This window comes from Cheilinus undulatus, linkage group 3 (assembly GCF_018320785.1).
Source record: "Cheilinus undulatus linkage group 3, ASM1832078v1, whole genome shotgun sequence".
NCBI lineage: Eukaryota > Metazoa > Chordata > Actinopteri > Labriformes > Labridae > Cheilinus > Cheilinus undulatus.
The window spans coordinates 11,376,082-11,626,721 of NC_054867.1; the positions used below are offsets into that span (position 1 = coordinate 11,376,082).

General features: G+C 39.0%; 4 protein-coding genes and 1 long non-coding RNA gene across 6 annotated transcripts; 2 read left to right on the plus strand and 3 right to left on the minus strand.

The window, feature by feature from the left end:
- Positions 1-25,376: 25,376 nt before the first annotated feature.
- Positions 25,377-51,617, minus strand: LOC121529100 (V-set domain-containing T-cell activation inhibitor 1-like). 2 transcript variants are annotated; one of them, XM_041816804.1, is made up of 6 exons: positions 51,483-51,617; positions 40,697-41,038; positions 33,446-33,715; positions 33,189-33,311; positions 28,372-28,455; positions 25,377-27,581 (listed from the first exon to the last, which is right to left on the minus strand). In XM_041816804.1, the coding sequence occupies exons 2-6, from the start codon at positions 41,034-41,036 to the stop codon at positions 27,556-27,558; spliced, it is 843 nt and encodes a 280-aa protein (XP_041672738.1). In that variant the 5' UTR covers positions 41,037-41,038; positions 51,483-51,617; the 3' UTR covers positions 25,377-27,555. The 2 variants fall into 2 exon arrangements, with proteins under 2 accessions (XP_041672738.1, XP_041672731.1); XM_041816797.1 differs by lacking the exon at positions 51,483-51,617 and adding an exon at positions 42,919-43,220.
- A 1,330-nt stretch (positions 51,618-52,947) lies between these two features.
- On the minus strand, positions 52,948-58,550 carry LOC121507506. Its single transcript, XR_005991720.1, has 4 exons — positions 58,459-58,550; positions 58,213-58,335; positions 57,815-57,899; positions 52,948-53,183 (listed from the first exon to the last, which is right to left on the minus strand). It is a non-coding gene; the product is annotated as an uncharacterized LOC121507506 (long non-coding RNA).
- A 13,061-nt stretch (positions 58,551-71,611) lies between these two features.
- Positions 71,612-87,756, plus strand: gxylt2 (glucoside xylosyltransferase 2). The gene is made up of 7 exons (XM_041816714.1): positions 71,612-72,100; positions 77,110-77,308; positions 78,934-79,065; positions 80,895-81,146; positions 81,308-81,431; positions 82,959-83,131; positions 85,093-87,756. Exons 1-7 carry the CDS (start codon positions 71,778-71,780, stop codon positions 85,267-85,269), a joined length of 1,380 nt encoding a protein of 459 aa, XP_041672648.1. The 5' UTR covers positions 71,612-71,777; the 3' UTR covers positions 85,270-87,756.
- A 1,350-nt stretch (positions 87,757-89,106) lies between these two features.
- Positions 89,107-98,184, plus strand: ppp4r2b (protein phosphatase 4, regulatory subunit 2b). The gene is made up of 9 exons (XM_041783942.1): positions 89,107-89,218; positions 89,840-89,921; positions 93,513-93,683; positions 94,617-94,710; positions 94,793-94,830; positions 94,942-95,013; positions 95,126-95,266; positions 95,363-95,655; positions 96,867-98,184. The coding sequence occupies exons 1-9, from the start codon at positions 89,185-89,187 to the stop codon at positions 97,211-97,213; spliced, it is 1,272 nt and encodes a 423-aa protein (XP_041639876.1). The 5' UTR covers positions 89,107-89,184; the 3' UTR covers positions 97,214-98,184.
- A 1,980-nt stretch (positions 98,185-100,164) lies between these two features.
- Positions 100,165-179,735, minus strand: pdzrn3b (PDZ domain containing RING finger 3b). Its single transcript, XM_041783512.1, has 9 exons — positions 178,907-179,735; positions 164,896-165,003; positions 107,947-108,197; positions 106,716-106,803; positions 105,194-105,292; positions 105,043-105,105; positions 104,738-104,839; positions 104,401-104,517; positions 100,165-102,404 (listed from the first exon to the last, which is right to left on the minus strand). Exons 1-9 carry the CDS (start codon positions 179,618-179,620, stop codon positions 100,914-100,916), a joined length of 3,033 nt encoding a protein of 1,010 aa, XP_041639446.1. The 5' UTR covers positions 179,621-179,735; the 3' UTR covers positions 100,165-100,913.
- Between the last annotated feature and the right edge of the window lie 70,905 nt (positions 179,736-250,640).

The following is a 250,640-nucleotide window of genomic DNA, read 5'->3' on the forward strand; positions in this document are numbered from 1 at the left end:
TTTAACAGACAGGAATTTAGGCTAAACAGCGTAACAGATGGGTACAGTTTCACTCCAGAATTTAACGAGTTTCTGGTAAAAATGGACCACAAAACAATGTTGCACTTAAATGTATGCACTATCAAAACGTGTGCCCAGAAAGCCTCTGTATTTTTGTCACTATTTTGCAGTGCAAGAGCACGCATCCAGTCGCCGAAGCCTGCTGGAAAACCCTCCAATGTGGCTGGATTAAGACAATTCTGCAAAAAAAGAGTGGGCCAAAATTCCTTCACATTGACGCAAAAGATTTATAGCCAGTTATCACAAATCAATGTTAATTTTGTCAACTAAAACTATGACTAAAAATGTTTGTTGACAGCCTTTTTTTCCATGACAAAACTAGACTAAGACTAACAAAAATAGAGCTGTGATGACTAAAATGGATAAAAACTAAGTTTAATTTTCATCAAGATGACTCAAACTAGACTAAAATGTAATGTAGTTTTTGTTGGACATTCAAAATCCGTGATCTTTCTCCACTGTGGGTAAATCTGTCAAAAACCAATGCATCTGTATCTCTTCTGCCTCTCAGCTGTAGAAAGCAGGGACCCCAGGTTTGGTAGAGTGCAGAGAACACACTACCATGATTTGGCCAGATTTAAGAAAATAAGTGCTTGGACTAAAAGTAAAGACTAAAATGGGAGGACTTTTTATGGACTAAAACTAGACTAAAATGTTTTGAGTTTTCATCGACTAAAACATTTAAAGACTAAAAATAAGACTTAAATTAAAAATAGCTGCCAAAATTAACACTGTCACAAATGCTTGCTTGCAGTTGTTGCCAACAAGGGTGGAACAACCAGTTATTAATTTTAGACGGCAATGATGTTTTCCCATAGGGCCAGGTCAGTTCTAATGTTCAGAAAAAATTCCTTGTGACAAATAATAAATAAATAAATTAAGAAGGGGGCAAATACTTTTTCACTTGTTCTTTTTCTCTCATTTGCTCAATTTTGGCAGAAGCAGAACACCACAATCCTTCTGTGAGTCATGCCTTTTGATTCCTTCTCAAATCTAACAGCATTTATTTATGGACTACAAAAACTTGCAAGGCCCCTACATAGTCAAGAGCTGAATTCTTATTGATATTCTAACACCTGGTGAAAATTCAAAAGAGAAAAATGTACGCTTGGAGTAGAAACACATGCACCTGTTTGCCTCAGCTGCTTCTATGCAGTGGTTGTATCAGTATTTAACTCTGAATGATGTTAAGTGTAAACTTGCTCTAGTTCAGGAGTTCATTTGGTGACGAAGTTTTTACTTGAGTTTCTTCACATTCTTAAAACATACTGATTTAGGCCAGCTTGGACCGATCATCCTCACACTAAATATTTCATTCAAGCCTGCTTCAAATCAAGTCAAACTCAACAGTTTATTCCATCTTTGCAAAATTTTTCCTCATTGAAAGCTTACAAAACCATTTGGTGAAAGCAAATGTGAGATTAAGTCAAAATATTCTAAGGAGTCTGCAAGTACACCACAACTAAATAATGCACTTTCAACAGAAGGTATGATCTGAGCAGACAGACACATTTGAGTTACTCATATTTCAAAAAAATCTGTCTAAATCATGAGGCAGAGACAAAACAATCTGCTCTAAAATGTATCTAACAGACTCTGTAAGCTTTAAAATTGTTACGGGGGAGAAAGAGAGAAGGCCTGTCAGCTCTCTGTCACCAGGGGATTTAAGAATTACTGCATAATGCAACATACAAACCTCTAAAAAAAGGACTAAATTAGCAAACAGAATATCTGCGCTGTGTGCTTGTTAACTTGTTGCCTTGAGATGTGATTAAAAAGGCCAAGCTAACACCCTGAGGAGGGAAGATGGAGAGGAGGAGTGATGGGCTGGGAGCAGAAGCAATCAACTAGATCCGCTGCCAGTTTTCATCGACGTTGTTGATATTTTAGTGAGCGGGACTTGAGAGTTTCTTTCCTCTTAATCGTTTGCCAGCGGGAGAGTCAAGGGAGAAAGACATGGAGTATAATTCTTCAGAGATGTTATTTCTATGTAAAGCTTAAGGCTGGACAATCAGCAGACGAAGGGATAAACATTAGAGAAAGTCTTCTACGAGGCTAAGTAGAAACAAAAGCATATCTTTTTCAAGCATTAATATCTGCTTTCTAGGATCTGGAAAACAAGTTTGACACAGTCCAAGAGTTACACAACAACTTTGGGAGAAATTAAATACGCCATTTTAAAATGTTAATGGAAGAAACCCACTAATTACAGTTCAAGGAGAACATTAAAGGTGCTTTAATGGAAATGATGGCTTGATTTTTTTGATGCAGCAGGTTTCTGCATTTTGCAATTGAGTTTTCAAATATGTACTTTCTTAAAAAAAGCAGATTTTTCAATGTGCAAAAGATGTAATGCTGTGAAAATGTATTTGCCGCCTTCCTGCACCTTTGTTACACTTGAATCTTCAGATCATCAAACAAATGCTAATCTTAGACAAAGATAACCATGTTGATTTCTTCCGCCATAGTTGCACCAGCCTCTTGTTGCTGCTTGCTTACATCACGACTCCGCCGCGCCCAAAAGTACTGCCCCTCGTCACTGGTTGGTCCTGTCACTTTCTACCCGGGCCCAGCTGGTTCAGATGGGAGCTTTGCAAGATGGATTCACCAGTGAGAAACAAGAAAATAGGCGAATCCTTCTGCTTAGCAAGGTTACCATAGTCCAGGTCCTGAAGCAGCAAAGCAGCCCCAGACCATCACATTACCACTACCATGTTTGATGGTATGATGTTTTTTTGATGAAATCCTTTGTTAGTCTTAGTTCAAACATAACAGGGTGCACACTCTCCAGAAAGTTCATTTTTGTCATGTCAGTCTACTGAATATTTTCCCAGAAGTCTTGGGGATCATCAGGATGATTTTAGTCAAATGTGAGATGAGCCATTGTGGTTTTTTGCTCAGCAGTGGTTTTGGCCTTGGAACTCTCTCATGGATGCCATTTTTGCCCAGTGTCTTTCTTATGGTTGAATCATGAACACTGACCTTAACTGGGCCAAGTGAGGCCTGCAGATGTTGTTCTGGGTTCTGGATAAGTCGTTGATCAGTCTTGTAGTCATTTGGTAGGCTGGCCACTCCTGGGAAGGTTCACCACTGTTTCAGTTTCCTCCATTTGTGGATAATGGCCTTCGAAATGACTTGGTAACCCTTTCCAGTCTGATAGATGTCACTGACTGTTTCTCATCTGTTCTTGAAGTTCTTTAGATGGTGCCATGATGTGTTGCTTTTAGAGCTCTTTTAGCCTACTTCACTTTGTCAGACAGGTTCTATTTAAGGGATTTTGGGATTCAACAGGTCTGGCAGGAATCAGACCTGGGTTTGGATAGTGAAACTGAACTCAGCTTTCCAAAAAAAGTGGTTAATCACATTTAATTCATGATTTAAACGGGGGATAATTACTTTTTCACACAGGGCCAGGTAGGTTTGGAATGCTTTTTCCCTTTATAAATGAAATTTTAAAATGGCATTTTGTATGTATTTAGGTAATCTTTGTCTTATATCAAAATTGGTTTGGTTTGGATGATCCAAAGCGTTTAAGCGTGACAGATATGCACAAAATAATAAATCAGGAAGGGGAAAATACTTTTTCACAGTACTGTTCTAACCTCCTGCTGACTGGAAAGGTTTCCTTAGATCTTTAAAAATAAGATGCAGCACGTACTTTAGCACATTCTTGAATATGGCAGGAAAAATGTTTTTCTTGTGATTAAGTTCTGTAAAAATTAACACAGTAACGGTGCCGTCAAATGGGGTGTTGTTTACTGTGTTTATAAGAAGAGACCACGCGAATAACCCCAAGATGATATTGACAACATTCGGAGTGAGAAAGCTTCCTATTCATGACATCATATGTTTGCAATCCATCTGAGACATGACAGAGACAGAAGCACATAAAAGTGAGAAGTATAATGTTACACAAGAAAGGTCATTAAATCATGTTTGCAGATGTCTGGGAGTTTGTCCCATCATCCCAAAAGGGCACCGATCAGAAGGAAATCACAGCTTTTCTGTTGGATCTCTCCAGATGCAGGGACACAACAGTGACAGATGAGCTCAAGCGCCTACAGCTAAATCTAACAGCCACTTCAGGATAAATAGGTCAGAAAGAAAAAGCAAAACATAGAAGGAATACTGTGACAACAGCAGACAGAATAACAAAAGGTGCAGTGTTTGAAAGGATATTCTGTACACATCTGTCACTTTGACTGTGACCTACATTTATTCATAGAACGATGCAATGAGAAATGTGCTGAGGCCACTTACAAGACACAAATCACTGCTACCATTCTGTCAAGTGATCCAGAAACCTGGCCATCATTTGAGCAAGATTCATCTCTGTGTAAATGCATACCATGTTTGTGCTTAATGTAAAAAAAAAAAAAAAAGGACAAGTAATGTTAACCCTCTGAGCCCTAAACTTTTTTAACCAATGTGTCTCACCTGGACTTTTTGTCTTAAAAAGCTGTGGTTTATAGTTAAGGTCCAAACATCCTTTTTCTGAATATCCTGGGCTGTAAGAATGTGGGTGCTGCAGCAATATCACTTAAATTTTTAGAAAGTTATGGGACAATGAAGATGAACTAATTGTAAATAACTCAAAGATTTTTATGTTTGACACACAGTTAATATTGACTGAGGGTTTTGTGCACAAGCTTGTTCTCCCATGTCTTTGGGGCCAATGTTAAAAATATAATAATTGTGTGTTGAAAAGTCTTCAGATTATTCACATTTTTACAAAGAAAATGCCTTGTGCTTTTGGGAGTTCAGTCATATTTGAAGCAGTTCCTGTCTGCAGTGACAAAGAGGGCCACGTCACAGCCTCTTTGTGTCTTTTTCTCTCTATTCTGAGTCATTCAGGCTCTCTTCTATAGTTTCAATGTCTATGCACATGCGCTGTTTGACAAAGCATAACATGACGACAGAACAGCCTGCCATTGGTTGTCACAACCCAGTCACAATGCATTCTGGGATACATACAGACAATATGGCAGCAGGCTAACCCACTAGAGTGGGTTAGAGTTACTGATAAGGATGTAATTTTCAAAGACCCCAGAAAGTTCCAGGCTTGCTAGGAAACGTTTTGTAAGAACTTCGTATATGTGGATAGCATCATTAGAGCGGCACAACAGAGGGCTTTCAGGGGAAAGAACAAGCAAGGGCCTACAACAACACCATCCTCAGAGTGTTAATGTAAACACAAAAACTATGAGGTGGGAGCTTCATGAATGGGTTTCCATGGCCGAGCAGTTACATGCAAGGCTCACATCACCAAGTCCAATGTCAAGTGTCGGATGGAGTGGTGCAAAACACACTGAAACTGGACTGTGGAGCAGAGGAAATGTGTTCTACTGAGTGACCCATAATGCTCCCTGTTTGGCAGTCAGATAGGCAAGTCTAGGTTTGGCGGATGCCTGGAGAACGTTACCTACCTGACTGCATTGTGCCAAGTGTGAAGTTTGGTGGAGGAGAGACAATAGTACGGGCCTGGCCTTCAGGGTTTGGGCTCGGCCCTTTATCTCCAGTGAAGGCCGATTTTAAAGGGGACATATTACGCAAAAATCCCTTTTTTGGGATTTTCTAACAAAAATATGTGCCCCTTGCCTGTCCACAATCCCCCAAAGTACCAGAAAAATCAATTTCCTCCCCCCTCTCTTTCTCTACTTTTCAAAAAATGTGTGCTGAAACAAGCCATTCGCAGACTTTCCCCTCATGATGTCAAGTGGGGAGTTAGCACCGCCCCAGGTTTGGTTGGCCCTCCCTGCTTGAAAGAAAGTCCCACCCTCCTCTCCTGATCCACCTAACAAACTTCACACAGGCATGTTTTGGGGACCTCTGAGACCAATATAAATGTGTCTTAAAGGGGTAAAATATGTGACCTTTAATGCTTCTGCATACCAAGACATTTTGGACAATGCCATGGTTCCAACTTTGTGGCAAAAGTTTGGGGAACGCCCTTTTCTATTTCAACATGGCTGAAGACATGGTTTGATGAGTTTGGTGTGGAAGAACTTGACTGGTCCGTAAAGAACCCTGACCTTAACCCTCTCCAGCAGCTTTGGGATAAACTGGAATGGAGATTGTGAACCAGGCTGCCTGGTCTGATAACAGTTCTGACCTCATAAATACCCTGTAGAATGAATAATAAATTCCCAGAGAAACACTCCAGAATTTTGTGGAAAGCCTTCCGAGAAGAGTGGAGGCTGCTATAGCTGCAAAAGAGGGGCAACTCCATATTAAAGTGTTTGAATACAGTGTCATTACAGCCCCTGTTGGTGTAATAGTAAGGTTTTGTCTATACAGTGTAAGTAACTTGGATGAATTTTACACTTCACACACCGACAGCTTCAACAGATACTTGCAGCTTCTGCAAAGCCGATGAGTGTTGGTTATACAATAAGGTAACCAAAGCTGTTAACTTAGTTAGCTGCATTAACGTACAAGGGACACCTCATCAAGTTAATGGATGGTAAAGGGATAAGCTTCACAACAGCTTTGATACCACACCGTGCACTTCTCCAGGCTTAAAACTTTCTCAGGTTTCTCACCAGCAACTCAGTTCCAACTGCCACCAAGCAATGGCAAAACTGAACAGATCGGTACTGGCAGATCCCTAAACCCCAGGAATCTGATCAGTATTTGAGCTGTTATATTGGTACATCACTACCCACAGCATTATATATTTAATTGTGAAGCTTCTGAGAGTTACTGTCTGAGACAAGTTTGGAGTAAGAACAGGCTGGCTAGATAAAAAAAGAATGAGTGTGTCTGGTAAAACTTCCGCCCCATAGCAGGTGCATTATACATGAATGTGTCCAGGATGCTTGTTTATTTGTCCATCTGTCTGTCTCTGAGCCTGTCTGTCTGTCTCTGTATGTGCGTCTCTGTGTTATCTGTGAGTGTGAGAACTGAGTGCTGTGCTGTGCAGCCCTGGGGGAGGTGAAGCTGCATTCAAGAACCTCTATGGGTGCCACAAAGCTGCATTCATCCAACTGAATAGCTGTTTTCTACAACCAGGCACTAGTCATCCAAACTCCATTGGAACGCCTCTATGAGTTACCCTTCTCCCTGCCTTGGTATGCAAAGCCTCATCCAGCAAAAACACAAACGCTTGGATTAACAAAAGACACAGAACACAGTTACATGAAACACACTGAGGGGATACATGACTGCCATGTCTCCAACGGCAGGCTTCTTCTGGATTTCTGGACCTTCTATTTTTATGTCTTTATTTAACAGGAGATTATGGATTCTTTCATCCTTTGTGTGCACAGCTTTTACTCAATATCCATAAGCCCAAGATGATTTATCGCCATGAAAACAAACTACAGACAGCTGCAATTTGTATACGACATGCGGAAAGATGGATGGGAAAGTATGACATGATAAATGGCTGGTTAGGAAACTATTTTCTGAGTGTGTTTTAGTTAACCACTCCTCCTTTAGACTACTCAGCTACGATGTTAGTATGTCTTTTGGAAAAGGAGTTTTGCATTTAAAAATATCTTTACACTGTTTGAATTTCAAGGCATATTATAAAGCGGTTCGGTCCCTGTATTATAACAGGTTTCCACCATGTTCAAACACTGATAAATTCCTGACAAACAAGGTAAAGGTGCATTTTTTTGTGTGTGTGTTTTCCAACAAGTTCAAATTGACCTTTGCAATAATGTGACTGGACCATTATGAAAGGCCAAGAGAGGTATTGCATGACGTTGTAAACAAGTATTCACCTCCTTCCTAATTTATTTATTTATTTATTATTTATCAGACTGAAATTTTTCTGAACATTAGAACAGACCTGGCCCTATGGGAAAACATCATTCCCCCCCTAAAATTAATAACTGGTTGTTCCACTCTTGGTGGCAACAACTGCAAGCAAGCATTTGTAATAACTGGCAATAAATCTTTAGCATCACCGTGGAGGAATTTTTTGCTGAGCTGTCTTAATCCAGCCAAATTGGATGGTTTTTCCAGCAGGCTTTGTGCTCTTGCACTGCAAAATAGTGACAAAAATACAGAGGCTTTCTGGGCACACTTTTTTGATTGTGCATACATTTGAGGCAACATTGTTTTGTTGTCCATTTTTACCAAAAACTTGCAAAATACCGGAGAGAAAGTATACCCATCTGTTACGCTGTACAGTTGCAAGAAAAAGTATGTGAACCCTTTGGGATTTCTGGGATTTCTGCATAAATGGGTCATAAAATGTGTTCTGATCTTCATCTAAGTCCCAACAATAGACAAACACACTCTGCTTAAACTAATACTGCACAAAAAATTATATCTTTTCATGTTTTTATTGAACAAACCATGTAAACATTCACAGTGCAGGGTGGAAAAAGTATGTGAACCCCTAGGCTAATGACTTCTCCAAGAGCTGCTTGGAGCCAGGAGTCAGCCAACCTGGAGTCCAATCAATGTGATGAGATTGGATGTGTTGGTTAAAGCTGCCCTGCCCTCTAAAAAACAAACACCAGTTTTGAATTTGCTGTTCTCAAGACGCATTGCCTAATGTGAGTCATGCCTGGCACAAAAGACCTACGAAAGGGTTCATGTACTTTTTCTTGCAACTGTACAACCTAACTTCCTGGCTGGTCAAACCAGTTAGTCCTGCTTAAAGGAGAAATGCTCAGAACTAGTATAAAGAAAGAAGCCACTGAGGTTTAGGAAATATCTGAGATAATGTAAGACCTCAGTTTAAAAAATTATATAATATAGGAATGGTCACTTTTTAAATTGATATAGGCATTTAGGGGAAAAGAACTGGATCTTTAAAGGGACACCAAAATGACTTTGGTGGCCCTGATCTGGCCCTGGGGCCTCCAACTGAATAGCCTGGCTTTATACACTTTATAAGCTTTCCTTGTACAAAAAGTTCACTACACCGCTATTTAAACTTTGCTGGCTGCCAACTCTCCTCTTATATATGGCTGCACTTCTGTCCTCTTCCCAGATTTTTTGGCAAGCAACAGAACACAACATGAGCCTTATCTCCTATCACAGCCCACTGCACAACTGGAGTTAACCTTGGTGTAAAATGTAGATAATAAATTACCACAGGGAAGCTGACAAAGAGATTTATTTCCATTCTAGCATCCAGTAAGCAATATGTTATTGTTGTTGTAACTACCCAGAGAAGCCGAATTTTAATTTGTCAGTTCAGGGAGGAAAGTAAACTGTGTGGTAATTTGTTCGTTTTGTATTATTTGTGAGGATCATGCATTTATTAGCCATTTATATTCACTGGGCGTTTTTTTGTCCGAGTCGTACCTTCAGGATATCCCAGAAATGTTCTCTGATAACACCTGGATTGACGTGAACCACTGACTGTTTTCCAGGAAATTTCTAATTACTTAATGATCAATACGATCACAGATTGATCATGCATATGCTGAATGCAGCTGTTGGTTTAAACAGTATCAGAACGTTTTATAGTGAAGTGATTTTTTTTCTTTACAGTAATTCATATTCCCATCCTGCTGTGAAATACATCACAACTCATATGAACTGTTCAAAGTGCTACAGTGCACAAAGGGCAATAAAAATAGCTTCCTTCCCACACTGTTGCACTGTCAGATATGTTGTCCTTGTAATATGGCTCCCAGCATGCTCTGTGAAACCTTGAAATCTGTAATGCAATTCTGATTTTTAATGTTAAACGGCTTCTCACAGAGCAAATCAGGCAGCCTCAGCATGCAGCCGCTGTGTGAGTCTAATGAAGGTATCAAGCAGCAGAGGGAAAAAACTTGAAGCCTAATTCAAATTCAGGTAATGTCTCGTTCCAATTAACAGAGTGCCGGAGTCATGATTCCCCACATTGACTTCCTGTCAGCAGAGACCCTGCTCTCCCCTCACTGCAGACACCGCTGTGTAGTCCCGCCTGTCCGGTCCGGTTGTAAAGACCCGGGCAGCTGTCAATCGATCACAAAGACTATCGGGGGCGAGGTTTGGCACCTCATTTAAAATTTTACGCCAATTTTGTTGAACTGTGCAAGTTATGATTGCTATTCGCACCATGCCTCCACTGCATGGGCGGTCTCTGAGGCCCATTCATCAAAAAGTGTCAGTTCATGAGAAAGTTTACATTAGAAACTACAAATCTCACTACAGTGTTTTAGCTGGACACAGTTGTTTAAGATCTGATTTAACATCAGACACTGCAGGATGAGTGGTTAACGGTGAATGATGGAAAAAACGATCCGTTGTTACAGATGAATAATGATGTCAGAATGTATGCAGTCACTCTACTTTGTGCATCACACCCTAAAACCAATCTAAAATTTAGACTCAGTCCGGTACAACAGCTCCATTCCTTCAGAGACTTGAACCAACAGTGTCTTGTTTTGACTCACTGGATTGCATTGCATTTTGCATGTGTAACCAATAATGTGATTGGACATGCAAACTTATGACCAAGGGAGCAATAATTGGGTACTACTGAATTAAATAACTGCTGCTTTGATTTTAAAAAAGAGCAATACAACCTCCTCCTCCATACACTGAATTCTTGTGTCCACCAAATCATCCACTAGTTGCACTTCCGCAACCACAATTTGCTTGCACCGATCTGAATCTTGAAGCAATTTATTGCATTGCTGCATAATTACCTCAAGTTTGGTCTGTGTTTCCAAGGAGACATTTATAAACATGTGACATACAATGAAAATGCTCTCTGTCAGCGTTTATTGAGACAAAATTGCTGAAAGTACACAAACGCTTGATCACTCTTGCCTGGCTGTGGCTGCTCCAAAGACACTTTCCAATTTCAAATCTGACAAGCACACAGCTTAGCGATGCATGACAGCCACCATTCAGCACCCGCCACCCGGCAAATGCAGGTGTTTTTTCAGCCATGTCAGGCGAAACTTCCTGACTTACCACCTAGTGGTGGGCTTTAAACCAGTATCAGCACCATCACCGGTAAAATTTCTGCCACAGAATGGATTTCTGCAACATCATCTTTACAGATTTATATTGGTGCATTCAGATTTAGTGCCCACACGATATAAACAGCTCAGTCTGAGTCCAGTCAGCAATAAGATTTGCTCTAGCATTACAAGCAGCTGGGTAACTAACTGAACGTCACTCACTTGTGCCACTGTATCTACTTTGCAGCAGTTTACTTTTTGAGCAAATACCTGTAAAAATCGATACCATGTCAACAATACTGTGCATCCCTGACACATATTGATGTTATCTCTGCCCAGTGTCAACTAAAACTATGACTAAAAATGTTCGTTGACAGCCATTTTTTCCATGACAAAAACTAGACTAAGGCTAACGAAAATAGATCTATGTTGACTAAAACTGACAAAAACTAAGTTTAGTTTTCGTCAGGATGACTAAAACTAGACCAAAATGCAATGTAGTTTTTGTTGGACATTCAAAATCCATTACATTTCTACCCTTGCCAAGAAAATGGATATTTCTGTTTCCTTGTTTCTCACTGGCAAATCCATCTTTCAAAGCTCCCATCTGAACCATTTCGCTCGGGTAGAAAGTGACAGGACCAATCAGCGACGAGGGGCAGCACTTTCAGGCGCAGTGGAGTTGTGATGTAAGCAAGCAGGCTTAAGAGGCCGGTGCAATAATGGCGGAAGAGCCTAGCGTGGATGCTGCTAAAGTGCCAGTTTTATCAGAACTTGACGACATTTCTTCATTAAAAGAAGAACAAAGAACAGCAGTGAGTTGTTTTCTTTTCAAAAACGACAAAAGTCGGGTACTTACATGTCAACAGTTGGCATGGTTCATGTTATGCAGTTCTCTATGGAGTTTACTTCTCGGTTTGGGGCTATGTCACTTATGTCTATAGTCACCATACTCTTTGGTAGCTGCGCACACCCACCTTAGTCACGGCTACGTCATGTGTTTTGTTGCTCTGATTGGCCTGTAAAGATGTGACAGATAGAACGTTTATCCAATCACACTCTGAGTTTTTTTCAAAACCTCTGCCTTTTCCCAAATGCTTAGTATTGAAGGTTTTCCAGACGGATGTGTGAAACACATCCGTCTGACGTGCCAGGTTATGACATTTCTCCACTGTGAGTAAATCTGTCAAAAAACAATGCAGCTGTAGCTATTCTGCCTCTCAGCTGTAAAAAGCAGGGACCCCGGGTATAGCAGAGGGCACAGAACACACCATTGTTTGATACCAGATTTAGGCAAGAAAATAAATGCTTGGACTAAAAGTAAAGACTAAAATGTGAGGACTTTTTATGACTAAAACTAGACTAAAATGTTTTTGAGTTTTCGTCAACTAAAACTAGACTAACACTAAAATGGGTAGAAATGACTAAAATGTGACTAAAACTAAAAGACATTTCATCTAAAGACCAAGACTGAGACTAAAATTAAAAACTGCTGCCAAAATTAACACTCATGCATTCATGAGTACATTCATCATCACCATTAAAACCTGTCTGGACATGTTTTGAAAATGAGGCACAATGGCAGCTCTCAAACTTTATGTTGATACACAAGTGCTTCAAAAGAGTTCAAGAGAAGTTGCATGCTAATTTTACTGTCCCATGAATTGTTTCTGCCTCTGCTCCTTATCACATGTTCAAGGAGGACACATGGTGGTACTTTGTTAAAGATATTGGCTTATGAACTGTACCCTGCTGTTTTAATCTTATGCTTTCTGCAGTTGGGTTGGATCAAGGTTGGTTCATGTTCTTACTACAAATGAACCCCACCAGAGTCAGAAGAAGAGGACTGAGACCCTCCATTTCACATGGTCATGGTACAGTTGTAGGCCAACATGACAGTGGGATTGACAACTTTCACACCAGCACAAACAAACCACACAACCTCAAGTTCATTCTCTCTGAACCAAGCAGGTGTTAAAAGACACAGCAGTCCCTCCAGCCAACAAGCTCCACAATGAACTGTCCACAGAGGTGAACTATGGGAAAAGGAGAATACTGACTGAACCACTCAGAATCAGAAAACACTGACTGACACCATGAAAGTTTGTTGTTTTGAGGATTTTGCTCTGCAGAGCTTCTTGAAGAAGATCACAACACATAATAATCATGCAAATCAAGAGGGGAATCCTTCAACAAACTGACATTTCAGAAAAACAAGCATGTGTCTGAAAACAGCAAGAAACAATCAAAGAAGACAAGCACATGTGGAATGATAGAGACTCCAGCACTGGCACTGAACAGGGCTGCAAACGTGTGGAAATGATGGTGCAGCAACAAATACAAGAGGGGCGGGGAGAGAAAGAGGGAGAGGGAGAGAGATATGAAACAGATCACTGGCTAATGGCCCCTAAACACCAACTCCCATCTGCAAACATTACTCCCATTACACTGTTATGTAATATTGATCGATCATCACTGCTGTGGAATCACTTCCACTGTCAACCAACATCGAACAGAAACACACAGGCAGCACTAAGTGATGCTGCTCTTTCACATGGTTGAATCCCCATTACTCTACACACTGCCTTAAACCCCTGTTTACTGAATATTCACAGAGGCTGCTGCTGCACTGCTGCCTTCTTCACACAGGGCTATTAAACAGCCTTCTCACCTTGAAGTGCAACTCCCATTCCTTTATGACAGCCTAATGCACAGTGGTTAACACTGAGAGAGACAAACTCTCACTTAAAGTGCCAAAAATCAATATTAAAAACCTAAATGGAGTGATATTAAAGCTAATGTATATCAGTGCACAGCATAAAGAACCATAATGTCACTGCTGAATGTGTAAAGCAACATAAAAGCAGAATTAAAGAGAGTATGGTGTACAGCACAAAAACATCATGGGTTGTAATCCTGGCAGAGATCCTCAAACTCCCAAGAGTCCCTTTAGAGCAGGGATGGGCAACTTTACAGGGCCACATTAGTTTATTTTCACTACCAGAGGGCCAGATTGTTACAAACTGTAGAATAGCAACTAGCAAATGATGATGACTTGTAATTTAATAAAGGGAAAACAAGCTCTATCAGAATTTATGGTAGTAACACTTATGAAGACTAGTGTTAATTCATGCAGGAAACAGTAGTCATATGCCCAGTCATAATCAGCTGATGGCCAGCCAATCCCAAATATCGCCTCCCAGCTCCCAGAGTCAATCACAGCTCTTTCTCTCATCACAGCTGTGTATTTAAATATGACACACTTCTCACTAATCCCTTCCTGCATTAATGCTGATGCACCACGCTGCTGCTGTTGGCAAAGCTTCACCTCCTCCACCCCAGCATCCTCCATTATAGCATAAAGCTTGTTGCACCCTCATATTCAGATTCATGATTAACTGCTTTTGGACTAATTTCACTGCATTCAGTTCATATTGTCATTGGGAGTTTCCAGCCTTGTGCTCCTGGCATGTTTCTTGATTGACTCTGGGAGCATCTTTCAAGCAGAGCCTTCTGCTGTAGATCCATTTTACAATGAAATGGGTAAATGCATTCCTGACTGAAATACTTTTACAAATGGACCTCTTTTATTTAATGAGCTAATCACAGAATCAAGGTCATTTAAGGCATTTTTTAAATGCATTGTTATTTTTGGGGGGTTTTATGTCACCTAATTTCATGCAAGGATCATACTATATCCAGTCATTCAAGATTATTGTAGAGGACATATATTCTTTGTGCAATAATGTATTTGGCGGGGTTTCAATCCACAAATTTTTGTGTTCATTTTCAGCCTGTGCATTTTTGTGTAGAAGTGGTGCAACCTATGAGAAAAATTAAATATCGCAGAAAAATATTTTTGCTTGGAGATGCTGGGAAAGTTGGTGAATGTAATGAAAACACAACTCTAGACAGCTAGAAAACATTTAGAGAATAGACGACATATCTGGAAAAATACACTTAAAGCTTGAGTATGTTAGATTCAATGAGAACCATGTAAAATCATAACCTGACAAGCCAGATGGATTTGTTTCACACATCGTGCCGCTACTGAGGAATAACACGAAACATGGCGACTAAAGACACGTAAGTACTCGACTTTTGTCGTTTTTGAAAAGAAAACAACTCATTGCTGTTCTTTGTTCTTCTTTTAACAAAAAAATGTCGTCAAGTTCTGATAAAACTGGCACTTTAGCAGCATCCACGCTAAGCTCTTTCGCCATTATTGCACCTGCCTCTTGCTGCTGTTGCTGCTTGTTTACGTCACGACTCTGCTGCGCCTGAAAGTACTGCCCCTCGTCTCTGATTGGTCCTGTCACTTTCTAACCGGGCCCAAACGGTTCAGATGGGAGCTTTGCAAGATGGATTCGCCAGTGAAAAACAAGGAAACGGGCGTGTCCGTCTGCTTTGCAAGGTTAGTAAAATCAACTCTACCCAACCCCCCATTCTTTGTCGTGTCTGGGCTCCGTAGCTCCGCCCCTCTTCTCACATACTTCCTCACGATTGCATGTCCACTGAATCGAATACTGAGATTCGTGGAGTGATTTTGCTACGCATTTTCCACTGAAATCAATGGCCGGATTACAGGTTAGAAAACACTTCATCTCAGCATGAACAAATTCTACATAGGCGCAAGCACACCTACTACAGCGGCCAATAGGAACACTCCCTCCATCCTGAGCCATGATTGGCTGCGAGTACTAGCCTCCTCATTGGCTGGAGCATCATCCCTTGCTGGTTTTTTCTCAAGTGAGAGTGCAGTGCGAGGAGGCGTTGCAGAAGCGTGTTATTCTTTTAGATGGCTTCAATAACAAGACTCTGACGGGGTTGTGTTGTTTTTGTGGGCATACAACACTTAAAATAAATCGCTTACTACAGCTTTAAGTAAGCACCAGGGACTATCCTAAAACTTTGAAGATCACATGGGTTTAGAAAAAGTTGGTCAAAACTTTCCATTTCCACTTATAAAATCCTCATTTCATTTAACTCTCCAGGTCAGCTATGGGAGCATATGCTGATTCAGCACTTTATCACATCAACTATGGCCCTGTACTACTCTGACCTCCTGATAGCTATCAGCTAGACCTGCACCAGGCCCATGCCCCATCTCTCCAGGTATCTCCCCTGCTGACCCCTCCACGACACACGACATCCTTGACTGTCCCCGGTGTCACCACAACATGAAACCATGCAAAATGCATATTTTTGTGCATGACGTTGTTTTCCAGGTAATTTAAGGCAAATGTAGCATGTCATCTTCATGTCATATTTGAAATTGAGTGGCAGGCCACTCAGAGAGTTGAGGGGGCCAAATGTTGCCCCTGGGCCACCAGTTGCCCACCCCTGCTTTAGAAGAATGACAGACACTGACTGAAATCCCACAGGGTGCTTTTTAGTGTAGCAGCAGTTAAAACCCAGACCCAGATCTGGTCTAAACTGCAGCCTCACAAACTCACAGTCACACCTCGTCTGGTCCCGAGCGCAGGACACACAGCAGCATCAGAACAAACATCATAGATGTACTCACCAACTCCTATTTTCTCATCCTCTGTCGGCGTCCACATGTTGTCCCAGTGAGCAAAAATCCCACAGAGAAATATAATCACTGGACGCCTTGCTTCATGGGAATCCTACTGAGGTCTCACCAGAGAGGAGGAGAGACAGGAGGAGGAGCAGGGAGGGAAAGTTAACTTGGACTGTTCAGGATGAAGGATCAGAGGGAGTAATCTCTCCTCGGGTGTCAGTGCTGAGAGTGAAAGTGGTTTAAATGATGAGCAGATGATGTTGTGGTTTATATCCCGTCAGGTTTGGAGTGACGCATGGCGCATCACTGTCAGAGCTGCTGCTGCACGAGAAATCCTCATGAAGAAAAGCAGTAAAAAAGACGCACAAAGAGGCTGAAAATGAAGCAAACAGGCAGGGTGGGTTTGTTTCTTCTATAAGGGATGATTGTTAAAATTAGTCAGGGGGTACAAGGCTACGACTGTACCACTGTAGCAGAAACGCTGCAAATTATTTAGAATATTTTCAAAGCACTATCAACCACAGATTCCGCGCCAACTCATGCTAATAAAGAAACTATACAACTACAGGGATGTTTTCCAGTAAAGGGCGCACAGCCGCAGTCCATAAGTCCATGTTGGAGAATCCTGATCGTCAAGTTTCGTCCTGCCTCGAAGAAATCCCCTCCTCAATCAGTGCAGCATCCCTCAGCCCCTCCAGCTCCCGTTATTCTGACGTTTTTTGTTTATCTGTACGCACGCATTCCCCCCTGCTCCGTCAGCGTCGCTGTCCCCCGTTGGAGCTGTCAAACTTGTCCAGTCCTGCCCGGTCTGTGCCCCGATGTCGGTCTGAGTCGAAAGGAGGGGGGAGTCATGCGCAGGCGGCAGCAGCAGGGAAGTCTGACATCAGTTTAAGAGGATCAGACGAGTGGAGAGTCCATGAATAGAGAGTGGGTTACACGGCCAGGAGAGGGAGATGATGTGTGAGTGTTGCTCTGCTTCGCCACACGATCCTCAAAGGTCTTGGTCACGTGACACGTGGACTTGGCACGTAAAAGAGTTAATTTGGTCCTCCAGGTCGCTACCGGGACAAACCCGAGCACATATTTACGCACTGAGGATTACGCACAAGTTATTAAATCAACAACACAGATAACTCCAACTGGACTGCCTCTGCTGGCGCAAAATAAACACCAACATTGTGCCACATGACCGAGCTCTCTGCTCTCATTTAACCATAATATTTAACAGACACTCGACCTGACACGACCCCCATCTACACCCCAAAACATGACGTCACGGTAACATCATGTCAGTCACGTTGAGAGTAATTTACAGTAGCCTACAGGAGGATGCGCTTGCACATACTTTCTGGGAGAGGAGGCAGAAATATGTGTGTGTCTTGCGCCACCAAGTGGTTAATCCTGGAAAACACAACTACTTATGATTACCATGGACAGACACAACTACTGTGCTCTCATAGAAACTTCACGAAGTTTGATCGTCATCAAATGTAAAATACTTTCAAGTAAAAGAGCTGTTATTTCATTTTCTGCTGTTTGCTAAGAAGAGAAGAACGATATCAAAATCAAGTAGGGTTAAAGAAACAGAAAACTGAAGGTATCAGGAAATAAAGACTTCTCTCAAAGTAGAAAAAGTGGGCGGAAGTGGAGTTAACCTTGACTTATTTACATTATTAACAGGTCAGCAGTTTGTTTTCTTTACTGTCGTTTCAATAAATAATGAAGAAAGTGAGGACTAGGCTTAGAACCAGTGCTGTAGTAGATGTACTCCTACTATGAATACTCTGTAGAAGTGGGTTTACTCTTCATTTTGATGTGGGCATATTATTGATCTGACTAAGCCAGTCTCCTCACCACCAACTTACAAACTATCAGTTTCCTCTGTCTGTAATACTGACAGGGACAATAGCTGATAGTCTTACCAAAGAGATGAAGAGTTGGTCCAGTACCTCCTACAAGGGTACAAACTGGGAATCTAAGAAGTACTTTAAATGAAAAACAAAAAAAGATAAAATGAAAAAAAAACCTGATTTCAGCAGGTCAGGCCAGGAAATATTGGAGCAGCTTCTGGTGTGCAGACTTATTTTTCTGTCTTACCTGTTATACTTTTTGGTTCAGCACCCAGTACTCAACCCTATGGGGTGTGTGTGCCTTTGAACTCTCAGGAAAAAATCAATCAATCAATCCACACGTCTCTGTAATGTGCTGTTTCATGTGTACAGGGGAAAGTGCTTTATTAAGAGTAGAGCATATAATGATCAGGTTAGTGAAGGAATTACCTCATACCTCCCATCTCAATATCTGGCTTATAACACATAGTTTTCTAACAACAAAATTGTGGCTAGTACAAACACTGTGACTAGTAACTTTAATAAAAACACTAGGTACAGTGGCTGGTGGCTGCTAGATAAACAAATATTATACCACAACTACACTGCGTTCAAAATTATTATGCAAATCCAATTTTAGTGTCATAAACATTCAATTTTCTGTTTTCTAATTAAAATCATGGATGGTGTTGTGTCTCAGGGCTCTTTGGATCATTGAAATCAATCTCAGACACCTGTGATCATTATGTTGCCAAGTGAGCCCAATTAAAGGAAAACTACTTAAGAAGGATATTCCACATTATTAAGCAGGCCACAGGTTTCAGCATTATGGGAAAGAAAAAGGATCTCTCTGCTGCTGAAAAGCCTCAGTGTAATGCCTTGGACCAGTTATGAAAACATGAGATATTTCATGAAAACTTCAGCGTGATCATCGTACTGTGAAGATATCTGTGGCTGTTTCAGAGCACAGACAGGTTTGTGCAGATAAAGGCATAATGAGGAAGGTTTCTGACAGACAAATTCATTGGATTAAGAGAGCAGCTGCTAAAATACCATTATAAAGCAGCAAACAGGTATTTGAAGCTGCTGGTGCCTCTGGAGTCCCACAAACCTCAAGGTGTAGGATCCTCCAGAGGCTTGCAGTCGTGTATAAACCTACTATTCAGCTGTCCCTAACCAATGCTCACAAGCAGAAACGGTTGCAGTGGGCCCAGAAATACATGAAGACTTAACTTTAAACAGTCTTGTTTACTGATGAGTGCTGTGCAACCCTGGATGGTCCAGATGGAGGAGTAGTGGATGGTTGGTGGATGGCCACCATGTCCCAACAAGGCTGCGATGTCAGCAAGGAGGGGGTGGAGTCATGTTTTGGGCTACAGTCATGGGGAGAGAGCTGGTAGGACCCGTTAGGGTCCCTGAAGGTGTGAAAATGACCTCAGCAAAGTATATAGAGTTTCTGACTGACCACTTTCTTCCATGGTACAAAAAGAAGAACCATGCCTTCCATAGGAAAATAATCTTCATGCATGAAAATGCACCATGTGTGTAAATGACATCAGATGTATGATGTTGTATATGCTTTGTATGTATCTCTAAATCAATGACACAGACTGTTTTGTTGTATTTTTGAAAGAAGTAATTAATATATGAAATGCTATGTATGTATGTGATATCAGATGTATGATGTCATATATATATGCTTTGTATGTATTTCTTAATGAAGGACACAGACTGTTGTTTGTTGTATTGTATCTGAAAGAGGGCATTAAGATAAGAAAAACTATATGTATATGATATCAGATGTATGATGTTGAATATGTATGTTATGTATCTTCAAAGTAATGACACAGACTGTTGTAGGCGACATTTAAATTAGCAATCAGACATGAAATGTTTATGTATATGATGTCAGATGTATGATCAAGGTAACAGGTGAGTTGTTGTTTGTTTTATTTTTTAATTGCCTTATAATATTTTGTCTTTATTCTTGTTTTTTTTTATTTGCTTTATAATTTTCTTAGTATGGTTTTTGTATGTATAATTTCTGTTGGACCCCAGGAAGAATAGCTGCAGCTAATGGGGATCTTAATAAACTAAACTAAACTAAATTAAACTCATGCTGCAATGAATACCTCTGTGTCATTGGCTGCTATGGGCATAAAAGGAGAGAAACTCATGGTGTGGCCCCCATCCTCCCCTGACCTCGACCCTGTTGAGAACCTTTGGAGCATCTTCAAGCTAAAGATTTATGAGGGTGGGAGGCAGTTGATGTGAACTGCCTCCCACCATATGTTCACATGTAACTTGGCCTGTTAAGATATTTTTGATTGAAATTGCTTTTGACTTCAGTAAATATGACCTCCTAATGCTGCAAATTCAACAAATGACCATTTTCAGTTCTTTACAGCCTAAAAAATGTTTTAAAACTGTTGTGCTTAATAATGTTGAACAGTACATTTTAAGTTTTTTCAACTATTGAAAAAAATAGTTATGATTGGGAGGTTTGTTCAGTATAATCTGAATTATTCTCTAACAGTTGATGACTTGAAAATTATACTGTCATTTGCATCGACTATTTAGGAAAATCAGAGATAAACCTCATTTGCATAATAATTTGGAACAGGGTGCATTGAAAGCGGTGGAGCATTCTTCATAAATCATAAATATACTACACTGCTCTAAAATGCAAGTATTTCAATTGCATATCACATTGTATTCCTTCTATAATTTCTTAAATCATGAGATATTAGGCTGTTTACTGTTTTGTTTTTCATTTTGTGTTTTTTTTCTCCTCTTTTTCTGTCTTGTGTCTGATATATCAGGCTTTACCAATTATCACTGACAGTTCTTAATAGCACTATACAGGAGAAAGTATTGATCAATTGATTGATTGATTGATTCAAATGCATATTTCAAACATATCTCTAAAAAAGTGGCCATTTTTATTTGATAATATATATGAAAAAATGATGATAACAAAAACAGTTACATCAAATTACTTGGTTTGGTGTTTTCTAAAAAAAAAAAAAGTCATCAAGAGATATCATACTTCACACAAATGTTTCAGTTTATTTATATTTTACTGCAGCTGATTTTGATGCCTTTTAAGGTTGTCAGACTGAGTGAAGCATTCATGCAGCTCTGCTTCTGTTGCAGGTACAGTGCAGACAGACACATCTGTCTGTGGAGTTGTTTTGGTGGCAGTGGTTTCATTTTTACCTCTCAGACAATGCTGTCACCTCAATCCAAGAAGAAGAGAGATAGAGAGAGGTGCTCCGACACCGCTTGCTTCTGGCCAAAAGAGTTCCAAGAAAACGCAGAGTAAACCTGCAAATAGGCAGTAAATGCCCCTGGTTGCTTTACTGACACAATACTAAGAGGAAAAAGACAAATGATTTATATAGGTGCATTTTTTTTGCCACAAGATGCCACATCAAGATGCCACATCGGAGATAAACAGCGTTTCTATGGTGTTTTTACTGCTAAACTTTTCAGTTAGCATGCTTTTGGACTAAATGAGATCAAGAGTTGCTATTTTTGTTAGTTGGATTCTTACCTTCATCCTGATCCAGGACTACCAGGATTCGTTCTTACTTTCAGACCACTATTTGACTAAGAAAGCAGGCAGAACACAGCCTGATTTTTTGGCTGACTACTGAGGTCAAGCCTTACAGATACCTGTCTGTGTCTGAGTAAGCAACTAAGTAAGGAAGTGACTGAGTGATGCTACTTTGAGAGCCATAGCTTACAGAGTTGGGTTTGCTTGTACTGAATGCTGGCAGTAATGGCTGCCTCCACTGCTGTAAATACTCATAGATAGCTTTAGCATGGCCTCTGTTTAACTAGAACTTGGCCACATTTCTGTATGACAAAGAATAAAAACAACCTTATAAGCTTTTCATGTTGGGAAGGATGTTTTCATTCTTCTGCTGACCTGCTTCGGCATGACTATGTGATAGTTGAGGGGGACTGGGTAACTAATTGTGTGAATGCTTATATACAATGGCTGCTAGTGGAGTGATTAGCTCTGAATTTGTCACAACAGCACTTTGTCAAAACTGGACATTTCTTTATTAAAACAAGCAAAGACGGCAACACTAAAAGCTTTCTGTAACAGAAAGGGTGTTTTTACTCTGCTGCCAAACACTTGAGCGTGTCATAATTAAAGGGAAAAAGGGTTACTTGTTGTACTTGCATACAATAGCTGCTAGCGGAGCAGTTATCTTGGCCTTGGCTAGACCAGCGCTTTAAAAGGTTTTTACCTAGTCTTGTATTTGAATCCTGAGATTCTCCTCTTTCTAACAGTCTATAAAATGACAGTTTACTCAATATTTCATGCCTTTAAAATGTGTGTTAATAGCTTAAATTCCAAATGGCCAGAATATAGGTGGTGCAGGAGGTTAAGTTAAATATGTTTTCACAGGTCCCCTAGTAATCCAGTGCCCGGGGAATTGCCTACCTTGCCGAATGGTAGTCTGCCTCTGTTTGAGAGCGAAGGCCGTCTCCTCTTTGGCATTGTTGCAGTTAGTGTATATGTTATACAGGGGAAGTGACATATTGGGGGATGGTGAGGGGGCAAACTGAGGCGAAGGTTGTAACACATTTGGATTTTATTGAAAATGTGTACATATCAATGATTTTTTATGGCACCACTTTTGAACCAGCACACCCTGGAAGTCTTCTGAGAGGTATCAAGGACAATTGTGTGTGGCATGTGTGTGGCACACAAATCAAGACAGACAAGACATGCCAGCAATTATAGTAGTAAGACACTGTGATGTGATTGAGAGCCGGGACTGACTGACTGTCTGGGCTGACTGAAGGCATCTCTGACTACATGAATTCAGCCAGATTTTGGCCTGACCGCAATATTGCACCTCATCTTCAAACCTTGGACCCTGATTTTGCATCATCTTGTTGTGTGCCATAATTAATGACGCAACCAAGACCACAACTGCAATTCAACAAGTCTAGCATGTCAGAATTTTTCATGGTTTGTAGTTTGACACTCTCAGCTGACGTCAACAACAGGAATCCCAACGCCCAACAATAAGAGAGAATTTGCTCCTTTTCTTTGAATCATCCTCAGAGTCCCTACTTTTTCTCCCTCTAGGAAACTAATGTGTTCATTTTATTCTATTTACGTTATCACATGCTCAAGCTAAGGAATTATTGCCCTTCTCTTGATGCAGCCATAATTGTTATCCAAAATCTACTCCATTATTGTTTCTTGTTTATTTTCTTCTTTTACAAGGAAAAAACGCTTCTGTTGTGACTGACACTCTTTGACCCCCACCTTTAACGACTTTTGAACTCACACACAACAGCGGAGACAGTGTGATGTCAGCATATGATGAGCAGTCTCGATCACTCCTGTAGTGGCCTGTTGTTGTTTTTGAAAAGAAAACGACTCACTGCTGTTCTTTGTTCTTCTTTTAACAAAGAAATGTTGTCAAGTTCTGATTAAACTGGCGCTTTAGCAGCATCCACGCTAAGCTCTTCCGCCATTATTGCACCTGCCTCTTGCCGCTGCTGCTTGTTAATGTCACGACTCTGCTGTACCTGAAAGTACTGCCCCTCGTCGCTGATTGGTCCTGTCATTTTCTAACCGGGCCCAAACAGTTCAGATGGGAGCTTTGCAAGATGGATTTGCCAGTGAGAAACAAGGAAACGGGCGTATCCATCTGCTTTGCATGGTTAGTAGATCAGCTGATGTCACATAAGTCAGCATTAAAGCTTGAGTATGCAACATCTGACACCTGTGTAGAATCAACTCTACCCCCCCCCCCGTTCTTCTCTGTGTTTGAGCTCCGTAGGTCCGGCCCTCTTCTCACATACCTCCCCGCGGATGAGCATGTCAGTCGAATCGAATACTGACGGTGGCAAAGCTCTCATGAAGTGATTTTGCTCCACTTTCAGCAGAAATCAGTGGCTGGATTACAGGCAAAAAAACACTTAATCTCAGCATGAACAAATTCAACATAGGACCAAACACTGCTGGTAATGCTGCCATTGTATCAACTTCTCACTGAGCTGAGGCGGAAGCGCCTACTACAGTGTCCAATTGGAACGCGCCCTCTGACCTGAGCCGTGATTGGCTGGAGCATTGTCCCTTGCTGGTTTTTCCTCAAGTGAGTGTAGCATGAGGAGGCGTTGCAAAAGTGTGTTATTCTGTTAGATGGCTTTAATAACAAGACCCTGACGGGTTGTGTTATTATTGTGGGCATACGATACTAAAAATGAATCGCTTACTGCAGCTTTAACCATTTATACTGTAACTATTTTCGACTTTTTTTATAGACTTAATGTCGGCATCAGCACAAACTACTTTCCAGTCTTCATCAGAGATCTCAAATTGCAAATCCTCTCTCCAGTTTATCAGTTTTAGTCTGAATACTCAACTGATTTAGATGTCAGTAAGTTGTAAAATTCAGATATGATGCCTTTCTTTAGAGTAATTTGTTTTTTACTCTACTGTGAAGTTAACTGTATTGATTTGTCATCCAGTTAATATATTGCAGCCAATAAACTGTATTAATATCAACAGATATTTACAGTTCAGGCTTCATACAAAGACCTAGGAGAAAGGATTTAAAGAAAGGTTCTGTCATTATTTGTGAATTTTATCTATTTAATGTGGTTTCCAACATTTCTAAAGAATCGTCAACATAAAAGAGTTTTTGGCTGCAGTGATTAAAGAGGATGTAACCCATGGAGGTGAATCGTGATGCTGAATCATGAGCTCAGTGAAGATGAACTCTAACAGTCATATCAGATACATCTCATTGTAGATGATGGTTGCCCCTCAATTATTTATCAAGTTTAAAAAGTTGTTAATAGGTATACATTTTATTCCTTTAAATTACTAATTTTTCATTCACATGAGGTTATTTAATTATAAAATTCAAATCTTAAATCAAGTTCTGTGCAATTTAAGATTTTCTAAAGCAGATGCTGCATAAAAAATTAAAGTATTTCATCATTTAAGTACTTTTGTCAACACTTATTCTGTTTATTAAAAAAACACACTGTTAACACAAAATAATATTTTATTTACAAAATAATGCTAAAATGTTTATAAAAAGTTGAGTACAAAGGCATTCAAAACTGTACATTGGCTGCATCTGTGTCTTTGGTTTGTAATAACAGGACATGATTGAATAATGGCAAGTTCAATGGATTATGATGTTCCTAATAAAACAAAATAGTTTCTCTCTAAGAAAACTATATATAAAAATACATAGATATTTAAAATTGACACCTTTCGTGTGTACCACCAAAAATATTTACATTTGAACCACAAGTATGGAACCTCTAAAGGGACACAAATAAAAAGAAAGTATTTTGTGCCAAAAGGAAGCCAACCTAAGAGTTTTCATTAAGATTTTGTTTTTTGAATTCTTTCGGTTCATTTCCTTTTAGAGGCTCCAGGCTAAAGACATGAGTTGATAATAAATATATACACAAACTGGAACTCACTTTATCACACAGATATATTTACAATTCAGGGTAGGGATGCATGGTATTGGATTTTTGCCCATATAGAATATGGGGATATTAACAAATTAATTTTAGCAAACAACATTCATATTTAAATGTAGTTAAGACCTAAATCCTCTGTCCTTTTAACACACCATCAAAAGTTTGAGGATGGATGAACAATTAAATTTCAGTCCATATAACTGTTTTAAAGTGTAAGAAATGTTGTTGATGTTGGTCCAAACTAAAACTTCATTGACTTATTTGTTTGAGCTGATACAGGCTGATTTTTAGTCACAAAATATCAGCTTTAAATATTAACCAAAATGTTCATATCTGCTGATACTGATGTCATGCTCATAATATCGTGCATGCCAAAAAAAAAAAGTTTTTACAACGTTAATTTCAAACTCACAGACATGAAGTTCAGAAAGCTCTATGAAGAAAAAAGTGGTGAAGGCACTATTTAAAGTACATCATCTAAGTTAAATCGTTGTCCTTCCTTATCAGTTAATAACTTTTATATTCTCAAGCCTGAGAAATTCACAGGTTTGTCTTATAATAGCTTTTATAACATTCCCATGATTCATAGAAGCATATTACAGCACCTTACAACAACACGTCTCTAATGCGTATATTTACACACATACATATAATTCAAGCTTATCACGATACTCATGATATCAACAGACACTTCAGTAAAAAAGTCAGAACTCCCCTTTTTCATCCTATTCAAACATTGCTTACGTTTAAAGGCACAAGGGGGTTTAAGTGCATAAATCCATCCATTTTCTATACCGCTTATCCCGTACAGCGGGGTACAGCCTGGATTGGTCGCCCGTCAATCGCAGGGCTGATGCTCACATTCACACCTACAGCCAATTTAGAGTCACCAATTAACCTAATGAGTATGTTTTTGGTGGTGGGAGGAAGCCAAGTACCCAGAGAGAACCCACGCATGCACAGGGAGAACATACAGACTCCGCACAGAAAGGCCCTGACCGGGAAACGAACCAACAACCTTCTTGCTGTGAGGCAACAGCGATAACCCCTGCGCCACCATGCCGCTAAAGTGCATAAATACTTATACAAATATAAACTTAGGGTAAACTTTTGGGTATTCTTCTAATTCTATTCACAGATGGGAACAGAGGATTCACTCCTTGTGAAGACAGCCAGCGTCTTTAGCAATGAACTTTTGTGTCTTACCCTCCTTGTGGAGGGTGTCAATGATCGTCTTCTGGACATCTGTGAAGTCTGCAGTCTTCCCCATGACTGTATAGCCTACTGACCCACACTAAGAGACCATTTCAAGGCCCAGGAAACCTTTGCAGGCGTTTTGAGTTGAATAGCTGATTACAGTGTGACACCATGAGTCTCCAATATTGAACTTTTACACAATATTCTAATTTTCTGAGACACTGAATTTTGAGTTGATAAAGGATTTTTTCTAATCTAGCACTAGTAACCAAGAAGGGTGGGGCCTGAAAAAGAGCCAGTTAGAAGCAGTGATAGACATTCAGAGCTGCCATATGAAAATATGATTTTGAGCTGATTGTTTTGTCTGCCATGAAAGTTAATATAAAAACTGTTATAAAGAGGCAGAAGACTTTCTAAAAAGTTAAAAGTGGACTTCCACACTCAAAATTAAAAACAAAACCCACATGATATGGGTCGTTGTACTAAGATTCAAGTTTCCAAAACGTTGTCCTTGAAAGAGTTGTGTTCACTTTCCAGCGTCGAATTACGGAGAGATGTCAGAGTCGTGAAGTAATTTGCATTTCTCAGGGTCCACAACTCAACAGAAATCCGGCTCAGGAGAACCTGCAGAACAGAGGAGAAAATATCACAGTGTCAGCTTTATATGAAACAGAAAAACATTTGCTGAGAATAAAACTCCTCTCTCATTGAGGTTGACATGAATAAACAACACGAAATTTCTAATGAGTCAAGAGGCAAAGTTGGCTTTGCTGTTTGTGTTACAGACTACCAGTACTCAGAGGAGGAATTCCAGTGAGCTGACTGATCTCTTGTACCATCAGCAACAACAAGTGTTTTGGTCACGTGTGCTTGTCTGAGTGAAACTTTAGAAAAACTGAACATGTTTAAAAAAGAGAAAAAAAAAAACATCAGCCTCAATTTTGCACAGTGAAATAACACTGCTGGTGTGAATGCTTACATTGACTCACAACATACTTGAAACAATAATTCAGAACTATTGAGACCAAAAAGAAGCATCTGTTGTGCAAGGACATCAAGAAGTGTGGATATATCTCACCCAGAAAAAGACAAAGATGGAGATTTGATGGTTCGTGTTTTTTAATTGTCAGAGTTTAAACAATTCTTCAAATATTGGCAAAACATTAAAATAAGTTAGGCATGCTAGTTAGGCTTCATAAGGAAATAGGTTCCTTTTTCTATACCTGTGAGATAAACTCCTGAATAAAACAGAAGGTGGAGGGACCAGATAACAGTTTGTCTTAACTCTATGGTTTATGAAATAAACCAGTGACAGATCCAGTGTAGTTTTTATTGATATTCAACAGACACTGATAAAATTCTGAAGACTTCTTCTTGTTGTTCTAATAAATTTCATGAGAGACAGTTTACTTACGGTGAGCCATCATGCTGTTGTTTAAATCACCATTTTCCTGTGCTCTTTTGTCTTTTGGCTGCAGCTTCAACAGAAAGCTGATGACTGTCAAACCAGAGAAAGACAGAAGAGGAGAATTAATGTCATGAAACAAACAGAAGTACAAACTCAGATCCACGGTGCATCCATGATGGTAAATGATAAAAGCCTTCATCTGCACATTCACAAAGTTGGTAGTTTTGCTGTTTATTGCAGTATTTGCTTTGTGTAATTTTAGTGTGGGCAGGTGCCAAGTCCTGTTGAAAAAATGAAAGTAGAATCTCCATAAAGCTTGTTAGAAGATGGAAGCATGAAGTGCTAGATACTAGATTTGGGGTTTTCTTTCGCTTAAAAGAAAAAAGCACTTGGCGCGCCGGTAGTCGAGTGGTTAAGGCGCATGCCATATACGCAGGCGACCCAGGTTCGAATCCGGCCCGTGGCACTATTTCCTGCATGTCTCTCCCCGCTCTCTCCCCTGTTTCCAACTCTATCCACTGTCCTATCAAATAAAAGCACTTGAAATATATCATCCGCTGGGTGACACTGTGCTATGGATGATGGCTGTAGACACCAGAGGTCTCCAGGACATTCAGAGTTGCCTTTTCCGTTGCAAGGGGCGACTCGGTTCTATTTGGTTTGAGTCGCCACATCAGCCCAGTGCTGGAGAGGATTTGCTTTTCCACCACACCTGAGCTACCTATTTGAGGGCAGTGGTTTGAGCCCTCCTCAATCTCATCCACAGTCTGATCTCTACACTGTCTGCTCTGATTGACTTTACATCGTTTCAAAGCAAAAATCAAGCTGAACACTGACAGTGCTGACACTGCTCGTTACCCATTCTCTCTCTTTCTGCGATCAACAAACGAACAATAATTCCCGCCTATCATCAAAAGGAGAGAATTTTCCTGTATAGAAGTAAAAAAAAAATCTTCTGAAGACTGATTTATGGGTCTCTAGATAGCAGAAAATAAACAATCTTATTTTTGGGTGGGCAAGAATAATGGCATGCTTTATTAGCACCAGGTAATAAATTTAAGACTGTCTCCATCATGGGCTAAATGTTTCAAACATCTCCAGTATTTTATTTTCTAAATAGCCCAGAATTTGTCTGTAAGAAGGAAAAAAGAGTCAAACTTTTATTAGTAGGTGCAGAAAAAGTTGTAATCCTGAATCTGTGCTTGGTCCTTCCTGATTTCACTCTTCAGTGTGAGAACTCCAGCCGCGCACTACTATCCGGCTGTAGTATGAGCATATAAATCTCAAGTTTTGGTCTTGTGTCATAAATGTTTAAGTTGTACAGTGAATGCTGACCTTAGACCACTGCTCTAACAGAGTTATAGACAGCTGGAGCAGAGGCAGGGATAAAACATATCTCCCAGTCTCCCCATGGGCTAACAAGATTTATCATGGAAGCAGTCTTGTAGTCGAGTCAACAAATCTCAAGTCTGAGTTGAGTCGCTAGTGTTCAAGTCCGAGTCGAGTCCCCTTTACCTGAGTACGAGTCAAAGTCGAGTCCCCTTTACCTGAGTACGAGTCAAAGTCGAGTCCCCTTTATCCGTGTTCGAGTCCAAGACGAGTCCCCAGTACCTAAAACCTCGAGCCAAATTAAATCAAATTATTAATAATTTTCAAGCCATTCCAGCTTTCCAGGTGGGTTACGCTGATGTGTTTCATTAATGTATGAATTTCTTTAACTTTTTATTAAAGGACCAGAGGAGCTGTTTACAGCAGCTGTGCAACAAACAAAACCAAATATCCACGACCCAGTGATTGAGTCAACTTAGAGACAGTGTTAATTTTGGCAGCCATTTTTATTTTTAGTCTTTAGACAAAATTACATTAGTTTTTGTAACATTTTTGTGCTGATCATCCTTCATAGTTTTAGTCTAGTTTTAGACAATGAAAACTGAAAAACTTCCCAGTCCAGGATGATGTTCATTAATTTTTATTGATAGTGATACTCTTATTAATACTCCTGAATGATCATACTCTGCATCAATAATATTAGTTATATTAACAGGATTATTTGTGTATTTAGGTGGCAAAAACGAGACATGTCTTTGACTGAACTTGTACTTTACATTGATCTTATACTAAATATTCCTCCTTTGAAATGACTGGATATACTCTGATTTCACACTAAAAACTAAAATTCCAATTTTCTCTGTGTGCCATTTGAACACATCATAAAAATGTCTTAACTTTGTCCCCCCTTTATTAATGCTCTAAAGTACGACCTGTCTTAAACACGTCATAATTTTACTGTATGCCACCTTGTTTAGCTCACTAATTAGCGTTATCTCGCCGATGTTAGCGTAGATTTCAACGTTGGATTGATATTTTTAACTGATGGGATTCACTACAAGGTTTAAGAGTTTTTATCACGCTGTCCAAGACTGAGGAGGATTACTGTACAGCAGCAACAGCAGCTAATATGATGAGTCTGAACAGCTGATGGAGATTTTCAGTGATTCAAAGGTAGGCTGGCTGCGTTTTACTTTAATTTCTTGTAGATCACTGTGGGAATACAGAGAAGAGCCACAGGTTTAAGCTACCTATCAACCTCTCAGCTGCTCTCTCGGTCACCCAGGCTCCCACGCCCCTCCCTTTGTTTTAACAGCAGGTTAGACACATGTGAAAGCACATGATAGGCACTGCGTGAACACTGATCAGTTATGTGGGGTTTTCTTACACACAAACAACAAATACTACAGAATAAAATTATCTGAAGAAAACAAGGTTCAAGTCCTCCTCTTCATCCTCGAGTCCTGACGCTGTTAAAGCTCTAGTCTGAGTCAAAGTCTGAGTCATCAGTGCTCGAGTCCAAGTTGTATCACGAGTCTTCCAAATCAAGACACAAGTCGCATTTGAGTACTACAAGACTGCATGGAAGGGGGGTTATCAGTGGCAGAAGGGGTAAATCCCTTGGCAAATCACATCCTATGATTGCTTTGATGTCAGCGTGACGCACCTGGAGGTGGGGCAGGCTTGCTTTGGCCCTGCTCTAGAGAAGAAAATGTTGGCACCCCTGGAATTTTTTCCAGAAAATACATCATTTCTCCCAGAAATTCTTGCAATCAACAAATGTTTTGGTATACATGTGTTTGTTGCCTTTATGTGCATTGGAACAACACAAAAAATCTGAAGGAAAAAGACAACATTGACATAATTTTACACAAAACTCAAAAAATGGGCTGGACAAAATTGTTGGCACCCTCAACTTAATATTTGGTTTCACACCCTTGGGAAATAATACTGAATAATAACTGAAACCAATCACTTCCTATAACCATCAGCAAGCTTCTTACACCTCTTAACTGGAATTTTGGACCACTCTTCATTTGCAAACTGCTCCAGGTCTCTCAGATTTGAAGGGTTCCTTCTTCAACAGCAGTTCTGAGATCGCTCCATGGGTGTTCAATGGGATTTAGATCCAGACTCATTGCTGGCCACTTCAGAACTCTCCAGCACTTTGTCTCCAACTATTTCTTAGTGCTTTTTGAGGTATGTTTGGGGTCATTGTCCTGCTGGAACGCCCATGACCTCCGACGCAGACCCAGCTCTCTGACACTAGGCCCTACATTGCGGCCCAAAATTTTTTGATAGTCTCCAGATTTCATGATTCCTTGCACACAGTCAAGGCACCCAGTGCCAGAGGCAGCAAAATAACCCCAAAACATCCTTGAACCTCCACCATGTTTGACTGTAGGTACTGTGTTCTTTCCTTTGTAGGCCTCATTCTGTTTTCTGTAAACAGTAGAATGACGTGCTTCTCCAAAAAGCTCTACCTTAGTCTCATCTGTCCCCAAAATGTTCTCCCAGAAGGATTGAGGCTTACTCAGGTACATTTTTGCAAACTCCAGTCTGGCTTTTTTATGTCTCTTTGTCAGCAGTGGGGTTCTCCTCGGTCTCCTGCTATAGCGCTTCATCTCATTCAGATTACGACGTACGGTTCGACCTGACACTTTTGTACCCTGAGTCTGCAGGACAGCCTAAATTTGTGTGGAAGTTGACTGAGGATGTTTATCCACCATTCCAACTATCCTGCGTTGCATTCTTTTGTCAGTTTTTCTCTTTCGTCCACGTCCAGGAAGATTAGTCACAGTGCCATGGGTTATAAACTTCTTGGTTATATTACGTACAGTGGACAAAGGAATTTCTAGATCTCTGGAGATGGTCTTATAACCTTGAGATTGTTCATATTTTTCCACAATTTTGCTTCTGAAGTCCTCAGACAGTTCTTGGCTCCTCTTTCTCTTCTCCATGCTTGGTGTGACACACACAGGCACACAACACAAAGGTGGAGTCAACTTTTATACATTCTAACTGGCTTCAGGTGTGATTTCTAGATTGCCAGTACCTGTTACTTGGCACAGGTGAGCTTAAATGAGCATCACATGCTGGAAATAAAAGGATTTACCCACAGTTTTAAAAGGGTGCCAACAATTTTGTCCGGCCCATTTTTTGAGTTTTGTGTAAAATTATGTCAATTTTGGCTTTTTTCTTCAAATTCTTTCTATTGCTCTAATGCACATAAAGGCAATAAACATGGTATGCCAAAAACATTTGTAACTGCAACAATTTCTGGGAGAAATGGTGTATTTTCTGGAAAAATTCCAGGGGTGCCAATATTTTCGTCCATGACTGTATAAGAGGAACTAAATCAATTTGGGTGCTTTCACATTGGGGATCCAGGCATATTTTCACCAGCTTTCACAGCAGCTGTTAGTAATTCCAATTATGTCATAGTTCATATTGTTAGAAAGCCTTCTCATAGAAACTTCATATTCCAAACATACCTCTGTTACGGAGACGGGGGGAGAACCGTAGAGCCAAAAGTAGAGACACAATAACAGTTCCAGCTCCCAGAAACCATCCACCAAAAACCCCTCCAATGATAGCTTCAGTGCGTGAAACCTTCTCTGTAACAGAAAAGCAGCTTTATGAAACACTGTAATAACTCTACATGCAGGTCAGAGAACACAAAACACACAAAAACTAAGACCACATGAAAAATTAAACAGTTGAAAACATGAGAAAAAAAGAGAAAACTTACTGGGCATAAACACAAAGGCGTCATCAGAGATCTCATGATATAGTTCCTCCTGTCTGAGTACACAGCGGTAGAGGTCGGTCTTGTTCACAGTGGCTTGAACAGTTATGTCGTGTGTTTCTCCTGTGCTGATCTCATGAGCATGAAGGATGTTTCCAAAACTGTCCTGCAACTCCAGGAAAGGTTTTGGAGAGGCACGTTTAATTTCACACTGCAGCAATGCCCAGTCCTCAGTCTGATTGACAACCTTGATTCTCGGTTTTGGTGATGCCCCTGTAATGATAGGACAGACAGAAGAAAAGACCATTTTCACTATAAATTTATATTTGTTTGCTTATTTCTTTCCTTAACTTGGATATGGCAATATCTGTTTAACAAAACATTTTCACTGTAAACCAAAAGACTCTCTGATAGGACCTGATATTTCAAGTTTGATAGATTTAGTAAACAATGATCACAAACATCTGTATATATGAGACTAACAAAGTGGCCCTCTCCATTTATCTTTGTGAACTGTTTTAAAGCTTGACTTTCACACAACTTGAACTTAAATGTATATTTTTTAATGCATGCCATAATTCACATTTCTCTAAGGCAGAGCTGAACCAGTAAGATTAATAATGTGTTAATGATTTTAATCCAAACAACAAATTTAGGACAAATGTTTCTTTTTTATTTCTAGCAGAAATGAAAAAAATCTTCTTGTTCTGGCCTGAAAATGATGAGAATTTTCTGTTATGTATCATGGAAAATTAAGTATCTTTGAGTTTAAAATTAGGGCTGCCAAAATTAACACATTAATGTGATTAATCAGATTAAAAATTTTAACGCAATTAACCCATCTACAGCACAGATTGACGCAAAATCCCTGAAACGTCTCGTGCAACACATTTTGGGCAGTTTGTCCAAGTAGGGTTACTGTAGAGCATGCCACCGCGCATGCGCAAATGGGTCGTTGATCTGGTAGTGACCAACCAACTCGATATGGAAGATGCTGAACAGAACGTTGGCCCTCTCTATGGGAAATTTGAGTACAAAAAAGAAAAAAAAAAACAAGAAAAAAAAAAAAACAAGACGGAACAGTCGACCGACATAAAATAGTCTAACTAAAAAATTAAGGTCGGAAAAGAATAAAATTCATAAATAAATACAAATTGAAGGCCTAAAATAAATATCTTAAATATAAATACAATAAATGAATATTAATCAAAAGCTAAGCTAAAAAGGTGTCTTGAGCCTGTTGTAAAATATCGGAATCAAGTAGTAGTGCACAGATTACAGATGTAGAAATACCATCACTCACGTGGATCTTCTCCTGTTCTGTCTCTGAAGATGTAGTCTAGAAGACAAACAAGAGCATGATTCATGATCAATATGTAATAGTGACATAAGAAAAGAATTCCAAAAGTCAGATGCAAGCTGCACATACCACACATTACTCTGCATTATGAATAACAAGACTAGGTAAAAACCTAGTATATGGCTGACTGCATCTGTCCGGGATGCCTGTTGAAATGCCTGACTGGCAGAGTGATTTTGTCATTGTTGTTGTTGTTTTTTGTAAGCCAAATTTATTGTGGCTTCTTAAATATTTTCACTACATGCTGTCCTCTCTCTCTCTCTCTCTCTGTCTGTCCTCTTAATAAAGCTCTTCTCTGTGTACATATGAAACACTACAGAGACATGAGTCAGACTTCAATGATAGAGACAGAAAATGTCACCAGAGATTAATTTTTTTTGTCAGATATAAGTCTTTAATGGTAGTAAGTTTATACTACTTCATGAACATTTCTAATTCTACTCAGACAGGTGTGTAAGGGTCTTAATATGTACAAAATTAAGCTGAACCCCCCCCCCCACCGACATATTCACATAACATTAGTCATATAAAATTACCTTAAAATAACTAGAAAATATATTACTGCAATAATAAAAAAATAAAAAAAGGTTTTGTTGCAAAGACGCAATTCTTGGTTATAATTAAGTCTAGGCTATATCAAGGATAAAAAACCAAAAACTACCACAGACCTGTGTCTTTGAAAGAAAGTCTAAAAAAAGATTATTGCTTTAAATAATCATATTTCTTGTTTCTGTGTAACAGAGAGAGAGAGAAAGAGAGAGAGAGAGGCAGAGCGAGCGGACCCTATGCACATATAATTGATCACGAAAGGCACCGATCTCCTAAAAAGACAGCTTGACCACCAGGTACAGGTACAGAAAACTTTTTTTTTTTCTGTCACAGAAGGCTTTCAGTGTTGCTCTCTGCGCTTGTTTGGATGAGACATAATGTTTGGTTGAGACAGAAGCACCACTGCAGCTCAGTGCCAGCTAAGTTAGCTGGGACACAACAACTCGTTAGCAACGACTAATCCTTTCTCCACAACGATCACATAAACATGCTGGATGCAGAAAGCTTTCCATGTTGTAGTGTTGCTGTCTTCACTTGTTTTAATGAAGAAATTTCCAGTTTTGACTGAGTGCTGCTGTGACTTAGAGCTAATCGCTACACGAGCAGCCAATGTGTACACAAGCATCCACACAAGTTACCTTTCCCTGTCAACAATCAGTTATGCCAACGCAGGTCAGCAGAGGAGTGAAAACATCTTTCCCAACATGAAAAGCTTATATGGTTGTTTTCTTTGTCATACAGAAATGTGGAACAGTTCTGGTTAAACAGAGGCCATGCTAAAGCTATATCTAAGTATTTAGAGCAGTGGAGGCAGTCATGAACGGGCTTTTAGCATGAGTAAACCCCACACATAGCACTACTCTGTATGTATAAGTCATACATAAATGATGTTAACTACAGCCTAGTTAACACAGTGGAGGCAGCCATCACTGCCAGCATTCAGTACAAGCAAACGCAACTCTGTATTGTGTGCCTCATTCAAAAGCATCACTCACTCAGTTACCGACAGACATACTCACACCTCAGCGTTCAGCCAAAAACAGGGATGTCCTGATCCCGATCACATGTATCGGATCAGGGCCAATACTAACCATTTTTAATTGATTGGCAATTGGCAATTTGATCTGATCAGCCCAGCCGATCATTTACATCAGTTGACGTAAATGGAGCACAATTTAGGACAGGCCGTAAAGGCACCAGTAACAAGAAAGCCGCAGTAGCATATTACAATACAATACAATACAAGAACATTATTTATCCCCGAAGGCAAAATTCAATATTAGTTTATTAGCTTTATGTGTTAAAAATATCAGCGGTGTGAAAATACTTCAGACTTAAAAGCAAAAACAGTCCAACAGCCACTTGCAGCATCTGTAACACGACAGTTTCATGAGGTGGTTGTAGCAGAGCTGCATTTAACTCTACAAATTTGATCCGTCATCTCCGATCAAAACATGCAGTTGAATACGGTGACTTTACAAGAGCAACAGGCAGCTTCACTGAAGATACACACTCTGGACTTTAAGAGGAAAGACAAGTACCCTCGAGAGAGTGACAAGGCAAAAAAGATAACAGAAAAGGTGGTCAAATTCATTGTGTTTGACAACCAGCCCATCTCTCTGGTGGAGAATTTCGACCCATGCTATGCCCTGCCGTCTCCACATTAAATTACTGACACTGCTTTACCGGAGATTAGGGCTGCACGATTTTGGATAAAAACAAAATCTCGATTTTTTTTCTCTGAAATCTCGATTTTCGATTACGATTTTTGGTAAAACCATTAAGGACAACAGAATAAATTATTTCAATTTTTATTTCATCCCCCTAGGGATTAATAAAGTGACCCCGCTTTCACCAAACTTAAAACATTTACTGTAGTTCTGTGGCTTTATTAACATAAAAGAGATGCTTTCTAATTTTTTTCCACTCATTATTGATTCTTTAGTTAAAGGGGGAGGGTCCTCATTTTGGTCTTTGCCCTGGGCGTCCAAATGACTAAAACCAGCCCTGCCTCACCCTGCCTCATTTTGGATCTTTGGTTTTATATTTCTGCTCTTTTGACAATATCTATGATCATTAGTGCATTAAAGATCAAATAAAACACCCATGTTTGTACAAATTTCCCTAGATATGACGTTATCTCCATGTGTGATCCGTGTGTGTTAAAGGCTGCTTGTTGATGACGCGCATTGGCGTAATTGTCATATGATCTGGGTGTGAGAGAGCATCAGCAGGATGTGGCTGGAGAAATAGTTAAAACGAGGAAATGGGAAGCTTCAGATTAAACACGGCAGCACACTTTAATGAATGACCTCATTGAAGAGATGCAGCACCGGCGGACTTCCTCTTCTCTTACACACACTCCTCCGTTGAGCGCATCCGACGGTAATAAAATACGTTTTTAAAATAATAAACGCTTAAATTTGGAAGTTAAAGCCTGTCTTCTGAGGGTCACAGATTTATTGATGTGACTGCCATGAATCTTTACTGATGACAGTGTTTACCTTCATAAGATGTTTTAAGTTTGTGCAGCTGTCTGCACATCAGCAGACATGCTCAGTCAATGGAGGCAGCGACACACTGGATCTGGCTACTCAGGGGCTCCATAGTAACAGAAACGAGAGAGGAAATGATAAAATTAATGAACAGAAAAGCTCAGAGTCACGCTTGCCCGTAGGCTTTTTGAAGTTGCCCCAGGCATTCGGGCAACCGTTAATGTCGGACCCTCTATGTTGTAAGCGCGCAGCCCAGAGACATAAGGGAGAGCCATATCATAATTACCCTAGTTAAAGGGAAAGCCAATTTTGCGATGTTCATATTTTAAACATTGTCCAAACTAAAAAATCTGATTACGATTTAATACCGATTTATCGTGCAGCCCTACCGGAGATGCACAACAAAGTATGTGATAGCATACTACAGAAAGGCAACTTCACTGCCGTTAAATTCACTACAGACATTTAGAGCTCTGATGTTTGCCCCATGTCACTGCTGAGTCTCTGAGAAATAAAGTGAGGGGAGAAGGAGTGATGTAGCAGCTGTAGTTGAACTTTATAAATTGCACTGAAATAACAAGAGTGCCTTGTATTTGGGTTTTATTCCAGTGTTAATGTTTTGGTTTACATCTCAGATTAAACTGCTACATTTTAATAAGGATTGTTGTTTTGAATCTGTATGATTCATATGTTTTTGATCCCATTCAAGTTAAACTGTTTACACCACTTTAAAGTGGAGTTAGGATGTTTTTAATTTCTTTTATTTTAGTTCAGTTTTTGTTATGACTAGTAAAGTCAAGTTAACTTCAAAGTTGAATCATATTATTTAAAATTCATTTGTTGAATTCATATGTTATTGTGACTATTGACTCTGTTAGACCACCTCTAAGTGAATCTGAGGTTATCTGAGTTCACTTTTATGACTGCTCACGTCATTCAGCTGACCACTTTAAGTGGATTTTGATTGTCTGATTGAATACTAAACACTGCAATAAGTGAATATGTACATTTATTTTTGGACAGTAAATTGAAACAGAGCTATTACACCATTCTGAGCAGAAATGTGATTTTAAGTTTTTTACAACAATATTGGCTGTACTGAGTTAAATGGAATAAGTTTGAGATATCTAGTAGTAACAATTGAAACTGTAATCTAGATAATTATGAGTATCAAATCGGGACTCAGTATCAGCAGATATTCAATATTAAAAAACTGGATTGGGATCGGAGGCCAAAAAAGAATTGGGAAAACCCTACCCAAAAATAAGTAAGATATTTGCTATTACTGCTGATAACATATTGGTATTTATAATAATCATACATCCCTTAAAACTAAACTGAATTTTCTTTTTCAGGTTAAAATGTGATCTGTGATCTTGTCTTAATAAAGTCCATTCAAGAGGTTTTTTATATACAGGTGCATCTCAAGAAAATAGAATATCATGAAAAAGTTATTTTTTCCCTGTGATTTATTTCAAGAAGTGAAGCCTCCATATATTCTAGATTCATCTCAAAGTGAAATATTTCAAGACTCTAGTCTTGGTGATGATGTGAGATGATGTCTGTGGTTCAGGAGTGGCTTGACACCACAAACACGACATTTGCAGTCCAGAAAGCTCTAAACAGAAAGTCAAAAACGTAGAATATCTGTTTTTTTCAAAACACAACACAACGCACGAACTCCAGATCGTACACCATCACTATATCAACATTACATCACATCCTTCAGTGAGAGCAAAGGGTCACCGAGAGGTCAGTGAGTTACAGAGCTACAACAGCACCATTGATGAGGAAAGGTTCACTTTTGGGGGCATTAAGCCAAAGAATTTCACTTAAAACCACTGACCATTCAGGCAAACATTACGTTTTAACTTTCTGATGTACCCACCCTCACCTTCAGTTAGAGCAAACCCGCGGCACGTCAGTGTGCAGCACAGTCGTCGTATGTGGAAATGGCGGGTAAGTTTATCCAAGTTGCATGAGCTCCTTTTCTTAACTTTTCCAAATTGGACTTTTTTTTTTTTTTTACAATATTCTAGTATTTTGAGATAGTAGGTTTATTTTGTGAGCAGTAATCATCAAGATTAAAACAAAAAGACCATTGATATATTTCACTTTGTGTGAGAAAAATCTAGAAAAAACTTCCTGAAGTAAATCACGGGAAAAAAGTAACTTCTACCTAATATTCTATTTTTTGAGATACACTTGTACATACTCAGGGTCTGAAAGTTTTGACCAGATTAAAAAAACATTTAAATTAATTGTGATGTCTCTACGTGAAGCAAATATCAGAAGAAAATTAGTCATTTCTGTATTTGTATATAAATTCTCTTAATTCTTGTTTTCTTATCCTCTGAATCAGAAAATTTACCATACAGACCAAAAGTACATTAACCTACAATTTTTATAAAAAAAATAATGTAACAACACTGGTTACAGATGAGTAGATTCCTCCTTTTTTACCGGGGTCACCAGAACTAACATGAATTTGAATTTCTTACAGCAGCTTTATCTTTTGGTATTACTGCAGGGAAGTTCAACTAAAATCTTGAATTTGGATAAAATCCATGTAACTGATTTAACGCCCAGGTCTCTCCCTGTCCATGGTCCATACTGTTACAAAGAACAAGGATCTCAAAAGGACGTATTAATATGATTTGATATTTTTTAAAAAGCAGTATCTAAATCCTAAATTTTGTCATCTTAACAAATAAGGATCCAATAAGGTCCTTGCACTGTTTTTGGTGCTCAGATCCTAATTAGTAGTTTGGGTCAAACTAACCAATCATGACAGCAAGAGATCTTGAAAAAAAACTTTCCAGGGATTTTTTTTTAAATTACAGTACTCACTGACTACAAGCTGAATGTAGTACATTTGGCTGGGCTGAGGAAAAGGGAAAATGCAGGTGTAGTTTCCACTGTCGTCCACTTCGGTCTTTGTGATCTTGATGGAGGCGTTGCCGTTCTTCAGCTCATCTTGAAAATGTGAGACTCGATTTACAAACCGCCTGTCTTGCCCCGTGCTGCCTTTACCAGAATAAACACCATTGTCATAGAAGTACACCTCTAGGCCATTCTCATCTGGTGTCTTCCAGTGAAACACAGTTGGCTCTAAGTTCATCTTGGGGTTGGTTGAACAGAGCAAAACAGCATCATCACCTTCCTTCACCTCCACTCTTTGCACATCCATTCCTGAAAGAACAAAAAATATTTCAGTTGCTATATTTAAATGCAGAAGATTCAGGTTAGTGCAGAAACTAACAAACAACATTTAGCTATCACCTGGGTTACTTTGACAAGTCTGTTTACAAGTGAGTGGCTGGAATAGTTGTTGGATTAAAATAAGAGAAGATACTACTTTGTGTCACTTGACACAGTATCTGTAGAAACTCTCACTTTTGTTCCTGACTGTATGGACCAAGTGTAAGAAGAAGCTTTTTTTTGTTTTGTGTTTGACTTCAACAAATTCTGGTAAGTTTTGGAAATGAGAGATGTTCTGATTGCATTTTTATGAAGGTTTTCAAAACATTTTGAACATTTTTAACTGTCTTAAAACAATACAATCTTCTTTACTTTAGTACTTAATAGTGTTGGAAAAAGCTTTAAGAGAACTACAGATCTTCAGTCAAATTCAAACCAAAAACCTTTGTAAAGGGTCGACAGATACCAGCAGTGGTCTGTTCACAGTCTCAGCTCTGTTAAACTGGATTCTGAATGATAACACCGTCAACATTTTAGGACTGAACAACATCGGACAAGTTGGCATTTTGATCTCTTTTATTTCTGTGATATATTGCAATATGAAAAAATACAGGAAGTTATTCAATGTTCTAAAGGCTTAAATATAAACCATCAACATTTGAATCCAACAATCATACTTTAACTACTTTGAACTTTAACTCTATTTTTGTCCCAGACCGGCACGAGGAGGAAAATGTGATGCACAATACTAGTATTTGATCTTTTTGTTATGATATTAATCCATTTTAGCTCTGGACACTTATAAATTCTAAAAAAGAGTCTAAGTGCGTACATTAGTGATAGGTTAGTTGGTTGTTAATTTTCACTCACAATCAGAACTGAAGTGGTGAAAGTTTGACTTTAGTACCACATAAACATTTAGCAGTAATGCTCCATTTAGTGTTTCAAAGACAAAATGCTAAAGATCTTTAGTCTTGGACGTTGAATTTGTCTCTCCCATCTGTAAGCAGAAAACACTAAGCATTATGGGTAACTATAGCAGATTTAAATCACCAACAAAGTCAGGGGTTTGTAGACCTTCAGCACTAACCATGGAGTTTAAATACAGTGGCTTGCAAACGTATTCATACCCCTTGAACTTTTCTACATTTCTTCACGTTACAACCACAAACGTAAATATATTTCATTGGGATTTCCTGTGATGGATATTCTTTTCTAGCCTCGTCATACCTATGTTTCAACAAAAACAAGCAATAAATCATTTTATGTTAAGAACAACACAAATCAGATGGATAAAACTAGGACTGAATTATTCTATAAATAAAATCATGGGGATTATTTTAATTCATATTGCAAATTAAAATGTAATCATTATATGAAAGGTAATGATAATTTTAATGCCATTCTCATTTTGAGGGAGAAAAAAATGTATTAAATGTTTTTTTTGACACATTTCAGGGTTTGACAAATACTGCACCTTCTGTGATTTGAAAATTGCTGTAGGCTATATGCATTTAATCTAAAGTTCAATTAATTGCCCAGCCCTGGTCTGGACATTGACTGGGTCATTCTAACACATGGATATTCACTGAATTACCCCACACCATCCCAACTGTTATACTATTATATTAGTGATAACTCGTTGTTACTATCACTAATACTAGATAATGGATGTTCCTTGTCTCAATAATCTGGACTCTGCCTGTTATATATCTTCTATTTTATCCAGCTTGGCTTTTCGAAACTGTTTAGGTTTACAGTCGAGGAGCTGTTTCAGGTTAAGCCAGTTAGCTGTTATGCTAACTGGCTAGTCCGTCATCAATGATGGACGAGCTTCGTTAATGATAGTAAATAGGTCAGAATTAACTTACCGTCAGTGCTCACTGCCAATACACTCAGAAAAATCCATAGAGAGAGAGGATCCATGTCTGAAAGTTTTGACATTTAATCGAAAATTGCTCGCTAACTGTTCTCAGCTAAGCTAACAAGGAACAAGACCCCTGTGTGCAGCTATCTACCAGCTCTATGAGAAAATAAGGATATCACTTAAAAAACTCTTCAAAACTTCCACTGCGTGACTTAGTCTTATGCTTTCAGGTCTCAGTATTTACTGCTAAAACTTACAACTTAACACAGGCTGTTGCTACTAGCTCTAGCTTACATACACACTGGCCACTGGGTAAGTTCGTATGTTGGTTGCCAGGTCTGTGTGACAAAACCAGCCCAATGACTGATAAAACTAGGCCAAAAACAAGCCCAATGCTGAAATTCAAAATAATACAGTTAAAACCTCTGCCATACTGCATATATTGCTTGAGTGCCTGCAGACATTCTGCTTTTCTGTTGGTGGCATGTATGTCTGTGTGCCATGCTCCATGTTTTCCTGCCTCTCTGCAGGTTGTTTTAGTTGTACTTGAGTGTAAATAGAGTAGTTTCTCTGCTGCAGATACTAAATACTCACACACAAGACACAGGGGCTCAACTACCTACTTTCTGAGGGGTATGTGGATACATCACAGCCCCCCCCCCCCTTAGAGCTATGAGAAGAGAGTTGATGAATTATGGGTGTCTGGATATTTATTTTTCATATTTGGACATTTACTGTAGTTTGTTGACTCTGTTAACTTAAAGGAATGCTTTCTATTTTTTTCTCTAACTGTTGATACTTTTAGCTAAAGGGGGAGGGTCCCCATATTGGTCTTTGCCCTGGGCCTCCAAATGGATTAAACCGGCCCTGCCTCACACCTGCAGCTCCCCCTCACAATCGTTCTGCCAGTTTGTTGCTTTCATTTTTCTGTTTCTGCCCTTTTGACAGTAATTATCATTACTACATTTAAGATCAAATAAAACACCCACATTTGGACAAGTTTTACTCAATTTTACATTATTTTAAGATGTGATCCGTGTGTGTTTGGCTGGTTGATGATGATGCGCATCACAAAAGTCATCATCAAATACGAGTATGGGAGAGCATCGGCAGGAAATGACGGAAGGAATGTGTTAAAACGAGGGCATTAGAAGCTTCAACACATGACAGCACACCTTTATGAAGGTATTATGGACTTACTGAAGAGATGCGCCGTCAGCGGATGTCCTCTGCGCTCTTTTACACCCATTCCTCCGTCCTGGGCGCATCCGACCGTAATAATACACAAGTTTTCATTTGAATATGCCAGTTAAAGTCTGTCTTCTTTGTGTGGACTTAGATTTATTGATATGACTTGTTGCAGTCTTTAGGCTACTGTTGACAGTTTTCACCTTTATAGAGGATTTCGGGAGAATTTTTTTTTTGTCAAGTAAGCCTTATAAGAGCCACGATTCAAATGAAAGCACCCTCGTGCTCGAGGGGGCGCGCACTGGAGCGCCTATAGTGTGTGTGGGGGGGCGAGAGGAGGGGAGGTGAAGGAGCGGAGGGGCGCCTAATCAGAGACGTGCCTCTGTTACTGATCATATCGTTTACACATGCACAAACAGCTGTTAAATACAGAAAATGCCAACTCGAAATAATTTTACCCCCATTGCTTTGGCGCTCCTATGCGCCGCATATAGTGCATACCCACTTTTTGCGCCACTGACAAGACATAAAAAATGGGTCTGCTCAACCCGCAGACCACAAAATCTACCCGCGGCAGTACGTTAAAAGTAGCCCAATTCCGCGGTAAAACCGCGGACCTGGCAACCCTGGTTGGTCAGAAAACAGTCGGCGTCGCGTCACAGTTGCGTCATAGATAGGGGCGGGGCATTTCAAGGGGAAAACAATCCTTCCCTCTCGCCCGCAGCACCGTCAGCCCGGGATTTTAAATTCTGATATATATGCTAACCGCTAACATGTCATACATTGATTCCTTACAGCCAGTTGACAGAGACAGATACATTAAGAAATTACTCTAATAGGATCAGATTCTTGTCCGTATCTTATAAAAGAGAGGACGAATGATCCTACTCAATGGCCTGATGTTTCTTTCCCTGACATCTTCTGCCACCTGGTAGAATCACCCGGTAAGAGGCAAAATCACGTTTACTGATAAATTAAACCTGTCATAATTTCAATGTCTGACAAGGAAATAAGTACGTTTTAGTGAATTTGTGCACCACGCAATGGTTGTTATTGCACAATAGCCAGGAGCTTCATATTGGTTATTGACGACTTGGTATATCACGCAGGAATTTACACACACAACAGCCTCAAAAACTATCGGTCCCTCGAGGCACATAACTTTTTTTTACAAGTGGTTTTGTCGGAGTTGTGCTTCTTCACACACTAATTACGCTGTATACTCGTTAGCTTTTGTAATGAGGCATGGTAGCCTGTATAACATAGTAGTTAGTTAACTTCTCTTAAAACTAGTAATTGAACATTCATGTTAATTACGAAACTATCTAACACTGTTTAAATAAGGAGAACATAACGGTGTCTTCCTATAATGAAGTGCTGACTACAGATTTACACGTTTGTATCCCACAGGTGACCAAACTCATCCTCCCGCCGGATCGCTTAAAGCCACCGCATTCTTCTCCTCGGCTCTGTGCTTCGATGTGGTAAAATATAAAACTTCAGATTTTGATTTTTTTAAACTTATTTTTAGTGCAAAAGGGTATACAACAGTTGCCCGGCATTGTGGAAAGCGGTTTGTTTTCCCCCTCGGCACAAACCGGATGTGACGTTTTGTGGGCGTTCCTCTCTATGCCGACTGTTTAAGAACTTTATTTCAAAGTTGACATGCATAAACAATGCATGAATACAAATGGATACAACTTTCAAAAGTGAGTGTAGCATAGATAGTAAAGGACAAAGAGTCATGAAAATAAAACCAAACCCAGGGGGACGACATATCAACTTTTTAAAGTAAAATAAAGCAGTACAATTTATCAAAGACAAAAACTTTAAATTGGGAGCACATGTTTACAGTTCTGATAGCTTTCTTGTTTTTGGATGAAGAAATGGTTCAAATATATAACTCAGTTTCTTTCTGAAAGGCTACAAAGTGGGGTTTTGTTTTTGAATATTTACATTTGTGAATATAGAACTTGGCAAGTAATATTATGAGATTTATCACAAAATATTCATTAACATGGGACTTTTGATAGTTCAAGTGGCCATAAAGAACATTTTCCAGAAAAAGTTCCAAGTCACAGGTGATATTATCTGATATGAATCTACAAATATCTTGCCAGAGCTTATGAGTGTTTGTGCTAGTACATTTCCAAAATAAATGAGTAACAGTCTCTGCATGAGATTCACAAAATGAACAACTTATATCAAGATCTTTTCAAACTTAACAAAGAGGGATTTAGTAGGATAACAAGGATGTATGATTTTAAAGGAAACTTCTTTAACTTTGTTGACCAAAAAAAAAAAATTTCGGTGGAAGGATCCATATTTTTTTCCAGCATAAATTTTTCACATGCCTTTTCCAATATGCAGTTGCAGATCGGGCAGAAACAACACCAGAATGGAAAAGGGCTCTGATTTTACAGTTATTTCTTACATTAGGAGAAATAAAGCAGATTTTTTCCAAGCGATGAGTCGGTCACATTTACAGAAAAAGAAGCTGGCACTGTAAAGAAGCTCCTCTAAATAGCATACATACACTAGATGGGATAGCAATGAAGACAACAGCAAATTGTTTAGGGGTTAAAGGTATCTGATAATACTGGAGAAATTCTTGATATTTATAGAGAGTACCATTAGATTTAAATAACTGACTTACATAGATGATATTATTATAAAACCAATCTCTTCATTCATTCAATCATTTAAACATAGACCTGAGGCTTCAGAGAATACATGGATGATATCCAGGGCATGGATGAGAGGCGTCTTTCAGAAAAAGAGCAATGTCATCCGCTAACTGGCTAATGATAATTTCTCGATCTGGAATTGTAATTCCTTCCAAAGAGCTGGTTTTAATGTAATTATTTAAGAGCTGAGTGACAATCAGAAAAAGGTACGGTGAAATTGGGCAACGTTGTTGAACTCCTCGCTTAATATTAAAAAGAGGAGTTGTGCCGGAATTCAGCTTTATACAGCTATTGCTGTTAGTATATAGGGTGTGAATGGTTTTGTTACAGAGAGGACCAAAGCCAACATTTTTTTAAGGAGTCATAAATACACTGGTGTTCCACAGAATCAAACGCTTTGTAGAAATCTAAGAACAGAATAAATCTGTTTTCATTAATCAGCTCAGAGTAGTCCAAGATAGCCAGCACCAATCTGATATTGTTAGTAATGTGCCAGTTATTCATGAATCCAGATTGTGATTCATCTATGGTATCTAAGACAGGTTTAAGACGGTTTGCAAAGGCAATAGCTAATACTTTATAATCATTATTCAATAAACAAATGGGGCGCCAGTTGTCAATGAGTAACATATCCTTTTTAGGTTTTGGAATGAGTGTGATCAAACCCTGAGTTAAAATGGGTGGAAGGACTTCATGTGAAATACTTTCTGTAAACACCTTCTGTAAAAACGGTGCTAATTGCTCCACAAATAACCTGTAAAATTCACAAGTTAATCCATCTACTCCAGGAGCTTTTATCAGTTTAAGCCTGTTGATGGAGTCAATAATTTCTTGAAGGGTTAAAGGAGCATCACAGAATTCCCTGTCAGTGTTAGAAATGGGATTAACTTCAACTGAATCTATAAAAGAAGTTGCACTATTTTCACAGTAATGAGATGTATACAATTTGCTGTAAAATTAGAGCAATATGTAGCAATCTGACATGTATTATCACATATTTGATTATCAACTTTTAATTGTCTAATAGAATTTACTTCAGAGTGAAATTTCTCTAGCCTAAAGAAATATGCAGAGTTTTGTTCTCCTTCCTCAATCCACTTTAGACGAGACCTAATAAATGCACCTTTTGCTTTATTCCTGTAGATATTGTCTAGCCTGGTTTGATATTCTGAAACTGCTTCTTTTACGTATGATGTAAGAGATTCTGGGGGCTTCTGAGATAGAGACTTGATCATGTCTGACTCTTTGTAACTTAAACTGTTAAGAGCAGAAACCTCAGACTTCCTCTCCAGCTCCAGCTGCAGTACTGTGGGTGAATGGCACCCTCTTGTGGGGCAGCGAGGAAGTTCCTCATTTCAGCTGAGATAATTGTAATTAAGGTGGAGGTAGGAACATTTCTTTCTGTTCAACAAAAGCAAAACCTCCAATGAAGTAGGACTTTTTCCCTCCTTTCTGGCTGCCTGTACTGCTTGCCATAATTTCTTGTGATTTTCCCTGTTGATTTTGCAGAAGTCTTCAGCAAAACAAAGACCGTTGTTTCGTAGATACTTGTTCTTTTTATCCACTGCCCAGACTGCTGTCTTGAACACCGACAAGGAGAACTGGAGAATTGTACCTCGAGGTCTATTGGTAGTTTTTTTTGCCTAGAGGGTGGACTGTGTCGATGACCTCTGACAGATGCTTTTTTCTTTCTGGTAACACAGCTTGGCATATTTTGATGACCTCCATCCAGATTTTTTGGTCGTTTACGGTTTCTGGTATGCCATTCAGCTACAGGTTCCATCGGTGGGAATACCGTTCTAGCTCAGTAAGACAGGTCTCTAAGATGTATTTTATCTCTTCCTGATAAAACTGCTCAAGTTGGGTTATGCTGCCTTTCACAGAGTTAATTTCTTCGCAGACAGAGAAAACTCTCTCTTTCAAATTTGCAATTTCTGTCTTGTTGTCTTGAATCAGAGATTCTAGCTTGTCCAAGCGTTGATTGATCAGATCGGCAAGCACGGACACAAAGTCGTGCTGTCAGGTTTAACCTTCGTGCTTGGTGGTGGTTTAGAAAGGGTGCCAGTGGGAGTGGCTGGTGAGGCAGGAGACTCTTCTTCTATCACACTGAATGTCAGCTCTTCTTTTGCAGTGGCACTGTTTTCTTGTCTGTACCCGTTATTTTGCAGAGGGGATTGCAATAATTTTAAAAAAGTTAAAGTCAAAGTACTTATCTTTAAATATTTTTGTTTAACTATAATAGTTAAACCTCAAACTTTTGAAACTTACTGAATGTAATATTTTTCAAAATGCATGTACAATGTTTAATGTAGTATATAGACTCAATGATAGACTGTGTGATCTTATTCCAATTTGTGCTCCCTCTCATGCACATAATACAAGGAACAAACAACTCCTCATGGGCAAGAAGCATAAGCTAAAGAGTTAAAGTTTTAGTGTGACATGTAGAGGTCCACAAATCTGAAATAAGCTTGAAACCACTATGAAAATGTCATCATCTTTGTCTACCTTCAAAAGAGCCTGAAACAACAGCTGCTACTAAAATATGATCAAGCCTTAACCTCAAAGGGTTTCTGATCTTTTCTTAACAGCTTCCCATATGAAAATATACTCAAATTGATTGATTTATACTGCTATTTTCTAAGTGTCAGTGTCTATATGTATTGTATCAGTGTCATATTTAGAGTAAATTTTAGGGTATTTGAGAGTTTTGAGTTAATACTAGGAATGATATTTGAACTTGTAATTGTGTATAGTATGTATTTTGAATGTTATCTGTAAATTGCATAACTATGTCTGGGCCCCATTTACAAGCTCCACATAGCTTCTTGGGAGTCCCTTATCACAAATGAGTTTTTAACGAATTACCATGTTAAATTGTATTTTTAATGGTTTGTAGATAAACTGATTGATTGATACCTTGGCTGCGTCTGCATATGTTTCCCTCAGCCTTCACCTGCTGCATTTCCAGGGTTTGTTTTCTTGGTGTGAAAAAATCATAGATTTGATTTTTTAACAATATTGCCCAGCCCTATTTTACACTTAATCAGCAGGCTGCCATCCCTCAGCACTGACACCATGTCAATATCTCCAAGGGAATTCATCAAAGAGTTTGTCAGGGAAATCAGGCTCAGTGATCCCACATTCTGCCCTGCTTTAAATTCTAGGATTACTTTAAACTCCTCCAGCATGGCTTCTTTAACACTACGAACTTCGCATATCTGTTCCTCACTTTCAAGTACCTGTTTGTTCTGCATCACTTTTTTATTCCTTCCTCCACCTTTTCTGTTCCTCTTAACTTGAGTCCAAACTCTATAACATCACAGTCAAACTGTAGCACACCCTCCCCCTCTGCCCCCACCCCAACCCCCACTATTATATGCCATTCTGACTGAGCTACAGTCAGAGGTGGAAAGTTACTAATTACATTTACACAAATTACTGTCAAGCTCTAGATCTCCATCCTCCTTAATGTTTAATGAGCAGAGGTCAATCTGCCTTAGATACAGGGGCACCAAATTAGACTCTGAGATGTTACAAAATATTTCTAAAGAAACTTTTGGCTGCTGTTGACTAACTTCTGTTGTGTTGTTTTCCTGTGAATCAAGTCTTTTTTATTGTTGGATTAGTTTTTTGGTGTAAATACAGGACAGGTCAGGTCAGATCTTGTACTCAGCCATAATCTGACATACAGGTATTCATAAACCTCTTACAACTAGTTTAAATAATTTTGATTTTTTTAATATTACTGTATGTTCAGAATGATTTAATCATTCTTATATTACTTTTGGTATGTCATCCTTGAGCTCCTTTGACTTTGTGTAATATTGTGTTCATTTTCTAAAAGTTTATTTAGGTGGAGGCTCCAAATAAGCTCGTGAGTTTTCTGCCGCTTCCTGCACTGTATATCTATTTCTGTCATTTTATGTATTTTTTTCTTTGCAAATAAAATAAATAAACAACAAGGAGGTTTAAGCTTTCGTCAGTACATGCACATAGCGAGAGAATGATTCCATATTTCTTCCCAAAACAGCGGTGGCATTGTACTGTATGTTAGGTAAAACCTTATGATTAATAACCTGTATGGGGGTCCATATTATTGCACATTAAGGACATGTCTTATTTCACTGTAGAAGCCACCTTGTTATCAAAAGTCCTGCTCCACACATACAAAGCCATCCACAACCTCGCCCCTCCATACCTCTCTGACCTCATCAGCGTTTCTGTACCTACCCGTACCCTCTGATCCTCTTCCTCTGTCCATCCGCAACACTGACTCCCTACCCCTCTTTAAAACCAGACTCAAAACCCATCTGTTCCAACTCTCCTACTCCCTCTGATCTTTTGCATTGACTATTGTATTACTGTTTGTTTTTATTCCTGTTTTAATGCACTTTTTCGTACTTTTGGTAAGGTGACCTTGAGTGTCATGAAAGGCGCCCTTAAATAAAATGTAATATTATTATTATTATTAAAAGTAGCTACCCAGTACTCCGTACTTTGAGTAAATTTAAGATGACTTATAAATTACTTTTACAGGAGTAGATTTGTAGACCAGTAACTTTACTTCTACTCAAGTACATTTTAACCAGAGTGGCTGTAATTTCATTTGAGTACAGTAGTCTTTAACTTCTTCTATCTCTGGTCACAACAGTTCAGATTCTGCCCAACAGTCAATCTCTCTCGGACTCACCGACGTCTCGCGGTGCTCCCCGACGAACAGTTGTTATTCCAGCCGTAAGAAGAAGCTAAATCCGAAATTAAAGCCAACCAAACCATATTTTCGGAAGTACTAGATGTACCGATAAAAAGCACTTCAAAATTCAATTCCACCGCTCTACCGACGTCACTTCCTCTTCTTCTTCTTCGTCCTCTTCCTTTTTTTTTTTTTTTTTTTTTTTTTTTTTTTACAGTTTCCGGCAGTTTAGACGCAACTTGGCGTCATGCTGCCATCTACCGGTGGACGAAAGTATCAGTCTATATTAGACAGTTACTCATAATCTTGAGTATAACTCCTGTGGATTGAATAAACTGAAGAAGCGCTTTTACAATCAGTTGGTGGTTCTAATATGGGACAAGCAAAGCGTTTACTGATAAGAAATTCCCATGTCTGATATTTTTATTTAAATAACGTGTTTCTCTCTTTTGTGCATTTTCTACACTAAATTAAGCTGTGAGTGACTGTTTCAGAGCTGTCACAATCACACAGTCCACTGGGATGTTTCCCAATTAAATATAAATACTTATGTAATGCAGCCTCATCCTGGTTAACTTCACAATATCCTCGTGGCTTCCAGAAAAACAAAACCATTCCTAATTGAAGGTTGAATACTTAAATAATGTCTACCTATATGTTCCCTTTTCCCAAGATTTTTTCCACTCCTGCTCAAGATTTTCTTTTTTACTTCTGTATTCTGTTTTACCATACAGGGCCGTAACATGTATTTAAGTTTGCTTTAATTCTTATTTGACAATGCTATCAGCAACTTCAGTAGCCATGACCCCAATTCAGCTGTAAATACAGCTTCTTCTTCTTCTTCTTCTTGTTTAACGCGGGTGGCAACCAACGCAAGGGGTGTATTACAGCCACCCACTATGTTGGCGTGTGAACAAGAGTCGTTACCCAATACCCAAACAAGTCATTGCCCACCAGCATAGAGAAAAATAAATAAATAAATAAATAAATAATAAACCTAGATTCTTTGGTATGATGTCCACCATACCCACCTCTGACCACAAGGTATAGTCAGTAAAAACACCATTATGCCACTTACTTCTGAGCAATGTTATAGTTAGGGGAAAAACAATTTTTGTAGCTTTAAGTATTGAGAGGGACAAAGGAATGGTGTCTACTGTTAATATTGTCATATTAAGCCTGTTGTGAGGGGCCGGTTCAAGACAAAAGTAACAGGGCCAAATTTTCCTCCTATTCCAGCTCTGGTTGAATATGACATGAAGATCAAGGGCATAAGAACATGCACAACAAAAGATATCCAAATCCAGAGGAGAGCACATGAAACAAATGAAAATATAAGTAAAATACCTAATAAAACCATCCAAAAAACAAAATCATTCATAAGGCATCATGTGAAACATGTGAAGAATGTAAAGCAATGGGTTCAATAAAGTGCAAAGTTTATCTACTGTCAGAGCTTGTTGAGCAGCTGAATACTCCATGGTACAAAAGATGTGATGCCTCTTTGTTGTCATCTTGAGCACTCTGTATCTGTGTCTGAAGTTAAGAGTTCATACTCAGTCCAGAGGGGATCTTGTGGGTCTGCTGTTTATTAGTTTGCCAAGTTCAATGTTTAACGCTCTGTCAGTTTGGAGATGCTGCACATTTGCTCCCTTGTCATCTGTGTTTCCAGGTTTAACAACTTTATCCGGTTTGTTCCTGTTTTGAATCAAAACACAGAATACAGAAAGTTAAAGCACTTTTAATATAAATTCTGTAAAACAATTTCAGCATAGTGCTGTCAATATTAGAACTTCTTAGTTCTCTTAAAAATACAGGTGTTGTTGAGCCTCAGCAAATCTTGTTAGTGTTGGCTTTCCATGTTAGTTTGTCATCAACAATGGTGCCAGGATACTTATACTCCTATACTAATTGATTGATTGATTAAATTTTATTATTGTGTCATGCATAAACAATATGCCCAGCCCAAATGGGCTTACAAGACACCATTATCTTTACAGAAAGACCAGAAACCAAAAGTAGACGCTCAATAATATAGTAGACTAGTTAAACAAACCATCCTGCCGCTTCTTCCAGGCTTTTGCAACGAAAGAGGCCAACTTATAAATATTGAAAGTACACAACCATTCCATCCTGTCATCATCATTGCTCCAGAATGTTTCAGGATTTTTTAAGGACATTTCAGTCATCAAAGGTAATCTTAAATCATCATAGAAAGGACAGTACAAAAGAAAATGGGATTCATTCTCAACTTCTCCTAAATCACAGAGTTCACACAGTCTCTGCTCCTCGCTAAACTAATACAATGGCTGTCACTCATAGTAGCAGGGGTTTAAAATGTTTGCCTCCTAAAATCAACAATCATTTCTTTAGTTTTGCTTGTGTTTAAAATGAATTAAGTTTCAAGGTACCAATTTCCAAAGTGATTTATGTCAGCTCTGTAACTGTTTTCATTTCCATTACCACTTTAAAAGCCCAATCAAAGCAACGCCATCAGCAGACTTTATCAATGAACAATGATCCTGATGACTGACAGTCATTTGGATACAATCACCCCTTTTCCAGGATCTGCCATAAATTCAGAGTCAACCACTTCAAGCCAAGTAGAATGTTACTACTGCCACAACAAAGGTCACATAGTTTGTGACTGTCCAGTCTTGCAAAAGAAAAATGAGAAACCCAAAACCGTTGCCTTGCTGGGAAGACTCACAATTAGTGAACCCTTGTTTGAAAAATTTGAACCTGTCAAAAAAGATGTGCCGGATGAGTTTAAGCCCTTTACCTCGAAGGGATTCGTGTCTCTGCCTGGAGATAATGCTAAAAAGCAACCTGTGACGATACTGCGTGACACTGCAGCATCACAGTCCATTTTGTTGAGGGGACTGTTACCCTTAACTGAAGAAATGAAAAGTGGAAACAGTGCTCTACTGTGAGGGGTAGAGATGAACTGGTTTAGAGAACCATTGTTTAATGTTTGTTTAGATTCTGGTACTGTCACTGGTACTGTTGAAGTCGTGATTAGAGATGGTTTTCCTGTGGAGGGAATCTCATTTCTCCTAGGAAATGACTTGGCAGGTTACAAAGTCACAAGTCATCTACCAAACCCTATTGTGTTGGAGGTGCCTAAAATTGAGGAAAAGGAAGGGTTGGTGGAGTCACACCCTGAGGTTGTGTCTTGTGTTGACACTCGTGCTATGGCTAAGAGAGGCTGGTAGCACTCGTTCTGAAGATGTCAGAGATCTCACTTTGGTTGATTTGTCTGAGACATTTTTGTGCGATTCTGGCTCTGAGATTTCTCCTGAAAATAAATTGTCTATTCGTGAGCATGTTAATGCCGATGGGGATGTTGAGCATCACATTTCAGTCGGTCTCTCAGAGACAAAATTGTGTGATGCAAACTTTGTTGAAGCCCCTGAGTTGGCTTTACCTTTGGGCAGCTCAAAGGTGAAAGCAGATGTAGAGATGGACGATGTCTCTACATATGGCATTAAAATGTTTCGTGAGCAGCTCATTGCTGAGCAGGAGAAAGATGATTCCTTGTTACCCCTGTATGTTGACCTCTGTTTGGAAGAGGGTTGTGATGATTTTCCAGTGGGATACTTTAAGAGGAGTGGCGTTTTAATGAGGAAATGGCAGCCATGTCCTCTTGTGGAAGGTGCCAAGTCGGCTGTATCTCAAATCATGGTCCCAACACCGCTTCGTCCCGAGATACTAAGGCTGGCACATGTAGGGAGTATGTCTGGCCATTTTGGTGTCAATAAGATGTATGGCTGGATTTTACAAAATTTATTTTGGCCAGGTCTGAAAACAGACATTGAGAAATTTTGTAACACTTTAATAAACAATTAATTGGATTACACTATTGTGTTACTCCCTCATAAGAAATTGAAATGTTAGTGCATCACAGTCTGTAAAAATAACTGAAATTCCTCATTGTCACAGCAGCACAAATCCCAAACAAAAGGCAGGACCCAAATACTAGAGAAACTCACAACATAATAAATCAAAACCTGGACCATGACACTTATTTGAACAAAATAGCCATAATATGCTTACTATTTTAAGCGTACATGCTTCATCAGACTATTGGATAAGTAACATTTTTGATATAGTCCAGTAGCATTAACAGAAAAAAACTATTCAATGTGAGTGCAGCAGCTTCATTCAACAATGGAAAATAATCAATTACACTGTACTGTGTGTTAGAGGTCAGTTAACATGGTTATTTTTATTGTTGACCTGAGTTAACATAAGGGATCCCTTGGACCCCCCTTTAACTATTTTTTGGGGGAAATTCATTGAGTAATGCACTTAAATTAATTTCCAGAGGTTCTAGAATATTTTAGTTAATGTTTATACAGCTAATATTCATTTGTTTATCTTAGCTGTGATGCTATTTAAGCTGTTTACCTTGTAAAGCTTTGGGTGTAATTTACTGTTTTTGCCACAAGGCGTCATCAGTGAGCAAAAGTTCAGTGATACAGAACTGAGTAGAAGAAGACTCTGTTGTTGTTACGAACGCTAAGCAACGAGAGCACAACAATAGTGTGTATCAGCAGCCAGAGAAAGCACTGATAGAAAGTGACAGAGACTTTTTTATGTTGTTCTGTTCAAAAATAAAGAAGTAAAGACTGGAGGAACTTCTATCGGTGTCCGCCCATGTCCTTGGCTGCAACATGTGTTAGTACTGAAATGTTGGTGCACACTGTAAAAATGAATTACATTTCTGATTTGAACAAAATAAATCTTTTAAAAATGATTTTAGGTTACATGCTTCAACAATCTACAGAAAACATATTTGCTTAGAAGAACTGAACTGAAATTTAATTCAAAATTACACACAACAGCAGGTAAAATCTATCCAGTGACCTTTTTAGTAGTATCTTGCTCATAAATAACCCAGTTCATAACACACATTTTGTTATTACTGATTTTAATCTTATTGATTTGTCAACCAGTTGTTGTAAGAAGCCTAGTAAACATCAGAAACAAAACTAACACTGTGATTTTCTCTTTCTATCCAAGACAAAAAAAACCTTTAAAAATATGAACCCCTCTATGTACAACATGACAATATTAACATTTGAACCAAAAGTACGGAGCCTTTAAAGAGGTCCAGCCTTAACAAAATAAACAAAGTTCTTTGTGCCTACAAGGAACACAATAATATTCACATTTCAGGGAAACGATGCCATGAAATAAAGTCCCATTTCGTTTCATGGAAAGGAAGATTTAAAGAAAAGCCTGCTTACATTTAAGAAACAAGGGAATGCAGCATTTTGTGACCTAAACGTACATGGTGGGGGCCCTCTCAACTGGTGCAGAGGAGTCTGTGGTTGAGGGGGTGAAATTACACATGAATCAGTGTTAATTTTGTCGTCTAAAACTATGACTAAAAATGTTTGTCAACAGACTTTTTTTCCATGACAAAAACCAGACTAAGACTAACAAAAATAGATCTGTGATGACTAAAACTGACAAGTTTAGTTTTTGTCAAGATGACTAAAACTAGACTAAAATGTAATGCAGTTCAGACATTCAAAACCCATGATATTTCCCCACTGTGGGTAAATCTGTCAAAAACAATGCAGCTGTAGCTATTCTGCCTCTCAGCTGTAGGAAGCAGGGAGTCTAGGTTTGGCAGGGTGCAGAGAACACACTACAATGATTTGGTTTCAGATTTAGGCAAGAAAATAAATGCTTGAACTAAAAGTAAAGACTAAAATTTGAGGACGTTTTGTGGACCATAACTAGACTAAACTGTTTTGAGTTTTCGTCAACTAAAGCTAGACTAAAACTAAGAAGGATAGAAATGACTAAAATGTGAGTAAAACTAAAATGCATTTGATTTAAAGACTAAAACTAAAACAAAAATTAAAAATAGCTGCCAAAGTTAACACTGACATGAACTGAAGCTATTTGTTGTTTTAGCAAGTGCTTCTCTTTTTTTTTTTTATCATATTAATGAAGTCAAAGAATAGTAGATCAGGGCTGGTCTCGACTGGTTTTGATGGAAAATCTAGAGTCTGGCCAGTCCGAGACCAGTCAGACCAGAACAAGTAAAAATGCTCGAGTCGATATAAAACAAGACATTCAAAATGTGGTCTTGACACCGCTCTCATGACCAAGCATCAAAATGGTGGTTCATTTCTCACCAGGGTCCTGGGCCATGATGATTTGTTTGTCTTAGCACTTACCAATTTATTTTATTAAATGATGACATAGATCCAATGCGCTTTTTCCTGATATCCTACAACAGATACTGATAAAAACACTGAAGACGTCTTCTTAATTGTTCTTATACATTTCATGAGAGATAGTGTACTTACAGTCAATCAATCCCGCTCTCGCCTAAATCACTATTCTGTGGGATTTTATCACATCTTGGCAGCAGTGTAGACAGAACCTTAATAACTGTTAAACAGGAGAGAAAAAAAGAAAATAATTAATCTATTCTAACAAATAGGTGCAAAAACTCATATTCTTGGTGCACTTATGATGATGAATTGAAAGAGGTTAAACAAAATACAACAAAATAACTTTGGGTGCTCTCATAGGGACCTTAGCTAGGATCTAGACATGAGCACACCATTCAGTAACAGTCTTAGATGTTTGGAAATATTTAAATGGATGAATGCTATTTTTTTTTTTAGCTCCAGCTAGCTTTCACAGCAGCTGTTATAGTGATTTAATTTGTGGCACAGTCTGAAACATTTTTCAAACCTACCTCTGTGACGGAAAGGATGGATGAACCGTAGAGCCAAAAGTAGAATGACAACAACCAATCCAGCTCCACAAAGAAACCCTCCAACAAACCACCCAGCCCATGAAACCCCATGACACTCTTTCTCTGAAACAGAAAAAACAGGTTAAGGTAACACTACAGGCAGGCCAGAGTACAAAAAACACAGTGAAAGTAAGACCACATGATTCATCAAATATCAAATAACAAAACTCCAAAAAGAAGCCTTACCACAGATAAACACGAAGGTCTTCATAGAGATCTCATGTTTGAGTTCCTCCTGTCTGAGCACACAGTGGTAGTGGTCGGTCTTGTTCACAGTAGCTTCAACAGTCATGTCGTATGTTCCTCCTCTGTTGAGCTGCAGTCTCTTAACAGCATGAGAGATGTTTCCAAAGCTGTCCTGCAACTCCAGGGAAGGCTTTGGAAAAGTGCTTTGAACTTGACACAGCAGCAACGCCCAACTCTGAGTCTGATTGAGAACCTCAATGCTTGGCTTTGGTGATGCAGCTGTAATGATGGTAAAAACAAAGAAAAAGGCTGCTTTCACTGCACTGAAAAAAGTAAAACAATGTCGCTGTAGGATTGATGTAATTTTTTCGTTTTATAACAGCCTAAAATTATTAATTTGCTCATTAAATCTAAATCTTCTAAATTATCTTAATGGTTGAACTTATATCTTTTTATTTAAACTGGCAGATGGACACCAAATTAAATTGGATCAATATATTTTTATTGCATTAAGCCTGCTGTGCGCATGCGCATTCGTAACAACAACCCGTAGGTCCCGAATGGATTCAAAAAACACTTGATGCAACAGCAACATTTATCAATAAATTAATAAATAAATAAGGAATGGGTAAAAACGTGGTGGATCAGGCTCTGAGAGACAGAGGCAGTAGTCTTTGGATCAGGTCTGAATCCTGATCCTTATCTTATGAACACAGAAAGCCCAATGAATTACCTTTAAAATTAAATACTTAAAGGCAGATGAGGGTCTTTAATTCTCACTAAGGAGGAGTTTGTGGGACCTGAGGGTAAACCAGCTCAGAGCCACTGATCTAAGGTTTGCATTCACAGGACTGTGATCTTAACAATCTGTTAAAATTGTCAATAAATTTGTGATTTCCAATGTTTTAAATACCAGTTAAGTCCTGAAAAATCATCTGGTGTGTAGCCAGTCTGATGTTACGTCTAATCAAACAGTTGGACTATAACTATTGTGTAGTTAGTGACAGAAAACCAAATAAATATGATTCAGTGTGCGCAGGCTGTATTGATATGAAAGCATGTCGTTCAATAGTCTTTAGTTATCAAGCTACATGCTAGTTAGCTATGCTGCTTATTTCCCAAACCTGTCTGCCTTCATCAAGGCAGTGTGAGAATAACAACACTGGTCAACATGAAGGCACTAATTTGAATCATGTTGTAGTACACAGACACCATCACTCACATGGATTTTCTCCTGTTCTGTCTTTATAGATGGGCTCTGGAAGACAAACAAGAACATTTCATCAACAATACACGAGTGATATATGGAAATAATTACAAGTCAGATCTGTCTACCTTTACTTCTAAAGTGTTCCAGATTTACATTCACACCACCGCATTCACACATGCACCCACAGTTGCAGTTTGTAAAAACTCAACAAGAGAGCCTAGCAGGCTTTCATGTGTTTTTTGCTGAGGAGAGGCTTCTGTCTAGCCACTCTGCCATAAAGCCCAGATCAGTGGAGGCCTGCAGTAATGGCTGTCCCATCTACACACAGGACCTCTGGAGTTCAGTCAGAGTGACCATCAGGTTCTTGGTCACCTCTCTTTCTAAGACCCTTCTCCCCCGATTGCTCAGTTTGGCCGGGTGACCAGCTCTCAGAAGAGCCCTGGTTGTGCCAAACTTCTCCCATCTGAGAATTATGGAGGACACTGTGCTCTTGGGAACCTTCAGTGCAGCAGAAATATTTTTCATAGCCTTCCCCACATCTGTGCCTGTCAACAATCCTGTCTCTGAGCTCTGCAGGCAGTTCCTTTGACCTCATGGCTTGGTTTTTGCTCTGAGATGCACTGCCATCTGTGAGGCCTTCTATAGAGAGGTGTGTGCCTTCACAGAGTAATGCCCAATTAGTTTAATTTACCACAGGTGGACTCCAGTCAAGGTGTAGAAACATCTCAGCAAAGATTGAGGGCATTCAAAGGCACTTGAGCTAAATCTGAGTATTTTCCCAAAGGGTCTGAATACTAATGTCAATGTGATATGTCATTTAATCTTTAATGAATTAGCAAAAAACTTAAAATTCTGTTTTTACTTTGTTGTGATTAGGAACTGAGTATAGATTCATGAGAAAAAATGAATTTAAATGATTGTAGCATCAGACTGCAACATAAGAAAACTAAAAAAGTGAAGGGGGTCTGAACACTTTCTGAATGGCCTGTTTATTATTACATATTTGCAAGGAATCTAAATCCTACTTTCTGTTATCATGATAACTCAAAATCCAATAAGGTTCTGCACTGATTTTGGTGCTCAAGCTTTGATTGACAGTTTGGGTCAAACTAACCAAACATGACAACAAGAGATCTTGATAAAAAACTTTTTCTAAGAATAATAAAATACTCACGGACAATGAGCTGAACGGGGTACATTTGGATGGGCTGCAGATTTGGGAGGATGCAGGTGTAGTTTCCACTGTCATCCACTGTGGTCTTTGTGATTTTTATGGAGGCGTTGCCATTCTTCAGCTCATCTTCAAAATGTGAAACTAAACCTACAAACTGTCTATCTTGCCCTGTGTGGCCTTTACCTGAATAAACACCATTTTCATAGAAGTAAACCTCCTTGGCATTTTGTGTCTTCCAGTGAAACACTGTTGACTCTATGTTCTCCTTGGGGTTGGTTGAACAGGGCAAAACGGCATCACCATCTTCATTCACCTCCACTCTTGATGGAGCCAACCCTGAAAGACAAAGAATACTTCAGTTATTTAATTAATTGTCACTCACAACCAGAACTGCAGTGGTGAAAGATTGGCTTTAGTACAATGTAACATTTAGCAGTAATGCTATATTTAATGGATCAAAGACAAGGTATTCAGTCTTGGAACCCTGAAATTATTTCTCTCATCTGTGAACAGTAAAAATCAGTATTACAGGTCAATATGGCAGGTCCCTCAACCCCTCCCTTTCTGCTTCCAGTCACAGCTGTGATTCATGGCTGGAAATGAAACTGAAACTGAGGATTTAGTCCTTAAGATTTCTGTCTTAGATGAAGCTGTTTCTTGGTTTTCTAACCCATCAGTGTGAAAAAAACATTTGTTTGGACAATCTGCACAAAGTTAATGAACATTTTTTAATGAGCTCAAAAGACAGCATCCTTAACGGTCCTACGAGGTTTGAACAGGGAAGAGAGATGAAGCAAACTGCGGTCAGCAGAGAAAAGTGGCAGAGGCAGATAGCCTACTGTTGTTTTAACTATTACAGTTGACATAGTTTTCCTGAGTTATTAACAAGCTTTTCCTTCTGTCAGGTCAAGGTCAGGATAAAGAATCACAACTGAAACAGCAGCGTCTGTGAGGTCCAGACATTGATCATTATTATAAAACGTCAACAGTATAATCATTGATTTACATGCATTTCTTTAGGCCACATTCATGCTGCTCTATGATCTTTGTCTGCATCTCCTCCTCTCTTGTGAGCAGCAGGCAGGTACGAGTGTGTGACACGTGGACTACACCGCTCATTTTAAATAGATATCAAGACTGCGTTAAAATAACAAACTTTCACTACTTTACTGCATAACAATGTCTCAAAAATTGATCAAATTTTGGGTTATATTTATATATTTTTTTACTTTGATAGTATAAAAAAGGCTGAAGTAACTCTGTGACATGCAATTGCACATGAAAAGGCTGCTTGTTTAAAGCTTCAATTGTAGAAATTCTTTTTATCCACAAATTTAAAATGAAAATCAGTGTGTTAAAATGTGCCCAATAAACACAAAAGTAGAATTAAAAACACAGAGTGGTGCAGAAAATGCAGGAATTTGTTTTATAAAATAGATCAGAATGCAGTAAAATAAGTGTTTGGAACTTAAATATACTACAGGAGAAGACCTCCAGATACCTTTATGTGATGGTGCCAGCAATGACATTTTAAAATAAAATCATTTAAAATTTTTAAAAACATTTAATGCATTGGCCAACACAGTGCAGAAGAAAAAAAAACTGACTTGTTGACACAGTATTTTTGCATTTGAAAAATGATATAGATAAGAGGAGACTGGTAGTGGAACAGGTACGTAGACAGGAGGAAGTAGTAAGGTGCACTAAGGCTGTGGCTCAGGCTAAGCAGGGACAGTGGATGAACTGGGAGAGTGTAGAGAAGAGGAAGCTGAGTTGGAGAGACCTATGGAGTATGGAAGATAGGCGGATTAAATTCCTGCTAGGGTCTACCTATGACGTCCTACCATCACCCCAGAAGCTAAAGTGCTGGGTTGACGAGGACCCATCGTGTCCTTTGTGCTCCGGGACAGCAACCTTGAGGCACATTTTGACGGGATGTAAGATCAGTCTGTCCCAAGGTAGATATACATGGAGGCATGACAGGTTTTGAAAAGTCTAGCAGCAGGAATTGAAAACAGAAGGCGACAGGTGAATGCAGGATGTAATCAGGGAACGAGGACGGTTCAGTTTGTCTGAGAAGGAGAGAAGCTTAAAGGAGGTAGGTTATTAGGCAAGTACCAGTTAGGCCAGTTAAAGGATGCTAAGGACTGGGAGATGCTGGTAGATTTAGGAGGGAAACTTGTTTTGCCACAGGAGATAGTTTGCACCAATCTTAGGCCTGACATAGTGCTATGGTCTGCCAGTCAGCATGTAGTTTATTTCATAGAGCTGACAGTTAGTAGGAGGATTCCGTGGAGGAAGCCTATGAAAGGAAGAAGCTGAGATATGAAGAGTTAGGAGCAGAAGCTGAACAGCGAGGATGGAAAGTTAGGACTCATCCAGTAGAAGTGGGATGTAGAGGGTTTGTAGCAAGGTCAGCTGTTTCATTACTTAGAGAGCTGGGAGTGCAGGGACAGAATGTGCAAAAGGCAGTTAAGGAGATGTCAAATGACGCCGCTCAGGCCAGTCAGTGGATTTGGATGAGGAGGAGTAATGCCAGCTGGGGCAAAAATGAAGTTTGACAAAACCCCTTAACTTCTCTATCCATTAGTTTTGCTTAACCACTCTCTTCCTTCATGAAAATGTGTGTGTGTGTGTGTGTGTGTGTGGGGGGGGGGGGGGGGGGTGGTGGTGTACAGCACAACACCACACCAGGCCGGGGTGGCAGAGTACACACCTTAAGCTTGCTCTCTCTCTCTTTCTCACTCTCTCTGTCTCTCTAATCTGTCTCATTTCCCCCTTTTTTACTCTTAGTCATGGTTAATGTTTTTACTATAATTGTTGTACTGTAATCATGAGTGGTGTTAAGGTAGTATCGGCATTGTCACTACCTGGAGCTTGCATGTACTGAGCCTGGGTCTGTTGAAGGAGTCATGCTGTTGAGGCTTTGTGGGCCATGTGGAAAGAAAGGTAAGATGATGTTTCTGTGTTGACATGGTGGGTGGTGAGAGCCGGCATGGAGGGGTGTGGCTCTGGGACGCTGGAGATCATGTTCAGCCCTCTGGAGGTGTCATGGGACTAACTGGACAAGGGTAGTGCATTAGTAGAGAGAGATATTACAAGGGGAGAAAATGAAATAATTGACACTGCAGGTTGTCGTTGGTTAGAGGCTATAAATGTCAGTTTCGATTATATTTTGATTACTTGCCCAGCTCTGCATCAAATCCAAAATAAGCTATGTCATGAATTGGTAAAATGTCTACATTTCAATGTCAGCTGTGTTGTTAATGTTGTTTTGTGGATAAAATAAGGCTTAATGAGATTTGACAATCATTGACACATGTATTTATTCACATTTTACACAGTGCCCCAACTTTTTTGGAATTGGTACTGTATAAAATTTAAACTCTACCTTCATCTATAAAGCAAATATTCACACAGTAATAAATCACACAGTACCAAACCATACAACATTAGAACATTAATGTTTTTCTGCTGCTGTTCTCTCCTCTTTATGATGCTATGATATATGATATATATTGAGATTAAATTTCCACATGTATTTCACATCAGATTAAACTGATATTATGATGAACCTCCCCCATTCATTGAATTACTCCACACTATCCCAACTGTTTTACTAATACACTACTGATTACATATGTAGTTATTGTTATAATAAATTAATTTATATCATTTCTTACCTTCTTACTTACTAGATAATTGCTGTCCCTTCTCTCTCTAATCTAGACTCTGCCTGTTGTATATATCCTGTATTTTATCCATCCAGCTTGGCTTTTCAAAACTTTGTCTCGGTTCCTCGGGGTGCTGTTTCGTTCAGTCTGTTGTAATCTGGTTATTAGAGCTACGAAGCTCTGCTTCGGTTCACTGTTATGCTAACTGGCTAGTCCGTTACTGATGGATGGACTTCGTTTGGTAGTAAATAGGTCAGAATTTTCTTACCGTAACTGGTCACTGCGCATAAACACAGAAAAATCATGCGCTCCATGAGCAGAGATGCGGTAGCGCCAGCCAAGCCTAAAGACTGATGTCTCCTGCTGCCTACTGCAGGCACATGAGGCATCGTCAGTTTGTGATGTCAGTTCCTGCAGTCCCATTAGCTGATTATGACTGTGCAATATTGTACTGTAGCCTATTTATTTATCGAAATGTACACATTTAGGTGTTTGGTCTCAGTGTGGGATCACAAACACCTAAAAATGAAGAGAAACCTGCAGTCTATAAAAAAAGAAAAAAAAAAACATGCAGACTCTATCTACCAGCAAATTCTTTTATTATAAAATTATTCATTAGCATAATTATTCAGTGTGAAGACTAATGATCAAACCTGGCGCTCACAAATCTCTTAATCATCTAATAAACACAGAAGATAACTGACTATAAGGAAGGATTTATACCTGATTCTTTTGATTTTATGAGCTTTGATATCTTTTATGTTTGATGGTGAATCTGAAAACAAATCAAATATTAAACTCTATACTATTCACTCTTTAATATTAATTTTTCTAATTTTATCCTCAGTATTTCACTGTAAATGCTTATTTCAAACACTTTTTAAAAAAATCCCAGCCCATCAGTTATTGATTCTTTCAGAACTGCTAATGTTTATATTCTGTTTCAAGTCAGTTCAAGGCTCAAAAATATCATGAGCCTGGTGGGTAGATATAGTTGATGGCTATTGCTTGGTGTTGTTGTTTGATGGTTTTGATGTTGGATATGGAGTGGACGGAGTGGTCGCTGATGAATGGTGGGAGTCTGTGGGCCAGTTTCAGTGTTTTGGATTGTTTGCAGGTGATTGAGTTCCATGTTAACATAGGAGCCCTTCTTTGATATCACCTTCACAATTCTTGCATCCATTGAACTTGTGAGTTTTTGGAGAGTTTCTGCTTGAACTTCTTTGTTAGATGTCAGAATATCCTCCCAGAGCTGCAGTTTTGATGTGAACTGCCTCCCACCCTCATAGATCTTTAGCTTGAGGATGCTCCAAAGGTTCTCAACAGGGTTGAGGTCAGGGGAGGAATGGGGGCCATGCCATGAGTTTCTCTCCTTTCATGCCCAATGACACAGAGGTTTTCTTTGCAGCAGTGGTTCTCAAATGGTGTGCCATGGCACACTGGTGTGCCTTAAGGCAAGTCTAGGTGTGCCTTGGGAATTTGTCTAACTATACATTATTACTACAACTATGCAACAACTAAAACTACTATAACCCATGTCTATACTGCATGAGAGATTGCATTGCATCAAGCAACATTGCATGATCACTGTCTGTTTCCTGTTAAATATGCAATTCTCTGCCCTGTAAATGGACTGTTTTCCACATGTAAAAATATGATATTTCATGCTTTACCTAGAAAATGGAGAGTCTGAGATGTGGCACCTAGTAATGACTAGCCTCTAATGGTGAGCCACATAGTTTTGTCTCCATGTTAGCAAAAGTTGGATCATAAAATGGCATAAAAGGATATGGAGGATACACATGCATCACAATCTCCACTTTTTAAAACAAGATAACAAGTTTAATGAGTGAGAAAAGGGAAAGAAGAATATCCTCTGGTAGGACACTCCTGGTTCCTTGTCATCCTCTGTGCTACCTCTTCCTTTTTCAGTTGTCCATCTCAATGCGAGCAACAGAGAGGAAAATAGGAACGGGGAGACTGGGGATAAACCTCACACCATTGAGCTGTATGCAGTCCATCGCTCAGGCTGTTGGGATACTACAAAAGGACACTCTGTAACCAAACTGATTTTGTAGCTGGCACTTGCTCACGTTGCATAAAGTTGGGACATATTGCGACATATGTAAAAGAGGCTATTTTGCAAGGACATGAAAATGGTGTGCCTTGAGACTTTAGTTTGATTTTTGGTGTGACTTGGGCAAAAAAAGTTTGAGAACCACTGTTTTGCAGCATGAGATGGTGCATTGTCACGCATGAAGATAATTTTGCTATGGACAGCATGGTTCTTCTTTTTGTACCGTGGAAGAAAGTGGTCAGTTAGAAACTCCTTATACGTTGCTGAGGTCATTTTTACACCTTCAGGGACCCTTAAAGGGCCTACCAGCTCTCTCCCCATGATTCTAGCCCAAAGCATGAGTCCGCTCCCTCCTAGCTGACGTCGCAGCCTTGTTGGGACATGGTGGCCATCCACCAACCATCCACTACTCCTCCATCTGGACCATCCAGGGTTGCAAACATTTCTGCTTGTGAGCATTGGATAGGGGTGGCTGAATAGTAGGTTTATACACGACCACAAGTCTCTGGAGGATCCTACACCTTGAGATTCATGGGACTCCGGAGGCACCAGCTGCTTCAAATACCTGTTTGCTGCTTTGTAATGACATTTAGCAGAGCTCTGCTCTCTTAATCCGATGAATCCGAGAAACCTTCCTCATTATGCCTTTATCTGCACGAACCCATCTCTGCTCTGAATCAGCCACAAATTTCTTCACAGTACAATGATCAGGCTTAAGTTCCCATGAAATATCTAATGTTTTCATACCTTTTCTAAGGCATTGAACTATTTGACACTTTTCTGCAACCAAAACGTCATGGGCCAAAATTTTCCCACTTCCCTCCATAGTTGTGATCAATTGCAGACCAAGAAGCCAATCCCAATACCACAGTGGCCTGTATAAGAGCTTAAACTGTCTGTATCTTTATGGTCCATCAGCCCGGTCTAGCACCACTGACACTGAAAGACTTGTGGCTTTGAACAGCAAACAATTATCATGTCACAAAATCACATCATAAAGACAAGCAAAAATAAAACAATAATCAACTAGAAAAGCACTCGGAGAGCGCAACCTCCGCTATCAACCCTATCTCCCAATAGTAAAGAATCTGTCCGTAACTTTTTGAGTTATGTTGCTAACAAACAAACTAACAAAACTAATGAACAAACCCGTCGATCACATAACCTCCTTTACGGAGGTAACAAAAAAACCCTAATTTTCAAATAATAACTGAAAACTGAACATATATAATTCAACCTCATCTCACTTGAATACATGAGATTTATACTGCCCTGATTATATTTAAATCATGTCTAATTGGTATTAGCAGTGATTACAATAAATGTTTAAATCATTAATAATAACTTTAAATTCTGTAAAGATAAAACTTCAATTAGCTTTTAAACTACAACTTTTAGATCATTAGGATTAGAGTTACATGAAAATCAGTCTTATATTTTAAGCTAAAATATAAACAATAAATGCAATACCTGAAACTGAAACATCTTTACCCATATATGATCATAATGGTTAGTCAACAATCAGTAGCCTCATCATCATATAGATTCAGTCAAACTTTAATTCATGAAACTATTTTAAAAGAAGAACCTTCTTCAAATGCTCTAGCAGGCTAAAACATCATCCGTTTCTTGGAACATAAAATTACTCGGAACATTTAACATTGTCATCATAAAACTGTACCTTGAACCCAAACAGTTCAGAAACTCTTTCCCATGAATCATTAGTTATCCATGAATCAGTATCATCTTGCATACCTGGATTATGAAAACATACAAAACCTTTTATTAGCTTTAACACTATCTGAAATGATTGATTTACCATTGTATTTGTTGCTTTTTTCACATTTTACATAGGGTCATCACATATGTTCACAGAACCAAAACTGCAAGGAGAATAAGCAGAAGTGAAGTTAAGAATTTCACTTTAAAAAATCCTGCAAGGTCACTAAAATCAAACCCATTGGCATCATGTAGTGCTTTTATACCATGGCCGTATCATGATGGGGCATCACAAATAAAGTTTTGCAGTACTCCAGTCTTAACCTCTTAGTTTTTTTATGTTCAGCTAACATAGCTTTGCACCAGGCATTTAAGTGATTCTCAGAAACTTTAGATTGAACTATAATTTCTTGTTGAGAGACTTACACAAGTTAAGATGGACATAGGATTCTAGAAATGTTTTCAATGTCAAAGAACATTACCATAGGGAGTTGTTTTTGTTGAGGTTCTGATAGATGTCTTCTGAGTCTGATGTTGTCTGTGGTTGTTCGACCTTTCCTGAATCCAGAATGGTGAATAGCTAGTCATCCAAGTGTATGGATATGATGGGTGAGTTGGGAGGTGGGGATTCTTTTAGAGTTTTCTGATGTGGCCTGGTAGGCTGATGGCGCAGTAGCTGGAGAGGTTGTTGGGGTCAGGTAACGAGTGCAGATTTCCTAGGGTGAAGGTAAGTGACCAGATGTGATGCAGGAGGTGAAGAGCTGTCCAAGGTGCTGAAGGTAGATGACTGGAGCTTGTTTTTGTTGTCTGTGATTATTGTACCTGAAGATTTGAAATGTGGTGTGTTGTTTTCAGTGTCTCTGCTTATGCGTTTGATTTTCTGCCAGGAGGTGCGGGGGTTTGTCTTGTTTGAGTTTTTTTGTAGAAAATGTCCCAGGTTTTCTGTAGGTGTTACTTTTCTGGCTTGGGTGAGTAGTTGGCTGAGGTGTGTTGCTTGTTGGTCCAGGTTTCAGGTAGTAGAAGTGGAGGTGATGTCCTTGAGTTTTTCTTCTGTTTGATCTGTAGGTGTCCCACTTTGCTTTCCTGTAGTTGTATTTCTTTGTTGTGATTGATGGGAGGTGGAAAATGAAGGCAGTGAGGACTGACAGGTGGTCATTCGAGAGATGGTTGGTGGTGGAGAAGCTGTGGGGTCTTGTACCCAGGTCAGGGATGCATATGAAGAGGTCCAGGATGGTCAGTGGGGATATGAGGGGGGTTTGTTTGTGTTGATTACTGATAAATTGGCAGTGGAAGTTGATGTGTTTGGAGTTGGTTTCCCATGATCAGAGAGAGGCTGGGGTTGGAGGTGGCTTTGAGTAGGGGGGCTGGGGTGTGATTCCAGGGGGGACAGTAGATGCAGGTGATGGTGATGGTGCGATGGGAGTGGATTTTGATTTTTATTGTGTTATATTTGATTCCATTGAGTTCTTGTGATGAGAGACCAAAATCTGTTTGGCTGTAATAGATGTGGTTAGAGTCCGTTGTGTCTGTTTATCATCTGTTATAAGCTCAGTTTCTCCTCCATTCTTAATCTCTGCTGGTGTGGTGAAGTTTCATCGACATCCACTGTGTAGCAGTGTCTAATCAGAGAGTGATATCCAACAAGGGGTGTGTCAGCCTGTGTAGGTCTATGATTCAGCACTGATTTTGAGCCATCAGGTCACAAGACCTAGGGCCCATTGAGATAAAATACTCCTTTATAATTAGAATCTAAATTAAAATATATAGACAATATAAATCAAGTACAAAGAGGGTCACATGACCTAGGGACTATTTAACTAAAATGCTAATTTTTGACTAAAAGTATTGATATAAAATATATGGAAAATATAAATTTGATTAAAAAAGAGGTGTGACTTAATCAGCCTCTGTAGTATAATTAGGCACTGATTTTGAGTCATGGGTCACATGACCTAGGACCCATAGAGCTAAAATGCCTATCTAAAAATACTAATGAAAATATATATTGACATTGTGGCCATTTTAAACATGATTAAAATAATCACTTATTTATCCAGTTTTAATAATTCCAAAGAAAACAATGGAGAAACATGGAGCTAATGTTGGGTTTATATCTAATTTTCAGTTATATTTTATGCCAATAGTTGGCACAACTGCACCTGATCTTCTAAGACAATTTCAAGGGATTTCAATGAAATGAGACACACTTTAGTAAAAAGCATATATATATATATATATATATATATATATATGGAAACTTTTCTCATATATTAGATAATCCGGCACTGATCCCATTCCATTATTTAGGGCAAAAAACTGCATCATACACCGAAGATGGACTCAGAAGATCCATCAGGGAAGGACAGAATGGCATTTGTCCCATTAAGATTCCCTCAGAATCTGCCATAGCCTTGTTATGCCTCTTTAACAATAAGGCAAAACCTGTTTGTGGAACCATTTACTTGTCTGTGTACATCTGCATACATTCATAAGTTAGTCCAAATATTTCCCAGGAGACAGTCCAACTCCCATGAAAAAGAAAAAAATGGAAATTTATAGAATTTTGACAAGTTAATTATGTATGACACAATCAGGTAAGATCAGCCACTGTATATCCACGTTTGATCGATATGCCGTCGCTTTCTTTGTTGTGTATGAGATAGGGAAGCAGTAGTAGCTTATGGGAATAGCTATATGGCGAGTGTGTCATTCTTCACATGTTAAATAAATTATACAACCCAATCATGCTTCATGCTGATAATATGGATAGGCCTTCATAATTTGATGACATATATTCCATATATACACACAGAATTTTACTCTTAAAGTTTTATAAAGTTTTGTAAGTTCCTTCTAGTGTATTATCTTGCATCCTGACATTTGTGCACATCATGACTAAATGACAGTCTGACATTTACTTTCCAAATGGGTTAACCAATATGCCCTTACACACTGTGAATGTAACTAAAACTTAGTTTTTCTGATTCAATAAAAAGGTTTACTTTTTGAAAAAGGTTATATTGTAATACAGCATAAAACTAATTTTAGCGTCTTTGATAAGAGTGGTTGTATTCAGGTCGGGTATAAAATATGGTAATTAAAGATTAACTTTACAACTGACCAATGTTTTATCTGACCTCCATGGGCCCCCATGTGGCTGAGGCCCACAGAAGTCTTCCCTTTAGGGACGGCCTTGATTGAAAAGGCTCTTCAGTGTTAAAAAAAAAAAAATAGAAAAAACACTGGTTAGCAGTGGTAGTGGGAGGAGCTGAGCGAACTGGGCAGCCCGTCACCACAGAGGCTGGGCAATGGGACTGCACCGTACCACCGCCCTCGCCATGTCATCCTTCATGGCTGATGAGATGATCTTTTCTGCTTTAGTCTCCATCATTATCTCTTGAAAATGTGTCCGTCGGAGAGTTCGCTAAATGTCAAGGCGGACTGCTCTCTCTTTATGTCGCCATCATGAGCCAAGCCTGTTCAGCCATCCTTAAGGCGAACATGAGGATCCACGGTAAAATAGTTGTGATCACCGTGTGTTTCGGAATTTTCCTCCTTTTTTACTTTTGGGGGAGCAATGCAGCGGATGATCTACAGCTGAAAACAGCTGTAAATGAAGGGGGACATAAAGACAGCAACTCTGTGCCAACTCCGTTGGAGCTGAAACTTGATGCAGCTAAGTTTGCAAAGAAACCACCCATTGGAGTCGTTGTTCGATTGGATGAACCTCCGGGAGGGCGAGCAGAGCCAAACTCGATCGGTAGAGGTGCCAACGTCAAAGAAAAGAGGTGAGTTTGTTCTCACTTCATTTGCAATAGTTAGTGGTGAACCCGTCACCTACACCTCTGTTTTGAATAAGTCTCTGTTTACTCAGATTTCATTAAGATATACTTGAGCAGTCCGCCATTTAAACATGATTCCTGCATGTCGGAGCGAAAAGATGAACAAAAGCCAGCATGTATGTTTGAAGCGTCTCTGAGCAGAATCTACCCCCTTTTACTGTCCTCTTGAGGTGAATGCTGCTCTTGCCGCTGCATTTGTGAGTGAAATGTACATGAAAACAGACGTGTAGGTCAGTGGTTACCAACCTGGGGTCCGGGCACCCCTGAAGGGCGCGCGGGACCCTATCTCTTCTGATGTTGTGAAAATTAGATGTCCTGATGCACGATAAGTATTTTTTTTTTTAACTGATACCGGTAACAGTGGCGTGCACAGACTTTTCAAGGGCAGGGGTGAAAAGAAAAAAAGGGCACTTAAAACGCGTTCTCGCCACTGAAGGGGGCACTAAATTTCATTTGTTTTCGAGGGCACTTTCGAAATGTTTATATGTTATACAAATGGCACATTATATTGCCTTAAAACAGACTAACTAGACAGACTACTCAAGTTAGTTAGTAGTTCGGAACAGCAACCACAAGAACTGTGTAGATTCTACGTTGGACTGTGAAGAACACACAGAAATAAATAAATAAATCCCTAGGGAGTCTGGGGGTCTTCCCCCAGAACATTTTCAATTAAGTAGATTCCATTTCCTGTATTCAAGTGCATTTTGACCACTTGAGGGCACTTTAGCGTGTGTTTTGGTTCCCAAGAGAGCACTTTAGCGTGTGTTTTTGCTCCTAAGAGGGCACTTTAGCACGCCTTTTGGCTCTCTAGGGCACTTTAGCATGTGTTTTGACTCCCAAGAGGGCACTTTAGCACGCCTTTTGGCTCTCAAGAGAGCACTTTAGCATGCGTTCCGGCTCTCGAGGGCACTTTAGCATGCGCTTTGGCTCTTGAGGGCACTTTAGCATGCACTTTGGCTCCCAAGAGGGTACTTTAGCGCACGTTTTTCAACAATTGGGCCACAAGGGTGGCTACTGCCCCCCCCCCCCCCCGCCCCCTCCCCTGTGCACACCAATGACCGGTAACTTATAATTTCCTACTCCTAATGGCCTATAGCTCTATCCTCATGAATACGACCCAAAACAAGACTCCTCCACCTCCTTCCTGACGTCACAGCCTTGTTGGGACATGATGGCCATTCACCAACCATCCACTACTCCTCCATCTGGACCATCCAGGGTTGCACGGCACTCATCAGTCAACAAGACTGTTTGAAAATGAGTCTTCATGTATTTCTAGGCCCACTGCAACCATTTCTGCTTGTGATCATTGGATAGGGGGGGCTGAATAGTAGGTTTATACACAGCTACAAGCCTCTGGAGGATCCTTCACCTTGAGGTTTGTGGGACTCCAGAGGCACCAGCAGCTTCAAATACCAGTTTGCTGCTGTGTAATGGCATTTTAGCAGCTGCTCTCTTAATCTGATGAATTTGTCCATCAGAAACCTTCCTCATTATGCCTTTATTAGCACGAACCTATCTGTTCTCTGAATAAGCCATGAGTTTCTTCACAGTATGGCGCTAAAGGATAATTTTTGGTGAAATATCTAATGTTTTCATTCCTTGTCCAAGGCGTTGCACTGTCTGACACTTTTTGGCAGCAGAGAGATCCTTTTTCTTTCCCATATTGCTTGAAACCTGTGGCCTGTGTAATTATGTGGAACAGCGCATTTCGAGGTTTTTATTTTTTAAAAATAATGGTTATCATAATGAAGTTTGTTCAAAAACATTTGAGATAAGGGACTCTAATGATGAATTAAGAGAGTATAAAGATGAGTTAAGAGAGTTTAATGATGAGTTAAGAGAGTATAAAGATGAGTTGAGAGAGTCTTATGATGAGTTAAGGGAGTTTAATGATGAGTTAAAGGATAATGCCCTCTGAGCTGTCACTGTTGTCACAGCTGATTGATGTGTGGTGTTGTCCATGGTGCTGATCATGTGTTTGCTGTGATTTTGTGATGTTACAGACTTGACCACGCACCATGTCCTGACTAAGGCTTCAGACTCTATGTATGAACCAGGCTATCAAGTTTAAGTGTTTTTTTAATGGATCACCTTATTGTGTAACTAATAGGCTGCACTATCAGATGCTGCTTCAGGTCACAGGTATCGTGTTGTTGCGTTGTAATGGGTAAAGGCAGGTAATCCCATGCATATATCAGTTGGGGGTGCAGCATGAAGGAAAGGAGAGGAGCAGCTGTATGTTTTCCCCTGGTTTGCAAACAGCTGGCCTACTTGTCTGTCTCTCCGGCTCTCATCAGAATCAGCCTGTCCCATGGTCACAGCAAGACTGACCTCACTGATGTGAAAAATATCAGTCATTTAAGTTTTAACAACTTCGCCTGCAAAACTTGTAACTTGTGCTCCAATTGGCCAGCTTGCACCAGTCAGATTCAACAAAAACGAAGATCAGTTTAAATAAGAAGGAGCCGCTCGTATCCTCCCCTGCCTTATTTCTGAATCACAAAAGAAACTGGTTGCTGCTGTATATGTCTTTGCTGCATTGTGGTGAGGTTTTGTACATGCACTCCTCATCTCAGAGTTTACATACTCTGGACACTGTGTGTCATAGAGCTCTGAGGATCATCACTAATTCTTAAGTGCTCAGTTTCTGGTAAAGGGCAGAGCTTTGTGGGGCCCAGCCAAATGGGGGGCCCATGGAAATCAGGACAATAATGGTTTATAACAAAGTTAAGCTGTGATAACCATATTTTATTTTTAACCTGAAAAATAACCACTCTTATTTTTTCTGTAGTACAATACGGCCTAATTAAATGTAAAGCCCTGGTCTTGAAGTGGAATTCACTTTTTTTTTTTTTTTTGCTTATGTTAACAATGTGCCTGGGGGAATTGACTAAAATATTTGAATGTAATGCCAGACCTCAAAGCTAAGCCATGATGTGTGTAAATGTCAGGATGACAGAGACCAAAGCTGAGGAAACTGAAATGAAAAAATGAAATTATAGCTGTGAAAAAAGGCCAAAGTTGGTCAAGAAATGTAAAAATTGGATGGGAAATGAGTAAAAAAGGCATGGTTGGTTACAATATGCAAAAAATGGGCCAAGAAAGGCAAAAAGGGAAAAAAGGGGTGGGAAAATTATGGAGAATGTTTAAAAAGTAGCTTAACTTGTAAAAAACTGCAAAAAAATAATCAAGAAAGGCAAAAAAGAGGCAAAATTGGGAGGGAAATGGTGAAAAGTAATTAATAAGTGGCAAAAAGGGTTTAAAGATGCAAAAGTGGGTTAAGAAAGCCATAAATTGGCAAAAACAGATAGGAAAATGGGGAAAAGTGGCAAAAATAAGGCAGTGGTGTAACTCAGTGGGTAGAGCAGGTAGAGTCCATTGTCCTTGCACTGGTCGCAAGATCGTTGTCCATCTCAGTGCATGTTTGGTAAAAATGGGTCAAGAAATACAAAAAGAGGCAAATATTAAGGGGGAAAATTGTGAAAAGTGGTTAAAAGTGGCTAAAAGTGGAAAAAGTGGGTCAAGAAAGGCAAAAAATGGCAACAAAAGGTGGGGGTAAATAGTGTAATGTGGTTGATAAGTGGCAAAATGTGTTAAAAGGGGCAAAAAAATGGGTGGGAAAATGGTGAAAAGTGGTTAAAAAGTGGCTACAATTGGATAAAGAGACTTGATTAAGTGGGCAGAAACAGTGATGAAAAGGACTTAAAGAGTGGCACAAAAAAAGCAATTTCAACATCACAACCCAGTAACAGCTTCACGCACTTTTCAGGTCCAAAATGAAGTAACTGTTAGCCAGGACGCTAGCACCAATGCTACTGATTTAGGACGCATGCATTGATATCAATACTTCCAAATGGGAGGGCCCCCCTCACTGGGTTTGTCATGGGTCCAGATGATTCTGTGGGTGGGCCTGTGCTCACCCATCAATGTTTGTTGTATGAATGTGTTGGATGTTCTTCTCTGTCTACACATGGACTAAAACACCTGCATATTCTTATCTACAAGGCTATTCTCGGTCTTCTTTCCTCCTATCTTCTGACCTACATCAGTCAGAAATGCACAGGAACTTAGAACCTGTGGTCCCAGGATTTTTTTCTTGCTGTCTGTCCCAAAGGTGTTTGTGTTTGCTGCTCCCTTTGCTTAGAATATGAAGGGGGTTGAAACATGATAAAATAATGCTGTTGGATGCTTTTAAGAGGAAGTTGAATGACTTGGAGGCAGACACGTCAGGCTTTTAAGAAAAGCTGTTGATGTTAAAAGAAAAGATGATCATGTTAACAGGCAAGTGAAGGAGCTTATCTGTGGGAGGAAGGTAAACATGCCAAATGATGATGTTAGCCTCTATGATTGTATTTTCTCATTTTAGTGACACCCACCCCTTACATTTTTGTCCTGGGTTGAATGCTAGAAAGGCCTCAATGTGGTGGAAAATCTTAAGATTTAGTAGCAGCTATATTTCACGCATTCTATTCCAAAGCCATCCTGGAGGTTTGGGATACTGCTCAGTAGATAAAAGCTATCAAGGTGTGACATTCAGAAGGCACCTTTGTGTCCTTCCAGAAACCACAGTCCCCCATGTGTGCTCAGCAGTGATAAGGAGCTGGGGTTGGAGGGGTCACCAATGGCCATATAAAAACACTAACAGCTTTAGAAAAAGCTAACACCTTACTGCTTCTGCAGTGGAAATGATCTTTGGCAGATTTTCATCTCTTTGATTGCTTGAGCTTGAGGCCTCTGCTAAGCTTTGAATCATAGGAATAAGACGGATGAGGGCACTAAATAAATACTAAACAAAGATAGGACCAAATACACCAAGGTCATTAAAATCTTGCTTCTGATACATATATAAGATTATACTGTAATTCAGCTAAACAGTTGAAAATCTTATTTTTTCCTGTAAAGCTCTAATAGTTCATTGTTTTTTCTTTCTTTTCTGTTTTTTTCTTCAGTAAACCAAGGGGAAATGTGGCTCGAACTGTGACTAAGATCAAACATGCAGAAGAGGTTATGCACTTGGCTGTGGTGGCCTGTGGGAACCGACTGGATGAGACCCTCACTATGTTAAAATCAGCTGTCCTGTTCAGCATTAAGAGGATCAGGTTCCACATATTTGCTGAAGACCTTCTGGCTCCACTATTTAAAGAGAGGGTAAGAATTGTTCACAGTTCAGGTGCCTGAATATACACAGTTCTGATTATTGCAGAAAACAGCACAAGATCTGTTGTGGCATCAGAGAAAACTTTCCTTTTAGCCTTCCTCTTTTTTGTGTATTTTCCTTACTTTTTTAAAAACTGACTTCTGATTCACTCTAGGTTATGTTTAATATTCCCCTTTTTTCTATAAAAGATTTTTAGAGCATTTTTAAATCTGCATTTTTGTCATGTGCAGTTGCAATCAAAATTATTCAATGCCCTTTGCAAATCTGGTTTATCGTGAAAATGTACTGACTTTTTGCAGTTTGCAATGAACAAACTAAACAAATGGAATTAAATTAGCTCAGTACAATGAATGCTTCAAGTGGTTTCCCCAAGTCCAACTCAAAATGCAGCTTATAATGACTTCTCCAGTCTCAAAATGGTCCAACCCCTAAACAGAATCCCTCACAACAGCTCAAACACGCAAAACCAGTGTTTTAGGCACACCTGATGAACTAAGCAAAGGCTTTTTAGCTGAACCAGGTTTGCTTGAGCTGGAACACATGAAAAACCTGAACTGTGAGGGGTTTGTTGAGTGTCACGTTTGACTGCATGTTAGAAATATGGCAAAGTCAAAACAATGGTCCGTTAGTTAGGAGAAGAGATCATTGCCCCTCACAAACAAGGAACAGAATATAAAAAAGATAGCAAAGGCACTGAATATTCCTAGAGACACCTTTGGAAGCATAGTTCACAGTTTCAGAGTTACAGGAACAGTGGTTACACTACCTGGACGGGGCAGAAAAAGGAAGCTATCAATGACTGCAACCAGATATCTGAGATGGCAGGTTGTGAAAAACCCTCGAAACAGAAACAGAAGCTTGGGCGTCATTGGACCTTCCAACTGGACAATGATCCTAAGCAGATCTCAAGCTCCACCAAGGCTTGGTTGCAGAAGAAGTCCTCAAAGATTCTACAGTGGCATCACAGTCGTCTGACTTGAACCCTGGAGAAGATCTCTGGTGTGATTTGAAGAAGCTGGTTGTAGAATGTAGACCCAAGAATATTACTGAACTGGAGGACATTGCACATGAGGAATGGGCTAAAATTCCATAGAAACGCCATCAGAAGCTGGTGCCTGGCTTTGCATCTCACTTGCTGCAGGTCATAGAAGCAAAAGATGCTCTATTTAAAGATGCTTGCCATGAAGGAGTTGAATAATTTTGAGACTGGAGAAGTCATTATGAGTTACATTTTCATTTGAATTTGGGTACACCACTTGAAGCATCAGTTGTGTTGAGCTATCTCAATTGCTTTTGTTTCATTGCAAAAAGCCGAAAGTTTGCATTTTTATAATAAACCAGATTTGCAATTGTAGTTGAATTTTGATTGCAACTGTGTTGTTGCAGCTTTTTTGGTAGAAGAACTGCTGTAGACTACATGTGTTCTCTTCAGAACCACACAGAGTCACAAGTCTTTCTTCTTTATTTTTCTTTCTAAATCACTTTCTTAGAGGGTTTGCCATGTTAATAAGACTAGAGAGTGAGTGGATAGCTTCAAAATAAGGTTAGTTTACAGGGGGCATTTTTGACAAAATGTCTGGTACTTATCTGTTTCTATGTGTTGGTATTTTTTCAGCTGAACCAGTGGCCACGTTCTGTCATAGCAAAGTTTCAGTACAGTATATATCCTATAACCTTCTCTGTTGGGAACACTGACGAGTGGAAGAAGCTCTTCAAACCCTGTGCTGCACAGAGACTCTTCCTCCCAGTAAGGCTGCAGCACTAATCTCCTCTTGTATTGAAGCTATGCATTGTTATTTAGCAGTGTTATAAAGTGTAGTTTTTTTTATAGTATGTAGTTGTAATAAATTGCATGCATGATTACTGATGACTAAGGTTTTCTGTAGCATTTGCATAAAATGTAATGTTCATCAGCTTTTAGGCTGATGTTCAGTCACTGTTTAATTTGTATGTTGTCTTACCCTGGACTGGACTTGCTGGTTGTGTCTGCATACTAGATATGCTTCGCTTCATTTTTAATGCCGTTTGCTTGGATTACTGGAAACGACTGATGACCTGGTCAGCCAAAACAATGCCATTTTTTTCTACATTTTTATTTTAGTAAAATTAATACAGCTTCCTCGCCTCTGCTACTAGAAATATTCAAAAGGAAATTCAGAGTTCACTGAGCAGTCCTGTCACTGACATAATAGCAATCTTTATATACTAACGTGGGCAACATTTTTGGCAGCCTTCTGTAAAAGAAAGAAAAACCCACAGTGGTCTCTGAAATAACTTGAAACTGACAAAAGTAATAATAAATAAAAACAATGACTGAAATTTAACTTATGAAAATCAGACATTGCTTTTGAATTGTGGTTCAACAGGATCATTTACAAAACAAGCTAATGAAACTGGCCTGGGCAAAATTGATGGTAACCCCAGAAAACATTGAAAATAATGTGACCATAGGGGCATTTTAAACCAAGGTGTGTCCTGTAATTAGCATCACAGGTGTCTTCAAACTTGTAATCAGTCTGCCCATTTAAAGGCTGAAAATCCTAAGATGGAGGAGGCTCCGTTCTGTTTTATGGCTGCTTTGCTGCATCTGGTGCAGGGTGTCTTGATTTTCGGCAGAGTACAATGAAATCTGTGTCTGATTTTCATTAGCTAATTTTCATTAAAATTGTATTTATAATTACTTTTGCCAGTTTCAAGTTATTTCAGGGACCAATATGGGTTTTTCTTTCTTTAACAGAAGGGTGCCAACAATTTTGTCCATGTGTGTTTAAGGTAGGGGACTACTAGCCCCCCAAATGACCAACAAGTACCTTTTAACTTCATGAAATTATTACCTCCACCAAGGAGGTTATGTGAGTGGGGGGGTTTGTTTGTTAGTTAGTTTGTTTGTTAGCAACATAACTCAAAATGTTGTGGATGGATTTTGATGAAATTTTCAGATAATGGCAGAAATGGCATAAGGAAGAACTGATTAGATTTTGGGAGGGATCCAGATCACCGTGTGCATCCAGGAATTTTTAAAGGATTCTTCACTATTGGGAGATAGGGCTAATGGCGGAGGTCTGCACTCTCCGAGTGCTTTTCTAGTTTCATATAAACTTATAACTTATGTTTAAACATGTTACAAACACTTGATGGTTTTAATTGTACCTGACACTGCTGCTGTAGCACGTAGCACAAATGGTTATTAGCTATGAACTTCAGATAATTTGCCATCACTGTTTTACCCCTTAGGAAGATGAATTTACATGTTTTTAAGCATAGATTGCTGTGGATCACATGACAGTCAGCAGTGCATGTTTAACGGTTTGACTTTAAAGAGGTTCTGTAGTTTGTGCCATGCTGTGATGTACATTTGAGTGAGTCACTGGACCTGTTTGACAAATTAGCTCACTATCCATATTTATTATAAACATGTGCTCATTCCACAGCACTTGGCAGCAATCAAAGCAATAGTGACTATTTTGAAATACCCAGGACACAGTATTGTCATATTACCACCCATTTCTAATACCCATCCCAGTTCTTTACTTAAAATACTGTGTTAAAAATACTTTTACCTCTGCAATCTCTCAGGTCATCCTGACGGAAGTGGACTCTTTGCTCTATGTGGACACTGATGTATTGTTTCTGCGGCCTATGGATGATATCTGGAGTATCCTGAAGTCCTTTAACAGTACACAGCTGGCAGCAATGGCCCCAGAACATGAGGTCCCAAAGATTGGCTGGTACAGCCGCTTCGCTCGGCATCCTTTTTATGGAGTCACAGGGGTCAACTCTGGAGTAATGCTGATGAATCTCACACGCATCCGCAGCACAGCATTCAAAGTAAGCTCACACTACCCTATTTCTGTACATTTCAATTAACAGACAGCTACAGTGAACTGTTCCTATTTTGTTCTGTGGGATTACTTTCAATGGGTTGAAGTAAGAAGCTGAGTGTGCTGTTATTGAAGCTTGAGTACAACTAAAAAATGTTTGTATTTCAGAACAGTATGATCCCCAATGGGCTACCATGGGAGGATCTTCTTCATCCACTCTATCAGAAGTATAAAAACCACATCACCTGGGGAGACCAGGACCTCCTAAACATTATCTTCCACTACAATCCAGGTATGCCCTTTTTAAACTGTTAACTCATGCAATCCACAGTTACACTAGAAAGAAGTCTTAAAGCTGAAACTAGAGCTAAAGTTGGCAGGTTTGATGAAGTGTAAGGATATCAGATTGGCATTGCATTTCATTTTTTTTTCTCAGTGAAAGTGAAAAAATGCATTGGCTTTGGTGTGTAGTAATTTGATACCAAACAGCTTTGGGCAAGACAGCCTGATGACCTGTTTTCCAGTTGTTTCTGTGTTGCAGCATACTTTATATTAAAGTATTTCTATGTATGTATCGATCAAGCAGAAATAGAGCTTGTTTGTGAAGATCAGAACTAAAAGCCTCAAATCTTTGGTCTGTAAAAGCAACTGTTTTAACTGTTTGTTTTTTTTTTTCAAAGAAGCATGTAAAAGTTATTTGGTGTGTTTGTGGGGCTTTTTTATCCATAACCTCTTGCATCATAGCCTGTGGATTATCCATTTCTTAGAGCCAGAGAAGGTCATCAGGCTCAGGTGTAACCCAATGTTGAGACACATTGTCTTTCATGGCATTCCTTTTGTGGTTTACCAATAGCTAACCTTAACCTGTTGAACCTTTTTTAAGTAGTCGACATGTTTTAATTAAGCATTTGTATTTTATATTTGGTCGAGGAAAAGATGATCGTGCCTTTAATTGAATTTAAAGCTGGACAAGAGCCATGAGCTGCCACTATCTCCTCCACTATCATGCACCCTATCCTGCATCCTAACTTCTTCATATTTTTATGTAATTATTGACTCTTAGTTTGTAAAATATGGCAGATTTGTCAATGATCTTGGTAACCTGGGTATGTCAAACTTTGTTAGTAGAAGCATTTGCATTAAAACCTGCCTCTTTAGACTTTGGTGGTAATTTTAAAAATCCAACCTGTATAGAACCACATGAAAATTGTCCGTATCTGATTTGAAAACATCCGGTATGGGTTGCACCAGCTGTGCATAAGTTCAAACATTGCCTGGTTGGAACGTAAGTCCTTACGTACGATAAAGTTTACGCTCTCCTAACATTTAAGGCGTTGCGCTAGCTGAGATAGTTTCTGTGGAAGATTAATACCTGAGGGCACTCTGGTTTGGGCCTAGTGCTGGTACAGTGGCTACTAGTAAGGTTTTGGCCATCTACTTCCTATGGAAGCTAAGGCACTGTAACATCTGCAGGGGAAGACACTGAAAATGTTCCACATGTCTGTGGTTAACAGCGGTATTCTGTTTGTTGCTGTCTGCTGGGACAGCAGACAGAGAGAAGTGGATGCCAAGAGACACTAAAATCAGATATTCGAAAGACTACACACTTGATGCCGAGTGACTTTTAGTTTGATTTTTAAAAATCAGCAGTATTAATGTCTGTTTTTAGATATTTTACTTATTGTCTATATGGCATCTCTAAGCTGCTATAGACTGTCAGCCCAAGTCTTTCTGACTTGTTGCAGGAACCAGGAAAGCTGCTGATGTTGCTGCCCCAGTGCAGAATGACTTAAAGGTGTGTGTTTTTTTTTTTTGTCAGAGTGTCTGTTCATCTTCTCCTGCCAGTGGAACTACAGACCAGATCACTGTATGTATGGGAGTAACTGCAAAGGAGCCGAAGAGGAGGGTGTGTCTATCCTTCATGGGAACCGTGGAGTATATCATGATGACAAGCAACCGGCATTCAAAGTACTCTACGATGTAATAAAAGAGGTAAGAATTCCTGTCATTTTATTTTGTTTTGGTGTCAAAACACAGAGGCAAACTAAATAAAACCAGACATGGCAGGTTTTAGAGCTGGCATCAAAGTGATGGATGTAAACCATCGAACAGAGTTGTTGATTGGCATGACATAAAAACACTGTAAATACAGTATGCTCACTGTAACAAAGTACGTGAGTACAAATGGCCAGGATCTTTGGACTGGGTGACTTTGAGTCAGCTGTTTCATTGACCGTGCCGCTGAAGGGGTTAATGCCACACATACATTTCCAGCATATCAGTTAATCTATGATATAATATGGGAAACTGTTATCTTTTAGCCATTAATTGGATAGCTGTTTAATACACTGAATTTTGACCATAACATTTTGAAAAAATCACAGTGTCCTGATGGGCTCAGAACTACTGTCAAAAAGTTTGTACAGATATTTTGAGAATAAAACGTGTTTTGCGTGGAGTACTTATTATAGTAAAAGCTTTACTGTCACCAGGCCCACCCACAGAACTGGCTGGGCCCCTGAAAAGCCCAGAGACTGGGCTCTCCCAAGTTGTGATTTATTGGTGATTTTAATGCATGTGTATTGGAACGTTAGCATTGGTGCCAGCATCCAGGCTAACAGTTACCTCACTCTAAGCTAAAAGGTGTGTCAAGCTTTTACTGGGTTCTAAAGGTAAAATTACTTACTCTTGCCACTTTTTAAACCATTTTCATCACTGTTTCCACCCATTTTTTTATTTTTTTTACCCCATTCTTTGCATCTTTAAACCCATTTTTGCCACTTTTACCAATGTTTACTACTTTTTAACCCCTTTTTATGACTGTAGCCATCCATTGTTGCTGCTTTTTTCCATTTTTCACCCATTTTTGACACTTTTTTTTTTCATTTTTGCCTCTTCCACCCATTTTTGACACGTTTATCCAATTTTTACCACTTTTTATTCGATTTTCACCAGTTTCCACCAGTTTTCTACATTTGATCAATGTTTGCCAACTGTAATCCATTTTTTTGCCGGCTTCTGTGAAGTTTTGCCACTTTTGACCTATTTTTGTAACTTTTTAACCCCTTTTCAATACTTTAGCTGCCCATTTATGCCATTTACTGCCACTTTTTGACAAATTATCGACACTTTAACCACTTTTCACCATTTTCCCACTCATTTTTGGCCTTTTTAAGCCATTCTTAACCAATTTTAGCCACATTTTACCAATTTTTGCCACTTTTAACACATTTTTGTCAATTTTAACCTTTTTCCCCTCTCTTTTTTCAAATATTTATTATCTTTTTCTCAAAGTTAATTCAGTTCCTTCTACATTATTCTCTGGCATCAGTACAACTAAACCCTGCCCGTAACTATCAAGCACATGCCCTTGTTTTAATCATGTAATAGTTCCCAGTTCTGATAAAACTGCTGCTTTACTATGGCTACATCCGATCGCTGCACCGACAGCAGCCATTGCTATTGGCTTCCAGGACAACTAACCTTTGCCCATAGCTACCGCCTTGTGCTCCCCAAATGACCCTGAGTGGTCAGGTCTGTTTTCAGACCCAGCATAATTGTTTCAGATTGGAGCTTTGTAGGATGGATTTGCCTGATGACAGACATGAAATCTGGCCAATCCATCTGCTTGCAAGGTTAGGTAGTTCACAGAGTATGAATATTTTTGAGAAATCCAGTGATGAACTTTTGAATTGATTATAGGTTTCAGAAGGCAAATAATCTGTATCGTCCCAATCACATGCAGCGTGACTATTACTTTCCTACAGTTAGTGAGTTACTAGAATGTTACAATTAATGTACACATGCATGAAATTGTTAATGTTGTAACTCTAGGGTTTGAACCCCCTTCCTCCAGTTAGCATAAGCTTCTCAATTTTTTTAATACTTTTTAAATATGTAGACAAAATTGTTTACAATGCGACTGACACAAAACATTGTCCCTTTTCCTGCAGTTTCCATTTGAGGACAACATGTTCCAGTCTCTGTTCTACCCCATCCAGACCAAGTTTTTGGACACAGTTAATACCCTTTGTGGTCGAATTCCTCAGGTCTTCCTCAAGCAAATTGAAAGGACCATGAAAAAGGCTTTTGAGGAGAAAGTGGTCCGACATGTAAGACCACATAAATAACTTTTGAAAAAAGAACTCTGTGAAAAGTCTCTCTATGACAAGGACCATAATGCTGTGGATTAAGTGTCAAACCACTATGGCACTAAGCACTATGGTTGGAAAACAGTCAACATATCCTGGAACCAAGGCACAAATCCCAATCCTGTGATCAGATTGGTTATCAGCATATGTATATACAGTGGCGTATGGTGCTAGGGAGGTACCAATACATTGACATTTATGAAAAATAATCCCTCCAGCCCTCGACACTTAACGGTACACTGTGCCACCTGTATGACTTCAAGGGTACATAAAAAAAGTGTCTGAAATGATGTGCTAATGATGTGATGTAGGTGGATATACAGTGCATTCAGAAAGTATTCAGACCCCTATCCTTTTTTTCAGTGCCCCATAATGACAGTGAAAATGGAATTTTAGATTTTTTTTGCAAGTTTAGAGCCCAGAGACAGGATTGTTTCTTCAGAAGGCTACAAAAATGTCTGCTGCATTAAAAGTTCCCAAGAGCACAGTGACCTTCATAATTGTCAACTGGAAGAAGTTTGGCACTACCAGGACTCTCCCAAGAGCTGGTCGCCCAGACAAATTGAGCAATCAGGTGAGTAGAGCCTTAGTAAGAGAGGTGACCAAGAATCAGATGGTCACTCTGACTAATCTCCAGAGATCCTGTGTGGAGATGAGACATAGTTCCAGAAGGACAACCATCACTGCAGCCCTCCACTGATCTGGGATAATGGCAGAGTGGCTAGACAGAAACCTCTCTTCCAAGCAAAACTAGTGAAAGCCTACTCTGAGTTTGTGAAAAGTATCTATGAAGGACTGTGAGAAACAAGATTCTCAGGTCTGATGAAACCAAGATTGAACTGATTGGCTTCAGTTCTAAAAGTTATGTCTAGAGGAAACTGGGCACTGCTCATCACCTGCCCAATGCCATCCCAAGAGTGAAGCATGGTGGTGGCAGCATCATGCTGTGGGTTTTTTTCAGCATTAGGGACTTCTAGACTGGTCAGGCTTGAGGGAAAGCTGAATGGAGCAAAGTACAGAGATATCCTCATTAAAAACCTGTTCCCAAGCACTCAGATTGGTCCGAAGGTTCACCCTCTAACATGACAGTGACCCTAAGCACACAGTGAAGACAACACAGGAGTGGCTTAGTGACAACTGTGAATGTCCAAGAATGTCCCAGCCAGAGCCCTGGCTCGAACCCTATCCACCATCTCTGTAGAGACCTGAAAATGGCGGTCCCCAACCACCTTGACTAAGTTTGAGAGGATTTTCTAAGAAGAATGGCAGAAGTTCCCATAATCCATGTGTGCAAAGCTTGTCATATTCAGAAAGACTTCCAGCTGTAACTGCTGCCAAAGGTGGTTCAACCAAGTACTGAGTAAAGGTTCTCCATACTTATATCAATGGGTTGTCTAATTTTTTTTGCAAAGATTTCTAAAATCCAGTTTCACTTTGTCATTACGTTTACTGAGTGGAACAAAGAGCGCAGCACTATAGCTGAACAACATTGAGAAATTTGCACCCTGTGCTTTTGTGGTAAAGTGAAGTTTAACCGTTATGCTGCAGTGATTTTCATCATATAATTTTTACACCAGTACCACCAGCATAACGCTGCATTCAAACACTACAACGGCCTGCCTGTCTGTCATATGCACAACAATGCATCTCTGATAAAGTTATAAAGAAATAGTAATTTATGATTATTACGCAGCATTAAGCAGGATGTAACCGGTCCACTGTCTCAACTCTACAGTTTGTCAGTTTTTTTTCATAGCCCACATGGTCTTCTTTATCACTGTTTTACGTCTCCTGTTTAATGGACAGTGAGCTTCAATCCACTTCAGTATAATAAATGATGGTTAACCTTTGATACTGCTATATTTTTGACTACATTATGCATTGACCTAAATAAAAATATCTAAATGAAAGAGATGAAACTATGTTGTCTTCATGCTCCTCCTCTCCTCTCGTCAGTCTCTTATATCAGGACTTAAATAATTCAACTGCTTATTATTCTTGGTAAATTTGACATCCATAAGTGTTGATGGACTTCCTCAAACCCCAGTTTTTACTGTTTTATTGCTGAACTCAAACAGTACTGCACCTCAATTGAATATGTAACTACAACAAAGACTTTTTCTAAAAGAAATGAATTTTGTTTAAGATCTTCAAGACGTAACACTAAGGACAAAAGAACATTTGGCTTGTTCAATGTTCACTCACGTTTGTACATGATATGCTGTTAAGTCTGTCAAACCTCTTTGATGTAAATAAAGTTTACAAAAAAAAAGTTTCACATTAGACTAAAGTCCACCTTCACATGTAAAAAAAACATGATTGGAAATGCTGAAAAGTTACATTTTGCCCTAACCCTAAAGCTTTACATTTGAAAACTTGTTTTTTTTTTTTTTCTAAATGGGAACACTTGAACTTCATAGATCAAAAATTAACACAGACATCTCTTCAGTGAGAGATTTGAATCATTAGCAGACCCCTCCTGTATTTCGTTTTTTTCTGTTGTGTTTTCCTTTCTTTTGCCATGAGTTCCTTTATATTTATTGTTGATGCTAATTTTTCAGTTATCATTATTATAATTTAAGATTTTATTTTTATTGTTTCCTGTTAAACATGTAGTCTGTGTTATGGCTGGTTCACATGCTTAGCTAACTTTAAAGTACATTGGTGAGATGTCACTGGACAATTTTCACACGTCTGCAACCTGCAGGTTTATGCATATGTATCTGACGCTGATGGAATAAAGCTTTATTTTATCAATAAAAATCAGTAGGGTCTTCAGGCTCTAATAATAATCACAATTAGAAGTAATAATGTGTGTTTTTGTATTTGTTTAGTCATAATTGTGACCTTAAGAAAATTGTCATTTATTCTGACAGTAATAGAAATATATAGGCCGGTCGGCAAACAAATGTATCCCTGCCAGCTTCATTATCACTCTGCGGCTAAACAGGCAGCGGTTGGGCTGATACTAAAATATCGTTAGTGTGGATGCTTACTCAGCATCCCAACTAAAAATGCTCCCTCCTCTTCACCCATCATAGATGTCTTTACATAGATGCTGCCTGGGCCACTACCGTTCAAAGAGAGAACGCGTCAGGCGGGCGCCACTTGCAGGAGGTGGAGTCGCACCTGGAAATTAATATTTGTAATAGAAATGGGTTTGTAAACATAAAAAGTGACTGGGGGCTGCTCACAGTTGCTGTTTTTAATTGTGTTAATATAATTTCCTCTAGGTGGAGGGCTTAATATTTAGCAACTACTAAAGCTTTTTTCTTTTTTTTTCTTTTCAAAAAGTTTCTCCAGGGTCAGATGCTTTAGACAGAGCATATCCTTTATTTCTAATTTGATTTTTTTCTTTTCTTTTCTTTCTTTCTTTTTTTTGGTAATTTTAAGACTATTATCTCGGTAACTGAGAACAAAATCTTCCATTTATTTTTCTCAAATAAATTCAATATGCTTTCACACATTTGCTGAGCAAAATTGCCTTTCTAATACCTATGATGCTCTATGGATGAACACTTGACATAATGCTAAGAATTTCGTTGTGAAAACCTTTGTTTTTCATTTAGTTGGTATCTTGGATCATTAATGCACGTCTGAAGTTCGTAACAAAACAAACGGCTTGAAAATCAGTTCGTTTTTCTACGATCGAGTATTTCCGTCTCCGTCGTATTTTTCAGTGAACATTTTGATTGTTTCATTCATCGTCTGGGGCAACTCCACCTTCTGCAAATGGCGTCGGCCTAACGCACCTGAGAGGCCCGAAGGCGGCATCTACGTATAAAAATCTATGTTTACCTTTGACCCCATGCCTATGACATCGTAACTTAGCAGCAGCAGCTAGCCATCAGTCTGTGCTTCACATCAGAACGACTCACAGAGGGCAACGACGTGATGGAAATTGATTCTCTAGAAGCCGCACTCAAAGGTCATTTTAGTTTCGCTGAATTTTGCTCTGACCAAGGCTGCTGCGCTCTTGTTTCCGTAGTTGTTCAATTTTAAATCTGAAGACGATTGTTACTCTCACATGCTAATGTCGCCTGCTAGCCGCTGCTAATGACTAGCCATAGCGACAGCAGAAACACACGGAGAATGGTTAGCTGGCTCGTTAGCTGAATGTTTGATACATTAAATAGGCATATCTCGATGGGGTTAAAGGTCTCCTTATTCGTACCTCGTATATAGCACGCATTTGCTCTTGACATTTGATAACTTTTTGATCGGTATTTTTGACTTAGCAGAAGTTACAAGTAAGTGCAGTGTAACTGTCCTCTACCCCAGTGCTACAGCTAAAGATGTAGCTGGTCCGCTAAACTTCAGTTAGTTTGACCTTACACTCGACAAAAGCATCCACTGTGTTCGTCTTTAGTCCACTGGCGTCACAAACGAGCAAGGAAGATGTAGTTTGTTGTTTGAAATGGAAAATTACAACACTGCTTACATGCAGAACTGTCGTACTGCCATATTATATCCAGTACCTGTTCTGTTAACTAATCTGCAGATACGTCAATGTCAGAAAACCAACATTAGGTGTTCTCTGTGTCCTCAGATTTCGATAAGAAGGTAAAGAAGGAGGCATCACCTGTTCTGGAGCAGTTTCTATGCCATGTTGCCAAGACTGGAAAGACCATGTAAGTAAATATAGCACACATTTCCCCCCAAGATATTGTAATTATTTCTTCAACGATTAAAAAGAATCGCTATAAATTCATGTGAGTATTCCTTCAATACAGGCACGTTTATTTCTCAATAAAGGAGCTCTAGTTTGATTTTATGAATCTGCCATACAGTTTGTTCGCTTACATACACTTTAGTGATGCACGATAAGAGCTTCTTGAACAGATAATTTCCTACTCCGGATGGCCGATAACTGACAAGACCCCCTCCAAATTTTCTTTCAATCGTTGATCTTAAAAAGAAGTCTAATTTACGTATTAAAACACATCTGTGGGGTTAATATATATAGTGGGCAGAAATTTATAACCCATCAATTGCTGACATCACTTGTGTTTATATTGAAAATATTTCTGACTTTACATCTGTTGTTTATTCTTTCTTTACTTTAACTTTTACATTTCTGTGCCAAACACACTACATTATAAATCAAGAAACCACATTCTTCAGTTTTAAAGACTTTTTTTCACTTTTGCCATGGTAAATGTCTTGACAAACTGTCAAATCTGACAATTCAAACAATTAAACAAGAGCCGTTTTTACACAGAGATTCCGCAATAAAGGCGAAAAGGAATGCCCGTCTCTGTTCTGCAATGAGCAATTCACACAAAGGTGTAACAGAGCAGCGCACGCCTGAGCTTACACACACACCCTGGTGTCCCATAATCAGATGGCAGCCGCTGCCCGAGCTGCTGCTTTTAATGAAACTCGAAACTCTGGATTTCTCTGTTCAAAACTTTGTATTTTCTAAATGAAATACGAGGAAAATAACATGAACATTCATTTTGATCGATTAGATGCAATAGACTTTTTTCCTCCATGTTTCTGAATTGCAGGTCAGACTTTAAGCAGTGTCGCAGTATTTATGTCAGAGGTCAGAAACTTCAGAGTACCGAGCTCACTTGAACACATCATGGAGCTTTTCAGAAGCTGCTGTGAGCAGAGATGTGTCTGCTCTCTCTCCTCTCCTGTACTGAGTGTGATCAGCTCTCTAACCTCGCAGTCTCTCCAGTTAATCCACATTACTCTTTGTTTTATCCCCCCTGTTGTTTTCTCTGATGAAATGCTGCTCGATTAAACCGCAAAAGTCTGTTATGGCTCTGATACTACCTCTTGATCCGAATCAGAGGTGGGGTGAGATCGACCCCCCATTGCGGAATAGTCGCTTTCATACAGAGCGGCGTTGCGGACATAGGCGTAACAGACACAGAAAAGAGAGGCAGTGTGAAAGTAGCTAGGAATTCAGCTGGCAAATGTCAAATCATATGTGTTTCCAAATTAAAAAAAAACAGCTCATACAGAAAAGTAGAGTGCATTGTTCAGTTTAAATTTTGGAGCTAAAATCCTGTTGCTTATTCATCTGCAGCTAAAACACATCTAAATAAATGATAACATGCTGTCCTGCTTAATAAACAGAAATGTTTAGGGACAGCCGTGTTTTTTCCTCAGAACTCAAAGAGAGCTGCTTAATAAAAATTAGACCTGTCAAGATTAATCACATTAATTTCTATTAACTATGATCCACAATTAGTGCACAAATATTTTTTAATTGCACGCTTTATTTTTGCCTTCAGCAAACTTTGGTTAAGCCATGTTAGCATCTCACTGCAGCCACAGTGATGAAAAATAAGCCCACCACTGCTCCTTAATGTTTAATTTCACTTTAAAAACGTGCAGAAAGCTCAGTGGAAATGTCAGAAGTCACCTGAACCTTGTTTTATCAAACATTTACTTTTTTACTGTTCAAATATTTATTTTTCAGCTCATAGCAAGTTCCTTTTTCTGGGCTTATGTTGATGTTTTCATCTTCAGACTACCTAGAAATGCAGGTCTGTATTGAAACTGGCAGCTAGCTACCCTTAGCCTGTGATTAATCGCAATGAACTACATCAATATTGAGATTAATCTTGATTAAAAATGTCTGTAATTAAACTGATAACATCCATCAGATCGTGAATGAAACCACTTCAAGCAGAGAAGGTGGAACCAAGTCTAAAAAGCAGCAACAGATCAGGAGACTGATTTGGTCATTGATAGATTTGCCTTTTGTCTGTTTCTGTGCAGTTTCAAATCCCTGACAAAGCGGCACTTTGCCCAGCATTAGCCTAGGCTTGGTCCTAAGCTAGCGGCTTATGCTAGCAGCTACTGCACAGCAGAGGCTTCTTCCTCTCTGGGGCTTGATAACGAGACACAGAGAGTGATCCCACCTACTGTTTCTGAATGTGCAGTCTCCTGAAGGAGCCAACAAATGCCTTAATTATTGGTGTATTTTATCTGTTAATATTTCATTATCTGAATAATTGAATACTCTAAAATATTTGCAATATCTGTTGATAATTTATCAGGGCCAATAATTATTGTTCATCCCTAATACATTTCATGTAGCTGACATCCCATTGGCCGGCTCAGCAGTGAACCCATGTAGTGTACGTGCACGGGAGCCCTGCTGCTGCCACAGCGAACAGCTCCAGAGAATTTAGCAGAAATGAACGCTCTGCACTGTGTGATTGATTGATGGTTTTAAGGCAGAGATAAGTCACTTATTTTAAGTCCAAGTTAAATATCATGTTGTTTAATGAATAAAATAAAAATATTTGATAAGTTATTGTTACTTAGAATGAGTAATTCTATAATATATAATTACACTGATGCTTTTAATCTTTACAACCTGTCTGTCTGCTCCCTGGGACGTGTGTGCTACAGGCAGATGTTGATGCTTGTCAATTAAATAACAGAACCCATGTGTATGTTGTGAGTGTTATACCATGCAAACTTTATTGACACTTTCGTCTCTTTCTAAAAAACTAGAGTTCCTCCTCTTTCTGAGTGCTCCATAATTACCCTGTGTGAAACTAATGCAGCTGTGAAACAGAGGAATGAGGGTAGTAAAATAAAACACACTGTACGGAGTGTCATATATGGGGCTTTCACGAAACACTCACTCTGAGGCAGTCTTCTGGAACGTAGCACTCCAGACCCTCACCTGTGCGTGTGAGTCAGCCCAGTTTGTAGCAGCAGCTTAAGTGTCTCCATCCAATCACCTGTAGAGCTTTACTGCTATTTACAATAAAAAATATGATGTTTCTGTATTATTCTTTTTCTCTTTATAAAAATACTTTATTTTTTAATTTACTGTCTGTCCAGCTGTCTTGCTTGGTTTTTCTACATCTAGTCACTGATGCCATACTGACACCTACTGGTCTTTTCCAGACATAGCAAACACATAAACTTGGTACAGCACTGATTTTTTCCCCCTGAACCCTGCAGAGTGCTGTGAACTGAGTGCCTCACTCTTTCTCTTTAGTTCTGCGGGGCTCTGGGTGTACAGCTATTTCCAGTATATTCTTTGGACATGGTGAGACGTGAAAAGATGTGGCGGTACACTTAGCAGAGTTAAAGTCAGGATAACTCTAATCTGCTTCTTTTTAAATATTAAGTCAGCAAAACTATGTGGCATCTAACCACATTATGCTTTTGTCCAATAAACCAGCTGTATCTGTGCTGATTTATTAAAACAATTTGTTTTTCTGCTTTCCATTTGCCTGTAGGTTGCAGTGGTCTCAATTCAAAAACTACTTCCTGTTTAAGCTGGAGAAGGTGATGGATGACTTTAGAGCCTCCGCGCCTGAACAACGAGGCCCTGCAAATTCCAATGTTGAGTCTATTCCATTTGAAGATATGAAGGAAAGAATCCTGAAGATTGTGAACGGATACAATGGGTAGGTACCAAGCTAGATTGATACATATTTAAATTAGGGTTGTCCCGATCAGCACCTTTGGCCCAGATTCCGATCTGATTTTTTAATATTGAATATCTGCCAGTATCAAGTCCCGATTAAATATTCATAATTACTTAGATGAGAGTTTCAGTTGTTTTTGTTCACAAAAATAACTGAAGTAAACAGAATAACTACTCAATTTTTTTCCATTTAACTTAGTACAGCCAACACTGTTGTAAAAAACAAAATCACAGTTCTACTCAAAATGGTGTATTAGCTCTGTTTCACTTTAATAATCCGCCGATAAATAAATAAAGTTGCATATTAATTTGACACAACAAAAGCTGAAGTCAAAACAGTTTAACATGAATGGGATCAAAAACGTATGAATCATACAGATTCAAAACAATAATCCCTATTAAAATGTAGCGGCTTTATCTGAGACATAAATCAAAACACCAGCATTGCAATAAAACCCCGATATCAAATACAAGGCACTCACAGTGCAATTTCTAAAGTGCAACTGGAGCTGCTACATAATTTTTTCCTCCCTCATTTTCATTTCTGTACCCTCTATTACTATGAAATGAAGTTAGTTTCTTGTTTAGCATCCTCGATGGCCTGCTTTACATGCTCTGCTGTGTGAGACCCATGAAACTGGCGTGCATGAAATACTGCACGCTTTAACTCAAAGGTGGAGGACTGTTCAGTGAGACTCAGCAGTGACATGGGGCCAACATCAGAGCTGTAAAGCCTAGCGTTAGTTCATGCAAGACACAGTATAAGCCCAACTGATCCCAATTATCGCCTCCAATCACAGCTTCTTCTCTCAACCCAGCGGTGTATTTAAATATGACATACTTCTCACTAAATCCCTGCTTGCATTATTGTAAAAACTCAAAAAGTAATGATAAACATTTTTGTCCTTTTCAGAATTCCATTTACTATACAGCGCTTGTGTGAGCTGCTCACAGAACCCAAGAGGAACTACACAGGGACAGAAAAGTTTCTTCGGGGAGTGGAAAAGGTAAGTACTAAGCAGTGTTGCAATTTCTCACACATCTGTGACTCCTGCTTTCACTTAGAGGGTAATCCTTGTTTCTCTCTAGAATGTAATGGTGGTCAGCTGTGTTCACCCAACCCTAGAGTAAGTGTCATTTTAAAATGCGACATTAATTATAACAAAATAATTTATTTTTAAAAAAAAGGTATATTTTATTTGTCACTGGGAAGATTTTTTTCATTTAATCTGCTTCAGGAAAAATGGATGCAGTGCTGTGAATCGAATGAACGGACTGATGCTCCCCGGCAACACATCTTTCACTGAGAGGTTGTTAAGGACTCTTTAAATTCATATAGAATTACTCAAATAGAAATGCGCTTACTCTAAAGTTGTAAAAGGTCCTTTAAATTTATTTTGTATTTTATTCTCTGTTTTTTAGGAAAGTGAATGGTCCTGGAACTCCCCGACCACTTAATCGATCAAAGGTGTCTCTTGCCTGTTCAATAACAGCTAATGGCTTGCCAGACAGCATGGACAACAAAGATCTCAACACAGAAAATGGAAGTAATAAAAGCTTGAGGTATGTCAGAAAGTTTTACACATCAGAAAATTTATTTTCCATCTTTTAAATGAATCCACATGAAAAATTGTTTCCTGCATCTCCTTTGCTTGTTAGTGAGGTGTTGACAGCTGGAAGTTATCTGGGAAACTCTGTCAAAACCAAACATCTAATCACAGAAGACAACATGGAAGCCAATCAGCTGGAAGTGAAGAGACTCAAATTTAGTGAAAAGGAAGATGCAGAAGAGGAAGCTGAGGAGGGGGACACACAGAAGCCTTCGCATGATGCCTCCCTCTCAAAAGAGGCAGAAGCCATGGTCCAGGCAGATAAGGAAGAAGAAGATGAAGAAGTCCGATACAGCAGGGAGAATGAAGCTTCAAGCTGTGCTGCTGTAGCTGAACATCAAGGTATGTATTTTTGATGTTAGGGTGACAGCTATGGCTGTATTTGAAGTTTCTTTCAAGTTGTCTGTTTACCTTTAGGGAAAATGTGTTGGAGAATTAAATTAAGTTAGCAGAAAAGCAATCTTGGACTTAAAGCAGGGCTAAAAGTACTCCAGCACCATGCAGGATTTCCAGCGTGAGGCAGTGTGGAGAATAGGAATAGGTGGTAATATGGTATCGTGTCCCAGGGTACTGAAAAATGGTCACAATATTGCTTTAATTACCATCCTGATGACAATACATTTTCTTGTATGGAAAGTGCTAACTAAATAAAGTTTGATTGATTGATAAAGGATTAAATGAAGCGCTGTAGAGGCACGCCTTTGCTCGTTGTGCTTACACGTGCACAATAACATGTGCTTGTATGTTTTTTTTTTAAATACTTGGCAGTAATACAGTACACCCCAGTAAAATCTGGGGAGGATGTGATGGTATTAAAAATTAATACTGGCCCATCCTTGTGGAGAAAAAAATTTTAATACATGTGGAAGTTTGTTGCGATTACAGCTTGTCGAGCTCGAGTTCGCCTACTAACAGTATGCAAGTAACCCAGCGCTCCCTCTCTGTGCCTCCTAACCAATGTTTTTAGCTGGTCACTTAATTCATTAGCCTTTGCATTGCCTCTAGTTTTCTCTACAGAGCTTGGCAATGTCACATCACATCCTAATCCACTGTGGTAACTTGTGGGGCCACCACTAAGCAGTGTTATAGCCCTACTGGTTTCTACGTACTTTGGTGCACTTTTAAATAAATTTTAAAAAGGTTACTGGTTTCTGTTGTCCAGCGGTAGCTGTGTCTACTTGACATCCAGGCCTTCTATCACAAAATTATCTGTGAATAAAAATATGTAATATTCCTAGCACCTGTGGTTGATTTCCACTTAGATGCTGGCATATTGTTGCCAATGTTAATTTGGCCCTTTTAAGTATTCTTTATTTAGACTGTCTACTCTTAAAAGTGTCATTTTCCAGTAGTCTAGAATCAGGGTGAACTGTGAGTTCAAGATAAATAAAGCTTTTTTGAAGATTGGTCCCTGACTGATCAATCTCAGCTGACATTTTACTTTGAGTTTCTCTGACTAGAAAGTTTTTGGTAATTTTGGTATGAAGATAAGTGAAACATAACCTTACTTTGAGATGTTTAGACATCAAGTTTATTTTGTTTTTCTGCTACAGAACCTTCAAGCTGTGCTCCATCTGAGATTTGTGAAGGCTCAGGTCAGGATACTGAACCAGCTAAAAGAGAGGTGCCATGTGACTCTCAGGAGGACAGCAGTGACATGGATCAGACGGAACAGCAGGCACCCATACACAGCGACGAGAGCACTGCCATTGGCAGGGACACTAAGGAGAGCAACACTGACAGCAGTAGCAGCTGTAGCATAGAGGAGAATGCAGAAGCAGTCAACGAAGATGAGACTAACGCCTCCTCCAGCTGCACAACAGAACCTTCTGAAAGCGGCGCCATGGAAAGTGCCAGCTCTAACACTGGCACCGATGAAGAGCCCATGGAGCAGGACTAAAAGAAGCCCCCCTTCCAGCCATGCCTGACCTTAAACCAGGTAGACTGTCACTGGGGAAGAGGACCCTGTCACTTTGTACAAGGGACAAGCCAATCTTTCCTCTTTTGTGGGCACTCTTCAAATGGCTACCTGGCAAAGATGTGGGCATACAAGTATTTTTTTAAATTTCCACTTTGTTTTTTTTTTAATTTTTCAAATATTTTTATTCTTTTTTTCAGTTGTCCCTATACAAGGGGTTGGTTTTGGCTGCCTTAAGATTTCTGGCTGGATAATTTCTCATTTCTGGGTTTGATGGAGTAGTTTAGACACCAGGGTGGTTTTGTTGTTTTCTTATACGAGGAATTTCAACATTTTGAAAAGGTTGTTGTTTTATACCCCGAAGCCCAGTGTACCATATTTCCAGGGTCAGAACAAAGCCATACCAGCCTCTCAATTTTTATAAAATGTATATGAGCTGAATGAAGCACATTTTAACTTGTCTTTAGTAATGTCCTGATCATAATGCCACTCAACAGCTAAGTTGTTTCATATAAATCTGACTAGGTTTTGGAGCACATCTTGTCCACTTTCTACTTAAATTATTTTATCCATATTTTTGTGACTGACACTGATATAGTTTTGATGCATATAACAATCCATCGTTTGTTATATTATCAGTTTATTTTGTTTGTTCCGTCTTTGTTCCATGTGCCAGTTGTATTTTAGAACCACTTGTTCAGTGCAAAGATGACCTCTGCTTTTTTGTTTTGTGATACCACATGTTGTCCCTTCAATATTCAGAGCAGTTCCTGCAGCTGTACTTTTGATATTTATAATTACAAATTCCAGTAAAGTAGACTTTTGTAGATTGTAATACAGTGTGTGTTCACTGCCTTTGTGAAACAATATATGATTGTATAATTTCTGTGGATTCTCTGAGTGCTTTGCCATTCAGTGCGGTATTCAGAAATAGCAATAAATGTCAACATTTTTATGTGTGGTGGTCTTTGCTTACTTTGTAGCATTCATTCTGTGCATCACAATTAAGCAATGGCCTTAAATATTATTTTACTGCTGTTTCAGTTCATTTTTTACAGCTTTTGTCCTCTATAACACTGTCTTCACAGTACATATTGTCTGACAGGTTATAGCAGGAAAATAAAGGTATAAACTCAAAATTAAATATGATAATGCAGTTTCTGAAGGAATGTAGGTGTGTATGCATTTATGCTGAAAAAGATCTAATTGAACTGCCAATGCTGTCTGAAATGTATGGAAAGGTTGGAATTTCTAAGGTTAGAAAGCACACTGCTGCTAATGCTTGGGTGTGAAAGTGGATTAATTTTAGTCATATATGAAAGATAAATATTTTTGATGGCTTAAAAGCTGAAGCAAATGCTGAGAATAAAAGTAATGTGATGCTAGTAATGTATGAATCGGAATATTTAAAGGTTTGTGTAAAGCTAATGCTTAACTGAATTGCTTTGTACTTTAAATAAACTCAGTTTTATATTAAAGATGTGGATTATTTCTATGTAAGATAAATCTCATGAGGAAAATAAAACCACACAAGGATTCACAAATACATATATAAGTATTAGTGAAAATTTCTCTCCAAATGGAAAATATATAGCCCAGAATACACTCACCAGCCACTTTATTAGGCACACCTGTTCAAATGCTTAACACAGGCATATGGACGTGGTCAGTGCGACTTGCTGAAGTTCTGACAGCATCAGAAAAGGGAAGAAAGGGGATTTAAGTGACTTTGAAGGTGACCAGATGGGCTGGTATGAGTATTTCAGAAACTGCCAATCTACTGGGATTTTCACACACAACCATCTATAGGGTTTACAGAGCATGGTCCAAGAAAGGGAAGATAGTGAGGGGCAGTGTGCCTTTATGCCTTGTTGATGTCAGGAGAATGGGCAGACTGGTCAGAGAATAGAAAGACAACAGTAACTCAAATAACCACTTGTTACAACCAAGGTATGCAGAATACCATCTCTGACCACACATATTGAACCTTGAAGTAGACTGACTACAGCAGAAGAAAACTGTCTGGTCTGATGAGTCTCGAGTTCAGCTGCAACATCCAGATGGTAGAGTCAGAACTTGAGCAACATCAAAGCCTGCCTTGTACCAACGGCTCAGGCTGCTGGTGGTGTAACCGTTTGGGTGATACTTTCTTGGCACACTTTTGGCCCCTTAGTACCAACTGAGCATCATTTAAACATCACAGCCAACCCAAGTATTGTTGCTGACCATGTCCATCCCTTTATGACCACAGTGTACCCATCTTTCGATGTCTACTTCCAGCAGGACGTGCTGCACCACGTCACAAATCATCTCAAGCTGGTTTCTTGAACATGGCAATAAGTTCCCCGACTCCAATGGTCTTCGCAGTCTCCAGATCTCAATCCAATAGAGCACCTTTGGGATGTGGTGGAAGGGGAGATTCCCATCATAGATGTGTAGCAGACAAATTTGCAGAGACTGCGTGATGCTAACATGTCAATATGGACCAGAGGAATGTTTCCAAACCTTGCTGAAACTCTGCCATGAAGAATTAAAGCAGTTCTGGAGGCCAAAGGGGGTCTTACCCAGTACTAGCAAGATGTACCTAATAATGTGGCTGATGAGAGTTTAAGTGTAAAATGTAAAATGAAATGCATGCATAATAAAAAACAAAGTTACTGTTCAGTTTGGCACAAACGTTGGGGATAGGAGCTTTTCAAGATAGATTCGCCTGATGACACACATGGAGTCTGTCAAATCCATCTGCTTTGGTAGGTGACATTTCTGTTAGTCTTGCAGATTTCATGAAGTTTGCTATTCAGCAATGGCCTGTCTGTGCAAGATTTATTTGGATTTGTCTTCCTTTACTGAGCCAGCAGTTCATACAGAAACATAACCACATAAAGAAAATCGTCTTTCATTTTGCAAGACTCCAAATAGCGTGAATAACAAGGGATTTGTAAAGCTTTTATTCTGTTCAATATATGACAGCCTCAGCAAGCAAAATGGCTACAAGGTTTACTTTAACATGAACAGATACTTACATTTTAAAGTGATTAGCATCCTTTCGTAATGTTATGTACAAATACGATGACAAAACCTCCTGTCTTGTATACAGTTTGCAACAGATGGTGAGTCACTGGCAACATGTATGAAATCAGCACCACAAGAGAGAAATTAAGCCAAAAAAGTGGATTTGTTGCATAATATGTATTTTTTAAATTACAAAAGTCCTTTTAAAAAGGATAATGCGTTATACCTTGTTGGGAAATAGCATTGTTTTCATTCAAAAATACAACACTGATAAAAGACAAAATAAAAAATGTGAAAAGTTGTCTATGCATGGCACTTAGGGCTTTCAAACTTTCAAAACTGTAAAAAAAAGTCATACATTGTGTTTTTGTTTCTGAAACTATTTGAAAGATTACAAGTGTAGAAAAGGCTACTGAAAAATGTGAAAAAGATTTCCAACTCATCCACAGATAAATGACCAAGTCATTTCAAGTTCAATAAAAATCTTCTGTTTACCAAAGTGGTGGAAAATGCATATTCAGAAAAGGTTCTCCTCATTTCTAATTTCTAATTTACAAAATGTTGGCACATAAACAAGGTGGTAAAGACTACCTGAACTGGTAACTCCACTGGTAAATCACATGCAATTCACCTTCTTTGACTGGACTTCCACCTGAACTCAGGCCAAAACTTAAACTGTTGTCACAGAGAGGAGTGAGTTGTACGACCTTGTACCATCTGGTGACTTAGCACCATGGGTCAGGAGTTCCTGGATGGTCATCCAGTTGTCAAATATTTTCTTATTCCTCTTTTTCATCAGCTTTTTGTGGCTGAGTTCAATGATGTTGGGCTCCTTTTTATCCTCCAGACCCGCCGTCTCCTTTAGACAGTCTGCTCGGCTCTGCTTCATGAACTCGCGACGTTGTTTCTGCTCCTTAGCACGAACTGCGTGCTGCTTCCGCTCCTCTTTGCTCCAGTAACGGCCCATTTTCAGCTCGCTTATAGCATCATCATCTGTGGTCATACCACTGCGCTCCTCGTGAATGCGTAATGCGCGCTCACGCAGCAGCTTATCCCGGACAGGCCGCTTGGTGATGTAACGTGTGCCGTCGCTGCGGATTTTTACCTTCCACTCCATTTTAGGCTCCAGGTCGTTAGGGATGATGGAGTCTCTGCACATGCTCACCAGACTCATCTGGCTCTGGGCGTACTCCACAGCTGACTTCTGCTGGATCAGCTGCATGTAGCTCTGGTAGTGCTGGGCATGGGCAGGGATGTGTGCATGCTTGTAGGGTGAATGTGGCTGGGAGAAATTTTGCCTTGACTTACTGGACTCGGCAAGTTTCCTCTGCCCACTCTCCGCCTGCAGTCCACCATTTGTATCTTTGTAGGGGTCTCTGCTTCTACTAGGGCCGCAGACTTCCTGTAGAGGGGACAGGAGAGGTTTCAGCACTCTACTGTTTGAGCCTGACGCCCCAGCGCCCTGATTCTCTGCTCCTCGACGGAGAGAGTTATCTGGTGATAGCTCCAATGTAAGAGGTGTACTGCGGCAGCTCTCGCCAGTGTTGTAGGCACTTGAACTGTCTTTGTCTGATTTCTCTGGTAACTCTGTAATGTCTGAGAGCTCATGTCTGCGTGCATCAATGCTGGTATTGTAGTTGCGGAAACCACTATTATGAAGCATCCAGGACTCACGGCACTGCTCTCTTAAAAGCTGCATCTTATGAGCACGGACAATATTCAGGCACTCCAGCTCAATGGTGCGCAGCTCCTCGTTGAGCAGCTCTAGCTCTTTGTCCACACCCTCTTGTTCCTGGCTAACTGCTCCATCAGCCTGGCAGTATGGAGCTCTGGTGTTTCTCATCTGGCACTTCAGCTCCAGGAGCTCTCTGAAATGCTCACACTCATCAGCTGTGATTCCCAGAAGGTCAGTCTCAGCGTAGTCTGCAGAGATGAATGGCTCATAGAAGGGTAGGTCAGTGTTGTCCTGGCTGTAGATCAGCTTTCTGCACCTATCCAATGTGTTAGAAGCCATGGTCTGGTCATCACCCAGGTTCTCCTGCTCTGAACTCTCATCATTTCGTGTACTTTCATCTGTGCGGCCAAGACCACTGTCTTTCTCATGGTGGGTAGACAGCAGAGTGGCGGTGTCTGTGGTGCCTCCTTCCTCTTCCTGCTTCTTCTGTAAAAAAAAAAAAAAAAAAAAATGACAGACTGACTTAGAACAAATGCTGCAACCATGGGAAAGCGATTGCCTGTCTGCTTTGAAACAGTAGATCTAATTAATTTAGCGTCTCAGCTGACTTGACTCAAAACGCAGCAGGACTTAATTGAGTTTTGTGAAAACATTTCACCTTTCTTCCAAAGGCTTTTTCATTTCTTAAGTATATAAAAAAGAAAATAGTTTTTGTAGAGCTTAAGATTTGGAGGAGAGGTGATATGACTGCAAGAACTTAAAGTCCGGTTGCTTTTCAGATCAATCCTGGAATTACCATGACCTTAATGACTGAGAACCTTCACAAATTTTAACACTGGATTTGCTTGAAACTTCATACCTGCACTCTCGCTCAAAATCAAACCCCCAAACATCTACTTTCTTCTCTGAGCTCAAAAACTCTTGATAACACTACCTATCAGGTAACAGTCCAGGAATCCTGGGATACACATGTGGACAAAATTTTTGGTACCCTCGGTTTAAGAAAGAAAAACCCACAATGGTCAATGACATAACTAGAAAATGACAAAAGTAATAACGAATAAAAATTTACTGAAAATTAACTAATGAAAATTTGACATTGCTTTTGAATTGTGGTTCAACAGAATCATTTTAAAAAACAAACTAATGAATTTGGCCCGGTTGAAAATTATGGTACCCTTAACTTATTATTTGGTTGCACAACCTTTTGAGGCAATCACTGCAATCAAGCGATTTCTGTAACTCTCAGTGAGCTCCTTCCACAGATGATCAATAGGATTTAGATCAGGGCTCATAGAAGGCCACGTCAGAATAGTCCAATGTTTTGTTCATAGCCATTCTTGGCTGTTTTTATCTGTGTGTTTTGGCTCATTATCCTGTTGGAGGACCCACAACCTACGACTTAGATCAAGTGTTCTGACACTGAGCAGCACATTTGGCTCCAGAATGCCTTGATAGTCTTGAGATTTCATTGCATTCTGCACAGATTCAAGACACCCTGTGCCAGATGCAGTAAAGCAGCCCCAGAACATAAAAGAGCCTCCTCCATGTTCCAAAGTATCTACAGCGCTCTTTTCTTTGTATGCTTCATTTTTGCATCTGTGAACATAGAGCTGATGTGACTTGCCAAAAAGCTTCAGTTTTGTCTCATCTGTCCAAAGGACATTCTCCTGAAAACTTTGTGGCTTGTCAATATGCATTTTGGCATTTCTAGCATTATTATGATTTGCTTCCAACAGTGGAGTCTTCCTTGGTTGTCTTCAATTAAACCAACTTTGGCTCAGATGGCGATGGATGGTGCGTTCTGACACAGATGTACTACTCTTTGGAAGTTGTTCTGGGCTCTTTTCGTTACCATTTGTACTATCTGTCTCTTCAATTTGTCATCACTTTTCCTCTTGCGGCCACATCCAGGGAGGCTGGCTACAGCAGTACCTGCAAAAGTATTTTAATATATTGCCATTTGATCCACACTGAACCAGCTTTTTGGGAGCCCAAAAACGCTGCTTTTTGAAACTGGGCTCCAGAGTGAACATATCTGTATATGCCGCCCGTTTCACCTCTGTGTGGACAGCCAAATGCATCTCTCCAAAGCAGTTTCTGATTTTCATGAGTTAATTTTCAGTCAATTTTCATTTATCATAACTGTGTCAGTTTCAAGTTATTTCAGTGACCGTTGTGGGTTTTTCTTTCTTAAACAGAAGAGTTCCAACAATTTTGTCCATGTGCGTAGATGATATGCAGTGACATGTATTTATTTGTGTCTTTAACCCCCCCCCACACCCACTTTTAGTGTGCTTAACCCTGCCTCAAATAAACATTGTATTTGTGAGTATTTGAGTATAGGTGTTTGTAGCTTTGTTTTTATGATTTGTATATTTTCTTTAAAAAGTGAAAAAATATCTGAAATGTGTAAGTGCTAACTAAATGACTGTATCTGCCTTTCAGAGATGTGACTGTATGTTTCTGGAGGTATTTGTACCGATTGAAAAATGCTTGCAGTAAACTGCATGGCATGATTGTGTTGCTGCTCCAGCATATCCATATGGAGGTCATCTAGGAAGTCGTTCCTGTCGTCATCCAACCAGCCCTCGTCCAGCTAAGATTTAGAGAAGACAAGAAAACCTAATTAGGAACAAATAATGATTTTTCAACTTTAACTTAAAAATTTTCATCATTTAAAGTTTATCTTTGGTTTGAGGGCATTCAAATATGCTTTGATTTGATACATATACAATTTTATTCCAAAGAGGATCACATGGGTTTCTAACATGCTGTCCTATGCTTTTCATTCACATAAAAAAGGACTTTCTAATTACCTGCATTTCTGGCCTGGCCACCAGAAGAGAGATATTCTGGCTTCCCTCACTGGTCAACAGCGCTACAGCATCCTCTCGGTTCTGGATCTCAATACCGTTAATCTGAAAAGGAAATATTTAGATACTTGATCAGATTTAAACATTTAAAATCTTTGCACTTCTGCTACATTATCCTCTGACCACCAATTATAAAAGTCCTCTAAAGTGTAGTTTACATTCCCAAACTAGTAATTGATTTACAAACAAAAAATGGGGTCAAAAAAGTTGCATTAAATGAAAAATGAGATCAGTTCCTGTAATCTAACCTGAATGATTTTGTCCCCTTCTCTTATTCTGCCATCCCTTGCAGCAATACTGCTTGGATCAATCTACAGAAAAGAGAAGAAACATAACAGATAAAGTGCCTCTATCAATTAACTACTGAGGGAAATTTGAAAGCCACCCTGGACCACATACCTCACTGATGTAGATTCCAGCCTCATCTTCATCATCAGTTCGGTAGCAGATTGTCAAACCAAGCTTGTCTTGGATATTTGCTCGGTACAAATTAACTTCCTGGTAAGACACACACAAACATGGATATCTAAGCATAAGTTATGAATCTACTTTATATATTAACTCTATTTATTATCTGATGTAAATATGTTCTATAAATTCACTTTTTTTCTGACAATCCAGAGTGTCTTTAACACACTAAGAGATCATCACTATGCAAATTGTTTTAGACTTTTGACAAATAGATGCAAGAAAACCATTTTCTCTTTCGGGTGTCATCTGATTAAATGAGATGCAATGCTTGGGACAGTAAAAGGTAGAGATAGAGGCAGTAGAGATGGGCAGGTCCACTTTATTTCAGTCCTGATTGGATTCATATACAGCAGTACCGATACCTGATATAGGTATATTTAGGGCCTGATCACCAATATTGGTTGGTGATGACTCTATTGCATCTTTATAAATCAGTTTTCTACCAGAAGAATCGCTAATCCCTTCAACTTATTGCTGTTTATCTATTTCTTGCCTTTTGCCTTTATACATTAAGAAAACTAAAGAAAGACAAGAAATGCTAAGAACAGAGAGTGGAAAAGCCCAGCCACCAAATAGCACACTTTGCAGAAAGTAATACAAAAAAAAAACATGTTGAAAATGATTAGTCAAAAAATAAACCTGTACCACAACAAATTTCACAAATTAAATCATAGTCAGAACTTTGGAAGTCATATATCTATCTTATAAAGTTATATTTCTTTACAGAACAGGGGATGGTTTGGAAGTTGGGATTTCAGTTGTGATTTTCTTATACAAGCATAAACAACAACTGACTTGCTTTGGAACAAAATATTTTTGTATAACTAAGAAATTGAAGGCTTCTTGAATGAATAACTACCCCATCTTGGATTATGCCTGTGGAAATTTGTTGGAGAGGATTAAAGGACTGACAAAACAAACACAATATACATAACCCAACTTAATCACTTAATGAATCAATTAATAATACATTCTTTTTACTATTTATAGTTAAAACTGATAAACATCTAAATTCAAAAAGACAAATATCTATTCTTAAAAGCAGAGGAGGGCAGACAACCTCTTGTGTCAGGGTCATCAGAGGTCAATACAAAAAACCCATCAGAGGCTTGATCATGGCCTTCTTATAGCCACATGCAGACATTGTTAATGAGCTTTATCCACCATTAATCAACCAGCCTCATCTTCACTGTGCATGGGTAAAGATATTAACATATGCAGAATCTGCTAGAATCTGGTTTCCTATCAAGAATTCAACTAAGTGTCTGTATGTGTAGAGAAAACAGTTCTAACTACCTCTAAAATATAATAGATTAGAATTTGTGATTTATAGTGAGGGCATTTGGTTGAAGAAAGCGAGTGTATTGGTGGTACTTAAAAGAACAGTGCACTGCTGTTTCTATGTAGGATTCATGAAAAGAAGAGTGGGTAAAAAGGATGTTATGTTAACCTCATATTCCAGTTCCTCTCGCTCTATGTCCTGCTGTATGCCCTCCAGGAACTCATTTGGTTCAAAGAATTCATGTCCAGCATGATGCCTGAGAAAAAGAAATGACAAATCAAAAATATTGAATACAAATTTGACAACTGTACATTTACAAAAGACAGAAAAACAGAACAATATACAGAGAAACTAAACCCCTCTGACTAAATAGAAACTAATACACCAAGTTTAGAAACACCATCAGGTTTAAGGCCAAATATGTTTATGGGCTCAGTCGACACATAGAGAAAACATACATATTTAGTAAAGGTACAAATCCAAATGAGCCATAACTTAGTGTTTTACTCCTGAAGTGAAAGAGAAATTTTGGCATCAACTTCACACAGCTGTGAATCAGATAATGGTGGGAAGCTAAGGGAGGTACTGCTCCTGGTGCTAATAAATGATGAAATAGGATTTAAAAATGATGCTCAATATGCTTGAAGGCTTAGAAGGCAAAGCGGGACTTCCTGCAAGAAGTATTATATTAGAGAGATGGTAAAATTCCAAAGGAATCAAATGCATGTTGTTTGCAGTTATTGGGACTGTTTAACCTTTCAAAGCAGGTGGATTAGCTCGATATGATGTCTGTCATCAGATAAATCCATCTTGTAAAGCTCCAATCAGCATCATTTGGTGGCTACAGATGGGTGGGGTTTCATTTCATAGGGAAATTATGTTTATGCTCTTCATCTGCCCTGGGTTTGCAGTAGTTCTGGGGAGGTTTAGTTGTACTGTAAGCTGTTATATAAAATGGCTAGCATCAGTGTAGCAATTAGCTTGGATTTAGCTATAGTTTAGCACTAGTTTTATTAGAACTGGGCCACATTTTTTAAAATTAAAACAAGTGCAAAAAAAAACGCACTGAAAGCTTCTCTTGGCAGATAACCTTTTTTTTCAGTTCTTCTGACTATCTTTGGCATGAGTTTTATCCACCAACAAGCTCCACTGTTCATTAACTATGGCACCACCTGTCCGTCAAACTCAGGTTACTACTAGAGCTTTGCATGCCTACAACCCTATTTTGTCTTGTCCCTCTGATTGGGCCATAATTAATGCATGTATTTTCATCTATCTGTCAGAAGTATTTATAACCTAGTAGTACAAGGCTTAGACTGTTCTTCTGAACAGGACAAAATGTGGCAAGATTTAAGCAGGTTCTCCTCTCAAATTCTAAAACTACTCAACTAAAACTTACTCATCTGGAAGCAGATACTCATCCAGCTCTGTCACTGGGGTTGAAGAAGGTAGGTTTGTAAGCGCCATGATGTCCTGAAGGGTGATGTCCGTCTGGGTGCTGACGTCTGAGATCTGGAAGTCAGCAGCTTGACTGGCCAGTTTGAGATTTGGTGTTCGGCGCAGAACCTGGACCATGATGGGCTCCTTAGCGGTGCAGAGGTTCTCATATGCCTGATCGTGGGTGGACTTGGAGAGATCCTTGCCATTGACCTTTAAGGGTGAACAGAATCAAGAAAAATCTGATTAATGGTTCTATATTGTTTCTGTTTCTGATAGTGAAGAACCAGGAACAGAACCAAAAGGATTTTACACACCATAAAATAGACTAAGTAGCTTTACTAAAGATGTCTTCATTGAGCAATGATATTTGTTTGTTATTGTACGTTATAGTGATGTGTTGGTTTATTAGCTCATAGAAGATATTGTGTACAGGATTGTTGATGCCATTTTTTCTGAATTAAAATTGTCCATGAAGGCCACCAGAGTTTGCTAACCTTGAATTAGGTAGGAGAACAACAACGGTTCCGTACATGGTGTTCTGTATCAATACTTTTCTGATGTATTACTGCATTGTTCTGTCACCATACCGTCGTCCATTCCCAAACTCTGTCCTGCATAGATTCATCTGGGTCTTTGGTACAGACAAGCTGCTGTTGTGCACGCACCTGATTCCAACAACTTCATTTCAGTCAGGAACACTCTTGTCATACATTCAACCATTATACTGAAAAATGGCTACACAGGTTTTTTCATGGTAGAGAAGGCTCTGCTCAAAAGATGCTCCCAGGGTTAGTCAAGCAGCATGCTTTGAGTTTCCAGGGAGTGGATGGCTAGAAACCTCCATATGGTTGGATACATTTATGACAATGCATATTGAATACAATGACATTAGCTCAAAAGCAATTGATCCATAGAAGCATGAATCTCAATATGAGGGTGCAACAAGCATTATGCTATAAAGGAGGAGGCTGGGGTGGAGGAGGTTAAGCTGAGAAGGAGGTCATATTCAAATACACTGCTGTGTTGAGAGAAAGAGCTGTGATTGGCTGTCAGAGCTGGGAGGCAGTATTTAGGATCAGTTGGACATCAGTATGACTACCGTGTCCTGCATGAACTAACATTGAGTTTTCATTAACTTTCCCCATAGAGTCAAACATAACCTAGTCCAGTTTTCAAGGTTAGCTTTGATTTTGTCTATAGTGTTTCAATGTCAGAGGTCAGAATTTCTCCTATTTCTGGGTTCAGTTTTATTTCCAAATATTTCATACCTTTTGGGAACCATTTAACATTGAATTTAGAAAGACAGTTGGCAGTGAAAGTTTAAGATACTGGGCATATCTTCTGATTTGTGCAAGTTAATTTCATAAACAGACACCTTGGAGTATTTTTCAATAATTTCTAAAAGCACTGACACAGAGTGAAATGGTACAAGACTCAGTACAAAAATATATTCAGCCTAAAGAGTGAAAAAAAAAAGTTCTTTGTTGCGTTCCATAACTCCCCTAATTCCTGGTTCTTTCTAATAATTTCTAATAATATAGTCAGTGGTTCAAGAAAAATCATGAACAAAAAAAAGCTTTAGATCTATAATTGAAATGTCATCATATTAATAAACACTGCAGCTTTGGGGCGCAAATATAACACTTTCATCTATTTACAAAAACTTTCCCCAAACCCAAATTTTGATAGTGTGGTAAATAAAAAAAACTCTCCATTCCACCCTATCAAAAGCTTTTCAGCATCTAGTAATATGGCTGATATAGGGCTTGAGCTTGTTCTATTCATCTTGTCTTACAACTGTGATTGATGGCATGTCGGTATGTCTTTTTTTTCTAAGTCTTACTAAACACCATTGCCACATAACACCTGGAAATACTGAACACCCAAGGCAAATCCCAACTGATATATTTAACATCTTTTCTTACATTTATCATGATTGTTTTTATTCCTCACTGCCCACACTACCTGCTTTCCTGTCTACACCCCGTAGATCCTACATCAAACTGTGTGAATACACATGGTAATAAGCCCATTTTTCATCTGTTGGACTTCACAAGTATACTTCAACTCCAACCTGATGACCAGATCCTTAAAATTCTTTACTGATGCCAGCAACTTACACATCTGACCGTCCCTTTTACACCAATCTAAACCCCACAACAAAGGAGCCGTTTGGCTCCAGGTAAGACATTTCATATGTATGTGCATTTATTTATCTATGCCTTATAGAAATTTATCAGTTCTCCTTGCTAACACTAACCAGTTTACTTCTTTTCTTTGTCCTCCAGATCCTGCTGAAAGACATCATCGGCAAACAACACCTGCTGAGCACCACATTAACTCCATGTCAGTCCTTCCAGACATACTTAACGTCCCTTCGTGCATCACAGTTGATATAAATACTGACACTAATACATGCTCTTTTATATTTAATGTCTTCAACAAACTGTTAACACATATATCAGAACTGATCAAATCTCTACTTAAGACTGTAATAACCAGTTATTTCTTTTCTAGGTTCTTCACTTCCTGCCACCAAACACCTTTGTTACAACACCTGGAAACGTTGAACACTTAAGGTAAATCCACCATGATCTATTTAACATTCTTTCTTAGATTTAGTAAAATTGATTTAATTCCTCACTGCCCACACTAATACCTGTGCTCTTCTTTCTAGATCCTGCACATCATGCTGACATCCTCCTTTGCCACTGAACACCTTTACACCACCTGCTCCAGGTAATTCCTTTAGTACAGATTTCACACCCCTTTCCCAGCTTTCTCATAAAATAAGTGTTTTTATCCAATACTGACTCTAAAATGTGTTTTTCTTTCGTTTCCATGCCCTGCACATCCTACCTCAGACAGCAGATGTGACACAAGACATCGGATAAATCATGTTCCAGGATCTATTTCTCTGACGTTCATGGCTCCTGGATCCATCTCTGAAGAGCTCAAACCTGACTACAATCACATCTTACCATCACAAAGCCAATCATGTCCTCACATTTAGGTTCAACAAACCCAGTCTCAGCATTGAAAAAGTAATACTCATCCTATTTCACTGACAACTGTTGTGCATATGCATTGTTCTATCCATTTGAAACATCAGAGTAAATACCATTAAAACTGTTCAAGCCCTTAGAAATCACTGTTACTTTCAAGAGGTTTGGGGTTTCCCATCTGGTTACCAGTACCTACAATCATTTTACTCCAAATACTTCCTGTAATAATACTTGCCACACTTCACTAAAAATCTACTTCACATTCTTGGTTGAGCACACCTCTAGTCCACACAAATGTAAGAATCGTCTCAAGTTTTTTTTTTTTTTTACCCTACCTGATCTTTACGGAAAATGTGCAGAAACACATTGTCTAACCTTGATGCTAATACTTTTGACAATATTTTGCAGTCAAGATTCATCAAGCTTGTTAATCTGTAGTTAGCTGGGTCGGTCAGATCTAAATTGTGTTTTTTGGTATAAGTGATATAATATATAATATAAAACTGTCAGGGAGGGAACGATATACCAATGGGCAAAGTAAATCAATACATCTATGATAAAATTCTGTTTGTAGTCCATCTAAATCAGCACCAGTAAGTTTGACAGCACATTTTAGATTTAGTTGTAGTTTTAGTCTTAAAAATAGTTTTAGTTTTAGTCACATTTTAGTCCTGTTCACCCTTCATAGTTTTAGTCGACAAAAAGTTCTTACAATCTAGTCTATACTTTCAGTCACATCATATTTTCTCTCTTAAAAAAACGGCCAAATTGTGAAAAATTAAACACTCATTTTATACAATCGTTCTACATGTATAAATCTGAAATAAATGGATGACAATACTAACATTGGATGACATTTTTATTCATAATGGCACTCCTACTAATGCGCCTTAATGATCAGAATCTTTAATAATATTAGTAATATTAATAGGAATAGTGGTGCATTTGGGGTGGAAAAATGAGATTATATGTTTTTAACTGAACTCATATTTTCTATATGTTTTATGCTAATAATTAAGCATTTTCCTTTAAAGGACAACATTTATTCAGATTTCTTGCTAAAGACAAAAATTCCAATTCCTCCATATGACTTTGAACACATAGCAATAAGCTTGTTTTATTCTCCTTGAATTGCCAAAAGTCAGAGTCTCTTTAAACACATCATAATGTAACGTAGCTTTCTTTGACTCGCTAATTAGCATTTGTCTTGCTGATGTGAATGCAGATTTCAGATTTGGATTAATATTTTAAACTAATGGGACCTAGTACAATATTTTGGAGTTTTATAAATCACTACTACTCAAGACTGAGGAGGATTACCGTACAGCAGCAACAGAAACTAACATTGGGAGTCTATGCTACTAAACAGCTGGTTGAGTTTTTCAACAATTCAAAGGTACACAGGCTGAATTTAGTTTAATTTCTTTTTAAAAACTACCACTAGAATACAAGGAAGTGCTACATGATTAATCTACCTGTCAGCTCCTCTCTCTGTCACACTGCTTCACACATCCAGGCACACCGCTCCTCCTGCTCTCTCTCCTCTGGTCGTTTTGACAGACAGCAGGTTAGACACAGTGGAGAAATATCACAGAATCTGAATGTCTGTCAGTCTGGCACGGACATTTTAGTCTCATCTTGTCTTTCTAACAAAAAGTAATCCAGTTTTCGTCAGAGTTTTTATCATCAGTTATCTATTTTTAGCTGTTCCTTGTCCTGTCTTCCTCCTTGGAAAAAGGTCATTAACAAACATTTATTGTCTTAGTTTTTGTAAACAAAATTAACAGTGTAAACCAGGAGACTTTTCAGTTTTCATACTTATTATAGTAGTTTTAACTTCAGCTTCAGTTATAAGAAGTCCAAATTATCTTTCTGCTCTTGGGAGATTGTTGTCAAAATTATACTTTGGAAGAAAATATCCATTTCCCTTGTGCAACTTGAGGATGTTTGAAGGTCTTATAAAAAATCTTTAAAAATTCTGTATGTGCTAAAATATGAATTTGCCCTGGAATTTTTACTCCGCATGGACACATTCAATTCGTACTGGATTAAAAATACAGACGTCCTACATGGTTATTACAAATTACCAAAGGGTCCCTATAAATTCTACTCCTGTCCAGTGGGAAGAGAGATGCCTATTAGTTGCCTCACTGAGATCACACTGTGTCTATGCCTGCAAAAAAAGATTCCTTTTCATCGCTTCTTCTTTGGCACCACATATCACGCACAGGTAAAAAGGAAATAACATCTTTTTCCCCAAGAAGGAAATGAATACTATTCAGTCAGTAAGTAAGTGTTTTTATTATCAAGATATAAGGTGTGCTTAATTACACTATTGCTAAAAGACCTATGCAAGTACGTGTTTTTTTTAAATTACATTTTTAATTTAGAGTAATTACAAAGTAAAGCCAAGTTTACGACTCAAACAAACACCAGAGCATTCACAATGGACTTCAGTGAAAGATGACAGGTTCTTTTTTGCCTCAAAGCTCTGTGTCAGATAACACTGAGGAGATGGGCAGTGATTTTCACAAACTAGCAGACAAAGCTTCAGCCCTTATCGTCCACTTCTGCTGCTAAAATTTTCCTTTTCTCCTTCTCTAAACCAAACTTTGGTAAAATGTTAAACACAAACTTTCATAAAGGCCTGGTTAAGAACGGTATAACCTTCCTACTCTCAACAGACTCTGTAAAAGGGGCTATTTGAGCCATCATATGCTTTACCCCCGCATTTAAGCATCCCACGCCTCCTCCCTGTGACAAAGGCTCGGCTGCTCAACTTCAGAATCTTCAGCCAACTCCACTCCACTCCAAACCCACTCAGCCAGTGTTCACAACAAACCCAACAGAAAAACTCACCATAAAATAAAGAAGTATTAGGTAAGGTCTCAAAAATACTTCCTGAGTTTGTCTAAAGTACCTGGCATACTTTGTAGAGCAGTTTGTATCGCTCCTCAGGCTTCTGCAAGGTACAGAGACTGCATCCCATTGTGGGCAGGATCACACCATCCAGACTTTCCAACCAGCCACTTCCAGAGCAGCGACATACATTGTTCTTTTCTTTTTTTCTCCTCTATATGCTCTTTTTTGCCCTGCAGCCACACAACACCCTTGGCTGAAAAGACCGACTTCCTCCAAGTTTTGGCTGTATCTCTGCACTCAGACACCCACCGTCCCATTCTTGCCTCACATGCTCCCTCCCTCTCTGACACTCTTTCAGCCCTTTACTGAGCCTACTGAGGCCAGTGCCAGGGCTTGGCTACACTTCTTGTGTTGATAAAGACCTAAGCAATGCATGTGTGCCTGCTTGTGTTTATGTCTCTTTTACTTTCACAGCCACAGCTCAGTGGACAAGCCAAAAGTCATCCTTACCCTTTATGTCCTTAACAAACCCTAACAAGTTCCTCTTTATTTATTTAAAGATCATGTTAAAATCTTGATTTCTTTATAAAAGCAGGTCTGTATCCAGCCACAGTGGCAGTTTTGTCAGAACTGGACAACATTTCTTTATTAAAACAAGGGAAGAGCATAACACTGAAAGACGCACGTAAAAGATCTTTTTGCTCTTGTCCCGGCCTGTGCATCCAGTGGCTGCTGCGGTAGCTATTAGCTCAGCTACAGCTGTAGGAAAGTGGTGGTTTAATCGGGACTGGACCACATTTACTTTTAAAAGAAGTACTAAGAGTCACACTGAAAGCTTGTCTTGGTACAGAAAATATTTCTGCAAGTCCCCCGACTGGCCTTGGCATTAATTTTATTCACTAAGGAGTTCCAGCGGTAGCCTGTGAACTCAGGAGGAGCACATGCTTACAACCTCATTTTGTGTTATGACTCTGATTGGCCCATCATGACAGACAATCCACCAATCACCTTCCGAGAATTTTTTTGAAAGGTCCTGCCCTTGCCAAACGTTTTCAATGGGAGCTTTCCTAGATGAATGAGAGACACATCCATGCAGTAGATATGTGAAACAGTCCATCCGGTGTGTCAGGTTATGCTTAGTGGGCAGTACTTCCAGTTCTTTCAACATCAGCAGTTTTGGAACTCAGCCCTGGTATTGGTGGCTATTCAGCTACTCACATAGCCTTGTTATGCAACCTAAGCTGGGGCTGAAAAATGTGTTTTGTTTTGTTTTTTTCTGTCCAGCGGGCTCTAATGCTGCTCTTGATGTGTACTCAAGAACAGTATAAGGACCAGAGTTCAGGTTAACAGGAGCTTTTGTTCTCTCTTCTTTGCTCACTTTGGTAATGAGACGATTACTTCAGAGTGGAGTTAGGATGAGAGTTGCATGAAAGTATTGTTGATGTGTGTGCGTGCCTGTGTGTGTTTTGGGGGGTTAGGTGCATGTGCGAGTGTGTACATGGTTTTATAAAGTTTTGAAGTGAGGCGTGCATGCATGTATGGGTTTACTGCTCTAATGAGTTAATCAGCCAGCAGCTGGGCAGAGATTAACTCCCCGTTACATCACAAAGAGATTTGGATTGTGAAATATCTGCTCATGGCATGCACACAAATACACACTTTTTAGCATGCACATTCAAATACATTCTAGCACTGATGTGGAACAACAACTAATTTTTTCACATGATGTGCATAATAAGGAAAATTGGGAGGAGATAGGAGTGGGTTGATTAGGATTACAGCTAAAGTTTGGCGTTTCAGTGAGTCAGACAAACCAATCCTTTGAGAGAGCATGGATCACACGTTTGTCTCTCATCAAGAGGAGTAATTTAAAGTGAGAGCAACTAAAGGCGATGTGGATCTAAGGGGTAGTTAGACATAGACATGCTTCACAGGTGTCAAAACACAGGTCTGAAACTGATGAAAATTAATGGGGGGGATTTATCTGGAAGTGATCTTTGTGACTTAATGAAGAGTTATATCGCCCCCTACTGTGTTGACATGCATCAACACTTCTCTGTAGAAAGGAAAATGAAATGAGAAGCCAGACGGTAAAGGTAAAGAGAGCATGCAAAGGAAAGGAATTCAGGGTATTCACAGAAAATCTGACATTGATACTATAATAATACTATTAAGGACCTTTTTAAGACCCTCACCATTCATTTTTAAGACCCTATTACAACATGAAATTTCCAACTTGCTACATCAACTACACAGTGATGTACAGGTTTTGTGCGGATTATATTATAAACAAAAAAAAAAGTAGTATATCTTACTGTAGTATGTAAATTAGGCTTGCCTAGTGCATTTTTGAGCTTAGACTATGATAAGAAAATCGTTGGTTTGATACCATAAAGGAGCTGCCAACAGAAGGGATGATTTTTACTTAAGCATCCTAAAGGTCATTATTGCATCATGTAGAAAGTCTTACTTAAAAGTTTTGCTCTAGAGATAAAGCTTAAAAGTAGAACAATATACATTTAGGTTTTAGGTAAAGAAAAAAAACTGTATGATTGCCTCTTTTGGGAAACTTTTATTCTTTCATTGCTGCACTGATCTATGACAATCCTACAGTTATAGCTGGTAAGCTATAGCTCATTATAGCTGAGTTTTATTAATCTGAATAATAATTTCCATCAGTCAGGTAGCCTTTGATTTCATTTATCATACAACAAATGTATAATGAACATATCTTAGTTTATTTATCATGTGTAATACGACTAATGTGAATCTGAAATCTAACTAGCCAGACTAAAACAGCAGTCAGAAGTTAATTTTTTTAAGTTTAAGGTTGCTCTCCATGGCTCTGTGGTAGTTGCTGTGGTGCTGTATCACCTGTTGTGTTGACTTGTACTCCTCTGTTATACAGTATGTCCGGTTATAATGCACTCTGGCTTTTCCAGCTCATGGTAAACTCTAACCTGTCATAGATTCTTCTTCTGAATTTTCCTCAGCCAGAGAGATTAAAGTCCCTCACTGAAATGCACAAAGATGAAAAGTTAAAAAAATGATGGGACAACACATGTTAATTTGCCCTACCACAATAAAAGCTCACTATTAGGGATGGCAATACCATTTTTTTTAGTTCGATACGATACCGATACTTTTGAAGAAAGTAATATATTGGGCTATCAAACTTTTAAAAGGAAAACTTTTATGGCAAATATAAAGACATATCCAGGTCATTCAAAATTGTGCAAGCATGTTAAAAGTAAGCAAAATAAATGCAACTCAATAACTATAGCACAAACCTATATATAAAAATATCCTATTACTTTTCTTAAAAAAAAAAAAAAAAAATCAGATAGGAGTGATAGATCGTCCAACTATAGCCACTAGTTTCAAGCAAGAATTCAAGTAAAACAAGTGCTCAAAGATTTCATAGAAATATTTATCTTTTTATGTTTCTACAATTTGGTCTTCATACATTTTGTGGTACTGGCATGTGGCCTCAGAGTACTTTTTATGTTTTCTTACAATTTTGAAATTTACTTGGGGGCCACACTGACTGAGAGGGAAAGCTGGATTCATATGCCTGGAGCCACTGAGATCTGTTACTCCTGTATGACTGGTCCCCAAAGTCACGTGACGTGGATAAGCAGGAAATGCAACACAGTCTGGAGGAGAAACACAGGGGTCTGTTCAAATTCTCCATTTTGCTTACGAAGATTCCTAAATGAGTGAAACGATCTGGAAGTATTTTAGCATCAGCCATGATAAAGGCCGTTCGAATTCTCTAACTGAAAAGGAAAGGAGCTTCATTATTTGCTTTAATATCTCCTTTAGCCTAGGAAACACTGGACCATCCTTTACCAAAGGAGAAATGAAAAGACGACCCACAATTCTTTGCGTAAAGTTCATTTAAAGTGACGCACCTGTTGACCGCTCAAAACAGGTGATCAATTTGACTGTAACTTTACTAGCCACGATTTAAATAGTAAAATTCATTATCAATCCTACAATGCATGTGATAAATGGAAGGAATCAGCGATGAACAGAGGAATATTGCAAACATGAAAAATTTATCGTTCCATTTATGATAAAAATTTAATTTCTTTTAGTTTTCATTTTTTATCCAAACAGTAAACTGATCATTCAGACTTTCAAACTGCATTTTTTTTTCACTATTTTTAAATATTAAAGTAAAAAGGGCTCGAAAAAGTCACTGATAGGTGAACTATTTTCTTAAATTGCTCCCAGACTTCATCACAAACTAGGTAGTGATGCTAGCATTAGCAGACTTTGCGCTAGTATTACACTCGGCACAAGCGTCACAGCAGAGCTGCTTTTTATGTCTAAAACTTTACCAGGTATAGGGCTCAGGCATGGCTCCAACTTCTTTTCCTTTATCCATTTCCCAGAAAAACTCAAACTTGCACTCACCGGTCATTTACCTGCACACATTGTTAAAGCTAGCTAGAGGTGCAGTGGAGCTTTGTACACGCACTCAGGACAGAACATGAGAATACAGAATAATGTCAGATGTGGCGGAGTTCCAAAAGAATTTGTGCTGTGATCAAAGCTAAAAGAAAGCAGAAAAATAGTCCAAACCCTTTTTAGTTGAATGTAGAAATGAATGCATTTTAAAAGCAATAAACTTTAGAACTATAACTCTTGTATTTAAGACTTTAAATACTTTTAAAAAGCCCTCATTCTGGCTTAACTGATTTAGCAACTATCATTTTTGAGACCCCATGGACACCCTGCAGTTACATTTGGTATTTCTTTCATTCATTACCATGCTTGCATGGACCACCTAAAAAGCACGTATTGTTGTTTGGATGTTTCTGAGACACTGTTGGGTTATTTGGCTATTGGAGGAAAGGGAGAAAGTATAAAAGGCAAAAGGAAAGCTACAGGAGGCAGAGTTTGAGCCATGTGCCAAGCAAAATTGTAAAAGTACTGGTTTTAAAACTAGTTAAAGTATAAAAGTAAAAGTTATGTAAGGGGGGAAAAATGCCATTAAGGACAAAAGCTTAGGCTGCGCCACAGGGGCCTATAGTGCACTACCCCACCTCCCCAAAAAACATTTTTCTAAAGGCAATAATGACTATAATGTTATATTAAAATGTTAATGTTGAAGAATTTAGGATGCACCTGTTTCAGCCACTTTTATGTCCATTGAAAATGAACGCATTTTAGTACAATGTAAATACATTCAAGAACCATATATGTGTACTACTGAGCATTAACATGTGTTTCATGGTGCAGAAGATATGATGACTCTAAGTAATGTAATGGTGCAAAAAGTCAAACTTCAGAGGCATCCTATCAATAGCCTTTATTGGAATCTAAATGTACATCCAAGCATCAGTCTGCTATTTCCTTGCTGGAGTGTGACGTGATTTGTGCCATGTGCCCAGGTGTGATGGATCGCGTACCAATAAACAATAGGTGTCGGTATGTTTACACTTCTTATCCAACCACAATCAAATTCACTCTGTCAGATTGGCGTGATTAATCTGGATAGGTTTGTGGTGTTTTTTTTGTGTGTTTTTTAAACGATGACAAGCCGTAATGAAAACGAGCTGAAATTATATAGGAATAACGAGCCTATTTTTAAAATGTAAGGAGTAGCGAGAACAGATAATTGCATGAAAATGTAAGGAGTAGAAGTAAAAAGTAGGCTGAAAAATAATTACTCCAGTAAAGTATAGATACCCAAAATTTCTACTTGAGTAATGTATTGAAGTATTTTTACTATCGTTACTTGACACCTCTGTTTAGATGCCCCACTCCCATTTACAACCATCTCCATGCCTTTTAGCCCAGCTGCTAACAGCACTAATAACAGCAATGACAGGAAGGCAACTGGAGGCATTAGAGCAGTGTCTGTCAAGGTTTTCCTGCAAAGAGACAGTGAAGACAAAATACCTTTGCTGGACGACTTTCTAGCAAGAATGCAACGCCCTGGAGAGAGAGCACAGACTAAGACATGAGAGAGGCCAGAGTGTTGGGGGGGTAACCCACCTGTTTAAACACTCTGAGCTATCCTGAGGAAATGAAAACTTCCATCTTGACAGAGCTTTTCAGATCCTACACACCAAATCCCTTTTACTTCCTCCCTGGCTCTCTCACTATCTTCTGTTTCCACAGCTGGCCCCAGGACTGCTCCCTGGCTATCTACACATCTAGATCCAACACAGATCCAAATACCAATTGCATTTAAATTTAAATTTTCAGTAAGGTACACTGTCACATATATGTCTATTAAAGTTATACTGCAGGTCAACTTAAGGTAGTTATATGAATATTCACTGATATGGCACATAAAGACCGTATTTGATCTTTGTTGAAAAGCTAAATCTCTTAAGCTGAGTAGAAAATGTACAAAGATGTTAGAAGACTCAGAAACGCTGAGCAGAGTAAGACTATTCTGGCTGTTTGGCACAGTTCTGTTAGTGAACACAGCAAAACAGAGATGGTTTACATTTTAAAGAGAAGGACAAAAAGAAAGTGACACTAAAAATGTATTCTGCTATGGAGGAATTTTCCCTTAATTTTCAAATAAATACTAATGGCCACTGTCCCTGCTTTACTGCTTCTCTTTTGCCACCTTTGCCTGAAAGCAAATATCTGCCTGACAGAGGGTATTAACCTTGACTCCTGTCTCTTTCCTGCTAGCCACGGCCTTATCAGCAGATGTACACACTTCAGCTGTCAGACTGAGCACACAGAAAAACCTGGAAGTAAACATCACCCCTAACTGCACCAATCGAGCCATCAGGATTCACTTAAGAAAGGAAATTAATAACCTGACAAAGAGGAACAGCCTGCCAGCAACTGCCATCAGCCCTGATAATGGACCGGTGTTCTCTGCTGGCTTTGTCAGGTCTTTAGCCTTTTGTCATCTAGACTCGTCCTATGAAGCAGGCAGAGAATGAGAATTGTTTAACTGTTTTCTGATGACCAAGACTGCCCATAAAAGGGGATAAAGGGGAGCGCTTTCAGGAGCCCAGTCAAACTGGGGGTCCATGGAGGTCAGCAAAAACCATGGTCCATTAGTAAAGTTAATCTGTCATAACTAATTATATTCTATTTCTAACCTGAATAATAATTACTCTCATCAAAGCAACAAAACAAAACAAAAATGATTTGATTGATGTAGTACAATATAGCCCTATTAAAAATGTGACCCCCTTTTCTTAAAACAGAATTAGCTTTTTATTTGTAATATTAACAATGTGGACGAGCACACTGGAATAGACCAATAGGAAAGTGATGTCAGACTTCATAGCTAGGCCATAATGTGCACAGACGTCAAGATACTAGAAGATAACACAGAAGAATCTGAGACAGCTTTAATCAAAAATAATTTCATGATCGTGACGCAGTGTTAATATCGTTGACTAAAACTGCGGCTAAATTGTTCGTCAACAGCCTTTTTGGCCATGACAAAAACTAGACTAAGATGAACAAAAATAGATCTGTGATGACTACAACTGACAAAAAGTAAGTTTAGTTTTTGTCAAGAGGATTAAAACTAGACTAAAATATAATTTAGTGGGTAAATCTGTTAAGAAAACAATACATCTGTTTCTCTTCTGCTTCTCAGCTGTAGAAAGCAGAGAGCCTGGGTTTGGTGTGCATAGAATACACAACCATGATTTGGTACCAGATTTATGCAAGAAAATAAATGCTTGGGCTGAAATTAAAGATTAAAATGTGAGGGCTTTTAATGGACTAAAAGTATAAAGGGTAGAAATGACTAAAATGTGACTAAAACTAAAATCAAAAGACTAAGACTAAAATTAAAAATAGCTGCCAAAATTAACAATGTAGTATAGAGAACAAAAAAGGATGAAAAACAGCAAAAAATAGTTTGAAGTGTCAAAAAAGATTAAAAAGCAGCAAAAAATGTGGCAAAGATGGGCAACAAGTATGCCTACAAAAAATAAGATAAAAGAAGCAACAAAAATGAGTGAAAAGTTGGGGAAAAAAAATGACAACAATTGTTTTAAAGTGGCAAATTTGGTAAAGGTGGGCTACAAGTGGAAAAATGGTCAATTAATAGGATTACAGTAGAAAAATGGGGTAAAAAAAGTGGTTAAAAGTGCAAAAAGTGGTGGAAAAAGTGGGTGAAACACAGCAAAAAATGGGTAATTGGGCAAGAAAGAGTCAAAACATAGGCAAAAGTGGCAAAAAATGATTTAAAAGTTGCAGAGGGAGTGGCAAATATGGTAAAAGGGGGTTAAAAGTATAAAGAAAAGCTTAAAATGTGCAGAAAGCAGCAAATGGGTTAAACATGGCAAGAAAGTGACAAAAATGGGCAAAAGGGGGAAAATGGGCTAAAACTAGCGAATAGAAATTGTCAAAAATGGGCAAAAACAGCAAACTGGGTTAAAAGTGGAAGAAGGTGAGCCAACAATGGGTTAAAATGTCACAATAAAGTGTCAATAATGGGCAAAAAGCAGCAAAAAATAATTTTTAAGTGGCAAGAAAGCATCAAAAATGAAAAAAGGGGTAAAAATTGGTCGTAAGAAAACTGGCAAAAATGCAGCAAAATGTGTTAATGGTTAAACATGGCAAGAAATTGACAGAAATGGGCAAATACAAAATGTCAAAAAAGGAGGAAAAAACAGCAAAATGGGTTAAAAGTGACAGAAGGAGCAGCACAAATTGGCTAAAGTGTCAAACATGGGCAAAAAAACAGCAGAAAATCGTTATAAGCAACAAACAAGAGCAAAAAGTGGTAAATTTGAGTGTAAAAGTGGTGAAATGGGTTACAACGTAGCAAGAATGAATAATTTCAACATCAAAACCCGATAATAGTTTTTCACTCTTTCCAGCTCCAAACTGAGGTAACTGTTAGCCTGGATGCTAGCACCAACGCTACTGATCCAACACACATGCACTGACATCATCTATAAATCATAATCATAAATCATAACTGGGGCAGCCCACTCTCTGGGGTTTTCAGGGACCCAGTCGATTATATGGACAGGCCTGCTGATGACTGTTGCCTTCTGCAGAGGTTCAACTGAATGTTTAGGTGTCAGAGGGTGAGATGGAGATAGTGATCACAGCAGGCTGCTCCCAACATGATCTGATAATTATGAGGTCAGAAATATTTTGAGAAATAAAACCAAAGTTTGTTGATTAATTTCTTGTACATAAGTGGCAGACAAAAATGTAATGAGATGCTTCATTAACTTATCTCTCTGCAACACTACTTTAAGGAGTACCGGACTCTAAAGTTGTAAGAGCACACTGTGACCACCAGGGGTCACTCAATGCTTCTGGGTTTGTGTTTTACAGACTAGGAAAAAAAACAGCATCAAGAAAGATCTTCACAGAAAAGGGCGTCAATCCAGGTACAAACCCTTTAGGCCTTTAGAAGTGGTCACACATTTAAGTTTGTGGATTATTTTCTTGTATAAAGGTAGGCAGCAATCAAACAAAAACTTAATGGCATGCTCCTTTAACATAGACTTATCTCTTTGTCCCACTACTAAAGAAATACAAGACTCTGAAGTTGTAAGAGCACACTGTGACCACCAGGGGTCACCCCATGCTTCTGGGTCTGTGTTTAATAGGAAAAGACCAGCTGCACCAGAGTCAAGAATGATGTTCACAGAAAAGGGCTTCCATCCAGGTACAAAACCATCCCTGCATGGACTATGTAGGTCAACCTGCAGCCTTGTTGATCCACACAGCTCCACAGCATAACTATTCATAGTTTAGGGGACCATATGTGATCTTAGAATTTCCACAGTTAACACCACACCACAGCTATAAAAACAATGAAGTAAAATAAGAAGATGGGTGTGAAAAACATCGACTCGTTTTCTAGTGGAACAGGCAACATGTGTGAAAAGAAAGTGCACAAATGACAAAAAGAAGAAGACTGAAGAAAGAAAACTCATGAGGTTTTGCAACAGCTCAAGGCTCCTGCTTGGCCAGGCCCACTATGAGCACATTCAAACTTTTCCTGAAGGCAGACAGGAAGCACTTAGGCAGAGGGGAAAAAAGAAATATGGGGTTGGAGGCCTCAACCAATGCAACACATCATCAGCCTGACTGGATGGATCCTGCACAAGCGTCATGAATCTACAGAGAACTCCCACACTGCCTGTGTGTAAACAAACATACCCCCTTTGTATGCAGGCAAATCACAGAGGAGTGAATGCTTTCTTTTTTTAACTGCAACCCTCAGGCACGGAGGATGCTGAGAAAAACATGAACATCAGAAATCTCTAAGAACTGTCTCTTTACATGAACAGCTTAAGCAAGTTTTACCTGGAATGAAATCCAAAGTGACAAAAGTAACAAAGGGGCAAAGATTGTGTGATAGACACAAGCGACACCTCTGCTGTAGACACAGCATGAGAGGCTGGCTGGTAGTTTGAACTAGAGTTGGTGAGTACTGGGTTGGTAACTGTACGGCCTGTATTGCTCAGGACACAGCGGCCAGGGGTGAGTTGTCCAGAGCAAACAACTAATTGCTTGTCATAATAAGAGTGTGAGCAGAGGTTTAGAGAAAGGGTTAAGAAAGAGTAAATGAAGAGAGGAGAAGTAAGAGGAAAATAGAGTGCATGATTGCTGAGCTAAGGGTTAATAATTTAAATCTACACATTGACCTTTATCCATCAATCCAGGGGGAAAAAACTACAGAGAACAGACTTAGGGCAGGGAGCAGAGTTCACACCAGCTCTGCACTCTAAGACCAAACACTTGGTTATATTCCCTGTTCTAGAGGCCCTTGGTAAATCAACACTGCTACTAGGAGTCAGAGGGGTAATAATAAAGTTTAAATGGGGTAGTAGAAAAGTCAATCTATGCCTGTGACCTGTAGCTTGTTGCACCGTAAGCTCTGCCTTAAGTTAAAGTCCACACTAAACCCTACATTGAAACTAGTTAAGTTATAACATAAGTTCTGTCATCATTTGGTTGCTTCACAGAGATGAAAGGTAGATCTTAACTAGTAGACTTACGTTACTGATCATGGAGAATGCAGCGCTGACATCAAATTGCAAGTAAAATCAACTCCTTGTCACCCTCCAGGTTATCCCATCTCTCAGAGCTATCACTATGACAGCCATATTCTACAGAGGATTTTACACCTAGTAGCAGGGTAGGGCTGAAAGATTTGCAAAATTAATCTAATTGCGATTTGATATGCAATTTTTATTGAGTCCCTCATTTTGTGTATTTTTTCCAACAAATTCAAGCAATAAGTCATGCTACGTAACAACCTACATTTAGTCAGGAACACTCTCATCAAGCAACAAGCTTTAAGCTATAAAGGAGGAGGCTGGGGTGGGGGAGGTAAAGCTTTGCCAGCAGCAGCCTGATGTATCAGCATTGATGCAAGCAGGCATTAGTGAGTTGTACGTTATATTTAAATGGGCCGCTGTGTTGAGAGAAAGAGCTGTGATTGGCTATGGGAGCTGGGAGGCAATAATTGGTGTCAGCTGGCTGTCAGCCATTTGCAGGTCGGGGTATGACTTCTGTGAACTAACGCTAAGCTTTATCAATATTAGATCGGATAAACTAGGGCAGAATGATGAAATACATATATATATATTCATATATATATAATTACAATTACCGTTGCTCATATCACACATTTGACATCAATTGCTTTATTAAATGGAATTATTGTTTTAATGTCACTCATTTTAATTAAGAAAAACATACAAGAAACATGAAAAGAACAATTTTCATAAACCATTCTACAAATATAACAATTGGAATGTTTTCAAAATGTGCATAAAATTTCTGCTGCAAAAAAATTTAATGTATTAAACTGATGTTTTGACATATTTCAAGTTAAAGCAATATTGCAACATCTGCGATATGTAAATTGCAGCACGCAATATTGCAATTTAAACTCATTTGCAATTAATTGCCCAGCCCTAGTAGCAGGTAGGTGTAAGATTTGAGATGTAACTTAAGCCTATGTTGAATCTATCTCCGCTGGGGTAACACCTTGAATCTTAGAAGAGCATAAACTCCGTCCTAAGTAAGAACTTACATTCAAACCAGGAAACGTTTGAACTTAAACACAGCTGGTGCAACTCATAGATGGTGTGGTTAAAGACCTACATGTGGGCTTCAAGATCATACATCCTAAAGCAGCGGCTTTCAAAGTGTGGGAAAGTAAGCCTCCCCCAAGAGAAAATACTCTACGCCATTGACCCCAAACCCCCAACTATTTATAAACATGTATGTCTTATCTTGAAGCATTCTTATTTTAACATTTTTACATTTTTGAAATTCAGTCTGCATATGTTGTTAAACATCTTTCTTTCCCAATCAGTTATTTGGTTTCAGTAATGCACTTATTGCAAATACTACCTGATTTTTTTTTTTTGCTGTACGCTCTAATTTAGTGAAAACTCTGACTTTGCATGTATGCAGACGATGCAGGATCCTCCACCTTCATCCATGCCTGGTACTCACTTTTGATCATTGCTGGTGCAAAAAACCTGCTCTTGCAGAGACTGTCGTGTTTACGGCGCTAAATGTCTCAGTTATCTTTAGTTAACAAAATTCTATTTACTTCTCGCCAAAAATTCTCCTGGTTTGGTTACAAGACTTGGTGCCTTTTTCTCAATATGACCCCAGGGTTTACATGTCGTTATGCCGTCGTTAGCTTGAACATCTGCTAATTAAACCCTGTGGCCATCAGTGTTAATTTTGATAGCTTTTTTCAATTTTAGCCTCAGTCTTGGTCTTTAGATTAAATGGATTTTAGTTTTTGTCACATTTTAGTCATTTTGACACATTATAGCTTTGTTCCATAAAAGGTCCTCACATTTTAGTATTAACTTTTAGTCCACACATTTACCTCTCTGTATCAAGTCACTGAAGTGTGTTCTATGCACTCTACCAAACCTGGGGTCCCTACTTTCTACAGCTGAGAGGCAGAAGAGATACATCTACATTTTATTTTGACAAATTTACCTACAGTGGAAGGAATATTATGGATTCTGAACATCTGATGAAAACTACATTACATTTTAGTCCATTTTAGTCATCAAAGATTTACTTTTGGCTAGCCTTAGTCTAATACTTCTCATGGAAAAAGGCAGTCAACAAACAATCTCAGTCGATTTTAGCTGCCAAAATTAACACTGGTGGCCATTAAGCACCATCAGGATCAATGCAGTACAATCCTTACTTTAATAGTCAACTCTACTGTAACTGTAAATCTGTCATACGCAGACCAAAAAAATCAAAAATATAAAATGCTTGAAGATGAGACATAAATGTTTGAAAATATAGTTATTAAAATCATATTTCTATGGGGTTGTGTGTCCACAGAGTGAATTATCTTCTGTTATGGGAGGCTCACTTTCCCACACTTTAAAGGCCTGTGCTGTAAGTAAGATAAAAACGCTTCATTTCTGTATATATGACTATCTGTGCAGCATAAATATGATCATATCTGTATTCCTGGCTGACTTCTTCTATTGCTGTTATTAACTTAAACCATTCATTGTTTGAACTGTGCCCACCCTTCTTTTAAGAGAGTTTTAAAAATAGCTGTCAGCATGTGCTTCCACAAGTTCAGGGCAGGACTGAACCATTTCATGGAAATGGGGTGGGGGTTGAGCAATACAGAGGATGCAAGAAAGTTATTTCATAGCAATAAAAGCAAGGAATGAGATAGAAGCAGGTATGTAGAAAGTTCAGAATATTTTTATACTTGGCCACTATCAGTCATGAGCAAACACAACAAGGACAAATGAAGACATGCTGACTTGAAAATGTGACTCTTTACTTACACGGCTGATCAAAAAGGTTTTTTCAACACAGCAAGTTTCTCTTACCTGCAAAGAAAAACAAAAAGAAGAAAGACAGAGATGGTGAAGATTCAGGAATATTTCTGATGTCCAAAATTTCCACTTCTCAGCCAGCTGTTGTCCTCTTCCATCAGAGAGGCTGAGAGGGAGGAGGTGGACTTGGTGTCCATATTTGGGCTTGTGGGCTACACACATCCTCTGCTGCTCAACAACATAGGGACTAGTCTCAGCTGGGTAGGCTGGCATGCATTCTTCTTGTCTTCAACAGCTAATGCTTATCCTCAAGAAGTATACCAGCATATGTGGAGCTGAGTGGAAAATCCCACTAGCAGTGGAACAGATCCCAAAACCTACATTACAGATTGTTCTCCAGTTTTGTTGGCATTTTTATTTTTGGATCAGCCAAACAAAATACAAAGGATGTATTCAACATATATGCTCAAATCCTCAGTTTGCTATGACAATTTTCTGCACACTGAATTGTAATTCTTTAAGTTAGAACTTAAAGGAAGGAAAAAAAAAAACATTTTTATTTCATGCTTTTGGACTGTACAGGTGACCAAGGATGCCCATAAGGGGGGATAAAGGGGAGAGCTTTCTGGGGCCCAGCCAAATGTGGGGCCCATGGGGTTCATCATTATGAGGTCCATTGTAAAGTTAAGCTATTGTATCCATATGTTATTTTGTTCTTTTTTGTTTGTTTGTTTTTTACCTGAATAACCACTCTTACCAAAGCAAAAAATAGTTTTTATTTATGCTGTAGTATAAAGCCTGCTTAAAAATGTAAATCCCCTTTCTTAAAACAGAATCAAAATGGGTTAAAGGGGCAAAAACAGGTTTATAAGGGTGAAAATAAGCATAACAAACAGTGAAATGTGGTTAAAAATGGTAAAAATGGACAAGGAGAGTGTTGAAAAGGGATAGAAAAGTGTCAAAATGGGTCAGCAACAGCAACTTTAGCTGGAAAGTGACAAAAACAGGCAGAAATAGTGGTGGAAAGGGTTTAAAAGTAGTGAAAATGGCTTAATAGTGACAAAAATGGATGGAGAATGTGGATTAAAGTGGTAAAAATGGACAAAGACAGTGTTTAAAAGGGATAAATAGTGTCAAAATGAGTCATCAGCAGCAACTTTAGCTGGAAAGTGGCAAAACAGGCAGAAATAGTGGTGGAGAGGGTTTAAAATGAGTGAAAATAGCTTAATAGTGACCAAAATGGATGGAGAATGTGGATTAAAGTGGCAAAAATGGGATTAAAGGGGCACGTAGTAATATGTGGGCCAAAGTGGTAAAAATGGACATAAAGAGTGGTAAAAAAGGGTTAATAGAGGTAAAAATGGGTCAACAAAGGCAACTAAAGCTGGAAAGTGGCAAAAAAGGGAGAAAAAAGTGGTAGAAAAGGTTTAAAAGTGGTGAATGGGGTTAAAAACGGACGAAAATTGGTTTTAAAGTGGCAAAAACTGGAAGGGAAAAAGGAAAATGTTGAAATGGAGTTAATGAACAACTTTCTAAAGGTCTAAATAAAAAATTCAGTCACACATAGATCTCAGTGTTTTTATATGTTTACAGCAACCTTATTACAACATATCCAGTGTGTTAAGACACAAAGTTTGGATTTCACTTTACAGGGACTTCAGATGGGCGCCGATGTTGCATGTATCTTCTGCATATCTCTTAGACAACTGTACTCCTTCGCTACGGCAATTACTCACCCTCCACCCACCCCAGGTCAAACCTTGCTGGTCCCACACTAATCCGTCTCCTTCGCCCACTTCAAAGAGCCGTGATTACAGGGAGAAGGAAACACAGAAAGAGACGGAAGGAAGAGGAAAGGATGCAACGACAAAGGATGAAAGGATAAAGGATGGAGGGAAGAAAAGTGAAGTGAGCCAGAGTGGAAACACAACTTGTCTGTCTCTGACCTGTCTGCCTTGTGAGGTCGCTTTAGCTCCCCTTCTTAGGATTTGTGTGAAAGGCATCAGCTGTGTGAGACGCTGCTCATACCTTCAGAGTTTGTGAGTTTGAGGCACACGTGAGGGCATGCACTCTAAGCTCTTTTTCCACTGTCACATAAACTCTAGACTGAAATTAAGAGCTACCATAAAACGTGGTACAAAAATGTAATAGTAAAAGATGCACAATAACAGTACTCTAGTGAGAACATCTGCCTATGTTTTTGAGCTTCTTTTCTGTTAATACCGTCTGTATTTTTCCATCTATTACATGACTTGGGAAACAGACATTAAACAAGAGATTTCTTTTTTAGTCAGCCAACATTTCCCAGAACAACAGATGACTGTTGAACTACTTTAATTACCCAAACAAGAGTTTGTGTCCCTTAGTTGGTTGAGATCAACTAATATGTAACTGATTTTGCATGTTTATTAGCTCTTAATGTGCTACATCTTACCATCATCCACCCATCCATTTTCTATAACAATTATCCGTTAAATTTGGCAAAGTTTAGGGGCAATAAGTTGATAAAGGGCCAATTTGTTCATAAAAGGCTCAGTACTGGTTAACAGAATCCACAACCTAAATTAGCATAACAAAGCCCATATGAAGCCATAATCGACCATAGAAGGCAGTAGAATGGAAATGAGCACACCTGTCCTCCATGGGCTGAAGCTGGTGGGGAAATTGGAAGAATTTTGGAGAAAAAATCTGAAAAAATGACTATATCCAGGGGGAAATCTGCACAAGGGTTAGGCTTAAGCGTGAAGTAGAGAGGGTTCAGGTTAGGGTAAGCATTGGGTGAGTCTGCAAGAAATTCTCAGGTGGCCAGAAATCACATCTAATATCAGGGTTATGCAAAAAGAAAATTGGAAAAATGTAAATAATCTGACTTGGGTTAGATTAAGATGGGAAGTAGGAAGGGGAAAGTAAAAGAAGGAGCAAAGAAGAAGATAAAGGACATGAAAAAACTGGAGGCAAGAGGAGTAGGAGGGCAGACTTTAAAGGCCTAAGGCTTTACTCTCCTACTCTCCCTCTATGCCATAGGTGGTCGGCAGCTGGAATGAGGCGGGCCACTGGCTAGACTTGTCTGTCCACAGGTTTAAATTTAGTCTGGATCAGACAACTTTTAAGCCCTCGTCCTCAAGCCTGCCAGTGAGGGACTTTAGGGAGCCACTGCTCCCCAGTACTATTAGACCTGGTGTAAGACACACCTACAGTACCAGTTCTTAATAATGAGTCTTTATATGTGTAGCAACAATTCATAACCAAAGTTATCGCAAGACACTTTACATGAGCACCACCATGAGCACAGCACTAAGCAACATTTAGTAAACTTTCAATGAAATGGAAAAACATCCCTGTAGGGCCCAGAGTCCTTTAACAGGACAACCACAGCAAGCGTTTCTGGCACTTGCTGAGCTCATTTTTGGCGTGCTTCTCCCCAGCTTTCATTGTTGCTAGGTTATAGAAGTTGACTCCTGCTTTCCTCAGTAGAATCTATAGCGTTTTAAATTAGCTTAAGGAAATATCCTCAAGAAAATGTTAAAAAACAATGCCCTGCAATTAGGAGCATGTTTGGACCTAGAATCCTTAACCTTATAAAACAAAGCCGGATTTGTTTCCCTTCTTTATTTATTTACATTTATTCATCCTCTCTGAGATCAGGGAATCACATTCACAACAGTATCCTGGCTAAAACAGGCAGCAGCAAAATCAGACTATCAGATGTCCCACCCCTTCTTAAGTTTAATTGGCCAGTGACGGAGAAGTACCACTGGTAAGTGAAGCGTTTTAGCATGTTCTCCTCCCAAAAACTTGATGGTGAACATTTTTAGTTATTGAATTTGTTTGTTATAACCTTAATTTGAAGTGCCATTGACTCTCACTAAAAATGGCACACATCTTGTTCAGCGTTCAGAGACAGAGAGACTTGAGTTGCTAACAGTGAAAACATATATAGTCTAAGTTCACAGGAAGAAATCAATGAGGGAATCAACAAAGAACTAAATCGATAAAAGAATTGATAATGGCAATGATATTAATATAATCATATCAATTCCCATTGTTATCAAAGCGCAATGACAAATACAGCTGAGCACTGAGACCTCTGTACTCCATTGGCTTTCTACTGAAAAACAGGCCCTGAATTGTCCAAAACCTTGGCCAGATCCAGACTGGTTCACATGCTTGCAGTGACTATTTCTCAACATATCTAGTGTGAAGACACAAAGTTTGGATTTAATTCCACAGGGACTTTGAATATTTTGACTAACATTCCATGAATTGTAAATTATAAAGAACACTGATTTCTGAATCATGCTCCATTTGAACAAGCTGAGGTCACGCCCACTCATGAGACGATCCTCTCAGTTTTTAAAAATGCTTTTTATCAGAGAGCAGCTGCCTGGCTCTGTGCTAGAGCAGAGAGGCAGAAGTCAGGGATTAAATTTACTGTTTTCTGGCACAAATCTCTCGTTATGATACTTTTAATGACCTATAGGCTACTGTGGCTGAGTTTTGGCAAATCTACCTCACAATTGGCTGTTAACTTTCAATGAAGGCAGTGACATCAGCTAACAACAGAGTTGTACTATGATGAGCTGCTTGGGGATTTTATATTATTGTAGCGTTAGGGGGCAGGGTTATTCCCAATCAAGACTGGTGATGTCATTGGCTCATACATATTTTCAGCAACCTTATTCCAACATATCTAGTGTGTTAAAACACAACATTTGGATTTCACTTCCCAGGGACTTTGAATATTTTATTTTGACTAATGTTCCACTAACTGTACATTATAAATAACATAATATCTGAACCATGCTCCATTCCACTGACACATGAAGAACAATATGATAACAACATAATAATGTAATAACAATATGAAGAACAAATCTGTCAGGGTTGCAAAGACATTTAAGCAGAAACAAATGCAGCACACATAAATTTTATTAAAACATAAGAAAAGTCCAAACAAAACTACTTTCTAAAAAAAAATCACAGTAAACTGAAAAAAAATTAAAATCGTGATATTATTTTTTTTTCCATACTGCCACCCCTAACTGACAACAGTGTGGATTCTGCAGTCTACAAACATCGGAAGAGGTAACACTACAAGTAAGATTTCTCATCAGAGATTCTCATGTGAAATGTCGGACCAGCAGTCAAATGAGAAGATAATGCATCATTAGAAAGGTCTAATTTTGATCAGAGAACATCAGAGAACACAGTCTGTTTACAAGCTATTACTCACTTCCTTTTCTTGCAAGCTTTTGTCCACAATTTGCTATCTTTTTGTAATTGTGCCTTATTATGTCAGGCTGATAAGAGAATGATGAAATGGGGACACCGCCTCTCATGTAAACATTTCAAAAAGTGTTATGCTTGCACTGTCTTAGCTTTCCCTCTCTCTGTCTTTGTGTACAAACCTTAGATGGGAGATGAGCTGCAACAATGTCAATAACGACTCAGAGGAGTGAGTGTGAGGGACAGTTACACATCACCTTTCTACCTTTCATCACACACCTCTAAGCCACAAATCTAGGAGTAAACAACATATAACACAGCAAAGAGAGGACACTGTGAAATGATCAAGCAGTTGCTTCAGATGTGCTTGAAATCAAATTAAGGAACATAAAAAAATACTTTCCTTGAACTACACGTGATGGAGAGGAGGTGGGATTTTTGGGCCAAATATAATGTACATCACAGAGGAAGTAGGGGAGGACCTTACACATACCCCTACCCTCTATTTTTAGGGCATATGCACACATCTGTGTAAAATGTCCAAGCATTGAGCAGTTTATAACCAAGTATTGCCAGGGCCACTGGTAAACAGGTTTGATTTGTGGTTTGCTGTAGTTAAAGGGGACATATTTTACCCTTTAAAGACAAGTTTATATTAGTCTCAGAGGTCTCCAAAACATGCCTGTGAAGTTTGTTGCTAAAAAAACCACTCAGATATTGGATTTTTGCAGGCAAAAACTGCTCTGTTTCAGCCCTACTCAGAGCTGTTTCTTTAAATGTTAATGATCTGTCTGACTCCACCCCCTGACCACACCCCTCTCAGGAAATGGATGTGGCACTCCTGATGTTACAATATTACAGATGCTTTAATCCAAGTTAAGGACCTGACTGGAATTTGAACCATCAATCTCCCAATCAAAGTCAGCAGGGTAACCCACTGAGCTATCCAGCATCTCAGCTGGCAGCTGAGAGGAAGATCAGGAGAGGAGGGCGGAGCTTTCTTCCAAGAGGGGAGGGCCAACTGAACCTGGGGGTGGTGCTAACTCCACACATGACATCATGAGGGGAAAATTTGAGAACGGCTTGTTTCATCATACATTTTCTGAGGGGATTGTGGACAGGCCAGGGGCACATATGTTTGTTAGAAAAGCCTGAAAAAGGGATTTTTGCATAATATGTCCCCTTTAAGAAGGCTGGAAGGTAAGGGGGGAATTTATGCCCTGAGAAAACTTACATCAGATATACACTACCCTCCAGTTCTGCTCACAGCGCTCTGTGAAAGTGCCAGGATGACTTGTCCCATGCACTTTTATTATATGGAAATGCAGAGGAACAGTCAGTTCTAACTGCCTTCCTTTCAAAAAAATTAATAATTTCTCTGATGTGTCTAGTTTATTATTGTAGCACACCTTCTTCCCTGCGTATGTGTACACACACATAACCTCACAAATACAAGCAGATAGCTACAGAATGCAGGCCTTGTGAACCGACCTATGAAAAGTACATATATTCATCTCTCCTCCACACTGCTTGGCCCTGAGACAGAGCACCTTTTCAACTGACAGACTGCCTCAGGCCATGGCAGTGGTGTGAGAGCCAAAGGCATGCAGCAGCAGACGACAATAAGTCAACTGACCAGGGTGCACACTTCTTTCATTCACACTCTCTTTACCACTCCATTCCCAAAAGCCACAGTGCTGAAACGGGAAAATAATGTGTGGATTTGACATTGCTAACATTTTGTTAAGCCACGGTGATTGTATAGATTTCAAAGTGAGGACAATTAAAGGAGGGGTTTAATGTGACAGAAAAGGATTCACAGTTAAACTCATCTCCACAACATGTAGCATCTATTCATTAAAGCAAAAGGAAATCACGTCAAAGCCCTGTGAGTCATATCTTGGACCTTTTCAAATTACATCTGGAGATGCTTAGATGTCATTAAAATATGTGCTGGCTTGGCTAAATGGGTTGGACTCACATTTCAGGCCTCATATGGCCAGAGAAACATGTAAGTACAGTTTCTAACCTCATCACAACTTGCTGTTTTTCCACAACAGGAACCCACTGTGAGCCAAAAACAAAGCTTTAACAGTCAAATATTTACGGTATGCTATTGTGAAACTGGTTCAGGGAGAAAGCAGATGAGTTGTTTCCATTTAAATTTATGAGGAAGCACAGGACAGAAAGAACAAGGGGAAAAGAGGGTTCTGATACTGAGTGGAAATGGTTGGGAGACTCAGAGCTCTGAGTGTCTGTGTGCTGCGCTTGCCAAGACAAACAAGGCCTGAGCAATGCTCGGGTCTTATTTCAGCATGGAGGCAAGACAGGAAACCGGTCCCTCTGAGGCTTGGGAGTTTCAGCTACACTTTATGTCCTGCTAGAGATAAAAGCAAGTATTTCTTATGGCTTCTCTGGCTAGTAACACTTTGGCAGAAATCACAGGATAGGGCACAAGTGTTCGATGCAAATGCTTGTGTTACAAGAGGTCAGCCCAGTGCAGAGCTTTGTATCTGCATCTGGATTGCAACTCCACCACTGGATGGCCTGAGGGATTCACTTAGCACATGTGCATTGAATTAGTGCTGGTTCCACAGCAACAGGAGGCTTAAAAATTCTTTGCGACTTAACTCTCATGTAACACACTGCTCTGTTTGTTTACAGCAGGCTTCATCTTATTTGGAAATGACTTTGTATTTATTACTTCTACACAGTATCTCAATGACAGCAACTTCTAGTACAATTTATCACAGAAGGTAGCTACCATAAATTGTAAAACGTATTGGACCAGTGTTGAGTGACATCACACTTTTAGCCAGTTTGTGGTGGCCGCCATAGTCTCAAAACAGGGCTGGGGGTATGGCCTGAAATCACAGCATTTTTTCGCCCTTTGCAGTAACATTATCATGTTGAGGTATCACAGAGTGAAAAGAGATTATGATTTGAATAAGTATTCAGGTGTTACCACCCCTTCTCCTCCTAAAAATAACAGGCAATAACATACTCAACTGTGCATAAGATCTCAGAAAAATGATTGAATAAGTCTCCCTGCACCTGTAGTTATAAGTTTTATCTCTCTCCTGCTGAGGTTTGTCAAGCTGCTACTCAGAACACCACATTTCCTGATGTGTGGGTTCACAGAAAAAGCACTTGAACAAAATAACAGATCATTACTGTGAAAAACTTGACATAAATAGTATCCTTGTCATTGATATAAATTAGCTTTAGCACAGGTGCCAGTGAGTGCACGGAGAAACCATGTTTAAAGCTGCTTCTCTGATTTCTCCAACCTTGTTTTATACCAGTCTACTTCTTCAAATCAGTGGTTCTCAACCTTAGGGTGGGGACCCCCTTGGGGATCGTGAGACACTGAGAAGGGGTCACCAGATTCCCTTAAATAACTAAGAATTTTTTTTTGACTACACTGTTGCCACTTTACACACATTTTAACCCATTTTCATCAATTTTCTCATCAATTTTAACACATTTTTGCCATTTAACACCTATTTTTGTCAATTTTAAACCGTCTCCACTTTTTCTTCTGCCTGTTGTTGCCACTTCTAAACCAATCCTTGCTATTTAAGCCTAAAGTTGCCTCTGTTGACCCATTAACCCACTATTAACCCATTTTTACCACTTTTTACACCCAATTTTCCCATTTTTCTGATATGCCAATTTTTGCTTGTTTAACCTATTTTTGCCCACATCTGCTTATTGCCTCTTTCTTGGTTAACACGTTTTTGCTAGTATTAATCAATTTTTCAACTCAAATCATTTTTTTCACCAAATGTCCACACATTTTTGCCAATTTAAAGATATTCCAGCCACTTTTCCACTCCCTTTTACCACTATTTATGTCAATTTTTTCAACTTTAACCCATTTTTGTCATTTTTCCCCATTTTTATACAATTGATACCACTTCTAACCCATTTGTGCTACTTTTAAAATCCAATGTCACTTCTTTTTCTACATTTTTTGCCATTATTATCCCATTTTAGCATTTTTTTAACCCATTTTAATTTTTTCTTTTTTCTCAAAAAAAGGGATTGATATTTTTAAGAAGGCTATTTACTACACATATGATTAAAAAAAAATTGTTTCTTTGATAAGAGAGGCTATGTTATCACGGATATAAAATATGGTTATCACAGCTTAACTTTATAACGGACCATAATTTTGCTGACGTCCATTGGCCCCAGTTTGGCTGGCAAGGACCCATCGGTAGGCGTATTTTTTCTGAAAGAAGAATAGCTAATTTGGGGGCTTTAACAAGCTCAAAAACAACCAAACTTTACAGAAAATTGTCCCCTAGTGGAAATTTTTGTATTTTGTTGGAATCATGAAAGTCCATCAAGCAAACATGAGATAGGGGACTGGGTAAGAGCTACATGCATGAACATCAGTACCTATATGTATCATGATTAGATAAAAAAAAGTCTCTTGGAGCCATTCTTTAAAATGAGGAACACTACAAACAGCTAAGTGTCAAATTTTGGCATTTTTGGACATTTCACACATTTTTTATTTTAAAGGACATATTCTATGAAGAATACACTTTTTCAGGCTTCTCTAGCAAAAATTACTCCTGGACTGTCCACAATCACCTGGAGTACCAGAAAAATCCATTCCCTTCCACCCTCTCTTTCTCCACTTTTTCAGAAAATGTGTGCTGAAACAAGCCGTACTCAGATTTTCCCCTCATGATGTCATGTGGGGAATTAGCACCGCCCCCTGATTCGGTTGGCCCTCACTGCTTTGAAAAAAGTTTCGCTCTCCTCTCCTTATCTTCCTCTCAGCTGCCAGCTCAGGAGAGCCACATCCATGTCCTGAGAGGGGCGGAGTCAGACAGTTCAGTCACATTTAAAGCCACAGACACAGAAAGAGCTCATTCTGAGCAGGGCTGAAACAGAGGAGTTTTTAGACATGGAAAAATCCTATACTGGAGTGTTTTTTTCAGCAACAAACGTCACAGGCATGTTTTGGGGACCTGTGAGACCAATATAAACTTGTCTTAAAGGGGTAAAATATGTGACCTTTAACCAACCAGCCTGAGGGATTTCATCTGTTTAAACTACTTCTGTGTACATTTTTTCGCTAAAAATACAATAATAATGCCATTTTTTAAAAAACCACCATCAGCTTTCAAGGCCTCTACATCGTTTTGACATAGCACTCCTAGTGGCAACAGAAAGTGACGTATTTGGCACAATATGCTTGGGAGCATACCCCCCTAAAAATTGTGCTCTCTTTAAACAATTTGCTCGCTCTTGTAGTGATTTAATCAGCATATCTAAACAGCATTTTTTGTATTTCCAAACATTAACACCTTTATTAACAAAATAAAAAGATCAATGCAGCTTCAGTGTCTCGAATATTTGTTAATTTGACCAAAAGGCAGTCTGTCTCTCCCTCAACACTCTAATAATCAGAACAAAGACAAGACATCTTTTACAAAATAAATGGCAAAGGCACTTAACGATCTCCTGGCCCACAATGTCTGCTTTAGCCCACTAAGATAGCTCAGAAGGCAAAGACAAACACTGGGGACGCCGCCAGAAAACACAGACTAGACCTTGTTGCTTTAAACTAAACCCTCACATCCAGAACCTTAACCCTCAGGAGCCCACTCTAGTCCTAACCTAACCCTGTCCATCTACTGACCCCTCCTCCCCCATACCTTCATCCCTCTCATAAAACACCGACACGGAAGTAGTGATGCCAGATGTGACCAATCAAGCTGATAAAGACCAGGGTCTGGTATGGACCATTGCACAGCTGTGGGTGCAGCTGTGCACAATTTCCAAGCCAGTGCACTAGCTCAAAGAAAAAAAAAACAAAGTCAGAGAGAAGAAAAGACGGACGAAGAGGAAGAAAAAGAGTGGTACTGTCCACTCAGATCAAAGCACTAACATCTCTGCTGTATTCATCTACTGCACTCCTGCTGCTTCAAACCAAACAAAGACTTATTCATTGTATTTCAGAATCTTTTTTTCAATCATGCTCTGCTGTCCAGTTTTTCCCACTCCCCCCTTTTCTCTGTGGTCTTTCCCCGTCTCTCTTCCTCTCTTGAGCCAGTACAGGGCCTGCACAACACATTAGCAAGATATCCTGTTCTGACAGCAGCTTTAGCCCAGATCCAGCCATCATGAAGTCATGCCATAATAGCTACTATATGGGAAAGAAAAGATTCTAGTCTTGCAAAAACAAAAACAATGACAGAAAAGCTAACGAGCCAGGGCTTTTAGGTTAGTGTGCAACATGCTGAATGTCTGCATGCTCTCAAATCATTTAATTTCATGCTCCAATGCAAAACAAGTCAGATATTACCCTTTTGCCTAGTGCAGTCTTTCAATAAATGGTAATCCTACTCTCAGACTGCACACCGCTCTGAACCGCTTTGGTCTGAAACAGCGGTTTTCAAAGTGTGAGGCAGGCCTCCCCTGGGGGGCGCCACAGGTCTTCAGGGTTCTGAAGCATAAACCACAAAGGTAATTTGCTTTGCTAACTTCTGCTGTGCATGGGAGAAACTGGACAGAATAATAGCTCAGTCAGGATCACTCTCATCATACATTTAGCCATTTTATTGCAAAATGGATAGACAGTTTTACTTGGCGGAGAAGGCTCCGCTCAAAAGATGCTCCCTGCGTTAGTCAAGTAAGATGCTTTGATGTTCCAGGGAGCACATGGCTAGAACCCCCATATGAATAGATACAGTTATGACAGTGTGTATTGAATACAATAAAATCAGTTCAAAAACAATTAATACATTGTAGCATGAATCTCAATAGGGTGCAACAAGCTTTATGCTATAAAGGAGGAGGCTGGGGTGGAGGAGGTTAAGCTTTGCCTGCAGCAGCAGTGTGTTGCATCAGCAATAACGCAAGCAGGGATTAGTGAAGAGTGCGTCATATTAAAATACACCGCTGTGTTGAGAGAAAGAGCTGTGATTGGCTGTGGGAGCTGGGAGGTGATAATTGGGATCAGCTGGCCGTCAGTTGATCACGGCTAGGCATAAGACTACTGTGTCCTGAATGAACTAACTCTAGCCTTCATTTAATGTAGAGCCAGCTATTAAAGTTAGGATTTTCCTGCACTGGTCCTGATGATGCTCACTGGCCACAGTGTTTAGTTAGCAAAGAAATACAAGCTAACGACAGCATAAGGCTGTGTGAACCCTGGGGTCATATTGAAACCAAGGCACCAAGTCTAGTGACCAAACCAGGGGAATTTTTAGACAAGAAGTAAAAAGGATTTTGTTCACCGACAATAACTGAGACACTTAGTGTTAACACTATGACGGCCTCTGCAAGAGCAGGTGTTTGGCACCGGCAATGATCAAAAGCAAGTACCAGGCAAGGCTGAAGGTGGAGGATGATCTGCTGTTATGCAATCCTGCATCATCTGCATACATGCAAACTCATATTTCACACTAAATTAGAGCGTAGAGCATAGAAAACTGGTAGTAATGACAAGAAGTTCATCACTGAAACCAAGTAACTTTTTATGGAGGTGGGGGAATAAATTATTTTCTCTTAGAGGAAGCTTACTTTCCTACACTGTGAAATCTCTGGTCTAAAAGTTATGAGAGCTTAAAAAAGATGCTGACTATTGTGTCATTTATATCTACTTAAACAGACACCTCTCCCCTGGAATGGCAGAAACGTCCACAGCGCTGCCTGTGTGATAAAATTCTGTTCCAATACTAGGAAGAGTGTCAGGTTTTCAGAGTTTCTTCAAACACTTTGCAAAAAAACTGCTCCTCAACTGTGAAAAGGGGTTATTAGGGTCTAGGCATCGAGGATGCAAGGATCCTCCTGGAATGCAAAGAATCATTATTACAATTCTTTCTACCCAATAAATTACATTTTTGAAAGCTTGAACAGGCAGGCCCTGGGGCATTTCCTCTGTGAAGGACTGTGTGGAAGAGTTAGAACCATAAGCGCTACATAAACATTTCACTATTTCACTGAAATGTGTCATTTTGTGTTAATAATTGGGAAAACAATTTCAGTGCAAAGACGCATAGACATAGCATTAAGAGCTCACAGGCAGAGGCCCCAACAGAAAAACAGAGGATTTCAACGTGTTAAGAGAACTTCTATGTTCAACAGCTTCAAAACTTAGACCACAGCCATATTTTAACCCAAAACCATCATGAGGAAAACCAAGATGAGCAGCAGTGGCATTGAAATTTGGTGGATCATACTCCACTCTCTGTGAAAAGTGCATTCTATATGAATAAGCCCAGAAGAAGCACTGTACTCCTAGCATGGAGCCACATCTCCATTAGAAACATGAAATTCATCTAATGAGGGGTAAGGAGCTTGTTTGGCTGTCAAACTGGCATTTCAAAGCCATGCCAAAGGTTGCTGTAATACACACCATGTCTGTGGCCCCGCTGAAGTCTCAATCATAGTGTCAGAAATACTCAAATGATACTACAGCGGCTTCTTAAATGTCCCAAGCTCTACACAAATGTGCAACAGGAGCAGAACTCTGTTTGCAGCTGAAGTTGCAGTGCAAGGTTTTGCTCTGCTGCTCCAAAGCATATGCATGAAGATCTAAGCACCAAGCTAAGTAGTTATTCTCTTCAGACCTGATAAAAACATTAAAGTCCCTGTGAAGTGAAATACACACCTCACACTAGATATGTAAGAATAATGTTGCTGTCAACATGTGACAACAGACATCTACATCTGACTGAATTTTTTATTTAGGTGGGGTTTACACTAGGGGTACAGGCCCAGATCTGAGTACACTTGAGCCCAAAGTGCGGTTCGTTTTGGTCAGTGTGACTGCAAACAAACTGCGCCCGGGCACCAGGCCCACTTGGAGAGGTGGAAAGGCAATAGATGTCTCCTGTCACCTTAAAAACCGTTGCTAAAATCCTCTGAGCTTCACGCAGATATACAGATATGAAGAGCAACATTGTTGGCATCTGAAAAAGAGATTTTGAAAACATTCATGGAGGCATGATAGACATTTTTGCCGGGTTAAAAACAAAAACATCTTCGCTCTGGTCATGACCCGAGTGGTTGCCATGGTAGCTTCTTCTTCTTTCCCCTCCTTGGAAAGTTTGCATACCAGCTACGTACAAAGCGCCGCCTACTGTATCAGACTGAGTACATAACCAAGCAGGTTTGGGCACAGATCAATGCTGCTAGTGTGAAGGCAAGCCATGGAGGAGAGGGAAGGGGGAGGAATCGTGCCGTGGTGCAGTTTGAAACCATAAGGCCTGGTGTGAAAGCATCCTTAGACCATTAGAAAGTTGTTCACCTCTTTCCTGGCATGGTTTATTTAGGGCGGGGCAAAAATCTGAACCCCTGTCATCACAAGTCTTGGTGGGGGAATTACCCTAGCCCCCCTACTGCTACAAGGATATAAAATCACAGAACAGTTCATCTCAGTACACTCTGTTGTTAGTTGATGTCACTGTCTTCATTGCAAGCCGACAGCCATTATATGCTGTGTTTTTGTTCATTGAGAAGTAAATTTATCAAATCTATCAGCCACAGTGGACTATGGGTCATCAAAATTATCATAACAGTGAGACTTGTAGCAGAAAACAGTAAATTTAATGCCCAATTTCTGTATTTCTGCTCTGGCATAGGGCCAGGCAGCTGCGCTCTGATCAGAAGTGGTTTTAAAGTCAGAGAGGATCATACTTCTCTTTAGTGAGTGTGGCTTTAGCTCATTCAACAGACATACCCACACTGTCCAAGAGCAGAGTTTCTTCCTCATTTTTCATGATTTTGAAGCTTAATTTCATAAACTTAGAGATGTTTTTCATGAGTGAAATTTGGCCTGGTGGTTCATAACACAGCATGCCATACAACAAACCTAAAATAAAGATTTTTTTTTTTCACTTTACAGGGACTTGAACAGACGAGCATGCAGGAAGACAGTGGCCACCTCCTGGATATGCCCTTGCAGCCTCCATCTAACATTCAGTTTCATGAAGACACAACAATACAGACCGCAGTTCAGTAAATACTGAATACTGAAGTTTGCAGAATCTTTCAGGCATTTCATAACATTACATACTGCAGGCCTGTTTCTGACAGACTGAGAGGAATGAGAGAGCAAAGTCACCAGGCGTTACAATCTCATTTTGTCCCTTCCTGTCAGAGAAGGCATCAAACATTCTGCAAAATTTGTGACTTTCTCAAGAAGGTCCAAAATAGGAAGAAAAACTTGAAAAGAGGGACTGCATATACAGACACTTCCACATTCCTCAGAATAATAAATGATTATGAGGGGAATCAATTACTGTGGTTCAAATATTGTCTAATTTCTTTTCCTGTGCACTATTCCAGTAACTGTTAAATTACTAGTTTTGTTTAAGGAAGTGATGCTTGGTGTAATTTTTTCCTTTAAGATTTAATATGACAGGGGAAAAAGAGACATTTTCAACTTCAGTCTGCATTTCAGAGTATTTCTCAGATACAGAACTATTAATTTGGGCTTGGACAGAAAATTTTTTCTTAGTGTCAGATGATCAACGCACTAAATCCACAGAGTGCCTGACACTAGGGCTGGGCAATTAACTGAATTTTGATTGTGATTTCAATTTTGGCTTCTCATGATCATAAAAACATTATAATCGAAGAAAAATGATTAATGTGTGCTTCAAAGAGTATTTTTGGGTTGTGTTTTTGGCTGTGTTATTAGTGTTTTTTGCATGTTGCAAATTTTGCAAGTTTTACAGGAGTGCATGTAGATTGGATATTTATTTTTATTTATTGTTTTTATTGCTATTATTTAATATATTTTTATTATTTTACTTGTTAGTCATTTATTTTTGATTGTTCTTTTAAGTTGTGGTTCAATAAATACATTTTGAAATAAATGAATAATCGTGTTTATTAATCATGATTTCAATATCAATCAAAATAATCGTGATTAATATTTTTGCTATAATCGACCAGCCCTACCTGACACTAGTTTCCACTCAGGGTATGTGAGCTATCACAGCAAACCTCACAGTAAAGCAGGTGCACCTGCATGTGAACTCTGACCCATGTGCAGGGGCACCATAAAAATTAGCTGGAAGCTGGGACAGCAGCCCAGGATCTCTACCTGTGAGTCCTCCATGGGGGGCCTCATGCTTGAGAGATGAAAAGTGTGACTGACACATAATGCAACAGCCGACACACTGATAGTAACAGGGTTTGATGTGACACCCGCCAAATACAGGTAGAGTTGAGCCACGGCAGGTACCGCAGTGATGAGTCAGGGTCCCAGACCACGCCTCCCTCTAACTGTGCTTAGCTGCAAGAGCCAGTGTTTGTGAGTGAGATGCTTGCTTCAGTGAGACTGATTTACAAATGGGAGGTTTTTTTCTGTAGTAACTGCTAAATGGCTCAGTCTCTCTGTGTGCTCACCGTGTGTCTTTGCCTGGCAACTTTAAGGATTTCATGCCATATAGCTCGACAGACAAAACCTGATATATTCCATCTTAGAGTAGTTAATCTGACTGCATTCAGTGTCAAGCTGCCAAAAATGACTTGTAAAGGCATTTTATTTAGTAAACATTTTGGTTAGCCAGCACACTGCCATACAGTCCCACTAACATTGACTGCAAAGTAAAATTCTTTTTAATATTCTCACAGCACATTTTGGACGAAGTGACGCCACACTACCAGTGCAGACCAAAACATGGCATCCTCCTGGTGAGTTTATAAGCTCAATTTTACTCAAAATGCAGATATCAGTTCAGCAGTTAGTTTCTATTCAATACACATATGAGAGATACACATATCTAACCAGTAAGGTGAATTTGTCTGATCATGCAGAGTTCCTTTAAAAGATTTCTTCTCTCTCACAAACACACACAGGTGTTAACGTAAAAAAGATGAACATGGTAGTGTAACTGTGCATGAATATTCATTAGTCAAATCTTGTGTCACATTCTGGATGTGAGCTGCCGCCTGCCATTGGTGGCTGTAAGGCTGAGGAAAATCAGAGCAGGGAGCAGTAACACACTGTCTTTCACTGTGGGGTAACCTTTTCATAACTTCAAATGTTAAGACAGAGTTCTAACTACTTTCAGCCTTGCTGTTAAAAGCAGGCTTCCTAGGTGTGCAGATACAAATGATCTATTCCAGCATAAACATAAAGCTGGGTGGTAGAATAGAGGGTTTATGTCTGCATTAGAGTGAACAGCATGCCAGTGTTTTACATAAAGGCAAAGTACCCAGAATACCTCCTGGTTTCCTTCAGTGCAAATGGGAATGTGCCAGCTACGAAAATAGACTGTTTATGGGCTGTCACACAGCCTTTTGGATACATATGTGCTTTTCATGCACTCAGCACGAGTTAATGCAGGAGGTAACAAGCCTCATACTGGATGCAGGCATGTGTGGGCTGGAGATGAGGTTTCATGGCTAGGTATTCATTCTCAAATCTTTAAAGCTATTGGTTTCAACCATAGCTGTTTGCTTTGACACTTCGTGCCGTCCAAGCTGGCTGTAAAAGAGATCAGTTTTACCCATGCCAAATTAAAGGCTGATATATAGCTCAACTTTACAGTCGCTTGTCACCCATCCATGCAAGTCTGAGAGCATCAAAGCTGGAACTTTTAAGGCTGAAATACAAGACTGATCATGATGGAGCCATTTGCACAGAGATTAGCACTTTTTACTGTGCAGCCAAACATGGTGAGCTGCCATGTTCAAATATTGGTTTGACAAGTTTTATTCCGATGTCAATTTTTGTTTTTTTTCCAAGTATTTCTATGCCTCATTTGGATACATTTGCTGCAGATGAACCTGAGTCCCAAAAGGTTGCAACTTTGCAAGTGAGGATTGCTGACCAGCCAACTTCAGCCGACCCATAACGTACCAAAATGATGGTTGATATTCATGTTCTCCTGATGTTATGTGTCCAAAGCAGAATGTTCCCTCAGGTTTTGAAGTTAGACTACTTTATGTGGCTTGAAAAATACAGAAACTCTGTGAGGATGCATAAAACACACCCTTTTAGTCAGGCCTGCCCACTGAATTGGCTGGGCCCCTGAAAAACTCAGCAAGCGGACCCTCCCCTGCTATGATTCATTGGTGATATCATTGCATGTATGTTGGATCAGTAGCATTGGTTCTAGCATCCAGACTAACAGTTAGAAGAAATGTGTTGAGCTATTATTAGGCTCTGATCTTCAACTTTATTATTCTTGCCACTTTTAGATCCCTTGCCATCCTTGTTCCTGCCCATTTTTGTCTATTTGCCACTTTTAACCCTCTGTGGCACTGTTAAACCCTTTATCTCCATTATTTTCCCACCACTCTCATTCTTTTCGAAGCCTCTTTTTGCCGCTGATATCCCATCTTTGTCTCTTTTGTCCCATTTTTGTGACTTGCATTTTTATCCTTTTTAAACCCTTTTTTTGCCACTTTGCCAAAATTTTTGCCACTCTAGGCATTTTTTTCCTGCCCATTTTGCAAGTTTTTACCTTTAAATCCCATTTTTGTAGCTGTTATCTATTTTTGTGCCACTTTGAACCCATTTTGCCACTCTTTCACTGCCTGTTGTCCTTTTTATATGGACATTTTCCCCCTTTTTGCCTTATGATCCATTTTAGCTGCTACTTTTGTCATTTATTGCCACTTTTAACCACTTATTTTTTTCTGCCCCTTTTTCCTTTATATTGTTTTTTGCTGCTGTTATGTCATTTTTGCCACTTTAAACACATTTTTGCTGCTTTTTAAGTAATTTTCATCATTTGTTTAGCCCATTTTGGCCCCTATTTACCTTTAAAATCCATTTTTTTCTACGGTTATCTTGTTTTTGGCCAATTTTTCCCTATTTTCCATTGTTGCTGCTGTTCTCTCATTTTTGCCACTTTTAATCCATATTTGCCATTTTTTAACTACTTTTTAAGATTTTCCACCTATTTTTTGCTACTTTTAACTTTTTTGTTGCCTTATTACCAATTATTACTGTTCACCAGTTTTACCAATCAATAACCACTTTTCAACACTTTTGTAAGCCATTTTTTTAACCTCTTTTTATGAGTACTACATCAAGTTTCCATTTGCTATTTCATCTCCTTTATTCTCCAGCATCCTGACGTTTGTGTGCATTATGGCTTAAATGAAGTCTGACATTATTTTCCAAATGTGAATGTGCCCATCTACATTCTAAACATTACAATAAAAGGTAATTCTGTTTTAAGAAAAGGAGTTCAGATTTTGAAAAAAGACTATATTGTATAATAGAAAAAATAAATAAACGAATAAATAAAATTCTTTTTTTCGTTGCTTTGATAACAGTGATTATTATTCAGGTTAAATATAAATTATGGTTATCACATATTAATTTTACAATAGACCATAATTTTGCTGACCTCCATGTGCCCCCCCTTTGGCAGAAAGCTCTCCCCTTTATGATAAGATTTTCTCTGTGGTATCTCCCTCCCAGCTTGGCAAGGGTACTGGTTTTGTTCATTCTGTGGGACAGACGCCCAGTTGAGGCACAGTCCTCAATGCACGGGTCCCAGGTTTGAATCCTGTCCTGTAACCATTTGGTACTTAGCATCCCCACTTTCTACCCATCATTTCGTGTCTCTCTTCAGCCGTCCCTAAAGGCATTAATTCTTTAAGCCAAATAAGGTTTAACTGGGAAAATCTGCCTTTTCCAGTAAGCAAACCCATCGAGTGAAATATTCAAGAGCATAATTCAGAGAATCAGAACATTTGAAAGCACTTGATTACTAGAGAAAATAAATAATCCCAACCCTGACTGATGAACCTCGATGTGACCCCAAAGGGCACAGAAAAAGTTAGGACGCCTGTAAATGAGGTCGGCATTAACTGTTTGCTGAGACAAGCTTAAACTTATTGTAATGTTCATTTGTGAGCTGCTTAACTGGAGGAGGGAAGGCAGCAGCAGTTTTCTTCTTCCAGTAACTATGATGGTCAATCTATGAGGACATATAAACAGGACACTGGGATAAACCACCACAGGCTGCCCCTGCTCTTTTTCTGACCAGCTTTGAGCTGATTTATAGGCTGCCTCTGGGAAAAAGGGGGATTTTTGACCTGACTCAGTTATTCCTATTAGAAGCTCATTACTTGAGGAGTTAAGCAGCAGTCAGGAGACAGCATGATTTTCCATATGCCTGTCACCACCAGGGATTGTGCAGAAAGCCTCTCTCTGCCTTACATGGTAGCTAGTAGCACACTAAGTTTTGTTTGGAAAATGAATGCCGAGTCACTTCAAAGTCAGATATTCTAGAGGTAAAGAAGCCGCCATGTGTGCAGCTTTCACTAGACAGGAAGCGGCTTACAGAGCTCAGAGCTACTGGCTGTTCATGACTGAACACAAGTATATTTTTATTGGACTCATAACATTAAATGCAAGTGAGTCTGTTCTCATTTTGATCAGCAGTGTGACAGATTTTCCTCTCAAAACAAAATCTTAAAAGCACATTTATTTAAAAAAAAAAATCATCAATAAGGTAGACATTTTTTAAAACAATGAAAAATAAGATGAAATATGAAAGGTTCAACCAAACACTTACACTCTAATGAACCCTCACCATCAGTCAGTCCCCACCTCCACTAAAACTCAGCAGCTTGTGTTGGTAATTTGCAAACATTTCATGTTGATTAGCGGGGTTAACACACTGTGACCTCTGCTGTTTTGAAGTATATGGCCACACATTCTCTCATTAGCCTTAGTGTGGCTATCAGGCTTTTACAGGGCTGTAAGAGAAGGTTATGTGAAAAGCCTAAAGGGCTTTAATAAGAGCCAAACACACAGTGGCACACACACTCAACGGCCATTTTATTAGGTACACCTGCTCAATTGCTTGTTAACACAAATAGCCAATCAGCCAATCACATGGCTGCAACTCAATGCATTTAGGCATGCAGATGTGATCAAGGTTGATCAAGGTTGCAGTTATTAGAAATTTTTTAAAAGCATATAATCTTAGATTTACCTGTATGTATGCCTACATGCCTGCTGCTGCATGATCCCAGCCTGCATCTCCCTACTCTCCCCTTCATTGTGAGCAGCAGGCAGGTATGAGTGCGACATGTAGCCTACGTCAACGCTCATCACAGCCTAATTCACCACTGTGAATTAACGTTTTCCTGGCCCCTTTGTAAATAAAAATTTAGAACTGCAACAAAATAACATAGTCGCTACCTTATTGTATAACCACGTGTCTCAGAAATTAAACAATCTGGGTTGTGATTGTATTTTCTTATTTGGCAGTCTATGAAAAGGCTGAAGTAACTTTGATATAAAAATGCATATGAACAGGCTACTTGTTTAATGCTTTAGCTGGAGGAATTCTGTTTATAGTCCACATGCTTTAAAATGAAAACCAGAGAGTTAAATCGTGTCTGAGATACACTAAAAACACAAAAGAGGACATATCAATCATAATTTGAGAGTGGCGCATGCAGAAATTAGTTCAGTAAAATAGATCAGAATTCAGAAAAACTAATGTTTGGTCCTTTAATATTCTGGAAGACCTTCAGATGCCCTTACCAATTATTATTATCTGATGGTGCCGACTTTGAAATTGCAGATTTTAAAATATGTAATGTATTGACCAACAGGTTGCTGTTAAACTGACACACCAGATCAGCTGTTTTAGTAGAAGAGCGAAGCTTTTAGTGTTGTTTTCATTTTTATATCATGCAGAAATGTGGTCCAGTTCTGGTAAAACCAACGCTATTCTAGAGCTATACCTGAGCTAATCACTGCACTGGAGGTAGCCAATGCAAATGGCTTTAAGTACAACTAAACCCAACCCATACCTACGAGTAGCTAACACCTCGTTCTCCTCAAATGACACTGATTGAACACAGTGTTCGATTCAGCAAAAACGTTGTGGACTGGAGCTTTTCAAGACGGATTTGCCTGATGACAGAGTTGGGAGTCTAGCAAATCCACCTGCTTTGCAAGCTTAAGTAGTTGCAAGAGAAAACAAAAAGGCCTGACTTGTAAACACTGTATTTGTGCATTCATAGAACTACATGAAGAATACGTTTGTTTTTTCTGGTCATTAACTTAGAAATTTGTCTTATCAGTTGAATGAAAAAATCGTGATAAAAACAAGATCCTACTGACCACAGAAGAATCATGATTTGATACTTTTTCCATATTTCCCACCCCTACATGCTAGCTTACGTTGTGTTCAGGGCCCAGGGAACACGTTAGAATTTGGATCAGTGATGTGGATATTGATATTTGATGTGTCATTCCTAACTCTACTAAAAACCCTGGCACTTTAACATCACTCCAGTATCATAAGAATCCTCTAATGCTAGATGTAAACTGAATTATCATAATACTGAAGAGACAAACTTAAGCCAGTGTCAAGTTATATGGGTATCAGGGTATACCAGGTTTAGCTTGCTTCATAAAGCAGGCGCACAGTGTGCAGAGGCTACAGCATAAAAAAGGAACTCACCCAATACTATGAAGAAGGTAAGGTCCACACATTTTGTATAACTCTTACTTTTTTCCTCAGGTTTCGGAGTGTAGTTTCTATGAGACTTCAGTGGTGAAAAGTTTGCTACGATAATAATCAAATCAATTTGCTAACGTGGTAAACAATAGCAAATCTAAATTTGAATTAAGCTCAAAGCCAAAGGCTTAGAAACCTTTCTAAATGGGAACCAGATGAAATGACTTCAGCCCACAAAACCTCCTGACAACAAAAGTCTGAAGCTGGAACAGGATTCAAACAAGATAAAAATTCAAGAGCACACGTGGACATCACCACACATGAGAAGGGGAAAACTTACAGTAAAGTACCCATTCAAAAGGGAATGCAGAGGAATATCACAGGACCAGCCCTGGGAGTTTTCTGAGCCAGCCAACGAGCTAGACCAGTACTTGTTTATACGTCTGTGTGGGTGAGAGAGTTCCCATCCCCCCTCTTGTCCCACCCCTCCCTCCTAGACATGCTCTGATGGAGAGATAAGTTGAAGGTCATCCTGAGAGAACAGAGGCTTGGCTTAGGAATTTGTGGAATAACATTTTCTTGTTCTGTGGATGAAAGCAGATCAGTGGCTGGTATGGTGTCATACAGGACTGTGTCATGACTGATGGGGGGGACTGGTAACTTGATTTGGAACAGTAGAGAAGGTAGATCACAATACCCAACCATATTTTCCTTAACTTTGTCTTACTGTTTAAAAAAAACTAATAATGAAGGAGACTCAAAACATGCCAGGGTACATGCAGAAAATCTGACACCAAATTTAATACTATTTTTAGACCTTTTTCAAGACCTTCATGATTTTGAAGACCATCATCAAAATACTAACCTGTCTCATCAGCGACAGTGTCATCTATGTTTTGTGCTGAAAAATGTATGTAGCAAAGACAATGCCGGTCATATTTCTTACTGTAGTCTGAAGCTTTCTTAAGAGAATTTATAAATTAGATTATGAGGGAAAAGTCCTCTGTATGATAAAGCAGTGGTTCTCACTGTGGGGGTCAGGAGACACTGAGAGGAGGTCACCAGATACATTAACCTTCAGGTCCTCTTAGAGCCCTTTTAGGGCTTTTTAATTGTACTTTTTGCTCTCACTTTGGCAGTTATCATGCGGAGATGATGATATTCATGTCCTTTTTTTTTATGAAATTTGGAATGTCACACCATACAGTGTTGACAGAATTTTCCGCTGTGTAGAGAAAAAACTGAGCCTTTTTAGGCCACACTGACTATCATCTAAACCATTTATTTTAATTCTACCGCCGTTGCAATAGAGAAATAAGAAATCCTGTTAATTCTTCTGTAAATAAGGCATTCAGAACCAGGAAAAACTGTATTTTTGTATCTCATAGCCATGGTATTAAAAAAATGTGAATTTGATTATTTTAGGAATGCAACCTGGACTTACGCCTTCAAAGTTGTAGTTTCTAGTGTTTTTCATCTGATTCATTCATTTCTTATATGGTAACTTTGATAACAAAATGCTACTTTCAGGGTTATAGAGATTTAGAGGGTTAAAAACCAAGATTATTCATTTGAAAATGGTGTCATTGTATTCCGATGTTCTTGAGCGTTCAAGGTATGTGCACATGCATGTGTTTGCGCGTAAGAGAGATGTGGTCTGTATAATCAATGGTTCTCCTGGCATTTTTTTTGATTTATGTCTTTGAAGTGAAAAGATAAAAGGTGATTCAAGGTCAACTTTCACCAACATGACCTTTGTAACCCTGTCTGTGTCATTAATAAAAGTTTTGGAACCAAGAAGCAGCCAATCCCTGCAGAGCAGAATGTAAACAATATAGCCAACTTGTTTATGCAGGTGCACCTTAAAAGTGGCATTATGTAAACAAACTGGCATCTATAAGGTTAAAATGAATTCACATTTGCTACACATGATGAAGACTGGAGTTAAGGACCATATAAAGTGTAGTGGTTCACACCTTTCTTTTCCTGATTTTCTGCATTCATCGGCTGTGTTTATCCCACTTGAACCTCCTACTGTTTTTCCTTGGACCGTAATGGCTCAGAAATTTGTGGTTTGAAGAAGAAATGAGGGTTCAAGATGAGTATCTGAGAAGTCACTGCAAGACACACTGAAAAAATAAAACTGTCAAACAAGATCGACTCCTTTCATTCTGCAGGATGGCACAGGCGCACTTTCAAGTGGCTAACGTGGAGAGTAAATTAACTGCACATCACTGCTGAGTGAGTGGAGTCTCCAGTCTGCCCCCCTAGAGTTTCTGCATCATGTAATTTAATTCACAGGCTGCATAACACTGCTAGGGGGGCTCTAAGAGGATGAAGACCCAGAACCACAGCAGCAATCTATGAATGAGGGTTACTGTGTTTTTACCACAAGACAAATTATCAATCATCAACAATTACATTAAAACAGTTTTATCCCTTCTTCTAGTCTGTAAAATGGATGTAATGTAACTACAAATCCCACTAATGGATATGGTTATTCAAACCCGATTGCAAATCAAGTTTATTGTGAAAACGTACAGACTTTCAGCTGTTTGCAATAAACGAACCAAACAACAGGAATAGAAATGCTTCAAGTGGTTTCCCGAATTCAACAGAAAATGCAACTTAAAATGACATCCAGTCTCAATATAATCCAACCCCTGAACAGAATCCCTCACAACAGCTCAAACATGCAAAACCAGTGTTGTTTCAGGCACACCTGATGAACTAATCAAAGGTTTCATTAACGGAACCAGGTTTGCTTGAGATGAAATACCGAGACTGTGAGGGGTTTGTTGAGTGTCACGTTTGACTGCATGTTAGAAATATGAAGGGAAGTCAAAAAAATGGTCCAAAAAGTTAAGAAAAGAGATCATTGCCCTTCACAAACAAGGAACAGGATACAAAAAGATAGCATAGGCACTGAATGTTCATAGAGACACCTTTGGAAGCATAGTTCACAAGTTCAGAGTTACTGGAACAGTGGTTACACTACCTGGAAGGGTTCAGAAAAAGGAAGCTATAAATGGCTGCAACCAGATATCTGAGAAGGTGGGTTGTGAAAAACCCTAGAGTGACTGCAAAAGACCTCCAGCAAAACTTGGTAGCAACAGGGACTGAGGTTTCAGTTCAATGCCACAACTCTAAGACATACACCACTACTGCCCCAAAAGCCACAGAGGGTTTGGATTCTGTTCTGTTGTGTAATGAAACAAAGTTGGAACTTCTTGGAATGATGGATCAGCGGTATTTCTGGAAAAAGAAGAAAGAAGCATACGCTGTAAAGAACACTGTGCCCACAGCTAAGCACGGTGGGGGTTCGGGGATGCTCTGGGGCTGCTTTACATCCTCTGGCACTGGAAACCTGCAGCATGTGGAAGGCAAGATGGATTCATTGAAGTATCAGGGAATCCTAGGAGGAAACGTCCTGCTATCTGTGAGGAAACTGAAGCTTGGGCGTGATTGGACCTTCCAACAGAACAATGATCCCAAGGATACCTCAATTTCCACCAAGGCTTGGTTGCAGAAGAAGTCCTGGAAGAATTCTACAATGGCCATCACAGTTGCCTGACTTGTGGGACATGTTTAGTGGGATTTGAAGAAGGTGGTTGCAGCATGCAGACCCAAGGATATTATTGAACTGGGGGCCACTCCATATGAGGAATGGGCTAAGATTCCTCAGGAACGCTGCCAGAAGCTGGTGTCCAACTATGCATCTTGTTTGCAGCAGGTCATAGAAGCAAAAGGTGCTCTACTAACTACTAAAGACAGGAGAAACAGGAGAAGTTATTTTAAGTAGAATTGGGGATATATATATGTATATAAAGTATAAAGTCAAACAGAGCTATGCAATTATCCCCTTACTCCAACCCAGTTTTACTTTATCTACATCAGGCCTGCTTCAGCTGGCTGGATTTGTGAGTTCTCATATTTTCAGTGTTTTGTTTTCATTCTGTTATCACCAGTACATGCCCTGGCAGAGAGCTTAGAGATAACATATGATAAGCAAATAAAAGAAAATCATATCTGTGGTTAAAATTGTGCTTGGCAAAGCTATGGAGCAGATGTCCAGAGCAAAAGAGAATGCAGAATCATTTTTTACAATGATTCTTTATACAATCTTTAAAGATAGGTTTAGAATAAATGCAGTTTTATTTTCTTGAATATAAAAGTCACTCAGAGCAGTCGATCTTAATGGTGCTACAAGTGTTTAAAACATTTTCATAATGTCATGACAGGATAGGTATAAGAAAGTTGACATTAAATAGGACCTCTGTTTCTTCTCTTATTCAAACTGATATCCTTTATCACACACTCTGCCCAGTGCTTTACTAGAATAAAAAGAAGGGACATGTCAGTGAACCTGTCCCCGGTGCATTCACAAGCCTTCCTCTGCTCTGTTTGCATGAAGAACAGGTATCTTCATTGACACCTTGACATTGGCATAGGCCCCTGTGCTCATAGCTGGTGGTCCTGAACTTTTCCTGAGTCTGCCAGTTTTTTCCCTCTGCCTGCACTATCATATGTCATGATCTACAGGAATTTGTGCATTCAACATTTTGAGCCCCCTACCCCACACACACACACACACACACACACACACACACACAAAACACTACAGATTCAGTGCAGCTGCCCTGCTGGTGTCAACCATGTTTAATATTTAAAATTCAGATTATGGAGATTGAGTATATTTATAGTGAGGGAGACAACGCTGCGTGTGGTGTTTCTAAGCAAAGCAAAAATAGCTAACTTGTTCTTACGGACAGGAAATGAAAAAAAAAATCTAATCCAAGTTTTGCTTAAGGATACACCAAGCATCTACTCAAGAGCTTTCAACCTTATTAGCGCTTGTAGTCATCCCATTTTAAAGTCTGGAATTGTATGAGATCACATGAAGTAGTGCTGAGCAATGCTGCCCATAGGGGGGCATAAAAGGGGCAACTTCCTGGGACAGCCAAATGGGGGGCCCATGGAAGTCAGGAAAATCCTGATTTATTTTAAAGTTAAGCTGTGATAACCATATCTTATTTTTGACCTGAATAATAACCACTCATATCAAAGCAACAAGTAACAAACTTTATTTTTGCTGTGGTACATGGAGCCTGATTAAAATGTAAACCCCTCATCTTAAAAGGAAATTCTATTTTTGCTTATGTTAACAATGTGTATGGGCAAACCGACTAAGGCCTTGTCCACATGGAGAAGAAAACGATATATTTCAGGTCTTTTCTTTTTTTTATGTTTTCTGTAAACATGGGATCATTCCAGGAAACGTCCACGTAAGCACAGAACCACTGAAAACACTGTAGTATATATGCCAATCCTGTAAATCTTGCTGTAACGCTGCCACAGAAATGTACTAAAAAGAGAGAAGATTACGGAGCATCTAAGAACATCTGGTGTATGCCATTCTCCATGACCATTTGTTGTTTGCGGTGGTGGTAAAGGAGGATTAGATTTTGTTATAAAAGCCATAATAAGCTTAATCGCTTTTGCAGCATGAACAAAACCCTGTAAGCCGCCATTGTTGTTTTGGCTTTACCCATACATGCCGCTTAAGTGGCTAGGCTATGTTTGAGGTAATCGTTTCAAGAAAAATGCGGTTGGCTGTCCACATGGAGACAAAAGAGTAGGCGTATACAGATTTGTTCACTCTGGGACCCGGTTTCAAAAAATATTGTTTCCAAAATGCCATTTCATTTCCATGTGGATGACATGCGTATACTCCTGAATTTGTCGCTGTGTGGACGGGGCCTAAAATATCTGGAATGTAATGCCAGACTTCATAGCTAAGCCATGATGTGCACAATGTCAGGATGCCAGAGAATAAAGCAGAGGGAACTGAAATAACTTTAAGGGAAAATTAAAGAAATAAATGGGGGAAAGGGCAAAAATGGATTAGAAGGGGCAAAATGAGTCAAGGGAAAATTGTGAAAAGCATCAAAAATTGGTTAAAAGTCACAAAAATGGACCATGAAAGGCAAACATGGTTGGGAAAAGTGTAAAAAGGGATTAACAAGTGGCTAAATTGGAATGAGTGGGAAAAAGGATCAAGAAAGGCAAAAGTAGCAACAAACTGGATGAGGAAAATGGTGAAAAGTGGTTAAAAGATGGTGAAAATTGGTTAAAAGAGGCAAAATCGGTCAAGAAAGGCAAAAAGGGGCAAAGAATGGACAGGAAAATTGTGAAAAAACACAAAAAATCATTAAGTCACAAAAATGGAGAAAGAAAGGCAAACAAGTGGCAAAGTGGAAAAAAATAGGTCAAGAAAGGCAAAAAGGGGCAGCTCCAAATGAGAAAATGGTGAAAAGCAGTTGAAAGGTGGCGAAAATTGGGACAAAAGAGGCAAAATTGGATCAAATTACGTGAAAAAGTGGCGAAGAACACAAGGGAAAATGTTGAAAAGTGTTTAAAAGTGGCAAAAATGGGTTAAAAGAGGCGAAATGGGTCAAGTCAGGCAAAAAGCAAACAGGGGCAAAGAATTAATGGGAAAATGGTAAAAAATGGCAAAAATTGGTCAAAAGTTGCAAAAACAAGTAGAGAGAGGCAAAAAATAGGTGGAAAATTGTGGAAAGTGTTTCAAAAAGTAGCAAATGGTAGAGAAAATGGTGAAAAGTGGTTAAAAAGCGGCTACAATGGAATAAAAGTGGAAAAATTGGAAAAAGACTCGGACAAAAACGGGCAGAAACGGTGATGAAAAGGGGTTAAGAGTTGAGTTATTAAGTCATTTTAACATCAGAACCCAATGACAGTTTAACACACACTTTTCAGCTCCAAAATGACGTAACTGTTAGCCAGGATGCTAGCACCAATGCTACTGATCAAGGACACATGCATTGATGTCATCAATAAATCACAACTGTGGAGGGTTTGTCAGGGGCCCAGACAATTCTGTGGGCAGGCCTGGTGCTTAGAGGAGTATACAGTTATTCTGTAGTTAGTGATAGTCTATCATCTCAACATTATGTTGTGTTTGCATGTTTAAGATCAGAGAAAAATAACCATGAAGTATGTACTTATGTGAGAAATGCAACCCAACTATTCAAACCTCATGTCTGAATCCTCTTCTGTGTCCTCTTTTTCTGGAATGTATTCAAGGGAACCACTGAAGGGAAATAGTGGACTATCACAGGACAAATAAGGAACTGCGTATCAATCTATTACACTTCAGTTGAGAGTTGCTAATTAGGAGTATTTGGAGAACAAGGGCTGACATGACATTTGGCTAGCAGAAAAACGTGACCTGATCCATTTACTGATGCATTTACTGATCCATTTAAGCAAGGTCAGTGATTGACTGGCAGGAAAATTAGACTTAATTACACCTGTCTGTTTACGCACTTACTCTAATGAACAAGAAGTCATCTGAGACTATGCTGGAGTGGAGCAAAAACATCTGAAGTCCTCCCAGACAACAAAAATCATCAAGCACCAGTCTATCCCTGAGGTCACAAACTGTTTTAATCAAGTGGAAAATACAATGTTTTGTGTAGGTTGAGCGACAGAGTAAAGCCTTCAGGCTGGGACAAAGCATAAGCCACATCTCTGGATTTTAAAGACTCCACTTCTTGAAAATCCCCCAGCCCCCTATAGTGCAGTGGAAAACAAAGGTGTGCTTGTCCTCACTCCCTTCGACCAGCTCTGTATAGGGCAGTGGCTACCACCACAAGCTGATTATGGACTCTTTAAAGTTAGATTTGATTTAATGTCCTGCTTCTGCCTCAGCAAGACCTCGCAGCACAGGAATGCTGCTAGAATTGGCTCGCTTAGCCTGGGGTGGATTCATCCTGTCTAGGGCCAGACAGCGAAACACAGAGGGGCAAAAATCAGCTTGCCTATCTGCGGAGTGGAACATTGCCTGCACAGGAGACAAAATCTAATAAAGATCTTGGCAAAGGGCTGCTCCTTGTCTCAGAATGCTAAACAACATGTGCTTCCTCCTAGGATAGAAGCAGCTATGCCTGTTTTTCAGAGCTCTCGGGGGTCAGAAATAATGCTTTAGGAACTTTTTTGCATGTTGTGATGTGGATGCAATGAGCTGCAACAACCTTCTAACAATGGACCAGTAATATGATAACTAACAATGGGCAAATAACACATTGCAGTTGGAAATAGCATTTATCTTTCAAGAGGACTAATGATATAATAAAATTTCTAAAGACACACAAATAAAGTCAGACTCAATAACAGTTATCCATGGAGCTAATTTGCAAAAACTAAACTAAAACACATAGGGGCATTTGGGATTTTGCGTACATTAGGGCACTGGGAGTAGGACATGAGTCATGCATTTTGCAAGCCATTCAAGAACCAGGCAAAAAACTTAGAGGATGGGCCCTCCCCAGTTGTGATTTGTTTATAACGTCAATGCATGTGTGTTGGATCAGTAGCACTGGTGCTAGTAACCCCAGCTAACAGTTCATGCTTGAGCTGTGTCAACTATTAATGGGTTTTGATAATGAAATTATTTATTTGCCATACTTTAAAAACAATAAATCCATCCATTATTGCAACATATTTTTGACACTTTTAACTCATTTCTGCTCCATTTTAATTTTTTTTTGCTGCCTCTTGCCAGCTTTTTGCTAATTTTTTCCACTTTTTTGAAACTTTTTTCCCAGTTTTATCCTGTTTGCCCATTTTCATCCATTCCTGCAACTTTTCTTTACCACTTTCTTAGCCTTTATGCCATTTTCTGCCACTATTGCACATTTCTGCGAGACCTTTTTGCAGCTTTTGCCCATATTTGCTGTTTTTAACTCATTTGTGCTGCTTTCACATGTTTTTGCCATCTTTAACCCATTTTTTTTTGCCAATTTTTGCCTTTTTTGTGCATTATTTTGTCACTTTTTGCCAATATTTGTCACTTTGTATATATTTTTACTAACTGGTGCCACCTTTTTGCAGGGTTTTGTTTCCTGTTTTGGCCCCTTTCTGACCACTTTTGCATTGATTTTTTTTTGCAACTTTCAGACTACTTTTGCCACTTTTTTCCTCATTTCTGCAAACTGCATTTCAACACTTTTTTCCTATTTTTGCAACTTTTAATCCATTTATGCCTTTTTTTAAACTTTTTTAATCGACTGATTCATTTTGGTCATTTTTTTTGCCTCTTTTCCTAATTATTCTATTCTTTTCTAAAAAAAAAAAAAAAAAAAAAGTTTTCTCAGTTTCTTCTACTTTAATTTCTGGCATCTTGATGTTTGTGCACATTATTGCTGAGCTCTGAAGTCTGACATTATTATCCTAATACCTTAGTTTAATGTGCCAATCCACATTCTTAATATCACTGATAAAAAAATTAATGTGTTCTATGATAAAGAGTTTAGATTTTGAAAAAGGCTTTACTGTCCCAAAGCATAAATTAAAAAAGTCATTTTTATTAATTTGACAAAAGTGGTTAGCATTCAGGTTAAAATAAATACTATTATCACAGCTTAACTTTACAATGGACCATGATTTTGCTGACCTCCATGAGCCCCCAGTTTGGCTGGGCCCCAGAAAGCTCTCCCCTTTTTCCCCCTTATGGGCAGCCTAGTGTACACGGGGCCAGTGTGCGCTGTCCCAGCCAACAGTGAAGGACTCTTTGAAGTCTGAATTTGCCTCTAAGCTGACTCGGAAGATCACAAAAACACTTAAATGCTCTGTTTGTAAAGACTTGTACCTTTACAGCATGTTTGGTTAGGAGGGTTCTAACAAGCACACGCTATGTGATCCCCACTTGTTGGTTCATTACAGAAGCTGCTGTCACATTAGGCCCAGTTTCACCGTACCATGCTGGATCCCCTGTATGCCGTCCTCCCTCCTCAGCCCCTCGCTGGCCTGCGCTCACGTCACTTTAGGCCCAACCAGGACCAAACTGCATACATCTTGAACATATACGACTTTAAGAAGACAACACTTCCAATATTGTTTACAGTGATTACTGAGAAGAACATTCTTGTTAGTTTTCAGTATGTCATGTCTATATTACACACTGATGCTTTTGAGTGTGCATTTTAGTGGTAGGCAGTAAACCAGTATTGATACGGTCATTGGCAAAATTTCTGACAATTTCACTAAGCTAAATCAGTGATGAACACGCTACTTTCGTAAAGTTCTTCACAATGAAAGTCTGTAGTTGATATTTTTCTGAAATGCTTTTATACTGAACGCCCTCATTAGGAAATGTGGTCAAAACAGCAGCGTCTTAACACAACTCAGCTGGGTAGAGATGAAACTTAGAATTTTGAGCACAGTAAGAAAGAAGTGTTCAGATAAACTTAAGAGAAATACATTTTTTGTGCTTTAATGCTTAGACATGAGTTGAGAATACCATCAAAGGCTTGTTTAAGGGGAGGAGGGGGTTGCAACACCTGAATTTGGGTTTAAATGCATTATCTGTTTTAACTTTGCAATACTTTTATATAATACCATAAAAACCAAGAAAAATACTGTGATATGATATTAAGGCCATGTGCATTAGTAACCCTATCATACCAAAGCCTACATCTTCAATCCTTGCCAGGGCCAAGGAAGTGTACTGTGCTTGCGCATGGTGCATATCACTCACACTAGACAGAAACTCAACTTTAGGGGTTAAACATGCCTGACACATGGATTGCCTATAGCTTGAGCACATCCTTTGTTCTGTACAACTGAAAATCAAAAAAGGTACTCTTGTAAAGACAGGTGGAGTTACAGTCAAGTAAAATCATATTATTATTGTTGCATCAGAAAACAAGAGCAAGAGAGACCACATGGCGAGTTATTCTAAATTTAAAAATCAAAAATAATATTGCATATTCATAAATAGTATTAATGAAAATATTTCAGTTGACTTCCATATCATCCAAGGAGCTTAGTTTTGAGTGTTTTAAGTTAACAGGGCTTTAAAGCTGCCTTTATTGCTCTTCTGTGCAAATAGATGTTGCAGGGATTTCTACTGAACATCTACATAATTCAAATTCAGTGGGAATAGCAATGCAATGTTTATTGTGCCTTGTGCATCAAGAGAAATGTTGTATAATGAGGTCTGCAACAAAAACTGTAAAAAAAAATAATAATAATTCACCAGTACCGATATTTAAATATGTTTTAAATAACTAAAAATTCTGTCCTTTGAACACAATTTAAGGTTTGAGGATGAAAAAAAAGAAACACTTTTTTTCTTAAAAAACACTTGAAAGTTTTGAGAATGAGGATGAATAGAGAAAAAGATCTCAACTCACATAGATCTGTTGGTCCAGCCTAAAACTGCACTAATTTAATAGTATATATGGTGAAATTTTACAGTCAATATATGCTGATATTCACAACCAAAAAATCAGATGTAAATATTGTAGGGCTGTAGTCAACCAAAGAAAAACTTGGTCGACCAAAATCGCACCCAGACACCAATTAATCGATTAATTGTTCAGGTTAAAATAAATAAATTAATTAATTAAAATTAACTGCAATTAACTGACTAGGGTGATTTTAGTTGAACAAAATACTGATACTGATATCAGGCCAATGATATCGTGCATCCCTAGTATGAACTGACCATGAATGCAAGCTTGGTAAGCTAAATTCTAGCCTTTGAATCTAAGGGTGCATTGATCGGCACTGATTTCCTTACTTTTGGGGGATCAGCGATCGGCCGATACTTACATATAAAACCGAACTTATCCACTGATCTTATCTACCTCTAGCTACTAAAATGTGAAAAATGAAAGACTAAAGGAACTGATATAATTTAGTAGTTTGGACAGTAATTCTCTAAACTTTTCATGTAAATTTGAGAGAACTACCTCATGTGCAGTTAAAACAAGTTTGTATTGTTTCACAGGTATTGTTCAATGTTTTTCAGTAAAAGATTGGAACATTGAAGGTGTATGCTGTCAGTCATTAAAAAAACATGGTATCCGCCAAAAGCGTAATCAGCAGGTCAGGCTTTTTAAAGATCAGTGATCGGCCAGAAAATTGCAATCGGTGCACCCCTATTTGAATCACCAATAACCTATCTACTGTATTCCAGTGGCATCCAGTTGATAATCTGTGCCAACACTGTTTTAGCTGGGACACACACTGCCCTCTCGCTCCTTCTCAATCAAAAAGCACAAATGCAACAAAATCCCCAGTTTATTTATTGATTTACTTGTTTCTGTTCACCTGCTGCAACCTAAAACTGTTTGCTCAGGATTTACAAGGCGACTTACAATTGCTGAAACAACAGCAGCCAAAGCATTTCCATGCTCTTCCTCTTTTCACTCTGACTCCTGCACATGCCCTGCCCTGTGAGAGCTCTGGCCTCACTATGTTGCTTAGTCAGGACTGCATAAGACCGATTAAAGTCTTCTAAATGGAAAAATACACTAATTTTGACAGTACTATAGAAATGCTCTATGTAAAATCAAGCATGAAAAGCTGTTTGGCTTAAAGAGAGACCAGCAAAAGCAAGCACAGACTGAGAATTTTATGAGAAATGTCTGAACAATGAGGCATTCATGCACTCTTTCAAAGAAGCCTGTTGCCACTCAGAAGACAGCAGTGTGCTATCACGCTGCTCCTCTGAGAGCCTGTTTGTGTTATTTACATTTGGACTTACTGGAACTTGCACCTTTACAGCAGGAAAGCAAAAAAAAAACTGAGTGGCTGAAGTACTCTGCCTCTGTTTGTGAACAGGCTTGTAACTGCTCAGTGAAACAGCATTGTCCTTTCAATCTCCCAATCACAGGCTCATGGTATACCTTGGGAATGGCTCTCAAAAACCAGCACAAAGAAAAACAAGTCACTTTCCAGGAAAATGAGGGAGCCAATGAAACAAAAGGTTCTGAGTGTGTACAAGTGTAAGGCAATGCTTTACATTAAAGTGAATCCGTTGATTCTAATGCAAATGAAGTAACCCCTCAACAAACCCCCAGAGAGTCACATCCTGATGCTGCAGGACCGACACACCTACATCAGCTGAAGTCTTTTTCCTTACTCATCAAGTTGAAGTTTTAGGTCTGAACTACATCTACATGTCGTTATCAATATTGGTATCAGCTAAAAATAATTTGTAAATATCAGCATATCGGCTCTCAGGAAAAATCCAACATCATGCATCCCTATTGGGCATGGAACATTATGCTCCAACAACAAAAAAGAAAGGGAGTCTTCAAATATGAACACTCTCCACTATCAGATTTCAGACCTGAACTGGGAGTCTGGAACTGTTACACATTTTCATTTAGTGCTTCAATGATTTATTTTGTTGCTCATTGTTACGTAATCCCTCACCTTTTGAAAAGAAAAGGTCACTTAATAGGGTGCTTTGCTGCCTCCGTAGGCTTTCCTTCCCCTCTAAGCACAGGTGTTTTTCTTATTGGAGAGATTTAATGACATCAGCTACAATAGCTCAAAACAACGCAAACACAAGCGAGCCACTGTCCTAAAGCAAAACCTGTACTCACTTATATAAAGTCATTTAATGGCACCTTGCTGTCCCAACACCAGATCCTATGGAAGAGATCTTCTTCGGTAACAAAATACAGCAACATGCTCATAAAAGCCCATTAAGGTTATTTTTCAGTCTTTAGACCCCAACCCCCACCCCACCACCCCCTGACAGTGGCATTCAAAGGCCAAGCAGCAACCTCCAGGGCTGAGACTAAACCAACATGGAAGTGCCAAATACTGCAGTCCACTTTAGACCGGCTCCACTGGGCTCCAAATAAACAGACCAATTTCAAAGCACAACTGACACAAGTTTGAAGGTTGTACAAGAAGCGGGTTTGTTCTCCATGGCATATTTCTATATATATGACAGCTGTGCAGTACAATTACAATTTCATTTATGCTGAGAGTTACACATTATGGGGGGGGGCTTGTTGCTTTCAGCGACAGGTGGATGCTTCTATGCAGCTATCTGTGAGACATAAATACACTTAACCTTTGACACTAAACATAAACTGAGTAGGTATAGACTGCTGCTAAACCTGCATGTAAGATGCTAGCGTGTTAAACGCTTATTATGCATTTATTTACTTTTAGCTATCAGTGTATGGGTGTCCAGAGTTTTGATAATTTTTCCCTGCAGAGATGCAATGATGAGCACGTTATCAAACCCAACACTGTTTATAATAGATAAATATTACTGTTGGACTGTTTCCAACACTTTGCTGAACCCATGTCACAGAGAATTAAGGCAGTACTTAAGGCAGAAGGGGGTCCAACATGTTACTAGCAAGGTGTACCTAATAAAGTGGCTGGTTAATCCGGCAGTGTAGTGTAGTTGAGTATATAATCTTAAGTAATTTTAAATGAAGACTGCCAAATCATCACATCTTGGTTTTGGCTTTTCAGAACCTACAATGAAAATATTCTTAAACACAGTCTGAGACCTGCGGTTCATTTGAATTGACTGTATGAATAAAGATTTAAATGAAAGCCTGTGACAAGCCATATTTCACCTCTATCAGAACAATGTGATGCACGCTTGTAGTCCAAATAAATTTTTGGTGTTGACATGTTTTCAGATGTAGACATTTACAAGCACCAGGTCAGGATTCTAGTCAACAACTGCTCAAAGAAGCTTTGGAAATGTCAACAATTTAAAGCTTCCTTTTTTGAGATATCTCCAGACAAGACTGTAAATCAAACAGAATTAACCACTCACCTCTACAGTTCTGTTGTGTAACTGGAGACCTCCTTCCTTGTCTGCGGGACCTTCCGTCAACATCTTGGATACAAAGATCCCTTCATTTGAAGTGCTGTCATTGTCATCCTGTGAAATGAATAGTAGTTAATGTTTTTCAGTTTGTAAAAGTACAGTTTTCAGGTGTAAATAAAGACAAATAATCTGTAAAATCGGTCTAGCTATCAACAATCACCCTCCAAAGATTTCTTGAACACCTGACGACAGTCATGGAATCAGACCAATCCTTACTACTTTGCGAGGTTAGCGGCTGACATTTTCATACTCAGCATCACAGCGGGGTATGATTAGCGCCATGGCGTCAATGTTAGTACGCACGTGTGTTGGTGCTAAAATGAGGTGTGATCAGATGCACAGGTGGAGTATTCCTATCTTAAAGTCCAAAAGCTTTGGCACAATATGTTCCTGCTATTTAGAGTGGGCATCATTAGCACCCTTGTGCCCATGTTAGCATGCGTGTGTGAGTTGGTCCTAAAAAAGGCATGATCAGACCGAGGGCTCATAATGGACTTTCAATCTCTCTTTTACATTTAAGCACAGCGGTGCTTCCCATGCTTAGTTTAATACATTTTTAACATTTGTTGCTACATTCAAATGAAATTTTTAACCAGACATGAAGGCCTGAGAGATGGCAGGCTTGTGTTTTTCTCTCTCTTTTCATTTTAATATTCCTATCGATGTATGACAAATCTGATGATGCCAGAATCAGAAGAAACACTCCTCACTACCATCACAGCCAAAAACTGAATACCTAGCTCTAAACCCACATTTATCATTACAAACTTCCTGGTGTCCATTACACATGCCTAACCACCCACTCTAATAGCCATCCCAGTTGTGAGTCAGATGGTGAAAACAGGAACCAAATTCAAAACTGCATTCATTTTGTACATAGTCTACACTCTATTTTAGCTTATGGTGAAATCTGAAGTAAAAAATGAGACAAAATGAGTTCTGCTGTTCTTAGCATTTGAGCTCATCCACTTCTAGGTCAAAGTGTGGTGCAGATACTCTGGAGCATACGCAGAATACCTTCTTCCAGTTGACTGTGTTAAGAAGTTAACAAGAAGTATTGTATGGTGAAGACTAGAGGTATTCCAATGCAATTTCTCCTTCCCAATACCGATACTGAAGCGTAGGATGTCGGCTGATACTGAGTGCTGATTCGTTACCAGTGTAAACTTTCTGGATGGACTGTGTTGTGGAAAATTGGCAAATTATTTTGCTTCAGTGAACTCAGAACACGGCTCAACAAATAGAATGGTAATCTACAGCCTCTCTCTGACACTAAATTTGTTTTTCCTGCTAATAATTAAAATCTTTATTGCTAAAAGAAAAAAACAATGACACAGAGGGCCATATCACAGGCTCTCTATCTCTCTCTCTATCCATTATGAGCTTTTCAGACTGTCTCCATAATAATCTGCATGTTTGAGCATACACATTTTGACAAGGCATAATGTGACAAAGGAACAGCCTGCCATTGGTTGACAACCCCTAACAAAGCATTATGAGAAAATATGGTGGTTAGCATTCAAGCTAGCAGCAATAAATAAGTAAAGATGGATAAAAATGGGTAAGAGGCGTTCAACATCTGATCTACCTGTGTGGATTTAACCTTTAAATTTCCAGAATAGTCATCCAAATCCTAGGCTTGCTAGAAGAGCTTCTGTAAGGGCCACAAAAAAAAAATAATGTCATTCTGCAACTTGCACTCAACTTTTTTGTTGCAGTGGGTCCTTTTTGTCCCTTTTATTTTCTTCTTAAAATGGTAGCCCATGTGTGAAGCGTTTTTCCGCAGTGAAGAAAAAGTGATCTCTGATTTCTAACACTAACATGTAGAGTTGTTCCGATTCCAACACCAGTATTGGAAAGCCGACGTAATGCAGTGCAACCGAGCAGAAATGGATAAAGGACAGAGACTTTTGAATGGTAGCTTCAGCTTTCAGATCATGCCAGATAAAACTAAAGTTATTTTCTCCTACTGTCGACATGAACTGAGTTACCAGGAGTTCGTAGAGTCTTAAATAGCCCGTACCACTCACTAACTGAGCACACCGCCAATGCAGAGAGCCGCCCCCCTAGCCATGCTGGATTGTTTATAATGGAGACGCTCAGACAACTCTGCAAGCAGGGATGGACTCGCATTCTGGCATACCCAGCATTTCCTAGTGGGCTGCTGCACTTTTGGGCCAGTAAGATTTATTCATTTATTTATTTCCTTTATGTAGCAGCTCTACCCCTTTATACTGACTGTTGACTGGTCCGATCACATCTCCTAGAGGTCTGTTTACCGCCCCCCATCCCCACGCAGCTCCTTCCTGAAAGCGAAAGTATTCGAAGAAAACGACTGCGCTAACACGATCGACTGGAACTGTAAATAAACGCCAAATTAAAAAAACAGTCATCAAGATGCCGTCAAAGACTCTGCAGTCCCTATAGGAGACAGTCTGACACTGGTATATAGGCTACAGCTGCATCATGTGGAGGAGGAGGACACAGAGCAGGACAGGCTGGTGTGTGACAGGTGAGCAGAGGTGCAGACAGGTGAGCCTGAGAGTGAAGAAGCTCTGTAGAGTATCATAAGCCAAAATATATTATTAGAGTATGGGTCCCCTTTATCTTACTACACCTTAGAAGTACTCAACTGAGACTTCTTTTGTGTGTTCATGAGTTTTGAAAAGCAGCTTCAAATTTGCGTTTATTGACATCATTCCAGTAAATCTACTGGACTGATGACAGTAATTTCTTACTGTCAGCATTTATTTTACATTTGGGCATTTTTTAGTTTGAAAATAAAAAGATGATAAATAATAGCAGACATTTTTTTAAGTAATTACTTGACTTTTTTCTTGAGTATGGCAGATGTGTCCGCCTTACTCACCTCTGACCACATCAGAACAGTGAAACACCATTAGATGTGTCTGTGCCTTACTGCTGAGCTCTCAGCAGAGACTTGACTTCTCCCAGTAATGTGTAGCGTAGTTCTCTAACTGTATTTAGTCACTCTTTTTGAATCATCCTGTTGTGAGTCCCCTTGGTGTAAAGGCATGTTTCTGTGAGCCTTTATTTCCCCCATGTGAGGCTGAAATTCTCTGCTTTAAGTGTGAAGGATCAGGAATGATCTCCAAGTGATTTAAACTTCACTGACCATGCTCTTTATGTACATGTGTGATGAGATCTGTTGTTCTGTGTTCAGCTGCTGAGAACAACCAAGGATTTAACTTCTAGAAGTCTAAAGTTGGACTCTACCTTGTGGTGTTATTCAATAATGTTATATTAAGGTCTCCATCTGTTGTCCTTGTTGGGTTTGAGTTTAATATACGCTCTCAGCATATTTTTAAGCATTATCTGTCGTTGATTTGGGTTGTTGACATAAACAAACATTTGCAGAAAATACGCATTTTTCTCCACTTGTGTTGATAAGGGTGCTTAAATTGTGAGAAATTGTCATGTATGGTACATTTAGACCAGATAAAAAAGTGTGATTAATTTGCGATTAATCTTGAGTTAACTTAGAAATTTGTGAGGTTAACCACGATTAAAAATTGTAGTGTTTTGACAACCCTACTTTTTATCCATTATTATCAGTTTTCAATCATTAATTGCCACTAGCTTGAATGCTAACTGTCACATTGTTTTCCTTTTGTTTGGGTCTGTCAACCAATGGCAGCTTGCTTTATTTCGATATTTAGCAGAAAAACTCATAATAAAAGGCAGGAAAATAGTTGTAAGTGTCACAGAGAGGCTGTGCATTATGATTCTGTTTGTTGAGGCATATTCTGAGTCAAATATAAGGCTAAAATTATTTGCTATTCCTCCTCCAGAAAGTTTACACCGGTAACAGATTGGTGTTCCTTATCTGCTGATACCCAAAGCTCTGATTTCAGAATCAGTTTTGGGCCGAAAAATTTGGTATTGGAATATCTTGACTAACATGGCTAAATGAAGCAAAATATGAAGTTAAACAAAACAGTGTAAGATGGATGTATGAACATTTGTAAATGCCAATGTCAATGTCTGCATTTTCACCAGTAACTGACATATTTAGCTCCACCAAGGAGGTGACGTGATCGGCAGGGTCTGTTAGTTTGTTAGCAACATAACTCAAAAAGTTATTGACGGATTTTGATGAAATTTTCAGGAAATGTCAGAAATGGCATAAGGAAGAACTGATTAGATTTTGGGACAGATCTGGATCACCGTCTGGATCCAGGAATTTTTTGAAGGATTCTTTCCTATTGGGAGATAGGGCTAATGGCGGAGGTCTGCGCTCTCCGAGTGCTTTTCTAGTTCAGAAGACAGAAGACTTTGCGACACTAAGAGTTAAGCTGTTCACAACCCAGTATAGCGATTGTGGAGCCTGTGCAGAACACCTAGTCCAATCTGGTCAAATTGAGGTTTATTTTTGTAAAAGAGAACCCGTCTCCAACTGCATTATCTTTGCATTTTAGTCTGACTTCAAGAAATTGGATTTAAGTACAATAAGTATCTCACTAACAATTTTGCATACGTTTTAAAGTCCAGTTTTAGTTGGACTTATGCAACAATCCTGCATGTTTACATGGACATGATGTACTCTACATCTAACACGATTGCCATGACTCCAGAGTCAGTGCAGAGACCACATGAAACACATTTAAATGGCTGCTGAGCACTGTAACACAACTACAGCTTCTTGGGATTCTTAATAAGCCTCAAAGTTAAACCTTTTTCAACAATCTACTTCTTTGTCTTACAGCCACCCTGCCTTACAACTAACCCTATTTCTAGAGTCGTAGACAAACTAGCTCTTTATAAGTAGCACAAAACTTGGCAGCTGTTTTTTCTAAAAAAGTCATGCCAAAATAACAGCCACATGAAACGCATGTCAAAGCAGACTAGGGGGATATTAGATCTTTCTAATTTAATAAACAGCTTTTAGAGGGTGCTGATTTAAGGCTTGTAGACAGCGTAAGAGCCAAGTATTATCCCACTCTCTAAACGGTCGACTTTGATACATGGTTAAATCACTAGGGCGGTAAAGGTTGTTAGTCTAAGAGACTGTAGACTGGCATATAAACATAGCCTCATGTGTATGCAGACCTTTTTATAGATTACAGCAATAAAAAAGTTTAATGTGATGATCTATATCACCCCAGAGAAGTAAGTCACTGTGACTCTGGAACAACAGTGGAGTACAGTTCCAATGAAACAGATACGGTGTCCACTATTCCAACAGAATCTGCAAAACTTTATAAAAGGAAGACAGAGTTCGAGGCAGTTTTTACTCCTTGTAAAAGGACTGCACAGCATCATTATTAGCGTTCACCTCAAAGCCCTAGGGTAGAAAAACAGTGGCTGGGAAAGGTTCAGGATAGGATAAATTACCCCTTCTGTTTTCAATGTTTACCTCACCACCAAAATCCCCTCAATTAAAGGCAGAACTGCAGTTCAAGCCTTATCTGTGATGCCAAATCCACTTACCAGACCAGCATATAAACACAATAAAACATGATGTCAAACTATCCACAGACTTGAAAGCACATGCATGTCTATGAGCTCCATCACTAAGTACAGAGACAGCTTGTGGTACTTCAAGTATGTGCTTTTCATTCTTGGGTTGCCATATGACACTTGGCTGATCACTGGGGGACACGAAATCCTAGAGACACTGTTCTGACAACCACTCAGGCTTGGCCTCCCTCTGATGTTAAAATCCAGAGACCCACCTCAACAAAGAAGGACATGGTCAAGCTTTGTGTCTCATTCCTACAGAGACACATAAAGGGATAGATGGCAGGAAGTTATTCATAATAAACCCATCTTGACCACTGATATTCAACAGGATGACTTAACTACTTAAGAAGAAACAGCAGCAGAGACAACAAATGATTTCCATTTCAGCAGACTGGTGATCTAAGATGTTGTGGATCATAATTCAGATAAATAACAGGATGTTAAAAAGTCAAATACTGCCTCAGACAGCCGGTTTTAATTCAAATCTCAGTCTCATTCATCAGATTAAATTCATTTTAGTTTTAGTCACATTTTAGTCATTTCTACCCTTTATGGTTTTATTCTAGTATTAGTCAACGAAAACTCAAGCACATTTAAGTCCTCACATTTCAGCCTTAACTTTTAGTCCAAGCATTCTCTTGCCTTAATCTGGTACCAAGTCTGGTCCCTGTTTTCTACTGCTGAGAGGTAGAATATCTACAGATGCACTGTATTTTGGCAGATTTACCCACAGTGGAAAAATACCATGGACTTTGAATGTCTGACAAAAACTAAATAACATTTTGGTCTAGTTTAAATCATCTTGACAAAAACAAACTTACTTTTCGACAGTTTGAGTTCTATAAGCTCTGTTTTTGGCTAGTCTTAGTCCATTCTCATATAAAAAAGGCTGTCGACAAACAATTTTAGTCATGTTTTTAGTCGACGAAATTAACACTGCCTCAGTCCACCTTGTTGCTTAGCAGAGTACAGTCTAGACTTGCTCTCTTTGTAAGGCATCTTGAGATAACTTTGGTTATACAATGCCACTACACAAAGATTGATCAATTGGTTTTCAATGAGTGTGAAGTCAACTTCCTGTGTAATGGCGAGACACTGAAACGTACTATCACCACAGAGGTGTCTTTCATTGAACCCAGTCATTGTTATGGACAAATATTGTGAAATTACTGAGGCCCTTCTGTAAAACCCAGAGCATGAAATGTTCAGGGAGTATCAGGAGTGATCAAATGGCTTAATTTTGTGACTACCTGTTGCCACTAAGGAGCACTTATATGAGATAATTGCATGTAGACATGTTCAATCTGAGACGGTTATGTTACATGAGAAATTTAAAGAACAGAGAACCCTGTGCAGGAGTCAAAACAATTTGTAATCATCTTACACATAAAAGACAAGCATTATTCTGCAATACAAATCAAAATTGTGGACTTCCTGTAGAGATTTGGGGATGGATCCAAAGGGCTTTTTTTGTCCTGACATGACACATACAGTATGCAGGGGTGTAGCACAGGGGGAAAAGGGTACTAATTACCCTGGCCCACAGTAGGGAGGGCCCCTTGAGGAGCAATGAAAAGTGTGTTTTTATCTATTTATGTTTTTTTTTTTAAATTAGTGTCATTATTGAATCAAAAGCAACAAAATGAATTGGTCAACAGACTGCAATTTGTATCAAAGAGAGTAAAATAAATACTGGGGGGGCTCTACTCCTCCCTTAAAAATATCCACATGGTAAAGTCCAGTGCTGCGTAAAATATTACTCATAAATGGGTAAATTATGCTTCAAAAATGCATTAAAATGCATAACATTTGTAAAAATTGCTGCAACATTTGTTGATTGGCTAGCCCGTTAAGGGGGGCCTGTGTAATATTCTTTCTGGGGGCCCAAAATCCCTAGCTATGCCCCTGACAGTATGCATATCAGTTTAAAACATGCATGGTTTAACGAGCTGAAAGGCAGATTTTAGATTTGTAGGGGGTGCCATTTAGACATTAAGCCATGCCGACTTATCAAAATCCTATGATGGGTCTAAAACTCTGAAAGGCACGAGTTTGACTTTAAGTGATTGTACAAGTACAAGGCTTAACAAATTTATTGGACCACCTCTCATAACATCAAGAAAACATAAATAGTTTAGAAATCTTTCAAAAACTTGTTCAAGATTAAGAATGTTATTGTTATTCATTTGGCAGATATCAAACTGAAACAGCTAAAAAGATTTTTCTCCACACATAACAACCCAAAAACTTAATATTCTGTATGGCCTCCTTTGACCTTCCTTGGTGCATATTGAAAGAACCAGGCTTGGCACTTGAGTCCAAAGCTGACCACACTGAGAACACTTCATGTCTTTACCAATTTATCTCAGAGACTATCCAGTATCATGAAGTGCTTCAATGCAGACTCTTTTCAGTGAAAATGTCTCTCGACATTTTACCAATTTGTTTAGGAATGGGGAATTTCAAACAGATTCACCTTTTATACCCAAATTTGAGTCGGCTCACTGGACTTCTCTGAGAGGTCAGAAATAAATCAAGCATAACATTTAACCATTAAAACTACTTTTTCTATTTAGGAATGCAAGTAAATAACTTTATTTTGACATCTTAATCAAGAAACAATAAAGTGCTTTACTATTTCTCTGTTTTTTGTAAAACTGTAAATTTGAAAATTCATGGATAACAACAATAATTATATTTTAGCATTAAAAACATAATTTTGTTTGTTTAGAGTTTCTACATAATCATGAACTAGCCATTACAGAAACATAAAAAATATATTTTGGTGATTACCAATGCTGTTAATTTAGGGCAGCTGAGGCATAAACCTTACAAAGGGTGGTGGTCTAATAAATTTAAGCAATGTATTTTAAAACCTTGAAAACAGAACTTCCCGTTTCAAAGCTTTGGATGGCAGACTGGCAAAGGTGATGGGATGTTCAATACCAGTTTTGAGGGAGACCTACTAAACCATGTAGGAATAAAAAATCATAATAAAGAGCCTTACACTTAGTTCAAGACAGTAAAAAAAATCCAAAATGACACAAACAGTTCTAAAAGCAAAATAGTGGAATTTTGAAATGGGATTAAAAAAGGATGCAATTTATCATAATTAACTACAGAAATTCTGAGATCACTTGAGATTAACAATTTGAATTATTTGGCAGCCCTAGTAGGAAAATTTTCAACTAACTTAAAGAAATATCCATTGATTGACTTCAAGAAACTATTATTTTTTACCGCTTAACTAGCAAAGAAAAAATTTAACAATCCTGCTTTGTACAAATTAGCATATAAAAATGTAAGTTTTTAAACTTGCTAAAAGGGGCCTGCACTGACAACACTGTCCTCTGACTGACTGCTCTGCAGTGTAAATTCATACACCAGATGATCTCTTACTTTGTAGAAACAAGACATTAAACTTTTGGGAAACTTGCAGAGTCAGCTCTTGATCTGTTTCTTTAAGCAGGGCTTATAGGGGACTTATGAAGTAATTCCAGCTGCCACTCCAGTATGCTGTGACAAGAAGCGACTAAATATAAGGCTGATATTATTGGCATGCACACTGTCCTGACTGCCATGTAGGCTAAAAGACCATCGTGTGCATGTCAGGCCACTCAGGAATGCGTGTTCCTGCTCTATGTCACGGTAGCATTCATGACACATGTTTCTGCATTATAGAGACCACAGCCGTTACTGTCAACATGTAGACAGTTGTTCTTGGTGAGAATCCAGTTAATTTGCTTGAGAATTTCACAAATTAAAGCAAAAAGTTCCAGGCTTTTTCACCAACTTAAGTTGTCTCTACTTTGCCATAAGTCTGACAGCAAACTGGACTGATTTTCAAGGTATTTTTACAGTCTGTCTGCACAAGCTATTAAAATGAACCAGTAATTACAAAGCATTTTTTCCACAGCTGCAAATACTTGCAGCAAAGGATGTCTAATTGCTAAGCGATGAAGTGAATCACTTTAGGAGGTTGTTACTAATTATTTGCAAGGCATACCTGTTAAAAAGCAAAATGTGCTCAGCACCAAAACATGTTCACAATGACAATGTTTGTCTAGGAACACGTGGACCCTGTGCTAAGTAAATATATTGTTTACATTTAGGTCTACAGGAAAACACCAACAGGGTGGATTGTTGGAGCAGAAAGATGGTATAACTGTCAAAGAAACTCTTGCCTGATGCTCACAGGTGACTCTGCACACTCTTGAATAAACTTCTCTTTGGCACCTAGTCACACTTTCCGAGTCTGTGCTCCTTATAACTGCTTCCATGTACCTTTCAACACATCGAAGTCCCTGTAAAGTGAAATCCAGATTTTCTGTTTTAACACACTAGATGTGCTGGAATAAGACTGCTGTAAATGTGAAAACACTGAGATCTAAATGTGACTGAATTTTTGATTTAGAAATTTAAAAAGCTGTTCACCTCTTTCCTGGCATAGTTTTATTTGGGCAGGGCAAATATCTGAGCCAATGACATCATGACACCACCAGTCTTGATGGGGAATTAATGCTACAATGATATAAATTTACCAAGTAGTTTATCCCAGTACAGTCCGTTGTTAGCTGATGTCACTGGCTTCAGTTGCATGCTGTCTTTTCGTTTATTGTGAGATTAATTTCCCAAATCTATCAGCCACATTGGCCTATGGGTTATTCAAAACATCATAACAGAGAGATTTGTGCCAGAAAACAGTAAATTTAATCCCCAACTTTGCTCTGATCAGATGCTTTTTCAAAAATTTGAGAGGGTCACATAGAGCTCATCAGTGTCCGCCCACTTCTGCGGCAGCACTGATTCTGTAACCAAATTTTGCCATTCAAATGGCCATAGACATTTAGTAAAATATTATATTTGAAATGGTAATGTAGTATGTCGTAGTTTGAGCCTTTATTGCTTCATACTGCAGCAACATGTAATATACCCATTAACAGTTGATAGACTTCATTTGTGAGGCTCAGCAGACATTTCCATGATAACCAGAGACCCCACCAATCAGAGGCATTGCTGTGTAACACTTAAAGGTTGTGGGTACTGTAGTATTTTTGACTGTGATTGTGAATAAATTATGTTTTTCTGAAAATGAGGTTGATATTTTTGAAACTTTTGTCTTCTACAGGAACATACCATTGTTTATCACTCTGGTATCTCAAGGTAAGTCTTACTCTGCTACTTCTGATGATGTGGCTAATAACCAAATCCACTATGGAGAAAATGAATGGGATTATTTCTTCCAGGTCCAAATCGTTGAGCCCGATTTCTCGTGAGTGGGCGTGGCTTCAGCTCATTCAATAGACACGTCCACACCAACCTAGAGCAGATTTACTGCATCATTTTTCACGATTTTGAAGCTTAATTTTATAAACTTGGAGATTTTTTTCATGACTGAATTTTGTCCTGGAGGTTCATAATGCAGTGGCCTTTCATTCAACAAACCCAAAATAAAGATTTTTTATCACTTTACAGGGACTTTGATTTGTGCTATAATGGTCAGCCATAAATGGAAAACAAAATTATACAGATAATGAAATGAGACCAGAGAGCAGAAATTTAGTATATTGCATTTTATCATGAAAATGTTTGGTTTATAAAGCTAACAGTGGGTGAGCTGTACATGCAAAATTCTTTCATTGAAGAGTGACTTTAAAATAAGTAATAGTCACCAGTAAAATTTTCAGTGAAAACTGCAGCTTTAAAGTCCTTGTAAAGGGGGGAAAAAATCTTTATTTTAGGTTTGTTGTATGACAGGCCACTATGTTTTGAACCACCAGGCCACATTTGAGTCATGAAAAACATCTGTAAGTTTATAAAATTAACCTTAAAAATCATGAAAAATGAGGCAGTAAATTCTGCTGTAGGATGGTGGGCGTGTCAGTTGAATGAGCTGAAGCCACACCCACTCAGGAGAAATACGATCCACTCAAATTTAAAAAAATGCTTCTGATTAGAGCACAGCTGCCTTACTCTGTAACATAACAGAGAAGGTAGTTGGGATTAAATTTACTGTTTTCTGGCACAAATAAAATGTTTTTAATGACCCATAAGCAACCGTGGCTGATAGATTTGGGAAATTTACCCCACAATGAAATAAACACAGCATGTAGCTGTCTTTTAACTCTCAATGAAGGCAGTGAAATCAGCCTGCAACAGACTGTACTGAGATGAACTGCCCAGTGATTTTATATCACAGCGTTAGGGGGCGGGATTATTCTCCATCAACACTGATGATGTCATTGGCTGCCCTGCTCCAATAAAAACCAGGAAAGATGTGAGCAACTTTCTAATGGTCTAAATCAAATATTCAGTCACATGTAGATGTCAGTGTTTTCACATATTTACAGCAGCCATATTCCAACATATCTTGGGTGTTAAAACACAAAGTTTGGATTTTACTTTAAAGGGACTTCAATCATTGGCAGTCTTGTAACTACTCCTCACAGAATACAGAAAGTGAGATACTTTTAAGTTTGCACCAAAATTTGTCTAGTCAGATAAAGACAAAGACAATAGACAATATTCTATTCTCCTTTCTTTTTTAATTCAATAGACTTATTTTCAAGAAATAAAGTCTGTTGAACTCTATCACCCATGGGAGTTTAAGGGCAGCATGGCTAAAACAGAGATCGAAGGCTGAATGGAAATTCTGACAGCAGCCCTGAAGAAAACCAGAGCAAAGTCAGAGCTTTTTTGTTTTGACTTTGTTTTATAGCTCTAGCTGGCTCACTGCAGAAGTCTAAATAGCATTAAGACTATTATTGGAAACTCCATGTCAGTTATTCCAAACGGCCAGATCACACATATTTCCCCTCACAGTCGATTCAGGCACGAAAACAAATTAATTAGGTTAACTGTCACAATGGGGCTATATTTCCTCAATAAAACTCATTAATAGAAGACAGAGAGAGAGAAAAGAAAGCAAGTATGAAACTTCAGAGCAAGGAACTGCAAATACGTTCCCTTTCCCTCACATTGCTCTATAAAACAATGTCAGCTGTGTGCGGCTTGTGTGTAGGTATTTTTAAGAGAATGAACCCCCCCGTTCTCAAGCTGACTTTATAACTAAGCCTGATAACCTGATAGCACACACTGAGACCACTCCCCTCTGCTGATCACAGCAGCAGTGCAACCACTGCACACTAATTCAGTTCATTAATGAACTTAACAGCTGTAAAGCAGTGTTCATTTTGGCAGCTATTTCTAATTTTAGTTTTTAAAAGAAATGCATTTTAGTTTTAGTCACATTTTAGTCTTTTCTATCCTTTTTAGTTTTAGTCTAGTTTTAGTTGATGAAAACTTACATTTTAGTCTAGTTTTAGTCCATAAAAAGTCATCACACTTTAGTCTTTATTTTTAGTCCAAGCATTTATTTTCTTGCCTAAATTTGGTACCAAATCATGTTAGTGTGTTCTCTGCACCCTGCCAAACCTGGGGTCCCCACTTTCTACAGCTAAGAAGGAGAAATATCATGGATTTTGAATGTCTGACGAAAACTAAATTACATTTTAGTCTAGTTTTAGTCATTTTGACAAAAAATAAACTTAGTTTTTGTCCGTTTTAGTCATCACAGATCTATTTTTGTTAGTCTTAGTCTAATTTTTGTCATGGAAAAAAGGCTGTCAAGGAATAGTTTTAGTCATAGTTTTAGTCGACGAAATTATCACTGCTTTAAAGAGGGGGATAATTGGTAAAATTAAACAGTGCTTTCATATAAGAACAGAATCATCTTTACTCAACAGGAATATCTATCAATTTGATTTATTATTCTAAACTAATGATCATCACTTAATTAAATCATGGTAGATAAGAGCCAATTAAAGTCTATTAGTGTCCAGTTACCACAAGAAACTGGAATATTCCGGTCTTTTTACCACTGTGGTTGTTTACTTTGCAACATTAATAATTCGAGTTTGCAATAATCTTCAAAAAAGAAAAAACATCTGAGGACAGAAAGCTAAAAACAAGCATGCTGCTAGGAAGCAACACAACTTCTCTTATTGTGTACAGAACTGCAGTAAATATTTGGCCCTCCCCCACTGACTGCCAACTGGCCAGAGGCACAGCTGCCATCAATGACTCAAAGTAGACAGTGAAGAAACAAACTACTGAGCACTAGTGGACTCCTTAACATTTGGCTCCATGAAGAAGAGAACCTCAAAAAAGTTGTCAGGTCGTCTAGGGTAGACATTAAAAGAGAAATAAAGTCAAAGAAATGTGCAGGACAGTTAGTCCTGCAAGGCAGAAAAAGATGCTGAGAAAGGTATTTCAAAGCATAATGTGATAAAAATGTGACTAAGGCATTCACTGCTCCAGACAAATATTATTAGGATGAAAATGCGCTGCTATGTCTTCACTCTACACAGAGATAAAGCTTTGAGACCTTTCCGTGCTGTTAGTTGATTTATTTACAGATGGTGAGATTAATTGTGGTGTGGTGAAATGCATTCCCTGGAACTGTGTTGTTTACCTTGCAAGAAAAAGCCACGGTCTTGGTGAGGGATTTGATCCTCTCACTGTACTCGGTGAATTTCTTCTGATATTTCAGAGCTGTCATCTGGAGTTCGCTGTGCACCGCTGAAAGTTGTGCCAGGAGTGCCTTCTCCCTTTTGTTGGCTTTAATAGTTTGCTTCTTGAACTCTCTATCCAGGCAGATGATTTTACACTGTAGCGCGCTGTTGTGTGCTTTCAGGGCTCTTAGACAGCAGTGACTGTTTAATTTCTGCTCTTTCTGGGTGAGCATCAAACCACAGCCGCTCTCGCATAGTCCTACCGTCCTGTAGTCGCACGTCTCCCGCATATGAGTATTCATATCCCTCAGGTTGAGTACCTCTCTGCATCCTTTATTTCTGCACTTCGCCGGTGAGTAATCACACATTTCGACATGCTCGGCCAGATGCTGGAGCTTCACCACGGCATCGCAGCCCCTCGCGTGGTTGTCACATTTGATCTCCAGTTTTAAAATGAGATTTTTTAACGGAAGGACGTGGTTGAGCTCTTTCGCCGAAATGCGTTGGCATTTGACGGGGCAGCTGCTTTGCTGGACGACCCAGGGCAGAACGCAGCCGGAGCAGAAGACGTGACCACACGGAGTCGTCAGTGGGTCCTCCAGGACTTTATTGCACAAGTTACATTTGAAATCCGGGTCCACGGTCCCTTTAAAACGGTCCAACTCGAATCCCATGGTTTTAAAAATCCGAATTCAGACTTGCTGACTCCCCACCCCGCAGATCTGAGTCGGAGCAGCAGCTTTAGCTGGTCATCGATAGTGCCTTCTCGGATCGACTACTAGCTCTACTCCAAACTCTACAAATTGACCAAGTCTCACGGTGCATTCACGTGCGCCTCGTACATCTAACTTTGATGTGGCCACTAGCCACATCAAGTAAAGCCCCGAATGTAATCACTTTACTATCTTTCCGGCTTGACACATTTTCTGTGAACTGAAACTGAGCTGAACTGGAAAGAGCAGAATCTGGATAAAGTCGATTGTATTTCAAATGCTACGATAACCTACCTAAAATAAAGAGTCCTCTTAAAACAGCAAAAGTTTTTGTCTAATTCTCAACTATTTGTATTTTCCAGCGATAAATGAAAATAAAAGAGGTATCGTAAAAGATGAAGAAACAATGAAAACATCAATTTGATCCCCTTTTAAGACTGTTCGCGTAAAGTACACCTCAGTGTGTAACTTTCCCATTAGGCTATGAAGGCATCATACAAGGGGCGAAAGTTTGGACATACTCTCTACCGTAACTACTCTGGTAACTGCGCATTTTAAAACAACAGCGCTTTGTTGTTGATGTTAAATATTAAACGCATTTTAGCGTCACCAGCTCCGCGAAACCACTAATACTCAAAGATTACCATGTTTTAAATCAAATGATATATAGTAAAGCGGCCTGATGGATACATTTCTATTTTTTGTTTTAGACAATATGAAAATAACTCTCTCATTAGGGTATATTTCCAAATACATTTTGATAAATAACAAAATTCCTCTACATGCCTGTTAATAAATGTTTGTAACGTCTGAAAGTAAGCTAAATTGTAAAGATAAAACTACAAGCAAGAATGTCAAAATAGGGTATAGTATGTGGAAAAAAGTGGGGAGAGTGAAGGGAAATGTTTACATTTATTACAGTTTAACACAACTTCAATGCAGTATATACATCAATGAACTTAGTGTTATATATTTTGTAACTGATTTTATTAAAAACCAAGGTCAAAAATTGATTAAATATGAAACAGAACCTTCCTTAACAAAAAAAAAAAGAACTTTTCCAAGACCAACATTTTCAATTGATTTTACCTTTTTGGTCTCAGAAAGAGAATGAATATCTGGGTAAGTAGCTAATAAGTGTGAATAAAATATCTAATGATAATGAGAAAAATAAAAGATATTTCCCCATTTGGCCAAACAGAGTTACAGGTGCCCATCTACACAGAAAGACATCCTTTTTGAATTGCAGTTGTGCTGTCATTTTCACCACAATGTACACTTGCTTCAGTCTTTTAGTTCATTATTGCACTGTGGGAGGTGGATTCTGCATCCTGGAGATGGTTAAAAATGTTCTTCCAACCAACAGCAATACTTTTAAGATGCACAACTCACAGCTAATATCTCATTTCTAATATCTTCCCAAACTTTCTGCAGGTTTGGACAGTCCCAGAAAATGTGGGTGTGATCCCCAGACATGCCAGAGCCTCTCGGGCATAGTGGTGAGACCAATCCATCAAATCCAGATAGTACTCAAGGAGCCCTAAAGTACCTAATCTTACCCTCTGATACTTCTACACATTTGTCTATTTCTGATTCTTTGTCTTCTTAGGTGGCTTTCCTCCCATTCTTCATCTTCTATTACAACAGCAGCTTCCAACTCCCATTTTCTTTAATATTACAGGTGAATTATCTTGTTGAAGAATTTTATAGACATTAGATATTTATCTTTTATCACTCAAATTCCTTTCAGTTAAGTTAATAAAATATTGTTCAACCCCCTTTGGGGATGTCTTCATTAGTTCCCACTCAATATGAGTTGTTATATAATGCCTTTTTTTAAAATTATCTAAATAGGTCTTTAAAGGGCAGCCTGAAGCACAGCTGTAGCCATGACTTCAGACTGTCTGCTCCTATTAGCTGATTAATAGTAACCAGACCTGATTTAGCCCACCTTATCAAGACTATCACACACTGATGGGTAAAAGTCAATATAAATGCATGGCTCCTGATACAGAGGTTGATACTGTACCCTTTTTTGCAAAGATTTTTAAAGACATTTAGTTTTTTTATCCACTTGTTTGAATCGTATTTTCTTCTAATGTGCTTAACTCAGGGATATTATCAATCAGAGAGGGTTCTCTGAGATTGAGTTTTGTTCAATCTGTACCCATCCTGTCTCCAATCATTATCAACACAGTGTGCCAGTATACATCGAAGGACTGCCCAGTAGTAATTTTAAAGACTTGACAGGCCAAGACCACCTTTTTGTTTACCTGAGAGGAGGGTTTTGAGTCTCACTCTAGGTCTTTTTTTCTGCCAAGTATGTCTTCATATAGATTAATCTAACAGTTTAAAGCAGGGGTGTTAAACTCAAGGCCTGGGGGCCAAATCCAGTCCATGGTACAGTTGGCCTGCAAGATCGTAAGATCTTTCTATCATAACTGGCACACCGGTACGAGGTCTGCAGATTTCCTCCAGTATAAACGTGCGAACTTTAACTTGATGATTAAGAATATTCTTGCTAAATTATAAAAATCTGAAAAAGTAAAGAAAGAGTCCAAATAATTACAGAAAACGTCAGGATGGTGGAAAAAGAAATCAATATTGTCATTTCATATTTTCAATTTTGCATCTCAATTTTGACTTAAACTTATGATTTTGACTTTTTTCATGTTTTGACCTTTTTATAGCGTATTTTAACCTTCTAGATTCACAACTTAAAATTCTTAGTCATATTTTTACCTTTTAAACTTGTGATTTTGACTTTCTATCTCAAATATTTGCCTTTTAAAAACAGCATTGTGCCTTTAAATTTATTGTTTTGACCTTTTGAACTAATAAGTTTGACTTTTTGTCTCAGACTTTAAACTTATCATTTTGACTTTTTTTCATCTCAGAATGAATAATTATCAGTGTTGTATTTTTTCACATTTTACTAATGATGCAAATGAGGTAGACAGTTTGTGGTTAAATGCTGAGCTTGTTAGGCCTAAATTCAGAATCTGCTATTGACTTTGACACTCCTGGCCTAACTAGTCCGGCCCTCAGGACTCAATGAAGCAAACTGGCCCCTTACCCAATATGAGTTTGACACCCCTGGTTTAAAGGTACGAGCTGGAACATGTATAGGAAATGACTGGAAAAGAAAAAGAAATCTGTGTAGCACATTCATTCCAATTGATTCTAATGTAATGTAAATTTGAACACTTCTCTCAAAAAACCTCAGCTGGCCCTTACCCCACCTTCCTTTGATCAAAATACAAGTTGTGTAAAAAGTCTCATTCTGTAATGCGGTTTGGTTGTGCTTTAGCAATGACTTGCTAAAAAAACTTTAAAGATAATGCATGTTTCAACACACATGTAGAAATTAAATTATATGAAAAAATAAAAGAAGGCTGGTGTGTTACATTACCACCTTTTTACAGAATGACAGGAACTTTCCATGCTAATGCATATAAGCTGAATGAAGCCAAAAATAATTGCACAGTTTATAGTTAAAAGTAAATCAAATCTAGTCCTTATTTTCAGTGAACAGTGGAAGGAATCAGTGCTACAGAATCAAACCAGAAACCAAGCTACAACCAGCCTCTTGACCCCTAGGGAAACTACTGCTAATGATCTATTATTTCAGGTCAGCAACAAACGACTGGTCTGTCTTTGTGTGGCTGTTTACTGTGAGTCAGAGAGAGGAATGAGGATAAAATAAGCTACAGTTTATATAGTATACAGTTTTGGAGTCAGTGCAAGCATGGATTTATAAGAGGCTGGTTTATGGATGTTCATTGCGCAGTAATGTAGAGAAGCTGATGTGCTATCTTCTAATCTGGCCTGGAATGTTTTTTTTAGAGATGGTAAGAAGAGTCCATGTTGAGTCCAGCCCTGAAGACAGACATCATACCAGTGGAGATAAGAGCTAGTCCTTATCATCCAACTGAAACTGTGAGAGGAGGATCTAGAAATCTCAGACCTGCAGGCCCATACAGCCTTCTGGGCTGCATAGCTGAGTTAGATATGCAGCAGCGGCGGGTTAAACAGACAAAATGTTAAGTCTTACTGACAATGCAAATGTTTTTAATCACCTTTTCTACTGCCAAAGAAGGGCTATGTATTTAACCCTTTCATTCTTATGCAAAGAGCTCACTGTAGGTTTTTATTCAGAGAGTTACTATAGGTTAGTATAAATCTTATCTTTTAACTCTTGACAGGAAAAAAATAGGCCCACATGCCATATACTATTGCTGCATTTTGCCCTTGTTTGCCACTTTTCACCATTTCTTGCCGCTGGTAGCCCTTTCTGACAATTTTTTATTTATTTATTTATTTTTTGGCTTACCTACACATGGATCTGTATGTGACTGCCTGCCTGACTGAGTGACTCTACTTTCAGGACCGTACATACAGACCCATGTGCTGTGGGCAGGGTTTATTGTTTGTCACTGGCAGCCCGTTTTTGGCCCATTGTTGTCCCTTTATTTCCATTTTAGGCCTATCATTGCCACCTGTTTTTCCACATTTGGCACATTTTAAGACTTGTTGCCACTTCTCTGTCATTTTCTCAAATTTTACCCATTTATTTCTGTTCTTGCTTTTTACCTATTTTTCCACTTCTTTTTGCCAATTTAACACACTCTGGTTATGTTTCATCCCTTTATGTCACTGTTCACAATATTCTGTTCCTTTCCATCAATCATTACCTCACCTCTTTGAAACCTAAAGCATTCCTTGGACAGTTGTGACATTGTCCTAAACCTCTGAGGCAAATTAAACAACACTGAAAAAACTTTGATCATGGTTCATACCAGAGTGATTAAGGTTTAATGATTGCCTGATTTTGCAAGCTTGATTGAGCTTTGTACTGTAGTACCTAGCAGCTTTAGCTATCCACCTCAAGACCCTTATGGTACAGCTCACTTGAATCCCATTGCTCACTATGTAGTATGTTCATAGCCCAGCTAGCTCTCATGGCATACATGCACTGTTTTCCAGAGCAAAAGCTATAAAACTTGAATTTCCTTAACATTAATCTACACCAAAGGTGTAACAAGAATTATTGCAGAGTGTAAAATGAAACCACCTATAGGCAGAGGAATCGCATGACTAGAGACATCTATCACAGCAAATCTTTCAAAATACAAATTATTGGGTTAAATGTGAGAAAAACAAGCATGCAGAGTAAGAGCCTGAACATTCCAGTAGCACAACATGGCAGTGTGGTCCACTGAAGGATAATTCAATGTACAAGGAAATAAGGCAATGTTCTGTGTTATAACATTAGCAGCTAATAGGAAACAGCACCCTTCTAATTAGCCAAATGAAATAACAGACCAAGTTCTTAGTTATTATCTGTTACAAACCTTGCAAAGGGAGCAGTGAGTGGACTGTGCTGAAAATAACACGCAGTTGCTTTAGTTTGAAAATATCACATGGAAAAAAAAGTTTGATTTGTTATACAAAACAAGAGAGTCCTATTTAGAATTTCTTTTTTTCAATCCTTCAAATACAAATGAATGGTGCCACTGTCTTACATAGCCCTGGGTATATGCAAGAAAGTGGATGGATGGATGGATGGATGGATGGATGGATTTTCTAAAAATCGAAATATTTGAAAATGCAAGTGAGTGTGTGACAAATAACATGTTCAAGAAAAGACCGGGAAACTCCAAGGCAACCTCTTTAAACATTTAAACTGCCTTTATTCTCATGGCACAGTCTGTAGACCTTACTTTGATGCAATCGTGCCATCCCTTCATCAGGAATTCGAACAAAAAGATGCTTAGAAAGCAGAAGGTCCTTTAAAGTGGTATTTCACCTAAAAAGTATTTCAAATCTAGGCATGGATTTGTGCCCTGCAGGCGTGCAAAGCCTCCAGCAGATAGCATTATTTGAGCCAGTGGAGGTTTAATGTACATAACAGTGATGCAAGTAGGTAAATAAGGCCAATAAATGCCTGGTTGAAAGAGGTTTAATAGATCACCCTGCTCTGGAAAAAACAATAAATTTCTTTTTACACAATGGTTTAAAAAACACCAAAAAAACAAAACAAAGAACAATCCAGGTCTTCACTTTGTCCAGTGTTTAGTGGCCTATAGTTTATAAATCTTAAAAGCTTACCAGCTCAGTTTCTTATGTCTGCCACCTTTTCTTTTGAAAGATGGGACTTAGTCAACAAAGGCTGTATCTGAGTCAATGTTATTATATTCAAGATAGAGGCTTGCCTTTGAGTAGCTAACGTTCCCAATACAGATTTCATATGCACACATGGACAAAATTGTTGGTACCCTTCCGTTTACAAAAGAAAATCTGTTTTTAGCTGTGTTTGTTTTGACTCCTTATCCTGTTGGAGGACCCATGACCTGCGCCTGAGACCAAGCTTTCTGACACTGGGCAGCACATTTGGCTCCAGAATGCCTTGATAGTCTTGAGATTTCATTGTACCCTGCACAGATTCAAGACAACCCTGTGCCAGATGCAGCAAAGCAGCTCCAGAACATAACCAAGCCTCCTCCATGTTTCACAGTAACTACAGTGTTCTTTTCTTTGTATTCTTCATTTCTGCGTCTGTGAACATAGAGCTGATGTGACTCTCCAAAAAGCTCCAGTTTTGTCTCATCTGTCCAGAGGACATTCTCCCAGAAGCTTTGTGGCTTGTCAATATGCATTCTGGCAAATTCCAGTCTGGCTGTTTCATGATTTGCTTTCAACAGTGGAGTCTTCCTCTGTTGTCTTCCATTAAGTCCACTTTGGCTTAAACAGCGACAGATGGTTGATCTGACAGTGATGTACCTTGACCTTGGAGTTCTTTGGCTACCATCTCTTCAATTTGCCATCAATTTTCCTCTTGCGGCCACATCCAGGGAGGTTGGCTACAGTCCTGTGGACCTTAAACTTCTGAATAATGTGTGCAGCTGTAGTCACAGGGACATCAAGCTGCTTGGAGATGGTCTTATAGCCTTTACCTTTAACATGGTTGTCTTTAATGCTTTCCTCTCCTGGGACGACTGTCTCCTTAGCTTTCTGTGGTCCATGTTCAGTGTGGTACACACCATGATACCAACAGCAAAGTGGGTACTTTTCAGCCTTTCAATAGGCAGACTGACTGATTACAAGTTTGAAGACACCTGTGATGATAATTACAGGACACACCTTAGTTTAACATGTCCCTGTGGACACATTATTATACATCTTTTCTATAAGTACCATCATTTTTGTCCAGGCCAGCTTCATTAGTTTGTTTTTTAATCAATTAGGTTTGACCACAATTCAAAAGCAATGTCTGATTTTCATGAGGTAAATTTTAGTACATTTTTAAAAATTTATTATTACTTTTGTTATTTCAGTTCCTATTGTGACTATTTCTTTCTTTAATTGAAGGGTACCAACAATTTTGTCCTGTGTGTATGTTGTGGACACGGCCTGCTAAATAGAAGATGGTTGTTTACCCTCAAGATTTCCAGTTGATTTAAATGTTAACATAAATTTCCCATTTTAATGACTTCAAACATTTCTGACAGATAGATTTTTGTAGTTCCCAATTCAGCGTAAGAAATCTAAAGAGAAGAGAGACTTGAGAGTTGGTTCTGTGCTTTCAACGTGGATGGTGCCCTGCAATTAGTGCTTGAGATTTGGCAGCTGTGTTAAACCACAGAGTACACACAGTCAATTTATGGAGTCTCAGAGCCACATCATTAACCTTCTGGAAAGAAACCAGCAACAACTGAGTGCCCCTTCTACTGTCCACCGTTGCTTAGCAATGGACCATCAACGACACTAAACAGACACGCTGTGTTTGCCGAGTAAGTAAGCTGGCGAAGGAGCTTATGAAAAATCAAAAGTGCAGGAATTTGAAATCATTTCAGAGCTGATTATGATGCCATTCACTGCTCTGCATCTGCACATAATGCACTGGATTAGAGGGTACAGAAGTGGTTTGTAAAAAAAATACTTAAGATCTGTTTTTTGTGTTTGCCACTGAACTAAAAAGTTGTGTATTCTGTCTCAAATGTACCCGAGCTTAACCAGATTGGTTAAAGAACCAAACCTCCAACCCAAGAGTTTGTAAACTTTCTCAACCACTTGTTGTATACGTAGTGAGACATCTGTTCCTATAATTACGTCCTGTCATGAGGTAATCTCCTGAGTGTTAGCATAATTAGAAGGGCCTTGATGAACTTGAGCCATTGGTTAGAATATATTGTCTATATTTACACCAAAAAATTATTACTTAAAGGATATTGCTTTGCATGTCACACATGTAATCTCCTTTCTGAAGGAACAGGCAGAGAGCAGTGTTGGATTCAGGCTATCCAGAGCCTCTGCCCCTCTTGACATATGTCTTCCATTACAGCTCTTTTTTGAAAAGTTCTTCAAGACTTGTGGCTTTTCGGTCTGTCTGAGAATTAGGATTAGGTCCTTTTGAAACTGATTTATTTCCATGCCCCAACTGTTTATTAAATATAACTGACCATCAAAGTTGTCACAAAAAGGAGGGGGAAATGAGAAGCGCAGGCCTGCCTACAGAATTGACTGGGCCCCTGAAAAACTCAGAGCATGGGCCCTCCCCAGTGATTTATTGATGATATCAATGCATGTGGCTGGATCAGTAGCATTGGTGCTAGCATCCTGGCTGACAGTTACTTCATTTTGGAGCTGAAAAGTAAGTCAAGTTATTATTGGGTTCTGATGTTCCAATTATTCATCCATGCCACTTTTTAACTCCTTTGAATCACTGTCTGCTCTATTTTGACACATTTGTTTTCACATTAAACCCATTTTTTGGCACTTTTAGCCATTTCTTACTCATTTTAACCATTTTCACCATTTTAGCTGTACAGTCTTGCCTCTTGTTGCTACTAATAACCCATTTTGCCAGTTTTTAACCCCTTTTCAGAATTTATACTACCCATTTTGTAATTTTTAGATAACTTCTTGCCAAATTTAACCAGTTTTTGTCATTTTTAACCTCTTTTCACCATTTTACTGCCCAATTTTGTCACTGTTTTTCTTAAACCAAATTTGCTTCTTTATGTCTTTCTGCCATTTTAGCCAATTTTTGCCACTCTTCAACCAATTTTCACCCCTTATTTCTGCCTGTTTTGATCAGTTTTCACTCTTTACCACCCATTTTTGCTACTTTAAGCCAAATTTTGCCACTTCGAACATATTTGTTTCCAAAATAACCCATTCTGCCACATGAGGCCAATTTTACCATTTTAACCTATTTATTTCCACATCAAACCAATTTTTTTGCCAATTTAATCCAATTTTTGAAACTATAAACAATTTTTTTTCAACCTAAGCTGCCCAGTTCCACCACTGTTAACCACAGTTCACCATTTCTATTGCACATTTTGCCATTTTTCGCAATTTTTTTTTTGCCACTTCCAGCCATTATTTGCCCCTTGAATCCAATTTTGGGACTTAAAAAGGCTTTTCACCTTTTCTACTGACCATTTTTGACATTTTTTTCCTTTCTTTACCCATATTTACAGCCAATCCCTTTTGAACCCATTTTTGCCACTTTGAACCAAACATTTATTTCTGTCAGCTTTTGCTACTTTTAACCCATTATTGTTACTTAAAACCTGTTTTTGTCCTTTTCAATTAAAAAAAAATAGTAATAATAACAATAATAAAGTTATTTCAGTTGCTACTGCTACTTCATTCTCTGATATCCTGATATTTGTGCACATCATGGCTTAGCTATGACATCTGAGATTATTTTCCAAATGGTTTGGTCAAGTTAGTCATTGTTAACACCAAAAAAGGTAATTCTGTTTAAGAATATGTGTTTACATTTTGAAAATGCTATATTGTGCTACAGCATAAATAAATAAACTCATGTTTTGTTGCTTTGATATGAGTGGTTATTGTCCAGGTCAAATATAGAATATCATAATCACACATTAACTTTTACAGTAGACCATGACTTTCCTGACCTTGGTGGGCTTCCTATTTGGCTGGGCCCCCCCATCGGTGGCCTTGGCTGTGAGCGAAACAAAAAGGGGAGATTTATTTGAAATAAATTTGTTCAATGTCTTAGAGTCTAACATTGCTGGCAGAGAAGGTGCACACCTTCAACTATTAATGAAGCCCAGCTTGGTGGCTTAAGACACCCTAAGTCAGAACAAATGCAATGTACTGCTATGCCATACAGCGCTCATCAATAAAGGCAACTCATCAAAAACCGCCAGGACTTGGAGCTGATTCTTCTCCTGTTGCAACAAAGACCTCTGTCCATTTTTCACTGTTCTGGCTGCTAGGTTGAATACGGTCAAACCTTTAATGATGACGTGCTTTTAGAGCTCATGGCCCAAGGCACATCTGATGCATCTTTTAGCTTATCTCTTGGCTGTTCTGATGTGGTCAGTATGGGCTTAAAATTTTCATTCAACAAATTTCACTCACAATAATAAATATCATAAAACTATGAAACTTTTGACAGCTCTGAGGTATCAATGTGTAATGGGGGGATTAGCTTCTGTGCCTTTCTCTCAGACATAGAGGCAAACTTAAATGATCTGTGTCATTGGTGAAAGCTTCCCACATAACTGAACTGCAAGCTGTTTCTCAGAACACTGACTCCCAATGATTTCCAACATCTGGAACAACTATGGAATACATAAACAAAGAGCTTGGTTGGGGTTGGGGGTTGGGTGCCATCGGCACAAAGAATTCAAAGAAGAGTTGAGCATTTTGAGACACAGTTACCTCAAAGTTTAAAAGATGGAATGTAAACAGTTCTGACAGAGAGGTCAGTAAAGCTCTCTGTGAGGAAGTAGGCTCAAGAGTTGTAGTATTTCCACTAACAGGCCGACATTATGGGAAAATGGGATCTTTGCTCTGTGGAGAGCATTCCTCTGCTCGTGCTGTGCTCTTACAGTGTCACATCTGAGTCTTCCCTTTCCATGCTTTTCCTCCTAACACTCTGAACTTTGACCTTGCACACCAGTCAGTTAGCAGATTGTATAAAAGTAATCATTCAGAGCATTCAGTTTCAAAGCTCTTCAAAGCTTACTTCTCTTATTCATTCTGTGGTAACTGTCAAAGACCTAGGAGTTGAGGTGCTTGATCTTTAACCACTCCAGGCATCGATATTTCTGTCAAATGTAGTTGGCCCATGCACTGTTAAGAAGCAGGTTTTAAATCATTAGGATTTGATTTGGAACCAAATCACAGAGTCATCTCAGCTGTATTTTGCTACTTTACTGAAGCTGAGCTAGCCGCATGATGTTCCAGTAGCTAGTCTCTTAGTCTTCAGAAAGTGACTTCTGGCCCTACACTAATGGTTGACTCTAGGCTTTTGATCTTGATGTCTAAGAGCTTTAAGAAGACAGTCAAAGGGATGATTAAATGCCATATCTTATTTTAATTCTATATGATATCAGTCCTGGTATTTTGAGCATCCTTTGTCATTCTTCCACCTAGTGTTGATGAGCAGAACTCCCTAATAAACTATGTGCTCATTATTTGCCAGCTGATTTTGGACATGTTGCAACAGAGAAGTCCATCTGGCACCTCTGGCTCTCCAAGGAGACCCACATCCATTCTGATTTGTCTAAAAAAAGATGATGGCCCCTACTAAAGAACTGGGCAATCCTGAAAACCCTGCAGTCCCTGAGCAGCCTCCAGCATCCACCTACAAGTACACAATGAATCTCCTTCATGATGCCATCATTAGAATACCAAGTCTGCAAATCAGGTCTCTGAAATCACCATCCCACAACCCTCCAGCTCAAACTGCTGGCAAAGTTGTTGCCCAGAGCCAACACCACAACATGCCTCGTAGCCCTGAAATCACCAAGACTGTTGTCGCCTTTGGGGACCAAATCTACCACTAAGTTGAGTCCGGTGCAGAATGCTTCCTTTGCAGAGAGTTCACTCACCCCTGTTGGAGCATAGACTGGGACAAACCAGACCAATCCCAATGAATGAGTCAGTCTGACATGAAGTAAATGCTCATCGACAGGCCTTACCTCTGATATCAAGGATGCCAGTTGACTTGCAACCACCAGCGCCATCCCCACAGTGTGACGTCCATCAGCATAGTGTGATCAGTAGCTGTATCCACCAACACTAGTGTCACCCATGCCTCACTTCAGACAAGGCAGCAACGGCACTCCCAAGCTGAGCCAGCTCCCTGAACATCACAGAGAGTCCTCCTGAAGAGAAGTCATGTGCCAACATGGCAGACTCAGGTTGAGCTGAAACAGTTGAGAACAGGTCATTGACACCTCAGCACCAGCGATGTTCAACTTACCTGATCAAAGCTTGTTGCACAGGGATTTTCCCCTCATCTGGCATCAAGGGTCCCAAAGGCTTTGCCCCGCTGCCCACATGTGACATGCAGATCATCCAATGGCTTCAGCGTTAGGGGAACAACCCATGCGTGGATCTTGATTTGTAGGTGTTTATGTGTGATGTAGTTAAAGGGAGTGAGGGTCACTGAGGGACAAAAATACTAACTTTTTTGTGCATATGTGACAAAAAGTAATCGCCTTGTGTACCAATTGGAAATACTGAATTGACATAAGAAACCATAGCTGGAGAGCAGTAACCCACTGACTGTGCCCCAAAAGTGCCAATCTTGTCACTTTTCTCTTGTGGTGGTGGGTTGGAGGCAGCAACAAAAGAACAGTAGGGATGTGTTCCAGTGTCAAAAATATCCAAGGATGGCTGTGCTGCTGTTCTAAGACAGCTTGCTCATGTCCTTACTGATTCTCTTGATTTAGGCTTTCCTTTGTTGAGTGCGTACAGACTTTTGTAATAAAGAAACTGTGTTAAGAGACAAGCCTCATTTCATTGTGAATGCAACTTTTAGTCCAAATAAGCTCCAGTCTTTATGAGCTAAACAATCATTTGCAAGAGACCCTTTGTGAAGCTTTTCCGCAAAGAGAGGATTAATCAAAGAGGATTTGCTGCTGTTACTTGACTAAGGCTCGTACATTTGTATCCAGGTCGAGTCAATTCTTACATCAAGCTCAAGCCATTTCCCCTGAGCAGCACACATCTGAATAGAGATTGGACAGTGCAAAGACAGCTTAATTAGAGCCTACAGATAGGGGTGGAGAGACTATCCTCCAAGAATCAGCTAGGAAATGTGTAGTTAGGGGATCAGATGGAGTAGATTTGTGGTTCAGAAGCCACTGTGGTCAGCGAAAAAATTGCCTCTGATGATAATGAGTTTAACAGGACATCCACAATAACCTCACTACCACTTTACTTCTTCATGTTATTGCAGCAATAATATGGACTAACCAAAACTATATCTCATGGGAGTCACACTGTCTAAAATCAAAACGATTCACCAGCATGAACAATGAACAGAAGCTTCCATGTCTGCTGGGGAAAGTGAAACACTGTGCAAATGTTGCAGCACATTACATGAGCTGTTGTGACCAAAGAAGAACCCCATTCACCACACCACCACCATTTATATATACATTTATTTTGCAAATAAAAAACAAACAACTAAATAGCCCTTTTCCCCCCCCACATAAAATAACCTAAGAACTGAATAAAAATATTTTGTATGGTCTCCTTTGGCCTTGATAACAGCTTGCATTCTTGCTGCCATTGTTTTATTTACTTTTCCACAGTCTCTTTCAGTTATTGAGTTCCAGATAGTTTCTAGCTGTTCCCATAGACCTGCTTTTGATTAAACTTGTGTGTAATCAATTTTTGAATCTACTAAATCCCAAATTTGTTCAATAGTATTCAAAACTGGACTTTAACTTTGCCAGTCCATCAGTTCCAGTTGTCTAGATTCATTTTTCTTGGTCCAACAGTCTCTGCCGTCACAGCTTTAAAGTATGCATGGGGTCATTGTCTTGTTGGTATATGAGTGCTTGACTAATCAGATTCAGTCCAGAAGGGATTCCATGATGCACTAAGACATGGTAGATGTTCTTGTTCATGATGCCCCCAGTTTTCACTTATTTGTCCAAGCAAATGAAACACCATACTATAATGGAATCTCCACTGTGTTTCACGGTGGATGCAATCCATCTGGCATCAAAACGTTCTCCAGCTTTTCTGCGGACATAAAAACAATGATGCTGACTGAAGAGTTTAAACTTTGAATTTTTAGTCGGAGGCGTTTCTGGATGTTTACAGGCCTCAACAATGGCTTCTTAATAGTAACTCTTCCCTGTAAGCCTTGTTCCATCAGTTGCCTGCTTATGTTAATTCTGGAGACTTTCTCAGATTCTGATCTAGATGCATGATCCTAGTCTGAAGATCAGCAGTGGCCTTCCTTCTGTCTCTAGAACTTAAAATCTTGAGGTGTCTGACATCTGCTTCAGTTAACTTTGGTCTCCTGCCTCTTCCTTGGTGCATTTTGCAAGTACCAGTCTCTGCAGTTGACTCCAAAGCATACTTGACCACACCGTGAGAACAATTTATGTCTTTCCCTATTTATCTCAGAGACCATCCAGTATCATGACGTGCTTCAAGGCGGACTTTTTCATTTTTAGTGAGCTCTCGATGTTGTACCATTTTGAACAGGAACGAGGAATTTCAAACTTAATTCACCTTTTAATACCCAAATTTGAGCTGGTTCACTAGGCTTCTCTGAGAAGTCTGAAAGAATCAAGCATAACATTCAACCAATAAAACAATTTTTTCTATTCAGGAGTGAAATAAAATAATTTCATATCTTAATCAAGAATAAATAAGTTGCTTTGCTATCTATCTATCTATCTATCTGTCTGTCTGTCTGTCTGTCTGTCTGTCTGTCTGTCTGTCTGTCTGTCTGTCTGTCTGTCTGTCTGTCTGTCTGTCTGTCTGTCTGTCTGTCTGTCTGTCTATCTATCTATCTATCTATCTATCTATCTATCTATCTATTATAATTATAAATGTGTAGATTGGTTTTGCAATGAAATTAATGATTTCCATTCCGGTAAAGCTATTTCAATTGAACTGAGAGAAAACAGACCCAGATTTCTGATACATATTTCAATTATGAAAATTTTGTATTTTATTTATCAATTTTTACACTGCTTTGGCAATGCGACCAGATGTTTTCTTTGCCAGTAAAGCTCACTGAAATTGAATTAAAATTTATATGAAGAGAAGGGACATAGAAAGAGAGAGACCTGTACCTGCAGAGCCCTCACTTTAACCAGGTTATTCAACAACAAAAAGAAAACTAGGGGAAAAGGAAATGCTGTTTGTCCCTTAATTGGGAATATGCAATTGCAGAATGTATAAATACTGAGCGATCACTCGCTGAGGAACTGTTTGATTAGGTACAGGCTGGGTGAGCACCACCTTGCCATTGAGAGAAGACGCCACAAACAAAGCTGGCTCCCTCAAGAGGACAGGCTGTGAACAGAGCTGTTGGAGTCAGGTGGAAACAGAGCTGCACTTTTTTAACCTCCTGTCCACTGTGCAAGAATGTCAGAGACAAATCCTTTCCACTGACTGCAATAAAAATAATTTATCAGTAGGTCAGTAGGAACAAAAAAAAAAAAAAAAAAAAAAAAAATCTTTAAACACCACACCAGCACATGAGCAGTACTGTCGGTCTGTTTCTAGATCAGGGGTCATCATCTAAGTTTGTGCACAGGCTAACTTTATTCATGGCAGTCATTATGGTGGCCATAATTTCAAATGAACTAAAATAAATTAACATTTTGATATGATAAAATATTCCCATTGCCTTTTAAATGTAACTTATATTACCTTTGGCAGTGAACTCAGTCCCTATCACCTGTACTGCAGTCAGCCACAAGGACTGGTTGGGATATATAAGCCACTTATTTCTGGGACTTTTATATCGCCAGTCACTGGGTTTGGTGCATACTGATTGGTGAAAAACACATGAATGACACAGGTCTTTTATGTGAATTCTCAGGCAGGGAAAAATACACTCCCAAAGCACCTGAACAGGTGGGATAGTGCAGATGTTGATGCTGTCACTCAATAATCACGGTTCAGGAGTCTAGACCAGTATATCTCTTACCACCGTACATAACAGAGCAGACAAAACAACACTAATCTGATCTGACATTTAAAAAGAATTTTAGATTTTGATAATATAGATTTGCCACATGTTTATAAAGTTGATTTTTTTCATCCTAAATGTAGTAATTTGTAAACTAGTTATGGGAAACCTTCCATTTCAATCTGTTATTTTTTCAAGTTAAACCCAGATTTCCAATATATAGCAATTACAATACTGTCATCTGTTTTTTTCTGTTGTTGTGTACAGTATGCTTTATAAATGATTTTTACACTGCTTTGGTAATGTAAAAACATGTTTTCAATGCCGATAATGGTCATTGAATTGAACTGAAATTGAGATAAAAGAGCAAAATTGCACCTGTGTGTCTTAAAGGCATCATACACCAGCAGCTTAACAGCCTGTGTCTAATAAAGCTGCTCTCTGTGACATGATGGTACTTGCAACATGGCTAACTTGCATAAAAAAGGGAGAAATAGTGCACCAAACTTTTGAATATCCCCCAGTTCAAATGCATGCAAACTGGATATGTGCATCCAGGAAGTTGATTGCTTGGCAATTTAAGTTTGTGTGCATTCCTCCCTTTGCATTTACTGTTTCGATTGCATCCTGTTTTTCTAGTAGTTGCACAGGTTTGGCAACCAAATATGCAGCATTAGCCTTAAGTGAATCAGGCTGGAGGTGTAGACTAGCAGGCACCAAATAATTGAACCTCACAACTCAAGTTAACATCTTCGTGTATGTTTGCAGCTCACAAGCAAACTGGACATAAAAAGAACATCTGGATGAAGCACTTTAGCTTGTTAACATAAATTCTTTGCACAAGTCCTGACTTCATATTTTTTGTTTACAAGTCGGTGTCAACATAGTGATAAGTATTGCATTATTGTGCAAGCTTCTACTACTGGAAATAAAAATGTTATCATATAGCAAAGAACATGAAAGCTGAATCCATAACAGTGTGTGTGTGTGTGTGTGTGTGTATGTATGTGTGGTAAGGAATGCTGGAATCTCTTAATACATACATCCAGGATGGAGGCAGAAAATAGCAACATGTCTGAACAGCAGTTGGAGGAATTCTAAGTGGAGCTTAGCCACTGACACGGCCACCATCAAGCCTCTTTGTGGTAGAGCTGCTCTGGAACATTGAAAGTGATATCCCACTATACAGACGAGAAATGTCCAGAGTGAAGAAAATATGTTTTTTAAGGGAATAGCAACTTCATAAGTCTGAATAAAATCAATAAAAGTGTTAATGTGACACAACCACCAGTTTACAAAGTGATGGATTTAAAAGCAAGACTTTAAAGAGACATGATAAAAGCAGGCCTGCCCACAGTATTGGCTGGGCCCCTGAAAAACAAGACGATGGGCCCGCCCCTGTTGTGATTTACTGATGATAAGAGTGCATGTGTGTTGGGTCAGTAGAGTAGCACTTTTCTGACCATTCTTTCTTCTTTTTCCAAAATTTCACCAGCTATTACTGTTTTTTTCTCATTGCCACTTTTTCATTTTTGCCAGATTGAACCCATTTATTTCAGTTTTTTCCTCTTTTAAGCCATTTTTGACACTTTTTGTCACGTCTCTTTGCCATTTTAACTCATATTTGCTTTAATTTTTGCCAGTTTTGACCCACTTTTTCTTGTTTCACCATTTTTTTTTTAAACTTTTTTCCATTTATTGCCCCTTTTCAACCAATTTTATAACATTTTTCACCAGTATTTAACCTTTGGTCACCATTTTTCACCCATGGATGCCGCTTTCCACCCATTTTTGCCACATTTTGCCCATTCATGTGACTCTTAACTAATTTATGCTACCTTTCACCGCATTCATGCCACCTTTTACCAATTTTATCACTTTTTGACAAACTTTGTCTCTTCTTTTTGCTTTTTAACCCATATGTGATTCTTTTTTTGACCAAATTTAGACAATTTTTCCCTTATTTTGCCCACTTTGGTCATCCTTCCAACAAATTTTTGCAGCTTTTAACAACATTTTTGTCACTTTAAGCCCTTTCATACCACTTTTCATCCATTTTTTTGCCACATTTCTACCAATTTGCGCTCCTTTTCACTTGATTTTTTGCCACTCTTTGACCATCTTTACCACCCTTTGCTCACCCATGCCACTTTTCACCCAATTTATGCCACTGCCACTCCATTCATGCTTCTTGTCATTCCATAAATGCCCCTTTATGCTCATTTTCACTGCTTGTTTCCCATTTGTGCCACTTTTCAGCCTAGAATGAAATGGCTTTATTGTACTACAGCAAAAAAAATGTTGCTTTGATAAGAGTGGTCCTTATTCAGATTGAAGATAAAATATGGTTATCACAGCTTGGCTGTACAATGGACCTTGATTTTTCTGATTTTTCTCAGACAACTTCAGTATAAAATCCCCAGTTAAAAGACCCAAAGAAACAAGTAATTGTTATACACATGAAGGAAGATGTAAGACAATATTGAATGTACACAACTGGAAATGCAAGTGAGTTCAGTGAGGGCAGGGCTAACATGGGGGGGAAACATTAGGTACAGGAATCCTGGAAGACAGAGACAACAGTAAAGAATCCAAAACCAGGTCCTGGATAAGTGTCATCTTCATGTTGCCTGAGCCAGCTTCATTGACAAGGAAAATGCCAGATATTGAGCTTGGAAAATTAAATCCACAATGTAAAAAAAAGACACATTTTTGTTTTGTTTTCAAAAAAAAAAAAAAACAAAAAAGAAAAGCCTGGCTTTTAATAGCCCCATTATTACTAAGTACTCCCCTTGTAATTCTAGGGTAGTTGTGGTGCATTATGGGATAATACCTCTGGTACTGTGGAGGTAATTACAGAGAAAGTCTACTGCTGATTTTCAGCAGGTGCTTTCACACCTGGATCATTTGGAGTAACTGGAACTGGTTTTCTCATCACTCACCAGTAAGCAGCAGCAGCAGTAATAGTAGTCATATTCTGACAAAATAAAAAGAATATTTGTAATAATTTACAGTCCAACAGGGGGCTGTGCTATATTGACTTGGGTTTAGGGGAATCTGTCACTCTCATCAGTTGAACCTCAACTCTCAGCAGGACGGGTTCTATTTTTACACACTGCTGTCAGAGCTGCTATCATTGCTATCATGTGTTAGAGTGACCGCGTTTGCTAGTGGCCTTTCACTGCTTGTCAACTATTTACAACAGATGTATAAAACACCAAAAGTACTCACAGATACTTTTTGGTTCGTTTCATTTTTATATCGTCACAACTCTTCAGTGTCATGATCTTGAGCTCTGAGTCATTCGAGTTTTATTTGTTTCCTGTTTTATTACCATTGTTCATTGTTCCCCTCCTTGTGTTTCCTGTGTATTTCTATGTCATCTTCCCCCAGTTCATATTTTCCTTGTGTGTTTCTTTATAGCCAGGCTGGTTAATTTGAGGCCCTGGGGCTGGATCAGGCCCCCAAGGTCATTTTTGGTGGCTCTTTAAAGATCCAGGATGTAAAATGTCTGCACTCAACTATCTATATTAATTAAGAAGTGGCCATTCCCATATTGTATTCATATATTTCTAATGAAGTCTTACAATATCTCAGAAATTTTCTTCAGTCTTCAAAGACAGAGATGTTCTTAATTTCAATAATTATAATAGGACATGACTTTTTCTCATCAGTTGCAAGTTCATGCCCAAACTCACTTCTGTGACATGGAAACCCCCCACACTCACTAATTTCAGTGAGTCTAGACCAGCACTGCTCAGTGCTGCTCACCTCCATGGCCCCCCTCTACAAAAAAACAAAAAAAAAACAAAAAGCAACAACAACCTGAACAACAAAGGTTTCTCTGTTATATCTAGGGTTAGCCCAGTTATTTCTCTATTGTGCATGGTTCAAAAAATACAAACTGAGATATACATTTCACACAGAATAAAGAAAAATAAAATATCAAGGTAAAGGAATTATTTTAGGAAACTGCAGAGGACCACTGATGACTACACCTCATCTGCCTCACTCCCCACAATACTCAAATCCACACTCTCCATATATTCCATAAAAGGATCCCAAATGCTTTGAAATACTGACAGTTTTTCCTTTATAATGTTAGTAATCTTCTCCATAGGTAAAGTTGTGGACATTTCCTTAATCCAGTTAATGAATTTTGGTTTACTGGTACTCCTCCATAAGGGTGCTATGACTCTTTTTGCAAGCAGTAAACATAAATCCAGGGCAGTGATTATTTTTCTAGATATATGATGTCTATCAGGATATAAACCTAGAATAAACACTTTAGGGTCAAGGACTAATTTTATACCTAGAACAGTCTCTACAGCTTGTTGGATCTCCCACCAGAACTGTTGGACTTTATTGCATTCCCAGACACAGTGGAAGAACGTCCCCTTCTCCTCTCCACACCTGATACACAAGTCTGGGATGGCCCCATTAAACCTATTAAGCTTTTCTGGCGTCACATATGTCCTCATTAGCCAGTTATATTGTAGTACTCTGAGGCGAGTATTGGTAGTTTGTGTTTGTGCTCCATCACACGCTTCTTCCCAGTCCTCGGAGGGCAAGTCCTCCTGTAAATCTTCCCTCTAGGGATTAAGTTTCCGTAAAGAAGACTCAGAGGATCCCTCTGCTAACATGTTATATATTTTGGAGATAATTCCCTTTCCAAAGCAATTATTTTTCATTACCGTTTCCAAAGTGGACAACGAAGGGATCAACACACACTGATTTTGAGATGATCTAATGAAGTTTCTCACCTGTAGATATTTAAATTGATGTTTGCTTGGGATATCATATCTGGCAATCAACTCCTCAAATGACATCAAAATCCCACCCTCTGATCCCATGAGATCCCCTATTGTCTTTAAACCTTTTTCGGCACACTTCCTAAAACCAGGGTCTGCTCTGCCTGGAGGGAAAAAGTGGTTACCCCATATTGGGCTGAAGCGTGACAGAGAGGAGAATTCACCTAAATACTTTTTAACCTGATACCAAATTATAATCATATTTATGACTATAGGATTTTTTGTCCTTTTTTTCAGCATTTTTACTTTTGCTGAATATATGCACTGAGGGAGAGGAAGTGGGACTGAGCAGTCTTCAATATTCCTCCAAGGTGGGGAGTACTTATCAGTAAAATAATAATCATCATCCTCAATTGAGCTGCCCAATATTACCAAAGTGGATTGGGGCGTCTGAGGCCTCCTCTGTCAGACGGTAGGTACAAGAGTGACAAACGTAGCCTTGGTCGCCTATTATTCCACAAAAAACGTACAAAAATTTTTCTAAGTTGTGAGAACAAGTTAGCAGGAGGTGGCAATGGGATGTTCTGAAACAAATACAGAAGTTTGGGCATTATATTTAATTTGAGGACATTAATTCTTGCTATAAGCGATAAGGGCAAGGAGTTCCATCTATCTATCTATAGAGGAAGTAATTGAGTCTACTATGGGGGTGTAGTTAACCCCAGCAATATCTCTTACACATAGTACTATCCTGATCCCCAAATATGTAAAACAGTCAACCTTTTTAAATTGGAAAGAATTTCTGGCATTGTTTCTTTCTTCTGAGTTAAGTAAAATTAATGAAGATTTTTCTTTGTTTACTTTATATCCTGATATCCTTTCAAATGTTTTTATTAGATCTAACAAGGCTGGAATAGAGTTTTTCAGTTTTTCCAAGAAAAGAATGACATCATCAGCAAATAAAGCAATTCTGTGTTCTTGCTGGCCTACTGACAAACCGATTATGTTTTTATGAGACCGCACCGCACTGGCAAAGGGTTCAATTGCTAGAATAAATAATAAGGGGGACAAAGGGCACCCCTGCCCACATCTCTGTTTGATTTTAAATGATTTAGATATATCTCCATTTGTTAATATTTCAGCATAAGGTTCGTTATATAAAAGTTTGACCCACCAACAGAAATTATCCCCACAGCCAAATCTTTTTAATATTTCAAATAAATAGGGCCATTCAACTCTATCAAAGGCTTTTTCGGCATCCAATGATAGCAAAGCGGTGTCTGGTTTTTCTTCCTGATTATGAAGAATATCCAACACTCGTCTCACATTATGAAAAAATACCTTTCTTATAATGAGGGAGAAATGCTCTGAAAAAGGCACTTCCAGGTTTGTGCTTCAAGTGACACTAGAGTGCATGTGCACCCTGAGACCATATACAGCATTTTCTGGTAAGAAAATAAGCCTTACAGCATGACCAGAGGGACCTGGACCACTTTCTGTAACTTATAGAACCATGATTTCTGGTCTCTGCCAGAAAATCCTGAAGGAGAATGTCTAACCCTCAGTTCATGACCTCAAGCTCAAGAGCTCTTAGGTTATATAGCAGGACAATGATCCCAAACACACCAGCAGGTCCACCTCTGAATGGACTAAAAACCAAATGAATCTTTTGGAGTAGTCTGGTCAAAGCCCTGACTTAAATCTGACTGAGATGCTGTGGCATAACCTTAAACAGGGCGTTCATGCTGGAAACCCTCCAGTGTCACTGAATTGAAACAATTCTGCAAAGAAAAGTGGGCAAAAATTCCTCCAGTGAGGTGAAAGACTCATTGACAGTTATCACAAATGCTTGCTTGCAGTTGTTGCCACCAAGGGTGGAGCAACCAGTTATTCGGTTGAGGGGGGCAAACATTTATTTATTTATTTTTTTTACATAGAGTCAAGTAGGTTTTAATGTGCTGAAACATTTCAGTGTGAAAAATATGAAAACTAAAATCCTATTGATGCTTTTTCAGGAAGTATCCACCATTCTAAACTTACTGAATAGTCCTGCTTTAAAGTATTCCCACAGGTTTACTTTCAAGTCTTTAATGTGTTATTTTGCCTTCCCTTAATCCCAGTTTTCTAGTGTATTGTGAGGTTTTCTTTGTTTTTCTGTTTAATTTTGCAGTTTCCTTCCCTTGTGTGGGATTCCAGTTTTCTACCTGCCTTGGTTTCCCACCACTTTGATTGCCCTCACCTGTTTCACCTTTGTCTTGATTGTCACACCTGTCTCTGATCACTCCTTGTCTAGTTTCTGGCCGTTTTCGAATTCACCTACTACACTAGCGGTGTGTACTGATTTGCCCAAGATGTAGTATGCAGTATGCAGTATGCGAACAAATGCGAGAGGTGCAGTATGCCAAAAATTCCCCGGATGACGTACTGATTTGGGAAAATTTCACAGTATGCATCGGACCAGTCTGCTTCGCCTACTTCGCCAGCTAAACTGGGCCAAGCATACAACACAATAACGTCCGACTGGCAGTCATACTGCATCCTACTACCGAAGTATGTCAGACCCTGGTCAATTGCAAACAACGCTACAGTGTTCTCCATCCATTTACGTACAGAAAAAATCTGGGAAGTGTTTTTATTAGTGATTTTTATAGCCCTTGTTTTTAGCTTAGCACGAACAGTGAAAGGACACACTTGACAGTGACCTTGTTAAAACGTATTCCCCCATAGCACGTGTTAAAAAGGTAAAGATAAAAAGTAATGGTACTTCTATTTGTAACTGTCAGCCACTCCGGTGAAAGTTTCGCCGCTCTCCGCCATTACGAACTCTTTTCATTCACACTTTGCATTGTGGGTAACAGTAGGTGAAGCAGACTGGTCCGATGCATACTGTGAAATTTTCTCAAATCAGTACGTCATCTGGGTATTTTTGGCATACTGCAACTTTCGCATTTGTTTGCATACTGCAAACTGCATACTAGATTTTGGGCATATCAGTACGCATTGCTAGTACAGTAGGCGAATTCGAAAACGGCCTCTGTGTTGCGTTCCCTCTGTGTGAGTTCATTGTTGATGTGTGCTTGTTGAATCCTGGTGATGTGAATTCTCCTCATATTTTCTGAGTCTCTTTGCATTTTGTCACATGCTTTGATTTTTAACATGAGACTTGTCACTCTTTCATACACTAACAAGAGGACCTTAAAGTACACTTTTTTCTTCCTCTCTCTCTCAGTCTGATCACCTGCAGATATGCACGGGAAAAACAAACCCTGATGCATAATGGGAGAGTCAGGAGAGATTGTTCACATGCTTACTGCTCATTAACAGTGTCCTACAAATTATGAAAATGTAAAAAAAAAAGCATGTGTTTTGTTGTTTTTTGCTTCATAATTTGCCAAAGTTTATACTTCAGGGCCACCGTAGCTTTGACATCCATCCTCCACTTTGCACTATAGTGACCTTCCAGACTTGAACCCCTTCTCCTCTGTCAGGCTTTTAAAAGAAGCCATGCTAGAGCCGTGCATTCTTGGAAAAAACCCTCTGAACCACATCTGGTTTCATTTAGCAGAGAGCTCTCCCCACATTCAATTGGGACTTAGGAATACGGTTCAAGTAATAAATGGATGGTTGTGCAGCTTATTTGTTCACTGTATGATGAAATTACAAGGGCTGTAACTGATTACTTCCATAATTGCTTTAAAAGTAATTTATGTAGTGCTGTAGGGATGCCAAATGAGATAAAGTGAAACAGTGATAGCCGTAGAGAGAGTAAACATTCTTTGGATCTTCTCTGTGGATCTGTGTTATTACAGCTCCAGGAACATTTATGCGAGGGAGAACTGAAGGGATTGGTTACAACAATGGCATGTTGAAGTGAGTGTCCATGTTTGTGAGTGTGTGGGGGGTACATGTGGTTTACACTTGGTTGCACTTTTAGAAGAGGGCCACTGGATGGCACTAAAACAACTGTGTGAGGCCGGCAGGATCATCACTGCTGAAGTATGCGGATGTGAGGCCCAGAAAAAATCATCAGGGTCTGAAAGAGAGATCATGCATCACTGACACAGAAAAACAACAGAAAGTCCTGCCTTTCCTGCCCTGTTCTTTCCCTGGATGTACCCCTCTTTTAAGGTTTCTTCAGGACCCAATGACTGTCACTTTGGCAGACTGCAAAACTGGTAGACACACTAATGTAAACAAATCTGTCGGTTTTTATATTTTTTATGCCAAAGTAAAGCAAGTGGAGGCTCATACATGATGTGCCAGTATATGGTGAAAATAGAGTTAATTTTATGGCCATTGCTGTGCAATAATAACAGCCTGTTATTGCTGAACGGTAGGGACCAGTTCTTTTGTATGGTAATGAACTGAGACAGCTGTGCAGGGATATAAAAACAAAGCAATAACAGCTACTTAATGGAGCCATGGAAGTGCAAAAGGCATATAATACACACTGTGACTGCTCTGTTGCATATACACACTCAAAAATGCTGTTTTTTTTTTTAACCCCATGCTGGGTCAAGACTGTTGGGCCACAGGTTGACCCAGTCTTGAATTAGAAATAGTGACCCAGCAAATGGGTCTTAATACATTGGGGAATGGAGGCAAACTCTGCAAATTCAACTTTTGTGGGTTGAGTTTTCCCATCATGCTTTTGGTGGGTTGTTAGGATGTGTTGTATATGTGTGTAAATGCTGTGTGTTGTACAGTGATCTTTGTTGGAATTCCTTTGATCATGGTTTTGGAGAATTATTGTTGTTTCTTTGTTGGACACTTCTGCACCATGAGTGAAGTCATTCACTAAGTTGGTCAATTCCTGATTATGGAAGGGGTTTCCCAGCAAAAGAGAAGGTAATGCAGATTATAAACTCAGTGCATCCTACCTCTGCATCTGACTTTTTGGCTAGAAGGAGATCTTGGGTATCCTGGCACGTCAGATGGATTTGTTTCACACATCCAAAACCACTCATACACAGTGTTTGGTAAAGGGCAGAGCCTTTGAAAAAAACTTGGAGGGTGATTGGATGAACGTTCTCTCTGTCACATCTTTACGGGCCAACCAGAGCAACTAAACACTTGGTGTAGCCGCCAGCGAGCTGCGCCCCTACCGAAGGAGTAAACTCCATTAGAGCTGCATAACGCAAATCATGGCAACTGTAGACATGTCAGTACACGACTTTTGTCGTTTTTGAAAAGAGAACAACTCACTGCTGTTCTTTGTTCTTCTTTTAATGAAGAAATGTCGTCAATTTCTGATAAAACTGGCGCTTTAGCAGCGTCCACGCTAATGTCTTCCTCTATAATTGCACTTCTTGTTGCTGCTTGAGAAACATGGAACCGGGCATATCCATCTGCTTTGCAAGCTTAGACCTTGGGGAAGTAGTGATGGGAATTTTGGCTCTTTTCAGTGACCTGGATCATTTGGTTCAGCTCAGCAAGAAGAGCCAGCTCTTTTGGTTCCCAAACGGCTTTTAATTTGGGTACCAGTTTGGTTTGTTTGACCTGCCATATTTGGCAAAGTCATGACATATGATAGATATTTTAATCTAATTATGCTCAATTTTTTAAATTGATGAAAACATCATGTAATTATTTGTCAAAATAGACCATCCCCCCAAAACACCTTGCAGGTCAGATGAAATCTGCTTACTGGCTGGGCTATATAACACACCTGACATAAAACATTAATGTCACACCATCATGCTTGTGTCCCTAATGTTTGATGTGTCTGTGGTAGTGGGTGTAGGAGAGATAATTCCTGCTATTCAATCACATAACACACACATAACATACAGTGAAAATAATAAAGGTATTAGTTACAATGACATAAAATGGGATCTGGCATTTAATGTTCAAATAAAACAGCCGGCTCTTTCAGGGATGTCTGGGTTGACTTGTTCATCCCCTGCCACCACGACCCAGCCCCAGATAAACAGAAGAAAGTGGATGGACGGTTTAGTTTAAAGAAAAAAAAAACATTTTACTAAACAGTCTGGTCATTTTTACCCAATTTTTGGGTCAAAAACATAACCCAGCTTGCTGTGTCATGCCCATAACTAGGGACGAGTATCAAACACAAGTATCGATGGCACTGATACCAATACAACCGATACCTACTGGACCAAATTGCAACACAGATATCGGTAAGGCATGCTCTCCCTTTCACATCTTTTAAAGATACTCCTGTGAATCATTTACGGTACCCAGGCAGCTTTTATTCCCCCCCCCAATTTTCAGCACACTTTTTTTTGCTTAACAGTGTCGATTCAGGCACTGATTAGGCAGCAGAACCATTTAAAAAGAATTGATTTAGCTAATAAACAAAAGACACCCAACCCTACCCATAATCCTGATGAGTCAGAATTACTCAGGGTTGGGTCTGTCCCTTTGTGACCCAGCACTGAGTCACCAAAATCACTGTACCTTTTAAGGTCTTGTATTGTCCATTGTACAGAACTTCAGTATGTGATTTTTTAAATATCTTTATTCAAACTGGAGGACAGTTATGTAGACGGACTGAAACAGGGATGAGAGAGTGGGGGAGAGACATGGGAAAAGGAGCCACAGGTCAGACTAGTGGCGGGCCGCCATCTGCACTCTTTATCTGTCAAATTTTATCAGAGGTAAGATTCCACCAAAAGCTGTGGCCCTCCCCGTTATCAGTCTAAAAAGGTATAGAAAATGAAAATGAAAAATGAAATAACTGATGCTATGACATCAGCTGACACACTCGAAAAATAATAAGGCCTCTGTTGTCAGTTTTATGTACAGTGCATCCATGCAGTAGACATATGAAACAGTCTAGCTGGCATGTCCTGTAAACTCCAGTTGGCTTTGTGAATGCTTTGACTGTTTCAGTGCAATGCTCCCTTGAACTTTCAGAACAGCTGTCTTAATGGCTGTATATAGGTAATGCACCCACTGGCTTTCTGAAAGCAGCCCTCCTACTGACTGTGTGAACACAGCTGTCATATTGTCTGTTTCGAAGGCAACACTCCAACTGGCTTGGTAAACTGTCTATCTTATCAAACTCATAATATACAGTGCCGTGAAAAAAGTATTTTCTCCCTTTCTGATTCCTCAGTTTTTTCGCATATTTATCACACTTAAATATTTTGGATCATCAAACCAATTTTTATATTTCACAAAGACAACCCAAGTAAATACAAAATGCAGTGTCTGAATGATTATTTTTTTAAGGTGGGAAAAAAATCCAAACCTATCCGGCCCTATGTGAAAATGTAATTGCCCCCCTGAACCTAATAACTGGTTGTGGCACCCTTGGCAGCAATAACTGAAATCAAGCATTTGAGATAACTGGTGATGAGTCTTTTAAATTGCTGTGGAGGAATTTTGGCCAACTCTTCTTTGCAGAATTGTTTTCATTCAGCCATATTGGAGGGTTTTCCAGCATTAACTGACAGTTTAAGGTCACACCACAGCATATAAATTGGATATAAGTTTGGACCCTGACTTGGCCACTCCAAAACCCTAATTTTGTTTTTTTGGAGCCATTCAGAGGTGGACTTGCTGGTGTGTTTCGGGTCATTGTCCTGCTGCATAACCCAAGAGTGCTTGAGCTTGAGGGCATGAACTGATGGACGGATGTTGACCTTCAGGATTTTCTGGTAGACAGCAGAATTCATGGTTCCATCAATCACAGCAAGTGGTCCAGGCCCTGAAGCAGCAAAGCAGCCCCAGACCATCACACTGCCACCACCATGTTTTAACATTTGGCATGATGTTCTTTTATCAAATGCTTTGTTATTTTTATGCCAGATGTAACGGGCCGCACACCTTCCAAAAAGTTCAACCTTTGTCTCGTCAGTCCACAGAATAGTTCTCCAAAAGTCTTGGGGATCATCAAGATGTTTCTTGGCAAATGTGAGACGAGCATTTGTGTTCTTTTTTGTTGGTGGTGGTTTTGGCCTTAAACTCTCCCATGATGCCATTTTTGTCCAGTGTCTTTCTGATGGTTGAGTCATGAACTCTGACCTTAACTGAGGCCAGTGAGGCCTGCAGTTCTTTGGATGTGGTTCTGGGTTCTTTTGTGACCTCCTGGATTAGTTGTCGTTGCACTCTTGGAGCCATTTTGGTTGCCGACCACTCCTGGGAAGGTTCACCACTGTTCCCAGTTTTCTCCATTTGTAGATAATGGCTCTGACTGTGGTTTGCTGGAGTCCCAACGCCTTGGAAATGGCTTTGTAATCTTTTCCAGACTGACAGATTTCAGTCGCTTTGTTTCTCATTTGTTCATGAATTTCTTTGGATCGTGGCATGATGTGTTCCTTTCTGAGATCTTGTAGCCTACTTCACTTTGTCTGACAGCTGTTTAAGTGATTTCTTGGTTCAACAAATCTGGCGGTAAAAAATAGGCCTGTGTGTGGCCAGTGAAACTGAACCCAGCTTTCCAAAAACTGTGGTTAATCCCAGCTAACTCATGATTTAACAAGGGGGGCAATTACTTTTTCACATAGGGCCAGATAGGTTTGGATCCCTGCCCCCCTTAAAAAAAAAATCATTCAGACACTACATTATTTATTTACTTGGGTTGTCTTTGTGAAATATAAAAATTGGTTTGATGATCCGAAACATTTAAGTGTGATAAACATGCAAAAAAAACTAAGGAATCAGAAAGGGGCAAATACTTTTTCACAGTACTGTACACAGTTGGGCAACAGCCACATGGCAGTACAAATCATGATTTGATAAAGAGCACAAAGCTTTTCTAATTAAGAATGTAATGATGTTTAATATTTTTCATTTTTTATGAGACAAGATTGGGCCCAAATCTGGCCTTCAACTTCCTGGCCTGAAAAAGAGGTCAGTTAACTCTTACAGTTAAACATGGTTGTCATGGCCCCCTTGACATACTTTTGATGTTTCTGTCCAATATATGTAAATATTTCTGAGCCTGATGAGTCGTACTCTGAAGAAAGTTGTATCTGAATGTCAACTTTCCAAATCTTTGGAGAACTGCAAAGGCCAATTATTAAGTTAGATTACATTATTTATAAACTCAGTGAGTTATGTGGTTTTATGTGTGTCATGCATTTGCTGGCCCAACTACCCAATTTGACCACCAGCTGCCACTAGCAGGATACACCCGTTATTTGGAAAGTCACTGGATTGATCAATTTAATGAATGTCAAGCTGAAGTGCTATACACAGTTTGTCCTGGAGATGGTGCTCTGCACTCACACTGACAGGAAGTCTTAGCTCTGGCCAAAGGGTAAAAGAAGTAGGAGGTCATGAAAACATCACAGAAGGAGGACATACAGCTGTGTGACGACCTGTTTTCACAAATGCCAGATGATACTGTCTTATTCCTGTAAGACAAACACCAAATTAAACCAGCTTCACAATTAATCAATGTTCTAAATAAAGATATGAGTAAAAATCTTCAACATATTTGATTCTGATGAGGACAGCATTTGCATTATCCCAGAGAAAAAGGACAAAAGACTTAGGTGTTAAAGTTACTAAGAATATGTCAACTAGACAACACCTCAACTTTCTCCCCAGGATTAAAAAGACCCAAATCAGTTTACATATGTGGTTTCAACCTGATCTATCCATCTTCGGGAGGGTCCTCTTAACTAAAGCCAACGGCATTTCAAGTCTTGTTCACCCTGCTTTATCTCTATTTTCTGAACACTCTGCATCAAAGACAATCAATAATATACTGACTTATTTGGCCTTGGAAAAAGTAACATCACTTAAAAAAGAGATTCTTTCAAGACCAAGGAGAGATGGAGGACATGAGCTACTGAATTTTAAAGATTAAAATGATACTTCTAAAGTTAGATGGATCACAGAATGTATCAAACTCCCTAACTCTATCTGGTATTTTATACTGAATGACATTTTTAATAATTTCTACTTTCTTGCAACTTTTTTAAAATCCAAACTTTCTCTAAATTTACCAGATTTTATCAGCAGACTCTTCTTGCATGGAAATTGTGTTACATTCAGTTTTCCCCTTTTAATAACAATCATATATGAAATAACATAGACATAGCTAACTGTAGGTAAAAAGTCAATCTTTAAACAAAACTGGGTTGAGGATCTCTTTTATGAAAATGGTCTCATTAACAACTACTTTGTGTCCAACAATTTCCTATTATCAGCAATGACTTCACTGTTGTTTTTAAAGCTATTTCTATGAATTTATCTCTTCTAATAAAAAGTCATTTGCAGTTTCAAAGGTTGCAAGCCACTTTCATTTAAACTGTGTTGACTTACTAAATTCAAAATGTAATAATATTGATATGATACTGACTGATAAAGGGGATGGTTACGACCTTAAAAATGCTGCATTTCCAACAAGGTTAAAGAATTTAATGTCAAAAATCGCACAACATATATCCAACTAGCATCTATCTTTCCAAATCTGCAGATAAAGATAACAAATGTACCTTCTGCAGTGATGATTTGAATCTGTAACATTTATTTTACCATTGTACACATTATATTAATTATGGAACCTATTGATTGATTGATATATTAAGTAAAACTAAATCTAACATTACGATTTATTAGGTGGGTTTCACACAAAGGGCCTGGTCCTGTATCTGAGTGCACTTGAGGAGTGAATGCAATCACGCCTAGTAGGGGACAGACAGGTGCGTCAGCCTTCTGATGCCATAGTAAAAACTAAACTTCTTTCTCTAGCCAGCAGTTTATACACATTCTTCCTCAATAAAAGGCGGAAATCATCAGAATCAAGTCAACAAATGATCTGTTATGACTCACCTTATGGATGAACACAAGTTGGAGTCAGTGAATTGAGACGCAAAGGCAATGAAAGTCTCCTGTCACCTCAGAAACTGCCGTATCCACAAAGCGTGAGCCTATTATATCCACTGAGCTGCATGAAGATGTGTAAATATGAAGGGTGACGTTACTGGCATCTTAAAAAGTGATTTAAAAAATATCCATGGTGGCAGGATGGACTTTTTTTGCCGGTTGAAGTATAAACAATCTTCGCTCAGGCCATGACCCTGTGGTTGCCATGGCAGCTTCTTTCTCTTCTTCTTTCCTGCTAGGCAGGTTTGCAAACCAGCTATGTGCATACCACCCCCTGGTTTATCAGACTGAGTACATACACAAGTGGTGTATGTTGCTAGTGTGAAAGCAAGCCAGCAGGGGGAAGGTGGAAGGAGAGGAATCGCGCCATGGCACGGGTTGAAACAATCCAGCCTAATGTGAAATCACGCTAAAAATATAATGTATTATAGACATGCCAAATGTAACACTGAACTTACCGTCAGCTTAATGATACTGAATGGGAAATTCCATAATCACAACTGCAGAATAAGAAAATGTAACCCTAACTTTCCTGAAAAAGTAAAATCCAAATGTTATGTCTTAACACACTAGATATGTTGGAATAACATTGTTGTAAACATGTGTAAACACTGACATCTATGTGTGACTGGATTTTTGATCTAGACCCTTGGACAGTTGTTCACCTCCTTTTTGGCTTGGTTTTATTTGAGCAGGGAAATATATGAGCCCATAACATCAACAGTCTTGATGGGGATTTACCCCATCCGCTAGGGCTACAATAATATTAAATCACTGAGCAGTTTATCTCAGTACAGTCTGTTGTTAGCCAATGTCACTGCCTTCATTAAAAGTTTTGTTTTTTCAATGTGAGGTAAATTCTCCAAATCTATCAGCCATGGTGGCATACGGGTCATTAAAAGTATCATAACAGAGAGATTTGTGCCAGAAAACAGTAAATTTAACCCTGAAATTCTGTCTCTCTGCTCTGGTACAGAGCCAGGCCGAACTGTATTTCTCCTGAGTCGGTGTGGCTTCAGCTCAACAGACACACCCACATCATCCTGGAGCAGATTTTACTACCTAATTTTCATGATTTTGAAGCTTAATTTGATCTATTAGAGATGCTTTTCATGACTGAAATTCAGCCTGGTAGTTTATAACACAGTAGCCTGTCATACAACAAACCTAAAATAAAGATTTTTTAACCACTTTACAGGGACTTTAATGAACGACAGCCTTATATTAAGACTTAAAAACCTAAAGACTGTAAAAAGAAACAGAACAGTTGATCTCTTTAATGAGACTCTTGGAATTGAATAAAGTGGCTGGATCTGATAAATTGTTTGCAATCCCCTTTGTACATTAATGTCCTAATGCTTTATTTTTTTTATACTTATTTAAGTGTGCCTTTATTATTCATATTTTTTGTAATAGACAACCTTTATCCTGATAAGATTATTTCCAAAGAGCTGGAGAACTCACAAGGAGTCTAGTAGTGTGGTTGATAAAGACATTTCAGTAGCTTAGGATGCAGATTTCCATCGTTTCAGTTTGAAGAACATCCTAGAGAAATGTGGCGCTATTGTAAGGTTTGTCAACTCTGGCACTAAAGCCCCAGACAATCTGAAAGAAAGATAAACTCAGTTGAATTTGCCAGAGCAAAAGCTTATCCAAGCAGTGGAGACATGCTGGAACTCAGTATATGCTTGAGAGACTGTGCAGACAAAAGCAAGCTGTCATTATAGCACTTGTCCTCTTGGGAGAAACACCTTGTGTCAAAATGAAGAAGATTGGTTTCATATCAGCCGAGCGACTGAAGCTTCAGACAAGGCAACTACTCTTTCAGCCAGCACTCTTCTGGACATAAGGTTAAAACATAACACTGTATTCTGTGACACTGGAAATGTGGAGAATATTAAGTTGTGGCTCATCATTGAGATGCAAGCCCCGGGCTTTGGACAGGGAACAACTGGTGAATTCTGTCACTGCATTAACCACATCCTCTCAAGCAGCAATGTCAGAGCTACTAGGGTCATGTTTTTAAAGACCCTGTGAAGTGAAATCCAAAGTTTGTGTCTTAACACTCTAGATATGTTGGAATATGGTTGCTGTAAACATGTGAAAACACTGAGATCTACATGTGACTGAATTTTGGATTGAGACCATTAGAAAGTTTTTCACCTCTTTCCTGGCTTAATGTGGGCGGGGCCAATATGTGGGCTTAGAGGGAATGACCCTGCCCCTCTAACACGACAATATAAAATCCTCTCTTCTTCTAAGGTCAACAAAAGGTCAAGGGACAGGCAAATGGCGTGAGTTCTTTCCTCAATTGAATTTGTAACATTTTCTAAATCTGAGAGGATCATATTTATCCTGAGTGGGCATGGCTTCATCTCATTCAACAGACACGCCCACACCATCCTGGAACAGATTTTACTGCCTTATTTTTCATGATTTTGAAGCTTAATTTTCGAAACTTTGAGATGTTTTTTTGACTGAAATTTGACCTGGGGGCTCATAACACAGTTGACCTGTCATACAACAAACCTAAATACAGATCTATTTTCACTTTGCAGGGGCTTTAATTTAAATGAACTTCCTTCTTTAATACTTAATAGCTTGGTTCTGTCATTTGAATTGCTTTAAAATTAATAATTTTTTAGTAAATTGTGTTCAATTCAATTATTTTATTCCTGCTTAATAGGAATGGTATATTTACAACAAATATCAAAAAATATCATATCAAATTCAAAATGTTTGGTATCCCTGATCTCTATAGAGAGATAATCATTAATGAGTGCTGTACTGGCTCTTAGAGTAAACTAACCATATGATAACATCTTCACTGATAAAACAGGTTTTACAGTTTTAGATTTAGTTAACAAATTTAATTAGAAATGGAAGAAATAAATTTAACATTTATTTTCATATTTTTCATTCAACACTGAATGACCAGGGCCTCTAACTGAGACCTGCCTCTGTTTGTCAAAACAGCAGGAACTTAAACTGAAATTATTTGAAGTTTAATGTCATTTTACTTTCCTTGCTGATGCCTTCTTCTCATCCATCATGCTAATTAACATCTCTAAAATCATCAATAGACACAGTTACTAAGGGTGGAGAGTGTGTGTGTCTGTGCTGGACATCCTGATTGGCCCACACATTTTACACACATGGGCAAAATTGTTGGTACCCTTTGGTTAAAGAAAGAAAAACCCACAATGGTCACTGAAATAACTTGAAACTGGTAACAGTAATCAAAAATACAAATTTACCGAAAATTACCTCATGAAAATCAGACATTACTTTTGAATTGTGGTTCAACAGAATAATTTTAAAACACAAACTAATGAAACCGGCCTGGACAAAACTGATGGTACCCTTCAAAAAGATCATAGGGACATGTTAAACTAAGGTGTGTCCTGTAATTAGCCTCACAGGTGTCTTCAAACTTGTAATCAGTCAGTCTGCCTATTTAAAGGGTGAAAGTAGTCACTGTGCTGTTTGGTATCATGGTGAACCACTCTGAACATGGACCACAGAAAGCTAAGGAGACAGTTGTCCCTGGAGATTAGAAAGGCAATGATTGACAAGCATGTTATAGGTAACAAAAGTCTTCTTTGCAGTGAAACCCCAGAACAGGTTTACTGCAATTCCACATAGTATAAATAATTAGATCAGTGTCTTTAAAAAGAGGAAAACACAATGCTCTTGTGACATTGTGTATAATAATCCATACGACTGGTGTTTCCCTTATGACAAAAGAAGTTAACACCAAGAAGAAGACCATGGTTCATTATCTTTGAGCAGCTGCCACAAATCAAAGCAGTTTGTCTTTGCACAGTTATTGGGAAAATATGTCTCTTTTCTATCTTTATTGATTTCCAAATTATGATGGAGAAAATCCCATCCAGGTCTGGCCTGACAAAGTAAGATTAAAACCCTATCAATAAATCATTTATGAAGGGATGTCCTGAGTGAGAAAAGGGAATGCTGAGCTCAGCCGAGTCTCTAGACTCCATCCTGCGCTTAACAGCACCCTTTTGGCACTGGGCCTCTTTCTGCCACACATAAGAGAGCCTGCAGCTAATTTTATCGCTGGTCACCATGTTGCTTCCGTTCTCTGTACCAAAACTCAAACGATGATCTCATCAAGTGCTGTGTGCAAATCCAGGTTTGTATTTTTCGACAGCTGACATCTGATTAATCTCTTCAGATGTTAAACGTTGCACAAAAAGTAAAGAAGTTTGTGTTTGGTAGATTATTTCTTTGTTGTAACAATGCTTCATGGTAATAAATTGTATAATGTTGTAAAGCCTGTTTATTTCCCTTTTAAATGGTGCGCTCATGAAAAATCTGCTGGTACCCCAAGGTGCTGACAATCAAGTACCTGATTGACAGCTGTTATGTTTGGCGAAAAGTCCAGATTTGGAGAACACTACACTGATTGCTGCATGCATAGAGTAACATATTTGGTGGAGGCAGTGGGATGTGGTGTGGTGGCATCTCCCTCACTGGAACAGCAAGACATGCCATAACTGGAGGCAATCTTAATGCAGAGAGGTATTGAGATGAGACTCTACAACCAGTGGCAGTCCCATATCTCCACAGTCTGTGACTGAACTCTATCCTCCAAGATGACAATGTTCACCCCCACAGAGCGGGGTTTATCAGAGACTACCTACAGAATTTGGGAGTGGAGAGGTGCCATTGAACACTTGTGGGATCAGCTTAGGCGTGCCTTTTGGGCCAGAGTGACCAACACACCACATCGGCTGAATTGAGACAAAATGCTGGTTGAAGAATGGGATGCCATCCCACAGCAGTGTGTGACCAGGCTGGTGACCAGCATGAGGAGGTGCCAGGCAGTTGTGGCTGTGTATCATTCTCACACATGCTACTGAAGCTCCTGTTTGTTCGATGATTAAACTGCTAAATTGCCAATATGTCTTGTTTCTTCAGACTTCTATCACCCAATCCACTAACCTGACATGCCAGATGGATGTGTGAAACACATCTGGTAATGCTTCAATAGGAAATGTTTGAGAAAAGGCAGAGGATTTGAAAAAAACTGAGAGGGTGGTTGGATGAACGTTCTGTCTATCACAACTCCACAGGCCAATGAGAGCAACAAAACACGTGACGTAGCTGCTATCGAGCTGCACGTGCACAGCTACTGAGGAATAACGCGAAACATGGCGACTATAGACATTAAGTACTGGACTCTTGTCGTTTTTGAAAAGAAAAGAACTCACTGCTGTTCTTTGTTCTTCTTTTAACGGAGAATTGTTGTCAAGTTCTGATAAAACTGGCGCTTTAGCAGCATTCACGCTAATCTCTTCCTCCATAACTGCACCAGCTCTTGCTGCTGCTTTTTACATCACGACTCTGCTGCGCCTGAAAGTACTGCCCCTCATCACTGATTTGTCCTGTCACTTTCTAACCGGGCCCAAACAGTTCAGATGGGAGCTTTGCAAGATGGATTCGCCGGTGAAAAACAAGGAAACGGGCGTATCCATCTGCTTTGCAAGGTTACCAATTCACCAAACAAGAGTCAATGGTAAAATAAGCTGTTTGGCATTGGCAGAGAAGATTTAGCACATTTTTCATTGGCACAACCCACATACTCATCCTGCTGCTTATCCCACAAATGCATGTTCCTTACAAAGTGGCACAGTTTAAAAGGGATCAAACAAACAGGCTTTCCAAAGGTTTAAGATTTATTGTCAAGAAGCATTGTGAATAATCTACCAAACACAGATTTCCTTATGTTTTGTGTCACTTTTAGTTTATAACCTTCACTTTCACCATGCTCATAGAAAGTTGGTGGATTAAACCTCGCTTAGTTTATTTTTTAGACATGGAGTGTGTTTATGTGTTGCTTCTCGGCTTCCATCTGCTTAAATGCAGATATGACACATATCTGCATTATATCTGGATAAGCTTGATGAAGCATAGCCTCACAGCAATAAGCCGATGAGCTTAGTGAGGTTGCCTCCTCGAGAGTCATGGGGCTTTGGTAGTTCCCACTCGATTAAGTCTGACCAAATAAAGTCATCCCCCACTTTAATTTTAACAGTGCAAGGAAAAAAATGTAATGAGAAAGTTAAATGCACTGATATTATGTAATTGACTTTGGTGAACATCTAGGAATTCTGAAAGTTTATTAGTGGAGCCTAATCATTTTTTAATTAGTGGACTGTCACTAGATACTGCTTCATGAGAGGGTCCTATGGACCCGTGGATCAAGATGGCAGAAACAGACTGAGATTGAGATGTCATCCTGCTAAAGCTCTCCATCTCTTCATACTAGTATACTTTCTCTTCTACCATGTTATTCACTCTCTAAACTGCTCTGCTAATAGACTGACTTGGATCTTAAGCTTCTGCCGGCAGCGGGTGAAAGCTCTCTGCCTTACTCTTATCTTGTCTGTATTTTTATGCCCCGTACCTCATGCTTGTTGTAAGAGTCTGCCTGTCAAGGTGCCCAGCATTGCTTTCTGAACTACTGTCTGCTCAAGCTATTTCTATTTTTACTGTTTTATCTTCACTTTTTTTTATCTCTTTGTTCAGTTGTACATTTTTGTATCACTATTTAACTTGTAAATCAACCCCAAACTATTTTTTCATCAAAACCAACATCTTTATTTTCTAATATTAATTTTTACCAGAATGGGCATTCACCAAATAAGTGTAAAAAGGCTACAGCAGTGCAAATACTCAGTACCATATGCTGTGTGATTGCTAATGCCCATGAATAATCATTTACCTCCTTTACTTCTTTGATTCGTATACTGTATACATGGTAAATTAACTCAATATAGCATGTAGCTGTCACCCAAGGAAGTAAACAACCTTGAATAAGAGGCACAGAGGCCTAGTAAGCATCTAAGGTAATTTTTGCATTGTTTTTTAAATGGCAAATGCTAATCGCTGTTAGCATCTGTAACAAGTCAAACACAAAGAACACAAAATGAAGATTAACCTTTACAAAATCTACAGAGCAGTGAAGAGTTACATAATAGACACAAAAGTACTCACACAGGAAAAAGTGGTAGGCAACTGTTGCATGTGCTTGCAACAGAAAGTGAAACAACTGAACTGCCTGTGGCTAACAAATAGAACTTACATGCAGTGCATTTTTACATCACTAGGTGACTCTAAATGACACACAAATAATGTGGGGAAGAACGCCATTAATAATGTTGTAAAGTATTGTAAAGTTCCAACAAGGTGTTGGAAACATTCCTCATAGAGTTTGGTCCATATTGCCATGATAGCACCACACAGATGCTGCAGATTTGTCGGCTGCATGTCCATGATGAGAATCTCCAGTTCCAGCACATCTCAAAACCTGCTCTATTGGATTGACACCTGGTGACTGCGGAGGCCACTGAGGTACAGTGAACTCATCGTCATGTTCAAGAAACAAGTTTGAGATGATTTTAACTTTGTGACATGGTGCATTGTCCTGCTGGAAGTAGCCAGCAGAAGATAATAGTGATAATAATAATAGTTATTATTATTATAATTATTATAACTTTATTTGTATAACACTTTAAAAACAAGTGTTTTATAATGTGCTTTGGTAAAAACAAGATCAAGATAATAAGCTAACAGCATCAAAAGACACAAGGACCTAAATGTCACAAGACACCAAGTAAACCATAATATCATAGACATCATTAGAGCACAGGCTTTGTAAGACACCATGCAAACTAAGAAATTAGTAGAGCACAGACATCACATGTCATCATAGATACCATAAAACAATAATAACAGCAGAAACCCAGGTAACACGGGAGCCCAGTTTTGCAGGTTGAGACCAAGAAGACCAAGAAGTCAGAATAAGTGAGCAGTTAAAAAAGACATAAAGATGTAAAAACAACAAGAGCACTGCAAGAAGATGAGGGCAGTCAAATGGGTTAAGAGAGACAGAGCAAGAGCCAGTAAAACAGTAAAAAAGCAACAAAGGGGAAAAAAATCCAAGTTAAATAAAGCTCCATAAATATAAGGCATTAAAATTGATAAATAGCAAAAGAAGAAACCAATAAAGGACCCCAGTATTTATGTGTTTAAAAATAAATAAATAACATTGTTAAAGGATTTAAATCAAATTAAAAAAACAACATCACATAAGAGAAAGTCTGTAAAATGAGTTTTAAGAAGTGATTTAAAAGAAGTGACTGATTCTGCACTGGCAGGTTGTTCCAAAGTCAAGGAGCCCTGATTGAGAAGGCCCTGTCACCTTTAGTTTTAAGTCTCAGCTTTGGAACGAGGTTCCCACCTATGGCTGGCTCATAGGGGGTTAAAAGTTCTTAACTGTGGTCATAAAGGGATGGACATGGTCAGCAACAACACTCAGGTAGGCTGTGGCATTTAAACGATGGTCAGTTGGCACTACGGGGCCCAAAGTGTGCCAAGAAAATATCCCCCTCACCATTAAACCACCACCACCAGCTTGATCTGATGATACAAGGCAGGATGGATCCATGCTTTCATGTTGTTTATGGCAAATTCTGACAGTCAGAGATGGTATTCTGCATACCTTGGTTGTAATGAGTGGATATTGAGTTTCTGTTGCCTTCCTATCATCTTGAACCAGTCTGCCCATTCTCCTCTGACCTCTGACATCAACAAGGCATTTTTGTCCACACACCTGCAACGACAACCATGCCACATTCAAAGTCTCTTGAATCTCCTTTCTTCCTCATTCTGATGCTCAGTTTGAGCTTCAGCAAGTCATCTTGACCATGTCTACATACCTAAATACACTGAGTTGCTGCCATGTGATTGGCTGATCAGCTAATTATGTGAACAAGCAATTAAACAGGTGTACCTAATAAAGTGGTTGGTGTGTGTCTGCCATTATATTTACAATGATTTTACAAAGGAGTAATCCAAGTCGACCTCTTTAGAAAACATCTTCTATAAACTTTATGCTATTTTTGTGGCACCTGTGTGTTTGAAGTTCTATTATCTAAAACAGCACTAGTATTTTCCATGAACCCAGAACAAAATTCCCCTGTCCACATGTATCTTCCTGATGTATCACATAAGCTTTAGCATATCAACACCTGAAATAGAGTTACATCCTTTCTTGGCCTTCCTCATCCCCTTGCATTAACCTGAATGTTTGCACCCTGGGTCATCCATAATCTGCCCCGGATTTAGTCTCCACAGTTCACTGAAAAATCATGCTGGCAAGGCTCTGTGGCTGTCAAAATAAAGCTATAGAACAACAAAGGGGAGCAGCTCAGTGTTTTGTCAGTTGCATGGCCAAAGATTCAGGTGCAGGGTGTATGACTGAGAATAGTGATTAACATGCAGGTGATTAATCCACTGGCACCCAGGGTCTTCCAGATGGCATTTCACCAGAGGACATGCATATAAGCCTCTATGCCAGTGATCATCAACTGGAGGCCCCAGGGCCACATCCAGCACTCCACAGCTGCCCATTCAGCCCCCAGAATATGATTACATTTGGAAGAAGTGAGGAAGAAAAACTGTGGTACATACTGCACTGTAAGACCCTATCTCTTAATCTGCATCATTTTCCCAGAATGCCTTTTTGCATTGAATACTTTTTCACCATGAGTGAAGTTACTGACTCGGTGAGAGAAGTCCAATGAATGATCACGATTAAAGATTGCTATTGAAATAAGAGTAAATTATGGTGGATGAAGAACATGCATCCTTATGGAAAACACTTATACAGGTTTTGAGTTAGATTTTAAGATAATATAAGTGTAGGAGAGTTTCAACAATGCAGTTTAACTATTAAAAAAGTCAAGTAAACACAACATCTCTAGAAGTAAAGATTACTTGAAAAAAAATTATTTCCACATAAAACTTCAACGTTACTGACAAAATGTGAGCAGTTTCAACTTGTTCAGTAACACTATGCATGAAAGAGGGGCAAATCTGAAGGAGACTCTATCCACAAATCTCACAAAGGCCCTGTTTCTACAGGAAATACAGCACTGGATAGGTTTTAGAGCAGATGTTTTGGCTGTGTCGGCCTCTAGGTCAGATATTGGGGGTCTTCATTCAGAAAGACATTGTGTCCATCAGTAAGTGGTGGAGTCTTTTTATTTTTATTCCAATGACAGACCACAAGAACTTGTTAAGGCCTAGCATGCATAAAATTTTTGCAAAAAATTCAAAATTGTTGAAATCCACACAAATTTACCCAAATTCAAAAGAAATTACTTACATTTTCTTTACTTACAATTCTTGACCATATTTTTTTAAGTATCTTGTAAAAGACACCCAGAAATTTCTTCAAATAGTCCCCAAATGATCCAGTCCAATGAAATCATAAGGCCCAAATATTCAATTAAAAAACTTTCCCCCCAAATTCCAAAATTTTCAAAGCTAATTTCTTTAAAATTTAAGCTCACATTCCCCCCCAAAATACAAATACTTTCCCCAAAAATCCATGAAAGAAACCCACAGGAAATTCAAATCAATTCCCCAAAATAACAAAAAATGCCTGGAAATGAACGAACAATTTTCACAAATCCCCACAAAAATGCCCAAAACTTTGCAAGCAAATTTTATTTGAAACTTCCAATGACACTCCTCAAAAATATACTAACACATCCTTAAAATTTCCATGCAAGTTATTAAAATTTCCAAGCAAATTTCCCAAAATATCCTGTTGAATGTCCTAAAATATTCGTGAAAGTCCAGAAAATTACAGAACAAATTCTTCTAACATTTCAAGTAAAATACTTGGCCTTCAGTAGGTGTTCCTGACAATTATCTTGAATTTTCCATTAGCAAAACTATTACTATGCTTTAAGAAAGCCAAAATAATGTGATCAAAGATATCCTGGGATAAAATTCTGACAGTGTGAGAAATTTAGGATGACCATCTGACAATGTGACTGCTGCAACGGCCTACGTTGACTATCCAACCAATAGGAATGTAGCAAAAAATTACATAACGATTAATGCAGCACTGGTGCCCAAACAAACAAGTTAGCATTAAAATGGAGACAGTGCTAAAACACAGGAGTTTGTGGCATTCCAGCAAGGAAAATGTTGATCTCAGATGTTTTTTGAACAGTTACGATGGCTTTGTTGTTACTTTGCTTCATTATTTACCACGGCACTGGCAGCGTAGATGGATGACGCACACTGATGACGTTTAATTCTTGCATGTCGGTGTACGTCGTACATAGTGGCTGTTGTCATCATACAGTCTGCACACATCAAACTTGACGTCGTATGAGATTCATGTCACACAGTGTCTTATGCCAGAAAACTGCATATCTTAAAGAAATGACAGGCAAGGGTGAGGCCCTTTGGACTGCTGGGCCTGTGAGGTACTTTAAGGTCCACAATGTTACTCATGATTCATACGTCACAATCTAAGAAACTGACACTATAAAAAGACAGGCCTAAAACATTGTTCTTGGAATAAAAGCCTAAAATGATAATAAGACAAAGACAGAGGTGAAGGCGCTATTTCTTTCGATGGAGAAAGATGGATAGAAAGAGTGCAGCGGTAAGAGAGCAAAATGCTTTATAGCCCTTGGGGCGTGGGCTGCGGAGAGAGACAGCCTAATGGAGGTTCCCTGTGAGGAGTGTTGACAGTCTATTTGCTTCAACCCAGTCAGCAGCTCTCCACTAAACCACTGAAAAGCAGGAGCTCTATAAATTTAGGTCAAGTGGGGTCTTTGTGTATCTGCCTCCTAATGGAAAGTAAATACACGTATTAAACACTAAGTAGTCTAACCTACTGTAGAGCTTTATTTATTATTCCTGCATAGTTCAGCAATTATTGGATGGAATACAAGTGTGATGATGATAAGTAGGGTTAGTAAACCTTCCCAGTGTAAGAATGCTAGAGTAAAATCTGTAAAATCTGAGGGCCAATGCAGGCTGGCAGATATTTTTGCAACTATTCAGTTTACAAAAGTTAAATATGACGTTACACCACCAGAAAGCTCTGATTCTTAGGATTCTGACCACGTAAGCCATATCAGGATAAAACCACCACAGCAGTTACAATTAATGCATTTGTCAGGCTACAAACAGGAGGTAATAAAAGTGACACAGCCCACCATTAGAAAATCTCCTGTACTCTCCTGATCATAGTACCCCACCTAAAACAACATCAGAAAGAGTCCCCACAATCTAAATCCAGTTAAATTTGAGTCCAAAACAGGGTTACATCCATAAAGATTCATGGACCAATCTTGTTTCATTAGGGGCTCGGGGCAACGACACGAGCCACTATTGTTCTTCCGTTTTCATCTTACGGACAAAAATTCGCCGCGCTACTCCTCCTAGGGCTTTGAGAAAACCCCTGCAAATTATACATCAAAACGTGTGGTTTGTTCCTGATCGGTGTGCTATGACTTTTCTAAGAGATTTGCCAGTTTTTCGCAAAGTTATTTGCAAAAAACTGCAAAAAATGTCCCATCTGAAATGAATGGGGAGAGAGACAATGAAACCCCAAAAACAGGGTTTTTTACCACCCCTACTGCTTCGCCATACTTTCACCTACAGAGATCATTCAAACTTTAAAACGCAGGTATTTTTGTCCTGTCTTCAGGAATGTCTTTGTTATGATGATGGGGTTTACGGTTTTCGATAGGCAAGTCTTCAAATCTCCTGTGCGTTGAGTGAAAATCATGAAAAATCACCCTGCTAGAGTGGGTGATGTCATCACCCCAGAGTGTGAGAGAGCCAACACATCAACTGAGACTTTTGCGAACAACTTGTGACTACGGACACAAATCTAACACCACACACATAAAAAATATATCAAAACGGAGGAAATCTTGTCCTGCTACTGTGTAACCAAGAACCAAAGCCATATCATGTGCAGTTTTGGCGTGAGAGGACCAACTGTCCCAAGAAAATGGACATCTCGGCCATCTGCTGCAGTGTTACCGAATCGGATCCATTTCATTTCAAAGTCAAAAAGATGCCCGTTTTTAGATCGCTCTCCTGGCCTCATTTCTTGCACAATCAACACCAAAATTACATCACAGCTAGTTCCAAGCCTGCAGATGCTCACGCCGAAATCCGTTTGATGATACCATTTACGGTTTTCGCACACGGAGAGGAGAAAGAGACTGTGTTCACAAGCAAAAATCACCCAAAACTACTCTCTGCTGCCTCAGGTGTAACTGATCTGTAATCAGTGATGCGTAACCGTGCAGGCATTAATTACCATGGCAACAGCAGCTCTGGTGCTTTGATGATGTCATCCTTGATTAACACACAGATACAGCCCTCAATGGGCTCTGATCACACACACACATGGAGCTGTTCCAAAAAAGCAGCCCATTAAAACAATGCTTTAACAGGATGGTGGGTGGCTTCTCATCCACATACAGTCCCCCATAAAGTCTTTGGCGACGTCAGTCGCCAAAGACAGCCACACATATATCCCATATGAAGTGAATGGGAGAGATTGTTCATTTGTATGTGTGTTAGCGCGTGAAGCACGCATTGGTGTGTGTTTCTGTGTTCTCTTGACTTTGGTGACGTCAATCAAAATAGCAACACACAATCCTTTCTCAATAAAAGTTTTTAATGTGTTCAAATCGAGCTGGAAATAACAAAGTTCATCTCTTCTGCACCTGCTCTCATCAAGACCTTGACAGGAACTGCATGTCTGTATAAAATTCAAATAAAGGACTCCATTTCATAGGGAGGGTCAACACCACCAGGTATGTCAAGAAAACAGCTGAGGCTCAGTTGCCAGGTGATCAGCATCAGCTAATCAGGCCACATGACTAAAACACATGAATGAAGTCTCCTGTCATGTACAGTGTTTCTCAACCATTTCACCGTGTCATTGTCGAACTACATGCTGCTTCAGCTTGGACATGACCTTGTAATGACAAGTCGGCTATTGTCATAAATGGCCTTGCGATGAAACCGGCACCGCCCCCCGAGCCCCTCTCGCGATTTCTGCTTGAGGAAATTGTCTAGTTAGCAATGCTATGTAGAAAAATTTCTTCCAACCTCGATTCTTTTTGGAATCTCCAGTTTGAAACACCTGGACTTCCTTGTAAAACAGGTGTATAATTGTCATTCCTGTTCTGTTCATGGGCGGGGCGTTGGGGTGGCTTATGGGAGCGGTTCTCATCTGGTGGCTCAGGACCCAAAAGTGGGTCATTAGACTGTTTCTAGTGGGTTGCAAATGTGTACCAGGAAAAAATACTTTTTAAGGGTTTTTCATGATAACTATGGGAATTTTTTTTTTTCTCAAGAGCTCAACTTATATATCTCCTTTTCCTTGATAACTTTGGTTTTCTCAAGATAATTAGGAAATTCCTTGAGAAAATTTCCAACTTTCCATAATCTCTTGGGGAAAAGGAGTTAACTAAAATGCACGTGTGCTTTTCCTTCTGTAATGATGTGCTTCTCTGTTCTGTTTATGGTCCAAACTGTAACATTTTTATTAAATAAGTGGTTCAACATTTTGAGTAACTCGGGTCGGGCCTTGGTTCCTTACGCCTGGCCAGTTGAACAGCGCTGGCTTATGGGCCTAAAGCCCTGAATGTTTTCTTAAAAGCCCCGAATCTTTCAGGTTGGTAAAAAGAATGCTGCTTATGAATGTTGTGATGGACAAATTCAAAATAAGCAATAAGTAATTTGGCCTTGCTGATCATAACGTGTAAAATCATTCTTAAAGCCAAACTTAAAAAAATCTTTTAACCATTAAGAACTTGCACTAACTGCATTATAGAAAGTACTTTAAACATTGCCTTAAAAATACAATTTTCAGCATTTTTGTGAATAATAATAATATCTGTAGCCCCACAGGTTGCTCGCAGGTTTTCTGTTTGAAATTGCACCATTCCAGTTGTAAAGTTTTACACTAAATAATACCTTTCCCTACTTAAATAAACATCAGACATTTAAGGAGAAAAGTGAAAAATGTTGAAGTTTAAGGTGTATCATGATTTTAGAATGATAAAGACACTTTTAGCACAATTAGATTGAGAAGAAATTGATGTAAGCACTGAGATTCTTTTTTAGATTGAAATGCATCATTTTTTCCGAATCATAGATTTTTTTTTGGCATTTTTACATTTGTATTCACCATTGCAAAAACATGCTCAATAAGCAAAAAATTTCTGGGGAATGCGGATGCACCTGGCAAAGCTTAACCTCCTCCTCCCCAGCCTCCTCCTTTATAGCATAAAACTTGTTCCACCCTCATATTCAGATTCATGCTACTATGGATTATTTGCTTTTGAACTAATTTTATTGTATTTAGTACGCATTGTCATAAATGTATCTATCCATATAGGGGGTCCTAGCCATGCACTCCCTGGAAAATCAAAGCATGTTGCTTTACTAACCCAGGGAGCATCTTCTGAGCAGAGCCTTCTCCACCAAGTTATACTGTAAATCCACTTTGAAATGGACCGTTCTTTGTCTGGGCTTAGCCCCAGATATTAATCACGCCTGACTCTGCCCCTGGTTCTCTTGTTATCAGCTGCAAACCTGAACAAGCAAAGGCTTCATGCTTTGGTACAGTTGAGTTTTTCAGGTAATCCCTCACAGCTACAGTCATCTACAGGCCTCTGTTTTACAATACAAATTCAGAAGGGGAAAAATATTTAGTTTTTTGTTACATTACTCAATACGACTAACACCTAGAGTCAATCTAAGAAATTGGGAAGAAATGTTGGAGCATTATTTTTCTAAAGACACCTTGACTGTGCTTGTACTCCACATGGTTCAAACACAGCATTCAGTTTAATTTGGGTACACCTGGGTAGGAGTTTTTGACTTATTTCACCCAGAACTCTAAGGGATCAAGTGTCTGGTTGTATCTGTTTTTTAAAATAAATGGTTAATAGAATTCATAGTATCATGATCATTATATGAATCTGTGTAGTCAGGAAGAAAATCATTTTTGAAACTAAATAAAAGTCTAGATATTTGTGACTTCTTTTCCCCTGCATGTATGCAGACACAGTTACACCATGTGAAATAATAGAATATTTTTGGTGGTTACTTCCATGGAAGCCGAAAGCACTTAGTCCCGCCTTGGGAGTATGTGTGCATAGTTAGATATCCACTGCCCCTGTAGCTGTATTTCAAAGAAGAGCTTTTCTATTTTCAGCAGACCACCACTGAGCTTGGTCTCATGTTAGTCAGTGCTGGATGTCAGAAATACTCACTTGGCTTTTGCACTTCACATCCATGAGTGTTTCAAATTTTGCTGCTGAAATGGAAAATATCTGAAAGAAACCACCCCCCAAGAGCCGAGCAGTAATCTCTATTCTTTCAGTTTTGTGAAAGCCGCTCTTGACTTGGTCAATACAACGGCCTCAGAGGGTCGTTTCTGGCTGCCTGGAAGGGCTAGAGAGAGATCATGAAATTGGTGTATGCAAATACATTAGCAAGTACTGTTATTGTGCTGTATTATCACAGAGAGCTCCCTCTGACTTATCAGTGATTAAGCTGTATTGACAGGGTTCCCAGGAAAATTGCAGAATAATAAACCAATATTCTCGTCAGCAAAAAAATGTGGAAAATGGCCTGCGTTCTAAGATTTACTTGAGGTGTGCCCAGCCAAGGATATGCACCAGATTTTCAATGAAGTGTGGCAAGTATTCTTCAAGGAAGTCATAGCACTAATATATTTTGTCATTTCAGACAGAAAAAAAACCCCAAACGTCCTGAAAAGTAAACAGTGAACAGCATTTTAACTGTGATTGACTGTGATTTTTCAAAGGAGAGGGATAGAACAGTACATTAGTTATGTATAATAGAGCAATTGGTTCAATGAAATGGCATTAGTATTATTTTTGCAGTTTAAAAGTTGAGGGTGATGTTGTGGAGCCTTAATGTCAGGACATGAATAGCTGTAGTGATGGTAATATTTGAAACAAAGGTTTTGTCGTCAGGTTTGAGTTCATCAGAGGTGGATCTAGGAGCCAAAACAGCTCATGATTTCTCCAATGTCACGTGTAATATCTGCTGCCTGAGGCAGGATGTGCAGGACATGGGAAAGAAGAAACACGTTTCAGTGACAGTATAGAAAAGGGCACTTTTTATTGGTTAAGCTAAAAATGTGTATTGAAGGATTACATGGAGCAAGTAGCTTCAAGGTGTTGTGTGCCAAAGACAGTTGTCCGCAGGATGTGCAGAAATCAGTTTGAAATGATCTGAGCTTTGGGACATGATGCTGGAAGTAGCCATCAGAAGATGGTACACTTTGGTCATGAAGGGATGGACATGGTTAGCAATAATACTCAGCCAGGCTTCGACATTTAAACCATACTCAGCTGGTACCAAAGGTCCCAAAGTGTGCCAAGAAAATATCCCCCACACCTGAACTGTTGATTCAAGGCATGATGAATCTATGCTATTATTATTTTCAAGCCAAATTCTGAGCCTTGTCTTGAACATGACAGTGACATCAGATCAGGCAAAATTTTCCAGTCTTCTATTTAATGCTGCTGATGTAGCCTCTCTGCTTCAAGGTTCAGCATGTTGTGCATTAGGAGGTGGTTTTCTGCTTACCTGTTGTAATGAGTGGGTATTTGAGTTAATTTTGCCTTTCTATCACCTGTAACCAGTCTGCCCATTCTCCTCTGACATCAACAAGGCAGTTTTTGTCCACACAACTGTTGCTCACTGGATATTTTCCCTTTTTCAGACTCTGTAAACCCTAGACATGGTGTGTACGTGAAAATCCCAGTCGATCAGCTGTTTCTGCAGACCTGCCCTACTGACACCAACGTATACTACATTCAAAGTCACTTAAACCCCCTTTCATCCCCATTCTGATGCTTGGTTTGAACTTCAGCAAGTTCTCTTGACTACATCTACATGTCAAAATGCATTGTGTTAACCCTAGCCACAAGTAATTGAACAGGTGTACCTAATAAAGTGGCTGGTGAGTATATATTCTATTGCTAAATTCCTTCTCACCATGTTACTTTATCACCACTAAAATGCGTTTAACTTGAGAAACAGTCATGGCCAGGGTACAATTTATCAAATCAAAGTTATTCATAAATTTATAATAAATGTTTATCAAACACAATCTTACCTGGCAGGTAGGGCATTTGGGCTTCACTGTAAGCTCCCCTTTGTTCTGGGGTTAGTTGCAGACATTGACTAAATTATCATCCTCTGGAGGTGTACTGGAGGTTGTCATGAAAGGCATAATTGAAACACGAGTTTAAATTCATGCTGAACATCATAAAACACAGAAATGTGTATCCACTAGGTTACATTTCATGTCTATTTCATAAAATGCTGTGAGACTGTTGTCACCACACTCTAACTTGCTGCAAAATAGGCTTACACACATTTCTGCATATAAGTGAGATATTCTTCTTGTCAGTGCAGTAGTTAAGGTGGGAGCGCTCCTTTTAAATGAAAACATACAGATGTTGTGGGTTAAGTTGTTAGTAAAACCAGTCATTTTGCATCATCTTGGTTTTAATCATTTTTAGGTGCAACTTCAGGAGTGAAGACCACAAAAGCTGGATAATAAAATATTGTTAAAATGCTAAATAAATAATTTACACATGGAATAATGTGTAAAGAGGTCTATTTAATTTAGAAAAATAACATCTTCATGCCTGAAATTAATAAGGCTTAATTTTCTTCTTGCCTAACAGTATTAGTTTGAAGATGACTTTGTTCTGATTAGAGGATTAGTTTTCAATTAACACACAATCAGGGTACAACTGATTCATTTTTAAAACATAGAGTATCAGATAGAAGACAGACCTGACAGCAGCCTTCTGTGTTTTACTCACCCATCTATACAAACCCATCTACGCCATACACAGACTTCTGTTTCAGCTTATAATTATGCTGGACTTAGTAGGCTTTACCCCTTTGATATAAACTCTAAGGCGTAATAGCTGAACTGACTGTTGCTATCAGGCGTTCTGAGGCCAGAGACAGACTTGCTGTTCATTACACATACATGAATGCATCATGGCTGACATGCATCCCCATGCACATCCTCAATAATTAATGCAATGCGGACACGAGATGCAGTTAACTCATGTTGGTAGAGGCGGTGTAGCAGCAGAGACAACGATGGCAGAAAGTTTAAGATACAAACCATATTAAACCAAGTCTACAATCCTCCATCTTTACAATGTGTTATTGTCAATGCACAGACAAACATGCCTGTCAAAACAGCTGGCAAAACTTAAACTCTGTTTTAAATACAAACCTGTAAAAAATAGAAATAAGATTTTCCTTCTTTTTTAGTGAAGTGTATTGATGCCAAGGGCCGTCTTCCCAGTTGTTAATCCATGTGTCAGATACTCTCCGTCTAAAACTAGTCTGGATCTGCTGCTCATCCACTGTACTGAGTGGATTCTTGACATAGAGGTAAGGTATGGTTGTTAAGAGCCTGCAGTGTTTCGCAAGAAAACGCTAGCATCAGAACAACACAGTAAGTGGGTATTTTATTTTAGCATTAGTGTGTGAAAACCAGCTTTAGCAACATCATACTATTGTTATAGCTTATAGCTTTCACTCTGACTGTGCTTGTCCTTCAGCGCCAGAGTTTTTATAATTTAGATGCTTGGAGTGAGGCAGATCTGCAGGTCAAATTTCCCTCAAAATAAAGTAACTGGTTGAGTCTCTGTCTGTTTGTGTGTCTTTCTGGAGCAGCAACGGCTTTAACGCTGCACACACAAATGTGACACTCACCACGCACACACCTACACAGTCAGATGCGTGCTGAAGTGTTGGCAGTGAAGACTTTAGGTGTCTGTTTATTGAGGGCAAAAGTTTCAGAATACTGGAGGATAAACACAGACCTGAACTTTCGCCTCTCGCTGTAACGCTGCTCTCTGTCCATGGAGGATCAGCACATTAGCGTTGGTTGTGTGTGTGTGTGTGTGTGCTCCAGCTGTGTGTCTCTGTGCTGTTAGAATAATCCCATAATATTGAATGTTTATGGAGGTAAAAATAAATGTAGAACCTCTGCATATGTCCACATAAATAAAATGTTATTGAAAGGTTAGACACGCATTTATTTGCAGGGAATATTATAGATTTCCTGTTTATTGGTAACTGATAAAAAGATGATGGAAACGCTTAAACTTAGAATAGAAAATAGAATAGAGACAGAAATAAGAGTCCTAACTGATAACTTAAAGTTAAAGAGAATTCAGCTGAATAAAGTTTTCAATAATATTATTTATTCCAGTGATATGTAACAAGAAAGATGGTGGTTGAAAGATGTTGAAAACTTGTCCTAATGTGAACTCCATGCAGCAAATCTACGTCATCTGTTATTGTAACATGATTTTAAAGCTTTATTTCCCACATGTTCAACTATAAATGAAAACAGAGGTTTAAAGAAGACCAAAGGTTTGACACTCAACTTGGTGGGGATTTGTCTGAGTATAAAACCTGCTGACGTGTTTTTTAAAAAATCCATTTATTAACAGTCAGTGTTTCATTACAAGTATAAACTTAACCCTCAGAAGGCTCAGCTATTTTTCAACCATTGTGTCTTTCTGTCTTAAAAAGCTTGTAAAACATCAACTCTGTGGGGCACAGTCAAGCTCTACATTAATTACTTTTGCACAAACTTCTTCTCCTATCTCTTTTGGACTAAAAAAATTAAAATTAACAAACAAATGACAAAAAGTCTTCAAAATGTTTACATTTTTACAAAAACAGTCTATGCACTTTTGGGAATTTGAGTCATTATTTATAGTGCAGTGAGGGACAATAACAGCCTTGTGTCTCTTTCTCATTTTTATGAGTCATTCAGGTTCTTCAGTTTCTAAGTCTGTGCACAGGTGCAGTTCAACAAGAGCATGACATGACAGCAGGACAGCCTCTCATTGGCCGTCACAGCCTTGTTGCAATGCATTTTGGGATATAAACGGACAATATGGTTGCAGGCTAACTGCAGTAATGATTGAAAGATGGATCATAAATGTATTAAAGCTGTCAATATTGGAGTTACTGATGTGGGTTTAATCTTTAAAGACCCAAGAAAGTCAGCCAAGTTCCAGGCTCACTGGAAGATGACTGTAGGAGCTATGAATGTGTGAAAGGTGGTGTTCGCATGGCACAACAGAGGGCTTTCAGAGGAAAAAACAGTTCAAAAGTAATTTAACTTTGAATAACAGTCTGTTCTTGTCTTTAAAGACAACACTGTACTTAGTTAAAAAAGTATGCCACATAATATCAATCATAGCTCTTGCTAAATAACACATAAGATGAAAAAAACGCATTAAAGCCTGATGAAGTGACCTATAAACACTCACCAGCTAACCTTACAAAGCAGATGGATTCACCCATTTCCTGGTTTCTCACTGGCAAATCTATCTTGCAAAGCTCCCATCTGAACCATTTGGGCCTGGTTAGAAAATGACAGGACCAGTCAGCATCAAGGGGCAGTACTTTCAGGCGTGTCAGAGTCGTGATGTAAACAAGCAGCAACAAGAGGCTGGTGCAGTTATGGTGGAAGACATTAGCATAGATGCTGCTAAAGCGCCAGTTTTATCAGAACTTGGTGACATTTCTTTGTTACATGAAGAACAAAGAACAGCAGTGAGTTGTTTTCTTTTCAGAACGACTGAAGTTGTGTACTGACATGTCTAAAGTTGCCATGATTTGTATTATGCAGCTATCTATGGAGTTTATTCGTTGGTAGCGGCGCACCTTGGTTGGGGCTACGACATCATGTGTTTTATTGATCTGATTGGCCCGTAAAGATGTGGCAGACAGAAAGTTCATCCAGTCACCCTCCAAGTTTTTTTTTCAGAGGCTCTGCCCTTTCCCAAACACAGTGTATGAAAGGTTTGGTGTGTCAGGTTACTGTGTTTTGTGTATTTTTCCCACGGCGATTTGCCAAGGGTTTGCCTGTGGCACAGATCCATGCCATGTGAGCTCTAAGGGTTAATATCCATTAAAGACAAGAAACCAAAGAATATTTTTTTTCTAGTAGTCAATTATTATGTTTCAAATAACCAAAGCTGGTATGGGGAACAGAGCTGATATAGCAGGCCAGACCTTGTCACAACTACTGTCGATTTTGTCAGGCGGCAGTTGGAGGGCTGAACTACCGCTTGTTGAGAGACTGATCAAGAGATGTTTTATTAAAATTCTTCTGAAGCCAGTAAAAATAAATAATTTTTATGGCCCTGTCTGTTGAAATGAAAAGGTCCAGTACAACCTCTATTTGTAGTGAGGTATTAATCCTCTTTGAACTGTGCTTCCCTCACCAGCAGATACAGTAAGTGCTAAGATTCGTAATACAGTACACCCACCTGTTCAGTCTGTCTCTGTCCAGTTGTCTACACTGGTGTTTCTTCTTGTTCAATTTACATTTTTCTAAGCGTCACAAACAGGCAAACGCTGAGCTCATTTAAACAGGACCGAACAGCTTAGCTGTGAAAGGACCCGCTAATGTCAGCGTACATAACCAGTGAAAAAATACGTACAGTGAGCATGTGAATTAATCCATGCTCTTACCATCTGTGTAGCAAGGACATCAAAGCAAACAGGAGATTCCTGGAATCTGATGCCTGGGCAGCATGGGTTGAAGGGGACACCTCCATACCACTTAGGGGGCCTAAAGTGAAGCTCCTAAGAGACTACTCCTAAAACAGGGACTGATTTAAGTGGTAGAGTTGGTCATCTTTCAACTTGTAGTTTGACCTCAGCTTCTGCAGCTCACATCTAACCCCTAAATTCCACCAGATACGTGTTCAGTCCATCTCTAATCTGTCGTGGCAACAGAACAGATAGGTTTCAGTTTTAGTCAGTGAGAGAGCTTCCACCAGCTCTGTTAAAGCACATCTCTGCTCCATCAGGGCTCCGGCAGGTTGAAGACCTCTGCAGCAGAAATGCAGGACTCTTATTTCTGCTGGGTACAGGAGCGATGTGCATGGAGCAGCTCAAATGGGGCAGGAAGTTTTGCTGAAAAAAATACATTTAAAAAATCTGCCAGATTGTATTTTACTTTACTAAATCAACAAAATGTCATAATAGGGCAAAGCTGAGTCCGGAATCAACCAGTCAGATGAGCAAGAAGAAGCGCATTTATTTCTAAATAGGTAAATACCTAAGCACAAAAATCCACGTGAAAGGCAGAGTCAAATCCAAGCAAGTCCATCCTTCTCCAACTCCTGCAGTTCAGAACAATAACTTCATGTGTTTGTCATGCTTTTATATCACCTCAGGTGTATTTACTCGCACAGCCAGACGTGATTCTGCAAGTAGCACATAAACTCCAGGTCAAGCAGTCCATGGGCGCTGCTCTATGCTGCACACTGAAAAAGTAGTGGTGGGTGTTAACGGACCTCAGGGCACGCAGTCAGACTGCAGCGCAGCTGTGATGGACCAGAGATGAACTCAGAAGAATTCTGGCTGCTTTGGGCAAGACGCCCTTGTGGTATAACCAGTACTAGGAATACATAAAGTAAGAATGGGATTAGGTTGTACTGATGAATACTTTCAATAGAATCCTCTGATATCAGAGTATGGATGGGTGAGTGAATGGGTAAATAGGAATAGTATAGTGGAATGGACAGAATACTAAAAATGCACTGTATAATAGGGCCAAACAATTAATTGCATTTGTGATAATGTTGGAAAATACATTTAGATTTTCTAACCTTAAAGGCTGTACTACATTCTGGTAATGTGACAAGGAAGCATGAGTAGAGCAGACAGCTTGAAGAGGAACCTGTAGTATAACGGCCTCAGGCTCAACAGAGCCTGACACCGCAGAAACTTCAGAGTCAAAGAGGAGCAGTGCATCGGTTGTATGGAACTATTTTGGCTTCATAAAAGAAAGTGCTGCACAGCCTCAGGTATTTTGCAGAACCTGCTTTGCTACTGTTGCTCACAGGGCAACACTACGAACTTGTATCTGCACTTAAAAAGACACCAAAAAGCCACATATGACAGTTGTATGTCTAAAATGCCAGCATATGAAGTACCATTCTGCAGGGATCACTGACTGAAATGTTTGAAAGTCAGCTCTGTATGAACATAAATCAAAAGTCACAGGGAATAACAGAGTTCATAGTGAGAGATATGATGCCTCTCAGCACTTTGACCAAGCCTGGGTTTACAGCTTTGATAAATACACTGGATAAGTATGCCCTCCTACACATTTTTAGCCAGTGTGCCATACCAGAGATATTTAAAAATTCAAGCAGAAAGTCTGATGACTGATGGGGTCAAAATGTCGTGTACAACCCTACCAGTGAATTCCATTTATGTCTGATACAATTACTTCAGCTGAATGATGTAAGTACAGATACAGATTTGTTGTATTTATGTCTGCAGTTTGCTCAGTACTGGGTCTAAATCTTCTGGTACTCAATGCTATGTTTCTTATAGTCTTATTCCTATAAATATAAATAACAAAATATGTAATTTTGCTGATACTCTGGCATGTAAAGATATGCATACACTAGCTGTATTTTCTAAGAGACTGCTCATGTGTTTGACATTTAAGCGAGGTACAAATGTGCTTCAAATGCACCAGTGCATCCTGTGGAGAGATTAAGATCTGATGACTGAGGCTAAGTATGGAAAATGGTCTTGTCTACACTGGTTCAGATAGTCAAGTGTCTTCAGCCAAATCAAGGACCCCCACTTTCCATGTATCCATGGCAACCATCACTTGAACAATAATCCACATCATACCTCGTTTTTGCTGATTTAGTATGTCTTTAGGATAATCAGATTTTTTATTTACCACATAATTCCAGTGTGTGAAGACAAAGTATGCAGGAGAACCAGGTGCTTATGAGATACAGTGCATACTGGTGTCCTTTTAAAAGAAAATATAATTAGCAAAACAACATTTGATTAATAAATACAGAACGATACAGCTACTTAGATGAAGGAGTGGAAGATGGCACAAGATGTAACCTAGATTCATAGTTGTAATATTTGGATTCACAAGCACACACAATGCTGTATCATTAATATTCAGTATAATGACACATAATTAAGATATGTATAATAGAGAGTGAAAGCACACACTCTATGACTGATACTGTAACTAAATGTTATTGGGAATGTGCCACTGATTTCATCTACATGAGAGAGATCTAAGTGTTAATTTATTTAACAGCCTCGCCTTTCTTTAATTATGAGTGAATTCAGTAATACCTGAAGTGAAATATGTAAAATAAGAAAAATGCTTATTTTTTCTTTCTTAGATAACAGGCTCATTGGTAAATGAGCTAAATTGTTCAGCATAACCAGGAATTGAACCAGGAAGTGAATAGCCCAGGTTCAGTTGTAGCTCTAGACCATTTGCTGTATGTTGTATGAAACTCTTTGCTCCACTCTTTCAACTCCTGCTAAGCTATCTAGGCAAAACTGAACTGACAAACTGAACTGAACCGACAAATCTTAATATTAAAAGCTCAGAAATACGGATCACACTGTGACATACTTTAGTATACGGCTCTTAGTGCACAGCTGTTTTTCTTGTTGATATATAAGGTTGGTGAATATAACTTTGTCATTACTATTGCTAAGCCATAACCAGGAGTTAAGTCAGTCTGAGATTCCCAGCTGCTTCTTTATCTGTGTTTGGCACCATTTAGCATGACAGGGTTGTTTTTTTGGGGCTTTACTTCATTCAGAGAGGAAACATAATCAGGGTAGTACTTGAGGGAACTACTCAACATTGCTGTAAATGAAACGTACTGTCTGTTATTCTGAATACATGGATTGCATCCCCATGCAGGATGTCGTCAGGATTCGACACACCTGTTTCGGGTGCGGCTGGTAATGGATGGCATGTGCTGCTGGAGTGGGTGGTAATAGTCAGAAATCCAGCAGGAGCAGGCCAGAGGCAAGGCTCTGGTCTGATTTGTTGATAAACCTGCCCTGTGATTTCCTTAGGAACATGCAATGGAACCTGGGAATTAGGCTCCAGTAAAATTGCCAATTCTCTTGTATACACAATGCAATTATACTGCCTATAATAAAATCGATCAGCATAGGCTGCACCGTCTCATCTGTAGTCCCTTATGGACTCCCTGTTCGCATCCACTGTGCTGAGTGTTTGATCAGCAAACAACGATTCAGTGCTCTGTGGTCTACCACAAGCTGTGGTCTCACACATTCAGAGCATTGCTATTAGAGAATACTTAGGGTAAGGAAAGGTGGGGGCTGGTACCTTGGGATGAGGTTTCTGTGCAATGTGCTGACTGGGCCTTTTTTACAGACAGACCATGTCTGAATCCAGAGCTCAGCTAGATTCAGGAGCTCTATGCGACAGCAGCAATGTTTGCCAGGGGGCAATGGCAGAACAAACACGCTGCTCTTGGCCAGTTGAAAAGTCATTGAGCTGGTCCAGTTTGCCAAGGTCCACATCGAGCTGAGGGATGAAATGATGAGGACAGAATCTGCTTTGAATGGGACAATTTAATAGGTGTGAAGTGCACATTCAGTCAAATTTAGTTCTGTAAAACCGATACAAGCCAAAAGTTATTTTTACACATTTAAACCAAAAAATTGGAATAATTCATACTCAAACTAACTGTAACAGTTTTCTCTTTGGCAGCTTTGGCCAGCTGTTCTTATTAAAGCCAACTGTTTTATTTGGATCTGCTTTTCTTTAATCCACTACAGGGGCATACTATCATGCTGTTATGATTGTTTTGACACCCAGTTTTAAGTAATCAAGAAAATTACAAATTCATAATCTCAGATCAGTGTGCCACAGGCCTAAGGCAGATAGGCTCCAGACCCCAAATGGGATAAGCGTTGTAGAGGATGGATGGATGTTCTTACCCCCAAAGACTCAGCTCTGAATCAAATAAAACACCTACATTTTTAGCCTGCTGACCCAGTTTCTCTCTCCTGTCCCTGTACCAATGACTAAAACTAAACTATCTAAAATACAGTTAAAAAGGGCATCAAGGGGCCCTGCGTCATCAGAAGACACTGCAATATAAAGTTGAATGTCATCAGCATAGCAGTGAAAATTATGTGGTGCCTCCTTGTAACTTTTCCCAAAGGTATGTAAAGATTGAAAAGAATAGGGCCTAAAATTGAACCTTGGGGAACACCACATTTCATTTTGAAACATTTAGATGAGTGTTCCCCAAGATTCACACAACATTTTCTGTCTGTTAGATAAGATCTGAACCAGTTGAAGACAGTGCCAGAGATGCCAATAAAATGACGTATTCTATTTAAAAGAAGGATATGGTCTAATGTGTCAAATGCTGCTCTCAGGTTCTGTAAAACTATAACAGATGGTAATTAATTATCCTTGTTGGACCTGAGGTCATTACCAACTAGTGCAGTCTTTGCACTGGGATGTTTTTTCCTAAAACCAGTTTGATAAATTTCAATCAATTAACGGGTTCAAAACACACTTTTCTAAAATTTACTTAAAAATGGCAGGTCTGTATTTATTAAGTATTGATGCATGCTTGTTGCTCCTCTTCAGAACAGACTGTTTAAAGTTGTAAACTTGTATTACTTTGAATTTGAGTGGAATTCTTATAGATTTACTGTTTTTTTGCAAACTCATAGGCCAGGCTTAGCATCGCAGTAAATGGCCCAATTATAACCCCCCGCTACTGCCCCCCTGCTAGTATTGCTGTTTTGTCTCCATGCTTGATTTTTCAAGTCCGATTTTTAGCCTCACCTTGCAAAGCAGATGGATACACCCGTTTCCTCGTTTCTCACTGGCGAATCCTGCTTGCAAAGCTCCCGTCTGAAACGTTTGGGCCCGGTTAGAAAGTGACAGGACCAATCAGCGATGAGTGGTGATGAGTTTTATCAGAACTTGACAACATTTCTTCCTTTTACAGAAGAACAAAGAACAGAAGTGAGTTATTTTCTTTTCGAAATGACAAAAGTCATGTACTGACATGTCTACAGTCGCCATGGTTCACGTTATTCTTCAGTAGCTGCGCACGCGCACCTTGGTCGCGGCTACGTCACGTGTTTTGTTGCTCTGATTGGCCTGTAATGATGTGACAGACAGAACGTTCATTCAATCACCCTCCGAGTCTTTTTCAAATCCTCTGCCTTATCCCAAATGAATAGTATTCAAGGTTTTACAGATGGATGTGTGAAACACATCCATCTGGTGTGTCAGGTTACTTTTAACCCTCTCTTCACTACAACAGCACATTCAAGACATTTAACATATTTAACATCTGCTTTTTTTGTGCATTTGGAAAGAGTAATATTTATATCCTTGAATCTCCTGTGTGCTTATGCACACATCCATTCCATCTATGTAAAAAGCTGCCATAGTATCAGAAAATATGTTTGAAAAATTCACACTGAATGGACTCTCAGGTCAGATTGAAGCAAATCAAAGCTGCTGACACAGAGGTTAATTCTGCTTCTGGGTCATTTGCCTCTACCATGCTCATGTCAAAGGTTGTACATGCGAGTCGTGTGCAGAGGTAAGTCTTGGGTCTGTACCGTGAAACTACTGCTGAAGGATTAAAAGGATGGGGGGTCTGCTGATGCATGCTCCTGCTCCTTCAGGTTTCTATAATTCACATTGTCAGCTGAAGAGCTGGTGTTGTGTGCCAACCCTGAGCTGTCACTCATCATCACACACACTCAAGAGCCTGTCAGAACAGATGAAGCCACCGGCTCAGCACTGTCGAAGAACATTGAACATTAATTCACATTCTCTTGCCCCGACAGGCCTCACTAAATCCAGGTCCTGCCCTGAAATGCTGCCGTCTGATCATCGAAGCCCTGTGTCAAGCTCTCAGGAGAGCCATAATGCCGTGAACTAGATTAGTGATGATCCACTTGCCCTGCCTCCCCATCATATAAAATTGGCACTAATAGTTGGCATGTAGCCTTCCACAGCAGTTCAGTTTGTGAAGGGTCTTAATTTTCGCAGTTTCTTCATGTTTTTATGCAAATGGTTTTTCCTCTGATATGAAAAATTTACTCCAAAGGCTTGTTCAGGATTAAATATCCTAAATGTAATTATACACCACATCATGCTGTATCTTTGCCAAAGCCTAGACAGCCTTCAGTTCATCACAGCTAGTGAAACGACCTCTGAAAACAAATTAATGTACAGGCTTCATATTTGTCACTTGTATACATTTTTGAAACCTTTATTACAAAAATTAAGAAGAATAATAAGAAAACAAACAGATAAACAACAATAAACCCTGCTCTATGCTGCAAAAACAACTAAAGGCACTAAGTAAACTGGCAAATTACTGGATGAAATACAGTAGCTACAGTAGCTGATGGTACCCCTGGAAAAGATGTTATATAATGTGACCACAAGGACATGTTAAACTAAGGTGCGTCCTGTAATCAGCATCACAGGTGTCTTCAAACTTGTAATCAGTTAGTCTATTTAAAAAGTGTAAAGTAGTCACTGTCCTGCTTGGTATCATGGTGTGTACCACACTGAACATGGACCACAGAAAGCTAAGAAGACAGTTGTCCCAGGAGATTAGAAAGAAAATGATAGACAAGCATGTTTGAGGTAAAGGCTATAATCTCCAATCAGCTTGATGTTCCTGTAACTACAGCTGCACATTTTATTCAGAAGTTTAAGGTCCACGGAACTGTAGACAACCTCCCTGGATGTGACCGCAAGAGGAAAATTGATGACAAATTGAAGAGACGAATAATACGAATGGTAACCAAAGAGCCCAGATCAACTTCCAAGGAGATTAGAGGTGAACTCCAAGCTCAAGGTACATCGGTGTCAGAACGCACCATCAGTCACCATTTGATCCAAAGTGGACTTAATGGAAGACAAATGAGGGAGACTCCACTGTTCAAAGCAAATCATTAAAAAGCCAGACTGGAATTTGCCACAGTGCATATTGACAAGCCATAAAGCTTCTGGGAGAATATCCTTTGGACAGATGAGACAAAACTGGAGCTTTTTGGGAAGACACATCAGCTCTATGTTCACAGACGTAAATATGAAGCATAAAAAGAAAAGAACACTGAAACATGGAGAAGGCTCAGTTATGTTCTGGGGCTGCTTTGCTGCATCTGGCACAGAGTGTCTTGAATCTGCAGAGTACAGAATGTGCAGAGTGCAATGAAATCTCAAGACTATCACAGCATTCTGGAGTGAAATGTGCTGCTCAGTGTCAAAAAGCTTGGTCTCAGTCACAGGTCATGGGTCCGCCAACAGGGTAATGAGCCAAAACACACAGCTAAAAACAGCCAAGAATAACTAAGAACAAAACACTGGACTATTCTGAAGTTTAGAGTACTAACAATTTTGTCCAGCTCTCATGCTCTCAGCTGATTTTTTTTAAGCTGCCCTTTAACTTCAACATACTTCACCACTTGAAGCCATAAATAGTTGTATAAACATGTGACGTATTTACATTTTATTCTTTTCTATCATCCACAATAATGCAGTGTTGTAGGAATAGTTTTGAGGAAGTTGCGTTTCCATTGAAGTCTTATTTATACTTCTGCATCAAGGTTTAATGTTAGAGAATTAAGTTTTGAAATGTGTCAAGGCCTTGCCAAATTCCAAATAGGTTGGCCCACAAAATGAGCTGAGAGGCTATTACCACTGCTTTATGATGCTGTAAATACAGGCTTCATGTACGTCAAAATGGGAAACAATGCAAATGTCATCATGACCAGCATCTATGTTGACACCAAGCTGAGAGGCAAACACTTGACAGCTCCCTCCTCCAACCTATCACACATCATTAAACATAAGCCTACACATTATAGCAGTGCATGCATAGGCAAGCAAATGGCATACTGCAGGACCAGAAGCAGTGAACGGGCATAAAATTTTGAACTTATTGCAAAAAAAATTGCTTTACTTTTGATTACAATTACAGTGAATTACAGTGACTGTGTATTACAGTTTATTTGTACAAATGGCCATTAATCAGAATTACAGAGCTTGTTATATAGAAATGATAAGCAAGTCTTCTCATTGAGAGATGTTTTGGATCAACAGAGTCCTTTAAATGGATCCCCCTATACTTTAATAGCTTAAACACTGATCGCAGCAGAAAGCTGAAGAAGCTTATTTTTAGGTTTATGCATCATGGCACACAGCATCTTCATGTGTAGCACAGGTGTCTTTTCTATTTCACACATGACACATTTGTCATGTTTACACCTAGTGCTTACATTGATAGAATACAATGAGATGAACTTTTGCATCTGTTTTCTCACATCAGTGTGTTTGTCTGAAAAAGAGAGCAGGTCAGGTGGTCCTATCTTGAGGAGGTTCAAAATGATTGTAACTTATGTGAGCGCTGAAGCCTTAGGCGATACCACAGGTAAAGTCAGGTAGAGTTTCTGGCCTTTATGAGGATATCTGCAGGCAATAATGCTCTCTGTCTGAATCCTGGTGGGTGTGCGGTAGGACTGCCTGGTATGTACAGGTAAGGAAAAGCTGTGGAGAAAGGCTTGTTAATCTGACGTTAATCAGACCTGATTCAAAAGTTTTTGTACAGTTTTTCCACTGGGGGCCACCTACAGAAATATATGAGGATGATGGGGCCACTTTTATAGATCTCACCTTGATATTAAAGTTAGTAAAACCAATCTAATGTTGGTTAAGATATGCTCAGGGACTGGGTATGCATAAATGGTTAGATGATGGCTGACAAGGCAAATGGCCAATCAGATTTCAGGGGGTGCTGGTCAGCTCTAGCTATGACTGGCTATTTGCTGCTGTAATCCATACGGCATTATAAATCAAGATAGCTTTATTTTTTTGGTTGCCCATATATTTACTATTTATCGTGTAGTCTCAATTTAGTCCTGAAAAATAAGCTTGTCAAAATGTTTGTTTACAGGATTAGCATGGTAGCACTGCCTTGTTTCAAACAGAGAAGAATAATACCCTGTAGCCAAGCTTCATGCTCTATTGGCGGCCATATTTAATGTAATTTAAAGAATTTTTTTGGCAGCCGAGCAAAAACAGGCCACATTTGGCCCCCAGGCCATTGTTTAGACACCCCTGTTGTAGACCCTTGATAGTGCGTCTGCTGACTCTGGTCACTCTTAGACCATTTAAAAGCTAGACTAAAGTCTTAATGTCTGTGACAGTGTGTTCCTGAGATTTAGAGGATGTGTTATACAGATGGGTACACACTGACTAAGCTCACTACACACACATAGACTGTGTACCTCCCCACAGTTTAATATCAGAGTGTTTTTGTTTTTTAGTGTTTAATAGGCCTGAGAGACAGGAAACTTCTCTTTCTATTTGTTTCCAAACTGCCCTCTGTTTGAGCTCACTCCAGTGTATGTTCTGTCTGATGCTTGCAGACAGATGGTTGGATTTATAATAAATCTTCTCTCACATGAGTGCCACCAATTGCATGGCCCACATTCCTGTAGAGACTGTTTGCACCTTTAATACGTGTTATATTATGTGTTATATATCAGTCTGCAGTCCATCCAACAAACACCACGTTGGGCCCACCACAGCTTCCCGTCCGGCCCCAGAGGATTTTTAAAATCAGAACATGTGCAGAGGAACAATATGTTGTAGTATTTAGGGTATGTTATTTAAAAAAGAAATCCCGGTAGGCTTTAAATGTTGGCTTAATGATTGATCCATTTTACAGAAATCTACCTGCCAATCATTATTAGTGGATATGATGCATAATGAAGACACACTCATGAATTCATTCTTGATTAAAGTGGCTGTTTTCCCTGTCAACTTTCCACTTTAGGCACTTCAAGAGTTAAATTTTTTCCCTGCAAGTGCACCACCACAATAGACTGGTTTCCTGACTGTTTCTCCACCAATCATAACACAGGGTTTTAGCATCAAACCCTGCCCCAGAAATATACAGCCAAAATATCACAATCGCCCCCTGGTGGCAATTTATGGGATTGGCACTGATATCACTGCAGAAGGCAAAAAATAATTTACATTTCTAAAGGAAATAAAAAACTAAATTATATGTCGGGCCAAAAATATTTAGTTAAAGTGGGGGTATTATGCCTTTCTTTCAAGGCTTTACACCATCTCTTTGATACCCACGTGGTAGCTTTACAGCTCAAAAATCTCCTAATTTTTCTCATTTTTCATTCTGAAAAACCCTTATTTTAACCTCCATCTGAAATGCTTCATTTTTGCTGCTGTCTCTTTAACCCCCCCCCCAATGTGGCTATGTTTACGTACTTGTAAACTTTGAATGAACCGGTCCGACTGAGTAAAATATGGCAAATTTTGATATACGTTCGTACGTGTTAGACCTGCAGTCTGACCCTGATAGTTTGGAGAGAGAGGGGGAAGAAAACCAGCAGCAGCGAAGGATAGAGCAGGACGTATCTGTTTGGAAATTGTTTAATTACTGTGTTACTAAATGGCTTTGATAACGGTGGACTTATCCCTCGCCGCATTTAGAGGTGTATTTATTCATCTCTGTTCATCTTGTGGGGGCGGTCTGTTCTGCTTTGCCGGCAGCACGGACGAACCAGTCAGGAGATCCTATTGCGATGACCTCATCACTTCGCTCCATCGAAATCTCGTCTCGGGAAGATCTCGGAGAGATTCCTAACGAACTGTTTTCATCAGTTTACACTTTAATTCCAAGATTACTGACACAAACGTTCATCTTGCGGTTTGAAAATTTGCATACATGAAGTATGGGCACCCAACATTGTGACTTTATATTTATGTTTTAAAAATCAGAAAAGTATAATACCCCCTCTTTAAATTCAGTTTTTGGGAAGTCTGGCCACTTCAGCGTCTTCCAAGTAAAAACTGGCCCTTTTACAACTGTAGCTGATGACCCAAGGCTTCAGGTAAAACTTTGGATTTTGACAAAAGGCTCAACTGATTAGTAAAGGTAAGAGTTAAGACCTGCTATTCAGTGCATGCCATACTTGAAACTAACACTTTTGGATTTGGATGACGGTCATTAGTGCGACCTTGGCAATAACAGACAAACAACCCTGACTGGAATAGCCAATTTTATTTTATTACAGCTTAGAAAAATCCAACACAAATTCATTAACAATGATTAACATGCACATTAGTAGAGAACACAAACAGTTACTTTTCAATATGAAAATACCATTCTACATGTCAGTATCTCACAGAGATCAATGATTAATACACCAGTATTAAGATAGGGAAACACACTATATAAGAGCAATAAGGTTGTCTTTGATGGCCATGATTTTTTAAAAATATATGCAAGCTATTTACACTGCACCAGGTACACTCTTTTCTAATATAAACAGATCAGAAGAAACAAGTAAAACAAACTGACCATGTGGAGATAAATAGATATGTTCTTGTTCTGGTGTCAGTATATCTAAACCATTTTAGCTGGTGGCTCCAATCGTTTCCACAGAGTGTAATTTTTATTTAAACACAAGGCCAGAAACAATATTTTCCCCCTAATGTAATCAAGATCAAAGGTAAGAAATATTGAGCTATGTAACTATTATGTCTGTAACATGAAAGCTGAGAAACTACCACACATTGAAGCACTTTAACTTAATAGCCTATGGATCTGACATCTGGCTAGAAGGTTATCTTATTTGGATACTTACAGATATACTAACATCACTTAGTTCAAGTATTTGCACACATTGCTCTGAGGCTCGGTCACTGCAGGAAGTGGCAAAGCGATTCTTGTGGGAACAAAGTAAAACACAGTCCTTTTTGTTTTCATGATTGTATGACACTGTTAGCCTTCTTACTGTCAGTTATCACAGTCTAATAGGATCATTCTGCTCACATTAAGAGTCAGTCAGAGCAGATGACACTATCTGTCTGTCTCCTTTCCTCTCATGTAGGCCGTAGTCCTTCAGAAATTAAAATAGATCAACAAAGCAAATAAGCTACATCAGCTTTCTCAGTTATCACCTGTTAGTAAATCATAGCAATATAGTTAGCTTATTGTCAACAGTAATAAAAAGCCCAGAAGCTGTTCTCCATGCAAAAGTTTCTATGGATTTACTTCTCCACATAGTAAATCCTCTGACTACAGCAGTTCTAAAGAATGAACTGATTTTTACCATGATGTATTTTTCCATTTTGAATTCGCATGTGACTGAGCTTTAATGCTGTTGGACTGTTTGAACTCAAAGAATCCAAGCAGCTGTAATTCAAGTCACTATTACACTTTAAGTTACTTGGAGAAAATGTGTGGAAAAAAGAACAAGTGAAGTGGACTTTCTTCTCTAGGCAAGCATCAGAAAAAGATGGCCTTTGAAGGTCATATCAGTGGAGGACATCTAAAACATCACTGACTTTAATCTAAAGAAACAAGCCCTATAAGAACAGCCATTAGTCAGTCAAGCAGTTGAATTGTGACAGCTGTAGAAATGGGGCAGGAAAATCAATATCCCATTGACTGTTCTGCAGCAGTCTAATCAACAAGCATGGAGCTTTATGAAGCCAGTGAAAGAGCAGACAGGACAACCTTACTATATTATTATATAGGCTGTTTGACTTTTTCATGAGGCCCCCAGGGTCTGCACACCTGTTCAGATGGCTGAGGACACACAGTCACCTTGCATCAAGTCTTTGTGCTTTCATTCAAGTTTGGGGTAGCAAGGGTAGGGAGAAGGGAGTGCAAAACACAGACGATGACAGCCTCAGAGCTAATGACCTACCCAGCCCCATGTTCGTCAAAGGCACAGTAATGTGTAGCAGTTCAGCTGACTCTATTCTTCAACATGAACACTGTCGACTTCAGTTATCATACCTCTGCCCTTTTCAGGTGGCTTTGGCAACCTTAAAGTCCCTGTGAAGCGAAATCCAAACTTTGTGTCTTAAAACACTAGATAAGTTGGAATCAAGTTGCTGTAAACAAGTGGAAACACTGAGAGCAACATGTGACTGAATTTTTATTTAGACTATGAGAAAGCTATTCACCTCTTTTCTGGCTTGGTTTAATTTGGGCCGGGCAAAAATCTGAACCCATGACATCACCAGTCTCGATGGGGAATTACCCCGCCCCCAGTGCTAAAATGATATTAAATTACTGAGCAGCTCATCTCAGCATAGTCTGCTGGTAGCCGATGTTACTGCCTTCATTGAAAGGTAACAGCAAATAACATGCTGTATTTTGGTTTATTGCGGGGTAAATTTCCCAAATCTATCAGCCATGGTGGACCTTTGTGCCAGAAAACAGTAATTGAATCCCGAACTTCTGTCTCTGCTCTGGCACAGAGCCAGGCAGCTGCACTCTGATCACAAGCTTGTTTTATTTGAGAGGATGGAATTTCTCATGAGTGGATATGGCTAAAGCTCATTCAATAGACACGTCCACACCATCCTACACTGTAAAAACTAACATCAATTTGACTGAGAAACACTGAGTTGAACTCACTCAGTATTTAGAAAAAGGTGTTTAAAAAATTTGAATTTCATTTACTTTAAGATTCTAAACAGCAATTTCAACTCTATTTCCCTGAGTTGATAAAACTAAGTTTTAGTTTCAAATTAACAGTGCTCAAACAATTTAAATATTTTTTTACAACTAAAATTATCTGACAAATCTGCCTAGTTTTCCCAGAATGCCTTTGGGCATGAAACCCTTTTGCAACATGAATGGAATTGTTTTCTTAGCTAGATTAGCCCTATGAGTGCCAAAGTTAATAACACTATTAATATTAATGAATGTTGAATAACATAGTGAGTCACCAACAGCCATTGTTGCACGTAGTTACTAAAGCTGAATTACTTTAGGTGGAATGGTAACTAAAAATGTCATAAAAAAAACTTTTTCTATGAGTGCTACTTACAATTTCTAAGGTAATATTTCAGTTATATGAACTTATCAGGGTTTACAGTGCACTAAAAATTACTGAATTGAAATTGTTGCAAAAATAAAATAGATGATTTAAATTAAGTCCTTCAAACTCAATTAAGATTTCAATCTCAGTTTTGAACACTTAAAACAACTTATTTTAAACCAGTAGTGAAAACTTAAATTGATTAATTTAAAAGTAGTATTGCACACTTAAAATTAACAAGTAATCTCAACTCACAAAAGTCAAGCTTAGTTTACTTTTACTTTTGAGGTGAGTTTCAACTACTTTTTTAAAGTAAGCTTAACTAATTTTATTTGCCAGTGCAGAGCAGATTTACTGATAAATTTTCCTGATTTTGATGTTTAATTTTATAATCTTAGAAATGTTTTCATGCCTCACATTTGGCCTGGTGGTTCTTAACACAGTGGCATGTCACACAACGAGCTTAAAATAAAGACTTTACAGGGACTTTAACGTTAGCATCCTCAGCAGAGTAGTAATGTTTTTTAGTAACTGTTCATTCTGGTCCATTCCTGTAGATGATGATGGAGTGGGGGTAAAGTGGCTGTCATGCCTTTTGCTCCATTTCATCTCCAGTTCCCCCACAATGGCTTCGGCATCAATTAAATCATTGCCCAAAAATAAAATATCACAAATTTTAAAATACACGGTACTTTGAATCTTTTCTCCATTAATATCCGTAATCACAGATTTCCTAAAGCTTCTAACCCTATCTGTCTAATGTGAAGTTTCCTTTCCCTCCTGCACTATTATGAAAAACAAATAGGTAACAGAGACACATTTTCATCATGGTTTTTTTCTTCCAAGCTATGAGGAAAAGGGAAAAAAAGAGGGGAAAAAGGTCAGAGTGATCTGCAGTGAAGGCACTGTTTTCCTGTAGCTGATTGTACTCTAGGCCCGCTTGTCATTTGGGATGGCTATGTGACATGTTCCCTAACATGAGATGAGTAGCTAGAGCACAGCTTGAGTAAATAAAAAGAAAACAATAAAGAGGGGATCTGTTTAACTTACGTCTCAATCACTTACAATACCTACTTTTTAGCAAGACCAAGAATGTGGTGTGTGATCTACATACAGTTAGCAGCATAAGATAAAGAGCAAAATGCCAAGATCAGTCAGAGTACTGTATAAATGCCTTAAAGAGCAACTTGCAGGTTATTTCAAAGAAAATACGAAAACTTGTTTTATAATGGCTGTCCAGTTTGTTATTATTGATTTAACCCTTTGAGCCTTATGCTATTTTTTCACCATTGTGTCTCGCCTGGACTTGGTTTAAAAAGCTTATAAAAAATCAATCCTGTGGTGCACAGTCAATCTCTAAACATTCTCAATTTCAGGAGAACCTTTGCTTTAAGAATAGTTGTGTCACAGCAATGTTACTTGAATTTTCAAAAAAGTTATGGGACTATAAAGACAAAAGAAACTAAGGTTTTTTTTTCCCACAAACTTTTTCTCCCATCTCTTTAGGACCAAAAAGTTAAAAAAAAAAATCCTTCTGTGACAGAGAGTCTTAAAAATATGCACAATTTAACAACAACAAAAAAAAGTCATGCATTTTAGGGAGTTAGAGTCATTATTTAAAGCAGTTCCTGTCTGCAGTGACTCTGAGGGACCCATCACAGCCTCTCTGTGTCTTATTACCATCTATTATTAGTCTCCCAGGCTCTCTACTTTGGTTTCTGAGTATGTGCACTTGCGCTGTTTGGCAAAGCATGACATGACAATGGGACAGCCAGCCATTTGTTGTCACAGTCCGTCACAATTCATTTTTTTCATTGCATTACATTGCAATAAATATTTAAATTGTTTAAAGTTCCTTACACTTAGATTAACCAGTTAAGTTGTTAAGAGAGTTCAATTTCTGTCAGTTGTTGTCTTTTATGGTTGTCTGTGTGAAACTTCAACTGCATTGCGAAAGCATCATTTAGGCCAGGGGTGTCCAAACTAACCCAGCGGGCCAAATGCAGTCCATGGCCCATTTTTAATTGGCCTGCAGCAATTTCAAAATATAAAATTAAATGTGGCCCACATTAGAACATGAAGCTTAGTTTTGACAAGAGGCAGTGCTGCTGTCAATTTGGTAAACAAACATTTTGACATGACTTTGCTTACATATGCCTTACTTGCACGGGATTAGTATTACCTAGGGACTTCCAGTACTTTGTAATAATTGTGTAGGACATCTGTGTTTTTAATCATATGGGAATCAACCATGTCCATAGTTGGAAGAACACTTCTTGTAGGTTTAAGGTCTAATTTAAAGCCTGTGGACCGTCATATACACGAATAAATAGATATTTTCTTCATCCTCACCGACAAGTCTGCCAGTAAGATCATATTCATAAAAGTTAAAGATAATCAAAATTAGCAGCTCCCCTTTAGTTACATGAATTCCACATTATGTTTTAAATGTAGAGGTAAAGCAAACACATAAGTACATTTAAGTGATTTTCCTTGAATTGTTAATTGTACGGGGTCTCCAACCTGCAAGTTGCTCTTTAACTTTAGGGGCCTGTGGCTTCTCTACAGACCCAGCTGTACTTTTTCTAGACAGCATATATCAATGAATCTGGCTCGGTTTAAAATTATCTTTTAGACAATAAAATGATGCAATTAGTGACTATAGGCATGTCATCAGCTGAGAAATTGACCCAAGAAGACAAATTCCTCTGAGTTCCCTTTCTTAAAAAATAGTTTAAAGAAACCATAACAAAAGCAGGCTCTGTCACTTACTTTGGTATGGATGTTATGTTTAAGATGGGTTTTAAGGCAGTAG

What these genes read in the sequence shown, in the direction of transcription:
- LOC121529100 (XM_041816797.1), bottom strand. Translation starts at nt 42,991, where the DNA reads ATGTCAAAACTTTCAGACATGGATCCTCTCTCTCTATGGATTTTTCTG. An exon ending in CTACATTCAGCTTGTAGTCA is followed by an intron (nt 33,716 to 40,696) that starts GTGAGTACTGTA and finishes CTATCATTACAG; the next exon opens with GGGCATCACCAAAACCGAGA. An exon ending in CGCCTTTGTGTTTATGCCCA is followed by an intron (nt 33,312 to 33,445) that starts GTAAGTTTTCTC and finishes TTTCTGTTACAG; the next exon opens with AGAAGGTTTCACGCACTGAA.
- gxylt2 (XM_041816714.1), top strand. Translation starts at nt 71,778, where the DNA reads ATGAGCCAAGCCTGTTCAGCCATCCTTAAGGCGAACATGAGGATCCAC. An exon ending in CACAGAGACTCTTCCTCCCA is followed by an intron (nt 79,066 to 80,894) that starts GTAAGGCTGCAG and finishes GCAATCTCTCAG; the next exon opens with GTCATCCTGACGGAAGTGGA. An exon ending in TCTACGATGTAATAAAAGAG is followed by an intron (nt 83,132 to 85,092) that starts GTAAGAATTCCT and finishes CTTTTCCTGCAG; the next exon opens with TTTCCATTTGAGGACAACAT.
- ppp4r2b (XM_041783942.1), top strand. Translation starts at nt 89,185, where the DNA reads ATGGAAATTGATTCTCTAGAAGCCGCACTCAAAG. An exon ending in TTCTTCGGGGAGTGGAAAAG is followed by an intron (nt 94,711 to 94,792) that starts GTAAGTACTAAG and finishes GTTTCTCTCTAG; the next exon opens with AATGTAATGGTGGTCAGCTG. An exon ending in AACACATCTTTCACTGAGAG is followed by an intron (nt 95,014 to 95,125) that starts GTTGTTAAGGAC and finishes TCTGTTTTTTAG; the next exon opens with GAAAGTGAATGGTCCTGGAA.
- pdzrn3b (XM_041783512.1), bottom strand. Translation starts at nt 179,620, where the DNA reads ATGGGATTCGAGTTGGACCGTTTTAAAGGGACCGTGGACCCGGATTTC. An exon ending in GAGAGGAACTGGAATATGAG is followed by an intron (nt 105,293 to 106,715) that starts GTTAACATAACA and finishes GTGTCTTACCAG; the next exon opens with GAAGTTAATTTGTACCGAGC. An exon ending in TGGCCAGGCCAGAAATGCAG is followed by an intron (nt 104,518 to 104,737) that starts GTAATTAGAAAG and finishes TCTAAATCTTAG; the next exon opens with CTGGACGAGGGCTGGTTGGA.